This window comes from Oryzias latipes, chromosome 24 (assembly GCF_002234675.1).
Source record: "Oryzias latipes chromosome 24, ASM223467v1".
In the NCBI taxonomy this organism is placed as follows: domain Eukaryota; kingdom Metazoa; phylum Chordata; class Actinopteri; order Beloniformes; family Adrianichthyidae; genus Oryzias; species Oryzias latipes.
In genome coordinates, this window is record NC_019882.2 from 15,988,162 (window position 1) to 16,261,850 (window position 273,689).

At 38.1% G+C, this 273,689-nt stretch overlaps 12 protein-coding genes and 1 long non-coding RNA gene across 34 annotated transcripts; 6 read left to right on the top strand and 7 right to left on the bottom strand.

The window, feature by feature from the left end:
- Positions 1-790: 790 nt before the first annotated feature.
- stum (stum, mechanosensory transduction mediator homolog) lies at positions 791-16,872 on the top strand. Of its 4 annotated transcripts, none has more exons than XR_002293173.2 (5): positions 791-1,613; positions 12,092-12,274; positions 13,750-13,758; positions 14,861-14,939; positions 15,040-16,872. XR_002293173.2 is itself a non-coding variant. In XM_011491889.3 (5 exons), the coding sequence occupies exons 2-5, from the start codon at positions 1,403-1,405 to the stop codon at positions 15,072-15,074; spliced, it is 438 nt and encodes a 145-aa protein (XP_011490191.1). In that variant the 5' UTR covers positions 800-1,184; positions 1,370-1,402; the 3' UTR covers positions 15,075-16,872. The 4 variants fall into 4 exon arrangements, 3 of the variants coding, with proteins under 3 accessions (XP_011490193.1, XP_011490191.1, XP_011490190.1); XM_011491889.3 differs by lacking the exon at positions 14,861-14,939 and having other exon boundaries at positions 800-1,184; positions 1,370-1,613; XM_011491888.3 differs by lacking the exon at positions 14,861-14,939 and having other exon boundaries at positions 801-1,613.
- Positions 16,873-19,705: 2,833 nt separating this feature from the next.
- coq8a (coenzyme Q8A) lies at positions 19,706-40,343 on the bottom strand. 2 transcript variants are annotated; one of them, XM_004083740.4, is made up of 17 exons: positions 39,957-40,343; positions 36,326-36,442; positions 35,786-35,868; positions 34,504-34,739; positions 34,232-34,418; positions 34,091-34,157; positions 30,861-30,935; positions 30,034-30,162; positions 27,308-27,393; positions 27,053-27,193; positions 26,767-26,848; positions 26,399-26,492; positions 26,054-26,195; positions 23,877-23,984; positions 23,713-23,778; positions 21,845-21,931; positions 19,706-21,180 (listed from the first exon to the last, which is right to left on the bottom strand). In XM_004083740.4, the coding sequence occupies exons 2-17, from the start codon at positions 36,417-36,419 to the stop codon at positions 20,890-20,892; spliced, it is 1,968 nt and encodes a 655-aa protein (XP_004083788.1). In that variant the 5' UTR covers positions 36,420-36,442; positions 39,957-40,343; the 3' UTR covers positions 19,706-20,889. The 2 variants fall into 2 exon arrangements, with proteins under 2 accessions (XP_004083788.1, XP_020570109.1); XM_020714450.2 differs by lacking the exon at positions 39,957-40,343 and adding an exon at positions 36,635-37,025.
- A 1,304-nt stretch (positions 40,344-41,647) lies between these two features.
- itpkb (inositol-trisphosphate 3-kinase B) lies at positions 41,648-68,076 on the bottom strand. Of its 3 annotated transcripts, XM_020714464.2 has the most exons (13): positions 67,298-68,076; positions 66,614-66,732; positions 59,251-59,424; positions 58,717-58,867; positions 57,677-57,946; positions 56,599-57,516; positions 46,830-46,929; positions 46,587-46,624; positions 46,340-46,515; positions 45,668-45,872; positions 44,855-44,956; positions 44,012-44,083; positions 41,648-43,503 (listed from the first exon to the last, which is right to left on the bottom strand). In XM_020714464.2, exons 3-13 carry the CDS (start codon positions 59,295-59,297, stop codon positions 43,294-43,296), a joined length of 2,289 nt encoding a protein of 762 aa, XP_020570123.1. In that variant the 5' UTR covers positions 59,298-59,424; positions 66,614-66,732; positions 67,298-68,076; the 3' UTR covers positions 41,648-43,293. The 3 variants fall into 3 exon arrangements, with proteins under 3 accessions (XP_020570123.1, XP_011490195.1, XP_004083906.1); XM_011491893.3 differs by lacking the exons at positions 66,614-66,732; positions 67,298-68,076 and adding an exon at positions 62,889-63,251 and having other exon boundaries at positions 58,717-58,864; XM_004083858.4 differs by lacking the exons at positions 66,614-66,732; positions 67,298-68,076 and adding an exon at positions 62,889-63,250.
- Positions 68,077-72,060: 3,984 nt separating this feature from the next.
- On the top strand, positions 72,061-118,708 carry epb41l2 (erythrocyte membrane protein band 4.1 like 2). 14 transcript variants are annotated; one of them, XM_020714532.2, is made up of 24 exons: positions 72,069-72,272; positions 85,124-85,362; positions 85,473-85,658; positions 86,332-86,592; positions 90,511-90,615; positions 90,906-90,948; positions 93,414-93,489; positions 94,561-94,657; positions 94,795-94,919; positions 95,559-95,646; positions 100,723-100,875; positions 100,966-101,063; positions 101,920-102,092; positions 102,810-102,895; positions 108,004-108,063; positions 109,822-109,989; positions 110,748-110,927; positions 111,584-111,652; positions 111,954-112,586; positions 113,989-114,117; positions 114,324-114,422; positions 114,649-114,729; positions 115,748-115,862; positions 116,064-118,708. In XM_020714532.2, the coding sequence occupies exons 2-23, from the start codon at positions 85,138-85,140 to the stop codon at positions 115,850-115,852; spliced, it is 3,240 nt and encodes a 1,079-aa protein (XP_020570191.1). In that variant the 5' UTR covers positions 72,069-72,272; positions 85,124-85,137; the 3' UTR covers positions 115,853-115,862; positions 116,064-118,708. The 14 variants fall into 14 exon arrangements, with proteins under 14 accessions (XP_011490199.1, XP_023808981.1, XP_020570195.1 ...); XM_020714533.2 differs by having other exon boundaries at positions 72,069-72,268; positions 85,122-85,362; XM_020714534.2 differs by lacking the exon at positions 72,069-72,272 and adding an exon at positions 82,046-82,256.
- LOC101161693 lies at positions 117,974-122,816 on the bottom strand. The gene is made up of 4 exons (XR_002293170.2): positions 122,486-122,816; positions 121,031-121,212; positions 118,938-118,986; positions 117,974-118,675 (listed from the first exon to the last, which is right to left on the bottom strand). It is a non-coding gene; the product is annotated as an uncharacterized LOC101161693 (long non-coding RNA).
- Positions 122,817-145,108: 22,292 nt separating this feature from the next.
- tmem200a (transmembrane protein 200A) lies at positions 145,109-165,161 on the bottom strand. Of its 3 annotated transcripts, none has more exons than XR_002293181.2 (6): positions 164,417-165,160; positions 153,880-154,033; positions 153,555-153,772; positions 153,317-153,480; positions 151,223-152,811; positions 145,109-149,334 (listed from the first exon to the last, which is right to left on the bottom strand). XR_002293181.2 is itself a non-coding variant. In XM_020714576.2 (6 exons), the coding sequence occupies exons 2-6, from the start codon at positions 154,011-154,013 to the stop codon at positions 151,399-151,401; spliced, it is 1,539 nt and encodes a 512-aa protein (XP_020570235.1). In that variant the 5' UTR covers positions 154,014-154,033; positions 164,417-165,161; the 3' UTR covers positions 150,253-151,398. The 3 variants fall into 3 exon arrangements, 2 of the variants coding, with proteins under 2 accessions (XP_020570235.1, XP_011490204.1); XM_020714576.2 differs by lacking the exon at positions 145,109-149,334 and having other exon boundaries at positions 150,253-151,415; positions 151,806-152,811; positions 164,417-165,161; XM_011491902.3 differs by lacking the exon at positions 145,109-149,334 and having other exon boundaries at positions 150,253-152,811.
- A 1,005-nt stretch (positions 165,162-166,166) lies between these two features.
- On the top strand, positions 166,167-176,112 carry cebpz (CCAAT/enhancer binding protein zeta). Its single transcript, XM_004083742.4, has 16 exons — positions 166,167-166,415; positions 166,917-168,400; positions 169,219-169,450; positions 169,534-169,699; positions 169,917-170,005; positions 170,624-170,677; positions 170,778-170,880; positions 171,920-171,979; positions 172,063-172,129; positions 172,207-172,313; positions 172,646-172,706; positions 172,811-173,013; positions 173,228-173,323; positions 173,412-173,470; positions 173,804-173,885; positions 175,232-176,112. Exons 1-16 carry the CDS (start codon positions 166,215-166,217, stop codon positions 175,366-175,368), a joined length of 3,201 nt encoding a protein of 1,066 aa, XP_004083790.1. The 5' UTR covers positions 166,167-166,214; the 3' UTR covers positions 175,369-176,112.
- Positions 174,107-177,266, bottom strand: cebpzos (CEBPZ opposite strand). The gene is made up of 4 exons (XM_020714898.1): positions 177,137-177,266; positions 176,466-176,583; positions 176,332-176,376; positions 174,107-175,483 (listed from the first exon to the last, which is right to left on the bottom strand). The coding sequence occupies exons 2-4, from the start codon at positions 176,581-176,583 to the stop codon at positions 175,401-175,403; spliced, it is 246 nt and encodes an 81-aa protein (XP_020570557.1). The 5' UTR covers positions 177,137-177,266; the 3' UTR covers positions 174,107-175,400.
- Positions 177,267-180,322: 3,056 nt separating this feature from the next.
- LOC100301602 (forkhead box A) lies at positions 180,323-182,326 on the top strand. Its single transcript, NM_001160448.1, has 2 exons — positions 180,323-180,376; positions 181,379-182,326. Exons 1-2 carry the CDS (start codon positions 180,323-180,325, stop codon positions 182,324-182,326), a joined length of 1,002 nt encoding a protein of 333 aa, NP_001153920.1.
- A 14,984-nt stretch (positions 182,327-197,310) lies between these two features.
- LOC105357206 (homeobox protein Nkx-2.2a) lies at positions 197,311-199,073 on the top strand. The gene is made up of 2 exons (XM_023952850.1): positions 197,311-197,696; positions 198,077-199,073. Exons 1-2 carry the CDS (start codon positions 197,474-197,476, stop codon positions 198,610-198,612), a joined length of 759 nt encoding a protein of 252 aa, XP_023808618.1. The 5' UTR covers positions 197,311-197,473; the 3' UTR covers positions 198,613-199,073.
- A 7,878-nt stretch (positions 199,074-206,951) lies between these two features.
- On the top strand, positions 206,952-209,341 carry nkx2-4 (NK2 homeobox 4). The gene is made up of 2 exons (XM_004083743.4): positions 206,952-207,786; positions 208,172-209,341. Exons 1-2 carry the CDS (start codon positions 207,369-207,371, stop codon positions 208,813-208,815), a joined length of 1,062 nt encoding a protein of 353 aa, XP_004083791.1. The 5' UTR covers positions 206,952-207,368; the 3' UTR covers positions 208,816-209,341.
- Positions 209,342-209,495: 154 nt separating this feature from the next.
- Positions 209,496-236,427, bottom strand: xrn2 (5'-3' exoribonuclease 2). The gene is made up of 31 exons (XM_004083745.4): positions 236,216-236,427; positions 234,235-234,362; positions 233,486-233,597; positions 232,904-233,015; positions 232,520-232,578; positions 232,326-232,415; positions 232,133-232,205; positions 231,876-231,926; positions 231,564-231,721; positions 231,026-231,100; positions 230,667-230,800; positions 230,204-230,261; positions 229,938-230,045; positions 228,522-228,566; positions 228,286-228,429; positions 227,691-227,735; positions 226,245-226,339; positions 225,600-225,735; positions 222,598-222,705; positions 222,254-222,343; positions 222,045-222,117; positions 221,391-221,474; positions 220,647-220,744; positions 220,435-220,514; positions 220,251-220,307; positions 219,953-220,021; positions 219,530-219,658; positions 218,905-219,023; positions 212,700-212,760; positions 210,845-211,040; positions 209,496-209,828 (listed from the first exon to the last, which is right to left on the bottom strand). Exons 1-31 carry the CDS (start codon positions 236,288-236,290, stop codon positions 209,772-209,774), a joined length of 2,919 nt encoding a protein of 972 aa, XP_004083793.1. The 5' UTR covers positions 236,291-236,427; the 3' UTR covers positions 209,496-209,771.
- Positions 236,428-252,297: 15,870 nt separating this feature from the next.
- On the bottom strand, positions 252,298-255,981 carry LOC101163376 (bifunctional protein GlmU). The gene is made up of 3 exons (XM_004083746.3): positions 255,861-255,981; positions 252,989-253,180; positions 252,298-252,818 (listed from the first exon to the last, which is right to left on the bottom strand). The coding sequence occupies exons 1-3, from the start codon at positions 255,861-255,863 to the stop codon at positions 252,567-252,569; spliced, it is 447 nt and encodes a 148-aa protein (XP_004083794.1). The 5' UTR covers positions 255,864-255,981; the 3' UTR covers positions 252,298-252,566.
- Between the last annotated feature and the right edge of the window lie 17,708 nt (positions 255,982-273,689).

The following is a 273,689-nucleotide window of genomic DNA, read 5'->3' on the forward strand; positions in this document are numbered from 1 at the left end:
ACTTGGTGTATTCCTCTCCACAACATGTTGCCATGGTAGCGGGATGATGCTTAACGTTCTGTTCATGAGTCCAATGAAGATGGAATTGTCCACACTGTCAGCTGTATTTCAGAAATGACAGGAAATTAAAAGAAGGGACCAAAGTGGAAATAATGAGAAGATATGGCAGAGAGGATAGAAGGAAAAGAGAGAAAAAGCTTAAAACAAAGATCAATATCTTCCGTATAATTACCTACTGCTTCCGGGGTTGCTAAGAAACCAAACAAAGATGAGAAAGAGCCCAAGAAGATGAAACGGACACAGAGAAGATGAGATTAGTTTCAGGGTTTGGGCTGCCTGCCGCTTTGCTACTTTGTTTTTTGTTTTTTTTAAAAAGGACAGAGAGCGGGGAATTGAGGAATAAAAGGACAAGAGAGAGTGCATGAATAATTAGCGAGATATTGATACAGGAGGGATCTTTTCTATTCTCTCCACATCTTATATTGGCCTCGATCAGCCCACATTCTTTCACTTCCTTTGTCTCATTCATTTTTTCATCCATTAGAAAAATTATGTGTGCATTTCCATTATTAGCATTTAAAAAAAAGTTTGTGTTGGAGTGTATTAAAGAGACTTTAATGCACCGTTTTTTAGTTGCAGCAAACATATGGTTGGTGCATTAACTTAGTAAAATGTCTCTGTTTGTTTTAGTATGCTCCAAATAGCAGCGTGTTGAATGTCACCTCGCTGAAGTGTAACATTACACCGAGGTGCTGTTCCTTTAAATGGAAACTAGGAGAGGGAGAGGAGAGGAGAGGGAGGGATGAAGATGTAGTAGAGGAAGGGGGATTGTAGCTGCTCTTGCTCTCCTCTCTGTATGTCTGGAGTAAGCCAAGCTTTTATGGACACAGAAACAGTTTAAGTGAAATCCTTGAAGTAAGGAGAGAATTTTTAGGATTTTTCAGATTTTCTGTTTTTTAGGGGCAACTGATTTCAATATGTTGGATGTGGAATCAACAGGCAGAATCTCCTGACCTCTGATGAGGAAGCTTTGTGTTTACGTCCAAGGACTTAATGGGACTTGTGTGACTGGACTTCTCTCCCACTTATCTTAATGCTTTTCCTTTCTTTTTTTTGCTTTTTTCTTTTCCTCCTGAACTTCAGATTTTTCATCACCTCTGCTTAACACGTGAACAATTTCCAAGGTAACTTTTTTTTTTCTACATATAAACCATACCAGGACCTGTGAGCATGCTTACACAACTGCTCTAAAGTCTTAGTTAATTTTGTCTGAATGCAAGGAATCACTGTTGACACATTTTTTCCCCTCCACTGACTCTGTTTTCCAAATTAGTTCACCTGCTTCTCAGCAGCTGTCTTTATTTTTAAGGCACAGGTGACAGAAAAACAAGAGAAAGAGCAGATGGCGCAGACAGAAGGACTAACGATGCTGGGAAATGTGAAATCTAAAGACAATTTGGGGGCAAAAGCCATGGCTGGGTGCCCTACAGCTGGGGGAGGAGTGGTGGTGGAGGTCAGGGAGAAGAAAGGATCTTTAAGGGCTGCAATACCAACAATGCCTTTTCCTCTGGCTGTCATCTGTCTTTTCCTAAACACCTTCATACCTGGACTTGGTAAGATGAGATTTGAAATGTATTTCTTCTCAAATTTAGTGATTTTACCTGATTATCTTGTGTAATTTCAGTTTTGAGATCAGTGCAGTTTGTTTGTGATCAAATGAAATTGATCTAGTTTTGTTACAGTTTTGGAGGAATACGTAAACATTTTTTTATTTAAACTGTCCAAATGACCTTGAAGTAGGATGCTCACTGTAATATTCAACCTCCGTACTTGGCTAAGTTTTAATCATACAAGTGTTTTCCTCTATTTTATATGCAATTTCTCATTCTAATCCAGAATATAAACCTCATATTAAAGTGAATATATCATTACCGCCCTAGAAACAAATTTCAATTGAATATATGATATACAGAGATCCAATAATTCCCCAAAAATATATCACAGGATAAAATAACCTTGGAAATAAGTCTTTTTTTGCAGCACAAGGCAGAATGAACATGTATCATCAGAGTGAGGATAGAAGACAGCGCCTTCATTACTTCAAGTAGGCATCAGTTACTTTCATGATTTAAGGCAAACCCTTTTCACAGCATGCTGGTATCAGCTGAGTATCAGGTTGCTCCAAGAAAACTGAGAGAAACTGATCTTCAGATTAGAAATCATTATGGGAACACAGTCTTTCCAATACCATACCGGAAAGCACTCTTCTAACTTCTTAGCCCTAAGGTTTTTCATTGAATAATGTGCAGTTTCACATTCTTATTGTTTTACAGAGGAAATATCCGGTTAGATCATGCATGCCTCTTTAAGATAGAGGGGCAGTGCTTGTTATAGTTTTAATGAATATAAAAATTGTGACTTTTTTTTATTTTGCATATTGTTTGTAATAATTCATCATTTATTTCCCGTTCCCAGTTTTTTTTTCCATTACAAGGTATTAGGTAGTTTATATTATTCGCTAACTGCCCAGCTAGTTACCAGTGGGTTTTAATTTATTTCTCTTCATTTTATTGGTGTGATTTGGATTCTGATCTTTGTTTGGCATTGGTTTTGTCACAACTTATTGTCAGTCGATGGTTGTGTGTTGAGAGCAGCCCCATTTTCCACCATCCATCTATTCACAAGGTCTCCTGCTAAATTATAGCCCCTCACAACCCCAACCCAACATAACCAGTGATACACAAATGGAAAGCAATATCAGAGATGTCCAGCCGTACAGTTTTGAGCCAGATTCCAGCTCAGACGATGAAAACAGAGACGTACATTGATGTGTTGTTCTACAAGTGGATGCATCAGAATGGAGTGGTGCAGGGAGCTTGTGGCCCACCCAGCTTATCTTCTATGTCACAAATAATCTCTTTTTTTTTCAAATGACCTTTTTGCGTCTGCTCCTGATTTACAATGACTTGATTAAAGAAACACTAAGAAATGCAAATTAAAGCTTATTTTTCTTTATATATATGTCCTCCATCATTAGAAGAATGCCACAAGAACATGTTAAAAACACCAAAAACTGAATTTTCATTGAAATGGGTCAAGTAAAAACTAACAAGTACAATAGGCAGATATAAAATGTTTTAATAGTTTTCTAAATATCACCCCAGATTTGGCAGTTACAGTTGATTTTATTTCATTTTAACAGCAGTAGGTCCTTCACAAGGACTCTCTGCGTTACTGACTAATGATGTAGCCACAAGGGGGCCCAAGTCTGGGTCTCCCTGTGCCGGTCCCTAGCCTGGGTGAAATAAAGGGTTGTGTCAGGAAGGGCATCCACAGAAAAAAATCTCTGACAAACATTCTGTGGCGACGCCTGAAGGGGAATGCCGGATGGTGAACACCATTCTATTTTAACAGTAAAAAGGGTTAAACATTAAAATGCTATGTTCAAGAAAACAAAATTGATGAATGTGGTTAATTTATTATCATCAACCCAATCCTTATTAGTGGCAGACTTTCTAAAATGAATGTTTTTAGAGAAGACATCAACCAGATGAAGGCTGTTTACAGTTCTGGGACCTGAGAACACTCCCTTTGACATTTTCTGCATCATGGATCTAACTGAACAAAACACTTAAGGTGGCCATCTGAAGACCCGTACACCCACAACAGCTGTCAGTTATTCTAGAGTGGGGGATAGATGCCATTTCAAGTGTCGGTAAGGCTTCTGGGGAAATTGCATTTATTCATTTAGTTATTTATTACTGACACATTTACTTGTGTATTTTGCAATGCCTTCTGTTCCATTTTTCACTTCAGCTTCCTCGTATTTGATTCTGCATTCTCACAGATGTCTGAGTATGTGTGTCACACTGACATCTGGTGCAGACTCCTCATCAAACATCAGCCTGCAACAATTTCTGTCTTTACTTTTCCCTTATTCTTTGCATAAAAGCTGGAGGACCAAAATAATTAACACGTTTTACTTTTTTTTACATGCACAAAGAAATGGATTTTTGTTGATTCCCATAAAATGTGAAATCTTGCCTTTGCAACATTCACTTCTGACCGACTCTTCCACTAAACAAACATTTTTTTTTCCTCTGCAGGGCTATTTTTGTAAAAGTCCCACATGAGTGGTTCTCTTTTTCTCATTCTTCACATTGTTTCCATTCTTCTTTTTCTCTGTCACTCACTTTACTTTTTGTTTACCCGGGCATCTGTACATTAAACATTGGATCGCTGGGAGCATAAAGATGTCAAAGACCATAAAGAAGGATTAGCAAATACCTTTTTTCTCCAGTTTCTGACAGGAATACTGGTTTCAGGTGTTTCCACAGAATGTGTCCCCCAACGCGAAGACATCAAGGCAACACATCACCTCGGAGTGTCTGAGCGCGTTAAGCATTGCCTGGATGCCCTGACATTTTATTGAATAGCTGTGGCCGGTTGTCATGACTACGATGGCAGAAATGTGTGTGCCTGTGAGTGTCACAGCCATTTGGTTGTTATTGACTGAGACTGAAAACAGCTTGTTGTTTATTTTCAACCTGGAGCTAAAGATAAAAAAATTATAATTGAATTTGGACCCAAAAAATTAATGCACGGATGGAACAGATCAGCAAGAGAGCAGACAGGGTCTAACGCATGTTAGGAACCAGAAGACCAAGCTGCTGCCGTGAGCAAAACGTGTTTTTTGGAAATATATTTGTCAGACGTGACCATTTCAAAACAGGGTCATATGATTGCAGGGACATCCATGAAATGTGGCAAAAAATTGTCTCGAAAATTAATAAAGCACATAAGCTGTTTAACCCTTGTGCTATCCTATGGGGTCAAGATGACCATTGACGTATTATTCCTACCATGACACAGGTGGATAAAGGTGAGGGCATTTCATGTAATCCATGGAAACCAGCGAAGATCACAAGTCATTGAAGAAAAAAGGTTCAGCGCATTGTCTAGTGGGTCTAGATGACCCCACTCCAAATGTTAAAGTGCCTAGGATAGCACAAGGGTTAAAAGCAGAACCAGAGCAGATGCTCATAAATCAATTATGCAAGTCAGTTGAAAATATAAAGTTTTCATAATTTGCAAAAGAGCAAAGTGTCTGATTTAGCTTCAAGAGATGCTGTCATAGTCAGAAGTCCCACGTCATGAAAAGTACGGCTTGTGACACTGGATGTGTTGCCTTCATTTGGTTTATGGTGACCCCTCGTTGACATCTGCAAGCATTTTTGAAACTGTCCTAAATCTTTCATGACCTTTTATTAGCACAAAGTGATTTCTGGGTCTCTTGCTGCAACGCTTTAATTGGAGAGTGAATGTCACGCTGGAATGAGAGCGCCATCTTCTGTCAAAAGTTCTGCTGACTTTTGCACTTGTTGAAAATCTTTAGAATATTTCTACAAAAGTGAGACTTAAAGTCTTTTTAAGCTCAGACGAACAATCTAAAGATATTTCATGTGGAGAAGCAATAAATTTAATCCTAAAAACAGGGGAAAAAATAGAGGAAAATAAATATTGTTTTGTTTATATTCCAGCAGGTTGAAAGCTTTTTGTTGGCTAAGTTGGTGCTCTTTGCATATTTAACAGCTATTTTTCCTTAAAATGTTGCTTCATCAGCAAATTGATTTTGTACAAAAACATTTTGACATTGTTTTATTTGCTGGATATAACTAGCCTATCCTAAAACAGCTGGGGAAGTCTTAGTGGACAAATATTTACATATTTCTGTTTCACTGTAGGTGATAGATATAGCACCTCCATGTTATTGGGATTTAAACAACATTTCACATAAATAAACCCAAGCTCCAGATAATCAGAAGGGCATATTGTCAACTCCATGTTCTTCCTTTGCAAGCTTGGAAAACAGAGGATGCATGACAGGACTGGAGAACAGTTATACTGCTAAAAGGAGGGGGAGAGACAGGTCTGCATAAAGCACAAACATAGAGGCTGACAGGTCAGGTGGTAAAACTCAAGGCCCATCAGGAAAGACTGGATTAGAAATAAAATCTGTCTACTCTCAAAGTTTAAACTAAATCAAGACCAAAAATAAGGGAAAATGACAAAAACTCCGCAAAATATGACCAGGAAGAACACGATTTTCCCCTTCTTGCGTGGTCCTCTTGAGGTTAAAGATGCACAAAAATTGAAGGCCTGTCAGCTGCTTGCACAACTGATGCAAACCAGAAAGGTGGCTTTGACTGCACCGACTTAAATTCTGCAAGTGTAGCGCAGTTTGGTGGGTGTTTTAAGACACCGACTGAAGAAAGACTGTACCAAGACTGTACCAAGCACGAGAGATTGCTGGCTTTAGAACAGCTGTACCTTTGTGAGAAACTTACACAATGCCTCCTCAGAGTCCTTTCATCCTCTGCTCTTTTGTCTTCCAGTCCTCTTCCTCTTTCTTGTCTTTGACACTTTTACACTCCGTGGTTAACCTCCCACGCTGACAGTGGGTGCCTTGTTGGAGCCTTCTGTGTAATTATAGTAATAAGTCTGGCTAATATCTAGGTGCACACATATAAACACACGACACACACACACAAGTGCCGACATTCACCATGTCCCACACACGACAAGACACAAAAGCTTTTCTCTTGCATGAGCATGTTGGAGGATTTTTGTTTGGAAGACAGTTGGTTTTGTAAAAATGTACAGTTTTAATTAAAATATATTTAAACAGGACAACCTGATGTGTAAAAATGTCAAATATTTTGGTATTTATATATAGTATTTCTACATTCCAGAAGAAAAAATAATTATTAAACTCTACTTAGAGATGCAGTTTTATTGCTGTCGATTTTAATCAGAAAGTGGCAAAATACAGTATGTAAATATTTCATATTCGTATGGCAATCTCCTAAAAAATATCAAAAGTTAAAAATTTTTTTTTTCCAAAAGTGGGCTTTCTAGAACATGTAGTAGTAAGGGTTTTATTTGTTTTACATGTAAGCCATAAATAAAATAAAAATCTATCAAAGACAACAAAGTATTTTCCAAAAATCAGAAATTATAAAAATAAAATAAATAAAATTCACTTATAAAATACTCTCAAGAACACTAAAAGTTTAATTCCCAGACTAGAGAATGGAGAATATTTGTCGAACTGTTCAATTCCATGTGCTGCACGTTAACCAAACAGTAAAATTGGATGGCTGGCTGCCCCTTATGTGCAAGTGTATGCTGTGTGTGCTAATAGGCACCGACTGCTCCATCAAATGCTCAGTGAAGCCAAAAAATAATAATCATACACCGGAAGAAAAACGAAATAGACAGCAAAAATCCTGTGCTGGCTGCCAAAACTCTGATAGAGGTTATGTGTTACCATTTAGTTTGCTGTCATTCAAGGCTCATGTCTGGAGGTGGGTGGCTCCACCAGAAGCCAGAGCATCTGCTGGTGGGAGTGGCCTCCGTGACCTGAAAGCATCTCACTCTTATGGAATCATGTCAAAATTGACGTTTGGACCTTTGATGGTCTTTTTTGGTAAAACTTTTTAAGGTGAGCATCTGGGAAATATTTGCTCTGCGTATTTATTTGTCCTTAATAGTTCATTAAGTTAAAGTATTTGGGTAGAAAACTGCACATGAGTTGGTTTTGGCCTTTTCTTCCTCCTAAAACAGAAGCTGCAGCTTGCAGTCTGGTTGTTCCAGCTCCTCTTTCCGTCCACCTGCTCAGCCTGCTATGTTTTTTTTGTCTGAATTTCTCCAATGTGACAAGAAATGTAGCTAACAGAAAGGGAAAGGCCAAGGTTATGATGCACTCAACGCCCACCAGGCATTTCACATGTCGCAGTCAGTCCTCACTCACACTATTCAGCTTTGTATTTTCTACAGGGAACAAAAAGCCTGCAGAGAGAACATCAACCTGACAGGACTGACTGCAGGGATAATCACAGAATTTGTTGAAATGAGAACATTTCTCCAATAAGATCAGAAGGAAAAAATCAAATAAGGTAAATCAGGTTTGATCCTTCAGCTGTTTATATTGTAACTTAATCTAAGATAGAATGGAAACCCCTTTAGGCCTCTTTGTTCCCAAAATATTAAAACTTGTTGGTCACAGAAATGTGAAAGACCCACTCCAATGAAAATTTTATTTTTGGCATTTTGAACATGTTCTTGTGGTATTTTTCCGATGATGATGGACATATATCAAAAAGATCAAGCTCAAAATTGTATTTCTGAGTATTTCTTTAAATCAAATCAGTGTAAATTAGGAGCAGAAAAAGAAGTTCTTAGCAATGAAGAGAGGAAGGGGTCTGGACACACAACACGCACACAACAGTTCTGCTCACAACTTGTGAATGTCTGATTCCTTTGTCTTGATCATATTTTTTGGGGGGGGGATTCTAAATTGTGTTACTTAAGTGAAACTGCTTTTCTTTGTTTTTTAATTTTTGGAGAATTTCTAATGAACTACTGCTGCTCTGCAGAAACTATGTCCTACAAAACGAAACAGTTGTTGTTTTTTTTGTTTTTTTTTTGGATAAAAACAACCAAAATAATAATCATAATTATAATACCACTGGGAATGCTTTTACAATAGATCAAAAGATAATCAGAGTTGGACTTTAAGGATTAGAAGACATGTTTTGCTTCATAAGTTTCCATTTTTCTGCAACTTTGGTGGTTTGTCATTATGTTGTGTAAAACTTTTTAAACAAGAAAATATGAAGTCTTGGCTGAAACTATTGGTTGGTGCATATGATATGCATGACACTTGAGCTTAAATTTCTGCATATTTCTTAATAAAAAGGGTGGTTTTCCTGATGTTTTAACCACATAAATCTCAAGTGTATTAATTGTAGTTTTGTCCAAGTATAACTTTTTGACTCCAGATTTGAATCAGATTCAAAAACCAAAATGTTGTCTGTCAGGCCAGAACAACACATCACCATTAGGAGCTGAATATTAAATGTGTATTCAGCCTGGTCATGTAATGTCATGGTGACAAATATTAGGCCAAGAAAGCCAAAAATAAAAAAAAACCTTCTATACAGTCTTTGGGTCAAGTTTTACTCTGCAGTGAAAAAGAATGTGGGGAAAGTGAAACTCAATGGAAATTAAACCACTTACAAGTGTTGAAAGCACATTCTGTCAAGCTGTCAAAGCAACAAAGTGATGCAATAAAACCTCAATTGCTCCCTGGAGCTGTAATGGTGGTACATACAAGAATTGGGACAAAACATTTAGCAAATTATTTTTCTATTAAAAATGAACTAGTTATTAAAGTGACTTTTTATAGTCACATCCATATCCATCGTAGTACCTCCTGTATATGCTTCAAAAGGAGAAAACTAACAAGCAAAGAAGTACATGGATCTACTTGTCTGCAAGTGAATGCATCAGAATGGAGCGGAGCGGGGAGCTTGTGGCCTGCCCGCTGTTTTTTTTCCAACTCTATTTTTTTTGTCTGCTCCTGATTCACAGTGATTGAAATAAAAATAAAAAATACTCAAAAATGCAAATTTTAAGCTTAATTTTCTTTGTAGGAGCTAAAAGCCTAGGATCTGTTTAGCAAATTCTAACACTTTGAGGAAGTGAGATGTGTGACGCTTGACCTGGCTGACGTGCTAAGTTGGCTATCGTTTCCCTGTACGACAAAGAAAATAAGTCTTTCACTTTAATCAACTTTGCAATTAATTTGTACTTTTATTATTTACATTATTGAAAATGGATTTGACTTCTATTACTTACTTTCCTGCACCAGCATTCAAAAACCTTTTCTCCTTCTGACTGACGCACACCTTTCTGAGGTCAGCTAAACAATCTCAATTTATAATATGCACTCCCTCATGGGAAAATGTCACAATAATATGTAATAAACACCAAAAACATGATTTCATGGAGTAAGTAACTTCATATTAAGCCTGACGTACAACTCAGAAGAGATGGAGCTTTCTCAAGGACAGCAACAACCGTGAGTCCTCCTGGAGAAGCATTCAATGCCATTGAGACTCTAATGGGCTCTTTTCACTGTAACGCATGTCTAATACATTCACAGACAATGTATTGTTCAAGTGGCAAGGAAAGCCTCCAGGTAACCCAAGGAGCGCTGATGCACTTACTGATGGATGTTGAAGCCATGATCTCAAGTAGCTGTTCTGTCAACAGTCTTCTCTCGTTGGGTTGAGCTGACTTTGGACAGTTTTCCCTTCAGTTTTAAACTGCAGAGCTTCCTGAAATTATTCATGCCTCAGGGGTATAAATAAATTCAGGAGGCACTTTTTATCTAGAAGCTTTTCCCAATAGGTCGTGTCTGTTTTTGCTTCAAGTTATTTATGTTGAAAACAATCAGTGTTGTTTGGGATGTGATGGTTTTAATCTTTTTGTGTGCAGTGAAAAAGCGGATTTTGTTCAGATGATAATAAAAACTGTCATCGGTGGATGACAGAAATTTTTCCAGAAGCTGTTTTTACCCCGAGGATTTTCCATACAGTAATGAGCACTCCGTACTGCCTCTTTCTTAATGTGTTCATCAGCTTTTTCAGATCAGTGGTGATTTACGGATTAGAATGAGAAAAGCACTTTTCTGTACACTTAGTGATAAATATTTAGTAGTAATAAATTGTTGTTTTAGATTTTAAAACCTTTTTAAAATGATCCATGGACTATTGCTTATGACAATGTAATGCTACCTTGAGATCACTTAATATTTATGTACTCTCAGGGTTTGACCAAGATTTCATCCAAAGAGCTCAGAATTTGTGGGTGCTAATTACAGACACTGTTTGTTTAGGTTTTCAGGAGGATCAGCTGAGACTGACTAAATAAGCAGCCTTCAAATGTGGATGCCATGGAATACATGGATCTGCAAGTGAAGGCATCAGAATGGAGCAGGGAGCTTGTGGCCTGCCCAGTAGCTTTTAAAACAAATACAATATCTTTCCATTTGCTTTTTTTGTCTGTTCATGATTCAGAATGATTTGAATAAAAAAAAACTCAAAATGCAATTTTAAGCTTAATTCCCTTTGTAGCAGAGTAAAAGCCTAGAAACTGTTTAGCAGACACAGCCACACTCATGAACCATTTGGTGGTTTAACCCCCCCCACCCCAATCCAACTTCTTCTGCCTGGAGTTTTTGGTATGACTCAACTTTTTGGTCTGACTCAACTGTGAATTTAAACTTACAACCTTCCGGTCTCAGGGCAGACACTCTAACACAGGGCCAATAAGTTATTGAACAATGTTAGCATCAGTGAATTATTAACTTTAAACTGTTGGTTGTCAGGATTGGACATATGTTGACAAAGTAAAGAAGTTTTCCTTTTTTCTTCTTCTTTTTTTTTAAATAAATAATACAAAATGTTACTCCTGGAATGTTAAACAAAGTTTTTTTTATTTTATTGATGATGATTTTATGGTGATCTGTGATGCATAAGATTGTCTCCATCTGTGTGCAGTCCTGTGTGCATCAAACATGTACCCCTATAGAGTTGTTATAGACATTAAATCAATTCACATACATGAAAAATCAAGTTTTCTAAACCACAGTGGAAAATGTAACACGCCCCTAGTGGTTATGTGGTGAAGTGATCTTTTCACAGTTACTTTTGTTTTGGGATGTGCTTCAAACAAGAAGTTATAAGAACTTTGAGTAAGTTTGTAGGTAAGAATAAAAAGCTGATAATAAAAAAACAGAAAAACTGCATCTATTGGCATGTGTTTTTATTTATTATATAACAGAAGTGTCAATGGTAATGTTAGGCATTTCCATTACTTTCAAGATAATATTATATAACTAAAAGATTAACATAAAAGTGACTTAACCAAATTAAACATTTTGGTCAAAATGTTCAGAAAAACCAAATTCACGTAACTATTTTCTTGTGATGTTTTAATAATATTTTCTTTGAACACCATCCCCTGATGAGAATATTATTTTACAAATCGTTTTCAAACAAAAACATCTACTGTTTATTTCACTATTCTGGTTATTTTGGGTTGAAGCTACCTTCTTATCGCTGCTGAACTCTAAACATTATAAAACCAAGCTAAACAGCGAGATAAAGACTGGCAGTTTACATTCCATTTCGGGTAAACATGGCGTTTGCTGGCATGATAATTTGTTCTTTTTATCCGGCAGGTACTTTCCTCTCTGCGTTTACAGTGCTGTGTGGGGCTCGCAGTGAGCTGATCTCCGAGCGAGGGGTTTGCTGTGTGTTCTGGCTCAACGTGGCTGCAGCCCTCATCCAGATAGTGACGGCTGTTATCATGGTGGGCTGGATCATGAGCATCTTCTGGGGCATGGACATGGTCATCTTGGCAAGTCAGTAACACTTTCCTTCACTTCATTTCTAGCTTTTCCAAACATTTGTTTAATTTTTTCTCATGCAAAATGCAGTTTCTACAGGCTAATTACTGTTATTATTTGTGTTACGATTTTGTTAACTCAGTTAGTAGTTATTTCCTTCTGTAAATCAGTTTTCCACACCACACTGTGTGCCTTGCAGTGTCTTATCCACCAGATAAATATCATATCACAGAAACAAATTCTCCTAAATACAATTTTGCAAATAAAAAAAAAAAGAGTCAGTTGTATCCTCTGTGAGCCGGCCCTTTTGTGTGTTAATAACTTGTACATGATTTGGAATGAATTAATGAATGAATGATACTTGAATGAAACCTTAGATTTTCAAGCTCAGTTTGGCAAAAAAAAGATGAAATGCATTCTTTTTTAATATTTAAATATCTAAACACTTTTACTTGACCAAAAAATGATTTCTCCAAAGAAAGAAAACAACCAACGGCAAAACACAAAATGTAAATATGCCGGTAAGTTGAGCTAATTTTACCAGCAGAGTTTATTCTCTGGGGACGAGGAACAGAAACCACCGGCAAAGACACCATTCTCCCAATTTGCCAGGAATCTCTCTGAGTTACCCCCGCCCGTCTCCTTTGTGAATATGATTAATGTGCGTATGTGAGGAAAAGTAAAAAAAAAAAAAACATTCCTGCCAGTGTGCAACCAAAGTGTGTCAACTCATAACCGCCTGCAACGCAGTACCCATTTGTCGTGTATGTGTCCCCCCGCCGTTTCCCCCCAAGCTTCTAGACTCCTGTCTTATTCAGCTGCTGAAATCTAGTTGTATTTGCTGCAACAACATGATGAATATATTTTTAAACCTCCCTGTTGATTGATTTTCAAACTGCCTGTATGCAGCTATGATCATTATTCATCAGCATGGCTTTGGGACGTGACGCTACTTGGCAGCTGTTCCCTCTTTCTTCCTCTGTGCCTATTGTGAAACACTACAAAAATCTTCATTGGCCTTCCACTCCGATGGGTGTGTTTCCATCCACAACTTGATTAGCACAATCAGATCTGTCCCTCTTCTCTTTCTCCCATAATGATGGTGGTAAACATCTCCCTCCAGCAGTTCAACCTCCTTGTCTCTTTCTCCAGCTAATGATTGTCACCGTTTGATCTCGCCATTCTTATATCATTCCTCCTACTCCCCGCTCGCTTGGAAAGAAATCAAGGCAGTCACCTTCTGGGTTGCTCTTGCTTGTATCATCTTCCCTCCTTCCTGTCTCCTGCTCCTTTCTCATTGATCCAAAAGAGGAGCTGTAGTCTTACCATCGTTGTGTTGATTCGATCATGTAATGCATCTGTATCAAACTGCCTCAATAATCAAATCAAACCTCCGCCTTGTTTACCTCTATGCGATCAACTCCTAAAATTGTGTTTAAATTAACTTTTATCTCATCTCTTCCTCCCCTCTCTGCTCCTCTACACCGAAGTTTCAGATGGTAAGTACTTGGTTTAATTTATATAAACGTAGAAAACTATTTTATCTGACTCCGTCAGGCATCAAATGCACCCATTTTTGTTTTTCTGTTGTTGTTTCTGTTGTTGTTTCTGTTGTTGTTTCTGTTGTTGCATTTGACATTCAAATACAGGCTGCTTAAGACTCTAGACTTGTTGTTACTTATCATGACTCAAATGTGACTCCATTTGTTTTTCACCACACCTTCTTATTCATTTTACAGTTATTATGCATGGCCAAACAAAGTTTTGAGAGGAGTTTAGATGCAGCCAATAGTGCATCTCGCTCAGCTGCAAATTTGTTTTGGTCGAAGACCTGCATTTATTAAAGACCCACTCCGATTCCCAGTGGTCTCTTAATCATGATTATGCTACTTATAGCCAAAATCAAATTGGACCTAGCTTCTGGAGTTCATTAGAAAGTCACCTATGAGTTGTGGGTGGAGCAACCTCGCCCCCTTTCCCCTCCTTCCTGCTGAGAGCTCTCTATTTAAGCTGAGCAGTGAGCCCGCCTTCCTTATTCACAACACTCAGAAATGATATTTTATGTGCTAAGTACTTATTTTCTTAAGCTTCATTAGATATAATATAATCTACATTAAAAATGAGATATGTAATAACGCCTGTAAACCTTTCCTTATGGGTCCATGTTTATCTGAATTATGTAGTTTTACATCTGCATATGTGGAATGAAACGCCCCACAAGCAAGTCCTATAATCAAACAGGACGGCAGCTAAATATTGCATCAGTCTAGTCACCATCGGTCCTATGATTACCAAGAACTTTTGAAAGGTAAATACGTTTGAAACCCATGTCTTCAAGTTTGCTCTCTGTAATACATCACAATATAGATTTAGATGGAGACTGACATTTTCTTTTGTTTACATTTTTTATGTCAATTTGCTATTATATGATCACGCTTCCAACATCTAAATTTACTAAAGGAAGTTTGATTTGCTCTAAAATAAGCAACGAGTAGGCAAAAATGAACCAAACAAAGGCTTGAATTTTTCTAAAATTCTTGTAAATTCTATGTAATTAATTAAAAATATTAGAAATTCAATCATCTCTGCTGTCACCCTCAGGGTTCTAAATGGCAAAAATGAAACCTGCAGTCCCAAAACAACTGGAGTTTACTACAGCCAACTTTAGTTCTGGAAACTGGTGATTGGGCTGGGCAGAGTAAAGGAAGAGTTCTGCATGACCTTTCCCTCAACCAGCCATGAAGTGATGAACCTCTTTCCTTTCTTTGGTCCCTCCTTAGGGTGCAGAGATCAGGGCGCTCCTCAAGACGTCTGAGAGAAGTCCTTCTGCTGTTCACCGATGGATCCAATGAACTGTTTAATCTGTTTAGTCACACGAATACCCGATTGAAACTTTTACTTTATCATTACACAGCTATATGACAGAAGCAATTGAAAAACAAGAATCACATGGCTGCACTTTAAGAAAATGTTCAGGCTGCTACATTCTCCTTTGTATATTTAGAACCCAAAAAACATTGAGCGGAGAAGTAAAGTAACAACAAACATGGATTTTTTTGTTGTTGTTACTCCTTCTAAAACCTTCCAATATTTCTCTTGAGCTGTAAATATTTCATTTTTATTTTTTGCATGGATTTGTGGCAAACCTTCAATATTATTTATCAAAGTATTTGAACAAGTTCGCATTTTAATAAAAAAGTTTTTCTTTTGCAGGTGTTTTCCCCCCCAGTTTTGCGACTAAAACAGTATTTTTTACTATTATTAAACCTAAATGTGCTAGAAGCCATTATCATCACTGTAGATGCTTGCCTTCATCCAGTCTAACAGTGCAGTATTAAAATGACATGAGCGTCATCTGTCATATTGTGACATTTCCTTTTATATTTGTTTTACTGACTCCATGGTACTTCTCTTAAAGTATCTTGTGTTTTTACTGCTGAAAGTTCTTATATAAGTTGCTATAAAAGCTTAAATATCAAACAGTGTTTCATATGAAGATTTGCATTGAACAACAATGCAATAACAATAATAAATTCTTCCTAAAACAATGACTCACGCCAGCAGAAAGTTTTTCAATTATAAAAAAAAAAAGAAAATCTGTGTAAAAAGGAGCTAAAAAGATATCACACAGTTTTGGAGTTTCAAATCTAATTAACGGGTCTAAAAATATCATCTCGCTCGGCTTGGCAGAGCGGTCACAACCCTGTCTGTCAGACTGCAGATAAAAAGCGTAGACATGGATGAGTTACTCAAGTCTTCAACTGAAGTTTGAACTGCGGCTTGAATTAAAAAGAGCATTTTGGTATTTAAAAATCTAACTCTCATTATATGTGTGGATACAGATGAACTCATCAGGACGACTGAGGGCTAAACAGTATTTAAATACGTTAGTGTTGGGCTGAAATGGGGAGAAATGCAAACATCTACTTGAAGGGCTTTCCCATGATTCCCAATCCTGGTTTCTCGTTCACAATGCATTGACGTCTATCCTCTAGTAAAGATCATAAATCTTAAAAAAAAGAAGAAAGATTTTACAGACTTCAATCACAAAGGCTGGAAGCAAATATGAACAATTTACAATAAACGTGTTTGTTCTTCTGCCCGCTGGTATGCATCAAGGTACAACTTTACAGCTGAAGTAAATGTAGTAGAGCTTTCATAAACATACTTTATTTAGGCAGTGCGTGTAACTTAGCAGGTAAAAGCTCATTTTTTGATCTTCTTGGCTGCAAAACTGAGATCCAAGCGTGTGAATATAAAGGTTAATCATTCATGAGAAAAATGTCTGTGCCTTTAATGAAATCACTTGTAAATACGTCCGTCAGTGATGTCACCTTAACTTTTATTCTTCTTCATCTTCTGTGGTGCTGTTGGTGTTACTCAGCCGTGCTCTTATTTTTATTGGAGTTCATTTTCAGTAATACTTCTCTTGTAAACTTCAGTAAAAATCTTGTTTTTACTGTTTCTGTGTGGAGCCTGTATAATGTTTGAGAAGGAAAATTAATATGTCTGTAATGTTATGTGATTTTTATTGTAATAAAATAAACAGTGCAGTGGTTTTATGCTTTAAGACTCCTAAAAGTAATTAATAAAATCATCAAAAAGATGGAAAAGTGATTTGTTTTAAGCTAATCTCCTATTCATGGAAGTCAATCTTATGCATGCATCATCTATATGGGTGGTATTTCTCTACATTTAAATGGTATCTTTACATTTTTATGAGATTAAATGGAGTTTGAACTCTTTGATTATTAATAAAAATATATATTTTTTGCTAGGTTGACAGTCATGACCGTTTCCCTTAGATTTAAGGTTGAAACATTGTGTGTTTTGTGTCATTTTTGCAGATTTAGCAAAAATTGGGTTAATTTAATAAGCCTTCAGCAAAAAAGTATTACAAAGTACAGCTAAGAGAAGCTGGTAAACTCTAAACTTTCCTAAAATGATTGTGTTTAGTTTTCCTGGCTGTCCTACTTCACCATATAAGGACTTTATTTCTTGCTGGACTCTGACCAGACAACGCTCCATCCTCCCAGCCTCTCACCATCATGCCAGACATGCAAAAACATTCTGAGTGGAGCTGAGTGGAGCGGCTCTGGGAAGTTCTCAAGTGAAGAAGTTGCAATGTCAAAACACAAGCACATCATTAAGACATTCTGTCTCAACCCTCTGTGTGCTGAGCACTACTACTCTGCGTATGTTGTATGTTGCATTTCAATAATTTAAACATTAATTATTTACAACTAGTGGAAAATACTGATTGAAAAATGTAAGAAATGAGGAAATGCTCTGTTCATTAAACATTAGCTTAACAAATCAGGTTGTCAAATTCCCACGTTTACACTTTAGAAAAAAGCTGTTATTTATTCCACCAGACTGCAGTGGGTTACAAATATCATGATTATTTTTCACTTGATTAGATATCAAAGGTTGTGGTTTTCTGAGCCACAATTATAACTTTAAAAAGCTGATTAATACAGTTTTTCAGTTCTGAATAGGTTTTTCTTAAAAATTTGTTTTTTAAATTCATTCTTTTCAGACTTTTGACAATATTTTAGTATTTTATATATATTTAATAATAATACTGACCCATTAAAATAATTAAAATATTCACCTATGATTGTATTATTATTAAATAATTCTGTGTACAATCTTTAACTATCAGGAAATAGGTTTTACGTGTACCTTTTGTGTACCGTCAGGGGTCGCCAGAGTCAATCAGCTTTCACTATGTGTTGAACTAAACGTGCTCAATAAATTATACAAGAAAGCAAATGTTACAGTATGAACAGAGGTGAAAACATCAGTTATTATTTTTAAAATGCGCAATAATAGACTTCCTCTGCATTATCCCAAACACAAAAGAGACCTTCACCAAAAAATGAGAATATCATAAAACATGTGTCATGTTTCAAATCCATAATTCCATTCAAAAAGTTACAGTTTCATGGAATTTAGGGCCCACTGTGTAAGTGATTTCAAGTATTTATTTATTTATTTTTTGGCAAAAAAAACACACAAAAATTAGTAAAGTATGGTAATATCTTGCAGGATTTAAACTGAGTTTCACCAACTGATCATCTACTAAACTCTAAACAGCTGCACAGGTTTCCCACATGTCAGTAAATTTGTGCAGTTCGGTTCAATATGGTGAAGTTTTTACAAGTAGCCAGAAGATCATCATTGCTTCCCTCCATAGTCTGGGTAAGCCACAGAAGTTTATAGCTAAGGAGGCTGTCTGTTCACAGAGCGCTGTGTCCTATCGCATCAGCAGAAAGTCTAATGGAAGGACAAAACGTGGCAGGAGAAGATGCTCCAGCAAAAGAGATGAGTGCGGACTTCAGCAGATTATCAAAAGATTCAAGAACCTGCAGACATCCAGAAAGAGTGAAATGAGGTGGAGGAACAGTTTCAAAAACCACCACATTCAGACATATTCAGGAGACGGGCTACAACTGTCAGGTTCCTCAGGTCAAGACACTCCTGGGCCTGGACCAACGGAGGAAACATCTCAAAGGGGCCTAGAAGAAGAAGAAGGACTATGAGACTGTTGGCCAGTGGTCCAAGCTCCTGTTTTCTGATGAAAGGAAAGCAAGCCTTTCATTTGGGAGGTTAAGAGGATGGAAATGCAGATTTTATCTTCCAGCAGGACCGGACGCCTGGTTAGACTATTGGAGATGGAGATAACATTTTAAAAATTCTTATTTTTGCTTAAACTGAATGCTAAATAGTGATCTCTCTGCAGTAACTATTCTAATTTTTGGAAATCTTGTTTTTTTCAGTTTTATGAGCTAGAATTCCACTTTATGTAGAAATAAATACTTGACATCAAATAAACAGTGGGCCTTGAATCTATATGCTATGAAAGTTTAACTTTTAAATGGAATTATGGAAATGAATACTCCAAAGACATTTGATATTTCAACTTCTGTTTCAGAATTAAATCAATCTACACTTTGGTTTTAGATTAGAAAGTGTACTCTTTTTTTTTTGGATCAAAGGCACTAAGCAAATGCAGCAGGATGTTGCTTTATTAGCGTCCATATTAAAACTGAGAGCCTCAGATCTTCAAGAGGCAGCAACAAACACACAGAGATCATTATTACCCGAGTTCCACCGAGCAGCTAATTTGATCCTTGCTGCTTTGTGCAATCACCTTTCGGGCTGATGCGTCCCAGCTCTGCTGCTAATGAAGCACTAAGGCCTCATTAAGCATCACGAAGACAACCAACTTTCACATAGTTGTGTTGCTTCAGGGCTGATTGTTCCTTTATTAGGATGTTATCTAGTTTGCAAAACTGAAGCTTACCTGATTTGTGGTCAAATGCAGCAGCGCCACATGCTGGGCAAAAAGGTGAGCAGCAACATCACAATATGATCTCTGGAAAAGGGAAATATCCCTTTTTAAATATTTAAAACACAAAATTGTAACCACAAATCACGAGCTTAATTCAAAAGATATTTTATTCCAACTTTCAGTTTATAGAAAGTCAACATTTCTATCTAAAACTCTCAGCTGGAAACAACAGGCACATTTTTTCTTTAGCTTCTTCTCCCAAAAGATCAATGGCAGGCAGAGAACACCAACCAGGCGGCAGGTTGTGGCGGTGAACTTATACCCGAGGAGGCATGGACAGATAAACGACGTGTCAGTAAATCCACAAGCCCATCTTGTGCGTTCTGCTCTTTCATTCCCTGACGTTACTGTAAAATGATGTGCTGATGTGACATGGACCACTATGGATCCCAGTCCTATATTTACTCAGAACTACAAAACACAGAATTCCTGTGACTTCCTCTTCTTCTTTAACTGAACTCTTGATGTGGTCCATGATCATTTAAAGGGTTTTTTCCATAACCCTAAATTGGAAATCACTAGATGTTATCAGGTGACACAATCTGAGTGAATTGATGCTTTACCTAGAAATCTTTAAGAATTTACAGACACTTGTTAAACTAAAAGAACAGTTTAAAACAAAAATGGTAAAAATAAATCGAGATAAAATTCATTAACAGCTATTGATCAATCTGTACACTCAAATAATGCAGATGTCTATCTACTACATTTACACATTAGGAGTCAGACCTTGTTGGGCTTAAACTGACATCCATGACAAAAATAATAATTCCCATCAGCCCCTCTGTTCAGTAGGAAGCGATCCAATCGACTCCATGTGATTCAGACACGTTGGTCCTGGTTTGTACTGAGACTCGCACTCCCCTCAAATTGTTAAAGCAAAACGAACTCTTAATTTCTTACTTCTAAGAAATAAAAAGTACCTTGGACAAGTTAGCTTAAGAGTTAAACAAAGCAATCCAAACAGAAAAGGAACAGAAAAAAATGCACATCGTTTTGAAATGATCAGAAAAGAAATACAATTCCAACCTCTTTACATTCATGTTTTTCTCCTGGAGCCACGTCTTCATGTGCGTTTAGCTGAATACAATGCAGATGACAGGTTTCCTCTTGATTTTTGTTTTTGTAGAAAGAGATATAAAATCTGAATATTATATGCTCTAAACCCCACTCTTTTTTGTCCATAACAGTAAAGACCAGTGTTCAATCAGACAAACATGGCTTCCACTCTTCCCCCACTAATAGTCCGTCAAAGCTTCCGGTTAGCTCGATTTCAGAAGGGGGTGGGCCTGCGGCCTTCCCAGTAATTTCGATAAGCAGTTTCAAACATATCCTTGCAGCTCAGCTTTGCATTCAAGCGGGAGCAGATGAGGAAGGAGCCGCCCATCTTGCGATGCAGCGAGTACGTCTCCTCCGGAGGAGGCGTGAGCCGGTGTCTGAGCATGACTGGGATGAGGTTGTGGATCCGCTCAGTGGTGGACTGAGAGCCAAAGTCGAAGACCTCGTAGGAGGCAAAGGCCTCGCCGAGGATCATCACGGCGTCAACATGGGCGTTTGTCATGGCCTGGGAATAGAAATGGGGAATCAGCTGATTATCATTTTGACTGTAAACTGTAATCTATTCATTTTTCCTAATGGATAAACATAACACGAGAATGAAACGATAGATTCATCGGGCTCTGACGCTACGTGTTCAAGAATCCACTTCCACTGCAAACACAAGAAAACATGGGTTTCGTGCTCAAAACTCTCGTGGTCACATGTAGACTATGCATGTTTTTATGATCATCGTCGGGCTCTACATAGAAAACACGCGGCCGATAAATGCGCTGTGCAAGTTAAACCAGGTGGAACTTTGTCCAATCAGAAACTTGGATTTGGAAGTGATGTTTGAATTTACTGAGGTGCTAGCCGTTTGAATATTGATTGTGGAGGAGACATCAACTAATGCGGTTTGTGCACAGCTGAAATTAAACAACACCAAGTCTTTTATCTATCAGAATAGAGCTGAGAAAAAAAAAGAGCCTGGAGTAAAGATTTGCACCGCTTCGACATTTCACATCAAGTCTGACTATACTGATTATGACAAAAATAAAGTCCATTCTTTGACATCTACATAAAATGTAATGACTTTAACAAAAGTCAGTAAATCAGCATCAAAAAACGACTGAAACTCTGTTACTGTTGAACAGTGGTTTGTGACGGCGAGCAGAGAAACCTCTTCTTACCTTGGACTCGTATCCAGTGAGGAATTTCATCTCAATAGATTTCTTCAGAACTCCTTCTCTGTTGCCCTGAGCAGCACAACGGATAATCTGCAAACACAAACAAGCATCGCAGTGACTTTCATGCAGTGTTCCACTTTGCATCAATCTTTTTGTCAATACGTACAAGCTCCTTTACACTGAGGTTATCTTAAAATAAGGTTTTTTTTTCCAGCAAAAAAAAAAAAGTTAAAAACAATCTAGCAACCTTTTTCCCTGCTTTGAAGAAAAAAAATCCAATAAAAAACTGTGACCTTTATAGTAATTACCGTAATGGTTTGTTAAGGAGTTTCTTTTTTTAACCCAGAGGAGTCCAGGGTGACGCTTTTTCAGCACAACCTCTCTCATGAGACTTTAGCTTTTTTTATTTCAAATTGAACAAAAACTAACTTTATTTAACCTAAATGAGAATGTATAGAGTATCTTTGAAAAACTATATCTACATTTTGCGAACGACAACATTAAATGCAAGCTTTTACTTTGAAATACAGCCATAGTCTCAGGCTATGTTCAAAATCCTTCCCTACTCACTACATAGTGTCCTACATAGTGTACTATATACTGTAGTGCGTTTGCCATTTTGTAGCGCTGTCCGAATCTACAATTTCAAAATCGGGTGCCCCAGAAATTTCCCAGAAGTGCTCGATAGATTGGCGAATATAGACCACAATGCATTGCGTTTGAACAATTTTTGCAAAAACAATGTATTTAATTGTATTTTTTGATAAACCATAAACGTTTTCATCATCAAAACTTCATAGTCATCAAGAAGCGCTCATATCAATTAGATTTTCATATGCGTGAATTCTGTGCCATCATTTTTGACGTTTAAAAATACAGCAAAAAAAAAGTAGTGAGCGTGGTGTCCAAATTGCTTTTAAAATCCAGGGCACTACATAGTTCCTCACCATATAGTTTTTTAGTAGCTAGGGAGTAAGGTGGGAATTCTGACAGCCTCAAAGTGTTCTGTATCACTATTCCTAAAATGACTTTCAAAATAAGATGGAGACACAAAACACTTTTGACTCTCCCAACACACGACCCCATTACAGACATATCTTCGAATTGTGGCAAACAACAAAGCTATACACAGCTTGTAACATAAAACTGCAACTGCAAAAATATTTCATCAACTATTTATATTCACAATAGGATCCAACAAAGATGATTTGTTCCATTCCAAAAAGAAGTTTGTGTCCAGGAAGAACAAGTGTTATTCCTGATTTTGTCCACATGAGGGCAGCTTTTGCAGTTTAGTCCGTCTTTGTTCCAGTTCTTGTTAGCATATGTGACTGTGGGCTCAGGTATGCGAGTCCTGCTGGTCACAAAAGCTGACATACCATCTGCACCACTTGAGTGTCAAAGCTGCACCTGCTTGGCTCTGCTCATCTCAAACCATCTCATCGATCACTCCAAACATATCTTGAATGTCTCCACTGGGAAAACTTTTCACCGCTACTGTTGCTGCTCTGTTCGTCCCATAAAATCGGCCTAGAATTTACGCCAGCAACAGATGGCATCTATTTACTGTTTGATACATACTCAATAAAATAAAGGCTGATTGCACACTTTTGGTTTGCAGGTGCTGTTGGCATTCAGCCACATCCTGAAACACAAGTGTGTTGAGTCCCAGTAAACAATTAAAAAAAAAAAGTAATAATATAAAGGATTCTTCATAAGTCTTGAAGGTAAAACATAAGAAAAACCACATCTGGTATATAGTTTAAAGCCTCCACTTTAAAAACATGTTGAATGGGACAGCCGGCAGATCTTTTAATAGTCATGAATACACCTTTTAAAATCTCCTAAGGGCTAAAGATGACTGGATTTACCTCGATGTAGATGTCGGTGAAACTTTGATCAAAACCTCTTGTGGCTCCGAAGTCCAGCAGTGCCACCTAGAGAGTCAAAATGTCAGGATCTTTCATGTCAGAACCACATTTTTGCTTCGTAACTTGGATTTTTTTGGTTTGTGTTCATTCAGTCACTAACTCACCCGGTGAGTCTGAGGGTCATAGAGGAAGTTGGACCAGTTCGGGTCGGTCTGCATGTATCTGAACTCAAAGAGCTCTCTCAGGCACAACAGCAAGATGTTCTGGCAGATCTGATGCAGAAACAACCAGCAGAAAGGTTTATAGTGGCCTGCATTTGCTAAAAACAATACATTTGAGGTAAGACCGGCCAGCCATCCTCAATATGCGTTTGCATATTCATCCCACTTAAAATACTGGACAAAAAAACACACTGAAAACGCCCAAAAGGCTGTTTTTAAGTGTTTTTACATTAAAAAAAAAGATCCATTCATGACCCTTTGTGAAAAAAATATTGTTTTTGGCCTTAAGGGAATGGTGAGCAGTGACACCTGCAATCAAGTGTTTTCAGTGATTTTTTTACAGCTTTGTTGAGTCGAGCTTCTTCGCCACTCCCCAGCCCGGATAAAATACAGGGTTGTGTCAGGAAGGGCATCCGGCGTAAAAATCTCTGCCAAACCACCCGTGTGAATCAGTGAAAGCTGATTCGCTGGAGTGACCCCTGAAGGGATATGTTGAAATGTGAACTACAACTATAGAGGAACTTTGGTCCACGTTCTTTGCAGAATTGTTGCAATTTAGCTGCATATCATATTATTGTCCCACCACAACATTTCAATCAAATTCAATGCTTCAACTAAAGTTTAACTTTTGTTCTTCCGTAATAATTCAAAGGTGGATCAGCTGCTGCATTTTGGATCATTGTTCTGCTGAAGAACTTCACAGAGCTTCAGCTAAAAGGCAAGATAGACATGATCCTTTGATGGCAGAAAGGAGATCCTGGATTCATTCATGGCAGCAAGTCCTTTAGTTCACAATGCAACAAACTTGCACCAAACCATTATGCTACCGCCACCATCGGTGGGGGGATTCCTGTATTATAAAAGGCTGTGATCAACCAGACTTAATGGGGAAAAAGACTGTTTGACTTTTGTCTTATCAGTTCACAGACAAAGTCTTGTGGATTCATTCATTCATCTTCTTAACCGTTTATTCCCTTTCGGGGTCACGGGGTTGCCGGAGCCTATCCCGGCCACTTGGGCGTAGGCAAGGGATACCCTGGACTGGTCGCCAGTCTGTCGCAGGGTGAAATATCCTCAATCACACATCCATTCACTCACACCTATGGACAATTTAGAGTTGCCAATCAACCTATGTAGCATGTTTTTGGACGGTGGGAGGAAGCCGGAGATCCCGGAGAAAACCCACGCATGCACGGGGAGAACATGCAAACTCCACACAGAAAGGTCCCCCATTGATGTTGTGTTTTTCATGTCCCCCAGCCGGGACTTGAACTGGGGGCCTTCTTGCTGTGAGGCAAGAGCGCTAACCACTGCGCCACCGTGCAGCCCCTTGTGGATCATCTGGCAATTTTTGTCCTCCATCTTTCTTATGGTGAAGCCATGAACTTTGACCTTGGCTGAGGAGAAGCATGCCTGCAGTTCTTTGGACATTGGAGCAGCTCACTTCAGAGCTCGCAGTTGAGTCATCTGGGGTTATTTTTGGTTGGCCAGTCACTCCTGGGAGAGTTCACCACTGTTCCATCTTTTAATATTAGTAATCCTCTGTCACACTTGTTTTTCTCCCTTGTGCACAAGAAACCTTGCTTGTTGGTTTGGTCTCTTACTGTGTTTTGCTTTATATTCTAGATGAATTTATCTGACATAATATTAGCTCTCACTGTGGTTTACTGGAGATACTAAACTTTAGAAAAAAAATACTCTATTCTGTCAGCTAAAAAGTTTTTGTTGTTTGGGAACAATTGTGGTAGTGCTCAGTTAGGGGTGTGGCTAAAAAAAAATCAAACTCAGCTCCCGAAGATGGGATTTTTGCTAACCTTTTTCCCATTTTACTCTGATAATTTCTTATTGATGTTTTTATTCTGTTTTTCTTATTTTAACCTTGTACAGCGACCTTGGGTGACCTGAAAGGCGCTTGAAATAAAATTTATTATTATTATTATTATTATTCAGATTTCGAATAACATCCTTTTTTAGTTAACAGTATTTTGCATTTCCTGGTGTATTTATTGTGATATGAAGTGTTTTGCTGATGTGAGACATGTGAGTGTGACATATATGTAAACTAGAAATGTTTCTATTCTGGGTTAAATGTTGGCCTGGGTTTGGTTTGTCAGCTTTACCTCATTCTTCAGTTCCTGTGAGAGGCTCTCAGCCTTGTCCAAGGGAAACCCGGGAACAAGCTCTGTAGTCAGGACAAGTTTGCTGCTCAGCTCATCGATTACTTCCGGTACAAAGAAGAAGGGATCGTCCTTCAGCAGCTCTCTGTGGCAAATACACATCACTGTTATTAAAGCAACTTTTAATTAAAATAAATGAATAACAGTGTTAGATCTGTCATAAAAAAGGAGAATCCATGAAAGAACTGCGATAAAAATAAAGAATAAATTACATTTTTTATTTGTTTGACATATTTATTCAAATGGAGATAAAGAAATTCCTGACTGATACAAAATGTTTCAGAATACCTGAACTTCTTTGCACACTGGGCTTCTCGAATATAGTCGCACTCCAGCGCCAGCTCTTTTCTCATGACATCAATCAAATGTTCAGGAAACAGACCTAAAAACGAACACATAAGAAAATCCCTTTAATGACAAAATATGTTCAGAAGAGCCAAAAATGTAGCAGCAAACAAACTCTTTCCCCTTTTTACTAATGATTACAGCAGAAAAAAGAACCCAATTTATCTGACAAGCAGTACATGTAAAAAAGAAAAAATGAAGAGAAAGCAGAAGAAATTCAAGCACAATATGTTGTATTTGTGAATTCCTCTGGCGTGTGAGGCACTTTTGACATTAGTATTTGCAGAGTATCACTGTGGTTCTTTCTGCACCTTCAGGCAGAGCATTGCTCATATTCAGCACGGTCATCAAGTTGTTAACGTCACTGTTGATACTCTGAGCCACACCAGGATACTGTGGAGACACATCCAGACAATATTCTATTATTTTAATATCGTTTTTTAAATATTTTACAAATCTGTCCTGTTCAAATGTAGCTAGGAAATAATCAACACAACTACATGTTTAGTCTAATCTGACATAATTTCTTATAATTCTCCATTTTTTCCAATTCTTTTTTTACTGTGTGAGGGTTTTATTTAGTAATTTAATCCAAACCTGTATTTTCATGGCCACCTCTCTGCCGTCCTTCATCCTCGCCAGGTGAACCTGCCCAATGGAAGCTGCTGCAAACGGACGTTCCTCGAAAAACTCCAGCTTGTCTCTCCAATTTGGACCCAAGTCACTGTTTAGTGCTTTCTGTAGAGCAACAATAAACATGATGTTGTATCAATTTAAATCCATCAATCCTATTTTTCTTCACAGCATCTAAAATGGGCAAATTCTACATTTCTCAGGGGAGAAAAGTCTTACTGTCATTTGCTTGATTGGCATGAAGTCGGCGCTCTGTCGGACGCGCTCGAAAATCTTGGCCAAGTGTGGATTAATGAAGGCATCATCTGGAAAAAAATATTAATTATTAAGTCAAATCCCAAACAAACACTCTAAAAAAACACTAAATCTGCTCTAGAATTAATCAATAAATGTTATGGAAATAGTGTAGATTTAAATTTAAAAGCATTATTTAAACCAGTGTTTTTCAACCTTTTTTGAGCCACGGCACACTTTAACCTTGACAAAAATCCCGCGGCACACCAGCATCCAAAAAATAAAAAAAATAAGCAGAAATTCATGGTCTCTATTGATCGACAGCCCCCCCCCCCCCGCCGCAATCTCACGTGCTTTTTGTGATAATTGTGGCCAAAAAAGCAGGAAGTTGCGGCTGTTTTTTCTAAGAGATGAAATAAAAGTTAAATTAGAAAATTTAGAAACTGTTTGTCCATTGAGGTTTCTAGACATTTCACGCACACTCATTGTGCGCTTGGACACTGGCCCTTTAAGCCAATGCATCATGGGAGATGTAGTGTGAAAACTGCCGAAAAAGGGCAGAAAGACTCGCGTCTGTGAGCTTCATTGTTTTGTTCACGGTCTGACACCGGACTCTGTGGAAAGCTACACCGCTAAAGACGAGCTTTAGCTGGTATTTTTGTTGGAACTGAGAGACTTTATGAGCAGAATTAAGAACAAGGAAGTGAATACTTTAACCACTTCTGATTGGTCAGACTGCTGACATGTGATTAAGCCTTCAACAATGATTGGTGGAGACAGGTAAAGGGGCGGGACTTTTCCGCAAACCGCTGTAGCTGCAGGTAAATACCGTCATTCTTATCAAAATGTCTTTAATAGAATCAAATAAACACAAAGAAAAAGTAATTTTAAGATCTTTTATATTCCTCACTACTCAGTGTTTTATCAGTGCCTGTTTGGATGAACAAAGAGCTGATTTCCTGGAGATGGAAAATGTTTTTAGATCAGTGAATGATTAATGAGGGTAATTTCCCACGGCACACTTGACCATCTCCCGCAGCACACTAGTGTGCCGCGGCACACTGGTTGAAAAACACTGATTTAAACTATAAAGAAGTCGCTCTATGTAATCTGTTATCTAAAAAATCCTTACACAATCAGACAGAGTTAAAAAAAAGGCTCCAGGCTTTATTTTAATTACAACAAAAAGGAATGCAGCTTAGCAGCAGCTAAGGTTGGCTGAGCTCGTCACAGCTGCCGAGACCAACAATCGCTGCTAAAGACAGTTTAGACATCTCAAGGTTAGCTCTATTTTAGACCTGAGGATAAACAATCCTCTGCTAAAAACCTGCATCCATGCAATAGCAGATAAATTCCAACAGGGGGATTAAAGGCCACCGAGGACGTTTCCTTTTCTATCGTCCAGATGAACACGTGTCCAAACATTTCTGGAACTGCATAAAGAAGAGTGCGTCCACAGAAGCTGCTGTGACCTCTTTACTCATGATTTAGGAATTAACTTGTCATCGTGTAAAACGATAGCCGGGCCATTTTGCACCGAGAAGCCCCACATGTGCAGGGTCTGCATAGCAGTTCCCTGACTACTGCGCTTTCTGACTTCACTAAGCTCCAATGAAGAGTTTGCAATGTGTTTAGAACACGAATCCCGCTTTAAATATGCTCACCAGGCAAGGTCAGAGAGTGGGGCAACACAGCAAAAACAAAACTGTTATGATGTGTTTACTGCGGCTACCTGAGCCACATTCATGTCCTTCAGGCTCGGGTGTTTACTGCCATGAGCTCGCCTTATCTGTGATATCTGCAGTAAACCCATACACAGCTTGTTTTTATTCCCTTTGACTCTTACCTAATCTAATCTAACACACCAAAAACATATTGTCATTGCAAGTTCAATACACACTTCTTAACTTTTATTAATGACTAATATTCATGACCTACTAACAGTGGACTGAATGAAGATGAACAAATTTTACTTAAACATCCTTTAATTTTCTCAAAAATCTACTTTGTTTTATGCATGATTTCTCATTGTTCTTACTGACCATTAATTAATTTTCTGTAATACACTGTTAGCAAAAGTTTGACAACATGTTTTAGTACGACTTTGGTAAACTACAAAGACATTTTGCCATAGCATTATGGGTATTGTAGTCAGAAAACTGGCAGAGTGATACGTAATGTGCTTCAACATTATGAACTGACAAAGTGAATGCAGCAAGAAAAATGTGTGTGTTTTGTATTTTATGTAACAACTGAACAATGTTGAGAGTATTGTGAATAACATTTGACTTATCTGTTGTGTTGCACTTTTTGCAAAAGCTTCTTATTGCAGATAAGATGAGGAAAACCGGAATTACAAAGGTTTGCTGGAACACTTTCCATCAACCCCTCTGACCAATCACCTGCTTCTTGGCCCTTCTATGCATTCTGGGTAGTGTAGTCATGCCATATTATTTGAAAGTTTTGTCTACCTTAATGCATTATAGTTTCTGTTCTGTACATAGTTCCTGTTCTGCAGCAGAACAGGAACCTATATATGAAAATAGACCCATTCATCGGTACTGAGACTTATGGTCTGGAAAAACGGCACATTTAATCGCAACTAATAAAAGGTTTTAAAGAAACTGTTTATAAAGATTTCAATTAATGTGTACAAAATGACATACAAGACAGGTGAACTGATTCAGAGCAGAGGAAACCAGGTGGCTCACCTTGAATGCTGAGCATCTGTCCAAGCTTCAGGGCTGCTCCCCTGACTTTGCACAGCGTTCGGACGATGCGCTCTGCATTGGCCTCGGACAGGAAAGGGCTCGAGTCCAGAACTGATTTCTTATTTTCCCCTAAAAAAAAAGAAAAAGAAAAAAAATGAATGACTTGAGATTTAAGTTTTTTGACACCATACAATTCAATCTGGGATTATTTTAACGACAAGCATTCCTCTGCCTTTTATAGGTCAATTAAGGCGTAGGAGACCCTGACAAACAGGTAAAGCATTTACCCGTTATCAGCCGTTTTTTTTACCATTAGTACCCATCACACCCTCAAGGTTCACATTGGAAGGTAAGACCAAAGTTTACACAGGCTGACTGTATCAAAGTCTGCTATGGGGCGGGCCTGTATTCATGTCAGTAGGCCATCAGTTTGTTTTGATGTGGTCCCAGCTGGCTTGAGAGGCTTTCAATGAGAGACAGAGCGGGTCCAAACTGACCCAGTCTGTTCCAGAAAGTCTTGCTGGGATTAAAGCACACATAAAGCTTAAAAAAATTCAGATTCCCAACAGACGCACGAATGCTACACATTTACAGCTACGCTCTCTGTGTTTCAGGATTAGTAGGTCATTGTAGCAGGACAGGAATGCTTTGTTAAGAAGAAAACTGGTTAAGGAGGTATGTGTGCAACGTGAAGCAACATGCACAAGCAAGGGGGTAAACAGCAGGAGTGCGGACGCTCCGTTCAGATCTGGAACCAACATCTGTCCAGAATGGGGACATTTTTTCAACAGAAAACAAGAAGAAAAATAGAATTCCTTTAGTATTACCTGAAGCACCGTTGAATCCAATTGACTTTTTGGCAACTTCTGCAAGCGCGCCAATGCCCAAACCCACAGCTAGCCCTGCAGACAAACAGAAAACTGTTTAGTAATCAAACAAAACCCGATCAATACATTTATCAGACAGGCATATCTGTATATCTTAAAGTCAAACAACGACTTTGATAAATAAAAATCTTCTGAGCGAAAAATCGATCAAAATATAGGCAGGCTTACAGACATTTCCACCTAAAAACGTGTCAGGCAGCAGCATCGCTCTGCAGCGCTCCTGCAGGTGTAAACAGCATGAAGCCACCTTTAGCCGCTTGTATATCTTACATGAAAGTGTTATGACATGCAAGTGAGACAAATGAAGGGAAAACACAAACCCTGCAAAGCATGGCGTGTTTTGCCTTGCAGAAACAATTACATAATCCTCGATGAAGCAACAGATCTGAGATGATCCAATATTGGCAAACAGTTACTTAACTGTGCATATATGCACCACAAAACTTACTCAACAAAAGCAGTTTTTTCCCCCTGTTTTCTGGCTTACGGAAGGATGCAGAATTTAGAAACAGGTTTGTACTGAAGGACACACGTGTTTGCAAGCCGGACTGGCATTTCTTGCTGCAACTTTGAGGGACAAGTATTTTTCCACACCAAGCACAAGCGACTGTCAATCATTCGTCCCGCAGAGCAGCCACGTGCTCAGAAAAAAAACAACAATCCTTCGTGGCTTATTGCTTATTTTTGGGTGCGTACACTGGAACTAGTAAAACCTTGAAAAGTGGCGGCGTACACAGCAACAGCCAGAGATCACGTTCCTCATGATTGTTGCTTGAGACACAAAGGTTTGGAGTGTCAATCACGGCTTTATTTTGGTACTGCTACGTGTCAAATCTGCACTCGCTGCTATGAGGTGATTAAGAAACTTGTGTAACTTATTATCACACATTGCAAGAGGGTGAAGAGCAGGTTGAGGCCACATTTCTCCTAAAAAGAACCCCCCCCCCCTTCCCAACACTCTTTCAACACCTTCTAAATGTGACACCCATCCATGCTGAATCATCTGAGCTCCACTGTAACTCTGCAGCGCGCCAGGCGGCTCTAGTTCATGTTTGTCCACTTTGTATTTACAGTAACGGCTCTGGGTTCAGTGTAACTTTCTGTCATTTCATTCATTTATTCATTATTTTGGCTGCTTTGTTTAATTACAGCTAAAGGTGTGAAAGTATGAAAACGGAAAATATGTCAGGAAATGCCTTTATCCTTTGACAAATTTTCTTTGGTTGAATACTTAAGTTCAAGTTCAAAAATCACTTGTGAAAATGTGAAAACTGTCTTTTATTGTTTGTAACTTGATATTTAATTTTTTTTCAGAAAGGAGAAAAGAAAAGAAGCATCTTACCACAAGTGCAAAGGGGAGCATTTTGAAGGATTGAGGGGATTCATGTTGTCATCTTTCAGCACAAAATTGTAGGAATGTCCCACCTTCTTTAGACTTTAAATTAAACCAAATACCTAATAATATTTATATTAGCAAAAGTTCCTCACTTAAGTGACAAAACATAAGAAACCTGTCTCCATTCACCCCTAACTCACATAGTAAGTAAAGGTCCGGAAGGAAGTAGAGGAATTTAGTAGTATGGCCCTTTGCTGGACGGGTTGCAGGTTCAAATTTGATTATCTATACCTGTTCTGCTCTTGTTCTGTTGCGTTCACATCGCCAACGCACATTCAAAAGAACACCTTTAATGAAAATTCTATGTAAACGCACATTTAGAGCTTCGGCGCTCAAAACTCGTAGCTGCAGACATTTTAAAGACTGTTTTCCGACTTTACATAGAAAATACATGGCCACTGAACTCACGTTAAAAACTTATACCAGGTTGAACTTTGACCAATCAGGGACTCAGGTTTGGCGGTGGCGAATGGATGACGTCCCCTTTGATTGACAGAAGTGCCAACCGCTTGAAAGTTGATCATGAATTAGAAATGAATAATTCCGGTTTGTGCCCGGCCAGAATGATATAAGAACGAGGCCTTCATGTGTATCAGAATAGAGCTAGGAAAGAAAAAGCCTGGAGCAACATTTGCACCGCTTCAACATTTCGCACTGAGCCTCCTCCAAATTCCAGGTGAGGGACATGCGCTAGTAAACAGAGGGAAAAAAAACATGAAAGGGGCCGCTCCCTGTTTGTACAGCGTGAACACCATAAGCTAAAAGCACGTTCAAGAACCTGCATTCATTGCGTTCCTGAACGCGCATCACAAGCCCGGTGTGAACATTGCTTTAGGGTTACAGGTTTCCAGAGCCTTCCCTTTGTTGTAACAGGACAAATCATGGGCCGAGGGCCTCCTTAAAAGGTAGAATACTGCTCACTACAACTCCATGAAACATAAAACAGTTTATTTAGCCTCCATTGGGTAACCTTACAACAAGTAGATGCATTACTTATAAAACAGTGGTTTTCAGGCATGTAACCTTTAAAGTTAAAAAGTCCCACTATCTGTCACACACCTAGGTGTGCGAAATTTGTTCTCTGCATTCAACCCATCCCCTAGGGGAGCGGTTAGCTGTAGACGAGCCGCGCTCAGGAACCATTAGATGGTTCAACCCACCCCTTAATGCTGAGTGTCAAGCAGGGAGGCATAGGGTCCCATTTTTAAAGTCTTTGGTATGACTCGGCCTGGGTTTGAACGACCTTCCAGTTACACGGGGGACACTCTAACCACAAGGCCACTGAGCTGGAATTTTACAACGTTAACCTGCTTTGCTTTTTGCAGCTGGGTATCGGTTTGACTACTTTTAAAGCATTTCTATCACAGAGAGATGAACTATTCCACCTTAAGAAGTCGGTGAGCACTGAAAGCAAGCTAAAGGGTGAGGTCACATGACCAGCAGAGGCAATACCAAGATTAGGTGGTGGTATTTTGCTGGCTCAAGCGTGAGGAGCTGCAGATTTTTTATATCTCTCCTTAAATGCATCGGTTTTAAACCAGTTTTGGGTGATTCTCGAATAAAAATGAAAGACAAATATCTCGATCATCTTGTTTTATAACTGGTGTTTCAGAATGGAGCCGTCTGATGTCCGCTGTCTAATGGCAGTAGGGTTGTGGTCGCACTGTGTCTCTTTTCTATCACACCAACAAGCGGAATGACACGCGGCGGCGGGCAGGCGTATTGATAATGAATCGCCCCCACAGTCAGACAGCATCAGAGGGTCCTGACGTACCTCCGAAGTTAGCCAGTCTGCTGAGCCGGGTCACGGGCACCTTCCTCTCTCTGGCTCTCTCACTCAGCTGAGGAAAACAAAAGGCACCGTTCAGCTAAGACAGCACGAGAAATGCCAGGAACACCTGAAAACTACAATTACCATCTGTTTGTGAGGCTTTGAGTCCCCTCTTTTGCTCTGGCCGGTTTTTGCTATGTCTTCAGCCGTCAGCCCCTCCATTGAAGGGGGGTCCTGGTGATAGTTCCTGAACTGACCCGGCTGAAAATAGACCTTCTGCCAGATGCGCCGGTTCAGCTCGTGGTTGTAGAGAGGGTGCCCAAAGAAATGCCTGAACACCAAAGGCAAGGTGAGGATTTCTGTTTGGAGTAAAAGGGTGGGAAAACTACAAACCCATCATTGAGTGCTCGTCAGACCTGGCGTCTTGGTGGTACGATCTGCTGTGACCACCAAACTGCTTGCTGGGATCCTTGTACCCCTGGAACACCGACTGCGTCCCGCCAACACCCGGTGCTTCGTCGGCACTGCTTCTTGAGCAATCTGCCTCTGCGTCCATGCCTTCCTCCCGAAACTCGGAGGCTGTGAATTCAGCCTCCTCCTGAGGAAAGTCAAACTCCGACTCTGATGAGGTTTGCTGTTGACCTGACAACTCCTGTAACGACAAAGATGCTCTTGACATCACACTAAAGAGACGTTTAAATGATCTGCAGTTATTAGTAGGGACGTCCCGATCAAATGGGAAATAAGCCCAAACCCATAGTTTCAGACTGAACAGAAATCAGACGCTGCATCCTGATCAGGGATTGGATATTTATTTTATTGTCATCACTATGATCAGCATTATATATTTCAAATGTATTAGTCCAGATAAATACTCGAGTAGAAGTCTGTCTATCATGAACAGATCATGACATATTATTGCTGTGAAGCGCAGCAGAATGCGGCTCTAAGTTGAGCAGAAGATCACAAAATCTGTTTGTTAAAGTTGGCAAGATAATCACAGACTTCTGGCCTCAATAACTCTTAAAAAACCCTTAAAACTGACAGAGTCTGTCACTTTTGTTTTGTCTAAACTCGAACAGCACCCTACAGCAGGCATTTTAAAAAGAAAAGGGACCGTCTACAAAGTCCAAGCTCTGGGAAAAAGTGCCCCCCTCCAAAAAAAAAAAAAAAAAGAAAATCTAAAAATCCACAATATCTATAAAATTACAAAAAACATTGGTATGACTAAGGCATTAATATTCATCATATTCACATTACAACAGCAATTTTGGAAAAAAGTCTTTCTTTTTAGTTTTAGTTTTTTAATTCACGGAGATATGAACCACATATGATCAAATATGTACAGTAGTTCTGAAGATACTAAAGCTACAGTCACTAAACTTTCTAACATGACTAATTATCACCTATTTTTACTTGATTACTATTTTTTCTGGTTGATAGTTGCACTATGTTTACTTTATTGTTCAAGCCTCTTGACAGAAGTGCTCTGTTTATGTGTTGAATGGGAAAATACTGTTAAAACTGGCGGACATCCTGGATCTGTTTCTATTCCATTTGTTTATATCTTTGTGTTACAAAAGTATCGGATCGGAGCTCAGCATTGGCAGAGTCTCAAAAGCAAAATCAATCGGATGGTGGTCCAAAACAGCCCGATTGGGACATCCCTAGTTATTAAGACGATTTACTCAAACTAACCTGTATTTTCATCATAGCAGCAGACAGGCCTTGCTCCGCCGCTGCCTGCACACTCTCCACCGCAGTACCGACTCCTTGAACAGCTGGAATAGCAAATATGACCCACATTAGCACTGGCTTGTCCCAGCCTCCTCCATACTTTGTATTTGTTCTTTTGTTTCTGTAAAACACCTTGGAAACCAAACAAATACTGGAAACTCTGTTTAGACGTTCTAACCCACTCCTGCAATAAACATTTTGGCAGAGCATGGCTCCTGATCGGCGTGCAACATTTTTAAACTGATAGATGACAGACTTTGTGAGATTTTATCCTGTTTCTCTTCATTCAACAAAAGGATAATTTAAGTGTAAAGGGCAGCCAAACTGAAATTCTACCACTGGTTTTACTGGTTTACTTTAGTTAAGCTGGCAAAAGTCATTTCAATAAATACACAGTCACCCACACTGGCTTTATTTAAACTGGCTTGTAATGAATGGAGTGTTTATAGTAAAAGAATGACATCGTCATGATTACAAATAAGTTCAATCCGGAAAACGTACCTGTTCCATTTCGCAAGGCGTTGGTCTGAGTCTCCACCACTGCCTGGCTCAGTTTAGCCAAGCCTCGCATCAGTAAAACCATATCACTCGCCATGATGGGTGAATGGATAAGGACCACTTGATCCAAAAAACAAAGCACAAAAAAACAGACAATGTTGACTATAAAGAGATTTAAATCGAATGAAGAAACTTCTCAGGAGTCAAGAACAAAGTTCGAAGGAGTTTAAGGGAAATAAAACCATCAAGCGACCCTCTGCTGCCAGCAGAAACATCAACACACACACAGCTGCAATGACTTTAATACTTTACCTAAAAATACCCATGACCTCCAGTTCCCGTTTGGACGGGATCACGTGTTCGTCTCTTTTGGGGGATTTTCCACAGACAAAAACCACTCTAAGCTCCAAACAGAAATTTTAACATAAACTTAAGTTGTTGCTTTTTAATTTATCATAATTCAAAGAGACGCTCTTTCCTAATGCAGCATGTGAAACAAAAATATCCACACAAGCCAGCGCTGGACAGAAGAGCTTGAGTCCCTCCTGTGTGACCTGCCAAGGTTCGATCCAGGAAGTGGGCCAAGAAAATGTTGCCGCAAACGAAACAGGAGCTGCGCGAGATCCGTGTTTCGGCTATTTTAGTGTACGAGCCGACATGGATGCATGTGCCGGGTTCATGTTCAAGGTGCACCGCCGCCGCCGCCGCCGCCGCTGCTGCACTTTACCCCCCCTACTTCTTTTTCAGCTTTGAGACTGCTTTCTATTAAAGCCTATCTCAAAGCCCTGACACTAAATGTGACGCATGACAAATAAAGATTACATCTTATCTAAACCTCAGTCACTAACCGAACTCCTGACCTAAAGGCAGTGGAGGATGCTGGGAACAGGACAAACCCGTGAGAAAATGGTACGGTCCTCCTCCTAATGAGACAAACCTTCCCTAATTAGTGTCAAACTTCCTTCTTTAAACGATAGTTAAAACAAAAGATCTTGTAAAATAATCTTAAAAAAAAAAAAAAAAAACAGAGCTACCCAGAAGAGGATCAAAGGATTTTTTTGACAGACTCCAGGTTGTGGGATCAGCTTAATGCTCTCCACTTGTAAGGAAGCTGGTGAGGAACATTCTTGACCTAATCTGAGGCTTGTTTGCTTTGAAGACCTTTAAACAGGAAGTTAAGAGAAGACATTTGTGTAGCATTGATTGGTTTAACACAATCAAATGTGTTTGTTTAAACTGCTCTGGGAAGTCAACAAATCATTCACCCAAAAAGTTATAGTGGGGCATTTGAAAAAAGAAAGAAAAATTGTTCATTTTTGCAACAACTATGATGATCTGTGTTCATTTCAAATGATGTAAAGCACAGTATTACCATGGTTTAGACCAGAGTGACAGATGTTTGTGTTTAACTTATTTAGTTTTAAATAAAAAATGGGTAAGAACAAAAAAAGTAATTTTTTTTTCAAATATGATTTTTCAACCCCGTTAGTATTTATTTTTTTACTTTTTCAATAGTCTTCTGTTCTTTGTACTTCTCAAGTCCCTGTTTGTGGCTCGTATTTTTAAGTGTCATCTTTTTAAAATGAAGGGATTAGTTGTTGAAAGTAAAATACCATAAGACCCAGGATTTATAAGAGAAAATAAATGTACTCGCTTTAAACAGGTTTAAATAAAGACAACAGGTTGAAATTGGATTTTTGACTGCTATTCCACAAAAGTTAAGACACTTTTTGACTTTGATGGAAATTAAACATTTATTAAGTTAACAAATGTATAAACTTCTTCTTTTGTGTTTTTTTTTAAAGATACCACCTTTTACAATCAATTTATTGTTAATTAATTATACAAGTATGTGCCTCTAGCACATTTTAATAAAAAGAAATTCAACCTAATTTTTTTTTTTCTGATCACTTATCAACAGATCTATATGTAAAGCTAAACAACAATAAAGGAAGTAATTGCTATTCAATTGTGGTCTTGTTTTTGTTTTTTTAGCAATTTCCTATTGATGGGTGGCTAGAAACCCCCTGTCTAATATAGAGGAGAACCGCAGGCACTTTTTGTTTATGTATTTATATAACTGCATTGTAACATGGTATTATTGTGGAACCCAGACTTCACAAACATACAGAGATCTAAGCCTCAGCTGTCATCTGCTGCACAGGCTGCTGTCACACTGCTATTATGGGAACAGCCATGCGGCTTTAGCCAGCGGCTGAAAGAAGTACACCTCATGGCTTCCTGACAGCGTAACATCACCAACCTTTACAGACTCGGAGCCAAATGTGGGAAACGTTTGCGGTAACTGTGGAGTGGTGAGCCACAGCAGCAGCAGCAGCAGCAGCAGAAGGAGAAGCGTCACCATCATCCATGCAGGAAATGTGAAGGAAATCACGTTCCCCAATGCACATGTGGTAACATACAAGAGTAACTCCCATCCAGATCTACACGTATTAAAAAAAAACACCTCTTTCCTCATGATACCGTTGATGGATTTGTTTTGTGTGTGAGTGTGCGTATATCTAGATATAAACACACACACACGCACATTAGGTATGCACAATAAATAGCAAATTTATCGTTATTGCAATATCAAGCTGGGCAATGTCCATATTGAAAAGGTTGGTGAAAATTGCAATAAATGGTTACCTTAAATGAGCTAAAACAATCTTATGACAGCTTTAAGCATTTAATGAATCAAATAAATCCCTTTATGCATTTGACCAATAAGATGGAGTCCTTTTATGCCCGTCTCCTATGTAGACTAAGGTCCTTAATAATAATAATAATAATAATAATAATAATAATAATAATAACAGTAATAACAATAATAATAACAACAATAACAATAATAATAATGATAATATAGTGATAATCACAGACACATTGGGCCTGCAGTCGGGTCTGGCAGCCAATGCATTTATAATAATAATAATTAGTTTTTCTTTTCTCACAGAAACACTAAAAAAAAAAAAAAAAAAAAAAATATCCAAAAAAAAAAAATTAAAAATAATAACAACACATAATGTCACAAAAATGTATTTAAAAAACACCCATAAGAATCACAATAAAATTACATTTTTTTAAAAAAAGTCTCAAAGAACATGTTGCACAGAATAAAACAGATAAGTCTACAAGAGAAGCTTATGGTGAATTAAATTAATGAGATAAATATGTGGACTATATAATTTTTTGATGAAAAAAAGAAAGAAAAAAAAGTACAACAAAAGGCCTTAATCATAAAACTAATTATTAAAAAAATCTATATTATCTTGTCAAAGCTTCAGCGGCTAGCCCCAAAGCTACACTTCTGCTTCATGCTAACGTAACGGAAGTAGCCCTTTCTAAACCCAAAATTAAATACTTTTTTGTCTCTTACGTCAACTCTAACCATTTTGGTATTTTTTCCCACGATGGCCACTCCATAAGTTTTGCACAAGTACAGCAGCCAGAGAATAGCCGCCATTAATGAGGCACGTCAGCACGCTGACTGACCACCAAGGGTTACTTTCTGCGTGGAACCAGTTGGAAATTAAAACGCTAGTTTCCCTTTGCACAGCAACCAGGTGGAAATAAAGACATCTATTTTGCATGTACAATAATAATAATGCATGCTTCGGTGCAAAGAACTCACCAGCAGCTATCGAAGGGTTTCTGCTGCTGCTGCTCTCCACTCCGAGGCTGTCGAACTTAGGCAGGACGATCCTGGCGACTCGAATCAAACGTACCCCTCGAGTTATATAACACAGATGCGAAGAGGGTAGTTGTTTTGCCGTGAAATGGCTCTTTAATAGCAGGAGTTGCAGGTCTGTGAGCAGTCCTTAGCCTGCAGCAGACGCTGCGGCTGGTAGACCTTAATCCAGTTTGTCTGACACCACGAGGTCAACCCCTTATTTACTAACTTTACGTAGCTGCCAGAGCCCTTTATTGACGCAACCTACTCCACCACCGAGATCCGGCAAACGATAAAGAAAAGGGAATAAAAATGATTCATTCATCTGAAGTATTTACCACATTTTGTAAATAGGTCCTTTCTGTTATTTTTTTAAAAAACAATAGCACCCTCTTTAGGACTGCAGAGAGGGAAAATCGTGTTGCAGATTGGTTCAACCGTAGTTCTAAACAGCTCTGGTTTGCTTCTCTGGGACGTTCTTCGTCTGTTTACAGGAGGAGCTAAACCCTCGGAGAGGCGGGGTCACGTTGCTTCACGAGATAAACAAAGCTTTTTAACGGACTCTCAAAAGCTGAAAGGGCTTTTCAGGAACTGCTCTTAAAATAAAGGCAATAACATTGGTGAGAGCAGGAATTATTTTAGACAAATAAACATAAAAATATATATATTTCATGACCTTGGCAGAGCTACAGTAAAAGCAAACGACCTTCTGCTGCCATCTGCTGGTGGAAGAGTGACAGTGCATGACGTTTGCCTTGTTTTTGTCTCTAGCCCGCCAGATCTCAGCGACGAGTGTTGCCCAAATCTTTCTGATGTGTGTGTCCATCTGGACATTTGTCAGTAAGTGAAGATCAGTTACCTTTTGGTAACTTGAGAAGAAACTGACAGCTAAAATAAAGGTGAAAAATAATTATGTTTGTATTGGTAATCCAATTCAAATTAAGCCTCTTAGGCTGCAATTATAAGAAAATTATAATCTACAGTTTTTAAAAGCAAACAGTTTTTACAATGTACATGTGTACAGCTTTCTGAGCTGGACAATGGTTTTAAAGCGTTTCTCTGCAGTTGAAGCTTATTGACAGTAGAGGGCGCAAAAGACCTCTACTGCCGCGTGTTTAGTCATGAATCAGGATGGTAACATATTCTACACTGACTTTACTTCTTTACAAAAGTAATTATGTTCTGTGTAAATAAATTGAGTGGTATAAATATATGTTAACAATAATTGCTTGGTGCTTTATTAATTTAAAGTAAATTGTTTGGCACAAAAACTCCTAATTAATCAGGTCTTCATTTCTACTACAAAAAAAACCCCAATACTTTTCTAGTAAGTCTACATGTGTTAAATGCAAGTGTTTGCATAAAAGAGGGGGATAGAATATTAAATGGTTCACATAAAGATCTCATTTTGACTTCTTCTTCTTCTGGCCAGAACTTCTCATGAATCACGTCCTTTCTCTTCAACCAGGTCCGGACACTGCTGCTCTTGTGGATAGGTGTGATTTGAATAACAAATAACCCTCATGCAAACATGGCAATTGTTGTGGAAAAGGAACAGAATCAGCATCACCAAGGGTCACCAAAGCCAGGATGAAAATCAATTTGACACACAACACATAAAGGTGGACAAGAACACCAAACACGAGCACAAGTATTTCACAAAATTCTTCTTTTTTTATAGGATCAATCCAAATAAATATACAGGCTAGCAAACCTTTAAAGAACTGTACATGCACATAGTTGAGCAGAAGATCTCATTAAGGTGGGTGATCTTAAAGGGTTAGTTAGCACATTGTATTTTTACATGACAAAGCAATGCGTTTCCCCGACACATTTGACCCTTTCTTCCAAAAGGCACAGCACAAAGCCGTAGTTTATCCTCATTAAATGTCACAGCAAACCTCAACTAAAACATATAGCCATGAATTTGATTTTGAAATTAGCTTTTTATTGCTCAAAATCCTGTTATGTTATGAAACTTTTATTGAAAGTATTTGGTTTGTTAAACTGATCAGCTTGGACAATAAGGATATTGCATCTAATAAGTTTCATGTTATACTTCTGTCTATTCTCTTTTTTGATTGGTTTTTTGTTCGTACTCTAGGATATGTAATTCATATAAATGGAAAACTAAACGAATAAACCTGATTCTTGCCAAATATATAACCTTGATATGAACAATTATTCATTATAATTATTCTTTTTACATCAATTATCCTCAAATTCACATATGGTGTGTCCTTGGACTGTCACTCAATCTTGGGGGCAAAAAGGGACAAAAAACACAAAATTTAACATTTTTTAGGCTCCAATGAACTAAAAACACCAGACAAAGCGGTTTAAATAAAGGCCAAGCCATCTACAACTTATTAATAAGTATAACAAAAAAAACATGCGCCCATGTTAAGCCAAAAAAAAAAATACCCACCCACATTAGACACCGGAAGAAAAACACTTAGTAACATTAGGAAACTCATTTTTATAAGGTTTCTGACTTGGCTCTGTATTGTCAAGGCACTGAATAGCTTACATAAGATTGTTCTTGGCTGTAAGTGTTTCACTGAATTTAACTAAAATGTTGTAACAAAAACAAACAAAATACCCCGTAAGTTAAATGTAACAAAACATTGTGGGAAGTCTGAGAAAAGTGAGAAAAGATTTGAAGTGTTTGGCAACAGAAGCACTATGGACTTTATTTTCACACACTATAAACCTGTGGTTTATCTAAATTACTCAACTTCTTGAATTAGACAGTCTCTAAATTGGTTTCAAATATGCAATAAATCTACATTTAAATTGTTTTATAAAAAAGATGTAGCCAAAAGAGAAAATTTGACTGACTTTTTTTTAAATTAAAATGTAAATGTTTAAAAAAAAAAGCCAATATGACAAAAAGATATGACAAATTTGATTATTTAAGTTTTTGGGCGATCACTAAAATGTGTCTTTTAGGAATTAATAATAATTATAGTGATTTTTTGGGGAATAATTATCAGCTTTAGTTATTAATTAAAAATATTGCTTTGTAAGAAATGTTTATCTTAAGATTTGTCTTTTTAATCTCATTAAAAATTCAATTTTTTGTTCCAAGTTTTTTTTGTGTGATGACTCCTGACTGGATCTGAACAATCCAGGCATGCTTTGATGCTTCAGGGGAGAGGAGTTCAAGTGTTTGTGAAGGAGACCCTCAGGAAGTGCAACATATTCCCTAAAGGAATGAAGAATTACAGGAAGTGGTTGTGTCCAAGTGTTCACTCATATTTAAAAACAAACAAACAAAAAAAAAAGCTCTCAGACTTCAAGTCTCAGCGTTTTCCATGTTTTCCAGGATGTCCACCAAACTATCAAGTCCTAAAAGGTAGCCATCCTCTCTGTTCCCCTCAACCCAAGCTGCTCGGTGGGTTAGCTCCCTTCCTTCAAGGAGAGGTGTGGTTTTCCCAAAGTCGATCATCCAGACTTTGGCCCTTCCTTTGTTGTCGTGAACAAATAACAAGGAGCTGCCAATGACCTACACAAGAGGATGAGAAGTAAAACACAAAAAGATGACAAAACCGGCTGTTTTCAGCTCCTCGCTGCACACAGCCTGGTGTTTTTTTCATTTGAGTGTCTTCCACCACCGATTGTAGTTAGTGGTTTGGTGTCTCACTTCTCGTTTTGAAATGTTCCTCATCTGTGTTTGACTGTGAGAGCTCGAATGTGAAAGTAAAGGATGTGTGGTCAGGATTTTTAAGCACAGTTTCCATGAAGACAGCAAGCAATTGCACTTTACTACAATGTATAACTTGAACAATTTAAAGATTGTTCAGCACAATCATCTTGGATTGGAGCAAAGCAACAGAAACTGAGTGTTACAAGTTCAAAATGTAAAAGCTGTTTTCACTTCAAATGCATTTAGTGGACATTTCACAGGGCTTTTCAAAAAATCTCCAGAAACCAAAAGAACAATTTCCTTTTAGAACTTAATTTTTACGTACAATAAAAATGAAGTTATGGAATCTATAAAACGCTTTCCTTACCTCATGAGATTTAAAGAAGGGGGAGACTTCCAGAATCGCTCGGATTTCCTTTAGCCTACTCAGGTACAGTTTCTAAAAAAAATCAATTAAAAATAAAATTAATAAAATGAAAATGAAATGTAGTAAAATAAAAGCATTTAAATTAAATTTAAAATTAGCAAAAGATAAACATTTTCAAGAATTTCAAGAGGCCTTGTGGTAACTTTTAAAAATAGACCCACAGTAAAACGGTGTACAAAACTTTAAAGATAAATACATAAAATTCGGGGTTCCAAATAGGAAGACCCGCTCCGAAAAACAGAATCCCATAAAAATTCACAGAGAAATAAACAGCAGTTCCTCAGTCATTGCTCTGATACATTTTTTAACGTGTTGTTAATCCTAATTTTTTTCATTATATTTTAGGTTTCATTGATTCAGGTTATAGGCTGACCAATCAGAGGCCTCAATTAGAGCATGTGGTCTCACGTCCATTGACAGAGTCTCCCAAGGCTGCTTTCAAGTGGTAGAGGTGTGGCCTTCCAACAAGCTCACTCCTGATTGGCGAGGTTGGTTACCAGAAATGGTGACTCAGACCGACTCAATCCAGTCACTGCTTACTGACGTATCTGACTCCAACATAGCAATGTCCGTATTGCGGAAAAAAATGGCGACTGAAATGACTTCATTTTGTTGGAGCTGATAGTAAACCGTTTTCACTCAGTCCAGTTCCCGTATACAGTCAATGAGTAGGACACTTGTTTTTAAGTTACTGTTCCTTCTGTGTGCTTCCAATTCTCAAATCCAATTTTCATTGGAAACTCAGACACAAACCCTTGGTAAACTACGCTAAAAACAACTCACCACGATGTCCTTGTTTCCTTTCACAAATTCTCGGAAGGCTGCAGTCACCTGCTCTCTCGTCTTTGTCTTCTTAAAGTCTCTGTTGACTGTCCCGTCCTCTTTCTGTAGAACACAGGAGAGGCCACCGGGCAGTCAAAACAAAACCCAATGTAGATTCATCTGCACTATAAATTAGTTTACTCAAAGTCTTGTTTCTGTTTTCATGATGTTTCAGGCTCCAGGGTCCAAAAGAGGAGAAAGGGAAAAAACAAAACAAAAGGCAGGAGATGGAGGAACAGGAGAGCACTGTGGAAAGCATGGGGGAGGACGCATTTTTAGCCAATAAGCTAAAACAGGAACAGTGTGTTTATGGCCTGAAAGTCTGAAAAAACCCTCAAAAGTTTCCATTCATAAACGTTTTGACTGAACGGATCTATTCTGTTATATTTATGAACACATGAATAGAAGCAGGTTAGAGTTCAGGTTTGCCGGCCAATTTAGGTTGGAGTGTCCACTCATTCGAAAACGGACTCCCACGTCTGTTTCTGGGGGATAACCCCTTGGTGTCATGGCAACCGAGCACCGGGAGGTAGTGAATGCCCATATTTAGCCGAAAAGAACAAAGAGTTTAGTGAGTGTGTGTCAGAACCATTTGCTTAGGCCCATACAGCTGCTGCTGGCAGGCCTTGTGTATAGTAAAGTAACAGAGACACTTCAGTGGAAGTTTCCAGGCAAAACAGGAAGTTTAATAATGTCCCTGAAAAGAGTTCCGTGGATGAACGATGGGAGGAAAAGCGGGAAAGGGGAATGCACACACTTTTCTTTTTGCCTCACCTTGACTCCCTCTATCCTGAATCCCAGGGTAGCTGTCGAGCTCAGGGTCTCTCTCCACTGCATGTACCTCGGCTTGGTGACAGCTTTCCTCTCGTTTTCCTCTGGCGTGGGGGCTTCGGGGTCAACCTCCACCATTTTCTGATACATATCCGGCCTTGGGGAAGGCTTCTTACGCGCTTTGGTCAGCTCTTCTTCAAGGTAGGTCCTTAAAGGAAACGGAGATGGGAACAAATACATTTCTATTCATTCTAATTGAAATGCTTCATAGCTGCTCTATTAAAAAAGAAAACAGATTTAAACTTTACGTTGTAAGACCCACTCTGATAAAAATTGTGTTCTTGTGTCATTTTCTCATGATGGAGGACATATATAAAGAAAAATAAGCTCAAAATGGCATTTCTAAATATTCCTTAATTCAACTAGATCCATGTACATCATGGAACAGATGGATGAAGGGAAGTGGGGGCAGGCTTACTCCATGCCAACAGTCCCACCAACATCTTAGAGGTACATTTCTGATGAACTACTGCTGCTTTATTCTCTAAGGTTTTGGCTAAAAACAACATAATCAAAATTAAAAGGCCACTGGGAAGGCTCTTATAATAGTTCAAAAGAGGATTGGAGTGGAGCTTTGAGCTGAAAGATTACGCTGGAAGAACATCGTTTCCTCACCTTATTCCCATCTTACAGTCCATCACACATGGGAAATCAAACTCAGCCAGCAGGTCTTCCATCTGGTTGTACTTCTGTCCATCCTTCTCCACGTCTCCATGGTAACCAGGGACATATGGACGGAGCACGTCCTTCATCAGCAGGGACAAACAGCGCTGCTCACATTCACAGTGTTTCTGAAAAACAAGGCAAAAGTTGTACCCATTTTCACTCAAGCGAAAAGCAGAGACGTTTTGGGCCGTCTTACCTTCAAGATGCGTCCGTTTGCTCCCGCCTTGAAACTCCCTGCAGAAAAAGAAACAGATTTACTGCATGGCAGCTGCAGGACGCATTTGAAGCATTAAGGTTTACAGCAATGCTGGATGTTTACATGCTTTTATCATCAATTTTATGCATCGCTGCAAAAGTTTATATTGTTTTCAAATGAAAAAAAAAATGCTTCACAACAGATTGGGAAAGTATGAACCCACATGTTTGTGTGCAAACACACCTGCATGTCCCGCCAGTTGAATCCAGGGGTATTTCTTCTTGAAGGACATAACAAAGGGCGACCAGTGAACCATGTTCTTTATTTTTTTCCATGACTTGTGCTACAAAACACACAAAGACACAAAGCGGTTACCCATGAACTCCTGTATATTTTATCCTTTCACTTCATCATGGCAGCTCGGAAAAAATTAACTTATTCTGATTATAGCAGTTCGGAATTCAAAAACCCATTAGGTAAAACATGTTGGTTCTTTTTTTAATTTGTTTCTTTCCTTTTTATATCCATGGAGGAAACCCTAGAGGGACAAAGTTAAACCTCGATCACCTAATGAGATCAGATAACTTTAACCACATAACTTGAACAATAACCACAGAAGAGCAAAACTGCTGTCAAATGGTTCATTTATGTTCATCAAGGGGAAAGTCACTGTGAAGTTTGGCTGCCCCTCTACACAAAAAGAAAAACACACAGCTAAAAGAAAAACTACCTTTTGGACTCTTTTAAGTGTATTCAGTTCATCCTGGGAGGAATTTTACATGGGATCTGGTCTTACCCCTCTCAGAGGGCTTCCTTTAAAGGATAAAACTCTGTAGTGCATGGCAGGAGCTCAAACATGCAGATATATGTGCCTCCAGACAACAACATGGTGGTGGGGAGACTTTGCACCACAGCATAACTGTGTCATTACCCTTCGCTTGAGGTGTGAGTGATTGAATAAAACCCTTACAGAATAACAGCAGTTAAAGTCAGCTTTTATTTCATCCCTAAATTAATTTGTGTGAACTAAGGGAATTTTGCACACAAAAAAAAGAACATGAGACATTTTAAGCGTTTTAAAATGCAATACCAATGATGACCACTAGGTGCTCACAACAAGCCCAAACAGTGACAGTGATGAAAATGTTTTCCTGACAGTGAAAAAAAATAATTCCCATCATCCATCTGTTTACACTCTCTCCTCCTAGTTGACAGCCCCTTCACACCCATCCTCATATTAGCGGTGCAACGAAAATGGCGAGCAACATTAGATCCAGAAGCCAGCAAGATGGGAAATTTGCCAGAAAAGCAAATGAAGACGTAGTCATTGTCTACAAGTGGATGGCAAATGGTGTATTCTTGTATTGCACTTTTCTATACCTTCCTCGAAGGCACAACGCACTTTATATTCACAGTCCAGTTCACACATTCACAAACTGATGGCAGCAACCTACGGGGTTCAGTGTCTTGCCCAAGGACACTTCAACACACGGGCGGGCAAGGCAGTAATCAAACCTGCAATCTTCCGATCAGAGGTTGACCACACTAACGCTGCATCACGTCCGTCCGTGGTAGCATCAGAATTGTGGCCTGCCCTGCTTATTTTGTATGTAACAAACGCTCTTATTTTAGTCTTCATCGTATTTTTTTGTCTGCTCCTGATTCACAGCAATTCGAAGAAGAAGAAATACTGAAAAATGCCCTTTTGAGATTAATTTTCTTTATATTCTCCATCATCCAAAAAATTCCACACAAAAAACAAGAAAACAAAACACAGTTTTTATTGGGTCTTTAAATAATGTAATGAGTTAAACTTGACTTCTAAAACATTAGATGCATCATGAAAACTAAAAAAAAATCTGTTTAACTAGATAAATGCTTAGAATGTACTTTTTAGCTTTTACCCCAAAAGTTGAGGGGGAAAATATATATTTGTTTGCAGATTTTTTTTTAAATATGGAAAAAGACCATAAAGTTCATATAGCTATTTTTGTTTTTTTAACTTTTATAGAAATGCACTCAATTATACATGACAAAAACACATGCAGCCGTTGTTTGATTTCTATAAAGCCATGTACGTCTGGAAGAGCTAATGCACTGGAATGTACAAGCTCGCTTAAACCTATAGGGAACAAAGTTTTCAACATTATGGTTTTCTACACAAACACTGATGATTGATTAAAGCGATTCAGGTAATAGTTTATTTTTCTGTGATCCTTCACATCCTCATCCTTCTAAACATGTTAACAGCAAAAGAAATGCGAGCTTTCCTGGTTTAAACCCTGTTCTCGGGACCTTTTAGCAGCAGGAGATAAATGTCTTTAAAACAATGTGGACACACACGCGTGCGCACACACACACAGCTGGGAATCCCTGACTTTGTGGGACAGCCTTGTTTTTTTGCCTTTTTGTTAAGATTAACAAAGCCCTGAGTTGGGGTTGCCCCTGGTAACACACACAAGCACTCACCAACACACATGTGTAGACACAACGCTCACCAAAAGCTCTCCCTGTCCCTGGCAAGAACACTCTGCACTGTGGGAGTCCTGCCACACACAGACACTCATTCACAAAGGGAGGCACGCTCAGTGTTCTGCTTCAACATGTGAATGTTTCCATCTCAGTCAGATCCAGTCCCTCCACATTCCCAGCTCTTCTACTTCATAAGACTTTATTTGTACACATTTGTGAGTAATTAACTGTAAAGGAATTGTTGGAGAGCAATTGCAATTCTGTGGAAGGAGTAAAAATCCTCTTGATGAAGAATTTCACTTGCAAGAACAAAATGTTATGCAGTTTTTTAATTAAAAAATGTTTTTAAAACAAAAGAATCAAATTTCTTTTTTAAACGTCCTGCAAGACTCACAAAGCTCCAGCAGATACTATGGAAGAAGGGTTAACAGTTCCAGGCTGCGTTCTATGCCAGCAGCATTACATCACATGGAAAAATTCCTTACTTGGTTGAAACAATACTTGGCTGTGCAACTTATGGGCAGAAAAGCCTGCAAATCACTAATCGTCTGCTAAAAACCAAAACCCTTAGGATTTTGAGGAGTCTTCAAAAAGAGCAACTGAAGCTTTGTGTCTTGTGATCTCAGTGATTAAATATGATCTCACTTTCCGAAAACGTCCTATCGTCCATAAGCAGAAATAATATTATGCCTGCAAACAACTAGAGAGGAGAAGAAGAGTAGCAGCAGGAGGAGGCCATAGGAGAGGACCATAGAAGGAGACTTATTACCCAGGTCACATCATCTGGACCTGACAGAAGTTCATCAGCTGATAGCATGACTATCTTTGGTTAGATTAAGACCCACAAAGCTCAGTCTAAAGCAGTGATGGGTCACATGAGAGATTTTTCTCTCTCTCTTTTTCTCAGAGATCTGAAGGGAAAAAACGAGACCTTTCAAAAAGATTCACATGTGTGAAAACCACACAATGGAAACTAATTAAAAGTAAGATTAGCCCCACTGCATCATCGTTGTATAATTTAGATTATTTTTTGGAGATTATTTCTCCAAAAACTGCAGGTTAATCTACTTCTGGTTACATAAAAAACAATTATTTCTTTGTAAATAATAAAAAAAAATCATACAATAAATAGCAGTGGAAAAAATTACAGCTTTTAACAAACATTCCGGTTTTTTACAAGTTAGCAAGAAACTAAAACAAGGTTTAGCTTTGACGGGTCGCCAAGGTGAACCCTTTGTTTGCTCGAATTGCCATCTGTCACCAGTGCTGCTCTGACATCATGTGAGCTACAAAAAACATAAGTATGCACGCTCTTAAGTGGCAGCCGTTAAATAAAGTGTTGCTGCTTGTAGAGATTAGGATTCACAGGAAAACATAAAAGGCCTGTAATTATTACAGATATTTTCCATGTAATATAAACAATTTCAATAAAATCCGAAGTGAAGCCGTCAAACCAGAACTGCAGCTACACAGAAAAACAATCTGCTGTGGCGAGTGGCTGACATGAAAGTTCCTGCACAGGCGGACGGTACCTTGGGCCGATTGTTGCGGCGCTGGATGATAGTAAGGACGAAGATGGCTCCGACTGAAATGACAATGCTCCATATTGAACACAGCCAAGTGTACCACATCGTGCTGGACAAACAACAACCACCACGACCTGTCCAGAGTCTGTCTAAGCTGAAAAACCAGACACTTCAGGCTCCTCTTTCTATCCTCCCCGTGATTTACCCCTGTGTGCTTGTGGGCATTGGATGGTTAAAACAATTGTGGGATATTTGATTGGCAAAACAGTGGGTAAACAATCTGGACATGCAAATTTCCCCATCAGGTCCAGGCCTCAGGGGAAAGACACGTATGCGTGAGTTGGGGAGAAACTGATTAAATAACAACCTTGCAGACAAGTAGAGCAACATCTTTTTATGAGTTTGGAATACAGAAAAAATTGTACTCGATAAATAAACAAAAAGAACTAACCATCTTGTGAGCAGCAACCCTCCTGTACCAGAAAATTTGTCTGCATTTGAATCTGGTGAACTCTGAGCGCACAAACAAACCCAGATAATCCCATCAGTTTGGGAATGTTGTTGCTACAAAGTCAATAAAATTGGAGACATCCCACAAAAATAGAGAACTCCAAAAAAACAACATGATCATTTTTGCACACAACATCAGAATCTATTTCAAGAATAATCAGTAGATGAACCAAGGAATCAATCTCATCAGTAAACCTGCTGAGCGACAAAATAATCAAGCTTTGCAGCAATGTTATCAGTATTTCCATATGGATTATTATTCTTTTTTAATCTAAACCCCCTTAAACACAAGCTTATTCCATTTTTTTTGACATACTTCCCTATCTCTGTTCCCAGACCGGCTGGATGACATGAGGAAAGCAGGAGAAACAGTAAAGTTTCCATTGAGACAGAGAGAGAGGAAATAGTAAGTGAAGGAACTTCTTGTAGACAGGAAATTGGGGGGGGGGGGTTGCCGCTTGCCTCAGCGACAGTATTTTCCACATCCGCCATTGAGTACAAACAAAGAAAAAGGCCTTGCCCTCTGTAAACAACAGATACAGCACAGAGTTTACAAAAAAGGCCAAGGAACAGAATCGATGTGTCCCTCAAATAACCATCTGTGCAAATACATTTTGTTTTCCTCCTTTCTGAATGCAAAATATGCAATTATTTGCTTTTTTGGAAGAATCAGAAATACTTAAATTGTGCTAAAACTCATTTCACAGGCGCATAAATATCACCATTTTATGTGCAGCTTCTTGGGTAACATTTTCCAAAATAAAACTCAGGGCAAAGGGTAACTAAAACGGGGGAAACACTGATGCTGATGTTTTTTTAGAGGAGAAGCACCGAGGAAACAACAAGCCTGCTATCACTCACCACAAGGTCTCCTTGCAGATACAAATAGTGTGAAACTATCTTGTCTGCAAAGTTTAGACCAACACCAACACCACAAGCAGTCAACAGAAGCTAAATTAGACTGGGGAGAAGGTGATGCAAGCAAAACAACCTCCTTAGGTAAGCGGGTTAAATCACCTAGCAACCAAAAGGCCAATGGAAACTTTAAAAAAAAAGGGAGATCTGAAAGTAAAAGGGTTGCACAGTTGTGGCTTTTTGTTTGAGTGATTTGTATCTACTGTCAGATAAGGAAACTTTTTCCAAATTGAGGTCAGTATGGAACACTGGCCGTGTATCTGCCTTTCAATCTAGACTTGACTCTGCAACACTGCTTCGGGAGGTTTCGCTGCATGCTGATCAACTTATAAAAGTGTGTCCACTTCAGACATGCCATCAAAGCAAACACAACCCTCCATCCATTACATGCATCTGCAGACTGTGCAGGAGATGCAACCAAAGTCCGCTTCTCCTTTGGGTTTTTTTTTTGCCGCCACTATCAGGGTTTCCCCCAAAGCTGCGGATCCAAAACTGAGAACCGAAATGCCAGGGTGACCTGACCCCCCCAACACACCTTGATTCCAAAGGGAAACACAAACAAGCACATGCACGCACAAATCCTGCAAATAAAGAGCTGACCGGTGTTTCCCTTCTCACAGTAAACGAAGCAGCAGCTGCAGCAACTAGCATCCACACATGGGCAAGACCCACACTCAGAAACTTGCAGTCTTCAGCACACATGTACTGTACAGCTGTGAGAGGGAAACTCTGTTTGACGTCACCAGGTTGCTAGGCAACTTGCCGCCGCGGTGGTAAGATTTTCCACTGCAGTAAAAAAAAAAAGGTGTGCGTTTGTGTGTGCGAATATTTCAAGATGATATAGTTCTGTTACAAAGTTGGACACACAATAACTGCATTTTGTTTTTGTCTTTTCTTTGTTTTACATCCAAACCTGAAATCTTCGCCTCACTTTAGGAGATCAGATCAGGCGGACTGGCACATGGTGGACACAGAGAGCTAGATTATTGCTAGGTCAGTGCGTGGCCACATTTGCAAGAAACAGATAAAGAATGTAGGATTCAAACGAATGGGATGCATCCTTTCATGTTTGCACATTGTGCATGATTCAGCTAACTAAAGTTTATTTTAATGTGTGCAGAGGGAGTGGCCCTTAAGTCACAGTTTACATTGACAGCAGCGTGCGTTTAATCCTTTTTCCAAATGTGTGTATTTGCAGTGTTTGCTTGTAGAAGTGATTTGATGATGTCTTAAGTGCCTCACCCCAGTTAAAACGGGTCGGAAAACGCGGATGTTTCCCATTTTTGCACCCACTGCAGAAGGCATAGAGAACATTGCAATCCACATCACCAAAAGGGCGACTTTCAAAAGTCTTGCCTCACTTCCCTTTTACTGCTGCTTCTGTTCGAACTCGGTTTCCACAGTGGAAAATAAAAGCTGAAACATGACGCAGGCGTTTTCTCAAAGCCAATGACTTGCACAACTTTTAAAAAATGGCAAAAATATCAAAACCATTTAAGAAACTCATATAAAGCCCAAAGAATTTATGCGAAAGGAAATGAGGGATTCTGCCAAGATGAAAATGTGCTTGAGCTGTTAGCCGAGGCCTGCAGGTGTTATCACGACCGCGATGAAGAGAACATGTCACTGCAAAGAGAACTGCAGGCTTTCCAAAGTGAGGCAACACACAAGCTCATTCATTATGCGTCTGCACTGCAGAGCAAGACTTGCTCTAAACTTCTTTGACTCTTCGTTTTGCAGAGTGACATCCAGGCTCTGCAGCCTTTAAACACAAAAGTGTTTATGTGTTGTCTTCCTCGATGTGTTTCCCCAGAATTTCTTCTTTCTAGTTCGAACCATGCACACACCTTTAGGCTTGCTATTCCTGACATCCACGCTCTACAACACTTGTCTCCCATCGTTTTGCATTTGAGGGAATGTCTCAGGTTTCATTTGAGGCTATGTTGCCAAAAAGGAGCTCACAAAAAAGAAAAAAAGACTAAGAAACGGCAGCCTTTGAATCCCATCTTGCACAAAAAAAAGCACATGTTTGATAGCAGTACCTATTTTATATTCCACAGAACGCAACTGAAAACTTTGGAAAAAAAAACAGTACTGATGCCAATCTGCAGCAGGTGTCTATGCTGACAATTATTTGCAACAAGAAAACAGCATGAAAACATAGAAAATGAGTTTGTGTTTATGTTTTTCCTTTGTACAGCCAGAGAAATTCTTTTTAAATGTATTTAAAAATGAAAACATATTGTTTACTTGGGTAAGTATTAGAAATGTAGGTCTCAAAACATTTTTGGCTTCTAAACTGTCTTCTTACATATCATCACTTTATTTAACAAAATCTGGTTCATTCTAAGTATAAAAAAAACTTTCTTCTTTTGGAAGGCATATTTTGGTGCCAGAGTCACACTTTTTCCTCCTAAAAAACCTCCAGGGCTTTATTATTGAAGACCTACTCTGATGAAAGCGGTGTTTTTCACATGTTCTTATGGCATATTTCTGATGATGGAGGACATATATAAAGAAAATTAAGCTATTTCTGAGTATTTCTTTGTTCAAATCGTTTTAAATCAGGTGCAGAAAAAAAAATGCTGTTGGGATAAATATTGTATTTGTGATGTCAAAAATACATTCTGATGCATCGCTTGTAGACAAACAGATCCATGTACGTCTTTGTTTTCCTCGTCTTAGCTGGAATCTGGATCAAAACTGTACTGCTGGATAGCTCCAATATAACTCGCCTTTTATGTCGCATTGGTAATATTTGGTTGGTGGTGGGAGGGGTTGTAAGCTAGCGGAAGAGTGTGTAAACAGGGAGTTTTCAGCTTTGGGAGGCAGTGAGGGGGCGGGGTTTCTCTCCAGTAGCCCCGCCCACAAATCAGAGATGAATGGCCAATGAACTACTGCTGCAGAAACTATGTCCTAGAAAACAACATGTTTTTCGGATTCTGGTTAAAACGGCATCATCCTAATTAAGAGACCCCTGGGAACACTTTTGCAATAGATCAAAATATGATTGGAGTGAAACTTTAAAATAAAATCTCCAGTAACATTTTAGAAGAGGATTTATGCGTCTTTTATTGTCATGTGCGGCGCATTCACACAGCTTTGTCTTCTCGGCGTTTTCTGCCAGTTTACCTCCTTCTGTCTTCCTTTCACAGCATCACTCCTCCTCCTCGCTCTCCCTATCCTCCCTCCTACACGCCTCCCACACAAGCCAGCGTGCTTTATGTGTTTCTGCAAGTCTGCCTTCAGTACACATGCATCCAGTTTGCTTATGGGGCAGATCAGGACGAGTAATTTGCCATAGAGCAGAAAGTAAATACATGTTTGACAACTTCTTTACTGCAATGATGCAATTCCTGCTTCTAGTAACAACTAACAAGAACAGTCAAGTCACTTGACTCTCTTCCTTTGAACAGATGATAGAAAAACAAACAAATACAGAACAAATAATAAGTGGAAACATGCAAAGAGCAATTCAGGCACTATTCAAATCTATCGGACAGACTCATTTAAGCAAATATCTTGCAATCTGTGCCACCCGTAGGGCCGGGGATGTTGGTTTTGGGGGTAAGTAATTTGAGAACATATGCAGGGAATTAAAATTTATACTTTCCTAAGAGTCTGTTGGGCTAGTGTAGTTTGAAACAAGGGCTTATGCAATCTTCGTCAAACCGTGTTTCAAAGCAGAAGTTAGATGGCCTTCTGAACTTTCTCTGGCTACAAAAGCCTTCCACCCACTCATCTACACACACACACACACACACGTGCACAAGCGCACACACATGCACACACTCTTTGCACCCAAACAGGCCTCAGCCTTGTCTTTGAACAGTATCCAAACACAGTGTCGTAGAACGGCAAATCATCTACAATAATTACAGCCGTAAAGGCTCTCCGGACATTCAGGTGGGAGCTTACATTAAAGGTTTCCTCAAGTCAAATAGCTCTTTGCCTGGGGTCTGAACCCGTTTGATATAGGAACTTCTAGAAACATGCACAGGCACATTCAGACACAGAAACGAAGAAAATTATGAGATGTTTAAGAAGGACTGTTGTATTTTCCACAAGCGTATCCTCTCACACCTTAATAAAACACTTCTATCCTCACAAAACGACTAGCCAATAATAATTGAACGTAGGTGGTTCAGTGGGATTTGTTTTTTCCTGTTAAAGGCGGATTTCACTGAACAGATCAGTCACAAGAAAAGAAACACTTTATAAAGGAGATTCAAAATAGGCATTAAAACAAGCAAATATGAAAGAAAACGAAGATAAAATCTGAACGTTTTTCTAAAATATACTAAAATTATAAACAAAAATACTATAAAATTAACAAATTTTATTTTTAACAAAATTTTAAAACAAATAATTTATTTTTATATTACAAGATTTACTAACTTGTTGCCAATATAGATTGCAAGCAACATTGACTTGAAAGAAAGACGTGTTTAGGTTATGGTAAGCTTGGTTTTTTGGTTTTAACATCCCAGCATCTGAGTGCAGAGCCAACATGTAAGGCGGCAGCTCTAAGAGTTTATTTTATGAAACATTCAGGTGCACAAAAACCTCTGGAATTTGGGTTTACTTACTGCTTTCTGGGAACTTAGGAGTGCAGGGTTGAGAAGGCGCTCTCCTTTCTCTGGATCACTGGAAATATCGTCCTCTGACTCCTCCCATGAAGAAGAAAAACCAGCTGATGAAGCAGATGAGGAAGACAGCTTCCTGAGCGAGCGCGTTGAAGTGTTTGGAACGGGGCTGGTGGAGCGGGATGATGGTCGATCCGAGCCCGGGCTTTCTGTAGCTTGAGGCAGGCTCTCCAAACCGTGGTCAGTTATTATCACAGCGGGGATGGAGGAAGGCATGGACGAGGAGTGGTTGGAGGACATGTCCTGCAAGCCGGGGCAGCTCTCTGTGCTGTGGACCTGAGGCAAAGCGATGCCATTCGGGTCGGCCTCCGATGCCTTCTCCTCTGTCTGGAGCAGCACTTTGGGGCAAAATCTGTCCTGTTTTCCATCGTTTACTTCTCCATCTGTCCGTTGTCTTTCATCTTTCAACATGAACTTGTTTTCAACATCCCATTTGTCTTTTTCTATATTTACTTCTTGAAGTACTTCTCCCACTTTTATCTCTCCATCTATTTTATCTTTTTCCAATGCGTTCGGGGACGCTTGGACAAAGGGATATTCGGTAGAATGAGTATGTACTGCTGTTTCTGAACAGCAGCTGTTTTGGTCCATGGATGTTTTGTTTTCTGTTCTTGTTCTAGCTTCCTTCCCGCCTTCGTCCTTCGCTCCTTCCTCCATTTGTTGTCCATTCGGAACAACAGACTGAGCTTTAGCCTCTTGGAGGTGGGTCACTGGACATTCGGGACCTGTGTTACTTTGGTCGGGGTCCGAAAGGAGCAGGCTTCGTCTTGGAGACCGAGGGCTGCGTTGAAGCTCACCTTTGAGCACCTGGGCACGAATCCCAGAAATATGGGCTTCAAATATGCCCACTTTCCCTCTGACCTGAAGGAGACACAGATGATCTGCTTACAGCCAACATAGGGTTAAAAAGAAATACCCTAAGTGAACTGATAAAAAATAGGTAACAAGAAAGACATCACATTTTAAAATGTGGAGAAAATTTCATTTTTAGGTTATATTTATAGAAAAAAAAATTAATTACCTCGACGTTCTGGAGCTCTTTGTGGATCTGCTCCAACTGTGTCTGGCGTCTAATATCCTCTCGCTTCTCTTCTCTTCTCGCCTCCCCCCCACTCTCCTCCTCCCCGCCCTCTTCCCCTGGATTTTCGCCGCTCAGGCATCGGACTCGCTGGCCCACGTAGGCTCCGAGGCGGTCTGGACTGCGCGGTGAGGGGGAGCGGGCCCGAGGTGAGGGTGACAGAAAGGAGGGAGGAGGAAAGACGAAGGCGTGGCCCAAGGATCGGGGGCTAGTCTGAGAGCAACAAACGTTATAAAGATGGGGGGACATTGACAAGCTTGGGATTAATACTGTTATTTCTAGGTATTATTTTTTTTAAACTGGGGAACAAGACACACCAGCTGCTTTCTCGCATAAGTAGATAAACAACATTTATAAACAATGAGCTTATTATTTGTTTTAAAACTAGTCTAAAACTTTTTAAAAAAGTTTCAATTAGGGGGTCTACGAAGGGGGGGGGGGGGGGGGGGGGGGGCAGCCAGCCCCCATCAGCAAAAAGCTTTGCCCCACACTTGCCCACCCAGTTTTTGAGTCAATACTAGTGTCATCATTGAAAAAGATTAAGAAATACAATTTCTTTAAGCATGGCAAAAATAACAACAGCAATATTTTTTAAATGAAATTGGAAAAAAATAACAATGATAAAACTATTAGAATTACGTATTTATGATCCTTTCATTTCAGTTCCTTCCACACCGGTATTTTCCCACCCTTCCAAAGTCTTCTGCCCCCCCCATATAAAATGTTCTGGCTGCCCCCCTGGTTTGAATTGATTTACCAGTATACAAGTTTCAACTCTCTATGTTTTAAAATGACAACAAAATATGTTCACTTGTCATTTCTTAATATGAATCTTTTACTCTACTTTGTTTTAGTAACTAATCTGCACTTTAGCTGCGAGGTTGTAGAAAAACATTTGCTACAAAAGCTTGAGCAGTAAAGTTTTTTCATTAAAAAACTACACACTACACTGCTCTCTGAGCAGGCGTGCTAACGCGGCTCACCTTGGGGCTTGTCGGCGAATAGAGACCACCACCCAGAAACTGGCAGTAGGTGCCCCGATCTGGAACTGGGAGCACAGGGCGGGCGACAGGGCTAGTTCTGGTTCGAGAGGTGGCGCTAGAGGAGCCTGGCTGAGCCTGAAACTGATTACTGCTGCACAGAAGGAAACAATGTGAATGTTGACATGCGTTTGAAAAGACTGCAAGAGTTTTTAGAAAGGTTACTAACGGGTAATACAAGGTTCCTTATACACAAGTAAAGGAAGCAGAACTAATGATGAACAAAATAAATACAAGTGCAAGATGACTCCAAAACTGCATTACATCTAATTTACTATTTGTGGGGAGAAATACTCAAACTTTGGCTTAAACAATCAGGATAATCAAAACAATGTGACTTTGTGTGACTTGAATGCAGCTAAAAGGACAATTTATTCTTTCAAGCTGTGTTAAAAGCCTTTCTGGTCTAACAGCTTCTCAGCTAGAAAGCTGAATTTTCACCAAACATACCCAGAGAGAGACAAGCAACAAACTCACCTGTTCATAACTCCAATGGTGTTCAATTCCAGAGCAGAGGCTGCCATCCCCACGGCCGGGCCCGGGGCTCTGAGTGCTGGCTACACATCTGCTAATCTCCGCTGAAGCTCCAGGGAGGTCTGCAGAGTGCCTGTCAGAGGTTCCTCTGCATGCAGGCGGCAGCAGCAGCACAATCTGGAGGATAAAAAACACTTTTACTCTTTATAACAAGCTGACATTGACCAGCAGGGAAAGATGTTGAAGCTTGAATGCTCCTTATGTGCTGCACAAGAAATCCCTCCAGCAGTGCCACTGTTTTAACATGATCACAAATGAGACATGGACTTGAAATATAACAAACAAAACTTTTTCTTTTTTAAATTATAGGAGTGAGGTTAAGAAAAAACATGATTAAGAAAAAAATGTAGGCTTCCTATAGGTATATATGCGAAAAATTTCTTTAAACATGCTAGGTTTCACAGGGATCTGTTAGTAGTAAGTTGTTCATGTCCAAAGTTTATCCTCTTGAAACACGCAACTATTCTCATTTTTGCTGCAGCACCAAACACTTGTTTTACCATAACCTCTTGAGACCCGAGCTCTTGTTTGATACACCTTTTTTATTTCGTAGTCGTAAAAAATAACCACCGTGTGATGTCCTCCTATGTGGAAACCGGGTCTCAAGAGGTTAAGAGGATTAAGCAAAGTTCTTTTGTGAGGAAATAAAAGAAGAAAGGTAAAAATTGGGGATAAACAAAAGAAGAATTTTGTATTCTTTACAAGCAGATAATGATCTGCAATGACATTACCCGCGTGATCTTTTGTTAAAACTGCAACAAGCAAATTCAACATCAATGGATCCCTGTCACTTAAGGTTATTAAATGTTCCCTTAAATTAATCATTTGTATTTTGGGCATTTAAATTAGCATTTGATTAGCACTACTTGGCCCCAAATTTTCAATCTGTGCACACAAACTAGCATTTTCTACACACAAACTGGTATTTCTGTGCACCAACTAGTATTTTGTTGGAATAAATTAGAACTTTTTGCTAGGAAATTAGCAAAATGTGCACACACTAGTATTTTGTGAGCACAAATTAGCATTTTGTTGGCACAAATTAGCACTTTGTGGACACAAACTAGCATTTTGTGAACACAAATAAGCATTTTGTTGGCACGAATTAGCCCTTTTTGCAAACAGATTAGCATTTTGTAAACAAACTAGTATTTTGTGTGCACAAATTAGCATTTTGTTGGTGCAAATTAGTACTTTGTGCACACAAACTAGTTACACAATACTAATTTGTGGTCATACATTATTAATTTGATGGAGCAATTTATTATTATATTTTTTAAATTCATGTCCAGGGCTCTGTAATTGAGAGATGATTAGGAAATTAGCAGGGTGAATCAGACGTCTGAAACGCAGGTCTGTCTGTGGGGAAGTTCAGACACTTGAATAATGGGCTGTGCTATCATGTCATACTGTGGAATAAGCGATGCAAATAAGCCTGGCAGAGCAGCGGGAGTTACCAGCTGCTACACGAAGCATAGTGGTCACCTGCACAACATGAGCAGCAAGAAACATCTCATTTTCAACTAACTTTTTTTTGTTGTCACTCCCTTTTAGGAGCAACATTCATTAAAGTATGTGTTATATAAAGCTTGCAGTTCACGGATGAGTGATCATGAAAAGATTGTCAGTGTCTTGGTGTCTGGGAGAGCAAGGCAGTCATTCCTGCTGTGCAGAGCTGTGAATAATCGGAGAACAAATTTTCCTTTTGGCCCTATAGCATTTCCAACAGACAGTAATCATCTTTGAAATGAATTTCTGGCTCAAATTGAACTCAGCGTTCACATCAGGAAGTTCCAGGCAGGGTCGTGGCCCGTGTTCTGACTCCAGTGAGGAAATACATCAAGTTTTAAGCCACGGGGTAAACATGGGATTTCCTTAATGGGGAGTGACGCACTAAGCAAGAAGCAGAAAATGATCAGAAATACCTCCCTGACTCTGAAGTGGTTTTCTAGTAACACATTTAAACAGCACAATAACTTTGCTGTTTCTGAAGCCCTAACATGTGCAAAGTTTCAGATGAAATGACCCAAAGCGATTGCAGAAGATTAAGTAGGTTCAAAAAAGAAAAAAAGAGGGCAGAGACCGATTAAGCTGGATGGAAAGAAGTGTGTAAGGTTTTTTTTTTTTGGTTCAGTTGACTGATACAAGTCTGTCATGCAGAAGCGGGACATTTGTTTTGTGAAACTGTGGAGAGTGGAGTGAAACATCCTTCTTACAAAGAGTTTTTATTTTATTTTATTTTCCACTGGGTTTGCTGAAACATTTTGCTTATCTACAGGACCAAGGTTCCCAGCTTTAATGAAAACATTTCTTGAAAAATCAAGGTCTGATGTTTCCACAAGACTATGCGAGAGATGTTTAAATTTGCAAGAGACTTCAACCAGCAGAAGAGACTTAAATCAAGTTTCCTCCTTAAATACTATCCCAAAAAAATGCCGTAGAAGCTAATCAAAGTTGCATAAAATCCTAAAACTCTTCTGTTTTTGGACTTCAACACCTCAAAGGGTGCCTCTGTTTCAGCGAAGCCTACTTTGTCAGAGTGAGTGGGATTTTGTGAGCTTTTAAAAAGTCTGTTTGCCTACATAGGTGGGCACTGAGCCCACAGAGATGCTAGGAAAAGACAGCTGCTATGGACATGCAGAGAGATGCTGCTGCTGCTGCTGCTGCTGCTGCTGGTTTAGTTGTTATTAGACAGCTGACTGAAGAACTAATGGGTTAAATCAGATTAGAACGCCTCATCTGCACTGTAAGACTTTTTATTTTATTCATACTGATAAGATCCAAATTCTCTGTGTTCGGAAAGTACTAAGTCGTAAATTTTAATGACTAATAAATGAGATACATTGAATTTTTTTTTCAAGTAAATGGAATAAGCTGTAGTTTCTCTTGAACAGATTTTAGAAAAAAATAATTAAATGAATGAACATAAATTTCGAAAACAACTATATTTTGGTGTCAAGCACTCCAAACAAAAACATTTAACATTTTATTTCTTTCAAATGCCTTTTTTTTCTTAAATTAACTGATCGTTTTAATCCAAAATTAATGAATTGCACAGTTTTTTTTAACCACAGTGTGATTGTGTTGAAGTTATTTTAAAGTTAGTGAATCCTAGTGCTAAATGAGTTTGAGTAGTTTCAAAATAGTTTCCAGATTTCCTGCAAAACCAAACAATTTTCTAAACTAAGATAACCTTTGGGTATTTCAGTTCAAACAGGATCTGGCAAATCTACATTTATGTGTAATAATTTGCAGTTGATTGGCAAACACTTCTACCCACCAAAAAAAAAAAAAAAAAAAAAAAAACGGAGACTGCTAGACGTGAAAACATAACAGGAGTCTTTGATCACAACACATCAACATGCAGAAGGACGTCTTCTCACAGGAGGCTTGGAGAGGAAACGCGTCCCTTTAAAATTCCTCTCATAGCTTCTCTCTTAAGGATGTCTGGGTTTTTTTTTCTTCTTCTTCCTTGGCAGCTGTCAACGCTGCCTCCAGCCTGAGAGTTGAAGCGTAATACGCAACTAATAACGTGTTTCAACGAAGTTTGCTGTCATGAGAGCGAGCTGGGGTGATCTTACCTCAGCCTGGTCCTCTCTGGCGCGTTTTGAGCCCCAGTTCGACGCGCACAAATGTCAGAGGCGAACTTCACTTTCTTGTTTCTGTTTTTCTTTTTTATATACTGCTTCACTCCAAGTTGCTGAGGGGAAGATGGTCTGTGGTCGGCGCTTTAGTCCATCTGCTTCCTTGAACAAACCAGACAGTGAAGAACTTCCAGGCTCCTCGGTTCTCTTGAAGCTTTGCCCCCAGGACGGAGAGATTTTTGGGGGAGATGTTACTTATCACGCGTCGCTCGACACCTCTGTTGAATGTGTGGGTTGTAATGCGTTGTGGTTGTGTGTGTGTGTGTGTGTCTGTTTGCTATGCCGCAGGCTGCAGCACCGCCCTCTCCCTCCCTCCCTTTTTAAAGCCTCGGTTCATTGGCGAGAGAGAGAGAGAGAGAGCGAGAGAGAGAGAGAACCATAAACTGTAACTGAAAAAGTCAGCGCGCGCGCGCTTGATCTGAAACGCACGTGCAGTTAGGGAAACCCTCTCTACTCACACAGGCGCGCGCGTAAAAGGGTAACGGTGACTAGTAAAAAACCAAAAAGTAAAAACAAATTAGTGAGTGTAAGCAAACTCAATTATCGTTACTTTAAAGATATTTTACTCAAAAAAGTTATATCTACTGTATTTATTGGAGTATAAGTCGCACGTTTTTGCATAGTTTGTCCAGGGGTACCACATACTCAGGAACGAATTAAATGTAATTATTAAAAAAAAAAAAAACTAATTGGTTTTTTTCTTTTCCCACTAACAACCACTAGAGGACACTGTAGGTGTGCACCAGTATTTGCTATTGACACCAATGCAGAAGAAGAAGCAACGGGCTTGCAATTCAAAGTGATTCAAAGAGTTTAGTTGATGTGTTTGTATGTTCTTGGTGCCATGGTTATCTAAATACCGTATTTTCCGGACTATAAGTCGCACCGGAGTATAAGTCGCACCAGCCCAAAAATGCATTATAAAGTAGAAAAAAACACAGATAAGTCGCACTGCACTATAAGTCGCATTTTAACTTTCACAACCTTATATGACACAATCATAGCAGACTGTTCTAATAATTTCACAGTAATTTTTTCTCAAACTTATTTATTTATTCCTTTCATGAAGCATCATTGGCTAACTAATACTCTGTTTTCATCCTGTATTTGTAGAAACAGTTGTCATTTTTATTGCATTTCTGAATCTATGAAATCATTGGAAAATAGAATATTATGTTGTTAGCCTTCAAGATCTTACTGTAAAAAAAAGTTTGCTGATTCTCTGAGTCACTTAACATACTCTTAACACTTAACATACCTCATACATCAAATTGACCCAGAAGCATCATCTCTGTTCCTCACAAATGAACATAACAGGAGGGTTAACAATGTATTTATTTCAATTTATTTCTAATATAAGTCGCTGCGGAGTATAAGTCGCACCCCTTGCCAAACTATGAAAAAAAGTGCGACTTATAGTCCGGAAAATACGGTAATTGTATTTGTTGCACTAATATACTATATTTCTCCAACGTTTCATGAAGTACATTATGGTAACGGTAGTGAAGTGCAAAAATTCAGACTACTGTTGTTATCTATTCCAGTATTAGGATTTGCATTACAAGATGAAATGTCCATCCTTGGACCCGTATTTTGTTAAGTACATTACTCACAAAAGTGCAACTTATACTCCAGTGCAACTTATATATGATTATTTTCTTTATTGTGCATTTTTTGTGTGTCTGCGACTTATACTCAGGAGCTATTTAGTCCAAACAATATGGTAATAATGTGGTAATACCATTTCATAAAATTGTATAGGATCAACTATTTTTTTTAAAACTTTTACTTGTGCACAATTGTGATGAAAAACCAGTACACTTACAGAACATAATTTCAATAGGTTGTATCTGTCTGGAATTTATCATTTGTTCTTGGGATGCTTAAAAATGTAGTCACATTATCGGAGTCTGAAAATACCTGAATAAAAAGGGATGCATCATGACCAGCCAGTGTAAAAGGTTTCTGCACTATAGTTTGAGTATTTTTTTATGCCAATTTTTGACTATAGAATCAGAATGCAACGTTGATTTGCAACAATATTTTTGAAATCTTTGAAATGGATGACTTTGCATCTTCATTGCAGTGGTGACATAAAAGCCAATTTAACACTAATAACTATTAACTCCCCACTCTTTTCATGCAATAAAACGAGCTCTACTTGACCTTAGTTAATAATCACAATACTTAATGAATCAAAAGTAACTTAAGAGTGTCTTTGTTAATATAAATAAAATATTCATGAATAAGACACATTTGATTGTTTGAAAAATGTGTCATAATTTTTTTTTTTTTTTTTTTTACATGGCGTATCCTCTGGAGTGTCATCAATTACCGCCATGGGTACACAAACCACTTTTTTGAGAATCACTGATCAAAACATATAAAATCAATAACCAGATGCACGTAATTTCAAACTAAATCGTGTATGTTAAAACCAATAAGTTTAAAAATAAGTATCATCAGCGTCTTTATTATTTTTAAATGCATTAAACGTGTTTCATTCTTCTCATTAACATCAATTCAAAGTAAAGTTTAAAAATTCAAAAGATATGCCGCAAGGCCTGCACCTGACAGGGAAATTGTTTACCAAAACTGTCCTCAGTCCTAAGAAGATCTTTCAGTTTCTTTCTTTTTTTTTTTTTTAAAGTGACTTTTCAGGTTGAAAAATGCAAAGCGCAAAGAGAGGAACAAGATCCAGAAGCACAATCTAGATATACTTTCTTTGCATAACTCCAGTAATTTTTGACAGGTGTATCATCAGAAAGTGTATACATTTGTGTTCAGTGATGTATTTTAATTAAATTATGAAGTTACATTTAGTGTTCTTTGATGGTTCTACTAACTGTCTGACATTGAGATGTTTTTTTTTTTTTTTTATTGATGCTCTTTTCTTGTATTTATTTGTTTATGAGTTCGGCTTGTAAGCGTGAATGATTAAATTACTCAGTATTTGCATGTCTGGAAATATTTGAATGCACTAACAAAATAAAAAAGTCAAATTCATTCTTAAAACCCAGAAGAAATAAAATCCCTGGAACACAGCCCTGAAAATTGTGACAGAAAGGAGGATGCTGTAAAATATAGGCTTATTTAAATATGATTTATGTGACTTAAAACCTACTGTGAAGTAAATTGTGTTCTTTATTTGTTGTTTATGACTAAATTAAATAAACTTCTTTTGGTGATAAACTAAGAAATAAATGAAAAACAGCGACAATATTTAGGAGATCTACACAATATAAAACTTGTTTTATATTTTGAAAGCTCAGGTTGGTGGAGGAAAAAATGTTTCATCTTATACTTTTTAAAATATGTTACGTCCTCTTTGTCTGTATTAAAATAAAAGGAACAAAATACCATGAAACCTGCTTCTCCTGAAATTCCAATTGGATTTTAATGGGCAAATGAGCTGCTGCCCTCTAGCGGTAAATGTGTGCTTTTAAAATAATGAGAGCTGTCAGTTCAGCTCATCAATCAACTATCCGCATAGCAGGAATGACATAGTACAATACAATGTGAAACTAATACACAAGGTTTTATGGTTTCAAAAAGACACATACATACCTTAAAAAATATAAATATATACAGATCAAAAATGAGATTGTTTTTCACTTTTATCATCAGGGGATTCAAAAAGATAGAGAAAGCACATTAAATACCTTCCTTGTCAGTAACTATGGCTGCAGTCCAACAATTAAATTCAGGTTCCAGGAACTTTCTTCAGCCTGCAGGTGATTGAGCATCAACGCATAAATCACTGAAGGTATGCAGTTCAGACCTGGCAAAAAAGAAAAAAAAAACTGAACTGACATTGCACCGAAAAACAATTTACCATTTTTTAATCCCTAATTTATGTGGATTCCATATTGTAGCAGTTAACACTTAAGAACAGATTTTTGACAGGATTCCTGATCCACTTCAGGTGTTCAGAATTCAATTTGTGCTGTATTCTTTTATATAAAACTGTTGTCAACTCAGGATAAGGATAACAAAACTATAAGTGCAGGAGCATCTACTGTTTTTGGCAGTGATTGTTATCAAAATGTAAAAAAAAACAACACTGCTCTGTTATTAGTTATACATTTGAAACAGTGTAGATTATATTTTAAAGTCTACATTTTACAGTTTGAACCTAAAATAAATAAAAATGAACTTCCTTTGTTTATCAAATTGTCAAAGTGTCAGCTCCGCCACGTGGCACCCCAGAGTTTACCACGTTTCTTTTCTTTTACTACGCTCACACATTTGTGCACACAAAACAAACTATTTCTCTGTTTGAACTGCGAGGCACACCTCTCCATCACACACACACGGACAAACACAAACCTCTTAGAGGACACTACCTTTAGTTCCCGGAATCCTCTTCTCAAACAGAGCTGAAGGCTGGATGAAAAAAAAAAGTTCCTTCGAAACAGATATTAGAATCCACACAATTACATAAAAAAGACGATGAAATCTTTGACAGTGGAACACCAAACCCTCTATTCTGCCACCGACAGGGCAGTGAGGCCACCCTTCAGTGTCTCCTGTAGAAGGTGTTGCTCCTCACCTTGCTGTCTTCTAATTGGATGCATTCTTATCTTTGCACTCATCATGTTCTTTTCTTCCTGCTCGCACTTGACACCTGAATCTTGAGTGTATATTTTCTGCGTACACTCACACACACACACACAGGTATGGAGGAAGAGGACACCAGCGCTTGACGTTACATCTAAAAAACAAGTGAGACATATATTGGCTCGACTGAGGTATTTGCTCATCGTAAAGGAAGAGAAGTTGGTTGGAGCAAAACAAACAAGAAAATATCTTCTGCATGGCTGGTGAAATATGTTTCCAGCTGAACTTGTTGTGGGTTGAGAATGTTTGCAGGATGCAAGTGCGTGGAGTGTACGGGTACTTAGAATACATTGATTTCTATTGTTTTTACTGCATTCGTTCACAAAACCCTCTCAGTGTTATTCTTTCTTTCTTTTTATTTTCTTAAGCTTGACTTTTTGTTCAGTCAAAAAAACTGCAGTTTTTATTTCTTCCTTGAATATAATTTTCTCCACAATAGAGGTTTTAAAAGTGTGTGGGAAGCTCACACACAGGATCTGATTGCAGAGAGAAGTAAACAGACACACCTTTTTCTAACCCTTTCCATAGAACCAATGATCCGTTTTTCCTTGTAAATTAATCTAAAATGTTAAATCCACTTTAATCCACAAAATGTTTTTTTTGACATTTTGTATCAAGTGTTTTTCAAGTTAGCATGTTTTTTCTTTTGTACTTTTTACTCCTGTGAAACCATTAAAGATCCTTTCTGATAAGAAATTGTGTTTCTGGTGTCTTTAACATGTACTTGTGGCTTTTTTCTGAAGATAAAGGGGCTGCCGTGCTGCAGCGGTCGACCTCTGATCGGAATATTGCAGGTTCGATTCCCGCCTTGCCTGCCTATGTGTCGAAGTGTTCTTGGGCAAGACACTGAACCTTGCTTCTGGTGGAAGGTTGTTTGTAAGCGTAGTTGGCATCAGTATGGGACTGGGACTGTAAAGAGCTTTTAGTCTTCGAGGAAGGTAGAAAGCGTTATACAAGTTTACACCATTTACCATTTATAAAGGACATATAAAAAATATTTGAAGCTTAAATTTGCATTTCTGAGTGTTTCGTTCTGAATCAGGAGCAGACGAAAAAACGCAGCCTGAAAAATGTGTTACAAACAAAAACAATCGGCAAATTCCAATTCATTCTGATGCATCCACTGGCAGACGACTAGATCCATGAACGTCTTTGTTTTCCTCATCTGAGCTGACATTTGGCTCAAACGGTAGGAAAGCTCCAATTAGGCTCACAATTCTTCTTGCACTGCTAATGTTCGGTTGGGGGTGTGAGGGGTTGTAAGCTAGCTGGCGAGAGCGTAAACAGAGAGCTCTCAGTTTTAAGTGACCTGGAGGTGGGGCGTTGTTGCTCTGCGCCAACAGCACAATCATAATTAAAAACCCATTGGGAACGCTACTACAATAGATCAAAAGATGATGGGGGTGGGACTTTAAAGCTGATGGGTCCAAAACAGAAGAAACTAGAGAGAATGTTAGATTAAAGCTCCAGATATCGTTGTTTTTTTGTTGTAGGTTTTATGCAGATTTCTTTTCCGATCAGGTCAGTTTCAAAGGATTGCTGGGTGATAGCTGAGCAGACTTTAATCAGAGTCCTGGCTGGACAGTAGTTTGGCTAGTGGGCAGAGATTTGATGTCCAGATGGCTTTGTCAGAGTAATTCCCCCTCAGAAGGGCTCGCCTCTAATCCTCCAGAGAATCTGAACTTGGTTGATCTCATGCTTGGATGTGGGTTGAACGGATTGCTTCTTGTAGCTTTCACCGTGGGAAGACGAGCGCTCCACCAAGTCTGATCAACACTGATGACACAGTTGGGTTTGATGCAGGTGGAGCAGAGAAACAGGTAAGCAAGATGGGAAGACTTCAGAGATCAAAATGGTTCAGCGGCTGATGCTTCGCTTCCGTCTGAATCTCAGCGTGGGAACTTTTTCTGCAGTGTGGGACCTTTAATGATCAGGTAAACATTAGGACCTTTTAAAAGCAAGGACAGGCGATGACACTGTAGTTACTTTGGAGCTGTTTAACTTTTTAGCAGGTTTGTTTCAGGGCTGGGGACAAGGTGGAACACTGCAAACTACATTGAGGATGTGACTTTCATTTACAGCCTTTTTAAAAAGAGGCAATTTTATGTGTTTTTCTCTTTGAAATCATTTATTGACAGAACAGATTTCAGTTCCTAGTCATCGTTATCATAATTGGAGAAAATCTGAAGATAATTTAGGATTATTTACTAAATTATTTACTAATCCTTCATTGTTTGGTTTGGTTTGTGTGGCTTTAGCTGCAGGTGGAAAATTAAGCATTTTTTTTTTGCCTTTTCTTGTATGTTTGTGTGTGCACACCTCTGTGGCCTCCTCCGGACCCACGCATCATCGCTAACGGTGAGTCCAGTGAGACACAGTCCACGTTCACTTGACAACAAACCCTCTCTATTTCCCATCAAACTCTTTTTGTGGCTCAAAAGTCTTCAATTGATTTGTCTTGGTTTTGATCTTTACAGGGTTGTTTACTTCTCTTGGGTAGATGTCAAATCTGCATGCTGCCTTGCGCTCTAAGCCAATTACCTGAGCTTTTTTAATCTACCGGGAAAAGTGAGGACATGTGTGTGGAAGTGTGCAGCCATGTGTTACATAACTACAAGTCTGTCATTCGCGTGTGCTTGTGTGAGTCATGTAGAAAAAAGAAATCGTGCTGTTGCAGAAGAATCAAGCAGAAACAGTCCTATAATGTTTAGTGATTAAGGATCTAACAGTTGGCTATGACATACATGCACTTAAAAAAGTAGATGTCATTACTTTGTTTCCATAAATGAATATTTGGATTTGTCCTCCAGGAGAAAAATTCTGATCGTCAGTTTTCGACGGGCATTGCATTATGAGGATGCAGTAAAATAGACAGTTGAGGTGCTTTTTTTCCCCTAAAAGTACTGCAGGTTTTACAATAGTCTGAAGTTTCGCAGCATTTATCCCTATTTTAGTTTGCTTTGTTTTATATGTATATTGTGTAGACTAATTGTATTGTAATTACGTTATACCAGCCGTCTATAAGATTTATGTAAGTTTATATTAGACCAAATATAAGAATAGATAAAGAACATTAAAAAAAGAAAGAAAAGCCTCTTTGGAGTGAGAACAAACTTAAAGCATGCAAAGATTAAAGTAAATTTAAACTGATTTTGTTTTAATTCTACCAACAGATTTCTGATTTTGTGGGTCAGTTTAAAAAAAATCTGTTATTACATTTTTCTGCAAAGGCAAAGTTGCATTTTTTGTCTTTTGTCTGGTTCATTGGAAATCTCTTACATTGCTGGCAAGCATTCAAATAACTTTTTCTCCAAAGTGAAAATGCAAAAAGGACATTCTTCCTTTTGTTCGGTTGTACTTTGTTTCTGTGACCGCAACAGCTTGGTAAACTATTTAAACTTGAACTACTTGTTCAGATAGGCCCACATTTGCTCTCTTTAGTGTTAGTCCTTTTCCTTTGAGGACACTAAAAGTTATCTATACTATACTTTACCACCAGCTTATAATCAATCTGTCTGATAAAAGCTTTAAAAGGTGTTTAACTGCATCAGCTCTATAATGCAGGATTCCAACAATAAACAAACAGAGAACATGAAAAATGTGGTTTGAACCACAAACAATACACATTTTAATGTTTCCAACAATAACTGGCTTCATTTAAAAAATTATTTTCTACTAAAAATTATCTAATATTTAATGTTGAGCCATGTTATTTAAGGACACGTGGAATGCATCTGCCTTCCTGGCAGCAAATATGCTACACCTCCGCTGTCTCTACTTAATTGCACCTTTCCTAGTTATCTTTGCTTTTATTAACAGCAAACAAAGATTATGTTTGTCTTTGTGGGTGGATGAGATCTTCTTAGTTCAGTATCACCAAGCTAGACTGATGCATTTCTGTTCTGCTTCTATTTAAGGTACTGTCGGGACAGTTTTAATTTAAATTTTCATTTTGTTTTGACATTATGTTTTATTTTGTGTTTATTTTAAAAAGCAGCGGCACAACAAATTGCTTATGTATTAGCTTACATATAAATCAAAAGTTATAGAAAGTACACCAAACGTTGCAGTATTTAAGATTACATAGTAGTGCATAAAGATGAGTTCGATGCAATCTTTTTATTTTATTTTAGTCCTTCATGGGAAAATCTTGAAAAACTACACAAACTGTCGTAAAATTTACTTTAAATTGACCAAAATTTTTATATTCCATTTAGGTCTTAACTTTAAACTCAACTGGTTTGTGATTTAATTTTAAGTACAACACTACAACTTTAGTACAAGTTATTATTTTATTTTATTTTAACATTGCTATTACTCTCAGATTCAGAATATTGTAGTGACACAGTTTGTCCCGAAGAGGGCGGTGTCTCGCCTTACCGTCATCAGAGATCCCTCCGAATCAGAATTGAAAATTGTGACCAATCAAATTTCACGATGTAATACAGTATTTCCTCCATGTCCAATGAGAGACAGCCAAACAATGTTTTTTCACTGTAGGGGGCGGGTCTTGAAGGTGATAGACACGTCTTCTCAGAGGTCCGGCCAGACGTGCAGGGTTTGACTGTAGTTGAGATTTCAGTGGGCTGAGGTTGTGGGACAAACAAAATCTTTTGAAGAGGAACAGATTTCCAGTGTGCGTTGGAGTAAAAAAGCAAATCATCGCCGTGTGCATCAGCGGAGATTACAACTACAACACAGGTATATTTGTCTGAAGTCACGTGATACATTTGCGGCCGTTTCTAATTTTTTTGGGATGCTATTTCTGTTTAAAATACTCGGTTTTCGTTGCTGTAAAAGGGGGGGGGGGGGGGATAAGGGAAATACACGAGGTATCCTAACGGAGCCTACGATGTTGAAAACAGCCTTCGGCTTCCCGCTGAAGCCCGTTATGTAGGAAATGTGGTCATCATACCACCTTGTGTGTGACTGAGTCGCTTCATGGCGCCTATCTTCTTCTCCCGTGTTATCACGGTGATCATCACCTCAACCACCTTCCCCTGCCTGTCTCGTGCGTTTTGCTCACGTGCTAGCAAAACGCTAAACTAGGCTCAGCTTATGGGCGGACATTCGTCTTTGAGGGGAAAGATTGAATTAAAATGTTTATTATAGCGGTTTATGGTAACTTCTTTTAAATTCCTGCCTACGTAATATTGCGTCACGGATCAAGCAGACATCCCGAATCTCTTTCTTGATGCTAAAAGGGAAACCATCAGTGTATTTATGTATGTTAAATGACGATTTCAATGTCAGTTTATGAATGAAATGACAGTTTTTTGTGCTACGTGAGTGGTATATTTTGGGAAAATAGGGATGTGGGGACATGGATATCTGGGAAATATAGTAGTAGTCCCATGAGATTTCTTACTGAACTCAAAAGGCGGTTTCTACTTCCATGGACCAAGATGTCTGTGCGCACATCCAGTTTTTTTTTTAGGGTGGGGCTATTAAACATGATAGCCACCCTTTCAATGTAGTGGAGAATACAGAGTGCAAACTTGTTTTTCCTTGTTTGAGCAGATGGCAAATGCTCTATTAGTCTAATAACTGCTGCTCAGAGACTGTTCTGGCTTGCATCTGTTCTTATTGAACTTCACTGAATGCATATGAATAATAATCAGAACTACGATGCATTAGAATAAGCTGAGAATTATGCACATTTCCTTTCAGATATGCAACTGAGAGAACATTAAATTTGCATTACTTCTCCACATGATGCACCAGGATTCTGCTGAAATCTTTAGATTTGGTGTGTTTTCTGCACAAACCAGCTTTTGCATATTTAAATATTTTTGAATCAGGAGTAGACGAAAAAAAATGCTGTTTGAAAAAGCTTTGAGATGTGACGTAGGACCTACAACAGCTAGCAACCAGCTTTGTTATTCTGATGCATTTACGTACAGACACATAGATCCATGTACGTCTTCATTCTGAGATGGCATCTGACTCAAAACTGTACGGCTAATTCGCTCCAATATTGCTTGCAGTTTGTGTTGCACCGGTAATGTTAGAGTGAAGGTGTGAGGGGCTGCAAGCTAGCTGGAGAGAGTGTAAACAAAGGGATGATGGGAAATTGGGTGAGGCTTACTCCTCGCCAACAGTCCCCGCCCACAACTTAGAGGTGAATTTCTGATGAACAACACTATATCCTAGAAAATGATTTAGGCTAAAAACAGGACTTTAAGAGTGGGAAGAGGTAACAATAGCCATACCAAATTTAATTGACAGATTTCGTGATCTTTCTAAAATTCTGTTTTTCTTTTTTTCATTTTTAGTGAACCGGTAATGCAATTTGCATTAATGGAACATTCATTTGCAGTTATAAACATTGAGATATTAGGATTTCTTTTCTTTTACATATAGAACAAGTTAAAGCTCTCTTTTTTGTTATTTTATAGTTTTTTCCCCCTGTAAATTAAGTTTTACTTTAAAAAAGTTAATGAAATGAAGAAATATTAATGGTGTAATGCCCAGAGCTTGATGCATGTATGTCTCTAGAGTAGATTTTTCCTGTCAGGCCCCTCGCTGTGCCTATACTTTATCTATAATCATCAGTGCCATGTTCATTCAGTGAGTCTCAGGATGAGCAGAACAGTGGCAGCTCTGTTAATTTCACTAATGAGAAGCTTTAATTGGATGTTCTGGTGGAGAGAGTTTGCTCATTAAATGTTGCTGAAACTTACTTTGAGCTTGTCGAGCTGAGTTCATGATTGAATTATTGTTTCCTTCAATAATACATTTTGTTGAGTGTTTTTATTGCATAATATAATAACATATTCTATTCGGCTGTCACACTATAACAGTGAGTGGTATTTTTTGTGGGTAGAACTTGCAGAAGCAGGTTTTTATTAAGATGGACCGCTGTTAACACGATCTCATCTTTCCTCACTTTTCCTTTGTGTGATCAACTTCTGATCCTCTAGTGCTGAAATGCAAAAGTCACACAGTGAATTTAACAAAAATGGAAAAGAGAAGCACAGGATGGTTAAAAGGATGCAAGTCACAGGAGAAAGTAGACTGAGGGAGAGCCAGGGATGGAGGGGAATGATATTGCTTAACCATTCGGAAGGGCTATGGGAACATCCTTGTGTGTTTGATTGTGTTCATATGTGTTTTTATGGGGGCGCTGTTGCGGGTTCAACAGGAGCAAAGCGTGTCACATTAGCTCAGACACGCACAGATAGACCGACTGTCCCATTTAAGTTGGAATGCTTTTAGACCGCTTTCCAAAAAGAACTGTACTCGGTCCAAAATACAGACCTCCTGGACAGTGCCAGATTCCTATTACTCCATCATGACTTCAATGAGTTGTTTTGCTCAGAACACTTGTCACATATTGTACGGTGTAAAGGTCAGCGGCGATGGGGCAAAGATCAGCCTCCAGCTTTGTGGTTTGTGTGGTCAGCAGACCACCTAAGGTGTGTTTTTCACAAAGAGAAGATAGGAGAGACACGGATGAATGAAAGCTGCAATGTTGTGCTCCGCTTATTAGAGACAGAGAAAAGTCTGGGGTGGCCGAAATGTTGAGGCGGGTACAAAGAAAGGTGGGTTGAGAGGTTGGGGTGGGGTGGTGAGGACAAAATGCGAGGAGGAGGTGAGGTCATCTGATTCAATAGGGGTCAAAAATAATATCAAAGGCCTTCACAAGGAAAAGTACAGTTATCCCCAATTGTGTCAAGCAAGCAAGCTAAATAAAGTTAAGGACATTGAGTGTGAAAGTAAATTAGCATGACAGAAGTCCGGCTTTATTTGTGCTTTGATAAGAGGGTCCATTAAGGAAGAAAAGAACAGTCCTCGTGTTTGATGGCAACATTTCTCATCAGTAGGGAAGACGGAGAGGGCAAACAGCCTTCCCCAGCATGTTTCCAGCTCTGAAAGAAATGATAGAGTAAAAAACAGAGACAGAGCGTGGGCCTGTGGCTCTGGCACCGCGCCATCCATAGTTAAAAAGAGATTAATCAGAGCAGGGTCACATTCTCACAGAGAGAGGCTGAGCAGACCAGGGCAGGACCAGGCCAAGCCTTCATCTTTTTTTTTAAAGCCACAACAGAGGAAACAACACACTGAAATATGTCATTTGAAGTTTTACTTCTTATACAGTAACTATCTGTGGCATATTTCCTATGAATTTATCAAAATTCGGCTCTTCAAAGAACAACAACCAGAGTTAGCATTTTACCATACATGTTTACATGTTTAGGTTAAAGACCCACTTCAATAAAAATCATGTTTTTGATGTTTGTAACATGTTCTTGTCGCTTCTTTCTTATATTGGAAGATATATATTTGAGAAATTTAGGCTTAAAACTGCATTTCTGAGTATTTCTTTATTCAGATCACTGTGAATCAGGAGCAGACGAAAACATGCTCTTGGAAAACCCTTGTGACCTTGGTTGCTACAGTCTGTGGGCTGCAGGCTCTCTGCTCCGCTCCATTCTGATGCATCCACTCATAGACGATTAGATCCATGAATGTACGTCGTCTTTTTCCTCATCCGAGGCAAGCGGACATCTGAATCAAAACTGTACGGCTGGATTGCTCCGATATTGCTCGCCATTTTTGTTGCACCGCTAGTGTTTGGTTGGGGGCGTGTGAGGCTGTAAGCTAGTGGGAGAGAGTCCTAGAAAACGACACAGGTTTTTTGATTTAGTTGAAAAAAAGCATAATCATCATCAAAAGACTACTATGAACGCTTTGAAAATAAGATGACTGGAGTGGACTTTAAACTTTTTTTCAGTTTTAAAAGAATTTTAAATAAAACAATACTGTTTGATTGATATGTCAATGAATTAGTCATGTAGAACCATTTCAGCTCTCTTAATTAAAATGGTCATCTTGGGGTTTGGAATCAGATTTAAGAAAAAAATACTAGTGGGAGGACAAAAGGCGGTGAATGGGAGTGCAGATCTGCTTACATGTTCTCATTTGAAGCTTTAGAGAGCTTCTTAAGTTTCTACAACTTTTCATCAGGAGTGCAAGGAATACTAAAACGGCGTGGGATATCTATTTTATATCCTTGTTCAGACATGTTTTATTTATTATTCACAGAGCATTTTTCTTATTGCTTTTAAGCTTTTTTATCCCACAAAGTAATTCTAAGACCTATTTGTTCTGACTATAGGGATGGTACGTTTGTTTAAAATAAATGTCAAACAGAGGATATTTTTTTTACAGTGGCATGTTTTTTGTTCTCTATATATTTTGGACTAACAAGTTCTTAAATTCATTGCTTTCTCGCCCATACATGCACCATGTAGCAAGGCATCATTCCTTTGTGAGAAAGCTTCATTTGCATACATTTTTATGGTTTACCCGGACACATCAGTGACGTTTACGGATGTTTTCTCCTCAGTCATTTCCTGTTTCTGACATTGACAGGTCTCACATATACTGAGACCTGCAGCTTAAAAATGAAATTTGGACGGAGATGGAGTGATGGGAAATTGTCACAGAGAAACAAGAGGAGGGTTACTTCCTGTTTCCTGGTTAAAGGTCAGAGGTTGCTGCTCTGGAATTTGCAGAGACCAGATGCCTAAATATTCCATCAAATCTTGTCATTTGTTATTTTTGATAACAACTGACCGCTTGTTTGGATTTCACAGAATGTGAAATAAGTTAGTTGATAGACTTTGAATGCAGTGTGTCTTCTGAATGATGAAACGGAGGAAGATTGAGAATTTCCTGATGTTTCTAGAGAATGCTCAACTTTGAGAGTCCGATGTTAAAGAGTGAAGGACTTTCCAAAGTTTCTGATGCTAGTTTTTCTGTTTTTCTTTTTGATTGGACGGTCACGTCTGCAGCTTGCCCCAGGCAACTGTAATAATACACCACAATTCTTATGAAGTCATTTGTTTTGCAAAAGCATCTATCATTACCACCCTGGATGGGATGCTTTCTGTTGTAGTAACACCACACCCACTGCACTGGCTGAGCTCTGCAGTTTCAATGTCTGCCATTGTCCCCTCGTGTCCTCTCCCCACGCTGCCCCTACCTGCTATTTTTTCTTCTTCTCTTCTATTTCATCAGTTTTTCCTCTGTCTCCTAGTAAAATGCCACTCTTCTCTTGTGAACTTGTGCAACCCGCCTGTTCTTTGTCCCCGACATGCACACACTGTCACTCACTCTCACATTCACACAGGCGAGGAAGGGACTTGCGCCTGGCTGCTTTAATCGCTGAATAGGGGAGCAGTGAGGTTAACAATGGTAGTTTTTAGCTGACCCATTAGTCACAAAAAACACACAGAGGGACAGAGAGATGCACTTTATGCTGTAAGACAAAAGAAAATGCTGAATTTGAATGGGAACGAGACAAATATCAACCTTAAGAATTTTAGTTTTTTTTAAATAAAATGAATGGTCCCAATTTAATTTAATTTTATTTAGTTGAAGAAAAAAAATTTCTTTGACAAAGTGATTGATAATAATCAAGTTTTCTTTTATGACAAGTCTGAAACTGATAGAGAAGATTTTTAAATGAACTTTAACAGAAAATGGCAATATGTTTTCTGTTATTCCTCAGAGCAAAGCAGTGAGAGCTGATGCTGTTTAAGAAAGGAGCTCTGGGCCAGATAACAGTGATCGTGAACTGTCAGTAATGACACAGTTACAAAAGTAATGACATGCTGAAGGTCGCTAAAGTGTCACGTTGAGATGGGCTTTCATTTAGAAAGTCCTGCCTCAGAGCAAAGAGGACATGTGCAGTTTGATGGCAGTGGAACGTTTAGAGCAGCGACTGACAGCAAGAGGAAGGGATGAATGGATGGATGGTCAAGCAGACAGACTGACAGACAAAATACACAGGGATTATCCTTTGTGTAATCCTCAGTTTGAGGGTCACAGTGCTGTGTAAAGAGACGAGGCTGTTCCAAATTTTCACACTGCCAGTGTTTGACTGCATGTGTGGCCAAAGATAATTAAGTCCGTCATCTGTTCTGCTTATTTTGTTATAATTGTCGTAGGATGTGTTCCAGTATCTCAAAAGGGTTCTTGATGCTCTGTCTTGCATCTGCCTTGTCTTTTGTTTGTATTCATGCACGGCAGATGGGAAGATGGTGAAAAGAGCATCACAGATTAGGATTCAGCACTCTTTACATATGGGGTTATTTCAAAAATGAGCCTCTAAAACAATCAGAATTTAGTCCATAGAGCAGTATTTCTGGAAAGCTATTGACAGCATTTTGGCTGACCACGTGCAAGTCCCAGAATTTGATTACTTCTTTTATTTTATTTGAATGTTTGTTTTCCATTTGAGTTTGTATAAATGCAAACAAATGTGATAGAAATTAGATGCTGTTGGCTATCATTGGGCTGACATTGTGAGATGCTACATCTGTGAGATGCAGACTGAGTGAAATAGTTTTCTGTATTTAACCTTTATTGTCATTTTTGTGATGATGCAGAAGACAATGGTGACATTAATCTGATATCATGTGTTGAGTAGTTTTTTTTGCTTGATACAAAATGCCTTTCCAAGGGAAATTGTACTAGGTTAGACCAAGAAACACATTTGTACATTGGGTCCATTGCTGTCCTTGTATGAACTGCAGGTTGACACATTAGCAGATGGAGGTCGATGAGAACATTCACTGAACAATGGCCTATTGTCACCTTTAACTGAAAGTGGTATCTTATTCCACGGCATAGTATTTCTTTGTACTCCTTCTCAATTTTCGATGACTTTTTGCAACAACATTTTGCTATAATGAACTCAGCTCACTATGAGAAACTGAGACGTTGACCTTCAAAAAAAGAAGTTCAATTTTAGTTTTAAAATATACCGTTGCAGCAAACATCTGGAACTGAAGAAAAATAATGTAAACGTTAAAAGCTGAAAACGAAATGTTTTTAAATAAAACTGAGTACAATATTCCCTTTGTGTGGATACCACTGGTAAACATTGATACTAATTTAAGAAGGATCTGTGGTATGAAGGTTCCTAGATTGAGGCATCAAATAGGATGTGTGAGGAAAGATGGGAGGAATCGGTAGAAAACAGCTGTTGAAGTTCTGGTTGGTTCAGCAGGAAATATTTTCTGTAAATCTGATGCTTTTTTAAATGGGTTTAGACATGGTTATAATCTCTGTTGTTATCTACGCACTCGTCTACTAATCTGTATTTTTGCTGTGGTAATCTCTTGTCTCCATGGGGATTTATTGTTGTAGTCCATGAATGCCCTCACCATGGAAACCACTTCCGACCCCCATTATATCCCATAGAGAAGGGTGGCTAGAAAAGTATATATGGATTTGTATTAGACTGACAGTCACCATATCTCTTTTTTACTAGGAAAAGGTAGGTTTAGAAAAATATTGACTTTTTTCTTAATCAGTATGTTTTTTTTACTCTTTTGCCCATCTGTTTGAACGTTCTTGGGCTCTCTGACCATGCCAGGATCTGATGAGTCATGAAACCCAGTCAAGCAGTAATAAAAAGGAAATGAAAGAGCTTTTGAATGTCAGTTTTTTGTGCTGGTGTGTCAGAATCCTAAATTATAATAACCTGGTTGATACAGATCAAAATAAGTTTATTCTAACAAGCCAATAAAAGTTTGACCTGTATGTTGCTGTCACTTTTGGATAAAAGCAATTTTATTTCTGTTCATCAGATTGGTTGGTTAGCACTTCAGACAACTAAATTAAACAGGCTTATTTTGATTGGTTGATTCGTAAATTTTGGTTGCTCAGTTGGAATAATTGGGGAATGCATTCTTCACCCTTCTGTAATGTGATCAAAAGAAGAGCACATTTAATATCTGTGTTGGTTTTTTGAAGTGGTTGGGTAGTTAGTGGATTAGTAGAACCATAGCTGCTTAAAGAGGGTTTCACTGTAATCAGAACATTTCTATAAATGGTAAAACCTATCCTGCATAAGGTGGTATAAAACACACGGTAGAGCAAGAAACAGCCTGCTGTTGAGTTCCTCGTGTCTAATGTGGTCAGTGAAGCTCCATTACTCCAATTTATGACTGGCAGTTTTGTTTTTACATTTCTTTCAAACTTTGATTCTCTGTTGATATTTAGAAACTAAAAGAAAGCTGTACACCTTGTATAATTTTAAAACTGTTGAAATTTAGGACGGTAACAAATACCTAGCAGTTTCACTTTGTGCAGTCAGATCACTGGTTTACATCAGAAGTATTTAGGGATACTTGGTTAACTCTGTCAAGCTGCCTTAAACACACAAAAAATTTCTGTTTTTCATGACCTAGTTGGAACTAATGACGTGAAAGGATAACTAAAAATCTATCTAAAGGCAAACCCAAAAAAGGACAAGCTTGGATCAACATTTGATGTTAACCTCCATCTGCTGGGTTTTCTCTTCTTCAAAACTCATCTGTTTCTAGGAAGAGTTGATTCAGTCACTTTCATCTGTCACTTTCTATTCTGTTGAGATCCCTAATATTAAACATGCCACAGGAATATCTTTCGGCGAGAAGCATTCAACAATGGTCATCCATTTTTAACCAAGGGCCTAATGATGGGAACCACTAGCACTGGCCACCACAGATGCCTTTGTGGCTCATAGGCCACTCACTAGGGCAGATGATCAGTGAATAGTTCAAATAATCCTGCCACGTTTTTTATCCGTGTACTTAGTCTGGAACTATTCTGTGCACTTAGCTCTAAAACATTCTTCATAGTTGGAGGAGATTTGGGAACTTTGTTGATGTAGCCTCAATCAACTTTTACGTTTTCTTCTTGTTACAACTATAATGTTACAGCGGAACACAAAGACAGGATCTTTTCTTAAGATACAAAAAATAACTTTTTATCTATACAGATCTGTCAACTTAAGTGTAAAAAAAAATCCATAATCAAAGAATGAAAAAGTCATATTTAATGCATTAAGCGTGATCACATTGAATTTAATCGTATGTGTTATGCACACACAATATCTGAGGAACCTCATTGTTTCATCAGATACCCTTTGATTCCATTGAAGATAATGGTATTTAGTTAACGTCACACATTGCAAAAAAAAAAAAAGAGAAATTATAATTATTTGCATAAAATATCATTATTAATATTTAAATTATGCAATAGGTATCTTTTTACATTCTAATAGGGCTAGGTTTAAAATAAAAATATTGGTTTTCCAATGAAAATTTAGAAGATAAATAGCCTTAATGAAAATATATCAAACAATACATGAAATTAAATCACAAACTTCAAAAAATTCTGGATTTTCCTTTTTATTTTGAATTCCTTGAAATGCATTGCCTTCTGTTGGTGCTCAAAGTCTCCCACCTCTTTTCTGAGCAGAGAAAATAGTTAGGAAATGTAATCCACAATCATCTTTACTACTAAGTATGTGTTTTAAAGTTGTTTTGCCTTTTTGTTTTTCCCTTTTTACTGCTTTCCTTCTTTTTCTTCATGATCTCCACCATATCAGAGGCAACTAAGTCTCTCTCCCTCTGTCCCTCCCATTCTTTTCTGTCCCGTTTTCTCTTAGCTCTAGTCCCTGTGGAAACCAAGCTCTAAAGGAGAGTGTAGAGGAGAGAAAATGGCAATGACAGCTTGTAGGACAGCAAGAACTTTACGATAGATGTGTTGATAGAAAGTAGGATGGCTTATAGAGTCATACTGTCGGAAACGGTTATGCAGTAAGAGGACAAAAGGGAAGGAAAGGTTAGAGGAAGTGTAAAGAAAGTGCAATTAAAAGGAGAGCGATAGAAACAACAGCAGGTAAGAGTTAAAGTTCATCCTTTTATTTAACCACTTATTTTCCCTTTTTGTTGTTGCAAAGAGACAATCAGGCGTAATAGTCCTTGTTTCCAGTTCTCTTGCTTAGTAGAGTACAAGTAGTAAATGTTGCTGCCGTAAAATGTTAATCAGTGCCAAACAACTATATAAAAGGTTAATTTTTTATCATAAGTTACTTTGTGTATCAAATGTGTAACAATATCTTGAAACGCTGTCATATTAGCTGTGGCTCTAAGATTATTGATCAGCTTTCTGTTTCTTCTGTCGCTACAGCAAATCACTGATTTGCCCAGGTGGTTTTGCATCTTTTTTTCTTTACGCCGGATGTCCTTCCTGACACAACCCTGTATTTCCAAGGCACAGAAAGACCCAGATAGGCAGCAGTGCGAAGGGTTTGCCTAAGGACCCTCACTGGATTTTGGCTCATTGCATGTCGTGGGGAGTGAACACACGTTTCATCCGTGACAGTCCTACACCCAACCAACAGAGTTGGGGTTCAGTTGACTGACACGATTAAAAATGTAGTTTGTTTTCTCACTTTGTTGGTGGCTTTTCTGTAAATACATGTATTTGTATTTGTGAAATACTATAATTGTGATGGCTAGATAGATAGGTTGTAATATAGTTCTCATGTACTGTGGGAAGAAGTGAGAGAGGTGGGGGTTTGGTATAGATAATGCAAGTAGTCAATGGTGGTAATTGAAAAGGGGCCTGGGAAGAAGAGTGAGATGGGTGCCGAGATCTGCTAAAAGAAGAAAAAGAGGTTCTCTGGGTTAAAGAGAAGAAGAGAAATGAAGAGACAGGACAGGGAGAAGGGAAAAAGGAGAGGGTGAGTTGAAGTGGTTAGAGCTCCAGAACAAGGTTCCTGGTGTTTGACAGTTGTAGGGAATAAGGGTCGGTTTGATGCAAGCCTAAGCTGCCGTGACGGAGCTCCACTCTCACGCCAGCTTGCACAAACACTGCAGCCCAGGCCATTGAAGAAACACAGCATGTCTTACAAAAATAAGAACTGCTTCTCATAAGTCAATCTGTTTAACATTTCTACATAAGGATCGGTTGTAGAAAGGATCGCGGTGTGATTTCAGTGCAATTCCTAAGGCTGTTAAATCAGGAAACAATGTTATATATACAGTGTTATGTTAAACATCTGCATGTGCAAGATCACATGCAAGATCTCGCTTTCCGAGCCCCATGTGACACCAACCATACTTTTACCGGTAATTATAAATTAAATGTATATTATGCTATTTGTAACATTTGGGATGAATTTGTTTTTGATATAGGCAAAATACGACTTTGTCTTTAGTATTTAGAACCACTCTGTTGTGGTCTTTGATGTGATAATACCCTGCAAATTTAAACAGCTTACCTAATGACACTTCTTAGACCTACACACCTCTGAATGAAGTCATTAAGACCTCCTCTAGTTTAAAGTGTGTTTTTGGTGTTTTATAACATGTTCATATGGGATTTTTTTTTTTCATGATGGACATACATGAAGAAAATTAGGATTAAAACTGTGTTTTTGAGGAATTTATTCAAATCGTAGTTATTTAGGAGCAGGCAGAAAAATGTTGTTTGAAAAAGTTTGGGCTTTAAAGGGGCTGTAAGCTAGTGGGAACGAGTGTAAATATCTTTTTTTTCCCTCATCTTTACGTAGGAATTTTCTCCTCTACTGCTTCTGACATCCAATTGCTACCCACTCATGAATGAAGTACTTGAACACTTAAGTCAGGTACTGCGAGGGCTGCCTTTGCTGGTATCAGCTGTATCTTTTATGAGCGATCTGTGAAACTGCTGGTATTGTTGCCTCTTTAATAATACCTCCACGGACACCTCTTTCCATCCATCTCTCCTCCTCCCCGCCCTGCTTCATTAGTCGGTCATGCGTAACCTGTTCTATTTCTGTTACAGCCCCCACCCCGCCCTACCCACCACTGCAGCACTGTTGATGTTCAGCCGTGTCCTCTATTATTGAAGGTGGCGGGGCATAAAGAGGGAAAGTAGAAGAGCTGTTAGGATGGTCAGAAAGTGAAAGTGCAGACACAGTAATGAACACCAAGTACAAATGATGCAGGAAAAGAAAGGAAATGTCTTCTATCTAATTAAAGGAAAGTTTCTAATCCAGCTGTGTGATTCATTTTTATCCTGATGCCTGCAGCTATGTTGGGGGAGAAACAGACCTCAGGACACAGTGCCTGCAGGAAAACACCATTAGTAGGGAGATGTCCACATTTTTATCTCCGCTTCTTCTTGTGGTTGATGTCAGTCGTGTTGTGTTATCAGTAAATTGGTGTCACGTTGGATGAAAGAGACTTTAGCTGTGATGCGGTGTGAGGACAAGGCTGCCAGAGATATTTGGGTTGAAGAGTGTATGTGTGCTGACCACAGCTGCAGGGTGAAACCAGTGACTCAGAGAATAAAAAAGTAGTTTGTCAGTTGGTGTGGATAAATGCTTGTAGCCAGCTGTTGAGCTGGGCTCATAAAAACTTTAATTTTTTGGTCCAAAACCTTTCCAAAGTAATGGCCTTTTGACGAGACAGTCCTGAATTGTCTTGTCTGTCTCTTTTTCTCACCAATTGCTTTTGGATGGTCTTGAATTATTTAGTAAGAATCTGCCAAAGTGTTTAATTGCATATAAAAAGCATTTAATCTTCTGTAGGTGTAAATCATTATTAGAAATTCCAGCATGCTATTTTGATTTTACTCTTATTTTGCATCAGAATTTTTATGTTTTAACTTAAACACCAAGACAACAGAGCTCATAACATAAAATTGAAACATGATATATTATCTTGTAATTGTTTTTAACCTTAGCTGTCGCCTCCATTACTCTTTTTTTCTTAAAGGTTGATTGGTCACCATGACAACAGAGGCGAGCTCTGAGACAGAGGTGAAGGAGAACGCGGAGGAGTCTGCTGCCCAGCCAGACCAATCAGAGAAGGCAACGCAGGAAACCCAGGAAGTATTGAACACTGAGGAAGAAGATAAAGAAAAAGGGAAGGTGAAGGAAAAAGAGGGGAAAGACGGCAAAGGAATTTCTCGATACCTGCCAACATGGCTTAAGAAACAGAAGTCTCTAAGCCAGGTACGTTTCATTCATTCCTAGTTTTTTGTTGAAAAACAATCCCATGAAGAGTTAATGTACATAAATTGAGTTTTTCCATGTATTAAATACTATTTTCTAACCCTGTGAAGACCTCCCCAACTAAGGAGACTCCACCCACTGAAGAACCCACCAGCAAGGTGACAGAGGAAGAGGAGGTCTCTGCCCCAGAAGTAAACGGTCACGCCGAAGAAGCAGAAGAGAAGGAGGAAGTAAAGTCGGAACCAGTGAAGGAAAAAGAAGTGGAATCTAATTCCAACGGCAGTGCAGACACTGAGGTAAAGCTAGAACATAGCGTCGACACATCGGCACACATTCAGTCGCACAACTTATTTAGCTGTGCTAGTTTCAACTAGACCACAATGTATGTTTACGCATCTTCCTTCCCTAGTTTGTTTTTCTGTGCTTGGAGAAGGCCTTAAATTTCCCTTTAAATAGTATGCCAATAACAAAAACAGTTGAAAGGGGGAGTGGGGCATACCTTAAAACACTTTGGGGAGATGCAAGAGGGCAGAATACATTTTGTTTACAATATTGAAAGCTAAAAAAAATAAGGCATAAAAGATGCAACAAATCTCATAAATATGTAACGAGAAATAAAAGTTGGTGTTAAATAAATGTGGTTGAGCATTTGGGAAATAGAAAGTAATAAAAGATATGGATAGCAACTTAACTTCTACTCGTATGGATACTCTTGTGTGTACATGCACACCCATGAACTCATCAATTCATACATGAAGTCATTTAGACCCACCCTGTGACATCAGCTCTTAAATAATCAAAAAAATGCTTGTTTTCCAGCCTGGGATGGAAAATTACACCCAAAGAGAGAAAGCCTGATCATTTTTTTGTTTTGGTTTGGTCAAACAATTGGGATTTCCTCCTTTAAAAAATAAACCTAAAACTCTTGTGAACACCTGTTTAACACAGAATATGTCATTCTTCTTGCAGCCAGCCAAGGAAGAGAAGCTGGAAGAGAGTGTGCAGACAACTCCAGAGGAAAAGAAGGAGACAACAAAGGAAGCAGACGTAGCAGAGGAGGAGAAGAAAGGCCAAGAGCAAGAAACTCAGGCGGAGGCCGACGTGCAGGAAGGGGACGGCCAGACCTCCATTTTTCAGTCTCCTTTTCGTCTCGTGAGGAAGCCCAAGATGAAGGTGGTGGTGTGTCATGTCACCCTTCTGGATGGGACTGACTTCAGCTGTGAGGTGGAGGTAAGACTGCAGAAAGAGGTTTTTTGGTCATAGCTTAAAATAATTGAATATGGCATCATGTGACTCCCATTTGTCACATGATGTCATTGCCACTAGGATCTATTGTCTCATCTTCCTCAGAGGGACTTGTTCTCATTGTTAGGGTGCAGTTTAGGGGATAAAAGCAGGGCACGCTGCAGGGGCTTGTCTGCTGACTTCAACTTGTGTATCCACACAAACGCACACCCACCAGGCAGATTAGAGTGGTCCCACCAGATTAGATTTCTGCATCTGTTAGTCCCTAACTGTCACCTGCCACAGACCCCCTACCCTACCAGAAACCTTTACATTAAATATTTAATGTTATTGATATTTTAAACCATTCCCATTTTGCTTATATTCAGTGGAAGTTAGTCGAATTTGCTGCAGGAGATCTGCAGAAGATAATAACTGATTTATTTTTTTACAGAAAGGACCGCTCCACAGAGCACAGCAGTTTTGGGTTTGCAGCTTGACAGTGGCAAACCTGCAAGTCTGCAGGATGCCAACGCCCAACGGCGTGCTGTCTGCGAGTCATTTGAGTAGCTGCTTTGTGTCACAACAGATAACGCTGATCCTGCAACTCACTGCTATTGTCCTGTAATGCGCACACACACTCTGACAGACGTGTCCGTCCATCCCTGCCTCCACACGCTGGCATAGTTAACATCGCGAGAGGGAGAGCTGCACAATGCAGTCCAGAGATTATAATTTATGTTTTACCCCTGTGAGTCTGAAATACACAAACAATATTCCACATCCATACAAACCTACATTTATTCTGTCATCATCTGTTGTTTCTATTAGCACCTTCTTTATTGCAGTTTAATGATGGAACTGACATGTTTTGGTGGTTTGAATGAGACTGCAGATTAGGCCTGCACAATATACCGCGAATTTATCGTTATCGCGATATCCAGCTCTGCAATATGCATATCGCGAAAGACGGTGAATATCGCAATAAATCATAAACCCATAATGTGTTAAAACAATCTTATGGCAGCTTGAAGCATTTAACGCATCAAATAAATCCCTTTATGTTTTGACCAATCAGATGGACGCCTATTATGTTAGACGATTGTCACCTATGTCGATGAGGGTCATTTGGAGTATAATTTTTAAACTGTTGCAATGAAATGGGAATTATGTTTTTGGTTATTTTTCTATTGGTTTATATACCGCAAATTATATCGTTATCGCCATATTGATCACTTATATCGCATATCGCAAGTTTTCCTAATATCGTGCAGCCCTACTGCAGATGGACATTTGCTGACTGTCTTGTGGATTTATTTAGCTTTTGGCCGGATTCCAGTCTCATGCCACTTTGTGGTTTTTTCCGTTAGGTTTGATTTTTACTTTTACTTTTAGTTGCTTCTGATATCACTATGGCTTGGTACTTTTACTCTTTTGAAATGATCACAATATGTTTTCTTAAAGACCTACTCTGATAAAAACAATATTTAGCATGTTTTTGTGCCATTTTTCTGATGATAGAGGATGATATTAAGCTTGAAGTTGCATTTCTGAAAGGTATTTTTTTTTTTTCAGTATCTGTGAATCAGTTACAAACGAAAAATTGTGTTTGATAAAGTGCGAATTTTCGATATAGAAAATACGCCGGCCAGGTCACAAGCTTCCTACTCTAAGATCTCAGCAACTCGGAAGTAAATTTCTTTCAATCTACTGCCGCTCTGCAGAAACTATGTCCTAGAGGACCTTAGCTAAAACGGCATAATCATGATTAAAAGACCACTGGGAACACTTTGAATAGAAATCAAAAGCGGATCTTTAAGCTTGACAGAACATTTGCTTTGAATCTAACAATATTTGTGATCTTTCATTTATCAGTATTTCTGGCAACACCAAGCAGTTTGCTGAGAGATGAAACACATTTTTCTCATCTGAGAAATGACATCTGCTGACTCAAAAGCGTCCAGAAAACATCCTAAAACGCTGAAGGAGAAAATCGCAGGGATTATCATCTGGAGTAGGTGTTTATTATGAATGTAACCGACCTCTTCTGGAAAAAGAGGCTTTCTCGCACTTAACTGATGGAGGAAACACAGGCTCCTAGCCTTAAGGCACAGAGTGACACTCCTAATGTGCGTTATAAAGTACGTTATGGTACAGTTGATAGGTCTAAATAGAAATAAAACTCTTTATGCTGAGCATTATTCCAATGTTCTTTAATAAATGCTTTACAAAGCATCAGAAATGTTTCTGAAGGGTTTTTGATGAGTAAGGATCGGTGACAACCTTCAGCCGCGACGGTATGGGGGTGGTTCTCGGTATTCGCTATATAGCCCTTTTCTACCTTGCTTTAAGTTCTAAAGAATTCTACCGTCCCAGTCCCATTCACCCATGCACACACATTCACACCCTTATGACGGTTCTGCTGGCGAACACTGGCACCAGGAGGAATGTGGGGTTCAGTGTCCTGCCCAAGGACACCTCGACACATGAGTGGGCAGGGCAGAAACGGAACCTGGGATCCTCCGATCAGAGGTTGACCGCTCTACCACTGTAACATATTATTATTAGTAGTAGTTGTAGTAGTGATCTTGTGGATAATATGGAGGTTCACAGTCATTTTACCCAATTTTTAAATGTATTTAAATTTATTTAGCAACCATTTTTTCAATTTCCTCCTAATCATGATGATCACCATTTGAAACACAATCTGATAAAATAAAGCTATAAATGTTCATTATATTTATTTAACCCAAGTATTGTAATTGGGGGGAAAAAAATAAAATTCCAAGTCTAAAAACTATTGGAAATCTGCTCTAAAAAAAATCAAAGAATTTTATGATATGTTTACCAAATGAAATGAAGAAAAGCATTTGTTTTACGTCCAAATATTTATTAGGAATACAATTAGAAATAAATTGAGTCATGAGAGAATTTTTTACAGTTTGATTTGCAACAGTTTAGAAAAAAAAGAAGCAGGATGGATAGTTTTTCAAATGCAACACTTTACTTGAACTTTATTCTGACATTCTTGGTAACACAGCAAGATTTATTTTTTATAGTTGCAAGAATGCTTTGACTAAAAATGAGCTAAAAAGTACAAAAAACTGAAAGTTGCCAACTTGCGGGTGACTGAAGGGGCATTTACACAATTCCAGTTTCACAAGGAATGATTCAAGAGGAGAAAAAGTGCAAAGCTAAGTGGCAAAAATATGATTAGAATCTGTTTTATAAAGTTTTATTTTGTTTTCTTTGTTCATGTAACTGAATGTATGGACCAAGTTCATTCCCATTGTCACATTCTCTGGCTCTTCACCAACACATGGATGTTGCGTCTGTGATTGAAGGAAAGTAAAATGCCACAGATGTTCCGGCCCAAAAAGAAAAATGCAGTCTTTCACGGCTCAGTGTCCGCCACGCTCGCTGCCCTGACTGTAAGCCTATGGAGCTTCTTCCCAGAGGGTGTGCTGACTCACGTAACAAATATGAGAATTATATAATTACATTACTCTATTCAATTCTTTTCCTTCTTCCCACCCTCTCTCTCTCTCCTGACCTTCTCACTCTCTAAAGGGTGCTGTTGAGGGTTTGCATTCATCCAAGCACGCATGGATGGATGCTAAACACAATGGCCGCAGCTGAATCCAGAGGATTTTACGACTAAAACTAACATTTTAGAGGGAATTTGTTGCTCAGAGACGTAGGGGCTGAGTAATAGAGTACAACTCAGTAAGACCGACCCAAAGAAACGTCTTTTTAGCAGGAGGTCAATAGGCGCCAATTAAACCTTTTCGATCTATGGTAATTGAGTGATGACATGGAGACCTTCTGTTTTCTGCTTTTATTTATTGCTGATTTTATTTATCCCAGAAAAGTTTTGATATTTTAAAATAAAAAAATGTTCACCAGTGTTTATGTTTCTCACAGAAACGGGCCAACGGTCAGTACCTGTTCTTCAAAGTGTGTGAGCACCTCAATCTGCTGGAGAAGGACTACTTTGGTCTGACATACAAGGACACCCATGATGAAAAAGTATGTTTGCTCTGACATAAATACTCTAATTGACATTAAGTTATCAATTTATGCCTATAGAATTCAATAAGTGATGTTTCTCTTATATGGTTATTCTATCAATTATTTTGCACTTATAAACAAATACGTTATTGTAAAGTCTTGTGGTCAATTTGTTTTCAGTTTGCCAAAAGATATCAAGAATTTGCTCAATTGTTTTCACATATGACATTATTATTCATGAATTTCTTGATTATGTCTTTAGTATTTCATCACATAAGTTAACTGGCCTCTGTCTTTTGCACCTTCAGTGTTGGCTCGATCCAATGAAGGAGATTAAAAGACAAATCCGCAGTAAGTTTTTGTTTGTGTGTTGGTGTTCCTTAAAGATATAAGGGTTTGCTTTTGAATGATGGAAATCTAAAAGTCAAATAAAAAAAATAGAATTAAACCAATTGATCTAATTAAATTGGAAGTAAACTGGTTAATAAGGAAACGTAAGCATGATAAATAATTTTTAAAAACATTAACATTGAAAAACAATATTTTCAAAAAATTATAGTATTTTTGGAGTATGCTGAGGTTTTGTTAATTATATGAACCCGTGTAAATATATAAATAGGAAGCCAGGTATTTTACTTTTTGTTTGTCCCACCCAAGCGCTTATTGAAAACTTAACTAGAGAAAACTCTTTTATTTTCTCCCATTTTTACATTAAAACTGAGACCGAGTGTTGTTCACAGATGGTCTGTTTGGTTTATTCAGATGTAACTTTTTCATTGTCGTTATTTTTTTTTTTAAATACAAAATTTCCTCTAAGAGGTTTTCAAGACAATAACTCACAACTTGGTCATGACAGTTGCAGTGGGCTTTCTTCCCTTTGCTGTTTATATCCTGCTCCTCCTGTTTACGCTATAATTCAAACAAGCTTTAACACTGTATAAAACCTTCCAGAACCTATAATTCAGACTCCAAAAAAACTGTTTTATGGCTATATGTGAGGGAGTACTGTTTGGGTGTGTACAGAATGTGGATTTTACACTTATTTGTCAGTGTAATTTATGTTTCTTTATTAGTATTTGTTGGCCATATTACAGTATGCTCTAGCTGTTTAGACATAACCCTGTGCATCTTTCTATGAATGTTTACAGAGGGAGAGAAACAGAACTGCTTGTTTATTTGAGCGTCTGCACACTGAAGATGTTTGTGTACACAGAACCACACTAATAACAGGTTTGACAGGGTTCTGTATGCAGTCTGCAGTCAACCATTACGTTTTATCTTCACTCTGAACTCAGCCGGCAATTAAACATTTTTAATTGGAAAGCCATACCAGAGCGTTTCAGTTATTTTGAGGGCAAAGCTGTAGTTAGAAACACATTAAACACAAGTTTTTTTTACATTTTTAAGTTTACAAAGCAAAGTTTTGAAAATACATGTTTAGTCTTATAGTCTTGAAATTAATTTGTCTCATTATTTTGTGGCAAACATGTAAAAGTTGTTTTTGAGTTGACCAGAATTAGATTAGATTATATGAAAACTTGCAGAATAACAAGGTTAGAATAGTGAGATAATTGAGGACTGACCCCTCGAAAAAGCAGTTTTCGACATGGTGAGGAATGTAATGAGGCAAGAAGGAATGCTGTAAATATCATAAATGCTTAGAAACAGATGTTAACCTGCATGCATGAGCTGTCACATCAGGAAAATGAAGAAAATGTAAAGGAAGGCAAGGAAAGAGAAGAACCATCACTCTGAGTTGTTGTAACTGAGTGGCAAAAAAGAAATACAATGTTGTTTAAAACGCGTAAAAAGAAAAGTTTTCAAAGATTTTGACAAATGACAAAAGAAGCAGTACCATTGTTTGAATTGAGTCTCGGTAAAAATCACTAAAACAGTTATTCCAACAAAAAAACAACAACAACCTTCATTTGCCTCACTATGCATATCAGAGCTCATGTCCTTTTTGTTTGTGTGGTTTTGGGGGGGGGGGGGGGGGGGGGGTGTCTACGCTCGTGATATGTGATGAAGAAATGGTTGCCATGCAACTTCAGCCTTTTCAGGCTACCGGTAAATATCCCAGATGGTGTGTTCCGTTGTCATTTTTCTGCGAGTTCAGTTCTGACAGTGTGGCCTTCTGGATGAATAGAAACAGAACAAGACTGTGTGAAAAAAACAGACATGAAATTGTGTTGCAATTGTCCTTTTTTACGATCATTTCAACAATACTACATGGTTGAATTTTGCATTGCCAGAATATGTCCATACACTACCACATTATTTTTGTGTTCTAATCTTCTTATAGTCCCACTCCGATCATCTTTTGATCTATTTTAAAAGCGTCCCCAGTGCTCTTTTAATTACGATTATGCAGTTTTAGCCAAAATCCGAAAGCCTGTTTTGTTTTCTAGGACATAGTTTCTGCAAAGGGGTAGTAGTTCATTAGAAATTGGGCGGGACCTCATTATGGATGGAGCAACCACGCCCCACCTTCCTCTCCCTTCCCCAATGCTGAGAGCTCAGAGCAAAAAACGGATGATAGAAAAAAATTTGAAAACAATTTGAATAAAAAAATACTCAGAAATGGAATTTTGAGCCTAATTTCTTTATATATGTCCTCCATCAGCAGAAAATGCTGCAAGAATTGTTAGAAACAACTAAAACATGATTTTTATCAGTGTGGCTTTTAAAAAAAAAGTCTTCTGCAACTCTCAATGTATCCCCACTCTTTCCTACTTAATCATCATAACCATCAATTTTTCCTCTTGTATTAACTTTGTCAGTGTAAATCATTCTTAAAGAGAATCGTTTTCCTCCAGGTAACAATTGGCAGTTTTCTTTCAATGTCAAGTTCTACCCTCCAGACCCCTCGCTACTCACTGAAGACATTACAAGGTAAACGCACACGCATGCACTCAAACATGACATCTTTCAGAATGGTGCAATGTGCAGCTTTGACAGGCCATCCTTGCAGTTTTACTTTATTTTTACAGCTTTTTCCACATTATTCTTCCAGCACAGGTTGGCATATATTATTAAAGCCCCTAGCAACCATAATTTTGGGCAGGTTCATCATGATAGCACAGTTGACTTTTACCTTCATGCAAATAGTACCAAAGGTTGCCAAAATATTATTATTTCTGCCAACAAATAAACAATATTTGTGTTTTTTTTAACATTTATTTTATTTTGCTGAAAAGTGAGGTGCTAAATTATATTTTCTTGTCTTGCATGAAATCAACTTTCTTGTAATTTTACTTTTTTGTGGATTGTGATATCTTTAGGAGGAATGCAAAACATATTTAGTTAGAGGTTTTCTGTATATGTACCTATTAAAAAAAGTTTGGTTAATATACATCTTTCTAAGCTTACAAAGATTGTCTAAAAGAAAAGCTGCTTTTAGTGGGTAAACCTTGACTCAGCATGCAGTTTATGATGTTTAGAACATGTCGGTTAAGTCTTAAACCAAATCTGGCCTAGAGGTCTCTTCTTTTCTTTACAAATTCAACACAATTCGACGTTTTAGCTTCATCAGTGTAACTTTGGTGCTGCTTCAAAATATGGACCTTTTCTCCTGTCTTTGGGCGATATATCGACCTACTTCATGAGGCGCTTTGAACCGAACCGCCTCCACGAAGTCAACATTTTTTGCAGCAAGAATAAATCAGTGCATAGACTGTAAAATGTTTACAAATCCTTTTATCCGCAGGACAGTTCATGACTTCAAAACATGCAAATGTATACGTTATGTAACAGAGTTTGGATGTGTCGTGGTGCAGATTAGGCCCATGTTTATCCAAAACGCACAGAAATCCAAAACACAAAGAAAAATGCGAAGCAGACTTATTCCCTAATGCAAACATATCATCTGAACCAGCAGACTGTGTAAAAGCAGAAGTAGTGTGTTAGTGTTTGGGGCTTTTTAGTCACTATTGTTCCATTGAAATGGTCCCTGTTTCCCTCCAGGTACCTCTTGTGTCTGCAGCTTCGCGACGACGTAGCATTCGGACGTCTGCCTTGTTCATTTGTCACTCATGCTCTGCTGGGCTCATACACGCTGCAGGTACAGCTTTAAATCTACTGATCTGAACTGTATGCATTCAATCATTTATATATTTTGTATATTGATGCTTTTTGTTTTTCTCATGTTGGGTTCTGGGTTGGATTTTGTTCACTAAATATTGAGTAAATGCTTCACAGGCAGAGTTTGGGGACCAGGAACCTGACCAGCCACGCCCTCTGGATTTCATCAGTCAGCAGACTTTTGCACCCAATCAGAGCAAAGAGATGGAAGAGAAGATTCTGGAACTCCACAAGTCACACAAGTCAGAACAGACATGATTTTCTTTTAAGACTCCCTTCTTGTGTTGAGTCTGAATAGGCATGCACGATATTGGGTTTTGCCATTTTCAAATGTAGTTTTAATTCTAAGAGAGGTTTGGCTGCAATGACATTTCATTTCAACTTTTTTGTTATTTTTCTTTTTAACTCAAACTAAACCAAAAAAACAAGCTGTATGTTTAAACCGTTTGATCCTATTGAAAGCTGGAAAACATAAAAGCAATTTGACTTTGGAATATATCCAATCTGGGCTTTTGGTGCTTGGTAGCAGTTATGAATGGTTGGTGTAAAACCAGATGAAGTGAATGATCTGAAATGGGATTAGTGAGGTACAGTTTAGCTCCCTAAAATAGTAATAGAGGTGGGGATTTGGTGTGAAAGGACATAAACTCACATCCTTAGGCCATTATAAAGGACTAAATCGGGGAAACGCATCAACAGAAAATTACATTTCTGCCAATCTAATAGTTTCTTTTTTATGTAATCACCTTCTGATACTGATATGGTGCCGGCATTGTTGTGCATGTCTACCTGTAAGTTCCTTCCATGTAGCTCAGCTGGACTCTAAACTGATTGCTTGGTGCTGTTTGCTTGAATAACTTCTTGCCTTTCTTTCTTCAAAGGGGAATGACACCAGCACAGGCTGACATCCAGTTTTTGGAAAATGCCAAGAAGCTGTCCATGTATGGAGTGGACCTGCACCGCGCTAAGGTACAAGTGAATGAACTCCTGCTTCCTCTGCCGTCCTCTTATCTCCCCTCATCTCGATTGTTGTCGACATCTCAGGATTAGCGGGGCTTCTTTGATGTGGGGAAAGCATGCCGGTGTGTCTGCGTGTTTGTGTCCCTTCAACAGAGTGTGTCAGCTGTACAAACATTTAGGGGAGGCCGTTGCCATGGGAACGGCCACTCTCTCACTGGGATAGCAGGTCATCAGGAGACCGTGTGCATGTTTCCATTTCTGTTTGAGTACATTCTTGTGTCTCTGTGCAAAACAGATGACTAAAAAAGTAAGGTTTGGGGGGTGGACTAAAGTTAGCCGGGAAGGGGACAGGCCCTCGGAGGAGAGAGTAGAGATATCAGGAGGACATATTGATCGCAGCAATGAGAAGTTCTTTTTTTTTTTTTTTTTTTTTTTTTTTTAACTTGTCCTGTCCAACAGCTGGGCAGACAGATGAGAGCTGAGGGCCTCTTGTGTTGGACATATTTTACTTTAACAAGAGGGGTTATTAATCTTCTGACAAACCAAAGGTATGTCTGAATAAACCCCTTTTGTAATTGAGGCCAAACTTTATTAATTTCAAACATGTCTGAAAATCTTTGGTGTTGGACCGGACGGAAAAGGAAAGAGGGGAAGAAGAGAGAGGGACGTTAGAGAGAGGGGGGGTAGGGGGTGATAATAGGAGGGGAAGGGGGATAAGACCATGAAGCAGCATAAAGCAACAAGTTTACTGGTTGTTAATCATTATGGTAAGGTTCAAATGTAGAAAGAAAAAAAAAGAAAAAAAAGGGGCGGAGCCTGTCCACACACACACTCAAATGTTATAAACACACCTGCTAGCTGCAAAAATGTCCACCTGTCGACATGTACACAAAACAGATAGAGTTCACACGCATACTTATGCCTTAAAACCAACTAGTGTGAAATATTTCAGTCATTCAGTCATGCAAACTGTTAGTGCAAAGGTGAGCTAACACCAGTGCTCAGGTGAGTGTTTATGTTCTTCTAAAATGGATGGTGGAACGTGAAAAGAAGGAGGGAGAGTGCCCAGCCATCCCCACCCCAAGACCTCCACCGCAGCAGCAGCGGCAGCCGGAATCGGATTTTTTTTTTTAAATTCTATGTTGAAACAAATGTCAGGCTAAAAACATGCAGCATTATCTGAATCACACAAACAGTTTTGCTACATTTTGATGCATTACAAATGAAATGTTTACACAATGTGATTTAAGTAAGGGTTAATGGCCGACGAAGTGTGCATTATTACTTTTTAACGCACACCATGGAAGTCTGAACCGTTGCTTCCACGAAGTGCGTTAAAAAGTAATAATGCACACTTCGAAGGCCATTAACCCACTTATAACATGGTCACTTACAAAAGCAATACATATTAACCAGTTTTTAGTCCTTAATTCTTGTTTTTTCTGATTTGGATCGCTTTTCTCACAAAAAGTAAAATTTGTTACATCACATAACAAATAGTCTGCGTTGCGCCGCACCACCGCTGCAGTCAAGATTCGGCGATATATATATGCTGATATTTCCGATGGGTTAATAAAGCATCAGTTTAGATAGAAAGTTCACCTCTTACCGCTTGTTTTTGTCCAAATGATGAAGCAAAAGGTTGTTTTAAAGAAGCCGGCGCAGTGATACGAAACATTTAAGCTAGCTGACCGGAACTTCTTTTTTCACTGTGCGGTTATCAGTTTTTAATGCACACCCAGCAGCCAATCAGAATCGAGTATTCACCCGGACCATGGTATAATCAAAATGAACCTTGCTGATGTTTGTCTCAGTTGTATCATGATTGTGTTTGGACATTTGCAGTTAGTGCCCCCTAAAATGTCCATACAAGTAAAATTGTGATGCCACTAAAAAGCCCATGCAGCTAAATATCAGAGTACAAGGCACTTAAATGCATGAAACATGATGGCGATGTGAGCAAATGACATTTTTTCTTTGTAATGAATTTAAAAGCACACCAACTTTAATCATGTACAGAAGCAGAACTGCTAAATTGCATCACAGCAATTCAAAAGCGTAAACCTTTTAGTGGACACTGGCTATCTGCAGGGGAAAAATGGGCAAATCTGTATGGGGAACGCAGGTGGCCCACACAAAATCTCAAGATTGTTGACAGACTGCTTGGTGAGCCTGTAGAGCAAACTTGGTTATGCACATTTTTGTCTACGACATGCTGCAGTAACGAGTCTTAAAAGTTGAAGTCAAAGTCCCATTAGCTGTCACGCACCTAGGTGTGCAAAATTTGTTTTTCGCATTTGACCCATGCCCTGGGGGAGCGGGGAGCTGCAGACACAGCCACGCTCAGGAATTTCTTGGTGGTTTAACCCTCAAATCCAACTCCTTTTAATGTGGAGTATCAAGCAGGGAAGCACTGGATTTGAACTCACAACCTACTAGTCCCAGGGTGGACACCCTATCGCAAGGCCACTGAGCTGGCAGCAGACACTTATAACACACCCAAAGGCAAGTAAGATGAGACGCAGACGTGTTGTACAGAGTTTTCATCTTTTTATTCCCCTAAATCAGGGCTCCCCAAACTACGGCCCGCGGGCTGGCCACATGATCCAGACTCATGGAAGCATGGAAAACGGAATCCCTGGTATTGTTTCCCCACGTCAATAAAGCTTTCCCATAAAGATTTCCCCATTGTAGGATAAATGAAGTTATCTTATCTAATCTAATCTTATTTGAATTTAAATGTGAGTCGAGCTAAAAATGTTGCCACTGCAACCTCACTTTGCCCCAGTCATAGAATTTGAACTTGACTTCTGATTGGTATTGCAAATGACTGCTCATATGAGTCATTTAAGAGATTCTGCACTTACAACAGAAGTTGAATATTTAGCTAAGATTGTGCATGGACAACAGAAGCTTTATTTCTGTGAACAACCCACCGAGATTTATTTGGTCATTATTGATTTTCTAAAGGGCGGCCGTGGTGCAGCGAATGGGCGGTCAACCCATTATCATAAGACTGCAGGTTCGATTCCCGTCTTGCACGTCGAAGTGTCCTTGGGCAAGACACTGAACCCCACCTTGCCTCTGGTGGGAGGTTGGCGCCAGTGTTCGGCAGTGGAGCCGTCACCAGTGTGTGTGTGTGTGCGTGGGTGACTGGGACTGTGACTGTAAAGAGCTTTGGGCCTTCAAGAAGGTAGAAAAAGCGCTATATAAGTATACGCCATTTTACCATTTACAATATAAAATACTGTTTCTATATATTTATCAGATTATATATCAGATTGGGTTATTAATATTTGGTTATGGGTGGCTTTCAGTTTACATTTAGGCACCCCTGCTACTATCACACTTTTTATGTTTCAAACTGACCCCGGCCGCTGATCAGAAAATGGAAACGTCATGTTGCCCTCGCTTGAAAAAGTTTGGGGAGCCCTGCCCTAAATCCTGTGGACTGCGCAAGGCGCCCATGAGTGCTGCTCTTGTGAGAAGTGAGCTCTCCTTGCGTGCAGCCTGGCTGTTTGAAATGAGGAAATCGAACAATCAGAGTGTAGTTTGTGTGGGCAACTACAGGCATCTTACGGGCACTTTTGTATCACCAGCACACCCAGTGTGTGCATGCATTTGTGTGCAGTCAGTAAGGCGCCAGTACTTGCATCTTACAGTGTGACGTACAGGCATTGTATGACAGCATTACTCGTATTTCAAAAGTGCATCCAACTTACATTGGCCTTGCGATTATTTGACGACACGCTTACCACACACTCATGGCAATCATATGTTCCATTTTCATGAAGAATAAACAACAAAATAACATGAAGTGTGAAAGTGTGGTATTGCATGAGTGCCAAGGTGTGTATGTTTGCGGATGGAGTATAAAGCAAAGCAACAGAACCAAACTGAAGAGTGCATGCAGGGGGGTGGATGAGAAAGCTAATGACTGGGCGCAGAGCTGCAGCAAAAGACCTAGACATGGCAGGAAGATCAGAGTGAGAGAGCATCATGATGAGCCCTAAAAGTGGATCTTTTATTTCCATATTCTGATTACTATACACCTGCACCTGAGCAGGAGGAGGAGAAAAAGGGCAGGCGGCAGGAGCACACCCACACGGCCCAGGGACGTAACAACGTCCCCTTAAGGTGGCCGCGTGAGCCTCAAGAGAACTGCAAGACACCTGCGTTTCCTTTATAACCCTATCTATGATCCTCCATTGCCCTGTTCAACCCAAAAGCCCATATGTATCAACCCCACGTACGGGTGCATGTGACTGGGCTTGAGGCAGCTGCTTTGACTACCAGTAGTAACATTTAGAAGGAAGATCTCAGTAAACGAGACCTTTTTTGAGGGTTTGCCGAAAACTACATTTTCACCATCAGATCAGTCTTCAAAGTTCAGCACGGAAAATTCCCATAGTATTTAAACTGATCATTAGACTAGTGTTTACCATATTCCCTAAAAGAATTGTAGATACACTGCAGGATGTTAGGATTTTGAACCCTGCAGCAAACGTTGCAGCAGTTAATTAGTCAACTTTCAGCAAAAAGCAGAGACAACAGAAGACGAGCTGAAATCGGATCACATCATCTGTAACACCTCCAGCGGGCTGATGTTCCTGCTCATGACGGGTCCATATGGAAAGACTTCCTGATTACTCGAAATGTTAAGCTTTAGGCTGATAACAATCTGTCCATAGATAGACACTTAGCAGAAGCACTCGCAGAATGCGTTAGCTGGTGCAACACAAGGACAAAGCTATGATGAGTGCATGCTCCGATAAAACTGTCCATTATCTACATTTTGCTTTTTCCATTAGTCCAACAGATTTTTCCTCTGATCAATCACAGCCGTAATCAATGCAGCCTTGACAATTCCAGATGGCATTGGATTTGAAAGCGCTGTTAGTGAGTTTGTCTCCTGCTAACTGTGTTACAGTTAAACTACACAGCTTTTCTGTGGTAATCGACTCTCCGCTGATTACTTTTAAAAAATCAATTGATGTGCAATCTGATTAAGTAGGGACAAATTGGTGCAATATGCGAACATTTAACATATTTTAAAGATTTCTTCCTTTATAATTCTTTTTGCAGGATTCGGAGGGCGTGGACATCATGTTGGGTGTGTGCGCCAATGGACTCTTGGTCTACAAAGACCGACTGCGCATAAATCGTTTTGCCTGGCCCAAAATACTCAAGATTTCGTACAAAAGGAACAACTTCTACATCAAGATCCGACCAGGCGAGGTTTGTCGACGCTGATTTAACTCATTAAAAAGCAGTAACACGTGAGGGTCCAAGTCAAAAGCGGTGTCAACAAACGTCTCTGCCTTTCAGACGGAGCAGTTCGAAAGTACGGTGGGATTCAAACTCCAGAATCATCGCTCTGCCAAAAGATTGTGGAAAGTCTGCGTGGAGAATCACAGCTTCTTCAGGTAGAAAAAAAACCAAGCATTTTATTGTGAAGCACACTAAGATGGAAGTGGAACTAATACAGTATAAAGTTTAAGATGCAGAAATCGCTTAAAGATCCACAGTAAAATTGTTCCCAGTGGTCTTTTAATTATGATAATGGCGTTTTTAGCCAAAATGAAAAAATCTTTGTTGTTTTCTTGGACATAGTTTCTACAGCCCCTCACAACCCCAACCTTGCATTAGCTGTACAACAAAAATGCTGAACAATATTGGAGCTATCCAGCCGTACAGTTTAGATCCAGATTCCAGCTCAGACGAGGAAAACAAAGACATTCGTGGATCCATTTGTCTACAAGTTGGATGCATCAGGATGAAGCGGAGCGGGAAGCTTATGGCCTGCCCAGCGAAATGTGAACTTTGTTCAAACTGCTTTTTTTTTTTCTACTCCTGATTCACAACAATTTAAAAAAAATACCCTAAAATTCAATTTACATTTTCTAAATGTATGTCCTTCATAAGATATTCCTTTATTAGTCCCACGATGGAGAAATTTCCTTTTCATCATCAGTACCACAAGAACATGTTAAAAACTCAATTTTTATCGTAGTGGGTCTTTGAACAGGGTAACTTGCTCCATTGCTTTTAGCTAAATGTCTGTTGCTTGAGGCAAATGATAAAACTTACTGGTGTATTCACTTGCTTTGTTTTAGCACACCTGGACATATATGTATGACTGGAATGTAAATCTTTAATGTCTTGTTCAAGGAAGACTCCTATAGAAACACTTTTTTCATTTTTTACTTGCACAATAGAAGTTAGTTTTAAAATAGAATTTTACAGACAATGATAGTGAAGCTGTGGATTCTCTGTGTTTAGGTTAAATGCACCAGAACCTCCAACTAAGGCCCGCTTCCTGACTCTGGGTTCCAAGTTCCGCTACAGCGGGCGCACTCAGGCCCAGACCCGCATGGCCAGCTCTCTCATAGACCGACCTGCTCCCAATTTTGAACGTACATCATCGAAACGCATCAGCCGCAGTTTGGATGGAGGTAATCCAAGCGTGTAACATGGAACGAAACAGGAAGCTTTTACGCTTGTGTTACAGTAAACGAGCTGAACGAAAAAGATTGGGAGACAGTTTGTGTGTCCGAGATTTCACAGGGTTTTATGTCAGGATCAGTTTCTGGACAGATCTAAAACTCTGTGTTTGACCAGATACAGGAAATGGCTACAACATATGTTTTCTGTCATGCTGTTAACAGAGGGAAAAAGAAACAAGAGTTTGTGTATCCAAAACAAAGATTTGCTTGATGTCTGTAGTGTTTTCTCTGTAGAAATGTGAGTTTTAATTTACATTAGACACTGTTTGGCAAAAAAGCAACCCATAGAGGTAATATAGTTAAGGTTTGTTTTTTTTGCTTATTTGTTTGCATTTTGGTTTATTAATCACACTTTTTGTTGTTGCCTACCCCAGTTTCAGATGTGACACACTTTTCCACCATCTGGTAGTGACCCCTGCTGGACAGATTTGTCTACTGCAGGCACAAAACTCTAATTTTTTTAAACAAGTTTATAAAGCTGAGTATTTTAATCAAAGATCAAATATTAGACTGGAACGTTTTAGGTGAAACTCCCACATTCATGTTAAATCCTTTACAGTCTAGAGCTCACAGTAACTTTTTACAGAAGGTCTCACTGTGAGATCTGACTTGAAAGTTGACTGTTAAACAAACCTCTGACTGCACCGTAACCTTCTCATTCCTTAGCACCAGTAATCAGCATCACTGAGGCTGGCAGGGATACGACCGAGAACGGACATGACCCCAACCTGGAGCTTCAGTCTGACTCAAAGGTGTGTATAGCTTCTTATATTAATTAGACCATACTAGAAAATAATGTCTAAACCAAAGTAATAAAGAAAAGTCTCTGTTTTAGCAATGTGTTTCAACAAAACCGTGATATTACATAATAACAGCAGTTACTGTGTTAAATCAACAATCCTCATGTGTAAAGAGAAATGAGGTTCTGTATTATTTCTAGTTTTGTACACTGATAAATGTAAAGCTTGCTGTGAATAATGTCCAGTTTTTAACTTTATCCAGCTCTTCAAAATGTAGCACATAAGTAAACGTTTAAATATAAAAAGCGTATAAATGTGTAAACAGCAGCAAAATCCTCAACCAGATATTACACAGATTTAACAGCTGACTGGTTCTACACAGGTTTTCTGCCTAAAACATGGGTTTTTGGTCGCAACATAGTAGGATGTAAGTAATCACATGTTAAAAAACACAGTAGATACAAAGTTTGACCAAAGTCAATTCAGCTTTTTCTGTCACATTTGGCACATTGTGATTGTTATTTTTCATATTCAGTAGATCAAATGCAGTACGCTCTTAACACAAATCGAATAGAAGTTGCTAAAAAATATAAAATGCTGTAATATGTTAAGTGTTTTAACTGTTTTAAGTGCTTTAATCATTAAAAAAAGGTTTGTGCAGCAGTTGAGGAGTGGAGAAGTTGGATGGCTAACCCAGGACAGATGGCTCATCTGTTTGGAGACTGAACAAATTGCTTTAAAAGGAAAAATAGAGCTTTACTTGACTTGTTGGAAGTTTATAATCAAACATTTAAAAATTGAGTTGAAACCAATACTTATTTGGTTTCTATGTACTTTGATTTTTTTTTAATCCTCAGTAAAGAATTTTTTCTTCTTTTTTTCCAGAAAAGCTTGAAAAACCTACTAGTTTGGGGCATTATATTTCATTTATTGTATTTTATTTTACTGCATCTTGTGTATTGTATTCTTTCCAGGCTAATTTGAGCAGTTTTTCTTTTTTTTTAAACTAGAATTTGTAGGATTATTTAATTTGTTTCTGGCATTCCAAAGCACTTTGGTGATGGTTTAAAGTGCTACGGAAATACAGTTCATTTATTTATTCAAAATGTTGGCAACAACATTTTAAGATCAGTCACTGAGGTCACGGCGTGTTCCGCTAGAATAGAAGAATAAAAGGTGGGAGCGACGGTAGGGAGTATGGCAAGGCCAACTATTTTTGTTTTTTTTAATTCTTACCAATGAATTTAGCTTTATCCTCTGGGCTCGATAACCTAGATATTATGCTCCATTAACCACTACTTTGAGTTCATCCAGGGCATAGGAGTAAGCTCTGAGTATTCTTTATCGCATGATTCCTGCCCCACTGTCTTTTCCTGGCCTCCACCTTTCCCTCATCATTTTCCAGCACTTTTGGGTCGTCTGTCACTGGTGATCCCCTGTTGACACTTTTACTGCAAACAGCTGTTCCCACTGTACTCTGCACTAGGCTGAACCCTGCTATGCTCACTTTTCAGCTAAATTGTAGTGTTTGTGCACTGACTAATCTTTTTGTCTTTTTCCCTCTCTCTTTTTTCCTTCACACACACTCCTTTTGATTTGCTATCCGCACATTCCTCCTGCATGGTGTTGTCACCTTTTGTTTTGTCATCTCATGGCATGAATAATGGCACATGGCATTGGCTACACTTGATTTCTCATGGCTCAATTCTCTGTGTGCTCGGCTTGTATTTCTGCCCCTCTTTTTTTTTAATTCTTCCTTTTTTATTTTTATTTCTCCTATAATCTTCTGTCTTTCTTTTCACCTTCACTTCTCACCCACCAGTCTATTTTCATGTTCCCTCTCTCCTTCTCCTCCTCATCATCACTTTCATCTATCCCCCCCTCCCTCGACTCCATCTCCGAGTTTGACCGCGGGCTTTCAGACATCTCTGAAGATGACGATGGTATTGGCGGCGCGGAAACGCCTCACGTGCTGTGGGCCCTTCCCTCCAACACCCTCTCCTTTTTCTCAGATCAGCAGCCGGCTGATCTTGGACACCTCGCTCAGAGTCCTTCATCCCCCCACCCAGCCACCTCTTCTAACACATGCGCTTCAGAGCTCCTGAAATTTGAGGAGGCCTGCAAAGTTGAAACCAGAAAAGCAGCTGCAAATTGGCAGGGGTGGCCCTATCTGAAGGGAGTGGTTAAATGTGCCTCTTTTATCTTGTCTTTTCTCAGTGTTTTGGGAAGGAACGGAAGCAGGTGTTTGCCCACAAAGCTCCGTTCAGGATTAACCAAGAAACTGATCATTCTGTCTCCTGCTTTGTGGCAGCAGCTGTGGCCACCAGCTGCAACACTAGCTAAAATGTCAGGGACCAAATGTACGTTTCTAAACATGGGTACTTCTAAAATACGCCAACTTTTTAGGGGTTTTGCTTCTAAGTGGAGCAATTTTGTTGGTTTTCTGACCAAATATTTCACTCCGGCACTCACTAAATTCTTTGCTGCTCTTCCTTCACACTTGACACAACTGGGTTTGCCCCCAGTTTCATCAGCCCCCTCAGCCATCTCCTCCTTCGCTTCCATCTCTTCTCTCTCCGCTACATCTCGTGCCTCTCTTCATTCTCTGACCGCCTTTTCCTGTTCTAACCTCACCGCATCTCTGCAACGCTTTCTCCTCAACCCCTCCCCTCTCTTCCTCCCCTGCCTCCTAGTGCTCTTCCTCCTCGCCGTGATGCTGACAGCAAGCCAGTCTCTGGTCTTAGCCCTGATTTTAGCCACGCCCCTCGGTCTGACTCTGTGTTATTTCGAGAACGCCATGTCCAGTAAAAGAAAAGGAATGCTGCCGGTGACGGCTGATGGCCAGTCTGACAAGCATGGAGCCTCACCTTTGACCCCTCCTCACATCAGGCACCACGCAGATGCAACCTGGATGCAGGAGATGTGCGACCCCGCAGCATAAATCCACACTCGTTCAATTTAATCGTTCAATTTCTTTATCGTAATTAATTTTGTCACCTGTGACATATTTGTATATCCTTTCTTCTGTGTTAGCGTTAGAATAAAGAAGATTGATATTTAGAAGAAAATAAGTAATATGAAGTTAGAATAACGCTTTATTGTTAACATTTGTAAGATATATTTAAAATGGAACATTTCGTATTATTAGTTGAGCATCTCACGCTGCTTTTAGAAGGCATCTTTTATGTTTGCGCTGTATATTAGCGCACTACATTGGGTTTAATAAGTCATTTATAGACATGCTAATTCCTTTTTACCTGACTTTCACATCTTCTCTTCATGCAAAGTTGTGCCACACAGGTTAAGCTTCTCATAAAGAAATCCCGGTTAACACCAGAGATTGATGTACAGAAAAGTACATTCTTAAACACAGGTGGAAAGCCTAAAAAATAGCTGCAAATAGGTAAAGTTTATAGGTAAAGATTATATGTTTATAGATAAACATGCAAAATTTAATTAAATTAGCTGCCAAGTTGCTATTAAGATGTGGAAGTGAATCTTGACTGACTCAGTCCTTTTGGAAAATTGGAAAGCAGACGTTTGTGCAAACTTGCTGCACCAGTTCCAGCTCTGTCGGGAGCAATTAGCTAAAATAAGAGAATATTGTGAGTGGTTTAATTAGTTCTAGCAACAACAATCATGCTAAATGAAGCACTTCTGCCAAAATACATGTATTTTATTATTACTTACTACTCGCGGCGTTCTTCTAAACTGAGTGGAAACATCTGGTTTCAACTATTGCAACCCCATCAAATACATGGTAGTTTAATGATATTGCATTTGAACATATTTATTCATAAATATCAGGGATAAAATCATATATTAAGCTCCTACCAAGTTAAGTTCATACCTGAGAAAATCTAATCTTATAGAAATATTGTATCTATACCCCCAATCCTGACTGAGCTTTAGATTTCTTGTCATTTTTAATAGTGCGGTTTTTTTTATTTCATCTGAGCTGTTCATGAAAAGAAATTTTTTTTAAATCAGAAATATTTGTCCACGGCTGAAAAAACGTCATTATAGGAGCTGGTTCTCCACTATCTTAACTTAATTGGCCAAAGGCAACAAGATTAATGAGGCTTCCCAACACTGAAGTTACTGGAGAGGAACCTTCCCGTTATCCATGCCATTGTTCTTTTTCTTCATTCCTCCATCCTTTTATTCTGACTCCCATCACCCTGACTACCACTTTCAAGGTCAAAGAGGCGGACTTGAGCCCCGTTAAAGTGGAAGCCATGCCCTCCCAGGTTTGTGGGGCCTGTCCTTACCCAGCATGCTTTACAGATTGAAGTTAACTTCAATGTTGGAGAATTGTAGCTGAGTTGTTAAGGTTTGCAGTAAATAGTTTCATGGTTTCAGCATCTTCTTGTTTGTACTAAGTGGGAATTTTGCCAAGGATTCACGTGTTTCACCTCCTGTGTGGGTTTTAATCTGAGTAGAACAGTAGTTTAGTCTCTCCTCGAGGATCTTCTTGCATAGAAAAAGATGTGGAAATCCTTTTCCAACTTAAGCACTCTCTCAGGTTCATACACTTATTCCTCAGCTAAGCGTCTACTGGTCTGTCAATCCTTTTCATTGCTTGTGTTGGTTGGTTTGATGGTTGAAGCTGCCCTAATACGATCACATCAAGCTCATTTGGAATGATTATCCATAAAAAATCACATGTATTCAAATGAACAAACTGAGGAATACTTTCATTTGTATTGGCGTGCTGATAATAACAGTTGTTCTCTTAAGGGCAAGTTCATCCAGATTTTACATTAATTTATAGGTTTTTAACTTTTTAATTTCTACATTTTCAGCTCCTGTCAGTTAATTCATGCTCATGTTTCCTGAAAGTGTATTTGGGTTGATGTGCATGCCTGTTGTGGTGCATTGAATCCTTAAAAGTGTGTGCATGTGTTGACATGGGTACAAACACCATAAACATTTCATTTCGGAGTGATCATTACCCAAAGTGCAGTTTGTGCTCGTACCCATCTCCCTATCCTGATTGGTTGGGGACATGTTGATTCACAAATCTTTATAAGGATTTATTTTTCATTTCTTTAGGTTATTTTTTGCATTTGTTATGGTTTTAATTTCCTAATTTTTCTTTATTTATGTCTGCCTTCCAGAGCCAAATGAGAGTGCATGGGGACAATATTTATGTGAGGCACAGTAATTTAATGTTGGAGGTTTGTACTGGCGCCGTCTGATGGTTGAAATTAAACGTTTCTTACTCTGATGCCATCAGAACTACCAGCTCCTCTGTACTGTACTGTACAGATTGCTGCCCTCTCGCACTCTCAGGCTCTGCGTGCATGATTCTGTTTATTCTTCTGTTTTTATGCTTATTGATGACTTTTATTTTTTAATGTTGTGTTCATTTGCTTGATTTTCAAAAAGCAGCTGTTCTTGTTTGAATACATTCGACTAATGCAAATTCAAATGGATCCAATGGCCTTTAAATTAGATAGTTCTGTAAATGACTACGGTAGATCCATAAAGCTTTTAACCTCTCCGTCTGCCCCTTATCCCCTTTTTGCAGAACTGCAGACAGCAAGAGCACAAAAAAGGTGGAGAGTAGATGGGAGAATAAATGCGCCCTAATCATGAAGTGATTAAACTTGTGTTTATATGAACCAGTACAACACTAGAGCCCTTTTGCATAACCTCAATCTGTATTTTATGATTGGAATTAGCATTATTCAGTAAACAGAGTTGAACCGCTCAAATAAATAAAGAGTAGGGAGTCAAGAGTGGTAACTCCTTTGCAAGATGATACTAAGGCTGAAGTTGGTTTTTGAAAGCCAAATTTCAACCTCAACTGGACACATTTACCAGAGAAAAGCTTGAAAACTGTCAGGTTTAGGTATGTTCTCAATGGCTGCTTTGTGAAAATGAAAGTTAGTGTTGGTAAGTGCATGCTCTGTGCATTATGAATGCTGATATTTTTGTTTGGAAGGGGGGGGGTCACACTGATTATTGCCAGGAGGAGGTATCTAACGTGACTAACTCAGCCTGCCTAACCCACACAAGGAGCTGCGTTTGACTTTTTTTTTTTGGTGATTGTCTGTCACTTTTCCAAGAGGTGTGGTTTGATTGTATAACATACTAAAACACCTGGGTGTGCAATGTGGAGCCGATGGGGGGGGGGGCCTTGTTCGCATGAAGCTGGTTTACTTTACTACTGAAAAGTATTTAATGGATTAAATATACCTTTAAATCAACCTGTTTACCTTTTGGACCAATGCATATCTAATAAATAAAGAACAACAAGCATAATAAAAAAAAAACAATAAAAGCCCTGACAGGAATATGTCTACAGCTAAAAAGAAGAAGAACAATACTAGAGTTGATGGGATGTGAATACAGAACAAAACATGACAATCGGCTCCATGTTGTGCAGTCTGCCTGCAGTTTCTGACCTCATTCAAGTGGAAAATCCTGAACAAGATGGAGGGCGCTGTTTCACTGAAGCCTTTTGCTACACATTTATGGCTCCCAGCAGCACAGAATTGAAATCACAAGAAATGCCAAATGAATGCAGCTTTTCTTTCAGCTTGAAAAAAAGGGCTTTTGTGAAGCACAGTCTCCATCCTGTTTCCCTCCAGATTGACAGGCGAATGTTTATTTGAAGAATGCCCTTCCTCCTCATCCTTCTCTCCTTTTGTCGTGCCTCCTTCCTCTCCCTGTTCCATTTCATTTTTCTGTTGTTTTTTGTTTCATTTTCCATCATTTCTATTTGCCTCCGTTTTTTTATACGTTCTCCTTGGTTGTGTTTTCTTTATTAAACCTGTAACATTTTTGCCATTTCTTTGCGTCTGTCCTTTCCTTAATTCTTCCTTCTCTTCTGTCCCTCCCGTCTTCCTCACCACATCATACTTTTCCAACCCCTCTCATTCTGCTTGCTCCTTTACCCAATCCCCATTCTTCCCCACCTCCCCAATTAGGACCATGATAAGACCCAAGAAGAGGTTCTGAAACACCAAGCTAGCATTAGCCAGCTCAAACGCTCCTTTATGGAGGCGCCACCCCCCTCTCCTCCCCAGCCCAGCCAGTGGGAGAAACGTCTCACCTCCTCTCCTGCTTCAACGATACGCATTCAGCAGCAACAAGTGGTACGTCTGCCTGGATGTTTTTCAGTCCACAAGACACAATAGCTGGTGTTTTGTCCACGCCAATGGAATGAAGAGAATGTATGTTTCATGCTGAAACGATAATCAATTAAACGATTTTCTTTACAGGGAAAATCGGACTCCTCTGCATTTGATTATTTTAAAGCTTTTTTCTTTTAAGGTTTAATGCTTTCTTTTTTCTTTATTTGATGTAATGGAGGCTCTTTTCAAGCTTTAAGTACCAAACTATTGAAAGTAAAATATAAAAGTCTGTGTTCTGATCTGCATGTGTTAATGTTTTATCTGAACCATTTTAAGGTTAAATCAAGATATAATCTTTACAATCAACTTATTAAGTTATTTCTGCTTGAATCAAAATCAAGCAGCAATCCAGTTTATTGCAAAAAAAAGTCCAATTTAATTACCAAAACCACAAATAGAGACTTTTTCCCCTCAAAATTTAGATCATAAGTTTAGTATAAATGATTTGTGATCTTTGAAAGCTTCTGTTTAGTTTCTGGAGAGAAAACCTAAATTCTCAGTGTAAGAGAACTTTATCAGTGGAGGAAACTCTGTGGTTGAATGTGTCTGTTTTGCACTCGTCTCTCCTGATAACGCTCACACCGCGGGTCTGATTTCCACAGTGTTAGCCGTGTTGTTCCTGTGTTTACCTGCAAAGAGTAACCGCTCTTCTCCTTTGTTTTCCTTTCCTCGCTTTTGTTCCGTTTTTACCCCGTGCATCTGTGTGTGCGACGCTGTAGAGTCTGGAAGAGGAGATAGCTTCTGTGCTTCTCAGCAGACACGCTGGCCTTTCAGCTTCTGAAGCTTCCTGCAGTATCCCTGACCTGACACTAGATGCTGCTGTAACCACAAGCTCTGCTGCTACTCCTGAGCCACTAGAGCTTCTTCTTTCCATACCTCCCACACTCTCTTCCACTGAGGTGCTTCAGCTGCTGCTGAACATTTAGGAGTCCGTTTGCTTGTAATTCCAAACCCTTTCTTCATGGTAAAACGTTGTGGTTTTTTCTGCTCTTAGTCCATAAGCTTAAAAGTGAAGTGACTTGCCAGATGTTTCCCATAATGCCTGCTGCAAATGATGCATGAGAGGTGTTAAATTATTATTCAGTTTTTGCATCCTAAGTAACTTGTTATGCAGTTCATGTACTAACAGGTGGCATGAGGTTTGCCGGATCATTTTTAATCGCTGCATTCTGTGTGAAAGAACGGCAGCAGTGCTTCCCTCCAAAAGAAATGGGGAGCCATGTAATGCGCTCATTCTGTGCCATTACAATGGAGCTTTTAATGATGTCTCTAAAAGGCTCTGCTGACTTCAACGCCGTCTTTTCTTTTGCCTTTTGTGTGGGTGAAGATGAGCTTTTTCTTTTATTGATGGGATATTCTCATCAATCCGTCTGTTGTTTCCTGCAGCCTCCTCTCATCTTTTACCTCTTTGCCTGCTGCAGTGACCTCTAACTGTGTGGAAATTGACTTGACGGTGCATGAAAAACACTCCAGCAGGCAGGGGCCAATACTAATACTGATTGTGTTTCTGTTGGTGTGTGACTGTTAACGCCACGGTTACCTCTCCGCCATGCAGGTCAGCGTGCCGCAAATGGAAACTGCTTCAGCCGATAACGCCATCTCTGATACCAAAGAGCCTGCAAAGGTGGTGTTAACACCCTTTAATAGCTCATCCGCCCTCCATAACCCATCACTTCCTTCATGTCTTTGTTTCTGTCAGCTTGATGTTTTGTCTTCCTACTTTGCTCCATTTCTACACGTCATTTTGTTAAAACTATGTTCCAATGTTGCTTTTGTATTTTTAATCTGGTTACAGTTTTTGTTCAATGATCATGTTCTGCTTGTTTTCTTTTTGTTTTTTTATCCCATGTGTTTGTTGTGTATGTGTATGTGTGGTTTCCTACCATGTCTGCTCATTGTGTATGCATGCCTGTGTGTGTGTGTAGACAACAGAAGTTGAAATCGAGGAAACTGTTGTCATCCAGGAGGTTTCCAAAGCAACCAAAGCTGGCAATGTGACAGTTACGAGCAACTCTCCTGTTGGCCCGCCTGCGGAGCAGGAAAGCAGCGAGCAGAAAGTGAGATCTGATGAAGAAGTGGTTGTAGTGGAAGAAGAAAACCAGACAAGGCAGGAGAGCGTTTCATCCGAGAGCGAGAGTGAGGAAGAGGCAGAGTACCACCCAAATGTTACCACATCTATCTCTAACACACAAATACCTGAGGAGAAGGAAGAGGAGGACAAGCTGGAGGAAGAGGTGGAAAAGGTGGAGCCGGAAGTTCTGGCTGCACCTGCACCTTCCCTTCCAGCTGAGATCAGCCAGCCCGCAGAGGAAACCCCTCAAGAAGAGGAGGAGCCCAGGAAGGAAACGGAGGAGGGAATGAAGGACGAAGTGGAGGAAAAACAAGACGATCCAGAAACGGAGGAAAGCACAGATGATCCAATGTTGACACCTGATGAAACTCCAAAGAGTTTTGTCCCACCTGAAGTAGAGGAGGAGGAGCAGGAGGAACCTAAAGTGAACGGCGAGGCCTCGGCGGTTGACGCAGAACCCCGGCCGCATGGTATTTGTTGCTCTGAGGTAAAGTCTCCTCTGGGTGGACTGCAGAGCTTTCCTGGGGTCTGGTCCTTCCTCTGAGCTGTAGAATCTCCCGCCTTTTCCCTGCTGCTTTCCACGACGCCATTTCCCTTCCTGCTTGTGTACACATTTAAGCCCCATGTACATTCTCACACTCATGGTTATCCAGAGACAACCTGATAAAAAAACAAACACGGAGCTCCTCTAGAAGTACAGAAAAAGTATTTGATCACAGGTGTGTTGGTGTCTGTAAAATCCTTTAGTGTCAAATCTTCATCCAAACATCGCTTGTTTGTCAACCATCATCACACATCAAGGTTATTTCCTGTGAGGTGGTGTGTTGCTGCTTTCTCCTTCACATGGTGTCTGTGTGTTGTGAAGTTAATGGGGCCTAAGTTGGAAATGCATGATGCGTCTTCTGCTTTGCAAGATAGTTTTTTTCTTCGTTTTTTGTTTTTTTTATTTTTTTTTTACCTGTGTGTGTGTTTGCTTCTGTGCCCTTTTTGTGTTTGGCAGTGATGCTTTGCTTCATATTTATGGGAATCTGCATTGTTCCCCATTGGAAATGCCACCCACTCATCTAAATGTCATCTTGTTTACATTTCAATAGCTGTTTTGTTTGCTCAGTCATTTGAGTCCAGCTGGTTTTATCAGCTCATGTTTTATGCATGTTTATGCTCTGTTGCTGTTTTGAGTTTCACGTTGATGCCAAAGAATTTTCCGTAGTTTCAAAGCTGCAGTAGCTCTTTTTGCCGTTTCCCTGCAACTCGTAGACGGACCTTTGCTTCTCTTGCATGGTGTTGCTCGGGTTTTGGAACTCGTCTGCATGGATGTCGCCGCATGCCATTTTTATACGGCTCCAGCTGCAGCTGCCTGGCTCTAAATCACCTCATTTTGGTTCATGTGGATCAAAGGTCATTATGGCTGAGGTTCAAAATAACGAATCAAATTGAATTAATCTTTACAAAAAAAGCTATTTGTCAAATCCTTGGATTTATGTAAATTTAAAGTATTTAAAAATTTTCAGACTACAGACTGCTTCTCTTGTTAGTAATTCCTGTAAAAACTCATCACTTTTTAAAATAAAGGGCCTCTTTTATTTAGGTTAAATCAAAATTGGTTTTGGCTAGACCCTTGACCAAATTGTATATTTAAAAGATTTGTGTTGAATTGGAAAAAGAATCAATTTGTGTACTGTAATTAAATGGAATTGATAGTTTTGTCCTGTCGTTGTTTGTAACATGGATAAAACTTGAACTATAAGAGTCAAAATTCAGTTCCGTTAGAGGTGATTTACCGTCAAAGCAAGCTCAAAATAGAAGTTTTTGTCTCCAAAGTCATCTCAGATTTCATGTGTTAACGTATTTTTCCTTCCTCCTCGCTCTCGTCTCTCCTCCCTCCCCAGCTGCCCGTGGTAAAGACAGAAATGGTGACTATCTCTGACACGTTTGCAGCCCAGAAAACTGAGATAGCCACAAAAGAAGTGCCCATTGTACACACAGAAACCAAGACCATCACATACGAGGCTGCACAGGTGCGCAACTTAGATCCACAGGAAGTCTTCATCTCTGTCTGCATTTCATTTCTCTTTATTTTTGACCCAATTATGCAGAATTTACCTGATCGAAAACCGACATTTTGGATTCCAAAATGCTTTCTTTTTACCAGCAGTGCATGGTGCCAGCACTCCCTCCTGTTTCTCAATCATTATATTTATAAATGTGTTTTTTTGCTGTTCAGTTGGATGGAAACGGTGAGGGAGAACCTGGAGTGTTGATGACTGCTCAGACCATCACCTCTGAGTCTTTGTGTACGACCACAACTACACACATCACCAAGGTACAGTGACTTTTATAGTAAACCGCTGCCACAATTTAACATCTTAATATTTCATCTCTTCTGCCTTTGGATATTTTTACACAACAGATTCTTGTTTTTTGTTTAAAAACAGTTTTAAGCCCCTTTTCTTTAAGAACTTTGATTTGAATCACCAGCATGTTCATAAAGTTGCGAAATAACTAAATAGCATGTGATGCGAGTCGTCATGTTTCCCGCTTTGTTTCAGACATTAAAGGGCGGTCTTTCCGAGACGAGGATTGAGAAACGCATCGTCATCACCGGAGACTGTGACATCGATCACGACCAGGTTTGTGTTCAGACTAAATTATAGCAAAAAGACTCTTTTGATACTTATTCACTGTAGTTTTGCCCAGTTTGCTCTCTTAGATTAAACAAAAAAACAATAACGGAGAATTGGCTTTCTGTAGTTTCTGAAATCAGAAGAAAAAAGAAAAGTCTGGTGACATGTCCACCATGTTGCTCACAGTCTGAATGACCAGTATTTTCAAATTTGCATGTCGAAACGATCTCCTAACCCTTTTTTTTTATCATAAATCTGAAATTCTTTTTTTCTATTTACAAACACTCATCTAGTTAATTTATTTCACATTTCATGTTTTTTACCAAAACAAAACATAAAAATGTAGATTTCTTTTATTTAAACTTGGGCCAGTGTCGCGTTCTGTTTTTGTATTTAGTAGATCTTCTTTCCTATTAAGTACATCTATTATTAGCCACACTGGTCTGTTTCTCAGCCTGCATTGTTACAAAATTAGAAACGAAAAACTCCTGTGATTCCTAAACACACTCTGATCTGCAGCAGAACTGATGAAATAAATTCAAAAACATGCTCAATGTTTTAAATAGATGAGTGACTATATCTTGTTTATCATATTTCTTTTAACTTTTGCCACAGACAAACAAACGTTTGCAGATTAAAAATGCATGTTGCCACCCCAGACATAATGTTACCTGTTTTCTGTTTAGTTTTGCATGAACTTATTTTGTTTTTTTAATTTCTTGTCTGATTTGTTTTACACAAATTCCGATTTGTGTTGCACTGTTGAATATGTTTTCCCTGAGCTGAAGCCATTTTACTGACAGTCATGCTGTTTGATGTACTGTAAGCAAAAAAGCAACAAAAAAAAGTAAAATGGCTCACTAACAGTATATATATCCAGCATTTTTACCATTTTTCAGTTCTGCTTCTTATTTCAAATTTTTTCGGTTAACTCCATCTTCCCCTTCCCTCCGCTCCCCTCCCTTCCCTCGTCTGCCTGCCGTGCTCGGTGCTGCCACTCTGTGGTCACCCCTGGGTACTGCAGGCATTGGCACAGGCCATTAAGGAGGCCAAAGAGCAACATCCTGACATGTCTGTTACCAGAGTGGTGGTTCATAAAGAAACTGAACTGGCTGAGGAAGAGGATTGACTGATCTCAGGTAACAGTAGTGATGCTTGTTATCGTCAACACTTGAAGGAGTTTAATTCATTAAGGCAAAAAGTTTAAACCAGAGAAATGAAGTGAATAAGCTTATGTGGGTAGACGAGTTTTGAATGAAAGTGTGACTGGAGTACAAAGGAAACATCATTAAAGGGAATCCTCACAGCGCCTCTGGCTGTTTCCCTTTTTTCCTCCCCAGAGTTGAAAGGCCCATCGTGACGGTTTCATCTTTCCACACTACACAATCTTTGTCACTCTACAACAACCCAACATGACTGACAGCAGGGGAGAGGAGGAAGAGCGGCCCTGGAGGGGGCGGTTTAGTGGGACTGAGGTTGTCACTTTTTCATCCCAGATGGCCTTTCTCACAAGTCTGTGGTGCATTTTAGTCCCTTACTGCAAAATCAAAAAAAAGATACAAACTTTTGTTGGTGTCTGAGGGAAAATAACAACCACTCTACATTTGTTTACTTTTTGTTTTGTTTTTTTTGAAAGAAAAAGAGGGAAAATGACTGGGACATATAGAGTTAATGCCATTTTTTTTTGCAGTTATTTCAAGATAACCTAATACATTTCAGCTCCCTTGTCATTTTTTTAGTCAGTTCATTGTGATTTCTTCATTTTTCACAAAACCATCACTCACTTATCCGAAGAAATCCTCAATATTGTAATAAATAGTCAAAAAATAACTTTTTAATATCTATACAGACAAGATGTTTAATTTAAAAATTGCAGTAAAAAAGTATCTGTTTGATTTAATTTTTGTTTTTTATGTTTCTAATTTTTTTTCTATATTTGTCGTTCATCTACATTCCTTGTTTGTGACCCGCTGACCAGCTATTATCTGTGCTCACCTTTGACACAAATCTACACGAGGGGACTTTGTACATTCACAGTAGATGAGAATGAATAAGGATTTTATTAGGGCATTTTTAAGAGACTGACATGAATTTGAACTGAAAATGAGCAGACTTTAGCGCCGGTGTTTACTACTCTGAAAGCAGCATTTCCCTTGATAAACATCCTGCTTCTACGGCCCCTCCACTATGTTACTGTAAACATCCTCAGAGATTGGGAACAGCAAACATGCAACTGGGAGAAAAGCCCTTTAAACTGGAACATAATTGGGAGAGCAACCTTTGAAATTGAAAAAACAGAAAAAAGGAATATGAAGCCACGTCAACCTCAACGGAAATGAGGTTTAACCACTGCTTCTTTTAAAGGAAATATTAAAAACTACCAGAGTTACCAAAATAAAAGCAGTTCTTATGTAATTTGTCACTAACTGCAGCTTGTTTGTTGTGATAGTTCAGCACTGACCGCAGCCCGGTTTCTTTCTCATCCCTGATATCCCACCATCAACGCTTCTTAGAGGCAGTTATAATCAATTTAGAATAAATCACATGACAGAAAAACACGAGCACGCATAGATAGGAAGCTGCCACGCTGACTGGTTTAAGAGTGTATAGACGAGATAATTCCAACTTGTGTAGTAGTAAGTCATCTGAATTGACCTTGGCTGTGTTGTGACTGTTTTACTGCAACCAAATATTCTGCTGCATTGGTTCTGTATGTAACGTTCAGGTGCTCGTCTCATTACTGTATCTGTCACTACGTCACACATGACTCTGAAATGCAGCCTATAGGGAAACATCCTACAGGATTTCCCCTTAAAGCTTAAAATGGGTTGTTTTGGGGGGTTTCTTTTTTCATTTTTTGGTGTTCTTTAAAAAAAACTTAAAACAGTAGCGAAGCAAATGGTAACGGTTTTAATAGCAGAAGAATATTTCTTACTTCACTTTTCTGGATTAACTTACTGCCTCTTCTGCTCGATCCTTTTCAGATATTCTCAAAAAGTCAAAAACGTGTATTTTTATAGGTGAGAGGATACATCATTTTAAAATTGGGATGATTTATAACCTGATTGTTCTCATTTTTATTAAATGTAGTGAAAGTCAACGAGCTTCTCATTTTACACAAAACTTCTATGCAGCTAAATGACATTCAATGAGGAGGAAGCTTTAAATTTAAACAAAAAAGGATTCTCAACACTAGGCAGCTTCAAACAAAATTGTATTAAATAATACAGCAGCCACATTCATAGATTCCTTTTTTCTTTTCTTTTGTGAAGCCAAGTTAGTTGTTGGAAGGTAAATTCTGTTTTGCCTCATGCTTATTTGTAATGTTGTTACCGGTACTGTGATTTTGAAAATGAAGAAAAACTTCTGCAAATCAGCATTTCTGCCACGTTTTCCAGTGTCTGTGACACAGCGTTCAGGCTTCTCTGCACTGTTAGGCAGTCGTTGGAACTCTGCAGCAGCTTGGTGGAGTTTTTCTGAAACTTTTCATTAGATCATCCCAAGAAAAATCAGACAGACGTTTTTTTTAAGTAACCTTTATTTAAAAAAAAATCAAATCAGCATATTTAGATGGAAAACCATGACGGATGATTCAATGCCAGTTTATCTGAGGACTATCAGGGAGCTCAATATCGTCAGTGGTTTGACTCCAGCTTTAGCAGAGTTTTGTTCAAATTGGAACTGGAAAAAACAAACTTCTAAGACTTGCTGGCTTATTTCATACTTTAAAGAGAAAGCAACACAATTTTGTACTTTATATAACAATAAAAAGAACTCAAAAATGCAGTTTATAAAGACTGAAAGTTCATAACAAGTAACAGGTTTGGGGAAAACCCGCCAGCTGCCGCGTTGCTCTTAGTTTGCCAACTCTTGAATTCTGCTCGGATTTTTGTTTTAGCAGCTTCATTGTCTTGTTCCTCCACATGCAGCCACTCCTGCTCCCTGTGTAACACTGTTGAAATAAAGGATTGTTATCCAAAGATCATCTCCTCTGTTTTCTTTTTCACACATTCAAGTGTAGAAATTGTTTTACATCCTGACCCTTGCTTTCTCTGTATGTTCCAGTCCCTTTGGGCTGTTTAAGCAAGAAATGATTTTATGTTTGGACCATAGTGACATCTGTTGTAAATATTTCCTTTATCGTCTTTGAGCCATGTCAGCTGTTTGAATGACAACCAAAACTCCTCCTGCGATGTGCACTTCGGTTCACCTGCCTGTGGATGGCATCTTGTTGCCATGGAAACGCAGCGAGCTCAGCCTCAGCTGTGGATGAAGAAGAGCAAGATTAGTAAACGGCTAGAATGAACAGAGACACAGCACCTTGAGGCTGTCCAATATTTCAGTCTTGACATTAAAACCTAAGAAACATCTTGAAGCAGCAAGAGCAGAAGAGCTTTCTGCTGTTTTTCTGGTTTAACATTTTCATATTTATTTACAGCCTAATAACTTATTTAAGAGATGGGCATTCTAGTTATTCAAATTCATGTAACTTTCATCTTTTAAACCTCACAATCAACATTGAATTTTAGTAGCATGCTTTGTCATGCAATAATAATCAGATAATTAATTGATTTGCTCAATGCTCTGCAGATCTAACTTGTAGGAAGTCTTTAACTCCTTTTAAGAGCATTTTTTTCCTGTTTTGTTAAAGAACCACTCATGAAAATTGGGTTTTTGGTGTTTTTTTAACATGTTCTTGTGACATTTTTGTGACTATAGAGGACATCTGTTAAGGAAATTGATTACATCCTTGTGAATCAGGAGCAGAAGAAACAATGTCGCTTGAAAAAGAGCTTACCAGTATTGGTTACATAGAAAATTCGCTGGGCGGACCACAAGCTCTCTGCCCCACTCCATTCTGATGCATCCACTTGCAGAAGAATAGATCCAATAATGTCTTCATTTTCCTCATCTGAGCTGTCATTTGCTTCACATGCACGGCTGAATAGCTCTAATGTTGCTCTCTATTTTTCTTGCACTGGTAATGTTAGGTTGGGGGTGTGAGGGGTTGTAGCGGGAGAGAGTGTAAATGGAGAGCTATGCAAAAACGATTTCTTAAAAAAAATGTTACCTAAAAACGACTTGGTCATAACAAAAAGACCACTTGGAACACTTTTACAACAGATCAAAAGATGATCAGTGTGGGACTTGAGGCCTTTTGTTTGTTTCCTAATAAAAAACTACTTTTCCTCCCGCAACTTTAATTTAATTATTTCTCTTTATTCTTTGAAAACTACCTCAATAAATTTAGCTATTCACCTAATTTTACAGGTTTGAATGTTTTTCTGCAGAAGCTCACATACTAGCTTTCAAGGCTGCTTTTTTTTTTCAATTTTAAATCCAGTTGTCACTTTGTTCGTGTTGAAGAAGTAGATGTATTGAAAAACCAAAGTATTGCGGCTTTATTACTTTAGTTAAGGTCAGATGTTTTATATACTGGCATGAAAAGCCTGCGAGCATTAAATGCATTAAATTCAATGAAATGAGCCGCAGAGAACCTTTTATAAAAGTAAACTACTTCACATTTAGGGGTGACATATTCATTAAAAATAAAGAATTTCAAAATAAAAGACCATGACAGTGACAGAAAACAGTAAAGAGAGCTGTAGAAATACCCAACATTTGTACTTTGTTATTTTTTGACAGATTGGTTATGTTCCACAAAAAAGTGGAGAAAAATTGACCTCTGGATGTCACTGACGGTGTGTGTGTTTTCTGTCATGATAAAGGAAGGAGGTCAGGTTCACCCGCCACACCAACGTTGTGATGATACAGATAAAAGAAAGCCTTTGGTTTTTTTTTTGCTTAGTTTTTCATGCATCAGGTTGCTAACAAAACCTGCAGCTGCTCTCCATCGGCCACAATCGCTTTAACACAAAACAAAGTCGTGTTACTAATTTAAATCTTTTTTATATTCAAGTTTTGATTGGATACGTAAAGTCTGAATGCCAAACTTAAAGGGTTTTTCACAACAACCCAAACAGTCTTTGCAGCCTTTTATATTCAGGATGAAATGGCATCGCTTCTGTGTGAAACAGTAAGCATGAATTCAGGAGGTTGGTACAGAGCTGGGAAAGGTTTACTTAAGATGCAGAAATCATTTTTATAGTGGTGGTTGGGGGTCGTTGTACACTTACTCTGCAATCAAAAGCTATTATACACAAATTTGGATTGTGAAGTACAGATAAAATTGTGTAAAAAATTAGCTGTGTTCCTCCAGAAATGTGTTTTCCTTTTAATCAGATTATTTCTAACTGAATGAAGCTGGGGCTGGAACAGTCAGATGTGATTACAGGCTGAGGCTCACCTTGTCTGAGTTTCCAGCTGAGGTAGATGATCAGTTGCAGCAGCAGCAGAGAGACGGACAGGAACAGCAGGACACCGACCAGACAAACGAACGTGTCCTGCTGCTGGTCTGACAGCATAACTGTCTGTCGCAGGAGCAGAGCCAGATCAGCCCAGGGGCCACTCAGTGCCTCCATGCTGAATCTGCGGGACAACAGGAGCATGTTGGAGCCATAACAATCACAATCTGACAGTCAATCCAAATATACCAGCTGTCAAACCATAAACCTAAATTTGCAGCACTGCAGTCACTTTTTCCATCAAACTGAGCTGAGTGTTGTTGTTTTTTATTCTATTCTTCAGATTTATATGTTTGCTGAAACTCAATTTAAATAACTGATGGACTGAGTAAAATACAATCTCTTATTATCTACTTTATAATGGACTGTTTACTAAGTATGTATATGTTTGTTGCAAATAAAAAGCAGAATTTAACAAGAATATCGTAACCAATGACCCAATCTTGGGGTACAACCTACAACTTTTCTCATAATTTTGATTAGAAATAGTGAAGCTGTATTAAACTCCGTCTTTTACTTACATTTTTTTTAAGTTGCAGTCTTTAGACAACAAAAAATAATGTGTTTGGGATTAGGAAAGCATCAATCTGCATTTCAATCAACTCCTGCCAACATCTGTTGAGCGTTTTGTTCCCCCTCTGCCCTCTCTGCTGGTGCAAAAGATACAAAAATGGTGCAGAAATGACGACCAAATAAATCTAAAACACATTTATTATTAACTTCTTTAACTCTTAGATGTCTGTTTTAGACTGATCTCCAATTTTTCCAATTCGGTTTTTATATTTGTCTTTTTCTGCATTCATTTTTAATACGTCAAAAATATATAAAAGCAAAAGAAAACATCAATAAGCTGCTGTTTGAATTCTCTTTAACGATTAAAAACGATTGTGAAGGTGCATTGTGCAGATAAACCGCACACTGCGTGCTAAACAGAAAGTACAACACGAGCTCCTAATAGTGCAGCCAACTGAATAATCACCACTAACTGATAATTGAGCCTCAAGAGAAAAAAAATGAAAAGAGGAGGATAGGCACCCTCATAACTTCATGGACCTGAGGCATTTTCTTTTAAATACTAATTTTTAAAGTCCTCTGATAATTATATTTCTATAAAGATGTCAAAAATAACAGTAACTTTAAATGTCCCTTTTTAGTGTTGGTGGTTGTGTCTTGAAAGTGTTGGTTTCACATATGTGAAATTGCCGTTTGGACCTTACAAGTGCTCTTATGTCCTGATTTAAAATTACACCTTACACAGGAAAACAAGCAGCTACATACCAAGATCTGGCAGTGAAAACTGAACAGAAGTTCTGTGCATGTGCCAAAAATAGGTAAATAACAAAAAAAAGAAGCTTTAATGAGTAAATGTTAAACTTCATGTGTAAGGATCCACTTACATATTTCAGGTTTCCCCCTCTCGTAGCTCCTGATGTGGAAATCCTCAGCAGCCAAAGCAAAGGTCAATGTTTTCCTATCGGTGTTTGTGAGCTAAGAAAGGTTATCTATGGATTCAAAGGAAGTCAAGGGAAACGGATCATGCTTTCAGGTGTTTTCCTTTCCTCTTCTTTTGCCTCTTTGTCTCTTTGGTTTCTGTTTTCTGCCGTTGCTGAGAAATCACTCGAGCTGACGATGTGAACTTTGTTCTGTTTCAACGGTCAAACCTTGTGATTAGTAAGAAGATTAGCCCCACTGAAGAGATCAGAGTATGTTTTTGTTCAACATAGGAGTGGATGAGCGTCCCTGATACAGGAGGATGAAGAAAGTTTTGGTTTTATCTCCTTTGACTATGTATGCAAGTTGAATAAAAAGTGTTCAGTGGGTTTTAATGAATAAAACTGACACCTTTAAACTTACAAAGGCTTAAAAAATGCTTTTAACCTCACAATGACGGATATTTAGGATGCTGACTTCAGTCTAATTTTACAGATTAGTTTGTTGTATTTCACTTAAAAGACCAAATGAAGAAAAACACAAGTATAGTATATTATGAGTATGGTCAAACCAGGTGCTGCAGATGCAGATTGTTGAAATTATTAGTATTTATTAGTCTTCAAACAGATGTGCAGGCAACAGATGAAAAGTTCATTTTCCTTTTGAAGCTCTTAACTACATGTTTCAGGGGCTAAAATGTTTTTCTTGCTCTCAAATTCTTGTTTAACTGAAGAAAAAAGGCTACATGGAAATTTACAAAATTATATTACTGGAAGAAAATTGCAACTGAAAGAACAATTTTTCAAATTGTTCAAAATTGAGCTTATCAGCCAAAATAAGGCTAAAACCAGATTTAAAAGAAGAAGCTTTTATTTATTTATTTTCTCAGGACACTTTTTCTTTCCTAAATTTAAAGTAAAAAAAAGAGCACTGAATGCAGCAGTTCCTTTTATGACCACTGGAGGCTGGTTTCAGAAGGGAGCAACAAGCCCAGGTTCACGCCATAAACAAACTCAGTCAGTCCGGTTTTGAAAACTTTTTCAAAGTTTATTGATCATTGAAATAACATTTAAAAAAAATTATTTCCAGAGTTTTTGCACAATGAGGGGGTTTGTCTTTTGATTGGCAGGTGAGTGGACCCATGGGTGGGCTCTCACTTTTTTCACACATAGTGAGATACTGAGAATAAATAAAACAACATACAATTAAATATTCCTGTTTGTGTGTATTTTATTTCACCTTATAAATCCATAAAAAACAAGTTAAAGAAATCCTGTTTATTTATACTTTGATCTAATCACTTCTGAATGAGACTCATTGGTAAAGTCATTGCTTTTCAGTTTCACATAAACTGGAACTGTGGTGTTTTAAAAATAGAAACGATGCTATGAAAATAAATAGACATTGATGGAGGAAGACAATTGATCTGACTTGAAAGAAAAAAAAATCTGGAAAGACCTAATTCTACATTTTTTTTTTTTTTTTTTGCTGCAGTTCCTGATGTGAGTGTAAAGCGTTGTTTCTTTAACAATTGTTGTACTATGAAATAATATATTATTACCTGTAGCGATTAACAGGAAGCTGTTCTGACTCTTTAAGATTACTCAACAAAGCAGAACGTTTTCATTTCAGCTCCAGAGGTCTTTACTTATTGAACACAAGGCCAATTATTGAAGCTGTTTTAGTTTGATAGGATTTGCTGGTTAATTAAGTGAAGCCACCACAAAGATCAATAAGGTCCATTTGCTGTCTCTTTATCTACTTGATGAGAAGGTGGTGGGCTCATTTTCAAAGAAGTCTGTCTAGGTGCTCTTGCCCTCTTCAGGGTGATATAAAAACTCACATAAAGAAATGTGTCTTTTTTCCTTTTTTTTGTTTTAGTAAAATAGCGTCAATAACAGACTCTTTGACTCTGCTTATGGTGGTTTGTAGGTTTCCCTTATAACTGCTTCATGTTTCTTTTGACACAGGACAAATTAAAGAAGGCATGGGAGAGATTCAGTTGTTCAGTTTGATAAAGAGAGTTTATGAGAAGAGGATGTTCTGTGCAGCTGGAAGTCTGTGGAATTGGGTTCCTAAGACCCGAATGACCCAAAAGAAAACCATACTGATGGATATATTTACTCTAGTTCAGGACAAAATATTTGTTCTTTACTGAACTTGTATATATCTACTGAACAAGTGACTCTTTCAGCTTGTTTTGTCCCCCCCCCCCCCCCCCCCTTTAGATGTTATTCTGCTGCCTGTTATCGAGGGAAAATAGCCCTATACAGAAAGAAAAATGCAAAAAGAGAAAAGAAGCCATGACATTTATATTTTGGATGATAAATCCCAGATCAAAATAGAAACAGATGGAAAGCTGTTAAAGGAGAGTGTGTTGACAGTGATGTGGGGGGTTCACTTCAGCTTAAATATTCACACCAGCATACACTCCAGCTAAATGCAATTTTGCATGGGGGGGTGGGAGTGTTTATGTGTCATCAGTGTTTATGAAATGATATTTCAGCAATTTTGCAGGGAGATTAAAACCTGAGTGGAAGTTGAGTCTCACAGGCAGGTAGAGGATAACTGAAAAGCAAACTAAAAACACCTCCTGTCTGACAGAAACAAGAATTTTAAAATGATGAATATTTGTTGTATAGCTGATTAATATTTTTACTCTAACTTCTTTGTATTCTTGAAAAACGTATTCTTAGAGCTAAATTAAATCTGATGTGTACAGAACCACCATGTGTTTTTGGTGTCTTCCAGCATGCTCTATTGGCATCATTCTGATGGAGGACGATATAAAGAAATTTCAACCTAAAACTGCATTCCTGCGTTTTTTTATTCCAATCATTGTGAATTAGGAGCAGATGAAAAAATGCAGTTTGAAAAAGAGCCCATTTCTGATGTAGGACAAATGCCAGCTGGGCCACAAGTTCTCTGCTCCACTTCATTCTGATGCAACCATTTGCAGACAGATAAATCCATGTATCTCTCTGTTTTCCGAGCTGACATCTGCTCTGTTATTCTTCACCATTTTGTTGCATTGCTAATGTTTGGTGGGATTGTGAAGGGCTGTAAGATATGGGAAGGGCATGTAAACAGACAGCTCTCAGACATGGGTGACACAATGGTTCCACTCGCAACTCAGAGGCAAATTTCTAATAAACTCCTGCCGCTCTTCAGAAACTTTGTACTAGAAAACGGAACAAATTTAAAAAAAAATATTTTGGCTAGATTTGACATAGTTTTAGCTAAAACTATAGAGGCCTTCGAGTTTTCTCATATCTAAATCAAGTACTAAGTAATAATTTAAAAAGACTATGAGCTTTGAATCTGTGATTCTTCCAACACTGCATACAGGGGTTTTAATGGGAGCAGGGCCATGAATCTTTGTCTACCTGTTTGGACACGATTTATGTATTTCATTTCATAATCAAAAGCAATTTTAACAATTTTACATATTTTTTTGGTATTTTTTTTTATTATTTGATATGATCTGCTTGAAAGTTCTCTTTTTGCACATTGAAACAGAGTACATTTCTGTCAAACTCTGTTTTTGTTATTGTCTTTTCTTTTCTTTTTTATCCTGGGTATAGTCAGTCATTATAGATGCTTTTTTTTAAACTGAAATTCTGTCACCAATGAGCACACAGAAAGTTATATTTTGTTAAATGTTAACACCCCACACTAACTGTAAATTTTGATTTAGTAAATATATTTTAGTGTCATACATTTTGACGTGGAAATAGCTGTTGTAGACGGTTTTGGCAAAACACAGACTTGATGACAATCTTCTTAAAGTTGTCGTTTATGAAACCCGAATGTAGACACAGATCCTTAAAGGCTGTGTCACACACCCACTATGTATATTTTGCACAGTTTGATGGAAATTGGTCATACAAGAATATAAGTGGAAAAGTGAAAAGTCTTGGTCTTTAAGTGAGATTTTCACAAACCAACAAGGAAGTACAAATTAACAACGCAAAGACCACATAAATCAACGTAAAACATGAATGTTGCGTGATTATTGCCCTGTTTATATGCAATTTAATAGTGATTTGTGCGCCAATTATGTAATTTACACGTGATATTTGTGCTGTATACACAATATAAAAGTTGTACACGGGCAGTATGTGCGTGAAAAGTCCATTGGATATACATGGAATGGTTGTGTAAAGCTACAAATGTGTGTTTGCAAAAATCATGTACAATTGCGTAAGATTTGCATATAAACTACCTAAAATATGCATAAACTGCGTAATTCTCTACCAACGGAAAATTTTGAAGTGCTCAAGTCTGAATTCACGTAAAAACTTGTCAGCTGAAACTCCTGATGAACATCTGTGCACATCGATGAATGACAAACGCAGGAAACACTTCTGAATGACTTGCATCACGCAGGAACCACGAAAGGCCAAAACTGCATACATGGAAAATGAGCAAAGTGTACGTCGTGGCTGTGTGACACGGCCTTAAGTCCTACACTTGCAATGTGTTGTAAGAAATGATCATTGTAAACTAAGAGGCATTAATTCATTTACTGTATATGCATTTTAGAATACAAATGACTACACATGTTACAAAAAAGCAAAAGGCAATTGTTGCACAACCTTTTTTTGTTTTGAGGGAATTGTTTTAAGGGTTTTACAATGACAATTTTTAGCACCTGTCAGGGAACTGGCGATGAAAAATAGCCTTTGGGCTAATTCTGCCACATTGCAGCAATGCTTTTGATGTGCACTGTCCCTGTGAAATAAAGAAATAAACAAGTTTAAATTAAGATTTTTGCCCACTGACAGGTGCACCTCCTGTAGTGTCTGAAAACCAAAGAAATTAGGCTAATTAATCTTTATTTTTAGTCTTCCTACAGAACATAATACACTACAATACCAGTGAGGATTTTTAAATAACTTTGGCATTCATAGCTCTTACAATAAATAGTCATCTCCCAGCTATAGGGTTGGCAGTTTGATTTCTGACTACCTATGTCACAAATATTTATTAATCCATTTCAATTTGTTTTATGCATCTACTTCCCATTATTGACACTTCAAAGTCTGTGTTTCAAATTCAGCTCATTTTTAAGGTGAAACCTTACCTTTCTGCAACAAACATGCATAAAAAATCTCTCATTAGTCATGAATTTATTCTCAAATTATGACAAACACATTCAGGAACAGATGGGCTGCAGGGAATGAAACGGCTCCTGAAAAGACTCTGAAATAAAGCACAAGACATCACATTTTGGTAAAATCCTGCAAACGTCTCAGAGCTTTGTTTATTGGGTTGATTTATGCGAAAAGCGTTATTAATGTGCTTGTGCATGTACGTCTTAATGTAAGCGATCTTCAAAATAAAAAATCCTCTCCAACTTTATCCTTCTCTCTCTTTGCTCTTCCAGTTGTCATAGCAACCTCTTGGCCTTTTTAGCATAAGTTGCATTTTAGGATGGCTGATGACGCTCATTGCCATAGTTACGCAGGGATTTCTTAAGCAGATCAGCACTTCTGGTCAATGCGTTCATCACTTACTGACAATCAGAGATAAAGAGTTGCTGGAGAAGAGATTCCATACATACTTTGATTGGTATTGATTGACACTTTGGAGAGCCAGGAAAGGAACAAACCACGCTAAATACTACCACCAGGGATATTATCAGTTTATGGCAGAAGGGTTAATTGTGGAAAGCAGCTTTTTTGTGGGAAATTATAAAGAAAAATGCTTTTGGTTATAAATTATTAAACTGTTTGATTGAACTAAACAACGACATTTGTAACAATACACCAAAAATAATGACATTTATGTTTTTTTCTCCATGTTTATTATTGATTTAAAGAAATGCAGCAAGTTTGTAGAAGGAATTATTCTAAATGTCAGCAAGCTTTTGGATGAATTCCAGGTCTCTTCTGTCCAAATGCGAAGAAACAAAAAGATAGTGTTTATTAGTGAACAATCCTCCTGGTGTAATGTCTAAATGGACAGGATTGCAAAACAAGTGAGTTAAAAAAGGACTTCTAAGATCAGAGAATTTTCTTTCTAGGTTTTGTATTTTCTTAAGATAAAGAAGGCATTAAATACATGTTTAATTTTACTGACAACTGAGTATGATTCTCTAATTCTAGCACTGAAGAACTTTGTACTAAAATCTCACATTTATTATTACTTTATCATCAAAATTAGTAGTACTTTAGGAGAAAACTCATTGATCTTGTTTTTTTCTACCTTTTTTGCTCTACACTTCTACTCCTTTTTTAGTTACTTCATCTCAACTTTGCTCTTCTTCTAAAAATAGTTCAGTGGTGGATTTCTACCTCCCTACTTGCATTTTGTGTTATTTTCCTTTAGAGTAAGTAATTAAACCGTTTTTAAACTTCTGTTAATCATTTGATCTAATTCCTTAATAATTTTCTTCAATTACACCAAAACATCTGTTTTCACATCTGAAACTGTACTTTTTGCTTGAAAGGATTCCAGATCTATGAAATTACCCAGGAGTATTTATGTGACACTCTTCTTAAAGAGGAACAAAAGTCACATAATCTGAATGCTAATAGGAGGTTTTCTTTATTACAGATCAGAGCAACAACTGCCAAACTTTTATGAAAGGAGAGGAGGTAATTCCCTCAATTCTTTCTGTCATAAATAAAGTTTGTGTGCAGAGGAAGCCAAGACTTGTCTGTTTGATTCAATTAAAATAGTTTAATAATGTGCATTGAAATTTAATCTTTTCATTTTTACAGAGGCTTATAGCTGTCAGCCCACATACATTTCTCAACTTTCCTAATTTAACATTTGTGAGTCAGCAAAATCCAAATCAGCTCTCATCGTTCCCAGTGGTTGTTCTGAACGGCTGGTAATTCAAATCCTTACTTTTTATTTCTCCTTTGGAAAGTTCTTGCAAAGCAAAATTGACATCAAATGTATTATTTTTTAAAATATGATTATCTTATATCTTTCAAAAGGTATAAACATTCTGCACTTTCACTGTGTCACATTACCAAATTAAGATAAATGGGCACAGCAAACCTGAGACTGGAAGGAAAAGGGTTTAAAAAATAGATGGACCTAGTTGATCTTCACTTGGAAAATGCAATATTGATTCATAAAATTCATTAATCAGTTCTCTTTTAAATGTTACTTGTATTTCAGGCAGTTTATCTCTCTGTTTTTAATGTAGAAATTCATCATTTAGGAAGCAAATTCCATTTTTGTTCAGTTTAAATTGTGAAAACTGTTTTTAATAACCAAATAATTGATTTTATTGACAAATGGACATTTAATAAGACTGTATTACATTTGAAATTGAATTAAATTGTGAAATTTTTAATCTAATTAACTCAGTAATGAGTATGTGATGCCCAGCCCTTTCAATTTGACCACCAGTTAGTTTGGTCGCAAAAAGACATATCAAGTTAGTTGCATTTTGACACATGAAGTCCAGTATGAAGTTTTAATGTAAAGATGTGCTGCATTATTATTAAAATGGGGACTGTATATTTGCTGTCTGTGCCTGAAGCCTTTTTTTCTGCACACAGTTTGCTTTTGCTTCTGTCAGATTCTTGATTTCTGTTCCAGCTTACAGAAAAAGTGAAAATTGTAAAGGAAACATATTCCTGGATTAAAAAAATACAAAAGAAAACTCGATAGAGGAAAACATTTCATTCCTCCCAGCATTCTCACGCTCTAACACAACATGCTGCTCAGTACTCTCTTGATGTTTCTCCTTTTATGTTATTAAAAAAGCAAATCCAAAGTGTCTGAGGTTGGAGAAAGTTGGAATCAAATTCAAATTTCCCAATATCTTATGTAATGAGGAAGAAGTAGAGTAATCAGAGATGAGACCTGCTGCAGAGACTAATGGCAAGTCAAAAAAAAAAAAAAGAAATGCGAAGGGATGGTGGGTGGAAGTGTGAGACAGCGGGAGAAGGAAAAAAAAGTACCAAAGGCGGAGAACAAAAAACCTGCAGAATAATCTGTGGCAACAAATCTCCTGTTAGCTTAATGTGTCAGCTTGTCAGTCAGAGGGGTTGAGAGGGAAGCTGACAGAGTGGAAATATTTAATTTGTAAATTATTCTGTTGTTGGAGAAGGAAGGAGTTGACAGGGAGGAGGCAAGAAGGGGGATGTGGAAAGAGAGTGTGAAGAAGATGAGGGGTAAAGAGGCTTTGTGGGAGGATTTTGGTGACAAAGATGTGATGAAAAAGGCCTGAGGGAATGGGAAATGGTGGAGGAGGGGGTGATTAAGACAGAGGACAGTTAGAAGTCATGGGAGTGGAATGGAAAGGGGGTAAAAGTACTGTGCTTTAATACTTAATATCAGTGAAGATAATCCTGATTAATAAAAGAAAGGTTAAAAAAAGGAGAAAAATCAGTCTAAGAAGCAAAAAAAGGTTGGTAACTGTTGTTACCATAGCAACATTTCAGCATCACACTCACAATAACAGAAAAATGGCCCATCGCATTCTTCATTTGATTCGTATCTACAGCCTGCTTCAGTTTGTCTCTTCTCCATTTGCTGAGTTATGACTGAAAAGGAATTACAGGCTTTACGGGAGGGAGGGAAAGTTTCATTATGCAGGTTTCTTCTTTTAATCTCCAGAGCCAACGAGGTACTCCTTTGCTGCAACAGTGAAGAAAAACAGTGATAAAATGAAAGCCAGAAACATAAACATTTGAAAAATGACTCAGCGGAGATGAAGTGGACCAGCTGTGGATATTGCACAGCATAACATCGGATCCACTCTTCTGTGGAGTTTTCCTCTTCCATTTAAATAATTCAATCATCCTTCACAGAGAATTGAGAAACCTCTTGAATATGAGGGGAAATGTGTTCAGCTCTGAAAACAAAGTCCAAATAACCCTTTTAATGAAATGTCCTGCAATGGAACTATCCTTCACAGAAATGTCCTTCGCATTGCTTTTCATTTTGCAAGTGGAAAAACATTTTATTTTCTGGGAAGCTTCTGACTGAAGTGGATATGTTGTGTTAATAGCTCTGTGTGCAGGGTTGTCTAAAATGTTCTCCAACTTGTAAAGAATTATTTCAGTCATGTTCGTTTTAATAAAACAAACCATTTTTAAACCAACTAGATTTACAACGGAAACCCTATAATTCTCCACCTTTTCTTCCAAGATGGAAACACCCTTCGGTTTTCTTCTTTCCTTATTGCCGTCGTTGAGTTGTTTGCTGTTAAGAGTCCCAGACCTCACTACAAGCTTTCCATCAGTTCTCTGTGCGTGTCATCCTTTTTGCCGCTGACATGCACCTGAGATGCAGCCATCTGGGTATTTCTGGAAATGACAGGAATCACACTTGAACTGAAAGGTAAACAGTGATAGTGTGGTGCTTTTGTGCAGCCGCATTGCCACACACTCCCTCAATCTGATAGTTTGTAATCTGTGTTGGTGTCGGTGGTGCCATCTATTTATTATTCTGATTTGTAATGTGCAATGTGATAAATATATAGGAAACATTTGAAAAATGGGATTTCCACATATAAAATGTAATACATGCACTATGTTGTGGAAAAAGTCCTATGGGACTCACACATTTAGCACATTAACCATCCATTTTCTAAACCTGCTATATCCTTTTTGGGGTCACAGGGTACCAGAGCTTGCCACGCCTACTGTTGGGCGAAGGTAGGGTACACCCTGGAGAGATCGCCAGTCTGTTGCAACACAATCACTCCCACAAACACACTTATAGTAACTAATTAACCAATGAAGCATATTTTTGGAGTGTGGGAGGAAGCCGGAGTGCCTGGAGAAAACCCACACATGCACAGGGAGGACATGCAAACTCCACACTGAAAAGTCTCAGCTGGGTTTTGGACCAAGACCTTCTCACTTTGAGATGATGGTCCTACTGCGCTACCATGCAGCCTTTAGCACAATATCCCTTTTGCTCATTTGCAACATACAATTTAATACCGGGCTCCACTTTACCCCTGACACCCTTTGTTGCAAATGTACATCAAACCACTTCAGCTCCAAAATTACCTTAATTTTGCATCTACTTGAAAACAAAAACATTGGTGAATTTTATTTGTTTGTTTTTCATAGCTGGAAATAAATTCAGGCATCAATGAGTTAATTTAGCATCACCTTGAACGGAAAAACACAAAAAAACATATATATATTTTAAATAGGAGTTTCCAACCCTGATGTAATTTCACTTTTTGCTATCAATTTCTCTGTTTTAGATGTTGCTCATGACATTTTGTAGTCATTGCCAAACACAGCATTGCAGCTGTGGCAGGTATTAGTACAGTGACCGATGGAAGTGCTGACCATGCAAGTCAAAGAACAAAATTGAACTCCGCTTGACAATTCATGATACTAAGCCCTTCTAATTCTGAAGGGGTGCTATAAATAAGTGTTTGTTTGTTTTTTTATTCAAACAAAGTTGCATGTGGCTTTAGCTTGAAACCCATTTTTAAATAGCATATTCTCTTTGCCTGATTTACACAATGTGTATGAACAGTTTCTGGTTAAATCCACTTGTTTGACAGTGTTAAAGGATAAAATATTAGTACTGTCATTTCATATTGAGTGTGAAACAGTACTGAGCTCCAAAACAAAAAGAACAATCAGGTGGCAGATGATTAATTTTGATGGACGAGTCTCAAATCTGGCAACAGAAAGCTGAGACTGAGACGCTTATGCACCTAAAATAAGCAGTCCCTTGTTAAATTCCCCCTCAGGCCAAGCTTTTACACCTCTTCCCCGCTTGTGCTGAAAAGTGTAAATTTGTCGGTTCCTTTTAGCCAGTGGTAACACTAAAGGTTTATGGAAATTGAGGATTTTAGGGGCCAACAACCCATGATGTACTGGGAATACTTTTTCAGCGTGAAGTACAATTTCAGGAAGGGATTGTTCATCAGTGGTTCTGTATGATTGTTCATACAGAACCACTGATGAACAATCATTTCAACTTTACAACAACATACTCGTGTTTTTCCCCGGCAGCTGAAAAGCTGCTATTACCAGTGTGGTAACTGAAATATTTTCCAACACAAAAACCTTGCTGTGACATTTGCATGAAGAGGCTCCTCCTGTTACAGAACACAAGGACAAGAGGTGAAGGAAAAAAGCTTTCACAAACATAATTCATCTAATATTCCCAAACATTATTTTATATCAGCCCGCGAAAAGTGTGAAAAGATAGGTCATAACTGATTCATCTTTGTTACTGTGGCATTTGGCTGCACATTTATGCACGCCATGGCATGGACAAGGGACCAGCATGAAATGGAAATGACCAGAAACAAGCAGACATCCACAAAGAGATATGTGTGTGTGTATATGTGTGTGACACAGAGAGAGCGAAGGAGATTAAAAGAATGGTTTAAAAGGTTATCTCATCCCCTGATAATGCTCTTGTTCTGAGTGGGGTCATTTAACCTCAAACAAAAGCGGGAAGCGGTGGGTATTAGAGATGAGGAGGATGACACATGTGGTGGCAGAACAAAGAAACCAAAAAGAGGGGGGGAAAAACGTAAAGTCTCTTAGTCTTCCAACTATATTTTATTGCATTTTACTTTGCATTCTTATCAATACATCAGCACTGATATTTCAGCAAAAGCAAATTAAGAGTGCAGTTATATTACTTTAGCCAAATGTGCTACAACTCCCCAAGCGGCAATAAATTGAACACCAGCAATCTTTTGCTTTTGATTGTTATGGCAGCTGCTTCAGCTTTAACCCTTGTGCTATCTTAGATGACCCCACCCTTACTTTGACATGTTCTTCCTACCATGACAAAGGTGGATAAAGGTGGAAAGATTTCATGTAATCCATGGACACCAGTGAAGATCACAAATCATTGAAGAAATAAGGTTCAGCACACTGTCTGGTGGGTCTAGATGACCCAACTCCCAATGGTAAAGTGCCTAGGATAGCACAAAGGTTAACATGCTACAGTTTCTACAGCAGTAAAAGGAATCACAGCTGAACCTAGAAAGCTATATATATATATATATATATATATATATATATATATATATATATATATATATATATATATATATATATATATATATATATATATAGATAGATATATATATATATATATATATATATATATATATATATATATATATATATATATATATATATATATATATATAGATAGATAGATAGATATCCATGTCTAAGTAGACTTTAAATGCCAACCATAGATAATGCCTTAGTCACATGTACATGTATGGCAGTTGACCTGTGTAGGTGCTGCAGGTTTTTGGGCTGTCTGGGCTGTAGAAGGTCATAGACAGAAGCTATTGCATCTTTTTTCGCCAACAGAAAGCCTTTAATCACCCATCAGGGCAGTGACCAAGGCTTTAGGTTTTCACCTATTGATGAGCTGAACAGATTTGATGGAGACAATTTCTGTCAGTTGACAAAAGCAGATACATTTTCAAATTCAAAATTCTTAATTGGCATCATAAGAGGTTAGTAAATGTCGATGCATGTAGTTCTAACCAAGATAATTAACCTAAACTAGATAGCTGCTAATGGAAAAAAGTTGTCTGATCATCTATGTAGAGGGGTTTTGTTACTAGGCCTACAACTATACTGTATGTGGTGGTAACCCTTACTTATACCATGGTCCGGTTGAATACTCGATTCTGATTGGCTGCTGGGTATGCGTTAAAACCTGATAACCGCACGGTGAAAAAAGAAGTTCCGGTCGGCTAGCTTAAATGATTTGTATCACTGCGCCGGCTTCTGTAAAACAACCTTTTGCTTCATCATCTGGGCAAAAACAAGCGGTAAGCGATTAACTTTCCCTCTGAATGATGCTTTATTCAACCCATCGGGACGATCAGCATATATATTTCGCCGATTCTTGACTGCAGCGGTGGTGCTGCGCGACGCGGACTATATGTTACGTGATGCGGCGCATCGCGCCGCATCACGTAACATATAGTACGCTGTTTATGAGAAAAGTGATCCAAATCGGAAAAAAAACAAGAATTAAGGACTAAAACCTGGTTAATATGTATTGCTTTTGTAAGTGACCATGGTATAAGCGGGTTAATGGCCTTCGAAGTGTGCAGTTACTACTTTTTAACGCACTTCGCGCGTTAAAAAGTAGTAACCGCACACTTCGTCTGCCATTAACCCTTATTTATGCATTGGTCAGTAGAATCTTTGCCTTTGTTTAATATTTCTTCCATCTTGGATCCATTGCAACAAAGTTGGACATGACTCAGACACATTTAAATAAATGAAAGTCATAAACAGTTTTGTCAAATCCTAGTGCAGGTCAGTGAGTTGTTATCTTTTGAAGGGTGAGAGTGCAAAGGAACTTGTTAAAAGATATCGTTGGCAAACACTGCAGCTTGTAAAGCAATCAAAGTTTTATGGGAACAAATAAAGTGTTTGGTAGATTTATGCATAGATATCAACACAACATAATTCAAAGTTTCCTTATGGAAAGTTCTGTTTTTGTGTGCACGCTTTAAATGACAGGACAGCCTTTATCATTCCTTTCCATCAGACCAAACCTTAAGTTTATGTGTTGTTTTTCAGCAGATAGGCTTATTCTGTCGGCCAGTGATCAAGGTTTCCTATGGGGGGAGTGCATTCAATTTAATCAAATTTCTATGAGAAATTACAGAAATGTAATTTTATAAAAGTTTAATCTGAATTTCATTTAAAAAATCTGTATTTGTTGATCTCAAACAGAAAAATTCAGCCGATAAATCACATAAACCAACAAAAAATTTTTCACTTTTTCTTTCACAAAAGTGCAAAAAAGTACAAATGAAATCAATAAGTAAAAACTTGTTTAAAACAGTTTTCAAATACCTTTAATGATGAGTCAGAGACAAAACATTTCTGAAGTAGCTAAAGTACTAAAGTTTATGTTTTTAATCAATTTCCCAGACCTTATTGTAATAACCTTTGTAATTTCTTTATGATCTGTCTGGAGCCACTGTCAAAAAAGAAATCGTTTTGATTGCCTGAATCTTTTCCACTCTTACATTCGAGCAATTTCGAAATGAACCAGCTGCCACTCAGTCTGTCTTTGTTATTACCTTTCCAAAGCCCCTTCTGCTAACTTTCTGCTCTAAAATGTCTCCACCACGAGAAAAATACACCAAGGACTTTGATGCTGGCAGCAGACAGAGCAGCCATTGTCAAATGTGCCTGACGGACTGAAAACGCAGATGATCCGTTTTTATTTTTAGCAGAAATGTGCTCAGATGATGAAGTGTTTAGAAAATTGTTTATAGTAGTGCAATGTGTAGAAAATAATAGTCAATGCTTTTTTGATTGTCCCAAGTCTGTCTGCATCTCTGTCTTTGTGTCTGAGTGAGAACTGGGCACAAAGAAGCTGTTCTGTATCAGATTTTTCCTGATGATTTTTGCCTTTTCAAACCTTTTGTAAAGCACACTTGCCGTCATTTTGAGAAACAACTGAACATATTTTCCTTAAACAATAAAAAAGGATAGAGTGGCCAACATGGTAAAAATATCTTTTTGCCATACTTGTGTGAATTGGCCTATCAAACAAAATTTTTGAATAATGTTTTGAAAAAATAAACCAGGATAGGGGGGCTAACATGGTAAAAGAAATTGTTTTTGCCATATTTTTTGAGAAATAATCCAATAAAGCTTTTTTTGGAATAATGGTTTGAAACCAGGATAGAGAAGCTAACACAATAAGGGAAATCATTGTTTTGCCGTATTTTTGAGAAATAACCTAATAATGTTTTGGGGAATAGTCTTTTGAAACAAAAAATCAGGATAGTGGAGCGAACACAATACAAAAAAATATGTATTTTTTTCTTTTTACCTATGGATAAGCCCGAAGAATACCATTATAAAGGGCTTCACTCTGAAATGTAGACACATACTTGGATCTAAACCTGCACTTTTAGCCTGCATAAAGTTGACCTGTGCTTGCTCAGTTAACAGGACAATGAAAGATGAAAGTCGACTAGAAGAGGTTGTACTTCTGTTTAAATGGCAGTCCCTGGCTTTAGTTCACTTTTCCTAACACACATATGGTGCACACATAAACCAAGAGAGATGGTTGCTTCGCTAAAGCTTCCTAGTGTATAATTTATGGCTAGGAATGTAACTTTGTCTTTTGAGAGCATGACCGTAGACGCACTGTTTAATCAAGAAACACACAAAAATTGCAGCGTTGGACTGAGCACAACTATTTCAGGGGGCTGCATCTAAATGTATTTAAATTCCATTGTTCATTCAACCTTTTTAAGTTGGCAGTAACTGAAAAGTTGGGTGCAGTGGTACTAGACCCATGCAATAATTCAGACATTATCGAGGGAAAAGCTTCAGCTGCAGTTAAGTCACTTGGCTTTGAACAAGCCTCATTATTCATGTGATGCAACACAGATGTGCATCCAGAAAGTAGAGTAGAACAGAGAACCATCACAAGAACATTTCTCAATAGCTTAATACGGGTGCAGGGATTGCCCAAGTGTACTGCATGCACTCCTCCACACAGAGAGTTCAATCATTTATTAACAGAGGAGGTAAAAATGGGTTAGGTTAGTTAGTAAAGCTATAACGTCTAAAGTCATTCCTTGATTTTTTTTTATGTAAAAACACAAAACAAACATATTATCAAACGCATTCCACCACGATATAGTGAACGAGAATGGAAAATATTAACAGATATCAGGGAAAATGAAGCTAAGTTTTCTCCTTTTTCAATAGTAAATGAAAAGTAATAAGTTCTTTTAATGTTTCCTATTCATTTTTTAACTATTCTCTTTTACATTTTTTAAAATTACTCTCCCATACCAAAATGGAAAATGTTTCTTTTATTCTGCTTTTCTCTAAATAGTTAATATTTTAAAGCATTTGTTTGTTTAAAACTTAAAGGTTCTGGAACCATTTTAGAAAAAAAAAAAAAAAAAACTAACTGACTGTTTAAGATGTTTTTCTCAGATTTGCAGCTGTGCTTGATGTCAATTTCCTTTTGCACAAACACAGTTCTGACTGTGCTCAGCTCAGCTTATCATAGCTGCACTGTGCCCAGGCCTTGTGGCAGCAAAATAAGCATAATCTTCGCTCATTCAGGACCGTACTTGAGAGCTTAGAGAGTTGCTGCTGCAATGCTGCATTCAGATTTTACCATATACAGTGTGGTTTGACAAGACGAGGCTCATTTAGCTGTATATTACATTTCAGAGAGGTGATCTCAAAGTGCTCGACACAGAACTCACAGTACTACTTTGTTCCAGTGCTCTTGAAATGTTTCCACATCTCTGAATGGGCTGATGTCGCAATAAATCTGTGTTGACATTCACCTCAAGGAGAATAGGTTTTGAATGCCTCCCACACGTGAACAAGATCTCTGTAAAAACAATGACGCTCAGGATGTTTGGAAATAGTTTCAGCCATCAGCAATCGATCATCTAAATTAAAGCCAGCAGTTCTGGACAAATCAATCTGAGAACATTGAAAACATCATGTTTTAATCAACTTTTTAAAATCTCAGCTATTTGCTGATCTTATCAAAGGTTGAACTTTTCTAGTTTTCAAAACTTTGTGAGAAAAAATGTGTGAATGTTTTTCTTGTCCTTGTTTCCACATTTTCCCATGTGGAGACAAGAGGCTGTCGCCATTATTGTTTAAACTCAAGTTATTATTGTTATCAATTAAAATGGCTTTTGTGTGTAGTATGTCATTTTCTCTTTGTATGGCTCTGTAACTGGAACCTGAAGATTTTTAATGACTGCTGCCCAAATAAGAATACATGTTTGAAGTTGCAACATTTTTCTTTTATTTCAGCCCTGCAAAGAGAGGTTTTAGACACAGACATCACTGTAAACAGTTTAGTGCAGAGGTGGGCACTGAGGGCCGCATTCCTGCATGTTTTCCAGCATACCCTGCTCTGGCATGTTCTGATTGGCTGGACACACCTGAACCAGGTAATCAGCCACGAGTAGGGCAAGATTATTGGCTGGACACACCTGAACTAGGTAATCAGCCATGAGTAGGGCAAGACTATCTGGAAATCATGCAGACACACCGGCCCTCGAGGCCTGGAATTGCCCACCACTAAACTTTAGTGGATACTGTTCATATTAATGCGGTTTGATCATTGAACATACATTTAATCTTGAATCTTCATCAAATTCCTTTTTCTTCAGGAGAAAAAAAACAAAAGCTTTGCTTAGATCATAAGAAAATCCCATTTAAATCCCATTAAAGACCATACAAAGCAGATATTATTGTCACGCTCTTGTCAAGTTAGATGAAGAATTGATGCAATCTTTAAAGCTACTCTACATTTATAGATCTTTTCTCCTTCTGTAACACCAATTTTGTAATACTAATGGAAGGATTTTTCTCTGCTCCATTAGTGCACAACCAAGCAAGAAAAATAAGAAACAACTTTATTTAAATAAAAATGGTTTCCAAAAAAAGAAAAATGCATAAGAAGAACAGGAAAACACAGAGTAATGTATAGTGGAAGAAGCTACACTGATGGAAAATGGCCAGAAATGTATAATATAAAGCTGTTTTTACACATTTCTTTGCCCATTTAAATAAGAAAAAATGGCATAAGTTAAATGTTTCTATGAAGAGTGTGGAAGGAATTTTTGGCACAATATTGATGGACTTTTCCATTGTAGGTTTAACTTTTAATAAAGCAGCATGAACTCAAATATGAAAGGGAGACGGGAGGAAACAAATTCAGTTTTTGCTTGGTTTGGATTTTTAATTGTGAACAATCAAAAATTGGAGGACAGAACAGCAAAAAATAGAGACTCTTTGGAAATTAATCATGGTGAGGATTGTAAATCCTGGATATACTGTCAGTTGGTTGGAGGTGGCTATAATGATGGAGTCTTGCAGCTATATGCGAGTGCCTACAACGTTAAGGATACATGTGGTGTTTAAGTGGGACTAAAGATTTCAGCAAGCTAAAATAATGTTGTTTTCTCCAAATGTGAACCCAATCAAACATTTATGAGAACAACAAATACAAATCCTGCATGTTAAAGCCAAGATACACCAACAATCAGTTGTTGCAGGAGGACGTTTGTGCTCTCTTCTCATTAATAAGATAAGAAGCATGCATGAATAAGCTTGGCTGTGAGTATGCATGCATTTGTGAATGAGAGCGTTAAAAATGAAGAGTGGATTTGTGCCTTTTTGAGTGTATTTGATCACATTGCAGACACACACATCTCTATATGCTGATTCACTTGACAAGGATTGTGTGTGTTTGCTTACAGAGAGCTTATATTCACAGTTTTTGCATACATCCTCTGCTTAAACCAATCAAGAGGAAGTAAGTCACATCTCCTCTAAATGAGGCAATCAATTTGTTTTACTGAGAGGAACAGCTTCAGGGTACTTTTTGCGCTGTTTTTTTGTCCTGCTGCTTTTTATTCTCGTTTTATTCCTTATGCTTGCCTTTGTTGTGTTTGGAAAGTTGCTTTTTCTCATCAAAAGTCTCTTGAAAGCTTGCTTAAAAACTCTGTAATCTTACAGTCATTGTTTTATTTGTGTTTATGCAACACACGCATTTCCAGAGCCAAAGTGTCCGGCATGTAGTAGATCTCAAATCAGCAGGAGCTGTTCGTGCACAGAGGTGTGATCAGGATGTCATTTTTTTTCTTTTACAGGTGGTTTCAAAGCTGAATGAAAATGAAATATACTCATTGAAGTCAATATAAATTCAAACAGAAAGGGATGCATTCACAAACATCAGCTGTGCACATTTATTCAGTCAGATATTTTTTCACAGCCGGGAACAAAACACATTTAGGTGTTACACTTCAAAGAAAAGAAAAAACATGGAAGAGCATCTTGATCTTGGATTTGATCAAAAGCAATAGAAGTGACTGCATGAACTGATGGTTCCAAAACTGTTCTTTTTGTGAACAAATCCTTTGCAGCTTTGCTCTCAGCATAGGCTTTGAAAACGTAAAAAGGACTCAATTAATTGGAACAGAAATGAGGAACAGATCACATCAAGAAGAAATGAATCACAGATGAATGACGACAATCTATTCTCAGCTTTCAACATTCACGTTTGTAGAATTTATTGAAATACTTTCAATCGAATAGAATCAGAACACAATTTTTGTATTTTAGTTTCTATTTTGTGATCTCTTTATGTTTTTCATTATTTACTGATAATGCAAAGAAAAGATTATTATCTAACATGTATTATTTACCGTTATTGTGTGAGAAAACATGGACGAATGCTGAAATAACAGGTTGTTGATCGCATCATGTACCATCTGACTAGAATCTTCAACTCAAAAACAACTCTTCACATGTTCAATCAGATGGGCATTGATAGAGAACCAAAATGAGTTAGATCAAGAGCTGAGACAAGAAATGACAATCACAATCAGATGGCTAACAGTCTGCACACGTCAACAAATCCTGATTTCTGTTCTAACATGCTGGTGGTGGGTTGAGAAGCTGCTGAAGACATTTGTCCATGACTCTAGCCTGATTTTTAGAGTTGTCACTAATGGTATTGGGTTCTACTGACAATCAATACCCCAAAATAGAACAGCATTCTGAGCTTGGTCTGAAGAAAATAGGGAGATGTGGCTGAAAGATACAAACTGCAGTTATCCGTCAGAATGAAATAGTAGAAATTTCTCTTGAATTAGAGAAATCTGCTATTTTAAATAGAAAGATACTGCTTTTGCTGCTTACTGGTAACGCTGGCATTAGTCAAGGTAACAACCACATGCTTGAATATCCTGCCTTATATCTTTGTTGGTCAATTTTTATAGCAGAAGACAGCAAAAAGTTGTTGTCTTACAAACTTTTGTTTATTGGTTTCATTTTGATTTCTTTGTTTATGTTGTGCCTCATAAACATCACAGCAAAAAAGGCCAATAATTTAGAATAAACCACATTAATAAAAACAGCTTTGATGGAGATTATGAATTTCCATCCTACATCTAATCTTGGTTTAGATTTGATTTTTTTTGTTTTACTGTTAAACCAATTCATTGGATTACTTCTGCGCTATTCATTAAAGTAATAGTTCCCAGTTTGTCAAATCATTTCAATTTTTATGTGACTATTTACTGAAACATTAGCAGATTTTTTTAATCTACCTTTTAATTTCTGCTCAGAAAATGATGAATATAGTATGGGGAGTCTTCTAACATGAATTAACAGACAGAGTGACTCGTTTGTCCTATTTTTATCTTCATTGGGTTAAAGCTTTTCTCATCAGTAGTTTTTTCCGCTTGCATACCTAAACAACATTTACAGAAGTGCAATTTCACATCATTTTATAACCAGAGAAATTAAAAGAAAAGAGCCAATGATGGAGATGTAAAAAAAAAAGAGAAATCCGAGAGTGCTGAAGAGGCAGGCATGGTGGAGAAAGACGAGCTGAAAGGGACAAAGAGAAAAGGCGAGTGACTGACGGAGAATGAGAGTAAAGAAACAGATGGGTGGAGAAACAAAAAGGCAGAGGCTGAGTTTAGAAAATAATCTAAAACAGATGCAAAGCCCAGTGGTGACTCACCTGGAGCTGGCATTGAATGTGCCTGGGATTTCAGTTTAATCAGCACTGCTGAAACACAGTTTTATGCAACGCAAAAAAAACAACAAAAAACACATTTTCATATACAAAGTTAATTGAGAAATAACAACTGCAGGAATAGATTCAACTTATTTAGATCTGGAGCAGCCATTGAAGTTACATTTTTTGATGAAGTCTAAATAATATTTTGGAACCTATACACCACTCTTTCGAGAAGCAAGACCAAACTTTGTGCAGCAAATGCCAGTGCATCATTTTAATGCTTCAAAACCGTCGCCTCACATCATGAAAGTCCAGAACATTGCTTACCGACCCCACAAACATCCTTTGATCCCTGTTAGTCATACAGTCTCTGTTAAGACGCCTTCAAAGTGTGTCACAGAAATAAAGATGCAAGTTCACTGCAAGCCAGAGCACAGATAATAAAATAATAAGGAGTAAATAAATTATTTGCAGCTTGTCTCTTATTTCTGATTTCTGGGATGCAGAAAAAGAAGGTGTTGGTGGTGTTAATATTACCTTTATCTTTCATCACTGCCTAGAAAAGCAACAACAATGTGTTTAAAGAGACTGTCTTGCTAAATCAAACGTTAACACAGCAATGTGATTCCGTTTTCTGATTTAATGGTCCGTAAATTATTTTTCCTCCACCCAAAGGTTTCCCTTTTAGCTCGGTTTAGTCTCTAAGAATATTCACAAAAGTCAGTATCAAAATAGACTCTGTTACAAACATTTTAAAGCTAATTTTCCTGCCACATAATTCATAAATGTGTAAACTTCTTGGAGGCAGTACAACCAAAAAATATGAATTGCCAATTTGCCTGTCGCAGAAAAGACTTGAAGAAAGGAGACACAGGCTTTGACTATGAAAGTGTAAAAATATGGAATTGGCCATTCTCCATCTGAGTGCTTCTAAATTTGAGATTTAAAAAAAAGCATTTGATACATATTTAAAAAAGGGTATAGATAAGGAAAGAAAAAAGCACTTCAGGTAACTCTGACAGTGAGTCTGACTCCCCTTGGCTTTGACTTTGGACCAGAATAGCATTGGCAGTGGCAGGACTGTGGTGGAGATGGCAGGAGGAGTAGATATATCAACGGATGCTTTATAGACCCTTCACTTGCACAAAAAGCTCTGACAGTATAGGAGTGAGAAAAATCCAAAAACCATAAATAATTAAGCAGCAGATCATGTTGCGTGTTACAACTCCTGTCATTCTAAATGTAGCAATGTTTTGCACTGTTAGTGTAACTCAGCTTTTGCCTCTTCAAAGCTTATATAAGTCACTTTTTTCCCGTTTTTCTCTGTGCAATTATATTTATTATAGCTTTATTTTGTTGGTTATCTGTTCTGGTTTAAAATGCATAACACAGATTCAGTATATCCAACTCCGGTTGGAAAGTCATCGCCAAAGGTCAGCACGACTCCAGTGGAATGCACACAGATCTGCCTGAGGATTGCATCACTGCTCACATGACAAACACAGCATAAGGAGGCCTTAAAGGCTTTTAAGACAAAGCTGAGAGGTCCCAGCAGTTAGAAAAGGTTCATGTTCCAATGAAAGATTTATAGTTATAATGCTCTCTGAAAAACGTTGTTTCGCCTCTGCACACTGTTATGTCAGTGAACTGGCATTAAAGGTAGTCCCCGAGTGTTTTGTGCTGTTTCCCATATACATGATGTGCAAGTAGAAGGTCTTCTTTACCACCAACAAAACTCCTCTCTGTGATGTTATAGTTGCAGTGCATTGTCTTTCTCCCTATTAAAAGTGCTTGGGCACATTGAGGTCAAGTGCATCATTCCAACTGTGTTAATCTTCCTCTGTGATCCAGTTATCACGCCGGCAAGCCAAGGGCTTGATGAATTGACACCACAATTATAGGTCTATTAAACAGTTTTAAATTTCTTTGGTTCATTTAAGTGGAGGCTTTTTGGGGTTATTTATGTATATGCAATATATATATATATATATATATATATATATATATATATATATATATATATATATATATATATATATATATATATATATATATATATATATATATATATATATATATATATATATTTTTTTCTTTTCTTTTATTGAAAGCCCAGTCTGTGTTTTTATGTGTGCACAAGTGAGTTTGCTCCTCAGGCAGGGGTCCAGAGCACATCTCCGGCTGCTATGGCAACTGGGCTGGCACCCCCACTGCTGCTTCATTGCAAGTGCACAAACCCACTGACAGACACATGAACACACTCTATGACAACTGCCACAAGGCTCTTTCAATGATACTCCCAGTTTTTCTACTTAATTGCGCTGGATTTGCAACAGAGTGACAGGGAGGGACTGGAAGAGGGGATTAGAGTGACTTAACGGCGACATGGCAAGCGCTCAACCTGCACATTATAAGCAAAGTTAGAATCTGTTTATGCGCTGAACCCAAAACACATTTTGTAGATGCACAATTCTCTTCTCTGGAGATGAACAGATATTATGAAAACAGTATGAATAAATTAACCATTTTAATAGAAAATGCAAAAAAATTGAGCATTCACTCATTTAGAGCCAATATGTTCTTGAGTGGGTGACTCACTTCCATAACTAATTATGCATTGCTCATTCTCAACCATGCATTTCTGCAATGTGTGGCAGCTGCATTAATGCAGGTAACTCAGCTAATCTGCAATCCATTCAATTTAGCCTCCAGATGTGTTGCGGTAATTACTGCTGATTAGTTGATTGCCGGTATGTCCGTGAAATGCTCACATCAGCGCCGTTATTACAAAAACACAAGGACAACATGTTCCCTTCTGGAATCTTCTTTCACTTAAATCACATAAAAACAAATTCTTCTTAATTGAACATCTTCATCTGTCTTCTTGCTTTTCCTTGCTGGCCTAATGGTTCAACGTAGAGGCTTCTTTGTAAAATAGTTTATTTCTATTTTTCATTTCATGTCTTCATATTTTATCCTACAGGGTTTGTGTATTCTGTGTTTGATGTCATCTGTACAAAAAATGTTAATTTGTGAATCCCAAAAGCCAACCTCTGGTGGCTTTTGCTGACCATCTTCTACACAGCAATAATCCAGCCTGTCCTGACCACATCCGTCACGGTCTGGTTTGGATCAGCAACTAGACATGACAGGAACAGACTACAGAGAATCATCAGATCTGCTGAGAGGATTATTGGTTCCACTCTTCCCTCCATTCAGGTTTTGTACTGGTCCAGGGTCAGGAAGCGGGCTTGCAGAATTGCAAAGGACACCTCTCATCCATTGAACTATTGCCTTTTCAGCCTTATCCCGTCAGGGCGGGGCTTTAGGACCATGCGCACCAAAACCACTCGCCACAAGGACAGCTTCTTCCCCCGAGCTGTCACTCTAATGAACTCCTGGCTCCAGACCACTTAAGAACACCGAACAAAACCACAGAAACTGTCACACCAGAACTACTGTTGCACATTTTGTTTAGTTATGTTTAAATATTCCTATATCTACCTCATTGTACTTTCTTTTTATTATTTATCCTCTCCTGTTTTACTCCTTTAAACTTGTTTATATCTTTCTAGTTTGCACAAGAGCACAAGCCAAATTCCTTGTACATGCACTGTACTGTAATAAAGCCTATTCTGATTCTGATTCTGATTATAAGAAGCAGTTTGCATTGTTGTATCATAGCAGGGAAAACAGGTTTGATATTTAACAACTTAAAAACACGTCATCAGCTTAGCTGTTGACTGAAAATACTAGACCAGACCAATTCATTTGTTTTTTTGTGTTTACATGATACCTTTAGTAACTTTAAATAAACTGCTCCTTAGCATCAGCAGATGGAAATATTAAAAAAAACTTTTAATCCTCACTCCTGGTTACTAATTTTAAGTGGACAGAGTTGTCTGGCGGTCAATGGAAGGCGTCGAATGAATAAGTGCCAAGCAGGCTGTAAAACGTTTCAACTTTCTTTGAATGTATGTTTCATTACATCACTGGATGATAAGCAGCGTCTCCAGACACGGAGAAGCTCCCCAAAGGCTCAGAGTGTGTCGATTTGTTTCAGAGCGTCACACAAGCCAGGAGGTGCGAAGGCACAAGTTGTCTGTTCGTAACAAATTGGACTTGACAGAAACCCTAATGATGTCGAGAACATGGGAGCGCCTCAAGTATTTCTTGATGCTGAAACACAAAATAAAATTTGGCATCATTACTATCTGTCAAAGAATTAAGGCATAACCCCCCAAAAAGGCTATATTCTGCACTTGTTTTAGGCCATGTTCAGTTGTTTGGGTCAAAGCTGGCCTTGTAACTTAGCTAACTCTGTCTTTTAACCCTTTAACACCAAAGCTTTAGCTCCAGTGTTGACATTTTTTGACTAACTAACTCTTCAACTGTTCATGCAATTAACGTGATTCCAGTGGATTCTGAAGTAGAAAACAGCAGACTCACCATGACATGCTACACAGTTGTTACGTGTTTACGCAATTGATGTGAAATAGCTGATTCTGTTGTGGAAAAAAGCGGCTTTGCTATAGTAATTATGTTATTATTGTGTTGCATGTTGGTGCAAAACCGATATGAAAATCTGCCTTTTTCCATGCCAGAATGAACTGATTCTTGCTAACTGCATAAACGGTCAAAGAATAATGGTACGTCACAGAGGAAGTGCCGGCATTATGTATGATGCTGAAGTCCCACTCCAATTATCTTTTGATCTGTTGTTAAGGTTTTCACAGTGTTATTTTAATTATAATTATACTGCTTTTAGCCAAAAGCTTTTAGCAGCTGGGGTTCATTAGAAATTCACTCCTGATTTGTGGATGGGAATGTTGCAGCGGAGTAATACTGTCCTCATTTTCCATCAGCCTCTGTTTATACTCTCTAGCTTTCAGGCCCTTACACCCCCAACCTAACAATATCGGTGCAACGGAAATGGCGAGCAATATTGGAGCAATCCAGCCATACAGCTTTGAGAAAAACGGCAGCTCAGACAAGGAAAGCAAAGATGAATCTAGTCGTCTACAAGTGTATGCATCAGAGAAGTGACCTGTGGCCTGCCGATTGTAGCTTCTACGTCACAGCTATAAGCTTTTTTCAAACAACACTTTTTCATCTGCTCCTGATTCACAGTGGTTTTAATGTATAAAAACTCAGAAATGCCGTTATAAGCTAATTTTCCTTAAATATGTCCTCCATCATTGGAAAAATGTCCCAAGAACATGTTTTAAACCCCATTTTCATCTGGTCTTTAAAGGGCTAAACACAAACAAGACACATGACTTTGATACGGCAGGAAATGTTTGTTTTTTATTTAATGCCTACATCTGTTGGGTCGACTTCTCTGTGTATATTATAGTGATAGAAGCAGTTGACACACAGAAGCAAATCCCAAAGAGGAATCTAAATTATTTTCCATCGTTTTAATTGGTTGCTGAGGGCAAAATAAACAAATCTGCTTCTAAAATTTAAATTTAGTCATAAATCAGGGGTTAGCTCAACAGAGGGAGTTGAGAAAACCTCTCCAAAGGATAAAGTAATTTTAGTTTGCATGTTTAATGTTAACAGGATGAGACATCATCCGGCCGTGCTGCCTAAATATGTCTGCTGCCTTCAGCACAGTTTATTCCTCGCATCTGTTCCCTCTAACAAAGAGAGAGATGAGACAAAAATGTCACCATTCTGCTGTTATTGTCTGTATTTCTGTGTTTGGTTTTGAATCTTTGAATGCACATATGTACTGCTGGATTGATAGAAGGCATTTTTGAGCTTCAAACTTTAAAATAAAACTATTCTGTTTGTGGATTTGGTTCTGGCTTCAGTTTTGTGGTGGTGGTTACATGGTGTTGGGTTGCATTGGGTAATGAGACACACTTGTGTCTGTATCTCATAGACGTGGCCATACAAACCAAAGTATGTGTTTATGTAATCTCACATCCCTGCAGAGAACATTTTAATTGGTGATGACTCATGTGGATCTTTGTATATTGTTTAGTTTCTGGGCACAAATAAAGCAGAGAAAAAGTCAGCCCCACCATAAAATGCTATTGTTTAAAGAGAAAAAGACTCCATCACCTAATAAAGGCTCCAGCCTGTTTAGCAAGGTGTGTCTGTCAATCACTTTAATTGCCACATTGAACTGGATAATGATTACCTTCCTATCTCAAACCAAATCAACAACTTGGAAATTCTGGTAGTGAAGGATGAGATTTGCATTTCACACATCACACACATGGCAGCTTATTAAAAATAAAACAAGCATTTACCATCAGAATCTCTCCAGAGTCTGGTAATCCAATTACCTGAAGGGCAAACCATAAAAAGTGAGCTGAAAATGAAGAAAAAAAAAAAGCTAATCAGAGCAAGATCAAGCGCAGCTGAACTGTCAGTCAGTTCTGAGTTTGCATCTCAGTCCACAAATGGCAAACTTGAAGGTTTTTCTTTGAGAATAGAAAGAGCAAACTGACTAAAGGTTTACAATACTCTTAAACAAGACATGTAGTTTATGACATTTTTGTTCAAAAGTTCATTTCATGGTAAGTAAAGCTGGTATTTGTCAAATGTATCGGTAGAAACATCACAAAGAGTGCACAAATGAGATCTTTTCAACTATGTGAGTGTATCTCTGTGCTTTCAAAATTGATCTCAAAGTCTGACTTCTGTATAAATATCACTACATTATGACTGTAGTGTCCAGGTGAAGCTCTCTTAACATTTTTGCAATTATTCTTATTATTATCATCTTATTATTATACTTGGTAAGCAAAATATTTCCAACAAACAGACTTGGTTGATTCACACAAATGACTGTAGTAGATTTTTTTGTTTCAAATCAAATACTGAGGAAGTTAAACTTATACCCAGAATAATTGCCTTAGATACTGAATTTTACTTTGGTATATAGGTCGGGGTCTGCAACCAGCCACACTGTGGCTGTGTAGTAAATATAATTTTAAAAATGTCTCAAACGGGAAGTTTGTATGTTGGGTTTTTTGCTTAACAAAAACAGGTATAATAACAGAAAAGCTTGTTTTTTTTGCATAATTTTGACTTGGATAAGTTGAAATCATAATTTCTTTCAGAAAAACAGCAACAGAGGCCCTAAGAAAAGGCTTTGTGTACCATTCTCTGTACAGAATAATCTTCAAACCAAAGGAAAAATGCTCAAGGAGCTGTTAGTATTGATGAATTGATGAAAACTACATTTTTTCTTTCGTTGAGTGCATTCATCAAGACAAAACACATCTCAATGAAAATAGTTTATTTTAAGAGAAGTTTCTATTTGACAGTGACTGCTGGAAACTAAGTATAACTGCAGTGGAAATAGCTGCAGTCTTACAAAGGGGTTTTCCTGTAACAAACAAAAAGATTTGTTCAGATGTAGCCAGAAAGATTGCCACTGGGATACACAGAAAAAGTACAAATAAATGTATTCTGATAATTCAGATTGTTGAAGTGTTGTCATTTGAATGCATTTCTGTTTTTTACCATTTAAACTGCACATTCACAAACATTTTTTAGTGTATAGGGAAATACACTGGAGCCCATATCATAATATTGCCTTCCCCAACAGCATTCATCCTCAGAAATATTAAACAGAGATAAATTAGATGCAGGTACCTCATTTAGTGATTTTTTGTTACAACACAACAAAAGCAGTTCTGGTCCAGGTTTTTTTTTTTAATAATAAAGGGTCAATAAAACTATGGCTTCTTGAATTTTGAAATATATAGGCTTCACTTTTTGCCCTAATAGTGTTTGGATCAACTACACAGTTGTAGAGACATGTAAACAGCTGTCACAGTATTCAAAATTGTTCTTGGCAGGAACTTCTACAAGAACATCTCCCTGTAACAACACAGCCGGAGTTAAGATTCACATGTTGATTCTACAATTTGGTGTAGATCACACTGTCAGTGCACACGTGGTGATCTACTTTTTTTTTTCATTTTACCCAACATTCACGTGTATTTATAACTTGTTTTCTAAATCTAGCAAATCAGAAGCTGTAAAAAACAGTTTTTAAACACAGGATGTGTTTCTTGAATGGATAGTTTTATGATTATCTTTCAATGTTAAAACATGTTTTGTAATAATTAATGTATTTGTTAACCTTAGGAAAGGAAAATTAATAAACTGGGTCCAAAGGATGAACCAGTTTTTTCAGTATTTTGGAGGAGCATAAAAATTTACAATCCTGAGTGAATCATACTTACAGTTTAAAGAGTCTGTAGCAAAGACGCGGTCAGATTTTGTTTGCAGTAGGAGCCAGGGTGGAGGGTGGTAGCTTCTGCAACCATTTTCTTTTAATACAGTTACTGAAAAGTTCAGGTGGCTTCAGGCAGTCTGGAGTCTGTTTGTTGTATTCTGTCACCGCAGTCCAGATTTAACATCAAAGCTTTGCTGGATCTGTAAATGTTTTTTTTACAGAAAAGAAAAGATGGATGCAATATGGATTTCTTTCAACCATCCCTTTGGGAAGCTAATTCTTCATTCCTCCTTTGACTAAAGTGACAAACACAAGCAAAGTTAACTGCCTCTCTGCACGGATGCAGTAGCATGAGGCAGACGTCACGTATGAACATTTCATTGAATTGGTTTCACTATTTATTGATACCAAATCTACAGATTTTCTATAAAATGTTTCTAACACCACATGAGAGCTTCCTCTGCATTGTTCATGTCAGAGTCTTCAGAATTGAGTCTCAGAGCTTCCTCTTTTCATTGTGCTACTATTCGACTCGTCATGCTCAAAGCTCAGATTGTTGTGTGACCTGGATATCATTAGCAGCTTCTCACGTTTGCTGTAGTCGCGTCTTGCCGCCATGCACGCTGACACGTCTGTTCGCTGCTCTCCTTGCTCCTCCCTGTCCTCCAGGCGCATGTAGCCTTTACTGCTGCCTCGATTTCCAGCGTGACTGCGGCAGCTGTTGCTGCGGTCCAGTCTGGGCCAGCTGGGGTGTTTCCTCTGTTCCTGGTGAACACTGAGAACACTAGAGCCGCGCTCTAAATCCAGGGATTTGGAATGGCTATTGAGCATGTGCAAAGAGGTATTAGAACCAAAGTCGCTCCTTGCTGCTCCTGGAGAAAGCCAACAGCCTGAGGTAGAGGAGGGAGCAGGGGAGAGTGTGGAGGAGGAGAAGAAAGAACAGCGGGAGGAAGATGATGAGGCAGAGTTACTCCGCTGTAAGCCTGGGGGCTTGGAGGCCTTTGCAACAGATGCCACCGGCACAACAAGACACTCTGTGGAGCAGAGAGGTTTTGACCTCTCTCCATCGCCTGTCTCCCCTCCTCTGTCTTCCTCGGTTATCGCCTCCATTTCTGGTTCATCAATGACACAATTGTTGAGTTTTATTACAGGAAGTGTAAATGCAGAGATGGAGGAAGAGACAATGGAGCCAGCGTGGTGTCCTCCCCTCTCCGCATCCCCATCCACTGACCACTGGTGACGCACAGAATCAGAGTGGGCCAACGCTGGACCTCCAAACGGACGATCCCTGTAGAGTGGAGCCAGCAACCCTGCAAAGCTACAATCCAATTTAGCCTGCTCGTTACGTCTCTGAAATTCTTCATCCCCTAGCAACACCTCCTCCTCTTCCGCCGATCCTCCTCCACTTCCACCCCAAGGGGAGAACGCTAGGAGGGGGTTGCTGGGAAAACGTGCAGCAGCATCACCCCCAAAAGCGTGAAGATCAGCTGACTCTCTCACACAGGTGCTGTTGCGGTGATAGTGATGTTTTTGTTCCTTCTGCCTGAGGCGGTGGATATCGATGACTGTAGAGTACATATCTCTCATATGGATGATCTAGCACGGGGGAGAATTTGATTAGCAGCACCAGTGGAGGAATTCACCTTAGAATTACCTGCATATATTTGTCACATTAAAGCACATTATAGTTTATTTGTTTTAAATTTGTGAGTCTGTGTTGCTTGTGGCCTTGAAGGACATTTTTTAGCTTGCTGGAAAGGAGAGATGGGACGAGGAACTAGGTTTATTACAATCAAGAAAGGAAAGATTATGATATATGAACAGAAAAAATGTCACAAAGAAAATTGAAAGAGGAGGACTGCAAACGCTCAAGATTTGTCTTTTCTGCTTATTAGATTTACTAAGATCAAGAAAATGTATGCCTAGAATGTTTGTTCTCTGTAGAATAAAAAAATGATAACATCAAGAACAAAAGGTGATCACGTTTTTAATTTATGGCCTTCTTCTGATGACTTCACTGGTTTTTTGATGAATTACTTTCATTTCTGCAGAAATCTGATCTCGTAAGCAGCTTTGTATGTGTGCACATCATGTTGTTTACCTTTGTTTCTCTGTCTCTGTTTTCATGAAGGATTGCATTAGCACAGATGAAGATAAAAATCCCAATGCCCATGGTGAAAGGTCCAAGCATCTTCATCCTCTCAGAGTGAAGATGTCGTTGCAGGAAACGCATCACGGCGCTCCCAGTCTGCTTGGAAGGTGTGCCTAAAATCACAGAGCAAGGCAAAGATGAGTGAGGAAGCCTCTAACAGACTGCAGTCATCCCGTTCTGTTGTTACCTTGCACATTATGGCTTGTGTTGGCCAAATCTTTCCCTAGTTTGGCCCCATTTCCTCCTCCTGTGGGTGTGGTTTTTCTGTGCGGCCAGTAACCCAGTGTGGCCATGCCGATCCCTATTCCCAGGATGATGAGTCCCAGGAAGAGGAAGAAGCCGGAGGCCGAGTAGAGGCGGAGCCTGCCAGGCACCACCACCACATCAGTGCGCCGCTTCCTCTTTCTAAATGCAAAAAAAACCCATTCTGAATTAGATTTTTACAAAACCCAGAGAGAGCAGAGGCTGCAAAAGACACATTTTTCTTAAATATCTGACAATAAACACTGCACCTTGGCACAGGATCAGTATTGGGGTTTCCTAAGCCCGGGGATCCAGGTGGTAAGGATCGATGCTGAGAGCGGGCGGAGTCCTGGCGTTTTAGCTTGGCCAAGCCTGTGAGCACACCTGCTGCTGCTGCAGTCATACTTCACCTGCAACCACACACTGAGAGACAACAACATCAACATCAATCATTTGGTGCGTAAATGTTTTTTGAAACTGCTCAAATGTTTTCACAATTAATATTTATTTTTCCGAAAAACTAAAATCCTGCCATGTCCTCTGTGTGTGTAAATTAATTTTTCATCTTGTTTATAAGGAAAGTCTCCAGGAAGATGTATCGGTAATTTTCAGTAGTAGCTCAGAGTTTGGTCCAAGCACCTGTTGCCAAACGTGACATTTTGTCTCCAAAACAAAATCCACTTTACTCAAGAGTTTAATCAGACCAGAATGGATTTAAAAATAAACTTGATGTACATTTTTTCCCTTCTTTATTCTCTCCAAAACATATCTTTCTATTTACAATGGAAAACCTCTTTATGAGGCACACAGTAGAAAAGAAAATGGAATATCAAAGCTTTTATTCTCTTGTAGCACTGCTGAGATAGTTTTATCTTTTTTATTTCTTAAACTTGGGGCATGAAAAAGAAAACAATCTTATACCAAAAAAAAAAAAGAAAGAAATCTGCAAAGTTTTCACATTTCCTAAATATAAGCAAAAATACTTCCTGCTGAAAGAGTCTTTGTAACAAATTACACAAAAACTGATGAACAATCTGGCTAAACTACAGACTTACACATGTGAAACAACGTACCAACTGAACAGCAATTTTCTCTGTTTACTAGTGCTGCTTTGTTTCAGCCTCTGGACAATATACTGAAAATGTGAAGGGGTGTGTGAGTAGGTATAGATACACTGCAGTGTTTGTTTACTCAGTTCTGCTGACAGAAATACAGACACAAACATGGGTTGTGAATTTCAAGGGAGTCATTTCATTTCCATTCAAGACCTGCAAAGGGTTTTACAGTTTTATAGCCGCTGCTTTTCACCTCTATATAATACATAAACGCAGGGGTGCATTTTGCCACAAAATTAAAATTAATAGTAGCTGCTTTGTAAACTACCAGCTTTTAGTCACTAGAGGAAGGGGGCTTCTTTATCAGCTCTCAATTGGGTTTCAATTATTCCGGGCTCACATGCACACTAGCAATTTACTGTTTAGCACTAAGAGGATTAAACCGACCATGTTTTAATGCTGAGCAACCTAAATTTGAATGGTGACGTCATCCATTTTTCTACAGATGCAAGTTCTAAAAGTAAGAGCAGCCACTTCAGATGAAAAGCTTCTGCGGTCAAAACTAACTACGTACCAAACGCGTGGCCACTGAATGTGTGTTGCAAGTTAAACCATGTTTGACCAATCAGGGTCTCAGATTTGGCAGTGATAAGTGGATGCCACCCCTTTTCATTCAAATAAATGCCAACTCTTTGAAAATTCATCACAAAAAGAATAATTGTGGTTAGTATCCGTGTGGATTTATATAATAGCAAGTCTTTAATTAAACACAAAAGAGTTGTGAAAAAAAAAGCCTGGAGCAAGTTTCACAAGATTTCCACTACTTCCACATTTCCCACCAAGCCTCTTTCATTTGTAGGTGGAGGACATTCCCTATTAAACAGTAAAAAAAGTAAAAGAAGAAGAAGACCCTCCCTGCTTGTCCAATGTGAACACCGTGGGCCAAACACACGCTAAAGAACGCACGTTGAACATGCTCATTGTGAACGAAGCATAAAACATACTTTTGCCCTTGGACTTTTAAATCCTTATTGGCTCATCTTTGTAAGCAACCTGTATTTATTTAGAAATAGAAACTTTTAAATTATGTCAACCCAGTTAACCTCAACATTAGAAATCTATCAGTTGGTTTACTTTGTGCCAAATTGTAGCATTTATAAGCAACTTTACCTTCTTTTTACTAACAGAATAACTTTTATCTGAAAGTCTGTGATGACAAAAATGGATAAAATCTACTAAAAAAGGATTGCCTTCCTCAGCCAAACTATTCAAGTGTAAATAATAGGTTATTTCTTAAGTGGACTTTGGTGAGAATTTGTTTCATATCTGACACGTTATTATCGTTAATCTGTCTTGGTTTAAGCAAATGTTGAAATTGCACCCATGGTAACTTAAAGTCTTTTTCAGCATGTTTATACTTAATCCAATTTTCCACACAGCAAGCCAGTTTATGGGAATCCCTCCAGGATCTAGATTTAGCATGGGAAACAGTACACACCCATAACATTTGTTTTTCCTATCTTTTTTTTTTTTTTACCTTTACCCCTTCAAGTTTTTACCAGTTGCAGTCCATATTTATCTCCAGTCATTTAGTCTCACTCTGGTTCTGTTTTTTTTTTTATACTTTCAGGTTTTCACTGAAGAATTTCCTCTCCTTTTCTCCTCCCATTATCTTATTTATTTTCTTCCTCCTCCCTTCCTCTATTTTTAGCTTGACTCTGATTTCAATGTAATCATATTTGGACCTTTTCCTGTTTCTCTCCTCCCCATCTTCCCCTCTGCATATCTTAAAGCAATAACGCCAGCTTTGCTGTATGGAATCAAACATAGCACTCGCATTGGCTCTGAATCACTGAGGACCAGACGTTTTCTCCTCCTACCCTCCTTTGTCCGACTCAGCTTTTCATGCATTTTTACTGTCAATCATCTGATTTGAAATAGGAAAGGGCTTTATCACAGATGGTGAATCACACAAGGATAAACACAGCCACTACATTTCTCAGGTTTGCTGGGCTTCCTCACACTCTCAGTTCTTGTTTTTTGCTGCTTGGTGAGAAAAAGGATCCCACACAGTGTCTCCAGATGGGAGAGATTGCCCCCATTTACTGGAAAAAGAAAAAAGGATGGATTACACTGGAGGACAGAGGCTCCGGTAAGATAAAAATGACAGGATGGGCAACACAAAATCCAGCGAGAACTGAGGGAGAACAGACAGGTTAAAAGCATCATTTGCATCATTGTAGTGGTGCAACACTGAGTCACGATTAAAAACTGAAATCCTGCTCAAAAAGCTGCTCTGTAACAAAGCTGAGTGTTAGAGTGATAACAGAAGGCCTGATGAGAATAAAATGCATTTCCTGCCAGTGATAAAAGCGGACTGCAGCAGCCAGCCTAAGAACATCTGAACTGTAGTTTTAACAAGTCTGAAGTGAAAAACAAGTGGAGCGGAGAGAAAGAGCTCCTGTTGTAACAAACACACCAGCAGCCTAATGAGAAGCCACTCCAGCACTGACAGAAAGAGAATTTGTGCTGGGGCGAGCATACAGAGTCCAGATAAAATGAAGAAAACAAGCTTAATATCAAACAGGCAGTCAGCATCTTTGCCGGCTGTTTGTAACCTTCGATTTAACTATTAAAACGCATTAATTGTGTTCCGGGGTTGAGCTTTTATGTGTGAAATTCACTGGCAGATCATTTACCCCCAAATCGTGTCAGAACAAACTTATGAATAACAAGAAATCCACATCTCCATCTAGCGTGTTTAATGAATAATGAATTAGCCACTGTGCGATTACTCTGTAATGACTAAATTGTTAATCTGTGCAAACTCACTGTAGGGCAAGAGAGCTGTAAAAGAAAATGTGTGTAAATCACCATTTAATTAAAACATTTAAGACAATTAAAACACAAACAAGCCTTTTGTAGCAAGATGACAGTAGTTTACTCAATCTATAGTAGACGTCACATGAGGTGTTGTCCCTATAGCAACTAAATGTTCTGCTGCTAGGTGACACGTTTCTATAGAAACTACCAGCTACGTGCAAAGGAATGACAGGTATGCTGTAACGGCAGGTGGGATTCACTACGTAAAAAAAGCTTTAATTGGTCATATTGAACTTCTGATTTTACTTTGCATCAGCCTCAAAGATCTATAGGGGGGAGGGAAGGACAGCTTGGGATGCTAGAAAGTAGGGGGATGTTAGCTTTTTGAAAAGTGGCAGAACTAATACATGAAATACAACTTGATACATGCTTTTAATTAACAACTGTGTTATTGATCTATAATAAACTTTAGCACACGCTTGATGGAAAATATGTCAGCACGTCTATCTGCAGTTTGGGGGAAGAACCTGTGATTCTGACATAAACTGAATTGCTGAGGTAGAAGTGTCATTTTTCTTCCCTATCTGAGCAGGCAATCATCTAACTGCTTGACATCTGCTGCCCAAGTGAAGGTCACTTGCTAAACTACCACATCCCATAAGTATAGTCAAAACATTTCAGAGCTTTATCAAATTAGGTTTTGTAAATTTCTAATTAACTTTGCATCGAACATAAAAAAAAAACAACTTTTAACTATCTTAGATTTTGCTAGGATTCCCTAAATAAATAAAGATATCATTATTTTAAAACCTTGATATATGTTTTTTACTTGAATCTCTGAAGAACTGCGCTCTTGTTTGACATGCCTCTTGTGTTTTTCATTGACAGGGCCCCAGTGAAGTACTGAGGTGATATAATCCAATGTGGATGCCATGGTCTTAAGAGGTTAAATAGAAAGGTTGTCACTGATGAGATTTAAAAAAATTATTGGCTGATTAGAATAGACCATTCATTTTATTTTATTTTTTTGGCTTAAAAATGTTCTATCACATTTTCTATATTTATATTTGTTTGTCTTTCTGATGAAGAGATCTGATCAAGGCAAGCAGGATCTATGGGTGGTACTACAGCAGCAGACCTGCTTGTCCCAGCGGAGTTTGTTGGAAGTGTCTGCTGTGCAGCCTTAAACACCAACATTATAATCAGGTTATGATGGATACTGGTCATCTTTTTCCCTGGCAGGAATGTGATTGTGAAATTTTTGTTTTTTTTACAGAGGACAGTATCAAGAAAAGGTCTAAGTTTGCAGCAGGATTTGCCAAAAAGCTTTTTCTGAAACTGTAAGTGTTTCAACAGACCAGAAATCTGATGAAAAAATGATGAATGTTCCATCTGTTTTTATCAAACTGTGAGAGGAGACAAGCAAGTGGAATGGATTTACCATGGTAAGGGTTTTAAATTGGTTTCAATTTACACGCGTTTCACAAGGTGATGTGTAACAGGAACCAAACAGTTTTCCTGTCCGTTTACTCACCTCCTGCCTGTGTGCGTACGTCTCTTGACAGGTAAGCATTTTCTCAGTAAACAAGTGTTTATGGTTTTTTTTTTATCACCTATATCTTCTTCTGCATTGAACTAATAACAGGGGATGCTTTAAGCCGTTAACACATGTCACCAATGACATCTAAACAACACGGACTCTGACAATTTTCAAGGTCACTACAGTCAGTATGAGCACCAAACTTCCTGTGCATTTATTTTGTTTATTACTGCATATTACAGTATAAATAGGTCAGTATAGACCAGTGAAGCAGAATATTGCACAGCAGTGAGCCAAATGCTCTTTGGAGTCAAATAAAATTCCTAATGCTTCTACCAGCTGTGATCACTGACTAATTTAGTGAAGATCATTAAGTTGTGGATGCCAGCAGGTTGGGCTGAAGCATAGCTGCTGTTTCTTTGGTGTTCCCTTAGCGGAATGTTTAATTGCAACAGCATCCAGGGGTATTTCTGGCATGTGTTGCATGGATGAAGTCAGTGGACAGCAGATTTTTGGACCCCAGCTAATATTTGTGCTCTGACTCAACGCTTGTTTGCAGCAGATCTTCTTTAGCCTAGAGAGTGCGGTAGCATTTACCATCGTCTGAAAGACTGTTTGTAAGTTAATGAACATGGACGCCTTTAAATTCCAAAGACTTGTAATAGCATAATCTATCCTTTTGTTTGTGTTTCTTAAATAATGTCATAATTCTAAAGCCAAAAAGCAAACAGATTTTTGTTATCTAAAAAAGAACACGAAATCCAGTGAACTTTCTACTGTTGCACTATTATATAGTTAATATGACTTAGTATGATTAAAATAAATAAATAACTATTGATTTTTGAAGTGTTTTTTGATGTTATTTATTATCTAGCTGCTGTTTTCAAAAGAGCTATGGTAACAATTGATTTTAAAGTTCTCTTAGTGGTTTATGTTTTGTCTGAGGCCTACATATTTAAGTGCTTATAAGATATAAATCCTTTCAGACCCTGCGGTGCTCCAGCACTGGCCTCTTAGTTGTTCCTAAGGTGAGGCCCAAACACATGGCGAGGCCTTGTTCCACCATCATGGTCCTAGCCTGTGGAACAGCCTGCCGGAGAACCTCAGGGCCGCAGAGACCATAGAGGTTTTTTAGAAGAGGCTCAAGACCCACATTTTTAATTTGCTTTTACATTATTTTTCTTGGACTATACAACCAATTTTATTATTATTAATATTCAATTTACTTAAGTTTACATTTTAATCATTTTTACTTGCTATGGCGCTAGTTCTCACTGGAGCAGCTGGGGTCCTAATAGTCTAATAGCTGTAGGGTGAAACCGGCACTGCCCTGTGTTGGGTGAGAGGTGTGGCGATGACACTCGTGGTTGGGCTGAGCCTTGGAATAAATGGATCCCCATGATACCCTTTCCACACAGCAGAACCGAGCCAGAATCCTTATTTAGACCTGCAGTTCTTGAGAATTTATTTAGTTTTAATCTAATTGTTATATTGTGGGAACTGGGTTGCTGAAGGAAGGAATTGGGGGAGGATGTGTGTGCTAATTTTGTGTGAATGTCCTGTTTTTGTTTTTTGTTTTTTTGTATTTATTCAATTTTCATTGTATTTATTTTATGTAAAGTGCTTTGTGCTTCAGTCAGAATGAATGGGACTATGCAAATTAATCAAGTTTGAACAAAGTAATTTCCCCTTAGTGGGGTCAATCAATTTTTTATTCTATTCCATATTTATTAATTCACTGGATACTACAGTAAATTGCTTAAAAATAGCATGATCTTGTACATCTTTGTATTAGTTTAATGTTGCATGGTACAGCTTAGTACAGGGAAGCAAGAAGCCTGTTACTAGTGTGAGCTTTTAAAGCTGATTTTCCTGCTCCAGCAGGAAGTAGATGTGACGGCAACTTTAAACCACACATGAGATGACAAATGACATAGAGCAATGACATGGATTACTGAGGATGTGCCCTCCAGCTGAAACAAATCTGTTTAGAGCCAGACGTTTCAGTAAATCTCCTTTGTACATTCCTAAGGTGGATTTTTCTCCCCCAGATATAACGGAGGCCAGAATCTGCTGCATAAAAGCATCACAGCTGCACTTTCAGCTGTTTGCGTTATACCAGATGGTGTGTTTGTAGCTTTTGTTTCTCTCTGTTTTTGGGTCAGTTAACAACGTCACTAAACATTTCCTTTTAACTGACATTCAAAGGGACTCATTATAGGAAAAAAAAAAACATGTTTTCCAGTGCTTTACTGCAAATGTGTGTGCTTTACATGAGCAAATTAGTCAGAACCACCTTAAAAGCTGCCACAGAACACAACCCTGTCATATTGCTTTGTGGTTCTTGGGTGCTACGTTTGTTGTACCGTAATTCCAAAGAAAAGAATCTATCCTCCCATCTTCATATGCCTTTACTACATATAAGGAAGCAGTAAACATGCAGTACCTTAATAATTAAAAAATGTAAAAATTTATGAAATATTCTCCAAATATATTTAAAAAAATCTAAATAGTCAACAGAGAAGTACAAGTTCAGCCTATCTTTTTTTTCTTAATAGTCTTTTTGGCTGATGTGGCATGTCTTTTTCTGGAAAAAGGTACAGAAAACTCAGCCAGAATTTTTGATGTAAAGGGAGGTCACCTTTTAACCGGACCCTTGGAGGACCATTTAAAGGAACATCTAGCTACATCTTAAAGGTTTTGCAAGTGTGTGTTGTAGTTCCTTTGAGGCTTATGCACCATCATGAAAATAGAAGTGCGTGTGGTAAGTACGTTGTAAAGTATTTATAAGGATAATGAAAGATCACGCACTTATGGCATAAAGTGAGGCTATTGTACAGTGCCTTTATGCCACACTCTAGTCGTTATTGAGGTGTGCAATGGCTTCTTACTGTTTGCGCACAAATGCTGCACACATAGGGTGTGCAGGTGATGTGTAATATGCCTGTAGGATGTCCACAAAAACTACATTCTGTTTAATTTTCTTATTTCTAACTGTCAGGCTGCAAGCACAGAGAGTGCAAGAGACACACAAGGAGTGCACACTTATCACGTGATGAGCACTAATGGCCTTCTTGCACAATGCACAGGTTGTGTACGTAAAGGTCGTTGTACACTTGTTGCCCGCAACATGCCTGTAGAAAAAATGTCCATAAACATTGATACTCTACAGGCTCAGTGAGCGGTCAACGATGTTAAATGTCTGCGCAGGCCACCTGCATGCCCTGTACAGATTTGTCCACTTTCACCTGCAGACTAATACAAGCCCTGGTGGATATTTGGTGAACTTCTCCTGGGTTGAATTACTTATGTTATCAAAAAAAGAGGTCACAGCTTTGCTTCATTGCCAATTAGTTTTCCTTTAATTACCTATTCAGTCTGTTGGTTCTCATATTCACTAAAGACAAGAATAAAATGAATAACTGTAAAGATTTAGAACATAAAACGTTAAAAAAAATGTATCATGTTGAGTTTACATTGGCTGATCCTGAGCAGATGTGCATTGAATCTTTAAACGTTACAGATTTCAGAAAAATGGTAAATTCTTGAGCTGTCAAGGTTTGAAATTAAAGCATTTACTCAAAAAAGTCCACAGGGTCAAAAAAGGGAAGAATGTCAGAGGAAATATTGCAAGAACATGGACAAAAAAGAAGTGTGCTTTGCTTCTTGAGCTTGACGGTCTCAGGTGAGTCATCTATCTGGAGAGTGTTCCTCTGTGTTTTCACACTGACCTTTTGGCAGCATGTTTTCAGATGTATCCTCTGCACTGTGAACTCTTGCCCTCTCGCCTTCCCATCATGTTTCCTTTATTTTATTTCCTTGCAAATAAGACCTGTTTCCTACAGTGGTTTGAATCTTTCACGCTTAATTAGTATCGCTTCCTCCTGAGATAAATTCTGCTCCACTTAATTAAATTGAGTTTTGAATTGAATCATCAGACGCTCGTGCCAGGCGTGTGTGTGTGTGTCAGAGAGCACATGATGGAGATGGCACCTTGTTGATTCCAGTGAAATGATTCATTTTTTTGCCTTCCTCTCAGTTCTGACTGACAGCCAGTCACTCTCCTACAAACTAACTCACAGCAGCAGTGTCTAAACTACTGGGATTTTTGCAGGAAACAGATTCTGGAAATTCTTTCCTCAGAATTTTGACTCTTAATTAAATATTCCACTGTGATTTAATTAGCTGTTGGTTTGTAGACTTTGGTGAAACAGTGTCTTCTCCTTTAACGTCAAATATGTTGTACTCCTGGATGCCTTCAGAGCAGAAGGGTGTTGAAAGCGCTGACTTATCAGAGAGGTTTTTATGCAGGATTATCCAGTCAGTATGATGACAGACAGGATTAGCTGACACATTACTTTACTTCTAACTGATTTTTAAATTAAACAGATCCTGCTCCTCGTGAAAAATCAGGCTGCTAAAGACATCTTATTATGAGCCACATGACTCTGCAATTTGTTTTCTCTCAAGATGACAGTTACATTTGTCGCCACATTAGAGCCAAAAAATATTTTAAAATGTACCTCTACTCTCTTTTGTTCCTTTATTTTGCAGTTCAGATCTGAAGGTTTTCTTGCTCCGACAAAATCCTGCTTTGCTTTCTTTTATGTTTGTTTTTAATACGGTTTTGCAGGTGTTGTGTGCACAAAAACTGAGAATAGTCTTCAAATCACTCCAAAACTGCATCATCACAGGCAAAATCATCTTCAAATTTGCAAAAGAGGATTAGCTGCACAAATGCAAATGAAAAAAATCACAGTCATCCCCCTCTTCACCTCCTAAAATCAGGTGTTGATGGACTTGGTGCCTTTTCAAACCACCTCAAGAACAGAACCCCTAGCAGTCAGATTTTCCCACATTCCAGAGAGCAATCACAGAAGTAAATACATGTTGAGAACGCATGTGAACCTTACCCTGGTTGGCCCCTATATAGTGCCCATAATGTCTGATTGAGACCATGTGTGAAAGCTGCAGAAAATCATTTGAGGAATTTACATCAAGCAAACATGCACCATGATGTTACAGTGCAGCAGTGTAAAACCAGAGGAACGTTTGCTTTAACAACTTCTCAAATTCAAACACTGTAAAATAGATCTTGACCTTTTTGTAACAAAAATATGTTGTATGTTTTGTGTTTTTTAACTTAAAAAAACAAGAAACGTGACACATGAATGTGAGTGCTAACAAGGTGGCTTTCCTTCTGGTTGTAATAAATTCAAAGCTTTTCCAAAGTCATCATCTCCACCATCTCAGTGCTTGAACTTGTGACGGATGTTCTTCAAAATTCTAAATAAAGTCATAAACTATGTGAGAAAATGTCCTGAAATCCTTTCAGATGTCTGCAAAAATAGTTTTACTATGATTAAAAACAAAAAGCTGTGTTCTTACCTAAACAAAAATCAAGATTTCACTGCATCAGTGCTATTGCACACAGACGGAGAAAACAGTGAAATGAGGGGAAGTCGAAAGCCATCTTTCACTCTGAGCATACTTCCAGTAAGATGCCATGGCGAGGGGGAAAAGAGATGACACTCCAGGGTCTGAAAGAGCAGCAGTCCTTAGCAGCCTCCAAACTCCTTAAAATATAAACGCTGGATTCTCATTTTTTCCATAAACTGGAACTCCAGTGCACGAAGAAGAGGACTGTGATGACTCTATTCAGCGCGCAACATTGTGGACACCTACATTACGCGCGCGCAAGACTTTGAGGAAGCGAGACTCGCTGTTTTCCAAATGAACAAAGACATTCCTCTTTCTTAAGTCCATTTGATGTAAAATAATAATAATAAAAAGAAGAAGAAGAAAAAAAAATCTTGTTGTTTGTCATCGAAGGTATTCCTGCTTATTCGTTGACGAAAACAAAGTAAAAGAAGCGGATTATCTGAGATGATGCCTCCTGGAAATGCGTAAAAACTGGGTCTCCAATCGAAAAACTTGATTTCAGACTCAACCAAAATGGAAAAAACCCACAAACGTCTTTAACGAAGAGAAAAAGTGATTTAGCGTTTTGATATTTGTGCGCTTTAAGTCTGATTTTATACCAAAAAGTACGAAGAAAAACCGCTCCGGTCTTCCACACAACGCTTTTGTCAATCGTGACCAAATTGGTGTGCGCGCGCGTGCGCGTGTGAGAGATGGAGAGAAAAACAGAGAAGGTTGTTTGATTTAAAAGAGTAAATAATATGCAGCACCACATATATTACACATTGGGATTAAAAGTCAATTTTTATTTATTAATCATTTGGAAAATAACCAAAATGAGTTGGAATCAACTTGTATCAAAAATATCATTAGTGGTGGCAGTGTAAGGACCTAAAATACATTTTAAAGAATTTCTTATGATAACAAGTAAAATTATACGTTCTCTGGTACAACATTATTGTGTTTACTTACATCATCAAGTAACTGTTCCCCATTTCGAACAATAAAATAAAATCTTTTGTAAGAAGTGCAAGGGTGGAACCAAACATTAAAGCAAACAAACTAGCACACAAAGAAAATAAAGTCAGCCTATTGCTACTCACACTTTGAGTTCCAAAATTCTTGAAAACTGTGTGGTGTGTGGTGCTTTGCAGATGTAACCCACAAGTCTGTACTTCATTTTTGTTTCAGAATGTCTGAAAAATGCAAATCTACATGTGGTGCACACATTTTTCTTTTATTTTTGCATTACAGAATGTCATTTACCTGTCATAAGCTATGCACTTTAGCACACTGTTCCAGAAAAGGGAGAACAATTGACCCGTCAGTGCAATGGCAATACTTTTATGGACAACCCATTAGTGTCAATAAAACTGTTAGCTGATCTTCACAGGTTGTAATCAAAAAAGTAAAAAAAAAAAAAAAAAACTTTCATGCAAAGTATTACTAAAGGAGGTTGATCAACAACTAGATTGTAGGAACATCTGTGTCAAGCTGTGGACCCAATGCTCCACATTATAAATGGTTAAATTAATAAAGGTAAGGGTTAATACATATTTTTAGTAAAATAGATATTTAAGGATATTTTTAATACGATGTTTTTCCCAAAATCACCCTCTGTAAACAGTTAAGTGAGATACATTAAGAAAAAGCAGAGACCTGCGTGTGATTATAATCTTGACCTGTAGAGGGCAGTAGCGCATTTCACTTTTCCCTACACTCTCTTCTACATCCGGGTCACACTGCTCCCCACGCTGTGTTCAGCATGGCAGCGAAAAACAAGCACCGAAAAAGGCCCAAAACCGCGAAAAAGGGAGCAGTTTGGAGCAAAGACAGTGAAGAGGAGCCTGAAATGAACGGAAACGAGGAGGACGTCGACCCAGCAGCTGGTGACACGGAGGAAACCAAGGAGGCAGATGGAGAGGAGCTGAGCTTGGATGAGGTTTTACGGCTCGGAGGAACCAAGGTGAGTCCACCAGTCTGAACCACTGACAAAAACATTCAAATCAAAGTTAATTTTGAGTTAAATGTGAAATCCATCAGAATAATGGTAAATTATGGTGGTATAAATGTGTTGTTGCTGACATTTTAAACCAGATTTGGTTTATATTTCCTAAAACTTTCATCTTTTTAGCTTTTATTTAATGTTATTTGTCTTTTACGTCGATTATAAGCAATGAAAACATTGAAGACAATGGAAATTGTTTATTATTATTATAGCAACTATTTATTTTTCTCGTATATCAGTAGTTTAAACAAACCTAAGAATGGTACAAAAAGGTTACATTTGTTTGTAAGGTTTTTTTTCTTGGCTTAGATAAAATGTTTAATTCTAAATCAGCTGTAAATGTAACAATACAACAAAGCAATAGTAGTTGAAAAAATAGGACTAAAAATGTATATAATTATCAAAATTATTTAAAAGAAAACTAATTTACAGTCCTTTTTCCCTCCCTAATGCCTGCAGGCTGACTTTGTCCTCCTTGCTGGTCTGGACGATTCCAATGAGCTTGTTGATGGAGGGAAAAAAGGAGCAATTGACGACTTGGAGGAGGGCGAGCTGGAGAAATTCATAGCCGAACTCGGCATCCGGTCGTACGCCGGGCAGCAGAGCATCCCAGACAAACCGGAGGTCAACTCTCCAGCTGATGAGGTGAAGGAGAGTAAACAAGCCAAAGTCGCAAAGGGGAAAACAGAAGGTGAAACATCCAACACTCACAAAGCCACAAAAGAGGTGGCAAAGAAGAGTGAAGATGCGCCGGCGTCTTCTGGGAAAAAAGCAAAGGAGAAAGCAAATGTCTTTGAGTTTTTGCCGAGGCAGATCTTGTTGATTAAACCTGGAGGGAAGTGGTTTGAAATGGCATACACGGATGAGATCTCATCTACCCCTCAGGATCCCATAGTGGTAAACAAGTACCAGTCTCTTGCCCGACAGCTGTTTGACGCTGAAATAAGCCTTTACAGGACCAAGAAGAATCTACAGAAAGGAGCCAACTCTGCCTGGATGAAGACGGTCGTCTCTTCTGGTGTGCTGGCTGATCGGATGGCGGCCATGACTGTCCTGATCCAGGACTCCGCGGTGCACATGCTGGAGCACGTGGAGAGCCTGGTGTCCATGGTGAAGAAGAAGGGCAGCAGGCGGATGGGTCTGATGGCTGTCGACACGCTGAAAGAGCTGCTGCTGTCCAACTTGCTCCCGGAGAACAGGAAGCTTTTCCCTTTCGCCAAGCGTCCCTTCGACCAGATAGAAGAATTGGCCAGCGGGAACCGTGACGCCCGGGACCGCCGCCTCGTCGTTTGGTACTTCGAGCACCAGCTGAAGCACCACGTGGCGGAATTTGTGAGCGCTCTGGACTCTGTGAGTCACGACACTGTGGCAGCTACAAAGGCGAAGGCGCTGGCCACCGCTCACGAGCTGCTGTGTAACCGTCCAGAGCAGGAGAGGGCTCTGCTCACACACGTCGTCAACAAGCTGGGCGATCCAGACTACAAGACGGCGACTAAAGCGTCGTACCTGCTGGAGACGCTCCTGCACAAACACCCGAACATGAAGGTGGTGGTGTGCTGCGAGGTGGAGCGGCTCATGTTCCGGCCAAACATTGGTGCAAAGGTGCAGTACTATGCCGCCTGCTTCCTCAGCCAAGTCATCCTGAGCCACGACGAGGCGGAGCTCGCCACCAAGCTCATCAACATTTACTTCTCCTTCTTTCGCGCCTGCATCAAGAAAAAGGACATTGAGTCAAAGATGCTGAGTGCTCTGCTGGCGGGCGTGAACCGAGCGTATCCGTACGCCAGTGCAGGAGACGAGAAGGTGAAGGAGCAGCTGGACACGCTGTTCAAAGTGGTTCATCTGGTGAAGTTCAACACGGCTGTGCAGGCGCTGATGCTGCTGTTCCAGGTGATGGACTCGGAGCAGAGCATCTCTGATCGCTTCTACTCCACCGTGTACAGGTACCATCCTCCTCTGCTCATGACATTTGAAAATATTTAAAAAGCTAATTGATATCTTTGGGATTATTTCTGAACTTACAGAAATATTCCTCCACATTTTCCTCATGTAAAATCATTTTGCCATTGATTTGTCCAAAGAGCGCAGACTAACCCTGCCTTCCGTCAACCATCTGTTTAAACACTTTCTAGCCTACAGCCCCTCTCACCCTCAACCTGCAATTGCTGCTTCAACAAAAGTGGCGAGGAATATTGGAGCCATCCAGCCGTACAGTTTAGATCCAGATACCAGCTCAGACAAGGAAAACAAAGACGCACACAGATCTATTTGTGTACAAGTGCATCAGAATGGAGCAGGAAGCTTGTGTCCCGCTGATTGTAGCTTCTACGTCACAAATAGGCTCTTTCTCAAACAGCAGTTCTTTATCTGCTCCTGATTCACAGCAATTTGAATAAAGAAATACTCAGAAATGCTGTTTTACGCTGAATTTTCTTTATAAATCATCAGAAAAATGCCACGAGAACATATTAAACACACAGTCTTCATTGAAGTGGGTTTTAATGCAAACTAGAAAACTCAGTGAATATGTCTATATACCCCGACTGGGCTGTTAAATTATTGGCTTGAGAAGAGATTATTATCAACAAAACCATAGGAACATGGAGTGATTATCATAGTATGTGATCTGATGAAAATCCTGCAGCCTGGAGGGAGGTGTCTGTAGACGTAGCTGCTGTTTAGTTTGATCATTACTAGAAACTTAAGTGTACAATAAAGTCAACTGAGCATTTTAGAAAAGATTGTTCTTCTGTCTCTGCAGAAAGATGCTGGACCCCGGGCTGTCCTCTTCATCACGACAAAACATGTTCCTCAACCTGCTGTACAAAAGCCTAAAGGCGGACGTGGTGCTGCGGCGGGTCAAAGCTTTCGTTAAGCGACTCCTGCAGGTCAGCGCCGAGCAGAGCGCCAGTTTCGCCTGCGGAGCGCTCTTTCTGGTTTCAGAAGTCATGAAGGCCAAGCCAGGTCTGAAGCTGCTGCTGCAGGAGGAAGGGGTGAGGGAACAGCACCAGTGTTGAGTTCGGGAGTCAGAATTTCTGATGTTTGGTGTTTAAACGTCTACCTGATGGTTTCTTAGGACGGGGAGGAGGAGGAGTTCAAAGACCTCAAAGAGGAGAATGATTTCAGTGATGATGATGGAGAGGAACGCTTTCTGGATGCAGACAAACAGGAGGAAGGAGTGAGTGAGAAGGCAATGGAGGCCAAACCTGCAGCATCATGGGTACACCACCAGAACAGAGAAGGTCTGTGGGTGACTGATGACAACAATCTCTATTTTTCTGTCTTTTATTAAAAATATATACACATTTTTATCTCGTCAGAAACTACTTGAGGTGATCATTAGTCTTTTAGAAGACAATGCGTCCTCTAAATAGTTTCCATCGAGCTGTTTGACTATAAATGTATTTTAGAAAATACTCATGATCTCATTCTTCTGAAATCTTGTTGATTCTCTTGTAGGAAGGAAAAGCTCTGAGCGATACGATCCTCTTCATAGAAACCCGCTCTACTGTGGTGCTGATCACACCACACTATGGGAACTGCAGAGGGTGAGAACCCCCCAGACAAAAAAAAACAAATCCCAGGACTGAAGCACATCCTGAAATCTGCTCAGAAATCTGTTCAATCAGAGAAAAAATGATATGATTAAAAACACAAGACAAACATTTTTATCCAGCTTCACTTTTTTAAAGATTACTGTGGATTTGTGACATTATGCTCTGAATATTACATTCATTAAGGAAAATTACTACTACTATTAAAATAGTGGATGGGCCTACAATCATTTACCTCTAGAATCTAAAGAATGAGAGACATATATTTAAATTGAAGAAAAATTAGAAAAAACATTCTTTTGTTGTAAAAGGCAACTATTCAATGGGAGAAAAAGTTTTAAGGATGACTTTAATCTAAAAGGATTTTATAAAACAATTTTCTTGGTGTTAAGGGTCTATGATACTAAAATGTAAGTTCAGATGAGTTTAAAGACTTTAGGCATGAAAAGACTGTGGAAAAAATTAACTTGGAACTGCAGTGATGTTGATTTAATTAAAAAATGACCAACTTTTTAATTGAAATAAAAAAGGAGGTGAACAATTGATTGAAAAAAAAGAAAAGACTTATAGTTGGTCAGAAAAACCTCTTTAAAATGATTTGTCTCTCTGCAGCTTGCTCAGCATTTCCATCCCTCGGTTTCTTTGTTTGCAACCACCATCCTTCAGGTAAAACTTTCCGCACAAAAAGAATCTCTGTTGATATTTTTTTGTGTTGTTTTCTGTCAAACGTGTCTGTTTCCAAGATTTTGTGCGTTTGTTCCTGCAGGGAGAATCCATTCAGTACACAGGGGACCCCCTGCAGGACTTCACCCTCATCAGGTTCCTGGATCGCTTCGTCTTCAGAAATCCCAAACAGCTGAAAGGAAAACGTAAAAGCCACAACCTTCAACCCACACGATGGTTTCTCACAACTCACAAATATCTGTACTTTGTTTACACATCTGTTGCATTAACTGAGAGTAGACTGAACACAAAAGTAATGTCCAGGAAAAAAAAGAAATTACAGTTACACAAAATAAGAAACCGGAAAACGAAGAAGGTACTATGGGACATTACTGATTGGATTTGTTCACATTTTCGACCAGATATCTTTCAGCAAAAGATTTTTCTTAAAGCTTCTGACCAAAGCCGCTGCAAAAGTCCAGGGATTGCTCTGCCAACTCTTTACCGCAGTTCAGCTCAAACATCCTCCTGCTTTCCCTCTTCTTCATCAGCCAATCAGCGATGTTGTATAAAACCTACCCGTTTATTTCATTTTTTAACATTTTATTTTGAATTCTGGAAATTACTTTTGTTCTCCAAAACGTTTGATTTTTATTTTGATTCGCTTTCTTTGGAATTATGTTTTGGTTTCTGGTTGTTGTTTTTTTCTCAAATGTTGTGTAATTTTTTTCATCATTTGTTTTGATTTTTTTAATTGTGACCTTTAATATGTTATTGCGTTTAGTGATTTATTGATCTGCCTGAAAAAATGAAGGGCTGCTTAAAAGGGAGACAGGATTTTTTTTTTACTCCTTTAACATTTTTCGTTGTGTTACTATTAATGGTAAAGTGTAATCAAGTAAATTATAGGATTTGTCTGTGATACGCTGGAGTCGTATGTGTGACAGCCTGTCCAGATTACTGAACCCAACTATTATAAGACATGAAGATGCTTCAGGTTTAGCTGTGTAGAAGGGAAAAAGCAGGAAAAAACAGTTTTCAGAGCAAATCTGTCCTCACTGTGAGGAGTTACTGCTGCATGGAGGTCATTAGTATTTTTAAAGAAGAAGAGAATGACATGAAACATCAAAACTATAAAGCAAAACCATTTTTCTTTGCATTGTTGTATTTATAAGCAGAGTAAAGCTGTAGATCTTAGGAATCTTCTAATTTTGTCATAATATCAGTTTTTTCTTTGCTCCTCAGAAAATACAGACTCTGCATTGTTGAGGCCCAAACAAAGGCTGCCTGTCAACTCTTTACCAGGTGAGCTCCATGTTCGAAATGTTTTGTGTTCCTGTAACTTGTGTTGTGCAGCACCTTCATCGCTGCTTGTCGTTTCCCGTCAGTAAATTGTGCCGAGTTTCTATCCAAAGAAGAAAGTCAGATTCCCGTGGATGAAATTTTCTTCTATCGGTGAGTCTTTTATTTTTCATATCTTTAACTTTTGTTGTCTACTTTTAAAAACCTTGTTTGTCGTCCCCCCCCCGCAGCTTCTTTAAGAAAAAGCAGCAGGAAAAGCAAAGCCAAGACCGGCAAAGAGACGACGATAGTGAGAGCGTGGAGGAGGTGGAGGACGAGGAGTTTGAGAAAATTCTGGGTAAAAACAGACGGATTAATCTGCATAGAATGGGGGAAAAAAAACACGTTTAGGCAAATTATTATCTAGAATTTTGTTCTTTTTTTTAAACTTTATTTTTGAATTACAAGCAGGTGAATGACCTAGTGTTCATGTTGCAGTTGCCTGTCTTCACAGCAGGGGGCAGTATTGAGAAAACTAAAATTGAGGAATTTATATTACCGGTACTAATAGAAGTAAAATAATATTCTTCATGCTTTAATAAGATTATATAAGTACTGCAGGTACACTGACTATCCATTGATGATCATATTAGGCTTTGATTTTCTGTTTGTCTGGTTTCTTCTGAACAGACTCTGTGGAGGGAGACTCGTACTTTGTTGATGTGGCTGAAGACGATCTGGACTTTGCTGGGTTTGTAAACTTACCTCGGCCTCATGGCGGCTAATGCTTGTTTCCTGCTTTCACTTTTGACCCCTAAAAAACAACTTGCTGCTATGTTCTGTTTTGCTGGTTAGGAATGTGAAAAGCAAAAAGGGCAAGAAGTCTGCAGAGGAGTCTGAATCTGACGACTCTGACATGGATGACCTGGATGATGAAGAGGTGTCTCTGGGCAGTATGGATGAAAAAGACTTTGATTTAGAAGATGAGCTGGATGAGGATGGAGGGATCTTCATGGATCCTGATGGAGGTGAAGATGAGGAGCAAGACTCCCATGAAGGTTGGAGAAAGACACTTTTTTTATAACAAATTATTTAAAAGTCAGAATGTGTTTTTATGTTTTTTACAACTTCAATCCTTAAAAACCAGAACTGTATAAAAACCAATTCTCCCCTAGTCTTTTTATGCATGAATGGATAATTCCCACCCATACTGAAATTTGGGGTTTTAATAAAAAAAAACATTTTTTTCTTCCTAACTTTAAATTGTTATAGATTCCACTGTTGAGATGGAAGTTCCTGGTACTTTTCCTCAAACAAGGAAAAAGAAGAGGAAAAACACAGAGGAGCTGGACTTTTCTGGATCCTTAGGTCTGTTGAGACTTTTATTGTGAAAATAACAGACTTCTCCGGGTTTCAGATTGAAGTTTTCTTAAATCTGCATTTTTTTCCCCCACAGGATCAAAAAACAGGAAGAAGTCAAAGAAGGGTGCAGCCATGTTTGCCTCAGCTGAAGAAGTCAGTTGTACTTTTTTATTGAAGCTGTTACACAACAAAATAAAACAGATTTTTCTGTTTTTGTTTAGACAAAATCGAAGCAAAATACGTCTGGAAAGTCCTACATAATTCAAAAACTATTAAACGGATTAGTTGTTCATAGTTATAAAAAATGTCAGTTGTTTTAAAATTAGTATCTGCTTTATTAATTTACAGAGGCAAAAATTGAGAGAAAATTGGATTTTTGTGCTGCAAAAGTATCTTTGTAGCAATCTTGGTTGCATTTAATACCCATAATTCCCTTTACATGCCCCTTTTATCATGCTTTGCAGTTAAATAAGATTTGTCTTTCAGTTTGGCTCCCTGCTGGACGAAAATGTCGACTCCAAGTTTGACCACATCGGCCTGAACGCCATGGCTAACCCAGACAAAGCCGGTAAGAGGAAACTTCCACAGATGCTAAAGTGACCCGGCTGGGAGGTTTTAAAGCGGTGTACATTCTAATGCTACGTTCACATCAAACACCGTTTTGCACCCCAAATATGCTGCTCGATGCTCGTTTAATGTGTTATAAACTTGACGCTCCTGGTGTGTGTGGGAGGAGCTACTGTCAAGTTTGTTTGTGCATAATTTACAATGAATGGAAGATGCAGAGGATGTTAGGAGATCAGATTTATTTATTTTGAAAAGCCCCACAAAAGCATCGGTTATCACATGTTCATATCTGACGGACGCTTTCAGCGCTACTTCTGTCTCTCCGAGACCCAGTTTGATGACTTTGTCCTGCATTTAGTCCCAGAAGAGAAATAAGAATAAGATCAGAAGATCTTTTCATTATGATCTCCATAGAAATAAGAAAAATAGTTCAGATTCTCCTCCATGTTGGTTTTGGACACCACCTGCTGATCACGTCATCAAAAGGTCACGGCCAAAGCTGAGATCCTGATTGGTTGAAGCATTGCAAATTCTTCAAAGGTCAGATATTTGAACTCTGAAAACATTGGACCTCTGAACGCGTCTGTACATTGATTTAACATTGAATCTGGACGCCCCTGATGTCCCAATCGCGTTCAGTGAGAACGCAGCTTTGGTTTTGAACCAGTATTAATGCTGGAGAAAAATGTACCGTGGATAATCTGCCATAATAAATCAGAAAACGACTATATGGAAGCTTTAACAGGAAACAAATCCGCTGGATACCAGCAATCTTTTAAAGGTTATTGGCAAAATTACAAAGATCCTTTGCCTAAAAAGCAGCATTCTATGTCATACTGAAAAAGAGTCGTCCATTATAAAAGAAAGACTCTGTCGTTCACATCCCCACCCTCTTTTTCCAACTGTCTGGGCAACAGGGGTAGTCCAAAAATTAACAAACGTGTAGCAGTCTGGATTTTGTTGTGACTAAAAGCTTAAACCTGATGCACATTCCCACTTTACATTACTAACTGGACCCAGTTGAATTCAGTAAAACCATCAGAAAATGAGGCGAGTGATCCTCCAACTTTAGTTTCATCAAATGTGTTAAAACTACCAAGTCTGTCGTTTGGTGGCTGCCTGCTGTCATCAAAATTTGGATAAAAAAAAAGAACACTTCAGGTTGCTCATAATTCTATTAGAATTGTGTAAAATTTTGGTTTTAATAGCAAGTAGTAGTGACGGTATATCTGCTTTGATTGGTGATGATAAATCATATGTTCAGAGAGCAGATGCTGTCAAACCGTTCTCTGCATTGTCCCTTTAGGTTCAAACTAGACCTTGATGTTCCCTTTTTGTCTCCTGCAGGCCAGAAGCAGCTGAGGTGGGAGGCTGAGCGGGACGACTGGATCCACGGCCGCGATGCCAAGACGCTGCGCAGGAAGAAAATGATGGCCCGATCCAATAAAGGGAGCAGGACGTTCAGGAACAGGAAGAAGAAATAGCAGCTGTTGCTGTTTCTGCTGGACAAGAACTTTCATTCCTGTTTAGCCGACCAGGCTTGGTGGTCTCGCTCCCGGATCCCGTATATTCCCGCCCACTCATTGGACTGATAATAAACTGGGGGGGGGAACAAAGTGGTTTTTAGATTCTGTCAGATGTGACTGAAGTCGCATTCAGGAGGGCTGCTCTCCTGCTGATATTTTTGCTCTTGTAAAGTTAAAGATTTAATAACATTTCACGTGTTCAGTATCCTTTATTTTCTAATAATCTTTGAGTGGAATCCAAGTCGCACAGGTGCATGTAACCCTTGTGCTATCCTAGGCACTTTAACGTTGGGAGTTGGGTCATCTAGACCCACTAGACAGTGCCCTGAACCTTTTTTCTTCAATGATTTGTGATCTTCACTGGTGTCCATGGATGACATGAAATCTTTCCACCTTTATCCACCTTTGTCATGGTAGGGATGACACGTCAAAGTAAGGGTGGGGTCATCTAAGATAGCACAAGGGTTAAACATGATCCACGTGCACCAACAAACCTGCATTGCATATTTTTAATAATTTATCTGCATTTAAAGATCAAACAAAACTACTTTATTAATTTTACAGATAAAACTACAGATTGCTTAAAGTGATATATATTGATAAATGTATTTGATATCAAATCTAATCCCTGAAAGGCTCCCAAGTATAAAGCTTTGTTGGAAAAAGGTTTCATCTTTTCAATAAAGCTTGCTATTCATTTTTCTGAAGCATCCACTACAAGGTAAAATGCAAAAATAAAACTACACATTTAGGTGGAGTTAATAGTAGTAAATGTTAAATGAAAGGTAACTCCTTCACAGTATTATGCTTAAAGATTTTCTGTTAGTTTGAAGTCTTTTGATCAAATCCTGGGGGGGGGGATTGTCCAACCGCTCTGTCTGTTTTTTATTCAAATTAAGCAATGTGAAGAAAATATCTTACCTTCTAGAACTGATGGAAACCTCTTGTTCATGGTGTTTCTAAAATCTTCAGCAGAAATTAAGTGGTTTAAAGACCCCACAAACACACAACTCAGGCTAATCATCAGTTTTTGTGTCTCAGAATGGAACAGATACCTTGACTGTTGTTCATCTTGTGAAATAGTGCATACGCCCCAAAGACTCCAGCCAGCTCCAGGGCGATCACGCCCTTCAGCAGCCTTTTGGCCAGAGGCTCCAGAGGTCTGGGAGACATCTGGACAGAGGACCCACAAAACTTCAGTCGCATCGGAACAACTGCACTTCACATTTACACTGTGGTGTGTTTGCAGAACCAATGCAAAAACAGACATGAAGTCCATAAACACAGCAAGGGCTGTCATTTTCAAACAAGTATCAATTCATTTCTTTCAGTTCTTTTCCAAAGACAAAAACTGCAAATTACAAAAAGTGTAATCTTTATTGTATTCGTTATCACACCCCAATTGAAGTTTTCTATTTATATAATTGTAGAACAATGCAAGTTGACATAAAGTAGCCTTTTGATGAAAAACAAAACAAAAGCTACTGTTTACATATTTGCACCATCTAAGTTGTGTTACGAAAGAATATTTAAAAGGTAATTTCTTTTTCATAAGCTAAAGAATAACGAGTTGTAAAATAACTACACAAGAAAAGCACATCGTGGCTATTTGTTTGTAAATTAACACTGGCGACAATGACTGAGGTTGTCAGACTGAACTGAAGTAGATCAGTAGACTTAACTCATTTAATCGACAAAGCCTCGTTTACTTTTTTATTTTACTCACCTTTAAATTGCCGCACCACCGAATAATGAAATTCAAAGAATAAACACCAAAACAGTGTATGTCCTTGTGTCATGCGCACAGGGTTGAGCGTGCGTCTTCTTTTACTGCTTAATTTGGACAGCATGAGCACAACACCGCCACCTATTGTTGAAAAATAGTGTGTGTCATCTCTAATGTAAACATAAAGCATTTAGAAATAAAGATAAGTTCCAACAAATTAAGAAAAAACATCCAGTTTAGCCCAAATGTTAAACAAAAACACTATATGTAAGAAATTGTCCAAATCATGAAAGATTCAAGGTTAAATATTTCTGCCATTGCAGAAAGCTACCAGCAGATGGCAATGCGGTTACAGTTTCAAACCAAGTAAGAGTGCAATTGATAAGCAAAAAAAAAAAAACATTGGTATTATCCCTTGTGCTATCCCTGCTATCTTAGATGACCCCACCCTTACATTTACGTGGCATGACAAAGGTGGATAAAGGTGGAAAGATTTCATGTAATCCATGGACACCAGTGAAGATCACAAATCATTGAAGAAAAAAGGTTCAGAGCATTGTCTAGTGGGTCTAGATGACCCAACTCCCAATGTTAAAGTGCCTAGGATAGCAGAAGGGTTACACACGGAAATTAATGAGCATATTAGAAGTAATAATGTGCACATTTTTTGCAAAATACACAAACAATAGAGAGGTGTAGTATAGGGGCAGTAGGTTAAAGAGACCTATTAATTAAACAAAACCCAAACAAGAATTAAGGTGTAAAAATGGATTTATCAGGAAGAATGCTCAAATTTAAAAAAAATAAAGAAATATAACTGCATGAAATTTCACTATACAACTCAACAGACATTCCCTTAGTTTTATTAAATCATGTTAATAAGGAAACTGTAAAAAATAAATTCATCATTATGGAACATACAAAAAATCATAGCAATTCACTTTGATCTGATATCGTGGATCTCAGTCCCAAATTAATTTTTCTATAGGAATTCGGGTTCTTTAACCTTCAAATAAAAAAAAAAAAACGGGAATATTTTGTTGAACACGGGTGTCTTTATTTTTTTTACTCTGCTGAGCTATTTTGCTGCAAGTCATAATTTATTTACGTAAAAACAAAATACTGTGAGTGACATAAAACACCTACAAACATACAACATAAACATACAGGAGTTTCTTTTTTTTCTTTCTTTTTTTTAATTAAGTTTTAGAAAACTTGTGTGTTTCAAACTGCTTTTTCTAACTTGGAGAGTTTTTCACTAAGGATCAAGTTTTATTTATATTTCTGCACACAATCCTGTACTAAAAACTGTCAAACTCATTTTATTCAAATCTACAGTCACAAATTGTTTGAAATGCATGCAAAAAGGTTCTATGGCCATTTAGTTGTTAAAAGGTGGGATTTGGATTTATTACATTACAAGAAATAACACTACAACTGCAATTCTTGTAAAACTCACTTAATGTAGATACAATTACTGACACTGACTGAAGCCATACAAAAGAAAATGTAAATAACTTGCAGTTTTCTTTAAGACATATTTCGCTCTACTTTGCTTTTCAGATTGAAATCCTCAGCAGGTGAGTTAGGCCGTTCCAGGCTCCCAAACGGTTTTATTTTGTGAGCCACAAAAATGTCAAAAATCTCTTGACATCCACCCAAGGAAAAGCAAGCTGTGTGTGTGTGCACAGAGCATGGTGGTCTCCCTCTTGTTCTATCACCTCAGCTATGTGCGTCCTTTCAGATTTAGCACCAGGTAAACACACCCTGTCAGTATGCAAACAGTGAAACTCTGCAGCTGAAAAAGACGAAGTGCTGGGAAAAAGGAACTAGGTTTAGACTGGTTGGTGCTAAAATGATGCCTGCAAAGATATGACATTTCAATGATTAGTAAATCTTTGTTTTTAGCATCAATCAAGAAAGTAAAACCAGGTTTTGTTCTCAGTTTATATTAAATAAAGTAACTTTGGAAACTGTTAAATCATTTTCTATCATGAGATCTCAACAGACATATTACACATTGGTGACATGAGCAGTTTATAGTTCTGAGCTCCATCTCTAAATAAAATTTCATAATATATTTTCTACAGGCTCCATGGCAAATTAGGACCATGAAAAGACACACTGAACAAAACTGACTATTTCAGACAGAAAACATGTCTTTGCTTTTTACTTATTTGGAGATATTCGATACCAACTACCTCTCACCCTAATGTCAGCCTCCTTACTTACATAAGTCTTTATGACCAAAATTATTTCTATTCAATTCACCAATTAAACAGGTAGTGGTGAATTTTTTATTTATTTTTTATTTTTGTCTAAATGTGTGCAAGTTTCTGATTATTTTTTCCCAAACAAAGCAGAAAATGTGTTTCCAGGCTAAATTACTGCAATCGACTTTTGCAAAAGTAAAAAAACAACAGTTCCTGTTCATTTTGTTGCTTTAATAATCTGGTGAAATCAATATGGAGTTCATTGAATAAAGCAGCGTTTTCGCTTAGTTACAATCATTTCCGCCACAACGAGTAAGTTACTGACTTTGTTTAATTGTGGCCCAATTTAATGCACCCATTCATTCATACTCTAAATTCTACTTAATCCAGTTTGCTAGGACTTGTTTCAGTTATAATTCTCCTCAGTCCACCTGTTCAGTTGTGGCCGCATGTAAATTCTTATGTTTAAAGTGGTTTCCTCTTACAGCTTATTGCATGATGACACATAATTTCTTTTTTTAACTAAATGTTTGGACTGTGAAAACTGCGTGGAATTTCTCATGATATTGCACAAAGTTTATATGATGCATCTTAGAGCCATTTTAGTCTCATTTGGTTTATGTATTTAAGTTGAATTAGCTCAAATAGTTTTATACTATAGATTTTCTTTCATTGGAGAGTCATTTGGTCTCCATTTATTTCAGTGATGGCTCCCAGGGGCCCATCGGTACATTGTAGACGGGGGCCTCTGGGAGATAAGCCCGGCCCTGAGGCCGGCAGCTGATTGGATGGCCGCTGCGCATCAGAGCGCAGGAGCGCGTCCACGGGCTGCAGTGGTGGCTCAGGTGTGCTTGTCGGTGCCGCATTACGTAGGGTCCAACTTCATCGGGGCTGATGGTGACACAGGTGGGCTCCACGCGTGGCCGGAGCCGTTCGGATGGTTCTGGTCGGGACGGTTTTTAGCGCGGTTACAATGGAAGGACAGGAGCACGCGGACTGGACCGGCGGCTGCTACTATGAGACGGAGGTGCGTGAGTCCAATGCGGGCTGAGCTCCGCACCGCTTAGATTACACACGAATGCAAACCTTCTTTATATCTGATTGAAGCATTGTGAACATTTAACTTTAAAGATAAAAACTATTTGAAAACTTTTTATGTGCATTTCTTTTAAAAGAATAATTTAGAAACCGCAGAAATCCCGGATTATTCAACATTTCAGTTTGCAGCGCCTAAAATGTGTCTGCGAATTTATTTATTTCACAATTGAAGAAGATTCAATGTTGCAACAAGTCAAACTTTGTTTTCATTCAAAATAAAGTTCATGTATGACACATTTTAGGATGTGTGTGAATTTTTCTTAGAAAAAAAAACAAAAGAAAATGTGCGGCACCGTATATTGCAACGTTTAAACATTAATTTTAATCTAATAATAATCTATTCCAGCATCTGATGTTGATATTTTCTTTTCACAATACTTTCAATTTTTTTTACATTAAGAAAATACCATTGGTGTAATAAGTACCAGACTAATTAAAATATGGGAAATTCATTAGTTTTTCGCTGAAATGGTAATATAAGTTTTTTATATTTTTTTTTCCTAGAATGTTTTAACACAAATTAATTGATGACCTGGAGAATTTTGAAAACCTGCTAAGTAACTAATGAGTAAATATTAGTTTGGTAAATGCAACAAATTAGACTGCATAATTAATGTTTTGGAGATGGAAAAACTTGTCTCCCTATTGAAAAAACAACAACAGCACAAATACAAAGCTCCGATAGGCCAACTAAAACTTGAAGCAAAATGCAGTTTCGAAAATAATTTTAAATGAATTTTATTTTATATTATTAAGGAAGTTTAAAACACTTTTAGATTTGAGAGAATTTTTTATTCGGATGCACTGAAGTGATTTTATTTACTTTTTATTTTGTGTGTTGTTTGATTTTAATTCAGAAATGTGAAGAAAATGTAAAGATGAGCAGAAACGTCCAGAGCGGTTCTGAACCGGCTCTTTCTCTGGGTTTCAGTGTTACCCCGCAGCGGCCAGCATCGTGACGTCCGTGAGCGGCTACATGAGCGCGCCTGTGGCTGGCACCTGTCACGTGAACGCGCACTATGGAAACCCGGTCGGGTTCGGTCCCTCGCAGAGCTCCGGGGCAGCGGGGGCCAGCATAAGCCCCTTCTGCGCGCCGCCTCCGCAGGGGAACGGTTCGGCGTACGAACCGACCTGCAGCATCAGAACCAGGGAGTCCAAACCGTACCGGCGGAGCTACACGCACGCCAAGCCCCCGTACTCGTACATCTCTCTGATCACCATGGCGATCCAGCAGTCGGACAACAAGATGCTGACGCTGAATGAGATCTACCAGTGGATCATGGACCTGTTCCCGTTCTACCGGCAGAACCAGCAGCGCTGGCAGAACTCCATCCGGCACTCTCTCTCCTTCAACGACTGCTTCATCAAGGTCCCGCGCTCCTCGGACAAACCCGGGAAGGGCTCCTTCTGGGCCCTGCACCCGGACTCGGGGAACATGTTCGAGAACGGCTGCTACCTCCGGCGCCAGAAGCGCTTCAAGTGCAAAAACAGGTCCGGCGGCGGGGACGGGGAGCCGGCGGCGAATGCGGGCTCCGAGGGCGGTTCCGGTTCCGACCCTCCAACTCCGTCCTCCTCTCCTCCATCCACGGATCCCAAGGACCTGAAGGCCCCCTCCCCGCCCCCGCTGTCCCATCATCACCTCCCCATCCACCTGAAGTCAGACCTGTACCACCCCAGCTACCCTTTCAACCACCCATTCTCCATCAACAACATCATGTCCGAGCCGCAGCTCCACAAAACAGAACCCATGGTTCAGTATGGGGCTTTTGGGTGCCCGGTGTCCGGGACACTGATGGGGGCCAAAAGTGGCCTGGATGTCAGCCACCCCGATACCAACTACTACCACGGCCTGTACAGTAGATCCATCATGAACCCCTGAACTCCAAACAACCCTCATCCTTCAAGTTTAGCTGATTTTCTAACCTTTTCTATTCGACAAAAGCATTTTTTAACACTCATTTAAAATTAAACCCAAACATTTCTCATTAAAAAAGGAAAATAATCAGTCGAAATATGGTGTAGATCGGAAATTCTATGTTCTGGTAGGGAAGCAGTGCATTTAGTTTGAGCCCCATTGGTTTTCAATCTCGAGACTAAATACAAAATAAAACAAATGCCAAATACTCAATAGGTCCATGTAATGTCAAAAAACGCATTGGATAATTTATCCTTATAGGTCCTACCATTAAATTATAATTGTGGAGCTGTGAATATTATTCTATCATTTTTAATTACAAGTTTCTCCAACAAAAAAAGAGAAATATTTGAAAATTTGCTCAAATATACCAGAAAATGTTTACAAATAAAATCTAGCATCAAAAGTGATGCAACACTTCTATCTATTGGTCTTTTTAGTCCACCTTTGGGAGAACAGAGCCCAGCTATCATGCTTTAATATACACTTAAAAGTAACTAAATAAATGAGAAGTGCTCGGGAGAAGAACCTTTTTGATTTCATCCTGCTATGAATTTCGTTTCTCTTGAGCTGTTTCTTTAGCTTTGCATGACTTAGTTTATTTCAAATGTGAATAATACTAGCATGTAAAATATAGATCATTTCCACTGATGTCTAATGTACTGTGTGTATCAAACAACCTGCATTTTATAATAAAATCGGAGGTCTTTTTGTCTTGAGACGGGCTTTTTATCAGTGACACTCATTTTTTCAGGTCTGACTTGAGCTTTTCCACAAAAGCACACTTAAAATGCCTTAAAAACAACACGTCGCTCTGAAATCAGTTGGAAATCCTTTCATTACAGCTGGAATCCTATAATCTCAGGAAGATCTGCAAAACCCCGGACTTGTGGTTCTGTCCCTTGTGGAATTTGCTTCCAAAACTTTTAAACTTTTTTGAAAGTTATATAGAGAATGAGAGCATAATGATGATAAAGATCGTAAAGTGCTTCAAATTAGATTGGCATACGTAATTGAAACATTTGGAAAGTTTAGAATAAACTTAAATTCACAAAAATCTAGCAGCTCCACAGATTTTTCTTAGAGACCACATTACTTTTGTTGTGTTATAGATTATTGCTTGTGGTTTAAATGAAAAAACTTTGCCTGTGGCGAGAGGCAAACTTAATCACAAGTCTTAAGATCCAAATTTTTGCAACAAAACAGCTTTTTGTTGTATTTTTTAAATGAAATAACCCAACTGTCAGATTCATGTGTCTCCAGTTGCAGTAGAGTTGTATCGTTTAATCAATTCTTTTTCCTATATTCAACTAGATCGATCTGTCTGAGACAAGTTGTTAATCAAATCGAACTAAACCAATTTAAAATTAGTTTCAAAAATAAATTAAATTAATTACCGGTATATTGATCTTGGAAAATACCATTTGGATTGGGGCATGATAGGATTATTTTACCATAATGCAAACATGACCAAATGCATCACAGCGGACAACACAGATGACGGCAGCAAAAAACGATCAAGCCGTCGTTCCAATAATGTGTGGAAACACTGATCTAAAGGTGTCCTGGATTGATTTTAGGTCAGTAAATCAGATCCTTCAAAATGAACCAGGAATCGTAACAATGATGTGAATCAAATTGTTACAATGAGTCATTACTCCTCTAGTCTCCAGTCATGAAGGTTGATGCCAGTGCAATCAGCACATTTGGGTTGGGTTCCTCTTCCATCTGCAGCGTGTTTGTGAGATCTAAATTGGAGGCAAGTATCTGATCAGACTGAAATTGCATTGATAAACGTGATAAATGCTAGATTTTTTATACTTCCATGAAAGTGAACAAAGTTTGCTTTGAAGAAGGATTTTTATTTTTTGTGCCCCTCTCACAAAAAAAGGGTGATTGTGAGCAGGAGTGAAATATAAGCCCTTCAACTTCATTCCTGCAGGGGGTTTATAAGACGGATGAGTTGTAAATCAGATTATTAAAGTAGGTTAATGTCAGCTGCCATTCCAGCTGTTTGAGAATCATATCCACAAACACAAAGGAATATCTGATTAAACCAGTGTCAGCATTTCATTTAACCGGTCAGAATGTCAATAAACCTTTGATTTATTTAAAAAGAAAAGCTATATTCTAAATGTATACACTCACAAAAACTATTTTTGCTGAATGAATTGTGAACAACTGTGATTTTAAAGTGTGCAAAATAGTTTTTGAAAAGGTTTTCCTTGGCAATCAACCACTGAGGATTTTCCAGATCTAATGTTCTAAACATCTGCTTTTATATTTCTTACCTGATGTGCTTGTCGCAGCGGCATCACACAACAAAACTTTGGAAAAAGATTCCAGTAATAGGAAAAAATTCTAATATCGTGGCTGACAGAAGTTTGAGAATTTTACCTTGAAGTGAAGATTTTGATTACTTTGAGACAATTATTTGTTGTTCTTATTTGAAATATGGACTTCCTGCTCTCTAAAGTCATGTTGATTCATGAAATAAGAGTGCCTGATTTAATTTTATTTTATCTGAATTATATTCACTCATGTATTTCTAAATGAAATGAATTACTGTGGAGAAACTAGGATAACAATGAACTGAAAATAAGACACTAATTCAACGATTTTGAGCTGAAATGAATTTGTAAATAGGCCAAAGCAAAGGGCTGATGAGAAAATATCAAAATCCACAGGAAAAAAAGTCATTAAATCCATGTGTGGAATGGCTTTGGGTTTTATTGTTTGAGAATAGGTTTATGAAAGATTTCATCCAATGCAAGCAACATTACAACAATGCATTGACATGACTGAGTTCCCTATGTTACACCACATTTGTGAATAGCAAAACACAAGACTTTCTCTAAAGAAAAGATTAGATTCTAAAGTCAAAAGCACAGAATTATATCTTTTTTTTTCAAGAAACCAGAAAAGGGTGAAAAACAATTATCAGCTAAAATATGAAAAGAGGTTTCAATAACTCAGAAAAGCAACATTTTTGACTTATTTTACTATTAATTCTGGATTCCAAAGTTAATATCCAAATAAACAATACGCAATAACATAAACTTTCAAGTGGAGAGTCTCTAGTTCAAGTCCTGCTGCCAACAGAATTAAACCTACTGCCCAACTTCATTTGCCCCACCTTTATTACACTACTGGTGCCCTTGAGCAAAGCTCTTAACCTAAATCCCTCCAGCAGAGTTGCTCATTGGCCTCAGGTCGATCTGGGGTGGTCCTGAGTCTTATATGAATGTGAAACTGGGAGAGTGTGAACATGAAACTTAAGATCACACTCAGAGGATTTCCCTTCTAGGAAGTAAAAGTTAAAGTAAAAATATTTAACTCAAGTTTTAATAATGTGTGGGCAAATGTCTAACTTAGATATACCCATCATACTTCCTCTGAAAGATGTCAGCGTAATCAGTGTAGCAGCAAGCATAGATACTGTAGTCTTTATAGAAGTCAAAAGAGAGAGATCGTTTAAATAGGAGTGGCTCCAGGAGTGACCCCTGAGGGACCCCAGTAACTCTGATATTGTGTATCCTGTTCCAAATAATATGAAATAATCCCTTTTAGCACAGTGGATCAAACACATTTTACAAACAGAAACTGGATGCACATTAGTAACTTTATCTTTATGAATGGTTTCAAGGCGATTGTAGCAAGCTTGCCTGATTGACTGGGCGACAAAGAAGAAATCATCATTATTGCACTGAACGATACAAGAGGAAATATGGTTTTAAAGTTGGAGCACAACATTTTGAGAAGTCTGTTTTGGTTCAACAAAGGATGGGATGTATTGGAATAATTAAGGGGAAGATGATGGTCAGTTCTCCAACACATCCACAGAGGTGTTGAGGTGTGATGAGGGCTTTTGAAGGACTATCTGCCTTTGTGGGTGTCTCTGTTTGCCTAAGAAAAGTAATCAGCGCATTATGAATAATAATGACCCTTTTCTGGCTGAGTGTAATGGAAAGGCTGCATGCCAAGCAGCTTGAGGTCAGAGCTTAGCCGGCAATGTTGTGTTTGGATAAGCAGCGTTTACCACATTCACACACACGTGCATACATATAGGCGCTGTTCTCTGCATGGATTCTTCAGGCAGATCATTGTATTTCTGCACTACTGTCAAAATTCAACCAGACACAAAAACATTGGTTTGGGTAATCTTTTTTTTAGTAGTTAATTTTCTATGAAAGCCTCTGGATGCGCAGAAACCTGAGCTTTTTTTAAATGTCTCCAGGTCTAGTCCGTATATCTGTACTTTATCAAACTCCATTTACCTCTGTTAGTATTATTACTCTCAATATTTTCTGGCATGTCTTATTGTTTTAAGGTTTTCCACAAATTTGTTGCAAAACTCCTCGCATATCTGATCAAAGTGACATCAGAGCTGATACGTTCAATGCAGACTGATTAGTGCAAATTGCAGCAAAGCTAAATACGTTTGGTGTCCATAAATGGACTTTACAGTCCCTTAATTACACTGACAATACAGAAGCAGAATGTAAAAAATTCTTAATGTTATATGAAATTTCAAGGAAGAAGTATGAAGATCTTGTTAGGACCGCAATAAAATGAAAAAAAAAATGTAACTTTAATTTCCACTTTAAAATAATTTTCACATCAATTAATCAAATATTTTTTTTCTCATTTTCTTGAATCTTATGTCCTGTATTTCAGTGATGGAAACTTAACTTCTACCCAAGCTCCGCAATAAAATTTTGCTAAATGAATCATTATATGATAGAAACAGATAAAATGGTAAATTAAATCAGACGAGAACCCGGTCAGAAATGATTCAGGAAATCAGCACCAAAACCCTAACCAAAGTGATGCCTCATGCAGTTGCTGAATAATTAAATTGTCAAGCAGTCATTGTTTTCCCTTTTCTCTTTCTCTGTTTCTTTCTTTCTTATTATAGTATCTTCAGTCATTTTTTGCCACTTAACTCCTCCAAATTTTCAGCTATTTTAACCATTCAACTATTAAAATGTTCAGCTCTTTCAGCTTTTTCCAGCTATTGAAACACATGGGGAATCTTTGAAAACCATTGCTTCTTTCTGTGGTGCAGAAGCTCGCTGGTTCCATACCCAGCGCTCGCATTTTTCACAAACATATCTATTTTGTTATTGTGCTATTTTCACTTTATTTATGGTCAACTTTAACAATTTCTTTCTTTCTTCTTATTATTTTTTTGCCAATTATTACTCTTCAAGTTTCTTTTTCATTCAGCAATATAGCATTCAACCCTGCATTTTCTTCTGGTTTATTATAGTATCTTTCACCATTTTATTGGCGCTTAACTCCTTCTACAATTTTTCAGCTATTTTATTCATTCAATTTCCGGTGAAATGTTCAGCTCTTTCAGGTTTTTCCAGTTAGGACTTTTGGTCCTTCAAATCCTTGAACTTTTCAAAATATTCCAGGCTTATAGCAATTATATGTCCTGTCTACCATGACAGCTGGTTTGTGGTGTCATGGCATGACATGAGAACTGTAGTGTACAACTTCTCTAGTTTGAAACCTGGCTCTGGCATTTTTCACAAACATATCTTTCTTGTTATTGGGCTGTTTTCACATTGTTTATGGTCAACTTCGATTATTTCTTTATTTTATTTATTTATTGCCAATTATTACCCTTTAAGTTTTATTAATCAAGATAGCATTCAACCCTGCATTTTTTTCTGGAAATGCAGCTCCTTCTAGTTTTAACTAACCATATCTTATTTTATTTTGGCAACATTTGACTTTTAGCTATAGAGAAATCCATAGACCTGCTAAAAGTGACAAAGACAAATATGATCCAAAATGGTATTTAAAAAAAAAAGGTTAATAGTGATCTTAGTCATACTCTACATCTACATTTATGTCATTTCACTTTACAGTTTAAGTTTTGTCTTAGTGCTCTTCTAAAGGGACATTTCTCATTTTGATCAGAGAATGGAAAAGTTCTCCTGCCTTAAGGCTGATATACCAAACAAGTGGATTTGAGCAGTCATGGTGGGGCATTTTTGAACATGACCATCCCAGATAAACAGCCGTTTGCCATTCATGCAGATGTACAATGACGCTTTTTTTCAAGGTGAAAAGAGCTTAAGCATCAATCTGGGTGCCTTTCAGACCTCCAGGCCGGCCACCCAGAAAGCTCTGGAGTCTGGGATGGAAATTCATGCAGCAGCTGTAAACTGCTCTCGGGCACAAGTGCTATTAGCCTGAATGTCAGTTCACATTTGAAGTGTGAAAACACTTGAGTGCTGCTTATGAGTGAATATTAAGCTGTTTTAAGATCTAACTGAAGCGCCACGTGCAGCTATGAGATCAATCAACCTGTTCTCCGGCCAGCCAACAAAAGCATGACTGCAGGTCACTTGATCGAACAGTTTTACTGAGAAAAGACTTTAAATAGAATGAAACCATTTATAATAATCATTAAATGCTTGGCAGGACAGACTCACTAAAATACGCCTGAGAAGGTGACTCGCTTCATGGGAACACTGCAGCTCTGCCTTTGTGGCGGCTTCTCCACTAAGCAAATACTCCAAACTGTTCATTCCCCGCCAGCCTTTCTCTCCCGCAGCACATTGTTTGTGCCCTTGCATTTCATTCAGACTGGGGGGAAGATTGCTCTCAGAGCCACTGAGCAAACAGTGGGGAAAGGAGCATCCCATCTTTACTCTGTTCCCAGGAGAACCCTCCTTTTTATTTTTTTTATTTGAGCTCCAAGCTGTCAAGCTGAGCCGAGAGTTTGATGTCAGAAAGCTGAATTAATTGCTTTAAGCCAATGGGGCAAGCCACCCATCGCCAAACCCTGCCTGAAATGTTTTACTGGAGATTATTAAAGATTTCAGAATACACAAGGTGCACAAATACTGTGCAACAGAAGGAGTCCAGCTTGGTTTATTGCCTATTATTTTTCAAATTGATTAAATTTAGAGTAAAATAGTTTTTTTTGCTTCCAGCAAGCAGTTTTCAGGATTATGTTAGTTATTTTTTGTTGTTTTCTCCAGAGTCAAAGGGTCAAAGAAGAACCAGACTCATTTATAGCTTAAGCCTAGAAATTATTGTTTAACTTCAGACAACAGTAAACGCCTTTTCAATTCTGTTTTTTGAAGAAGATGGACACTCCAGAACATCTATATTGTTTTCTACAAGAAGGCAGTCAAGAAGAGCAGAAATGTACTGGTTTCTGAAGTTCAAAAGATCTCTTTAGAGCAGAAAATATAAGTGTTTATGTGCTTTTTGACTAATTTCTTAAAAGAACTTAAAGGACAAGTTTTTTTTTCCCTGTTGGTAAAATACTCTCATGTTAAATGACTGGCTGACGCGACCTCTTCTCAGAGCGCAGGCAGGTCAGTCGACACAGAGCACACAGAGGAGTGATAAACACATCCAACTCGCTGTGCTATCAGCAGATTAGTGGCTCTTTGTTAAGTATGATGCAAACACAGAGAGAGCTATCTAAAGTCCTGAACAAAGAGCGTGAGAACACAGACAATAAAGCTGCATCCTCCGGGGTTAAATATTTAAGACACCCATCACTGGGCAGTTCAAGAGCTGCAAACATAAAGTCTGGAACCATCAAAACACAAAATGTACGACAGAAAGTTGGCTTTTTCTTTCTTTCAGAGAAGGGATTTCATCTGTATTAAAAATGCAGAATTTTAACATCCCCAACAGAGACATGCCAAAAAGTAGTTTGATGTTTTACTGAATTAAATTAGAGTTATGTGGAGAGCAACAATAAATTTGGATAAAATCTTACCTCAAAATACTAAACATATCAGTGTGCTATACAGGTTTATTTATTTGCTGTTTTGTGGTCGGCATCTTCTCAGTTTTGAATTCATTTTTTTAATTATTAATGGTTGCATTTAACCCTTGTGCTATCTTAGATGACCCCACCCTTACATTGACGTGTTCTCCTACCATGACAAAGGTGGATAAAGGTGGAAAGATTTCATGTAATCATGGAAACCAGTGAAGATCACAAATCATTGAAGAAAAAAGAGGGTCTAAATGACCCAACTGCAGATGTTAAAGTGCCTAGGATAGCACCAGGGTTAATTAATATGATTCCAACTATTGACATATCTTTTTTTAACACATATAAAGCTGTGTTCCATAAATCTTTTTTTTTAATTGGTTGGAGTAAAACAATTATGCATAAGTGACGCATTTTAAATACGTCTTTAATAAAATAAAAGGCCTGTTTGATTTTTAAAGTTGTTAATCAAATTTCAGAACACGACTGATTATTGTTTTTGTTTTTTTTCCCTTTTTCCTTAAACATTACATAATCAACATTAAGGCTTAACAACAGATCAATAAAAATAAAACAACTAAAGTCAGCTTTAGAGTCAACGATTTGTTTTTAAGGAGTTTGCAGTTAAAAGGATGTGAATTATTTTCCATTTCCAAAATATATTTTAAAACATAACTTCACAATGAACTTTCATGTCTCAAACAGACAATTAGTTTCATCATTTCAGTGCACTGTGAAAGTATATTAAAACCCCTGAAGTGTTGAAATGCAGCTTTTCACAGTAAATCTACAAAGATCAGTACTGCCACCTATTGGCCAAAATGCAGAAACACTGTTCCATAAAAAATGAACCAGACCTTTTTATTCTACTTTCTACACTATCTTTGAAGACAATTTGTGTGTTTAATCAGAGATAACCCAGAATAGGAAAGAAATGTACTAAAATTAAATAAATGCATAAAAAATTTATTAGAATAATTGTATCAACTTGCTGCATACAAGCAGGAACATCACTTTTGTCTGTTCCAAGAAGGAATATTTTACAGCTAATCATAGTAAATACTTAATTGAATAAGCTCTTAGCACTTAGATTACAGTAAACAAACACATAAATGCTCCAGATCAAAATTTCATCTCAAAAAATGGTCAAACCTGTACGGACACGCAGGTGGCGCTCAGGAAATATCAGTCGTGGATTTCTCTGTGAACTCTGTGGGGCAAAGATATTCATGCATACTTTTTCCTTGGGCATCCTGCGGGTGACAGGTCATAGTGAACACAAACACAGAAGAGTAAGTAGGGGGGAAGTAGGTAAGATGCAGGCGTGTCTTTTTTATTTTTTAGAAACCCTGCACACTGGAGCCCGTTAGTGCTGTTCTGGTGAAATGTACAAGCTCTTTGTACTTCCTTGCATGAAGCCTGACCGTTAGAAATTAGGAAATTAGACAATCAAGAGTGCAGTTTGAGTGGGCATCCTGTGGGCATTCTATGGACACACTTGCAGACTCCATAAAAACTTCAAGAGGAAGTTTTATTTTCCTTCAGCCCTATTGCAGCATCAGAAAATTAGTTCTGTCGCAATTTCCAAGTTAATGAAAATGTGAAATAAACCGTATTACCAGGAACTACCCTTACTTTGTTTTGATCTCCATAAAAATAGTTTACAACTAAACTATTTCAAATGCATGGAAGACGGGCCCCTCTGATAAATACAAACGCAGACATAAAGGCTTGTTTTACAGTTTCAAAACAGTAAAACAGTTCAAAAACAGAAAAATAAACAACTTAACAAGATGTTGTAAATGTTTTAACTTGCTTCCTTTTTAAAGCTCACATTATTAACTGTAACCTAACTACTGAAAATTAAATCTGGAGATTGAAATACAGTGATATGAGCTGAATTAAGTTAGCCAGTATTTAAAAAATAAACTTGCAAAAGTTTAAAATCCACAACGACAGAAATGAAATAAAATAATGTAATCTGGTTAAACACAGGATTGTGAGTGTTTTAGAAAAAAAAATATTTAAGGGGCTGCTAATCAATTTCTTCTTCATTCCCAGCTGTTCATTCATGTCCAGACAGTAGGTGGCAGTCTTGACTCACATTTGAAGCAGTGAACCAAAGAGGACATCAAGTCTGCAGGGATGTCTTGATTTGCTGTCTTCAGATTGTTGCAAATTAAATACAATTCATTGTGGCGCTTTTTGTTTTCTTTTCAGCATTTTCTTGTGACTTACTAAACAAGGTCATATGTTTATTTATGATTAAGACTAATAATTGAATTATTTACTAGTGAATGTGAACTTATGCTTACATTCCAATTAATTTTGTGACTGATTATCCCGTATTTGATATATGCTTATATGTATGCAAATTTCAGATGTCTTGTTTTTGAATCATTTCTTATGTAAGTCCAAAATATCAGCTGAATAATTTCAGTTTTTGTTTCAGTTTCATTTTTATTTTCATTTTCAATTAAATTGATTGATAAAAAGTACAATCGTTCGTTAACTTTCCGTTAATTTGTACACCTTTTAGGGTGACTGAATGAAGTGTGGTTAGGGGTTAGCATCGCCGTCTCACAGCAAAAAAGGTCATGATTAAGTGCGGGTTCTGTCTGGTTACTTTGGCCTCTGCCCCAAGTTCAAAAACCGGTTTTGTGGCGTGCTTTGAGGCTGAAAATACATGAGTTTGGAGTGAAAGTCTTTGTCTGCCTCTGTGGCCCTGACAGGGAAGGATGAAGTTGAAGATTTCTATCACGCACTCAATGGATGTGTTATGACCATAATTGTATGCTGTGTCAGCATGTGTCTGAAGATGCAATACAAAGACTTTTAACAAAACATACACACACACAAAATTCCAATACAACAAATAAATATGTGAGAACTTAACACATTGTACACACTGGCAGCAACCTATGCCCACCAGGAGCAATGCGGGGTTCAGTGCCTTGCCCAGAGAGACGCAGGGAAGGCGGAAACCGAAACTGCGAACTTCCAGTCAGAGGTCTACCGCTCTACCTCTGCCCCCACAGCCCCCCACAAAAATTTAATCTATAAATAAGCTGCTCTGAAATGTGCAAAACCAAAGGAAAACATAAGAAGCTGCACAAACAAGACTCCTGAGATCCTTCAGTTCATCTAAACTATGATCATCAGTTTTACAGTTTTTTTTTTTGAAGCTACGTCACTGTTTAGGGAAAATTCTAAAGCTTTAAATTCGTCTGACAGTGGCAAACAATCTTTCACACACAAAAGTATTTATGCAAAGATTTACAGACGTACATTCATGTGTTTTTAGAAATGCCAAATGGTTCTCGGGTTAAAGTGATTCGGGTTAGATGATCTCTTAATAACACATCCTTGACGAAAAACGTTTTTTTGCAAATAATAAAAGTCTTATTGATGCTTAATACACAAATGTATTAGTTGCACAAATTGGCATTATGAGTGGTCAAAGACGGCCTTAAATTAGTGTTTTATCTTGTAATTGTTGTAGTTTCTCAGTAAATTATTTGAGCCAAAAAGAGGTTTTCTGAGAGCCACATCTGGTATTATTATGTCTTGTTTTTCAAAACAAGTAGTTTATGAACAAATTTAGAAATAATTTGACTTACTTCTGAGCCTTTATCCTTTTCTCCTTGACTAATAATTTGTGGAAAAAGTCTAAAAAAAAACACAACACATATGGAGAAAAGTTATGAAACTGCAGAAAGAATCGCAAAAAATGAATAGAAGAGAGATTCCCCTCCACGAATCAAATAAATATTAACTCCACAAATCATAAATATTTTAACTCTGATCTCATATTTTTAGTAACGTCAGCTTGAAACTGTTTTTTGATTTTAAGGAAGATTGGAATAGATTTAGATTTTATAAACAAGGATGACATTGTTTTCCATGAGTACAACTACATCAATGTGTTGAAGGTGAGACTTTGTGGGAAAAGGAGCTGGTGACAAAAATGAGTTTTAGTTTATAGCTTGTACATATTGTGATAGACTGCACCCTTATGGTGGTGCCGTCTGTTTGTCTACTGCTGTCTCCAGATGTTTTGTTTTAGGAAGTTTGCCACTCATTGCATCTCAAAAGGGAAAGTATTTTCATACTTACATAAAAAAGTGTGTCATGGTTTCAATAAGACACTCAATTGTCTCCATGTGAGTGTGTTCCTGCCCACTGTAAGACAAGTTCTGATCTATCTGTCTGAGCAAGCTTTGGGAAATGCATAACTTTACTTGACTGTTTAGCCTGGAGCCGGTTTAGCTCGTGCTGGTTTGCGGCGCCTTCCGTCCGTGAAACCAGGGTTCAACTCCGGGCTGCTCCCTGTTCCCTTCTCTGCCCCTGTGCCGGTTCCAAGCCCGGTTTGAGAAGGTTGCGTCAGGAAGGGCATCCGGCGTAAAACATTGCCAAGTTTACCATGCGACTTGTTAACTGTGGCAACCCCTGATAGGAGAAGCCGAAAGAGGAAGAAGAGGAATAGATTTAGATTTTGAGCACAAGTTGAACAGTTCCAGGGTTCTTGTATAAAGAAATAGAAAAATAAAGCACTATTTTGTAAATACATGACTTTGTGAGGTTAGGCATTTTATTTTTTGTTCTGTTCAGCAGGGAAGCAAACAGCGCATTTACAGGGTAAATTTACAGGGCGCACACACACAGCAGATTATGTATACATAAAAATGGTTGAATGTTATGTAAAAAAGTGAAAGAAAAAAAGAGGGAGACAGAAGAAACACAAAGAGGAGGAAGAAAAACTTACATCAGCAAAGCAAAAAAAAAGAAAAGACAATCATCATCTTTAACGGATGGTGTGTGATGAATAAAGAGGGACACACTATTAAGTAGATGTCTGAAAACCATGACAACTCCCAGAGGCCTCATATGTATTTTTAAGTGTGTTTATGTGTGTGTGTAGGTTTGTCTCCAAGTCTGTGTGTGTCCACTGTGTATGTGAGTCCATTATAGAGTATTTGAGGAGAATAAACGGGGGGCTGTGAGGTCTTTGTGTCTTTTCAGCTCGTTCTATAATTGTTTGTCGAGTTTGACCACCCAGCAGGGTGTCCTACACTGACACATGCACACACATGTGCACTCACACACACACATACACATGCTATGTATGGCTACCTTTAACTAAGGTTTGACCCAAACTTTTAAGGAAATAAAAAAGGAATGATGCAGTTTCCACCCTAGAAATTTTCAAATTTAAAAAACAAAAACTATATTTTTATTTTAAAAAAAGACTTGGATTATCAATGGGACTATTTTTGGATAAGACCCCTTTTGACAGAATTTGAGAAACACCATCATCTCATTCTTTATAGACTGTTTTTTTTCTTTGTCCCCTTTTTCCAACAAAAATCCCTTTTGCGTTAAACATTCCTCACTTTTATTTTTAATGTAAGTTGCTAGAGATTTTTCCATATGTGCCTTAAAATCTTATCTTACCATAAATCATTTCCCATAAATAATCATCGACTGAAGAAAGCAACAGAACCAGGGACTAATTTAAACTAAAATCTCATCTTGTATTTTTCTTTCAAGGTGATGGAATTCCGAAAGAGACGGTTTTCGAAGTGACTAAAGCAAATACTTTTAAGGTGAACTTTAAAGTCAAGGTGGGATGACCTTTGTACAAAAAAAATTAATAAATTAGCTTTTTTGGCATGAGAGAGCAGGAATAACAGACCACTGCAAGCAAGAAAACCATATGATGGACTGGGAAAAGGCCAAAGTCCTCCCCACTGAAGACAACAGACACCGCAGTTGGATTGGAGGCGGTGGAGATACCAAAGCAAGCCCACACTTCCATGAACTGGGATGAGGGGGCCTTCCTGCTCTCTCATACCTGGAGCAACATCCTCCAGAAGAAAAAGGACATCAAGGGGCGGAGTCGCCTGTCAACGTTTGACAGGTGACTCCGTCTCAGTCACAATCAACTGTTTTTATATACATCACACACTGCCATCTGATGAAGACTGTCCGTCAAAACATGTCAGGTATGTGAAAAAGCACAACCCGTGTCCGCTAACAGAAGAACCAAGAAGTCACGTACATTAGTTGCTGTGTTTTTCCCCCAAAAAATGTAATTGTGTTACAATTAAAAAAAAAAAGATTTTTCATGGTCTGTCTCATTATTTTCCATCCACTTGGTTCAGCTGCTGGCAGAGTTGCACTTTATGGGGGAGTTTTTATTCAATCACATTTAATTTTGTTTGTCTTCTCAGAGTCTATGAAACCGGCCATGCCTTTAGAAAAAGCAGAGCATGTTCGTGACACCAAAACCAGCTAAAAAAGTTTCATATCAGGTTTGATAGATGCATATTCTGTGAGAGAAATCTGGACTCTAGAAGAAAAGCACAAACTTGATCAGTTATCTTCATGGCAAAATTTGCTGAAAACCATCTATTCTGAAGCAGTTTGATCTGTTTCATCTATAGGATGAGTTGAAATGAGTCGTTTGGATAAAACAGACAAGCTTTATATTATAAGTAACATCAACAGTTAAAAACCACTGTCATATTAAATATTTAGCATTTTTCATTGTTTTTGTTTAACCCACTTCAAATGTGTTTTTTCTAGGTTTTTCAACAAGATTCAAGTTTTAAAGTCTTTACTGTTTAAAGAGCTAATATTTTTGTTTAACATTCTGATTTTCTACAATGTTGCTTCAAATTTAAAGACCAATAAAAAATAATAATAATAACAACACTGCTTTTCTGTGATGGCCTTTTTTAAATCCATCAAAATAGAAAGATTAGCATCATTACAACTATAAACTTATTTAACTTTCTTAAGTTTATTTTAGTTTTTTAGATCTTAAGTTAATATTTTTAGTAAAAGTTGACAAACAAGTTAAACTAAATCTGCCATTGATTTTCAGATACAAGAAGAACCTTCGGTCTTTGGTCAGCCGTCAGTCTTTTGTCCACATCTTGTTCAGAAACAGCATCTTTTACTTCTTCTGCAAGCGGATTAGTGCTTTCAAAGGATTTAAAAGCATCCCTCGTTCACTCTTATCATTAAACAGGCCTCAAAATCTCTCTTAATGCTCTGCTCCAAGTCTTTTTTTTCTCTCACCCTCACTTGACTCCCTGGACCCGCCTCCACCGTTTTCAGTGACGTGAAAGTCGTTAAATAAGCGAGGAGTCGTGGTCAGAATGTCATCATCCGAGCGCGTTCTTTGCCCTCTGGGTGGCCCTCTCACGCAGTTCCAGGCTCCCGCTCCCCTAAGCAGCACCTATGGAACCAAACCCGCTTCACACTGCTTTAACAGTGTGAGGTATTGACCCACATCTCTGGAACTGCTTGCCTGACTTCTCTCCAGATATCTGTACTTTTGCGCCATGCCATCCGGAACCAACGCGCGGACAGGGTTCTCTGTGCGGGATATCCTAGATCTTCCTGACCCAACCGGAAGAAACGGAACGAGAACCGTGGATGAAAATTCTAGGGATGCAGTGATGGAGGTTCTAGGCTCAGGAAACGGAGAGAAACGAGAATTCAGCGGCCGGAGTTGGCGTGAGCGCGGCGCTGGAAGTTTGAACAGATGGAACCGCCCAAATCACGGTACCTGGTTTTATTTACAAATGACATGTTTAGTATTTAGCCCAATAAACTTTTTATATCTAAATAAAAATCATTTAATAAACTTAGAATTAAATTGAGGAAACTCGTTAAACGAGAAGATGTTTTTGCGTAAATTGTGGTCGGAATCCAGGTTTTGGGTTATGGCCTATATTTCGGGTTTAGTAAAAGCCCTATCATATCATTGGACATATTATTCATACAATTTTTTTTAGATGAAGCCTTTGCGATCTAATTATCATATGAGTCAGTTGTGTTGTTTAAACTCTTAATTTCCTGCAGAGCTCGCAAAACGTTACAGTTTTTTGCCTTTCTTTTAAAGAAAGTTCTAGAGTAATTCGATTACTTTTTTCCCCTGACAGTACATAGTTTGTCCTCCGATTCCAGTACCGGATCTACATTTTCCCGCCTGTCCACGGATGTGTCCCGGTCCGCAGACGGTCTAGAGGCGCAGAAGAACCGCAGGAAGAGGCGCGTGCTCTTCTCCAAAGCGCAGACGTTCGAGTTAGAACGGCGCTTCCGTCAGCAGCGTTACCTGTCCGTCCCGGAAAGGGAACACCTGGCTGGGCTGATACGCCTCACTCCGAACCAAGTGAAGATCTGGTTCCAGAACCACCGTTACAAGATGAAGCGAGCCCGCGCCGAGCGCAGACGAGAGGCGCTGCAGCTGCTGCCCTCCACGCGCATAGCCATCCCGGTCCTGATGCAGGACGCCAAGCCCTGCGAGCAGATCACAGGTCAAGACCTGGAGGTGGCGCTGAGGTGTGGGATCAGTAGTATGCCGATCTGCGCATACTCCCCGCTGCTGCATGCCGCCTATGGACCGGAGCACCCCGGACTGCCGCAGCAGCCCTTCGGGGCGCAGCATCTGGCGCACATGTACCACTGGAGCTGGTGAGCTCTGAGACTGATGGAGACGTTTCTAAAAATGTTTCAAAATTAAAAGACTCGTCCTCAGATATTAAACGCTTCATGGGTTAGAAAAAAAATATCTTAATCTCAAAACTCAATCTCTGAATACTCTTCCTGTGGGCCAAAAAGCTGTAAAAATAATTTGATTAAAAATCTGAAATTCTTCCTTCCAAAGAAAGATGTTTGTGTTTAATGTGTTTTAATTTAAACTATTCAAGAAAAGCATATTTTGTCCTGACTTTGATGCATAATACTACTAAAACTGAAGTTTGATGAAGCCAAGAACTATTTAAAAAAAGCTTATATTGTTGTTGTTTGCTTGCTGCTAAATAAGAAAATGTATGACAACTTTTGTCTCTCCTGTGAATTTTATTAACTTATTTTTAGCTGTGAGTTGGTTTTTATGAAGTGGATATATTTAAGTGTAAATAAAAGTTGTGTGATGGCAAATTGTGCAAATCATGGAAACAAATCATTGCTTTTGGCAATTTTTGGGGTGAATATTGCGCAGTAAAATTGCAAGAATAACAGGGGGCAAATTTATTTAGAAGAAGAAAAAAAAGAAATCCCTCAACAATAGTAACTTTCAGACCATTTGACTGCTGAATGTATTGTTTTTTTTCTTGGAGGAAAATCTCTGATGGATTAAAAAAAGATAAATGAACTTGCTTTTTCTTACAGAAAACTGTCTCGCAGGGAATCCGAACAGTGATGGGGATTTTATAATGAGCCTTTTTTGTAACTCTTTAGAAACTGGGGATTAGCGTACACTGTTTCTTCTTTTTTTATTGCATAGAAAATCTCCTAAGTGAGTGAAATGACCCGGAAATATTTAAACTGGCAGCCACGATGAGAGCCTGTGGAATCCTTTCAGTTGTAAAGAAAAGATGCTTCCCTTTTTTTGGAAACACCGAACCATCCTTATGAAAAGGAGGAGATGAAACTCTCCCACAATGTTTTGTTGCTGCACGTTATCACCAACTGTGTAAGTGTGAGGCAGCTTCAACATCTATTACTTTTACTTTTTTTAAATAAAGGTAATGGTTATTTTCAGTTTCCTCAAAAGAAGTAAAAAATAAAAATTGTTTGTTTGATTTTACCGTTATTAAAGTTATTTTAGCTGCTAATGCTGTTCCAATCTTTCAAAGTAAAAGCTTTGTTCTAATGAATTTTTAGGGCATTGCTGTGGCTGAGTTTATACTGAGTTTTTTTCTTAATTGTCCCCTGTTAAATTAAATTTAAATCCTTCTTTCTCTGAGTGTTTAACTAAAAATGCAGAAATGTTTCTTTACTTCCAAACTGTGACATTATATGTTGTGTGAAAGAATGTTTTAAAGCATTCTGGCGTTAAGAAAAAGTACTAATTCAAACCCACTGTTGATTAAAATAGTAAAATGTCCTTAAGGTGCATTTACTTATGAGTCAGGATTTTGCACACAAAGGCCTTTTTTCTCTCTTTAGGTGTTATGGAAGGTTTACAATTTGCTTCACAAAATTGATTCCCTTTTTGTCTTACCATGACTTATGTGAGTATTCTAATAGTCCTTTCCTCTTGTTGTGTTCGTTTCTAGTCCATACAGTAAAATTACTCTTTAAAGTCAACAAGGCAATCAATGCTTGATTAAGTTTCCCTATTTTGTATCCTTATAGCCAATTATTTTGATGGAATGTAATGAAAATATATTCAGGTTCAGCAACATTTTCTTCCTTGTGAAAGCTTGTGAAGACTCCAAGTTGAGTTTGTCGTGACCCAAAAATTCTTAAAAAGAAACATTCACATGTTAGACATAAACTACAAAGTCTTGAGATTTCCTTTTTTTTTTTTTTTTTTTTTTTTTTACAGATTTGAAACTTTAAAAACTTATTGAGAATTACAAAAAAGGACTGTCTTGTTGGGACAATATCACCATAGAGCAGGACAACTGTCGAAACAGCATAGCAAAACATATGAAGACTCATTCATATTTTGCTTTTCTGTCTTATTTTTATGAGAGTAATCACCTGCTGTCATTCACCTATATACCTCTGTCATGAGAGCCTGATCTGCTGCTTAGAAGTCACTGAATGCATGTGACGTCCATACATTAGATATAACCAACCACTAATCATTTTTATCATCAAGGATCTTGCAGAAGTCCCATTGAGTGTGAAGATTGTCTTTTTTGCTGCTTTTAAAATGTATCGGATCTGAGTTTTCATGGGAGAAGGATGAAATCTCTGCATCTCTTGCGGTAACATATTACTCTGGACTGCTTTTAGAATTTTTTTATAGCTCGCCTGATATTTGCAACATTGTGCTGCGATGGATTGCAAATGTGAGTCAATGTTCTAGTTTGACATTTGGTTTATTTCTTTGAACCAAGAGGCGGTAGAGAGCAGAGATCTCTGTTCCTTCAGTCAAAGGCAACACACGAGTCCTCATTAAAAAAACAGAGCTCTGGAGGCTGGGGTTCAGGGGACACATTTGCTGGATTTTTTTCTTTCCCTGTGTGAGAGAGACTGAAGCACTCTTTGTTTTTCATCCTTTTGTGCATTTTATGCGTTTGATCTGAAAGCAGAGTTTGGTGTGTCATAGTATTATTCTAAAAGTGGACTTCAAGTCATGCAGCCTACATTTTTAACAGAGAGCAATCTTGAACCTACTTCAGTGAGATTTTATTGGCACTGGACATTATTTTAAGTGGAGTAGGCCTATATTTATTGAAAAAGTGACAATTGTTTTTCATTAGAATTTGATGCTAAAATATTGCCATAATAATTCTTAATACTATTGACTATTAGTTAAAGTTAAAATTCAAAGGACGTTTTGTTAAGATTTGGAAATAGTTATACTGTAGCACATTTGGAATAATTCCCTTTTCAAAAAGTTAAACATTTTAGAGTTTAGATTTACTTCTAAGCTTCAAATGCAGTGATTGTAAGTGTTATAACATTCATTTATGTGAATTTTGTCTTTCTCCACAATGAATGAATGTCGTTCTTGGTCTTTACTTTAAGTTAACAGCATTAACAAACAGGCAGCCAACATCTATATTGCTATTCCTAATCCATCCAGCAGATGTCAGCAGCAGCTTTATCAATTTTACTTTATGCTGGAATTGCAGAAGACGTGAAAACACTATGCTTGTTATTTTTTTACTTGTCCAGCATTGGCCTGATGAACGTAGAATTCTGCACATTTCTTATATAAGAAATTATTGTGCATGTCAGTATTTTAAATTATTATTGTTGCAATTAAAGTGGAAGGAGCCCTGAACATTTTAATGACTGTTATGGATATCAAAGTTCAAATGCATTTAATCAAAAGACAAAGTTTGGAGTTATTTTAAAAGGAGAATTGAAACTGAGATTTAACAAACTAAATAATATAAAGAGTAAATATGTTAATTTAGTCTTTCAAACAGTTTTTAAGTTGTTTAAATAAAATAGATTTTCCTAATCAGTCAGCCCTCACCTGTAGATATTTCTTTTGTTTGACTATTTTGCTTTATCATTTAGGCACAAAATTTACAATTTTTGGGGGGACTTGAAAAAAAGCAACCACTGACCTGATTCACAGAGATCATCAACACACTCAGGTTCACCTGCTTAAAGGTCCCTCAGCTCAGTATTTCACCATGACCAGGTGAATCAGATCACGTGACACACCCTGGCCCAACCTGCAACCTGTTTTAATGCATTCATATAGAAGAGCATAATTGCGTGTAAACAGAAATACTTTTTGGTTTTTCTGTGCTCTTCTTTACTTCACTCGTCCCTGCAGCTGTTCAGAAGTCAAAGAGTTTTCTTTCATTCAACATGTTTGTTCAAAACTGTCTTTCCACAGCTACAGGTTTCCAGCCTGTATGGTCACGCATAGTTCTTTTATTGTGGCTAAGACAGCATGGAAAAAACAAAAAAAAAGTTTACCGGCATTTCTTTACTTTTGAAATGAATTTACAAAAAGTTGCATTAATTTAGACATCTTATAAATGTTGTCTAAAAAACCTACAGTCAGTATTTTTTAAGAAGACTTGTATCTGGTTAACCTTTAAGCCTTTTTGGTATATCACATTAATTTTTACAAGACTTTTTTTTTTCTCATGTGTAGTTTATTGATGTTTTCTTTTTGTTGTTCAGTTTTGTGAACTCCTGCCAACCTAGTAAAGTCTCACTCCAACAGTCTTTTGATTTATTGTTAAAATATTAGTGGTCTTTTAATGACAAGACAAAAAAAACGTTAGTTTTTTAGGACATAGTTTCTGCAGAGTGACAGTAGTTCATTAGAAAATCGCCTCTAAATTGTGGGCTGAACTGTTGACGCAGAGTGAGCCCGCAATCATTTCCCATTATCCCTTTGTTTACATTCTCTCCCACTAGCTTACAGCTCCTCACACCCCCAACCTAACATTACCGGGGCAACAAAAGTGCCGACCAATACTGAAGCTACCCAGCCGTACAGTTTAGATCCAGATTGTCTGCAAGTGGATGCATCAGAATGGAGCAGTGTAGGGAGCTTGTGCCCCCCCCCCCCCCCCCCCCCCCCCTACTACTAATGCTGCACAAACAATTGCAATATTTTTCATACAGCATTTTTTAATAAGCTCGTGATTCACCACGATTCCAAAAAAGAAATACTTAGAAACAGTGTTTTAGTTTTCATTTTGTTATCTGTCCTCCATCAGGATAAAAATGCCACAAGAATATCAAAAAAACAAAAAAACAATTTTTTTTTGGAGTAGTGTTCTTTAAATTTCTTCCTAATATCTGAAGGAACCACAAAAGGGCAAAAATCACTACATTTGTGCACTGGTCCCAAGTTCAGGTAAATGCTGAGGGTTTTGTCAGGAAGGCTGTATTAAAGGGGGACATGAGTGTGGTTAGTTTGAGATGCAGCGGATAAGATCACAGGCAGATGACTCGCTGTGGCGAACCCCATAGGCTCAGCTAAAAGGCAAAGAAGATGATTGAGAAAACACTCTAACCTTTATTTTACCAGGGGACAAAATCTCTTTTTTGAGAGACATGAACAAATGTTATATTAAACTCACCATAGAAAAGAAAATCTTTTTAAAGCAGTTTTTTCTCTTTATCCAAGGAATTTAATGGCTAAAAACTCTTATGTGTAGATTTGTTGTTCTTTTTACATTAGGTTAGTGTCAGTCTTGCACAAAATGTAAAAAAAAATAAAAATGACTCCATTCAAATTCCCTTCACTTTTGTTATGACACCAGTCAAATTCCTTCTGTTAAAAGCAGGAACAGATTCAAAAAGTAGGTTTTTTTTTATAAACACTTTCTTTTCATGTTTCAACAGTAAAAGCCCCACTAAAGCCTTCTTACATGTCATCATGCTGCTCCAGAAAAAGTCTTGTAATTCACTGAGTGACTTTTTCCTCAGGAAATTTCCCTTTTCTATTTCAAACTCTGTAATTTTTGCCAAATATTTTTCATTTTATTTTTTATGTTGAAGTCATAAATTGCACTTCAGCTTTCATTTTGAAAAACAGACCAAGAAAAAATGTAATCTTCTTTGAACTGTTTTATGTGTCAAATTTCCCCCACAAAGGAATTCGACAAACATTTGTCCTGGCGGTGGCGTTTTGGAGCTTTGTGGAGACCTCTACTTTCTCCGCCCTTACTCACCCTCCTGAGAAAACAGCCATGCGCGTCGACCTGTATCAACCTGCTCACGGTCACGCCTCAGGACATCTGAAGACCACTTCTGGACGCGTGACCTTTGACCTTCGCGTGAGTGCATTGAAATCTTAGCCGAGAAAAAAAAATGCTGCTGGAGAAGCAAATATCAGAAGATATGCTAAGAAAAAACAAAACAAAAGGACAATCCACCCCGGAAATGTTATGCAAACCCAATATTTACCTGTTTTTTCTCAATCTGTTGGATTTATTAGGAGGAATATATCAGATTTTGATTCTGAAGCATAGAAGAGCAGGAAGGCTGGCTCTGGTTCTTTTAAGAAATACAGTCCATGCAGAGGCAGTGTTCTAGTCCATGTGGAGCTATTAGTGGCCTGATTTTTCTGTTTCAGGAGCCAGGTGGTTTATAACAATAAGCCCCCCCCCCACATGTTAGAATGAGCTGCCTTTTTCAAGAGGTGGTCAGGGGCCCCATCTGCTTGGCCTAATGTCCCTCCAAAGAGCCAAGGATTACACTGAGGGGAGATGTACAGAGCGGAGACCTGGAGTCTGCAGAGAGACAGAATGAAAGAAATCGAGAAGGCAGGAAATGTTATAAGTGGAGGATGTGATGGGGAGGGGGGTGTTTGGTATGAACAAAATCCACACAAATAAAGGTTGTAGTTAAGTGTCTTCCCCGCGTTTAGCCTCGGTGAGAGATCTGAGTGGACATCACGTGTGCTCATGGGAAGCCCTGGAGAAAAGCAAAACATCAGCAAAAGTAGGGTTTTGAAAGTTTCAGGTTTGATCACAGAGTTTGAAATGGTGTTTTGTCCTGAGGAAATAAAGTTTATGAACTCCTAAGTACTCCTCAAAACTCCCTAAATATGAGTTTTATTTTTAACATTTATTTTATTATTATTATTATTACTATTATTATCATTATTATTAACGTGTGTATTAACAGGGGAAACTAATAAAATATAACAAAATAATCAAAGAAAACATTGGACAATTAGCTTGTGTTTTTTTGTATTCAATGTAAATGGCATTTCTCTTGATTGACCACTCTAAAAGAATACATACAATATTACAAACATGTTGAGTAAAGATGGCAATTAATAGGACTTTTATTATCTTTACAGTTATTCAAAATTCCAAAGATTCAAAGAAACAGAGGACAGAAAAAGATAAATCAGTTATGTAATGTGATGTCATTGTGAATTATTGACTTCCTAAAAATAGCTTTATACCAATATAAATAAATAAATAAACAAATAAATAAATAGATAATACATTTTGCTATTATTTTTAGAGGCAGCACATTCCAGTAATACAAGGTCTATATGGTTGTTTTTTGAGAACATTAGTTTAGACACCAAAAGAAAAAAAAATGAACTCCAATTAAAAAAAAAAAATCAATAAGAGTTTTTTTCAAGTTAAAAATAAACAACAAAAAAGGTTCACATCATAACCCAGAACTAAAATGTGAAATCAACACAAAAGAAAAAATATCTAAAGAACTTTTAATTAAATGATGAGACCAAGTAGAATTTCTCATGCAGACACAGAAACAACTCATATAAATATATATTTCTCCAAAGAATACATTCTGAAATATAAAACACAAGGTAAATCTATACAGATGCAGTTCAATGTTTAAAATGCCTTTTCACATTTACCACTGTTCACAACTCCTCTTCTTTGTTCTTTAGCTTTTTGGTTGTCATTTGAAAAACAACCACGTCAAACTGACCATCAGCAATTAAACGAATACATTTTTTGTGATGCATTATCCTAAAAGTTTGAATTTTTTTGCAATTTATTTAAAGAATCAACTAAGACATTGAACAGATTTCAGATTAAATTGGGGTTTAATTGACTACAAACTAAAGGGCAGGTTATTCCTTTTGTAAATAATATTTTATTTGTAGAAAACCGGGTTGAAAAAAAGTACCCCTAGATTTAACTTTTTGTTTTAAAACATATCTTTGTGGATGAAATTTGAGCAAGTTTGTGTGAGGACAGCGAATTGTGATGGGGATGATTTGGGCTGCATTTGGGAACAATGAAGCCTTCGGTTTCTTTCAGGGCCTTCAGTTAAAGTGCTTCTGCTCCTCTGGGTCAGGGATGTGGCCACCTCACCTCCAGCCCACAGCAGCACCAGCTGGACGCAGTACCAGATGGTCTCTTCAGCAGTGATTCGTTGAAAACAACAGTTTGTCCCATCGGGACACTACAAAGAGAGCGTGTAGGAACGTGATCCTGCGGGTCAGCAGGTGATTGGCTGCTCGGCCTGTGCGCAGTTTTAATGGTCCAGAGGAAGTTTTGACCAATGCGTAAAAACAGAAGAAGAAATCAGAAACCAGACAAATATCACTTTTTCCAGTGTGTTAGAATAAATCCCTTTATCTGCAGATGCAATTAACTTATTTAATAATCCAAAGTCAGTTTTTCCACCATAAAAAAACTATTATGAAAAATAATGAATAAAATAATGTGGAAAAGTTGATCAAATTTCGTTTTTCATTTTTTTAAATCGAAGTTTAGGTTTTTCAGATTATTTACAAGTTATTTAAGAAATAAACATCTGCTTAAAATATGTGAAAAAAAAATCGACAAAAACAAATTTTTAGCACAACAATAAATTCTTTACAAAAAATGTGTTTCGTAGGCTTAACAGTCAGGGAAAAAACTAAATCTAAACCAAAAAACTATACAAAATTACACTTTATAAGTGATATTAATGTGTAGTTGGAGATGGAAGCTAAAAACAATAAAATAAACACAACCTCAGTCTGAGAAGGACCTGGATTACACATGCGCATTTTTATTGCATCAATTAGGAAGTTTTGGGGGCCAAACTTGATCAGCATACAGCAGGTCTGATGCCTCCTGGTTATTGTTGGCTGCTGTCCGCGTCGCTCCGCCCCTCCGCGTTGGTCCAGCGGGATGGGGGCAGCTGGTCTGTTCCTGCCGATCAGCAGGATTTCTTATCAGCGTGACGGAGGAAGCAACAAGCCGGCAGGAGGGAGGGGGGGCTTAGGCAGAACTCCACTTTAGAGACGCATCCATCCAGACGCAGCAAAGGACACGGACGCACCGGAGGGCACGGGGTGGCCGCACCATGTCCTTGAGCCCAAAGAACTCCACTCCCTTCTCTGTTACAGACATCTTGAGCCCGATGGAGGACAGTTACCGCAGGTTCGGAGGGATGGACCCCACGGCGGGGGCCCTGGGAGCGCCGCTGGGCGCCTACAGGCAGCCACAGGTCTCCCAGCAGCAGCAGCAGCATCAGCAGTCTCATCTGCATCACCACCATCACCTGTCCTCCTCCTCATCCTCCTGCTCCTCCTCAGCGGCTCTGGGTCCGGGCGCGCCCTATCACATGCCCCACGGGGTACCCCAGTTCTCCGGGGCGGTCAGCGGTTTCTGCAACGGGGGCATCAGCAATGTGGGGGACCTGCCGACATACCAGGAGACGGTGAGGAGTGGAGGGGCGACGACTGCGTGGTACAGCAACCCAGAGCCCAGATACCCGACAAGTAAGAGGAACTTCCCCCAAAGTTCAACTGCGAACGAACATTTTAACCTGAACCAGCATTCTGCAGCAAAACACGTCAAATCGGATTTATTGCTGTTGGTTGGTGTCAAGCAAATAGCCAATTCAGGCCTTCTAAGATCCCCCCTCCCTCCCCACCCTCAATTTATATTGATTTAAAAATTAACTAATGACTTAATTTATTTTTTAAATGTAAAAAAAAGTAAAAGAAAAATAATTGATTTCTTTATTCGTTAAAAAGAATTAAAGCGACGTTTAAAAAAAAATAAAAGTTGTAAAAACTGTATTTATTTTGCAGGAATTGATCATTTCAGCATCTTAATAAAATTGAAATCGAAATAAATGCTGCATATTTTTTTCTAATGAAGTTTCCAGGTATATGGGCGCCTCCGCCGGGATGAATATGTCCGGGATGGTGGGCGGCCTGGCCGGGATGGACTCCAGCGCCAAATCCGTGGTGACCCTCCACGCAGCGCCGCGCCGGAAGCGGCGCGTGCTCTTCTCGCAGGCGCAGGTGTACGAACTAGAGCGCCGCTTCAAGCAGCAGAAGTACCTTTCCGCCCCGGAGAGGGAACACCTGGCCGGGCTGATCCACCTCACCCCGAACCAGGTGAAGATCTGGTTTCAGAACCACCGGTATAAGCTGAAGCGGCAGGCCAAGGATAAGGCCGCGCAGCAGCCGCAGCACGACAGCGGCGGAGGAGCTGCGAGCGCGACTACCGGACGCTCTTCCTCCGTTTCTCCCGTGCTGTCTAAAAACGCCAAAGGATCCCGGACTGATTCATGCGGCTCCAACAACACCGGGAACCGACAGGGCGGGTCAGGCGACGCCATGACGGCGACCCCGCAGCAGGTGAACCATCTGTCCTCCACAGAGGAGCTGGAGGACTTGTCTCCGAGTCCGCCGATGGGACTACACGATCAGATCCAAATGTCGCAGACGGACGCGGCCCTCATGGATTACACCAACAGCGTCATCGGCTCCAATTTACTATACGGAAGAACTTGGTAGCGAGAAACACAATCCGTGACCCGCAGGGCATCAGTGGAAGGACCATGTTTTTATATAGACAAAAACGGCACATGCGCAAAAAGCCCTTTTATTGTTTTTACGCACACTGGATTTAAACTAAAGGCTGTTTTTAAGTGCAAAAAACTGAAGAACTCAGTCTGAATGATTTTGATGTATTTTATTCTGGTTTTAAATTTACTATTTTTTTTGTTTGTTTTTGTTTTAATGACTGTCGTTTGAAAATGAATGAAACAGAAGCCCTACGTCTAAAACAGGCACGTGCTTCCTTCAATTCTGATGAAATTATTGCAGATTTAAAAGGAATCCAGTTGCTGAAAAATGTGAAAATCATTGGTTTAAAAAAATGAATCTCAACTCCAGCTGTTTTGTTTTCATTTATAAATCAGATTTTTTTTTTAACATTTATTTTCCCACATTTAGGCTCAAGTTAAGTTCTGCTGATCTGTGCTTTTAAATGGACTGGAGCTTTATTGCAATAATAATTGTAAATAAAAGGAAGTTTTGTTGAAATGTCAAACTTTTATGAAGAAACTAACAAAAAAAGCATCAAGGTAAACTTACTGCAAAGCTAATATAGTACACCAGCTGAAAAACTATATATATTTTTTACCTTTATTACTAAATTGACTGACATGGATTTCAAGAAAGATGAACAAATATTCCAACAATTATTTTATTCCAAGTTTTTTTTTCTTAAACATGAACTGCTTGGAGGAATTTCTCTCAAAAGCGAAAACAGTGGGGCACTTTGTACATGACTCACTTGCATTTTACAAGCTAAACAAGTTGTTGATAATAAAAATGACAAATTAATTCTTTTCCTTAAAGTTGAGAAAAGAATGAGAAAAAAAACACTGTACATTAAGACAGTGAAAAAAGGACACATTTTTCTAACAAAAGAAGTTTCAATCCCCCTAAAATATATTTGTCCCATTTCAGTTCCAGCGTCTGGATGGTGGAGGAGGAGGATAGCTTCTGCTGGAGCCGTACCCCTGTGAAATAAAATAAAAAGCATTTAATATACAATTTTATTTCTAATCCTTTAGAATTTGGACACCTTAACTTAAAATTAAACATTTGTGTGAAAAAGAGAAGCAGAAAATGTGCGTTTTCGAATAAACCAAAAGAAGAAAAAATCTCCCTGAAGTATTTTAATCTGGAAAAAACAGAGTAATGCGTTTGAAAAGAACTATGAAACAAAAAGAATTTGTATGGCCCGCTATAACCTGAAGTAAAGGAGAGCTTTGTTGGAATTTGTGTGCAGTGACCCTTTAATGGATGTCGCCCACAGACTAAATTGAAGCTCCATTACAGTGTTTGGTTTGAGTAAAATAAACAGGACAAAACTTATTCATTGTGACTCTCTGGCATACTTTGCACATTGGACTTCCTCTTGCTCTGAATTTGCAGAGAACAGAATAGTTTTTTATTATGAGTTAATATTACAGGCTGCAGTTTCGTTTACTTCCCATTGAGGAAATGAGGGGGCAAACATGTTTACAAAATGATTCGGGAGCTTTCCGTTCCCGGTGAGGCTTTAATGGAAAACTGCCTGTTTTTAAAAGCTGTTAATGTTGTCTAATCCCTTTATTACAAATATGTTAAGTAACTACAGGTCACCATGTTATGAACACAGGTAAACTATTTTTTTCTAAAATTAATTTTTACATCTTTGCTAGAAAAAAAAATTAAATTAACAAATATGAAGCATTTGATCAGCTTTTATAAATCACACAAATCTCATAACAAATATCTGATTATTAATTTATTATTACCCACTATTTCCTTTGTTTTTCTTTTATCTGAAAATGAAAATTAAACAGTCAAGAAACTTTAATAAACAAATGATATAAGGGGCATTACCAAGCCTGCCACACAACTATTTGATTTCAACTAAATACAAACTTTAAAATTCTAACATTTCTGTGGAACTTCTGCTGATGGGAACAGTTTTAACTGCATCAAACAGTCAACATTTAAACTGAGTCAGGAGATTTTCAGGGCTTACCTGTTGCGGTTGCCCTCGGTTGCCCCTTCGATCGTCCTGGCGGTCTTGCCAGTGATCGTGGGGCTGCTGGTAGCCGGCATGCCTCGGCCCTCCCCGATCGCGGTTGGCGTTCTGCTGGTACGCCGACGGCTGGGACTGCACGACCCGATTCCATCCGTGTCCGCCGCCCGAGTACTGCGGCGGCTGTTGTTGATGCCTGGAAACACATCAAACTTATGAGGTTCTGTGAAGTGCCCCAAGCAAGGTCTGGATCTTTAGTTGGAAGTGGTGGTTTTTCTGGGCTCAAAAACGGCGGCGTTCCACGCCGGGTTTCATCTGAAGTGGGAGTAGAGAGTTTGGAATGAAAAGCACCTGAGCTCAAACGGAAAACTCCCTAAACTGGGTAATGAGGTGAATATCTGCCATCATGGGTTCATGCGCCATGATCACATACTTCACAGATATTACTCTCTATCAAAGAACACAGTTAATGCTTCTGCAAAAGCTAATTTTTCAAAAGTATCAAACAGAGTCCCTACATGTTTCAGCAGCTTAAATTGTAAAGCAGTAATTTTGCCCCTTGTCCAAATTTAAAGATGATTTACAAATTAAGATGTAAACGTATCACTAAAAACTGTTTTGAAAAATCTTTTTTTTCAATAAAAAATATCTCCAAATTCACAAGAATTATGACATTATTTTTGCTGAGGTGCAGGATTTAATTGTACATTTAGACGTTACTACATTATATTTTAAATAAAATACACAAAACACAACAAAAATTCTCTAACTGAACAAAAATGCAACCAACAGCCTTCAACGAAAAAGTAAAAAGGATTTCTTATTAATGGTCCGGGTTTCTTTTAACTTCCTTAACTTGAATCTGAAGGTTCAGACTGCTGGATCTAATCCTTTTGGCTAAATTGTAGGTTCAACATTTATAAAAAAAAAAATCTTTTTTGGTCCAAGTTCACCATTGGACTGAGCTGGAAAAAGATGCAACTGGCTCTCTAAACATATGAAGGGCATAGATGAATATAAAGTAAAAAGAAGCACATCCATCTGTAACTCAAGTGGCCTCATTTCTATAACTTTGAGAGACTGAAAGCAGGTCCACCATACTCCAAACAGCCTCGGGACAATATTTTAATCCAGCAGTGATGATACAAGTCTCATATGAAGAACAATTGGGAGAGAAGAAAGTAAGAGTAGCGGCCCCCATCCCTCATTAATGAACCATGTCACACTCTGGCCAGCGCTGGACTTAAGTGAGCGCTGGAATCCATAATCCCCTCTCTTCAAGTTCCTTCTGCGTTTCATTTCGTCTTCTCCTGAGTAGGTAAAGAAACTGTTTTCAGTTGCTGCTAATAACTACTGACCTGAAGTGACACAGAGCCACAATGAGACTGAAAAGTTGAACCGCGGACCCTGATTAGGACTTTGGAGAGGTCTACAGCCAGAATCAATAGGTGGTCTGTGCCAAGTTGCAGGCTGCAACGCAGGAAACAACGCAGCTTCCAACAGCATTAGTGCTGCTTCATTAACTTAGACAAACGTCCTCCAGAGAAATTAGTTTTACAGCGACCAGAGGGGGAAAAAAAAATGTACTTCAGGAACAGCAGCAACACCAATGTGAGGAAAACGAGGGAGGTTTTATCTGGATGCAGCGACAGCAAAGACAGGAAACGCGGAGCTGTGTTACCTTCACATGAAAAACCAAGAGATCCCCTCTAAATGCTAATTGTAGACTTACGAAATTTGAAAAAAGTGAAAAAATGAGCCTAAAATGGTTATAACTATGCAAATTTCAATCAAAATGTCAAGATATATAAATTTCAAATAGGATAGACAAAAGCAGACACATGGGAGAACTCACCTTGAAAACTGCGGCTGTTGGTAAGGTTGTGATGCTCCCAACTGAGGATTTGGTCTGGAATCTGCACAGAACAAAAGCCATGGTCCTGAGTGGTTCTGCTGACCTAAGTTTCAAGTTTTCTCTTGAAGTGGCAAAGGACTGCAATGAAGTTTTGCCTTCATCTGAAGGCTTTCAAATGCAGCTGAATGCTGAACCATAGTGTGTCAACATTTTAAAATATGAACAGTTCATTAAACAATAAAAACATGTTAAATCCACAAAAATGTCCAGTTCAAAAGCTCAATTCATTTCATTTTTCAGAATTTCCTCTACCGGACATTATTGTGTTTAGGGCAGAGGGCAGGTCTGCAGACCATCACAAGGCTACACAAGTGAGAAACAATGACAAGCTCAGGGTTTTCCCTCCGGTCGACCGATTCTAACCTACATGTTCTTTATTTTAAGAAGACAGGATCCGTGTGGAGATTCTAAACTTTCACAACTCTTGACAGATTTGACTTTGTTATTACGTGGAGAACGAAAACACAACAACTGCCTAATTTTTGTCATGGATACACAACAAGTCAGTTGTCATGAAGAAGATTAAAAAAAAAGGTTCATCGCACTGGCCTTTGGGGGTGGAGGGTGGGAGGAAACGCAGATGAGGAGAAAGCGGGAGCGCCACATTTGCATTTTTTGTTCAGAAAATAAAATAAGCATTCAGCAGGCAGCATTGTGGACGCCTCAAGTACCCTGGTTCCATTGCTGCAAGCCCTTCAAGAGACGCACTTAAAAAAAAAAAAAAAAAAAGAAGAAAAAAAAGGAGAACAGCTTCTTCTAGCTTCACTGTTGCCAAGGCAATGACCAGCTGCGAGACATGGACTTGTTTGTTTATAGGGGCCGGCCTGCCGAGTGTTTGAGCCCGAGGTGGGTGAAGGGCTCGGTGAAAGGGACCTGGAGGCTCACATTTACAAACATGGAGAGAGTGGATGCAGGAACGGCTCACCACTGAAGCCACAGGGCCGATGGTCCTGAATTAAAGGTGAGGAAAAAAAACACAAGCTGGACGTTTGAGCCCCAACAATGACACTTGATCATGGAGGGGACAAGCGCTGGACCAACACTAAAAGATCACAACAAGAAAATGCAGTTTAGGACAAAAATCTAACACTGAAAAAGTCCCAACCATGCTACTATTTATGTGAAAGATCACTAAATTGCAGATAAGCCATCCGTGCTGAAATATTTCCTCACAGTTTGATGATGAAGATGATGTAGCATGGATGAGACCCTTTATTTTGACGATTTTATTGTATATTTCTTTGTTATACCATGGTCCGGTTGAATACTCGATTCTGATTGGCTGCTGGGTATGCGTTAAAACCTGATAACCGCACGATGAAAAAAGAAGTTCCGGTCGGCTAGCTTAAATGATTTGTATCACTGCGCCGGCTTCTGTAAAACAACCTTTTGCTTCATCATCTGGGCAAAAACAAGCGGTAAGCGATTAACTTTCCCTCTGAATTGATGTTTATTCAACCCATCGGGACGATCAGCATATATATATCGCCGAATCTTGACTGCATCGGTGGTGCTGCGCGACGCGGACTATATGTTACGTGATGCGGCGCGATGCGCCGCATCACGTAACATATAGTACGCTGTTTATGAGAAAAGTGATCCAAATCGAAAAAAAAACAAGAATTAAGGACTAAAACCTGGTTAATATGTATTGCTTTTGTAAGTGACCATGGTATAAGCGGGTTAATGGCCTTCGAAGTGTGCGGTTACTACTTTTTAACGCACTTCGCGGAAGCAACCGTCCGACGCGAATTCAGGCTTCCACGGCGTGCGTTAAAAAGTAGTAAGCGCACACTTCGTCGGCCATTAACCCTTACTTATTTGTCCTAAAGGTTCACTCTAAAATCTATACACCAATGATACGACAAAATTCTCCTCATGGTGACAATCTTTACACGCTCCGAATCAGATTCCAACCCAATCGGTTGACTTGCACTTTTAAAGCTTTATTTAAGTGTCTGCCCTTTACTCCAAACAAAAGAAAATGACATTGTTGGCCAAACACCTTTCAAAAAGGGAGATTGCCTTTCTAGCTAATATGGCATAACGGCGGGAAATGAAAAATGCAACAAAGACAAAATTTTCTAATTTCCAAAAAGCAGATAAAAAAAAAGAAAGTATATTTTGGGGCTGAAAAAACTCAACATAAGCTGTTAAGGTTGAGAAAGTGATGTAATTTCCCCTCCTTTATGTTTTCCACCAATGCCTCAGGCTGCTAATGCGGCTCATTAATCCTTTATGTAACACGAGTATAAATGTCACATTTGTAACCTGAATGATGTTTTAATGAGGATTTTGACCTCAGACAAATATTTAAACGAAGGAAAATATGTTTAAGGCTCATAATAGTCTGATAGACATTTCCCAAATAAATAAAAATAAACCAAAACAAATTATAGCATCACCTGTTAAAAGTGGTGGACTATTGCACTACTGTCTGCTGCAACCCACAGTATAACACACAATTACCAACAAGCAGGCAGACTGCTGTTGGCACATTCTCTTTTTTTTTTGGTCGTCTGGTCTTCATGTTTATCTCCACTACCAACAAACCTTAAGTGGACCACCCAGTGGGGCTGCAATTATAACTCCAACACACTCTGGTCTTCTTTTTCTCATCACCAACTATGACTCAAAAGAGAGAATTATAAGTGGACACCTGTCAATCTCCTTAATTAACAATGATCTGAAATTGTATAGCCTCCCAGTCTGCCCCAGACAAAAGCCAACAAAGGATTACGCTTTAAATCCTTAAAACACGCAGTGTGCACTGTATTAATGCAGGGATTACAACCGCGCTAAACAACTTAATGTCTCTCTTGGACTCTTTTCAATTAGTTTAGCGACTATTTGACTCAGGCCCTGTGTGACGTGTTCAGGTTTGGAAAAAAGACGCAGGACAGTAACTATTCTGCATGGAGGACAAAGAAATTGGCACACTCTGCTGCTGCAGCACAAACCAAGAAACCATTTCAAAGCTCAGCAAACGAAAGCAGAAGCTAAGATCACCTACTCCTGAAAATAATATTTTTTTGGTTGAGGAGAAAAGAAAAAATAAATAAATCTCACTTTGCACTCTTCTGTCTACAGGAACTCAAGCAAAAAATGTGTATCATATAAAAAAGAATTAAAAACTTATGTGGCTCAGTTATTTTATTGAGATTCGGGTCAGTCTTTTTTCTTATATTAAGTGCATCATAAAAAAAATTGTCATTTAAAATAATAAGATACCAACATTCTCCACGTTAATGAAGAGCAAATTAAATTCAACATGCAATTGGTAAAGGAATTACAAAATGTGCTCTTAACTTGTCTTTTACATTCCTGCCATAAACAAAGCTTTAAAAGAACTAAAGTACGAAATCGGGCAAAGACGATCACTTAATTAATGTTGAAAAAGGAATTGACTACATTTAGAAAGGATCATAAAATAGAAGTTTGGAGGGCTTTAAGTTCCCAAAGTTTGCTTAATCAATGGTGTCACAGTGAGTCAACTCAATAATGACCACCAGCAGAGACTCCTCAGCTGGTCTTGGTGTTTTTGGACAAAGCTCTGCAGCATGTTTCAGAGGGAGCATGTTGACACATCGCTGCAGGAGGGAGCAGTTCTGTCAAAGGGGGAAGTTAACTTTGGTTTCAACCCTCTTCAGTGTACATCACACACCCAATCAAGCAGGATCCTCTCGGATGCTTTTATCAGAGGGTGCCACTGTGTCCAGCGGAGCCACTCGAGAGTCCCATTACTGGCCCTGGTCTCCCACAACGCTAATCAGCCACCCCAACCCCCAACCCAAAAACATTTTCACAAAAGCCGGGTCCACCAAAGCCTGCAGTGATTACCGGCCAAGCAGAGGATTGGTCCTGTGTGAAAGTGCTCCCTGGACAAAAGCACACAGCTTTTCTCCATAATCACATTCCAAGAGTTTCCAATATTAAAAATGGTCAACGGTGGCTGCAGCTTAAGGAAGAACCAGTCAGTTAGTCGGTCATGAAATCAGAAAGAAATCTAGCGGTTGATCAGAAATACAGTCAAAAGGATCAGTTGACAGTGAAATGTCATTTGGTGCAGGCAGAGCAACGCCATCGGTTTAAGGCAATTTTCTGTTGTTGAAACTATTTTCAGCAAATGGAATCTAGCAGAAAAATCTGAAATAAATGCAAACAGTCCCCATAAGACAGCTAATTGGCTACTTTAGCTTAGAGAATGCACGGTACAGGCCATGGGAGGTGCAGGCGCCGCCCAACAGGAGCCAAAAGCCCCCATTTGCATCAAGTGCCACCAGGATAGTGGTGACTCCCCCGCATAGTCATCAGCGGGCAGATGAAATTATTCATATTCTTGCAAATTGGCATGTCAAAGTCAAACTGGTGAAGAGCCGGCAGAGGACCGTGGGGCCGAGTCTGGGGGCCAACACAGAGCGTGATTAGGAGCTGAGGAAGAGATTTTACTTCCATATGGGTCTTCTCGTCTGAAAATCCATCATGTGAGAAAAGTAATCATGTAACACAATTAAGTGTTTCGTATTGGTACAGTTATTCAAAAACCCTCCTTGTGAAACATAAATGTCTCTCTCGTTTGGAGAGAAGCCGATTCATCTTCATTTTCATGATTGATTTCAAAAGCAAGTGTTATGAAGCGCCCCGCATACAATTACAGACTTTCAATCGCCAACAATACCAATTGCCAAAAAAAAAAACCCTATTATTATATAAAAATGTGTTTTTACATTTTCCCTTCGGCTCAGTAAAGACTGATGCCTTTTAGTTTAATTTCAAGTTGTGCTGCGTCCTCCCCTCTGCTGATGTCTTTGTGTTTGATCAGATGCAGCAGAAATAAGACGGCCACTTGAGTTGATGACAATTATGCTAATGTCAGTACAATTAAAAACTCTAGCAGTTTCTGAACAGTAATAAAGATAAATGTCATTCCCAAATGCCTGACAGACAGAATAATACATTTTACACCGCTGCCCGAGTAGAAAAAGCAAGATTGTGCTCATCTGCTGCTTTCAGGAAACCTTAATTCTAGTCACAGCTCTACCTTCTGTTCGGCAGCAACACTAAGAGTGCACTGTAACACACAAGATAAACAGCAATCATAGTCAGAAAGAGCACCTCCAACCTTTCCGGTACATCACATTTAGGGAATTTGGTGAGTGAAACCAGGCTAAAGCAGATCTAATAGAAGTCTGATAGGTTGTTTTTTTGAGTATTTAAAATAAGAAAAATCATTTCAGGGTAAATTAAACCATACAAAGTTGATAGTTTGAGCTCTGCTTTGAGCTTCTGTGCAGCGTTTTTTAAAAACATGCTTAGCAAGAGCAAAAGTGATTAAAGACTAAAACAGGCCAATGTTCCATTTGTTTCCAATCCTTTCAATACAGCTCTTCAGCATTTGAGGGGACGGTATTTAAAACTGCAAATAGACATAGAAAAACAGATAAAACAAGCTAACTTAAAAAAAAAAACTATTTTCTGAAATGTCAGTTTTTCCTCTTAACCCTGGAGAGCCTAGAAAATCCGCTTTTTTAGATGTTTTTGTATTTTTTAGGCCGCTGTAAAGTGCTGCAACAAAAAAAAAAGAAAGAATAACAAAAACGTGTTAAATTAACTCTAGGAGCTCAGAAGAAAATGATACTAGGCCTTTCAGGAGTTAAAGACGTTAATCAACTCTTGGAAACATTAACTCTTTAGGAAATTCTTTTAGAAAATTAAAGCTGTGTGGAACCTGCAGTGAAAATGAGAACATGCTGAAAATCAGCTTCAAGCGTTCACTCAGAACATTGTGTGGACGTTGTTTCAAGACGGCAAAAACGACTGACAAAATGAATCATTCAGTTATCACAAATGCTCATTCATAAACTAAAACCACCCCAATTTTATACTTAAGGAAGAATGTTTGATCATTTCAACAAAGAGTAGTAGTCATATCTCAACTGGGATTTAATAATTTAAATATGAAATCGTGTGTAAAAATGAAAACTCCAAGTTGGGTACATACCAATAAGTATATTAGCAAAAATCACATCGCATAATAGTAAGATTTGGTCTGAATATGAATGTTGTACATCTTATCGTTTGGGTTTAAGTTGTGTGTTTAATACAGGGACAATAGAAGGGATTGCAGACTCTAAAGTGCACTTACGTTGAAATCCACGGTGGCCACCGGCGTGCTGTGGACGGTAGCTTCCTTGGTGGTAGGTGCCTGGGGGTGGAGTGTTGCTGTACTGTCCTCCACCTTGTTGGTTCCTGTTCAGACTGTGACTAAAGAATAAAAAAACGTTTTTACTATATGATTAAAATGATCCAAACAAAGCTGTTATCCTGTTATTTCGCAGACACTGATTCATTCTATGTATCATCAATGAATATACAAACACGTTTTTTCAGAGTTCATTCATCCTTCTGATACTTTGGACCCCAATGCTGTACTGTCAACTTCCTATTAAAGACAGTTACTTTAATACAATCACTTTTGGATCTACCTTTTAAAGAGCTCTAAATAAACCACAAAATTCAGTTACTACTACTTAAGAATTAAAGTAAATTATAATTCTCTGCAAAGTTTAAGCACCTCGGGTAGCAGCGCACAAACATTTTAAAACAAAACAAGTCTGAAAAGTTATAAAACTGCCAAGCCATTTATATCATTAATTGTTAGATGTTCTGAATCACTATTTGCAAAAGAAAAAAATATTTTTTTTACCTGCTTCAGTTTTTTTAAAGAGTCAAAATATCTACAGTTAGTGAGGGTTAATATTGAAATGTACCCAAGAGCTCTGAAGCCAGACTGGTCCAGGTGAGCCTGTTGTCTGTTGGGGTTGAATCCCAGCTGGGGTCTCCATGGTCCCCTGTTCCCCCTTTCCCAGTCTCCTGGCTTCAAGACTTTAGTGGGAATCCTTAAAAAATATTCACAGCAAAAAAAAAGTAAATAAATTCTGCAGTCCCACAGAATGTGGTCCACAAAATAAACCAATGTTTCCTTTAAGTGGTACTGCAGTGCTTCTAAATGTAAAGCTGCAGCAAAAACTGTGGTATAATGGACTAAATAATCGTTTATAATTTGTATGATTTACTATGTCACAAAAAAGATTAAGAAGTATGAGGCAATGTATATTAATTTAAAGTAAACATAGAATTTCAGTTTCAGCAAAGCACCTAAAATATTAATAATAATAATAAAAAATTCTCACTTGGCTCCAGGGAGTAGAACTGCTTTGAACACATATCCAACTGCAAATTCAGGGTCCTTGAACTTCACACTAGAAAAATATGTTTTAACTCAATAAAACCATTTTTCGAGAGTTCAAAGTCCATAAATAATAAAGTCAACAGTTTGCATATCTTCTAAATTGTGTTGTTGCCTTATAAAACTAAAAGCTTTAGTAAAAAAAAATGTGCAAAGAAGGACATTTGTTCTTTTAATTCTGTTGTTTATCAAAACCATTCAAACTTTGTGCATTCTTTATACATTTTATATTGAGAACATACCTGACTGCAGTACTTTGTGAAATGTCCCGCAATGTAGGGATAGGGGACTTCACTGGCCTGAAAGAAAAAGATACGATTAAATGACCGCCATGGTCATCTGGCTTCAGCAGCTCTTGCGAGACATTAAAGTAAATTTTTTAAGACATGAACAAACAAAAATCAGGAGGAAACAGATTTTCCTTACTTGTCTGGTAGAACAGGGTTGTTATCAAGATTTAATAACCCTTGGATTCCAAAGCACAGCTCTGGTGGAACCACTGTGCCCTGGCAGAAACAAACATAGCAGATTAAAAACTAAAAAAGACATAATTGCTACAGCTTTTAATAACTGATTGTACAAATTAGGACCATGCTATAAGTATCTTAAACTGGATTTATCCTCCTGGAGCCTCGTACCTTGTTACATTCATCCCGGTAGAGTTCATGGATGAAGTCATACAGCGGGTGACTCTTTCCAACAAACAACACATCGCTGCCCAGACTGTTTCTCCTCGCTGCAACAAAGAACGTGGAAACTTTTCAGGGGGAAAATACTGTAAGCAGAATTTAAAAACACACTGCAGCTCTAACAGAATTCGTTTAGATAATGAAGGCAAAAAAGTACAGAGAGAGAGAAAAAAGCACACAATACGTAAAAATATATGTAAATTCAATTGATTTAGGAAAATTCTAAATGATTTGATAAATTTTGAGGAAAAACAGCAAATATATACAAATATATGCAAATGTCTGCAAATATATATTAAAAAAGAAAAACTAGTCATAAATGATCAAGGAAAAAAAATCTTCTTGATGAAATAATCCAAGTGGACATTCTTCCGTCTTTAACGGAAAAAGGCAAAAAAAAAAGTTATAAGGGAACAAAGAAACATTTGCGGATTAAAAACAAACGTTATAGTGAATAACTCACCATAAAACATGGATGAAATAAAAGCATAGCAAACACCATACACAAAATCAATTTTTAATCTTATTTAAATTACTAACCTAATAAGACAATATGGAAGAATTAATGTAAGAAAAGTTAAGAATGGTGGGAAAAAAAGCGGTTACAAATACAGCACACAGATATGTTTCTAACACTTGATCTCCAAACTACTTGTAGTTTAAAACCCTTTGTACTGAAAGACTTTTGCTCACCTTCCTCAGGCGTGAGGTCAGGGTAGACTTCTGCCAGAGCAGCTCTCAAACGCCGTTCATCCACAAAAGGCAGCAAAGCAACACCTTTGAGAACAAATCATACTTTAACATTCAACCAAAACAAATAAGTTCTGAAGCTACTTGAGCCTTTTTTGGTTTAAATTAAAACAGAAAAAGCACTTTGCAGCATTTTCAACTTTAAGCCTGCCATCAAAAAATGCTCAGGATTCCCAATGTCGACTCAACATTCAAGTAAAACATGTGCAATATATGTGATGTTTGGTCCCAGCGCAACTGATGACATAATATGTCTAAATTCCAATCGACATGCACAAAAAAAGTAAAGACCTGGAGGGAGTGTTTGTCTATTACTATGTGGTGCACTCATGCTTCGCATATTAAGTCCCAATTAGTGTTTATTTAAAAAAAACGCTAAAATTAAATGTCTTCAAAAAAAATAATATTCTTAATTCTGCTAGAAGTTTTAGCAGACCCAAACTATGTATTCATATATAACAATTTCAATCATTGACATGAATCAGTGGTATCACGTCTTCCTAGCAATACAAATTCACAGAAACATGTTAATAAATGTTTATTTTGTGCAGGATAATAGCTACAAAGGCTAGCTTCCCATTTCTAGGTAAGGCTTACCTTGCCAAGCGTATTTTTTACCATTGAGGTCAATGGCAAAATCGTCAGGGTAAAAATCAATGATGGAAGACTCCTGTGAAGGACAACAGTAGAAGACCATTTGAAAATGATGAAGGTAAAAAAAAAAGATGGAAAAGTCTTTTTTTGTGGTTTTAAATTAAAGACTTGTCAGAAGTTCCCTAAATTGTCTTCAGTTTTCCTAAACTCACCGGGCTGACCATGAGGTTTCTCCACGTTGGTGGCAGGAAGTTCCCACTGGCAGCAGGAAACACACTCATTAGCTGCTCCAGAGGTTTGAACTGAGCACAACAACAAATTTATGTGAGAATTTTAGTGTTCAGACATGTTTGAGTTAGTCATCCACATAACATAACGATCAGTCTAATAATTATCTAAAACGTGAACCTGTAAAATAATAAAATTGTTGATTATGATCTAATTTCATCATTTTCTCAACAAAATGCACTGAATGCAATGAACTCACAAAAAGAACTCAGGAGAAGCCCGTTAGGATCAGCCACATAAAAATCTGAATGATTGAGTGCTTTCTTACCGGCATGGTGTCCTTCTCAAATTCCGTGAACATTTCTTTGATGTCTTTGAAGTCAGAGGCAAACGGAGCGTAGTGGAATGGGAAGTACCACTTCCAGGATGCACAGCCCTGCAAATCCACAGGCAGCAAAGCTTTACTGACAGCAGTTGCATCCGAAACATACAAGTTCAACAAAACTGTGTGAAGCAGAAACTTAAAAGATGATTTTGTTTCATTATAAAGGATATTCCTCAAACCTAACTTTTTGTTCATATTAGAGTCAAACTTCTAAAAAAAAGCCTAATAGTGAAGCATTTATTTAAAGTTGCAACAATGCATAACATTTATTTTGAATTTATTTAAACAAATGTGAATTAAAATCTGAAAATGACAAACAATATTCATACACTTAGGAAGGTTTCCCAATGAAAATGGAATAAAATAACATCTTTTTAAAAACAAAGCTTCACAATAAACAATTGTCAGATGTATGGAAAACAATCAGAGATTATATCTGTTAAAATTCACAATATCTTTGCTATAAGATCAATGTAGTGGTAGCTGGAAAACATTATTGTTCAGATTGGAACACAAAAAGAGTTTAAAGCAAATGACAAAATTTAAAAATGAATCGTTTTCTTTGTCCTTTTTTCATAAATCATTTGCCACTTCAGAAGCCTAGTCAATCGAAGCCCACCAAGAAGACTCTGCTGACATTTAAAAAGCTCCAATCCTGATGTGTCTGCATTTAAATCCACGAAATACTCCTGACTGTCTGCTTAGAAACTGCTTAAAGTAATCATCAGTGCATTCCTGTTCAAATTTTATAACAGTCAATGTTGCATAAAATGTAGATGAGCAAAAGAAAATCCTTCCAGCCATTACCGGCAAAACAATGATCGGCCATGTTACATATGCATATTAATCTCTTCCCTTAACTCAGTATTTTAAAAATGTATCTAAGAACAAAGATGCTCCAACACAGAATAAACATCCAGTCTTAAAGATCTAGTTTTTGCATTTTCCCCTCACAGAAGAACATCGTATTCAACAAACTGAAGTACCACAGAACAAAGCTCAAAGATAAATCCACCAATGCTTTAGCCTTCAACCACTTTACTATCAAAAAACAATAATATGATCCTTTATTGTAATAATAGAAAAGACGTACTTTTAAAATCCAGCAATCAAATGAATTATTTATGGATATATTTCACTTTTATCAACAAAGAGTTGTGTGTCAAAGTTCATAAAGCACAGCGAAAATAAGGTCTTCATAAAATAAAGCAAGTTATTTACTATTTTATTGAATAAGGGGCTGATAAAATTGAATAATCTTTACTTTAAAATGTTGAAAAGTCACCTTCATTTGCATCCATTTTATTTGTGAAAATAATACTGGAAAAGTGTAAAAAATTGATTTTGGGTAGAACGTGCTGACGAAACCTGGCAAATAATACGAACAGCCATAAAACAAATCCAAGACGACATAAGACAATCACACACAATTAAAATGTTCTTCTGCTGGGCTTTGGCTACACCCATCTGTTTTCCCTGATCACTCGGCGAGGTGGGGAGGATGACAACCGTAGACAGAACTGTGAATGTGCGACACTGAAGAGGAGACACGTCCAGCACCGCCAGAGGACCGCTAATGAATTCATTCAGATTGCCCCCTGGGACGGGGTTTGGGGTAGGAAGGATGTGGAGTCAACACAGTGTGCGAACACACAATCAAGCCAGACAAATCCCCACGCTCGGCTTGAACGCCCCAGCTTCTTTAGAGCGGGCCCACAGCTAATTCATTCATTTTAAGATAAAGATCAATATTTTACAACACTAGAATGATAAAGTGAATGATTACACTTCAAACTAAATTTAAGGAGTCAGACAGTGTTATAGAAGTGCATGTGGTGGAGACACTCAAGATGTCTTTTTTTTTAATTTTATTTAGAACCACTTCAATAGTTATTAAACCTGCCATCTGCAAAAATAAAACGTTTTAGGTTCAACCAAAACAGAAAAACACTGGCAGAACCTTGAAACACGACATTCCCCTTCAGCTTCTGTAGAACCAACAAGAGTCTCCATAACGAATCACCAATATTTCCAAAAATCAAAGGTTGACACCACCCTACCCAATTTTCTTAATTATGCAATAATTTTTTTTTTACACTGGGGGAAATCAGAAAGTCGTGATTAAAAAGATGAACATTTACTCATACAAACCCTAGAATCAAACAACAGAGGAAAACACCACCACTGCTGCTGCTTGTGTGTATAAAACGGAAAGTCTCTTTGAAAATGTTTCACAATAATAGAGGAATAAAAAAAAATCAAATATTTAAAAAAGGAATAAACTGTCTCACATTCTCCAGCAATTGGAAGAAACTCCACTTATCCTCAGAGCTAACAGACCTGGTATTAGAATGGTTATTTGTCTTCACCTCAAAACAACCCTTTAGGGGTTGCCACAGCAAATCATCCACCTCCACCTAACCATCCACTCCAACCTCCTCGTTCACACCAACCACCTTCATGTACTCCGTAACTACATTCACAAACCTCCTCTCTGGTTTTCCTTTAGGCATCTTTGCTGGTAGCTCTAACCTCAGGATCCTATCACCAATATGAATTAATGCTGTATTTGGTCATTTCTTTTGTGGACAGAGAATTTTTCATCCAAAGTTTTTAGAAAACAAACTACACTAAGATAGGTGTGACTTCCCGCTAATTATTCACCGACAGTTTTTATTATTGCAAAAGTAAAGAGGAATGATTAAAAAGTATTTTAACTCATTGATGCAAATACGCATCAAACCACTTCAGCTCCAAAATCATCCAGTTTTACGCGGTTTTCCGGCTTAAATCTGTAAAAACCAGAAGTGAGTTTGGACTGAATTTAAAGTTATGAAATGTAACAGATATTTGAGAGCAAAAACATACTGCGTTAAAAGAAAACTTGCTGTTAGTGGAAATTTGACACCTTACAACACTTACAAACTAGAAGGAAATTCACTCACCTGATAGTAATATCGCAGCACCCAGCAGAGGCCCTCCACATACGACTGAACCACCTTCTTCCTGAAGTCACTGTCTGTCACATCCACATCAAACTTGTTCTTGTAGTATCTCTGCTTCCAGCCATCCTCCCACAACCTGCAATGCACACACACCATTAGTTTTCATTTTAGAATGTTATACTTTCATACTTCAGATGATGAATAGACAGCAGTTTCTTTTAACTTGATAAAAAGCATCTACTTAGATTCAAAGCTGTTGAAAATCTAAACAGCCTAAATATTGCTCCATTCCTCCTAGGCAATAAAAAAAGGAAAGAAAAAACTCCAGCAAGAAGATAATGGCTTTGACATGTTGGCAGATTTAGGGCAGCTATGCTGCCATGTGCAGACAATTTAAACTGCAAAGCATCTGTCAGAGGAATCCACCTGTTTGTTTGTACGAGGGAAGCCTCCATGAATAGACAATTAGATGGGTGGGTTTAGCTGCTGTGACTTGTGCACCACAAAAAAAGGTTCTTGATATGAGTTTTTTTCAAAAATGCATGAGCTGAGAAGCAACAATAATATCTTCATTTGTGTTTGCTTAGTAAGCCTCAGTTGAGAGATACGAGAAGGAGGAACTGGTTTATATGTATCTGTACTTACCTGACATTGTCTTCAGGCTCAGGGTCGCTGTCGCTGTCCTCAGCTTTCCTCTTGGGTGCTCTGCGATCTTGGCTTTCATTGGCACCAGAAGACGACTGAGGAACAACAAACCAAGAAGAAACATTAAGTTAATGTTCTAAAACTCACTCTAATATTATTCTGTCAATTTCAAATAACCTTTAAAGTTTCTTACTGATATACTTATCAGACTAAAGTTGCAGTATTTGTAGATTTAGCTGCACAAGGAGCAATAGCACAAGTACGATCTGAACGAACATGAAATGTTTGAAAACTTGAAACCAATTTCCCCGTGAAAAACAGCTTTAAATTCACTCTAAATGGGGTTTCTTCTTACACAAATGTGTGGTCTCATAAACTGTGCATTTGAGGCAGTCCACAAACAAAACCAAAGATTCTGAAGTATAACTAAGACTTGTTTACTGTTAGTTTAACTAAAGATTCATATTTAGAAATAACTACTTTGCATTCACACAAGGCTAAATGATTGTCAAAACCTTTATGAATTACGGAAACTAGTAAATGTTTTCGTTATGCAGACAAAAGCTGCTTCCACATAAAGCAATGTCAGGTAAAGCTGCTGAACATCCATATGCATGCTTGCTGTGTTTGAAGGACGTTGATGCAGAGAAAAAAAATCCCCACAGTAGCTACTTAGGATTCCTGTTTTTCTGAAGCTTTGTGCTATTTTTATTCGTATGCTAATGCTTGCCTGCCTGTTCTAGGTCAACATCTTAACAATGTTAAAGGGAATGAAAAACTATGACCTCAAAACAAAACAAAAAAACATAAACTACAGATATAATCTACTGTTTGACATGAAACTATAATTTTGTGCAAAAGTAGATGATAATTTCATGTCAAGATGTAAGAACATGAGAAAATATCTGTTTAATAATGAGATATGACTTTCTGAAAATATAAAATATATTCAGTATATAATATTGACATAATTAAAGTGATGTAATGAAGTACTGTATTAAAGGGGCACAAAAAAAAAACAATCACAAATAGTTTTAAATATTAATAGTAATTCCATGGAATATTTAATACAAAATGTATACATAAATTGAAATTCTATGCATAATCTCGTTAGATATTTCGATGTTTTATTTAGTATAATTTGTACTGCAGTATATTTAGTATTTGTAGTAGATAAAATATATATATATGCAGTTTTATGAAGGATGTATAAAAGCAAGTTTTGCTCAAATAATTTAATAAGTTTAAGTTAAATCTGAACTTTCTAGTACTTTGAGGAATCAGTTTCAAAAACATTACTTGTTGAAGTTAAACTGATCAACTGTGATCAAGAACTAGTAGTAGTTAAGTGTTGAAAACAGAAACCTGATCATTACACCATCGTCTACGGCAGGTTCATGTCTTTCCAGATGGAATGCAGTATAAAACAGATGTAAGTGAACTTACACTGCCCTCGTTCCTCAACATGGCTTTCAGAGACTGAGCTGCATTCTGCATGGAAATAAAAAATGAATAAATAAAATCAGACCAAATTGAATATTTCCATATAGAACTCTAAATAGTAACTTTCCTCAGTATTTCAAATGAGTAAGTTGTAGTCAATGAGTACATGTGCAAGTTTTGAGCAGACATTTGTTTGTGAAACATAAGCCAAATCCAATGGAAAATCTTCACAGCCTGCATCTCTTCTCTTATTTTTGATGTGACCTGATTGATTAAGTCAATATTTAGAATATTTTTAATGCAAGGATAGTCCAAACCAAAAACACATATTAGTCGGTTTCCAGCTAAATTAAGTCTTTAACTGTTTTGAAATATAATCTACATAACCCAAGTAGAAGCCAACTTCAGTAATTAGTAGCAAGTATAAATACAATATAATATCACACATTTAACCAAAATATAACAGTTGATACAGTGCATGTGATCCTATTCACCAAAGATATTAAAGATATTAAAATAACAAATTGTGCAAATGTATGTTTTCCTTCTATTGCTCTAGATAACTTCCTAAGTAATTCCTTATATTTGAAAAAAGTACCTTGTTGTTTTGCTCTCTGGGGTTCATCCTCATGTCGTACGCCTGGTGTCGAGCGTTCTGGATGGGTTCAGGAACATCTCTTCTTCCCAAGGCTTGAGGGGCAAACTGCCCAGTGGTCAGGTAAGCAGGACCCTGCTGCTCCACCTGCAGTCAGGTGAACGCACAATGATGATTAACTGCAAAACAGTCCACAGCAAAATAATTTCATTTCTTCACTAGGTTTTTGTGGTTCTTACTTTCATCCTTTTTCGTTTTTCTTTGTTTCTCCTTCTGAAGTTCTCCTACAAATGGAAAAGAAATTGTCAAGAAAAATAACACAAACCAAACACTTTTAGATTTCTTCTAAAATAGATTATCCAACACTAGCCGCGGTTACATGGGCAAAATATCTTGATGGGATCAATGGTCGGGTTAAAATTCCACCGTGCAGATGGGCACAGAAAACCTTTTTCCGATTAGAACAAACGTTCACATGGCCACACTCTTGGTCAGAATAAATCATTTGGGCATGCGCAGTAGTGTTAAAAAAATCCCGGAAGAGGACATGAGTCCCGTTGTAAACAAACAACTGCCACATACATTTATGCAGCAGCTCGGTAATATACGAGACGATCTTCCAAACATGCTTTTTATTAATGTAATGGATCTTATGAAGCGCCTGTTCGCTCATCGTTTTATTTTTAATCCGTGTGGTCAGTGCTTTTTTTGTGGAAGAAAAAAGGAGCTGGAAGAAGCCAGGACTAAGAGAGGCTAACACGCACTAACAACATTAGCCTTGTTTGATCATGGACACAAAATCCAGGACCATGAAACGCTGCAATCTGCATCTTGGCTGCACGTAAATGTGTGGGAATAACATCAGTCTTTATTTTTTCGGGACACGACTGGAAACACAAATCCCCGTGATTGTTTGAACGGTTTCTAAGGACTGAGCGACATTTCTGCTTTGAAGCTCACACCAAAAGCCGCTGTGTGTGTGCTGGTGGTCTGAGCTCTGCTCGGACACACGGTTCTCCTGAGTCCGGCAGCCGCTAACCCAGAGCGGCGGGACGGATTGCAGTCCAAAGTCTCCCACACATAACAAAACAACAAAACGCACACGTTACAAAGCATCCTCCTCCCTCCCCTCAAACACACATTAATAAATCCGGCTGCTCTGCTCAGAGAGTCGGTCCACTGGCACCCGAGCCCGAACACAGAACTCGGGTCCGGACGTCAGTGGGCACGAAGCGGTCCTCCCCCGCATCCCCCTCAATGAGTGTAAGATAGCGGAGAGGCGCTTCTCCCCGGGCGTTCGCAGAGCAGCCGGTCGGTCCTGTTTGCGCTCCAAAGCTTTCTCTCAGCGAAACACCGTCTATGCATGACGTAAACCAGAGCAGTAGTGACACACGATCGGAATGAACCGTTTACATGAACAACGATCGGATCAACAATCGGCATAACCCACCTATCTCGATCGGAAAGAAATTTTCATCTGAACGAGTCTGATCGAGGCAGAGTATTCCGAACGGCGTGTTTACATGACGCATTTTCCTTCCGATAAGGCATTCTTTCCGATTACTTTTGGCCAGGAAAACGCGGTTACTGTCTGAATATTCCTGCTGCAAACTTTAGGAAAAAAAGTTGAATAAAGAACAAAAAAAATGTTTCACCTCATCCTCTTTGCGTTTCTTAAAGATGTTGTCCTCAGCCACGCCCACAGCCTGCATGATCATCTCGACTCGCTCCAAGTTGACATAGCCATTTTGGGTTAAGTAGCCCTGTACAGAACGGAACAGCAGAAATTCAGATAACAAATGAAACACTGGATTATCAATAACATTGGTTTACATAGTTTGTTACGGCCAAATTTCGTTTGGCTTTAAATTCACACTGTGATATAACAGATTGGAGTGATTCTATATCTGATGAAACTTACTCCAGTTTTGTGAACAACATCTTTGTAAATGTTGACCAGACGATCTATTGCTCCCTCTCTGAAAGAAAACAGACACAGTAGCATAACAATTAGCCAAAGAGGAGACCTCATGTAATAAAATATAAAAACAATTAAATGAGTGCAATGATTGCAAAATGTTAAATTGTCCTGATTAAAATGCCACTGTTCATTCGGAGGATCAAAGCAGAGCTTAATAGGGATTACCTGATTAACTAGCTCGTCTTATAATAAAAATCTCATCTCCAGCTACATCTCTAATTGCTTCATTATTACAAAACATGAAAGGTTTAATATTTAGAGTTTTTTCCCCCTCAAAACTAAAAATCAATTAGAGCTAAGAAAGCAGATTACTTCCTTGTAAAATGAGGAATCTCTTTAAAGAAAAGTAGGATTTGAACAGGTAACACACCAAAACACACATGGAGAATAAACTAAGGCTCACCTGATTTCTAAGGATGGCAGATGTGGTAAGAAGTCGTTCCCAACAAAGAAACACATGAAGACCCAGTCGTCAACACTGCGCTCAAAGTCAAAGGGAAATGGCAGACTGGCCATGGTAAGCTCTCTTTCCAAATACTAGAAACAGAAAGACACTTAAATGAATATACAAGAATAAACAAAATGCATCTCCAGCAGCAGAGCAGTTCCATGCTTCAGCTCTTCCTCAAGCAGGAAAACTATAATGTGTTGAAGAACAAATTGGTGGTCTGTAAAGGGCAGTTTTTAATAAGAAAAGAAAAACATGAACATATATAATTATATATGATTGCATACAGCATAAAATGTGGCAAAAATGCTTACCTCCCTCAGAACACATAATCTGATAAATATGAACTCCTGCTCTGACACCGGCATTGTGTCGGCAAACTCATCATGCTGAAAATGACGAAAAACAGACAAAAACCAGCAGAAAAACTCTGTTAGATTCAGTGTTTAGTTCAAATAAATTATTAGACTACAACAGAAAAGAAACTGCTAACAAAATACACATATGTTCACCACATAATGCAATATCAAGCCCTGGAACCCATTTTATATGGCTGTTCAAAAATACAGATCTAGCAGAGAGCTTGTGGCCGGCCCAGCATATATTCTACGTCACAAATACATTCTTTTTCAAGCAGCATTTTTTGCCTGATCCATAATGATTTGAAAAAAGAAATACTCAAAATGCAAGTTTAAGCTTAATTTTCTATATGTCGTCCATCATCGGAAAAATGCCACAAGAACATGTTGAAACACACCATTTTCATCACAGTGGGTCTCTAAGCACAGTATGACAAATCTCAACCAAAAAATATAAATATTATCCGCTAGGATTACATTAGAAGCTGCTCACCTGTCCTTGCTTCTCTCTTGCCACACCTTGACAGTCCTTCATCTCATGACCCGTCTGTCCACAGAGAGAGCAGGGGCGTGGTTTGTTGGGTTTAAACTCCTCTCTGATTATAGTAAAGTTTGGTTCATGAGTGGCCAAGCCCAACATGATCAGGTCAGCTGCAAAAAAAAAAAAAAGAATGGGGAAAGCTTTTAAGGATTTTGATAAGACAAGACAAAATCAGCCCCAAAACACAGACAAGTGAGCAGGCTTAATGCTTCAGAGTGGTGCATTTAACAGACTGTTAATCTAAGATTCAGAAGGAACGCTTACCGTCAGCTCCACAAAGGCAGTGATGCGTGTTTGGGTCATGATTAGGTTGAGCTGTCAAAGAAAACGTTACCAGATCAAACAACAGCTCATTTCAGTGTGTGATGCACTTTTCCTTGCTTGCTTTCAACATAAGTAAATTCCAAATATGCACCAAGAAAAAGATTTAAAAAAGATTTTTTTTTTTAAACTTTACTAAAAGGCTCAAAGTAAACCCATTTGTTTGCCAGTTTATGATCAACTGTGTGTAGCTGTTGTACCTCTCTGTCTCCGGATAAAATCCATAATCTTGTGTTCTCCTTCTCCTGGAACGCTGGCATCAGACAAGAAGACCTTCAGAAAAAAATTCAGGACAGGTGTAAAAAAAAGACAAACCCAGTTGGAACTTGATCAAAGCGTGAAGAGAAGTTTAGGTAAAGTACTATATTTTGAAAGCTTGATGACTAAACTTACAACAACATTCTTCCATCCAGGATCATTGCTGAGCCTTTCAGCTACATAGTATCGAAGACAGTGGGCCAGGTTGTCCATGAACTCTGTTCCCTAAAGGTAGAAAAAAATAAAGACGGAATGATCCAAATGAATAATAAAAAAAGTTTTGTCCATGCCGATTTCAGCTTGTGACGTTTAAAGATCAGTTCACGTACTGGAGTGATGCAGTTGCTGTCAAACCTCTCTTTGATTTCTTCAGGTGGAAGATAACCTCCTGTAAAAAATGAAAGTCTGGGAGTAAATGTTCAGTTGGCTTAAAAAAAAAAACAACAACCTGTAGGACAATTTCGTTTTGAAACATTTTAGTTAAAACTGAAAAAGTAGCGTGATTCATATCTTCCAAGGACAAGCACTAATGAAGTTTAAAAATTCGGTTTAAACGTCAAGAGATGGTCTGTTTTTTTCTTCTTAATATTTCAATTACTGAAAATGTCTTTCAATCATGCATATGAATGCTATTCTCTGGTACCAGGAATGTTCCCATGTTTTGTAAAAAATGAACAGTAATTTAAAAGTGGGAAGAGTTGAGTGTCACAAACCTCTCTGAATGATCTCTTCTCTCATGCGCTGCTTCTCGTCTACAAGCTCAACTCCCTCTTTGGAGGCGCGAAACCGCCGAGAGCGTTGCTGGTTCATTTTGGCACGTGGAGCCTGAATCACAGTTAGACAGGAGTCAGTTCAAACATACCATGAAATGTGGTCAAACAAATCTCCCAGCCCTCAAAACTCTTTTTATAATTAGATTCACAGATGTGAGCTACCCCATTACATAGCAGAAATGTTAATGCAGATAAGAAAACATTCAATTCTGTTTCTCCCCACCAAATCAAGACTTTAAAAACACAAAAGATGATGTGGAAAAAAATCCTTTGTACCATTTTTGTTTCAAAATATTTCAGACACACACAGTAATGAATATATATCAGAATGAATAAGAAACGACATTGAAATGATCAGTTGCAATCCCGTCCAAGCAAAGCAAAGTATAATACCAAGTAATAAACTATAAAAAGAAATAGTTTGGGTGAGTTGATTTAAGCTTCTGTGAGTAAAAGCTGTCCATTTAAAATGCGATGTAAACAAGATATTAAGACAGAATTATTAAAAAATTAAGAACTTACTACTCCATCGATTGCCATGTATAGGACTCTTCTGGGGCGCACTATATTGAACAGGCGATCGATGTACTCAAAGATAGCGACCATCATTTCATCTTCATTTTTGGGAGCAGGTCTGTTGAGGATAGAAAACAGTAAATTTATAGATGATTTTTTAAAATTATATTTCAGACCACCCTTTGTTTTAAAAAAAAAAAAAAGACATTTTAACTAAACTTGTCAGAAGTTTGAACATTTAGGAAGCAACACTCCTGCCAAATAATTTCAAAAACTTCCTTAATCTTGTTTTTTAAAGATTTTGATTATTTTTCTCTAAGAAATAATAATAATATTAATAATAAAATAGATACAATCATTTAAAACAAATGCATGTTTTTCTTGATTCATGGGCATTTTTCTTACAACTTAGTTTAAAAATAAAGACTGTAGGCTAAAATTTTTAAGTATTTTCCACTCAAAATACACAAAACCTGAAGAATTTCAGAATTGGGGAATCAAAACATAAAACAATCTTCAATTTTAAGTATTAAAAATTTCTGTTCCCTATCAAAGGATACTATTTATTAAAAATTATAATCATTTATTTTCCTATAACACAAACTGTACTGCTGTAAAATAATCAAACTAAAGAAAACTTATCAAAATTCGTAATTTGAAGCCACAGTTAAAAGTATTGTAAACTTAGCAGTGTTTTCAACAAAAAAACATTTTGTGATCCAAAATAAATTAAAATAAAAAACAAATTTCCCTACTTGTCTTCAGGATGTGTGCAAGGATGAATGATCCCATTCATGTCCAAGTACAAGTTGTCAAATTCCACCTCGTTGGGGTTTGGTTTTGTGGTGTCGACAGGAATACGAACTCCATTACACTCTTTCCCCTGTAATGACAGAACAGTTAATGATGTTAAAACATTTCTCATTGACACAAATGTCATGAAATCAAAGCCAACATATTTGTCTGCAGTTAGAAACAGACTTTAAGGAAGATATAAATAAAAATGTATTTAATTCAAAATAATTCTAGACTAGTGGCTGGATGGCTCAGTTGGCTGTGTGTAGGACATCATATAGGAAATCAGGATTCATTTCCCACGGGGCATGATGAGCTTCATCCAGTGTGGTTTCTTGGGCAAGACCCTTCACGCTACTGCCTAACTGTGTAGCCTGTGCTGTAGATCTGTGCCGGTCCCCATCCTGGATGAAATACGGGGTTTTGTCAGGAAGGGCATCCGGCGTAAAAATCTCTGCCAAACCACATTTGCAAATTACTTTAAGCTGATTCACAATGGCATGCCTGAAGGGACATGCAAAGGTGAATGATTCAACATAATTAACAATATTAAAGTGCCAAAAGTGTGTTTAATGAGGCTATTTTAATTATTTATCTTACAACAGTGAAGAATTATGCAGAGCCATTACATGACAAAAATGAGTTATACTAAGTTGTGTAGTAGAAGAAAAAATCAGAGGGAAGAGTCAGAGATGGTGCAGGGGGAAGATGTTGAGTTTCACCATGGTGATGACAGGAAGGAATATAAACTAGGGGAGTAACAATTAACCCATTAATTGATTTTTGTTTTCTCTAATGGAACAGAATTGATATGTCTGTTGCAGAATCAAATCAAATCGACCAATACTATTAAACAATTGCTTCATAGTGAGATAAATCCATTATCGAATTGCAAAAAAAAAAAAAAACATTTGGGTTGAGACATGGTAGTTTTATTTAACTATAACGTAAAAACGACCGAGAACCATCACAGAGGACAACACACGTGATGTCAGCAAAAACTGATCAGTCCATCATTCCAGTCCAATGTGTGGAAACACTTTGAAATTAGCAAATACATGTGACCATACAGTGTGGTAGAATGTTCTAATAATGATCCCTTTGGTTTATTTGGATGTGGAAAAACAACAGTGGTTTTGCCATTCATTCTTGTTTACTTAGACACATATTTAATTTACACTTAATATCTAGCAAAAAATACAAGAAATCTGGAAAACCTCCCAGGAATTTAACTCTGAGTCATGTTGGTAGGGCTTTTTGGCTGAAGAGGTCCTGGATCGATTTGTAGGTCAGTAAATCGGATCAAATAAAATAAAATAAACCAAAATCAAAAACGAATTGAATCAGCAACCAAAATCGATCGTTGTTGAAATGAATCAAGACACTCCTAATATAAACTAGTAGATCAAAGGGAAAACTCAAAAACAGAAGCTTTGGAAATAAACTATCCTACGCTAGATGGAGGGTAGTTGGGTGTCACCTTTAACATGCGAGAGGTCTAAAATAGAAATACTTATTGATGTGTAATTTAATAAAACAGGTCAGGACAAGGGTGAACTGGCAAGATATTTAATCAATTAATTAAATATTTTTGTAACATAATTTTAGGTTTACATATTTAAAATAAGTGAGGTCGATGTTTACATCAATAAAACGATAATCTAACGTTTTTATTTGTTGTTTCGCTCAAAGCTTGGTTAATTTTACATCATGCTTTGTAAATCGATTATAAAATCGATGTGCGTGCCAAAATGCTTTCTTCATCATCCTCTGCAGTGATGTTTACAGCGCGTGTGCAATTTCAAAATTTAGAGAAAAACAAAAAAAAAAGTTTAGTTGGACTAATGGAGTGCTAAACCAGATGAAACTTGAGCAGATAACACGAGTATCTATTGACGCCACCCGTGTTAGCCAGCTGCTAATAATATGCTAGCTACTTACCTTCTCTTCAACACAATGCACAATTATAGACGGGTACTTTCGGCTTAGCCAACGAAAAAATGCTGGGACTCCCATTCTTGAAATTTTCCTTTATCCACAAACGGATAAAACACCTAATACGTTTAAAAACACTTCACGTGTAATGTGGTTTAACAGGAAAACACGAAAGCTACAGCATGTTAGCCATGACGCACTTCTTCCGGAATAAACAAACTGTTTCCGCGGAGATTGGGCATGCGCACTCAGCCTACAGCGTCACCAAACGTCAGAGGTGGTACAGCAATCTCTTGAAATAAACATAAATAAAAAATAATATATATATATATATAATATATTTGAACCGTTTAAACACAATCATTTAATCAAATACACCACAAGATTCATTCAACCCTCTTTAATTCCAAATCTACTATAAACTTTTTTTATGTATTTGTTTTTTTACCTTCACCTGAAACAGCTGTACAACTGTAGCATAAACTAAGATTTTTGTACAATCATTACTTCCCAGATCAAATCCAGAAATAGCAATAATTCAAAAACGATCCACTAATAACTAATAACGGCTTGTAATAAATAAACTTGGATTTAGAAGCAAAATAAAATCTAAATAATCTCCTTCACAGGAAATTGCTGTCTTAATGTGACAAAAGCAATGCATGTTGGTCAATGAATAGGACCAATTTTTAAAACAAATAACACAGAATAGATTAATTACACTTTTTTATTGTTGTAATGCATTTAAATTATCATATTAGTTTATTTATAAATAAAAGTGTTTATTTAAAAATGTTTCTTAAGCTCATTACCAAAACCAAGTTAAACAAAAAATTCGTAGAAAAAGTATGTAAGATTTGTACCCCACAGGTTTTCATTGGTACTAACATTAGCTGTAACTGATGTGGTTGACCATATATGATTTTCCTTTAATGAAGACTTTGAGCCCCTAATTTTCCCAACCCGCAGTGTCACATTTAAGATGAATTAGATTCCTGTTCTCTCTTCTCCTCGCCAGCTCATTCTGGGTGGAAGGAGAATGGGCCATTAGCCTCCCCTCTTCAGGCACGGCATCATCAACACAGCAGCATTATTACAGCAAAGAGCTGCTGATGGAAAACACTTGGCCTGCTCTGACAAGCCATTTCCATAAACATTTACACTGGAGTTGCAGGTAAGAGGATGAAGCCATTATTTTAGTGTTTGTGGAGAGAAACAGAGGAGATGAAGAAAAATCGGATGCAAATATATGTGAACGCAGATAAAGGTGTTACAGTCATGTGACAAAAAAAAAAAAAAAGAACTGAATTAAAGCAAGGGTCGCCGGTCTAATTTTTATGCATTTAAATATACTAAGTAAACATAACCGTTACATAAAAATTCATTTTTACCCTTGATATGAATCTGTTGAGAGGAAAAATGTTATTTTCCATATGAACAAAAGCCAAATATATAGTTATTAGTCTCGAATTCAAGCCCCAGCAGACAGAAAATAACAAATAGAAGCAGGGCGCCCTCACCTGGTGGATAAGCACTACTTGTGGTTGTAATCCCCACACCAAGGTAATCCAAGTAAAGAGCAATAACAAAAGATAATCACAAAAATAGATTTAAAGGGCACTCAAAAATAGAATGGCTTTGAGATTTAAACACACAATTCAGCACAAATAAATTCAGCAAAAACGTTTTTGCCTATCAAAATAAATTCATTGATTTAATGAAACCCTCGTTAAATTTTGCTGTGAGTTTTTTCAGATATCATTTGAAATTATTATGCAGTTTTATGTTTTCCTGGTGGTGCTTTGGAAAAGTTTGTTCACAACAACACAGCAACACAGTTTTTTAATACATTCTGTTAAAATAGATGGACTGCATAACTATACAAAGATATTATAATGTAAACTTTTTGCAACAGACTTTGTGTAAAAAAACAACTATAATACTGAAAGATTGCCTTCTTGGAATTCAGCAATTATTTATGATGAATTAAACTCTAACTTTCTTGTAAGCCTTATCATCTAATCTTTACTTTCCAAATCGTGTTTAGAAGCTTTTTTTCCTTTGGTTGTGATATAGTTCTAAACAGTGACAGATGTGAAGTAACCCAATAAAAAGGATGCATAAAGTAGTGAGTTAATGAAAAGCTTAGTCTTTCATTCGTTTTTAGCTCACACCAAAATATAAACAAAAAAACAGCAAAGATGTTTCAGTGCTCTTTTTCAACCCCTCTGCCTTTGATTAGCTTATTCCAACACATGAAAAGCACAGCAGGCGTTCATGTAATATTAGAGCAACATGAGCCATCAAGGTTGTATTATGTCCTCAGTGGTTTGCAGAATGTTGTTGCAACTGAGCCTCTTTGAGTTAGTTTCTGCTCATTGTACAGCAAAACAGTCATTAGCCTCCTTCCGAACTGGCAAAGAAGGGTAATGGGTGTCATTTGCTATTTTAAATTTCCAGGAATAAAAGATCCAGTACATTATTAATATTTAAAAGCCGACATATTCAAAGGGATTTAAGGAGCCAATTTAACAAAAAATGAAAATTTGATGCAATGAAATAAAAGAGCATGAAGATTTAGAGCTATACTTGTGGTATTTAGTGAAGAACAAAATATTTCTAATATGGGAGTTTATGGCATTTCATCGCTGTGTGAGGTTTTTTTTTTTTTTTTTTTTTTTGCTATATCTGCCTAAGTGGGAAACATTTAGAAAATATGAATGCAGTCCAAATTATTTATATTTTTTTAAGGTCTCAAGAGATGTGATGAATTGAATTTTTATGAAATGGCAACCCATTCGACAGGGCTTGAAGCAATCATCAATCTTACAGTTTGTATATTAGTGTCTTTAGCTTGGGCAACCTGCTTTGGCACCAATGGGAGCTTTTCACTTGTGTGATTGTTGACACACCAGAAACCCTTCAAAATAAAAGTTGTCCTTTCAGAAAATAGGTCAAACACAAGACAATGGTCAAAATGGGCTGCATTTCCTGCGCCATTAAGACCCTAATTTAACATTATGATGATGATATTTTTTTATTTCGGGCATACACTTTAAAAGTAAAAATAGGAAAAGGTTAAAAAAATACAACAAGTATCCAAAAGGTGGGTAAAAAAAAAGTAAAAGCCCTTAAATTCTCACTCCCATATCCTAAAGACTAAATTTATTACCACATCCAGTGCACCCATTATCTATTATGGTCCTGTTCTTCCTCTAATGAGTACACATTCAATTTTGGGTACCCATCTAGTCTATCAAGTCTATACCTATATGGGTGTCAAATTTCAGGCCTCAAGGTCCAGCCTTCTGCCAAAAACACATGCACCCCCCCCCCCCCCCCACACACACACACACACATACACCACATTACCAAAAGTCTTGACTCATCTGCATTGACTCACATACGATGTGCCTCCCCATTCCTAACCCAAAGAGTTCAATATGATGTTGGTCCGACCTTTTCCAGCTTTTAGAGCTTCAAATATTTCTAGGAAGGCTGTCCACAAGGTTGAGGGGTGTGTTTCTTGGAATTTTAATCCAAGTGCAATGGTGAGGTCACACACTGATGTTGGCAGAGAATGCCAGTCAAGTTCATCCACAGCAGACTCTGTCATCCATGTCTTTATGGTTCTTGCTTTGTGCACTGGTGCACAGTCATGTTGAAAGAGGAAGGGGCATCTCCGCACTGTTCACTCAAGGTTGGGAGGTTGGAATTGTCCAAAATGTTTTGGTATCCTGAAGCTTTTAGAGTTCCTTCCACTGGAACTAAAGGGCCAAGCCCAAGTCCTGAAAAACAACCCCACACCATAATTCCTCCTCCACCAAATTTCACACTTGGCACAATGCAGTCCAAAATGCGCCGTTGTCCTGGCAACCTCCAAATACAGACTCATTCATCAGATTTCCAGATGATAAAGTGTGATTCATCACTCCAGAAAACGTGTCTCCCCTGCTCTAGAGTCCAGTGGCGGTGTGTTTTACACCACTGCATCAGATGATTTCCATTGCACTTGGTGATGTGGGGCTTGGACGCAGCTGCTCGGCCATGGAAAAACATTCAGTGAAGCTCTCTGCGTTCTGTACTTGGGCCAATTGAAGGTGTCATAAAGCTTAGAACACTGTAGCAGTTTACAGTGCAGAAAGTCGGCGACCTCTTTGCACTAAGCATTTCAGCATCCGCTGACCCCCCTCTGTCAGTTTACATGGTCTACCACTTCATGGCTGAGTTGCTGTTGTTCCCAGACTCTTCCATTTTGTTCTGATAGAGCTGACAGTTGACTGTGGAATATTTAGGAGCAAGGAAATTTCACCACAGGGGAGCCAGTTTAGATCGTGCTGGTTTGCAGCACCTTCCATTCATGAAACCAGGGTTCAACTCCAGGCTGCTCCCTATTCACTTCTCTGCCTCTGTGCCAGTCCCAAGCCCGGATAAATTGAGAGGGTTGCGTCAGGAAGGGCATCCGCTGTAAAACATTGCCAAGTTAACCATGCAACTCTTCCTCAAAGGAGAGGTTGTTTCGCTGTATGCGACTCTTCCTCAAATGAGAGGTTGTTTTGCTTTGGCAACCCCTGATGGGAAAAGCCAAAAGAGAAAGAAAAATGAAATTTCACCACTGGATTTGTTGCACAGGTGGCGTACTATGGTCCACACTGGAATTCACTGAGCTCCTGAGAGCGGCCCATTCTTTCATGACTCTTCTTCTTCTTCTTCTTTCTCTTTCGGCTTTTCCCATCAGGGGTCGCCACAGCGAATCATCGTCCTCCACCTCACTCTATCATGGACATCTTCTACCCTAACACCAGCCAACTTCATGTCCTCTGTTAAGACATCCATATATCTCCTCTTTGGCCGTCCTCTTGCCCTCCTGCCAGGCAGCTCCATCTCCAACATCCTTCTACCAATATATCCACTATCCCTCCTCTGAACATGTCCAAACCATCTCAGTCTGGCTTCTCTGACTTTGTCCCTAACACAGGCAACATGAGCCGTCCCTCTGATGTTCTCGTTCCTTATCCTGTCCAACCTGGTCACTCCTAAGGAGAACCTCAACATCTTCATCTCCGCTACCTCCATCTCAGCCTCTTGTCTCTGTCTCACTGCTACCGTCTCTAACCCATAGAGCAGAGCTGGTCTCACTGTCTTGTACACCTTTCCTTTGAGTCTTGCTGGCACTCTTCTGTCACACAACACTCCTGACACTTTCCTCCACCCGCTCCAACCTGCCTGCACTCGCCTTTTCACCTCTTTTCCACACTCCCCATCACACTGAACTGTTGACCCCAAGTACTTAAACTCCTGCACCTTCTTCACCTCAGCCCCCTGTAACCTAACGCTTCTACCTTGATCCCTCTCGTTCAGACACATGTATTCTGTCTTACTATGACTGACCTTCATGCCTCTTCTTTCCAGAGCAAACCTCCACCTCTCTAGCTGTTCCTCCACCTGCTCTCTACTCTCACTGCAAATTACAATGTCATCTGCAAACATCATTGTCCAGGGAGATTCCTGTCTTACCTCGTCTGTCAGCCTGTCCATCAGCATAGCAAACAAAAAAGGACTCAAAGCTGATCCTTGGTGTAGTCCCACCTCCACCTTGAACTCCTCTGTCTGACCTACAGCACATCTCACCACCGTCATACTTCTCTCATACATGTCCTGAACTACTCTGACATACTTCTCTGCCACTCCAGACGACCTCATACAGTACCACAGCTCCTCCCTCGGCACCCTGTCATACGCCTTCTCTAAATCTACGAACACACAATGCAGCTCCTTCTGACCATCTCTGTACTTTTCCATCAACATTCTCAAAGCAAAAATGGCATCAGTGGTGCTCTTACGGGGCATGAAACCATACTGCTGCTCACAGATCTCCACCTTCTTCCTAAGCCTGGCTTCCACTACTCTTTCCCACAGCTTCATTGTGTGGCTCATCAACTTTATTCCTCTATAGTTGCTGCAGTTCTGCGTGTCACCCTTGTTCTTAAAGATCGGAACCAGAACGCTTCTCCTCCATTCCTCGGGCATCTTCTCACTCTCTAAAATCCTATTGAACAACCTCGTTAGAAATTCCACTGCTGTCTCTCCTAAGCACTTCCATACCTCCACAGGTACGTCATCAGGACCAACGGCCTTTCCGCTCTTCATCCTTTTCAGAGCCTTCCTAACCTCATCCTTTCCAATCTCTGCTACTTCCTGCTCCACAACAACCACATCTTCCTCCCTTCTTTCCCTGTCATTTTCCACGTTCATCAGCTCCTCAAAATACTCCTTCCATCTTTTCTGTACACTCTCCTGGGTTGTTAGCACCTTTCCATATCTGTCCTTAATCACCCTTATCTGTTGCACGTCCTTCCCATCTCTGTCTCTCTGTCTGGCTAGCCTGTACAAGTCCTTCTCTCCTTCCTTTGTGTCTAACCTGTCATATAGCTCATCGTAAGCTTTCTGTTTGGCCTTTGCCACCTCTCTCTTCACTCTACGCTGCGCTTCCTTGTACTCCTGTCTACCTTCCTCAGTCCTTTCTACATCCCACTTCCTTTTAGCCAACCTCTTCCTCTGGACGCATTCCTGTACTTCCTCATTCCACCACCAAGTCTCTTTACCGTCTTTCCTCTTTCCAGATGACACACCAAGCACCTTCCTACCTGTTTCCCTGATAATCTCTGCTGTAGTTTCCCAGTCATCTGGAAGCTCATCCTGACCACCCAGGACCTGTCTCAACTTCTGCCTAAATTCCTCACAAGTTTCTTCATTCTGTAGCTTCCACCACTTGGTCTTCTTTTCTGTTTTCCCTCTCTTCTTCTTCCTGACCTCCAGAGTCATCTTACACACCACCATGCGGTGCTGTCTGGCTACACTCTCTCCTACTACCACTTTGCAGTCATTAACCTCTCTCAAATGACCTCGTCTACATAGGATGTAGTCCACCTGAGTACTCCTACCTCCACTTCTGTATGTCACTCTATGTTCCTCTCTCTTCTGGAAGTAAGTGTTGACTACAGCCATTTCCATCCTCTTCGCAAAGTCCACCACCATCTGTCCCTCCAGATTCCTTTCCTTAACACCAAACCTGCCCATCACCTCCTCATCACCTCTATTGCCCTCCCCAACATGCCCATTAAAGTCTGCTCCAATAACAACTCTCTCTCCTCTGGGAAAACTCTCTATGACCTCATCCAACTCACTCCAGAATCTCTCCTTCACTTCTAACTCACAGCCAACCTGTGGCGCATACCCACTGACTACATTCACCATCACCCCTTCGATTTCTAACTTTAGGCTCATCATCCTGTCTGAGACTCTTTTCACCTCTAGAACACTGTTTACAAACTCCCCCTTCAGAATCACTCCTACCCCGTTTCTCTTCCTATCAACACCATGATAGAACAGTTTGTATCCTCCTCCAATACTACGTGCCTTGCTGCCCTTCCACCTTGTCTCCTGCACACACAGTACATCTACCTTCCTTCTCTCCATCATGTCTGCCAGCTCTCTGCCTTTCCCTGTCATTGTGCCAACGTTAAGAGTCCCTATTCTCAAACCTATGTTCCTGCCTTTTCCCTTCTCTCTCTGGCCACGGACCCTTCTGCCTCCCCTCTTTCATGACTGTTTGTAAAAATTGTCTGCATGACTGACTGCTTGATTTTATCACTTGGCCTGATTAGAACACTTGATTCTGATCATTTGGATGGGTGACCCAATACTTTCAGTAATATAGTGTATTTACACATGGAAACACGTGACATACAGTTGTCATGTATAAACACTCGTTTGTTTCCATCATCATCTTTGATATTCTCTAAATGTTCTACTGATGTTAGCTGTTAAACAATTGATATGTTTAAAAAAAAAGTATTTAGACACTAAAAAACAAAACATGACTTATATTTGACTCAAATTTCTTTCAAGTTAATTATTTCTCCTTTAGTCGCAGACTATGACAGGTGGAGCTTTGCATCTGACTAAAACTGTCCAGTGAACTTGAATTCTTGTGCACCAAACTCTCTTCTGGTCAGTGTTAGACATTCATTGAAGTAATCATTTTTCTAAAATGAGCATAACTGTGACAAACGGCTGGATAGTTTATGTTAATAAAACATTTAAGGTGATTCTCTGAGTACACCTGTGCAGTCTCAGACCCTCTAACTACATGGCATTTGTCTCAAAGCCAAGCTGGTCTCATTATGGAGGTGAGCAGATGGGCAAAATAATATACAAAATATGGCTTGTAAGTACTAATGCTGGCAGATGGGGTGCTTTTGGGGAATTAAAGACACATTGTATTAACCGTCATTAAATCCTCCACTTTTCTCTGTTTTTTGCCCTTGATCTCCATTAAAGCTTCCCGTTGTTACGTGTAAAATGCTGCGGCAGCAGTTATGTAGCTTTACAGCTTCCATCCCTCTTCTGATCACAAATCCAAACAGTTACAGGATCACCGCTGGACCTGCTCACAGCAGCTAATTGAAAACAGTCCCTGGCTGAAGCGCTCTCGGCAGAGGTAAAGCGGTTTAATTGAGCTAAATTTGTCTCAATTAAAGCGGTCACTTAAAAAAATGAGAAACATCAGTGCCGGCAGAGATGTGACAAAGAGGTGCTTACCTGCACATTAGGAGAAGGCAAGCTAATAACAACACACCCTCCCCTGCTCCCCTTGCTGCTGCAGTGTTGCTCAGTGGAGAGAAACTCAATTATTGTTAATGGAAGTTCACTTTCAAAAAGGAGCCCTTATGTGCAGTGGCAAACTTAGCAGTTTGGGGGCCCCAGGCAAAAAAAAAAAAAAAAAATATGGAAAACCTCTGTAATGGTTGTGTTAATCATTTTTTTAAAATCCTTACCTAGAGTAAAATATCCCATAAATAACTTCACCACTAGTCCACTTTTAGACAGAATCAATGTCAAGAATCCAAATGTTTTGATAAGCATCTATAAAGTGAAATCACATTTAATTGTTGAAGAAATGCAATTTATGTACATTATTTTATTCTTGGGAAAAATATATAGCTTATCCAAACTTTCAGGTAAACCTTAAGGACACACAGTATTTTGATAATGTGAAAAACTTCAACAATTGGTAAAAATAAGAGCATATTACTGCTTTTCATGAAAAGATATGTAATTCTAAGTATTACCATCCCTCAATAAAAAGAAATTTATAACAAGTTTAAAATATATTAGCAGCCTAATTATACAGTTATAAATTGCACTAACATCCACAACAAAAAGTTAAAACTGAATTGAAAAGAAACAAAAAGCTATAAACTTCCTTTATCAGTATCAATTGATAAAATCATATTCACATATATTTTTTCATCACATATTTTTATTTCAAGTTTTATTTTAAAAAAAACATGTCCGTCACACCTTTTCAAACTAAAATTAATTGCCTTAAAGCTGAGGTATTAAAAAACATGAACAGGGACCTCATTCTTTAGGGTCGGTTGTAACCTGATCTCCCAGTTTGAATGTAAAACATATTTAGAATAAAGCTGATCAAATTTTTGTTTTCAGGTCCATTTAGCTCAAGAGATACATGTGGGGAGTTGGGAGCGACAATGTGTTGACTGTGGAGCGAGCTCATGTCCAGCACATGTGGATGCTTTATGGATAAGAGTGCTGTGCTGTCACAATAAGCATGATGGAGAAAAGAACTCAGGCAGGCCAAACAAAATCAATAAAGTGCGTGAGTGATTACAAAGTATACACTCCTGCACCTCTTCAATCCATCTCCAAGTCTTCTTATCAATGTTCTTTCCTGATGAAAACCAAGTACATTCCTACCTGTCTCCCTGATCACATTAGCTGTAGTTATCCAGTCCTCTGGGAGAACCTCCTGACCAACCAGAGTCTGTTTCAACTGCTTTTTGAAGTCATGCAACATTCTTCCTTTTTCAGCTTCAACCAGTTTGTCATCTTCTCTGCCTTTGTCCTTTCTTTCTTCATCTTCATCACCAGAGATATCGTACCATCCTATGCTTCCTGGAAACACTCTCACCTCCCACTACTTTGCAGTCACTGATCTCCTTCAGATTTCTGTATTATGCTTTGGGCCTGTAGAAAGAGCTGTCAGTTTGTTTTTACACCAAAAACGCCACTTTATTAGGTTTTTTAATGTGAAAAAGACAAGAAAAAACAACTTGTTTTACAGAGATCTATACAAATCATGTTGTGGACCACTGTGTGTGTACGTTTTTTGTCTTAAGTCTGGTTTGTTGTTCCCGCTCATGCTGGTGTCTTGATTCATGCCGTCCTCTGCTGGAGAACAGCTGCAGCAACAGTCTTTCCTCTCATCAGGTCTGTTCTGAAGTCCATATCAAATGAGGGGGAAGTCATGCTTAATCACTTTGAGTCCCTTGGGTGTTACCGTGTTTGATCAAAAGCCAGAAGACAGATGGACAGGAGGAAAGATCACCCAGCAAACATTAAACAGCACTCAGTCATTCTGAGCTTCTAAATGGTAAATGGCGTATACTTGTATAGCACTTTTCTACCTACAAGGACAAAGCACTTTTACAGTCACAGTCCCATTCACTCACACACATGTGGCCGCTCCGCTGCCAAAGACAGGCCTACCACCAGAGGCAAGGTGGGGTTCAGTGTCTTGCCCAACGACACTTCGAGTCAGGGGCGTGCAAGGCAGGAATCGAACCTGCAACCTTACAATCATGGGTTGACCGCCCTACCGCTACACCACGGCCGCCCGAGGTGGTAAAGTCACTTTAAAACTCAATGCAATACTTAAAAAATTGGCCTCAACAGTATGACATTAAAAAGGAGAACCTTTTTTTTTTTTATGGTGAAATTGGTTTGTCTTTGCAAGAACAAAGTAAAAAAAATGTTATGCAAATCAGAGGCATATTTCTATTGAAGTACTGCAGCTCATGTCCAAGAAAACAACCCATTTTTTTAAAAACTTTGGCTAAAAACAGAAAAATCATAATTAAAAGACCACTGGAGAGTTTACCATAGATCAAAAGAGTATTAGACTGGGACTTTAAATAAAACCACCCTACGGAATGAAATTACCTAAATGTAAAAATCCATTAAAGATGAGAAAGAAAGTGTATTCAAATGTATACAATCACATTTTCCTTGTTAATTCATTAATTAGCTCAGAAAAAAAAAAACCTCTTAGAGAATTATGTCAAGTACTTATTTGTGTTTTTAGAAAAGGATCTGATGTTTTGAGTAATATTATATAACTGAAACCAATACATTTAAAAAAAACTCTTTTTTCTATTTTTTAGTTTTATATATTAATGGAAGAGAGAGGTAGTATTGTGTTTATAATCTTCATCAATCGAGAAATCTTTGACTTTTTTGTAAATATATTATAACTTTACCTGAATGTTTTTTTTAATACTTTTAATAATATTTGGTCAATTTTAAAACTGTCACCTCTTAGATAAATGGTATTTTTACATTCAATATTTGTGTTTTAGTCTGTTTCCATGTTTGCTGAACTGAACTGGAGGCAGAAGCTTTGCTGAATGCTCTACCCCCTCACTACTCTGTATTTTCGAGTGCGCAAGTTTCAGGCGTCACTTTTTTCTCCGCCGGTACTTTCACTCAACTCTCACTTTTCTTTTCTCTCTCCAAAGGGAATCTATTGATGATCTTCTTAGCTGGGTGCATCATTGTTGCAAAGAACAAACAAAGCTTAACTGTGTGAAAAATTCATTTGTATAATCTCTAACACAAAAAACGACAAAACATAGCTCTGCATTTGGAGAATTTACCCATAAAAAAACAGTAACAACTTCCCTGAGGAACAACAACATTGCTTGGAGGTTTTGATCTGTGTGTGCGATCTGTCTGGCCCTCTGCCTCATGCTGTGACATTCAAACCGAGCTGCTTGTTATTAGCCTGGTAAATCTCTGGTTGCAGCATGAAAGCCGACTGATCAGTTGCAGCCGCAGAAGCTGTCAAACGCCTTGGTTTGCTCTCTTTAGAAGTGGGGCGGAGAGTGGGCGGTTTAACAACAGTCCCTGCTTCATTTGACAAATAACACAATCAGAGGGATGGAAGGCATCAGGGAGGAGAAGCTGCTAATGAGCAAATGGACACATACAAAAATAAAGGAATTTTACTTGTCATTTTGGAGCAAAGGTACATGTCTACCTGTGACTATGTTACATCTCCTCTTGCGATGATGCAAAAAAGCCTGAGTTATTATTTTTAAATAAAAACATATACAGAAAATATCTTCCCAATTCTAATTACTTCTCACTTTTTCAATAAGATTTAACAGGTAAGCTGTGGAAAAACACCTGAAGCAGTCAGGTGTTCAATGACTAAAGCTAAAGATCACTGCAGTGAGAAAACACTGCTGCACATAGATTTGGAAAGGGTTACATATTAAATGGCAACGTTTAACATAACCATTTTAGAAAGACTGGGAAGTTTGGTTTACTTCTAAAAGTGTCAGAATTTTTTTTTTTTTTTCCCAGTTAAAATGAAAAGTCAAATGAGGTAAGCAAAACTGAACTCCAGTAACCAATCAGAAAACAGTGGGGCTGGGTAAATGTAGATTAATCTGCTTCTAAAAACATTAGTATCAAGCACAGTGGTGAAGGGCGATGGTTTAGGCCAAATCAGCCAGTTTACCACCTAGAATCTTTATAATTTTGGATTTGGGATTGCTTTTTTTCTTTTTCAAAAAAAAAAGAATTAAATACAAAATACAAAATATCAGTCTTTTGACAAACAAAAGAAGCATATACATCTAAACATAAATATATCATACTTTGAATGATTAGTTGTGAGTTGATTGAAGAAAGTAAAAAATAAAAGAAGATACATAATAAGTGTTTTAATGTTCTATAAAACATGTCTGACAACCAAAACCTAAGAATTAAAGGGATAAACAGTTCGTCATTGGAGGGTAATTTACCTAAGTCAGAAAAAACATGGGGACCTGCCAGTTCAATGCAAAAGCATAATAATTTCATAGAAATCTTTAAGATTTCCCGCAAAAAAAAGTAAGCATCAGTAAAGATTCATTATTACTTGCTTTGTTTCAGAAAAACTGTACATTAAAAGGAAGCAAAAAAAATTATTGACTCAACTGCTTGCGGAAAAATTCTTCCTACATCAAATCTTAATGTCTTTTTGTTCTTTTTTGTCTGCATACCCCCCCCCCTTTTTTTTCTATAATGCTAGATTTTTGTCCCTTTTTTTTTTTAACCCCATATTTCCCATATGGATAAATTGGCTGCTGCTTTTACTTTTTTCTTACAATTTCTTTTAAAATTTTATTGATTCTTTCCCAATAAAACAAATAAATTGGCCAGTGTTAAATGCAACTATACCTAAAGCCAACAAACAAACAAAAAATTAGTCAAAGTTACTAAAAGCCCAGAGGAAAAGATTATTTTCCTTCATAAAGATGCAAAATACGTTAGCTAAGTGTAAAGTTTAAGTCTAAAGTCTACCTTTAAAAATATGAATTATAAATTACCTTAAATCATACAAAAAGTATTACACTAATGTTAGGAATCCAATTGAAGTCAGTTTCTTAACTATGTTTGCTGCATTTTGCTGCATTTTTCAACAAAGTTCAACCATTTCTGATAGTCGGTTTTTGCTCTACTTTGTATTTTGACCTTTTGCCTACAAATGAAAACTGACAAAAATGCAATTACACTTCAAAATATCTTTTTAAAATTCTGTCAATTAGGCAATCATTTATAATCTACATTACTTTATCGCCAGCATTGGATTCATCCTTGTGGGAAAGCACAGGGACAGCTGAAGCTGCAGCGTAAACACTGCAGAGAGAATAAAGTCAACTCTTTGTCTAATAAGAGTCTCACAGTCACATCTAATTGGTGCCTCACAGTGTGACGCCAGCAGGAAAATACCGCTGTGAAAGATCAATACAAAACAAACATTACTTCTAAACTTGTTTCAAATTAGGACAACACGTATCTGAGGCCATTTAGAGAGTAGAAAGCATGGACTCTACATCAAATGCTCTATCTCAGATCAGGAACAACTGCCTCTGGCTGCTGCCTCATCTTTTAATTTGTCAGAAAAGAGAAATGAGCTACTTTGGCTGGATGTGTTAAACTGCCTCCCAGGGGACACTGGGGTAGACCACCAACGCGTTTGGGCCACCATGCTGTGTCAACACAACAAAACAAAAGCACAAAGCTGTGGCAGGACGCTTTGTAGCTCTTCTTTAATGTGGCAGGCGTCCGGCAGCCCCGCTGATGCGCAGCTCTGTCGTCCTGAAAGCTTCACAAGATACTGTAAAGACCCAAAAACCTTGCACATACATATATATTTTAAATCTGGTCTTGGCCAAACTTTTAGTTTTTGTATAAAAAATAAATAAATGACTGAAAACGACGACGATTGTGGAAGTCCAGCTGAGCTTTTTGCTGAAACTTTTCCCTCCAACATCTAAAACTCCTCACATAGTTTTCTTCCATAGCAATTACGTTGTGAGAAAACATATATTTTTCCCAAATATTGTTTTTATCTTTATAAATAGATATATAAAGGAAAGTATTATTTTTGGTAGACATTAAAAAACATGGTGCAAAAAGAAAGAAGGAAAGATTCAAACCAAATGTTATAAGCCCCCCCCCCCTTTATGAATATTCTAAAATCATTTTTCCAAATTTTTACATTTCCTGCTCAAATAATATCCTGGCTGTGACTTTTTAGCTCGAGAAAAATTAAGACTTATTTTTAGCAGTAAATACAAAATTGGCGCTAAACTGATAGGTAAAGTTCCTGTTATGTTTGAAAGAATCATAATCATTATTTTTTAAATGAATGAAAAAACTGAAATTCAGTGGTTTTCAGGAACAGCATATCTGCATCATTCTACAATTGGAATAACAAAGTAATTTTCACGATTGTTCAGTTAGGTTGCGTTCAGTTTGATCAGTTTGATTAAATGCGTCAGTAAGCATGTTCATATTTAGGAAACACTCCATAAGAATCTTCAAGTGTAAATGTTTTTTCTGCCAAATTTAAACAAAGAATTTACAGAAATAAGTGAAGCTGAAAAGGAGGGTCTAAGGGCAGGGATGCCCAGTTTAGTTAAGTCTGTTTTGTTTAGTTTAGCCATTACCTATTGAATTCTATGACCTCATGTTCTTTATGATTTCATGTTTATTATACCATTACCCGTATGAAGCCCATTGAGACGACTAATGCTATAATATTGGGCTATATAAATAAAACTGAATTGAATTGAAGTGAGATTTTTTGAAGCCTTAAGTCTGTACTAAGCAGAAATGATTGGTAGCACTTTGTAGCATTTGATTGGTTAATAAATAAATGAATGTTGTGGAAAATGTGGTTTCATTGGTCTTAATACATAACCGGAGATTAAAAGTGCATTTCACATCACTGTAAAGAAGCTATAAATTTGTATTTTATTGCTTGAGTGCATACTTTTCTTGCATCAATAAAAAAGATAATAAAATGTACCTGAAATTTAACTGATAATAAAATCCCTTTTAAGCAAAAGTTCTTCAGGTAAATAACAACCGCTCCACATACAGGAAAAAAATCTGTCACCCTGCTTCTAACCTATTTAGCTTTACAAATGCATCCGTCCCTCCAGCTTAGTCTGCCAGGCGGCTACATAGGCCCATCTTTTCTTTGCTCTGAATACATGATTGTGCTAATCCTTAAGGATAGGGTTGGGGCGTCGACACTGCGCAGATCTTTTTGTGTTATTCCCATTTGAGCGGGTCAGAGGCTCCGACGGGTCATGGCTCAGTTTAACATCTATCAGGCCCGATCCCTTCAGAGCAGTTCATTACTGATGCTGCAGCGCAGTGGGTGTTAGTAAATGTGTGTTCTAAGGATAAAAACTCTTGAAGCTCCGGGTCGGAGCGCTTGGACTATTAAGAAAGAAACAAAATATATTGTTAAAGCTGATATTACATTAAAATTTTCATATTTCTAAAAAATATTAGATTTATGAATAGAAAATATTAATATTATAATATGTACAATATACAAGAATATAAATCTTAATTGTTTATTTCTATCATGTGATTGCTGTGTTTTTGGAGGCAGTGTAATAATGGAATGTTTATTATTTAAAAGCAACAAATAATTTTTTATCTAAGCAATAGAAATTTTATTGGGAGTCAAAGTTCAAGAACTGTGCTTACAAGCTAGAAGGTTGCATATAAAGGAACCTGAGGTATTACAGTACCAAAATCATCATGACTAAAGCTTTTTACTCCACACAACTCTACAAGACGGAGCAAAATAAAAGGTATTTTCTTAGATATTTTAATTAAGTGATCATCTAAAACACTGTGTCTAGTGGTTGTTAATCACTTTTGTGGGTGATTTTGAAAATAAACTCTGTTGGATGGATTATTTTGTTGTTAAACGTGGTCGCACAACCAGTTCTGGGAAACCTGTCTGGTCGTCCATCTCCCTGATGAACAGCAAGTCAGCAGCCTCGCCAATGACCACTTCAGCTGTGGTGAACACCTCCAGATCTCCCAGGACATGGCCACCAATGGTCTTGCCTTCAGCGTCAGAAAGGCTGATATGGAGGTGAGCGTCTCTGTTAAGAGTTCCAACCAGGGAGACAATTTCATAATGTCCAGTGAGATGAATCACCTGAGGGGTCACCATAGAACAAAACTATAAACAAACACTTTTTCTTTCTGTTTAAAAAAATCAAAAACGTCATTGCTTATAAAAAATATAAACTGACAAAAGGTTTCTGAGCTCATCGTCTTCAGGGAGTTCAAATGTTTGCTTTATGCCTTAATGCTGCGGTGACTTACCTCGTTTGTATTTGTGGCGCTGGCATTTGCCAGTCGCAGTGTCGCCTTAGTGACACTGCCCACGCAGGTCATGATGAATGGTGCTTGAAGTCGGCGCTCCTCAACAAAAGCCTGGAGAGATCCAAGAATCTCCTGGCCGGGGCAGAAGCGAACTGCATAAACCTGAAGATTAGATCCTGCCCCTGCTGAATTCTGGGTAAAAAAGGAAAAAATAAAATTCATCGAATTCAGTTCTCTCTCTTGTTCTTTTTCATGCATTCCAATGTATTTTTCTGTAATTGTGACATTTTGACAAAAATTGAAACTTAAAAAAATTAATATATATTTTCTAAAGAATTAACAAATAAAACAGTCTTAAAGTTTGTTATGTTTATATTACATGAACCACAGAAACATGAATGTTTTTCCAAACAGTGGTTTCAGTTCATGATGTCCCACAGCATATTTTACTTTAATGTAAAGCAAAAACAGTGAAACAGAAAACAAATCTTTGAACTAGAACTTTTTATGATTTCATTATAAAACATTATAGAAAATAATTTAAATTGCAGGGAATTTTTGCAGTAAAACCCTCTTTATATTTTATTATATGATAAAACACAAGACTGGTTAAAAACATAAATAAATAGTAACTCCAGAAGATCAATTAGTTTTAAATTCTAAATAAATGTCGAATAAAATATTTTTTAATGTACCTCCTCAATATATGCAAAACCAAAAAATAAAATAAAATGGAACAAGATATTTAATTTTTTTTTAACAAGAATACCAAACTATAACCTTAAACGCATCTTAATTAATTATTAGGAATTTTTTCTTTTGGTATATTGTCTTTCATATGGTGAGAAGAACAGAGCATAATCTGGGATGTGTCTTTAAAAAGACAGCAGTATATTATGTTATGAAAAGACAATTATCACAAGCAGTTTTTGCCTGAGGAGAACATAAAATAAATGCACTGAATGCAAACACAAATGAAAGCAAAGCTCCAGACTGCACACACTCTGTCTGTGTTATTGAGTGAATGTGTGTGTGGTCTGCAAAGATTTTTAACAGGATCACACTGCTTAACCAAACATAAGCCCAACCTCTGACCCTGAAAGAACAAGGAGCAGTCGCAGGCGGCTAAAAAAACTGGAGCGAACATTGACCTGCAAATTTGAAATGAGATAACAAAACAACAGAAAACTGAGGGAGGTAAACTCAACACTACCACTAATTACACAACATGCTGATGAGGTGGACAGCAAAAACTGAAGTTCTCTTTATTTTCTAGCTCTTAGTTTAGAAAAAAGGGCACAATTTCCACGCACAATTTTTATGTTCTGCCAGTTGTTTTTGCTGATAAAATAAGTAAAAAAATTAAATCAACGTCCTCTTGCAGAGAAAGCATGCAGGACTCAAAAACGTCACAAATTCACTGAAAGAAAAGTGATTTAAAAGATCAACTGACTTTTAAAAAACTGAAATGAAAAATAATAAAAATATAAAACAAAAACAAAAAAATCAAAGAGGAGCAGATTACAAAATTCAAGTCATACATGTAACAGACTGCCACTCTCATGCTAAAACCTACTTATCTTAGCTTGAGAGAGCCTCTCTGAGGCAAATTAAAGCAGCTGTAAGCATAAATGTTCACTTTATTTAAGGCTGTTAAGGTCTACAAACGCAACATGACACTGACACTCTTACATCTGGCCTGTTCCTGAAGTTGCTGCTAACAAACCAACGAGAATGTATGGTTGATCCACACCCAGCTATAGTGGGAACAGCTATAGAAGAGGATCAAAAACAGTGTCTTGAAAGAGAATCTTAGTGAACATTTTAAAGAAAAATGTTGCTGAAACTTAGTTTTATTATTCTAATAATTTTAATATTTTTATCATTCCAATTATTTTAATGATTGTCCATGTTATTGCTGTAAAAACTCTTCCTTTTTGTCTTTCTTAAAAGGTCTCGCCTTTTGCCAGGCCGCAGTTGAAAATAATACATTTTTTCTTATCTGTCTTTCCTGGATAAATAACGGTTAAATAAAATAAATAGATAAAAGGAACAGAAATCAAATGAACAAAGGGCCTATTTTCTGTTGTAGTTTCCATGTTTTGGGGAATTTATTTTAGCATGTAACCACAAATCTGCAAGAGGAGAAATAAGAAATCATTTGAAATGTAATTGTTAAAGAAAAAAAATTCTCTAACAATAAGAAGACATCTTACTGTTTCTCATATGTTCATTTTATTATTTTTACTATGTATAGATGGATTCCTGTTAGATATATGTTGTATTCATATATTGTAGGCATAGACACATGCATATATACTGTATATAGTTCACGTTTTAAACTAAATGTAAACTTTAGATACAACTTATTTTGTGCTGATAAACATAAAAACATAAAACAAAATCACAGTTTTTCCACAAAGTTTTTTTTACTGATAGAGCTAGAAAGCGACAGCCCAGTTTCTATCGTGTAACTGTAAGTCCCCATCAACTATACATTTGGATGAATGTTCCTCTTTGTACCTGTTACTACATACCAACAAGTTAATAACTGTTAAATAGAATTCATATTTTCCTGTTTTTAGTTCTCACTCATTTGTTAAAACACATTACGCAGCAAGTTGCTTGTCTGAAGTTAAACAAGAAATGTACATACAGTATGTGCACACAGTGGATTTAGTTAAATTCAGGGAATAAAAGTAGCCCTTTATGGGAAAGGTCAGTTATAGGTAATAATAATATATTATAGTGATATAAATATTTAATGACCCAGACTTACACATCTGTCTAAAAAAATAACTATTAGGTATATAATATTTTATTAGTAGTCTATTCTACTTACCAAAAAAGAAAGTAAAAAGTTTAATCTTACCATATCTGCCAAGTCTGAAGACCCAGAAGGCTTGTGTTAAGAAAAACTTTTAGTTGCACACTCAGTCACAGTTTGAGCTCACCTGAAGTTTCAACCGAAACTCACCTCAACACTTCCTGTTGAGTTCACAGCCCACCAACTTTGTTTTTGGTCTGCTACCCCCATCTACTGGTCCATGCTGAACTCTGCAGAGTGAACTCATTCCTGACCTGATGGATATTTTAAACGTCAGAAAGCTGTATAAATGTTGGAAAGTGAAAGAAATAAAAAAAAAGTTGGGAACACTGGAGCAGAACTCCAAAGACAAACAAAAATAACACCCAGATTTGGAACAAAACTTTAAAAGGCATGCCTCTATACAGTCCATTCAATCCAATACAGCCTTTCTCCAGATATTTCCAATGATTTTTGATTAACGCAAAGGCTGGAGAGTTTTTGAATAAATCCATCTGCATTTGAGAAAATATTTAGAAATAAGAAACAAAACAAAAGTGTGCAAAAGTGGGGAAAATGTTTCTCAATAGATGATAAATAAATAAATAAATAAAATACATAAAAAGATCATTGTAAATTAAAAAACTGTTGAATTTAATTAATGTATTATTTCTTTGAAATGTAATAATAATACATTTTATTTCAAACGCCTTTCAGGTCACCCAAGGTCGCTATACAAGGTTAAAATAAGAAAGACAGAATAAAAACATCAATAAGAAATGATCAGAGTAAAACATGAGTAAAAATAAAGACATAAAGACATAAAACAGGATAGAAAAAACAGACAAATGAGGTTGTGTTAACTGAATGGATTAACTGTATGATTGTTTGAAGAGATGAGTCTTGAGTTTGGATTTGAACAGTGGTCTGTATTGTGTAAATCTGAAGGAAGAGAAATTCCATAGTTGATAATATATGATAACTCTCTAGACTGAGCAACTAAAAGCAACAACCGTGCAGTAGCTTTGGCGGGAACAGAAAAACGTTTTAAACATTGGAGAGATAGAACTGTCTGGTTTAAAGAATTGATATCTGGAGGAGACTAAATTCTAAAGTAGGCCACTTTGACCAATTTTTAAAAAGTAAGAATTTCAGATATGCATCAATTTGCACAATAAAAATGATTTTCTCCTGTCCCAATGTCAAACCTGAATGTCATAAATTATTTCTAATCCAGGTTATTTCAGTAAAATTTAGAATTAGTGCCCCATCATTCACAACTTCAGGCACAACAAGCAAATCCTGATCATGATTTCACCATTGACACACTGCTGGTATATGTTCTGTTTCTTAATCCCTTGGTTAGTTTTGGATGAAGTTTAAATCCCACCTGCAGAAGGTTTTTTTTTGTTATTTCACACATTTTTTCCTTGAGGTCTTTGGGGGTAATTTAAACTTTTATTGAGTGGAGGTAGCTCAACTTTTTTTGTTTTACTTTGACCTCAGTGAATCTTCCTGTTAATTAAGCTGTCAATACTTAGATGGAACAAGAGAAGCCTGCATGTGTTTCTTTAAATGTTAGACCTGCTGCACCAGATAATTGATGTGGAGTCATCTGAATCACGGTGCCTTTGTATGTTCCAGACTGTAACTAACTTACCTGCTTCTATATGTGCGCGCAGCACACCACAATATGCCAATATTAGTTTTTGGAGAACAAACTCTTTCAGATAGATGGCAATTGTATTTTCAACACTGTACAATTGATAAAAACAGAGGCTATACTCCTGGAGCCAAACTAATATAAGTACAAGTTCAGTTGTATGTACTTTAAAATGTACTTTTTTATTGTTTTTGTATGTAACTTTTCATAAACGCGCTGACTTTGTTTCAAGCTCATGCAAAAACACCACTCAGATATTTTCATTGTTTCCTCTAGATGGCGTCAGAGTCAGAAAAATGCATTTTCTTTGCTGTTGGGTCGCTCATTCAGAAAGTTTGAAAAATACTCAGAAAAGAAACTGTGTAACTTTCTTAATGTCAAACAATTGTTCGCAAATATTGTGTTTTTTTTTTATGGTTTTACTAAATAATCACACAGCACTTTGATGGCAATCACAAACATTTGAAACTAATAATGAGATCACCAAAATACATTTAAAATAAAAATATCCATCTTCTAAACCCGTTTTGCCCACTTGTGGGTGAAGGTAAGGGACAACCTGGACTGGTCACAGTCACTTGATCTGAGGCCTTCTCACTGTGAGGCAAGAGTGCTAACCACTGCTCCACCGAATCACAAAAAAAACATTGCATGTATCACAAATAAATAAATTATAGCTGCATAACTGCATTACTCTGTAAATTGGTGGAGCGATCGCCACGTTTCAGTCCATCTCCAATACAGACTTTTTTTTCCTGATTTATGGAGTAAACAATAATGTACGAGTGAGGCACTTAGAGCAAATCAAGGTCCTGTAGGAGGATCTCTTCATGCATAAAAACACTTTTTGATGTTCATCAGTCTCATTTTTATCTGTATTTTATAACCAATCCAAACATCCTTATAAAATCAATGATTAAGACTCAGGCAACACGATTATCTACTACAAAGATCTGAAATGTTCTTGGGGAAAAAAACATCTGATTTAAACCAAAGTAAGGAATTATTTTAAATATTACAGATGCCCAACAAGGCCCAGCTATTAGAAGAAACAGCAAAAGTTAACTACTGCATAACATAACAACCCAAACACCTTTATCCTCTTTTTCTGCAACTGATAAAGCTGCACACAAAACACTCAATCAAATTTCTTTTCTAAATAGACTGATGTATTTTTTTGCAATAATAAGCAGATTAATCTGGGTTGTAGCGAGGTCGAGACCCATTGGGACACAACACTCCAATAATTATTTCAAGTAATAGTGCGTGCAGCTCCTCCACAAAAGCCTGATTGCTATCAGGTTACAGCATCCATGACAACCGTATTTTTCATGGGTTCATATAAAGCCCATGAACAAGGCAAGTTTGTCAACCTTGTTTATTATACACAAGTATTTCCAATCTCTTTCAGCATTTCCTCAACGCACTACAAACTAAAATGAAGCATTGAAAACAAAATAAATTCATCACAGCACCTCTTAGTTTGACCTCATAAAAGATATATTTTGAGGACTACTCACAAGAGCATTTATCTGAATTATCAACATAACTACACCCAGTTTGCACTCTAGGTTTATGTTTGTAGGACAAGAGGATGCAACAGGAAGGTTTTATGTAAAGAAAAAACTTCAAATAAAGAGTATTAGCCCAAAAGAGGAAAGCACAGACTAAAGTTGACCTTTTAGTTGGAAAAATCAGCAAAAAATCCTCATATGGCAGAAAGTTTAACTCTTAAACTCTAAAACTAGCCTTTGTCTAACAAAAAAAGAAAATCACAATTCAGAAAAATGTCAGTAAATTTCAGATTGACTGCAAAATGTAGGGATGATATTAGCAAATAATCCTTATTATTTCTATGGACAATCCAAGATCAACTTCAAATGCGTGTCTATGAATGGTTGTGGCATGGTAAAAGCCAAAAAAACAAAACAAAAGAAGTGACCAGATTATCAGAAAATGATGGTAATTCTACACCAAGGTTCCAAGTTGGAGTTCAAAGTGTTCACCTTTCAGCACATCCTGTTAGGGGTCGCCACAGTGAATTAGTGTTGATTCGCACAAGTGGTTTGGCAGAGAGTTTTTATGCCGGATGCCCTTCTAGACAAAACCCTATAGTTTCAAGCCACTGGGAGCAGCACAATGGGTCTTACATAACAACGCACACTGGAATTAGCGCACCCTGGGAAGAAATCCCAGGTTTCCTGCATGACAGTCCTACTCCCAGCCAACTGAGCATGAAGCCTTTAATTTAGGAGGGAACAAAGCTCACCATTCAAACAGCTCTAGTTTTGACATCATTTCTAACTTACAAAATATTTAAAAAATAACTTTAAAAGAGATTTCAGGGAAACAATCACCAGGCTGTGGGAATGGGGCCATTCACACTTCAGAAACTTGAACTTTTTTTTGTTTTGATTCTTTGCTCTAACAGGATTTGGGCATTTGATCTGTACTTTTGGCATATGCGGTTTGTTTACAAGTTAATGTGTGTGTCCTTGTAATGTGTAAACTAATCACAACCCGCACTTGTCTTAAACTGTAGCTGCGTCTGCTGCTAACGGGGGTGAATAGCAACAATGGCAAGCTGTCGCTGCCAAAGCTGCCACACATGTCAGACGCATGAAAACACTCCAGACGAACATGGCAGGCCTAATGCGTGTGGGGTGGTGGTGGTGGGAATGGGTGGGGGTAACGGTGGGTGTGCTTGTTGGGAGTTGAAGGGGGTCAGTTTGAGTCCATTGCAGGAGAAGTGTAAGAGTGCTGCTTACGCTTCAGGCATCGTTCCTTGACATCAGCAGCTCCCAGTTTCCTCTGTTGCCTGAGGCCGCACCCCCAACCCCCCGATCATCCAACTCCACCCTCCACTGCAGATCTGACTGCTGATGGAGACAGTTTTTCACAGTGAACATCATCTGCATAACAAAAATGATTCATGAAAGTCCTTTAGTGCTGTCAAAAAGTGGTCACACTTGGGAATCGGATTATAAAGGGTCAATCCATTCACCAACAAATTATACAAGAAAGACATAGAAAGTACATTTATTAACAATTCCTTCAGTATTACATTTTAAAGATAGTCATAGAAGATTGCATGATTTGAAAAGGATGTGCTTCCAGACATCTCTCAGGGCTGTAATGTTGATTTCTAACAAACGCTACTCTTGCGTTTTCTGATTGGTTAGAGACAGCTGATTCAAGTGATCAGGAATATATGCAGGGCAAGGACGTGTGGAAAGAACGCAGGGACATATTCCCACAAGGCCTGGAATTGCTCACCTGATTTTTATGCTCGTCTGATTCTGACTGCAGTTAATTACCATCTTATCCTGTAACAGTTGTTGCAGGAGATTCCCTTTGTCCATTCCTTTTGAACTGTTGCAGTTAGCACATCTCTTTTTTCCTCCAACAGATTTTTGGTGATTTCATTGTCTGCTCTCTTGTTTCTTGTGCTGTGACCAACTTTTACCTTGTAACAGCTATTTCAGGGATTTGACATTTGTTCCTCTGCTTCATCTTTTCTTTGTGCTTCGGTTATAACTCTGTTTTATCTTAGTACAGATGTTCCAATGGTTTTGTCTGTCTATTTACTGTCCTCAGCAGATGGTTGTTTTGGTTGTCGCCCTCATCAAGTCTGGTTCTGCTGCTTTTTTTTCTCATCTCCACTATTGCCTGATGCTTGCTCAGTACACTGAAATCCCTTTGGTGTTATATGTTGGTCAACGAGGCTGTTAAAATGTAATTAAGACAATTTGATCATGGAATTATCTAGACTGAATTGGATTGCAATGTTCTGGAGTAAATTGAATAATAATGATGACAATCACTTAAGCTTTTTTCCTTTGTGTAGTTGGGAAGTGGTGCTCTATGTGTTCTGAATTAAATCTAAAAAGAAAAGAAAAGAAAATTGAGTATTTTATACCAACACAAAACTTGATCCATCTGTCAATTTTCAGAGCCCACTGAACCCCTGTTGGGGTCACAGAGAAATTGAAGCCAGTCCTCTCCTGTTGGACAAAGGTGGGGTACACCCTGAACAGGTTGCCAGTCTGCTGCAGGGCAGAGTACCCAGAAAAAGCAATGCATGCACGGGGAGAACATGCAAACTCAACACAGAAGTGTCTGGGGTTTCAGACAGGGTCTTCTCGCTGTGGGGCGGGGCGCTAACCACCATGAGGCCCTCAAAATTAATTAACACCCAAAACCCAAGTTAAAGTGTTTTGCCTACTATGGCAACAATTCTGGAGAGAGCTTGTAGGAAGTCCACATCTATTCCACTGAAAGCGGCTCCGAAGAATCTGTCAATCAATTTTAAACGTTTGAGGTGGAGGTCAGCGGGCACTATATGTTTTTATTGAGGCATCTGATTGGGCAGTTTATAACTTAAATAACTTAAAATAAGTAAATAACAACATGAAAAAAATTAGTATTAATTAAATTCAGTTTTATGTACACAGCCCAATATTACAATGATAGCCGTCTTAATGGGCTTCACACCGGTAATTGTGTAATAAACATGAAATCACAATGAACATGAAGTCATGGAATTCAATAGGTAATGGCTAAACTAACTAAACAGAATAAGCTAAACTAGGCATCCCGGCACTTAGACCCTCCTTCTCGGTAAAGAAAAACCCCTAAAAGAAAATGAAGAAGATAAACCTCAGGGATGTCCACATGAAGGAGGGATCCTCCCCCAGGATGGACAGGCGATGTACCAGACCTCTTAGAGAAGAATTAGCTTATCTAACTCCACAACTACAACAAGATGAGTTGGGGGACGGCTGGGGGCGCAAGACGAGCCAGAGACAGGGTCCTGCAACCAGGTGTAAGAGCAGAGACAAGCCAGAGGTGAGGCCCACAGCCTAGTACAGGAGGACGGACGTGCCAACCGGAATCTGGAATCACTCTCACCGCCTTTGAGGGAGTGAGGGACAATGCAAGAAGCGCACTGCACCAAACAGAGGCATGGAGGAATGAATGATAAATAAATTGTCAAGAATAGAGGAATAGGGTACTTCCTGTTTGGAACGTGAGTTGGAGGGATTACTCAGTCCAGTTCGCACACAGTCAATGGGTAAAATGAACTATGACACATTTCTCTTTAGTTGGTTCTTCACAATTAGAATGGGGGGACCTGCTTTGGATAGAAAAACTCATGGGGGATAAATATTTCTTCTCCTTTGGCTCATTTTTAAATTGAAACTCATTAAAAAAAACAGTCTTTCCTAAAATCAACTTTTATCTTTAAAAGTGGTGCGTTTGAGTACATGCTGTAAAGACTATTCTCAGTTTGCAGTGAGACTGGGTTGTGCTCAAACATAAAGACAGACACATCCACTCAGAAAATGAGCTTCCCTGGTGGCACCTGAGACATGCAGCTACTTGTTGCTCTGGCATGTTCACACAAGTCATTTCAGCATGCAGCTGAGCTGCAGCCGCATGTGAAAACATCTCAAATTTGTCACTTTCTCAATAACAATTTTATAATTAATGTTTTGTTTTATAAGTGCCTAACACATGTTTAAATCGTAGCATGTTATAATTTTTGAATGAATTACCCCTCAGTCATCAGGAAAATGTTAAGTTTGTCTCACATTTGATGCATTTGTATGTCAGTAATTTGACTCAGTAATAACAGAGCAGCTTTTAATAATGAAATCCTGACCCCGATAATGATAGCTTGATCCTTTTCTGGTTGTAATTAGATCTTTCAGATGTGATTCCTCATCAAAATACAAAGCTGACAAGTGAGGACAAACTGTGCCAACACCATCTGAATGAACAAGAAGCAGCAGGGGATCAAACTGAGGCCAAAAGAACTAATGAGCTTGTTAAATGAGCTCAACCATTATTAAGGATTTTGTGTGTGTGGCATGTTTATTGTTTACTCATTGATTTTGGAGTGGGACTGAGTTTTTTTGACCTTTATGCCACATGTTCATTACATTTAAATATTCTGCAAATGAAAAAAAACACTTGTCTTTGTAAATGATGAACTAAGACTAGAGGTAGAGTTTGGAGATTTAATCTATCAGCATAAACTTTTTGTTTATGAGATCAAAATATATATATATTTTTATTCATTCATTTCAATGTGCAGTAAGAGTAAAAGATACAAATTTGAGGGCGGGAATAAAAAACCCAGGGAAAAGAAAACATGGAGATATCTTTTAAAAAATGAATCACAAAAATAATAATAATCAAACTCTAGTTTTGAAACCAAGGAGACAAAAGTGGTAAAAACAAATATACATATCATATTCATACAGTTACAGTCACGGATGAGGAACCAGCAACTAAAAAACCTGAAAGGAGTAAACAGGTAACAAACATTTCCAAAATAAAATAGGAAATGAACTTGAAAAACAAAACTAATGAAAACAAATCAAAAATGACAAAGAATACAACATCAAACACCTAAACAATGCTGTAGCTTGAAGTACTCAAGTAAGCAAGTTTTATTGACATTGTTGACCTTAAATTATCCATTACTTCAATTTCATTTGTTTAAACATGCCATAAGAATTTATCTATGGATTACCTATCTATACATTGCACACATGCAATGTGCACAAACAATTTTAACCCTTGTACTAACCTAGTCACTTTAACATTGGGAGTTGGGTCATCTAGACCCACTAGACAGTGCTCTGAACCTTTTTTCTTCAATGATTTGTGATCTTCACTGGTGTCCATGGATTACATGAAATCTTTCCACCTTTATCCACCTTTGTCATGGTGGGGAGAACACGTCAAAGTAAGGGTGGGGTCATCTATGATAGCACAAGGGTTAATATCTACTTTTCCTGTAATGTGCTGCAAAAATTAAGTTGCCTTTTCTGTAGATCACACATGGGATAAACCTGGCAAAATATTTTTCGAGGACCAAAATCAACTTTAAAGGCATCACAAACAATGCAGAATCTCCAACAGGCTGCTTTCGTTTTCAGCTGTTCTGAAAATGAACGGCAACACAATACATGAAATACAATGTAAATGTGAAACATTTTGGAGGTTGTGAAATTTTTTGGTTGGAACTTTGTTCTTTGCTGTAAAAATGTACAAATAAAGCTCTACAGAAAGTTCAAAACCAAAAATGTATTTTACTTGCCCCACTCCATCCTGTTTTTCACTCTTTAACAGCTTGTTCTCACACCATGAAGTATTGTGAATGATCTTTTTTGATTTTTTGCTCGTACACCGATGCTTTATAACATTTACTGATTTTAGGTTGCTAGAAACTCTTGAATGGACTTTGGGTCTGATTAAAGACCAGCATTACAGGCAGGAACTTTTTTTATAATCATGAATTCTTCCTGCACTCCCTTTGAAATCGCTGGACCCCCTCTGAAGGCTTTCACACATCCATCTACTCTCACAGATCAATCTCAGTACAATCTCTCCAGCCTTCAGCAGGAGTGCTGGGGGCTTTTAGGGTGAAATTATGTGGTAGTGCATCTGCTACTGCTGCTGGTTTAGAGGAAGTAATATGTCGCCTTCAGGGCTTTCTCATCACACCAAAATTGCTGTCCGTATTGATGCAACTATTAGCACCACCCTCTAGAAAAGAATTGAGCCATTAAAGCTTGTGGCCAGCACTGTACTAGATTGGCTATGATAATGGTGCCGCTGTGAGCCTATTAGAGCCCAGTGTGGTTCAACTGCCTCCACTGCAGGTGAGCTGAAGAGCAAACACTACATAAAAAGTCCATCTGAGAAAATCCTAACCTGACAGGGGTGATCTGGCTTTGCCTCAACACTTGTGGGACGGTGAGTGTATTCATTCAAAAGAGGAAATAATTACTTGGTTTAAAGTGGTTGTATGTGTATGTGTCAAGAGATACAAATCTTCGCCTTTGATTCTTAATTCACCAACAATAAAACGGTGTATATTCTCAGTCATTCAGGTGTTGATGAAATAAAAGTTCTAAAAAATTCAGCTGGGCAAAAATTCTGGTTTGAAGACGTTTCGCCTCTCATACCAGCAGCTGCTTCAGTTCTGTCCGACTGGTGTTGCCTAGTAGGCATCATTATCCAGAGGGGAATCCCAGGACAGGTGATGAGACTCATCACCGACACGGGGGTCAACAACTCAGTTGTTATGGGACTTTGTTGGCCATGAAAGGACTGAAACTCCAGTGAGGAGGATATTTATCTTTAGCTCAACACCATTCGGACGGAACTGAAGAGGCCGCTCGGATGAGAGGCAAAACGTCTTTAAACCAGAAATTTTGTACAACAAAATCTTCCAGATGGTTGAGACTATTGTTTAAAATCGGACTCACTTCTGAGAAATTGGTGAATTTTTCCATGCATAGAAAAAGACAGAATTTGAAGCTTTAACTGAAATGAATTTACTGCTTCACATCCCTGTGGGACATTTTCCTTTCTCTTGACTCTAAAATTAAAGCCCATACCTTCCAGGTTTCTTTCTAATTTAGTGCAAACCCCTAAGTATTAAATGTTTCAGTTCCGTTATAGACCACTGGAGGCACCTCAAAAGGAAGCACACCTCAACTGTCTCTTAAAACTCAAAAAGTTAGAGAAAAGACAGAATTTTACTCCAAAACAAATGTATTTACAGCATGGTGTCAAAAAGCTTTGATTTTTATTGCTTTGTTAGATTGTTAGACATTGAAAATTTTTGGAAGAATTGAGTGGATGGCTGTCATCTTTAAAAAACAGCTGCCATTTTTGTCTCTTTTCCCCCCGATAAACTTTATTGCACATTTTTCAATTTACAGAAATTCACATTCAGTTGCACCATAAAGAAACAATTGCAAATATCAAACACACACATAAGACCAAACAACAATAATAGTAATAGGCCCTGTGTGTGTTGTTGTTGTTGTTTTTTTAGATGCTCATATACAAACCAGGCTAGGGTGAACAAAAGTTATAAATGCGCATACAGAAAAAAACAAAAACAAAATTTTCCATTTTTGATTTTTGTAGTAATTGTAGTAGCAAAGATGTTTTTCTGAAAGAGGTGCATCCATGCCAAACGTGGTGCTTATATCACAAAATACTTTGTGATGTTTATAAAACCCTCTCGGAAAATCAACAAAAAGTATTTAAAGAGCCTAGTTCAGTTTTTGAGTGTACATTGTCTAAATTATGTATGTGAAAATTATGAAATATGTCAGGATTTTGTGAAACTGTTGAAAATAAAACTAATTACACTAACGTTTTACTTAATAAACACCCCATTATCGATGGGTCAGGAGTCCTGTTATGGTACATCAACGGCTGCTTGAGAGAAAGAAACAACCTTACATTTTGTCCATCCTGGATTATTACATAACCACATCGAGCAGAAGTGGACAGGGCAAGTGTATCTCTTACATGCTTTGTTTTGAGTTTGAGCTTGGAACCTCAGAATTGGTTTTTGTTTGGATGATGGTGATTGTCCTTCCTCCTCTACCTTGCCCTCTTCCCCCTCCTCCCTCTACTTCTCTCTGCTTTCCCTTCTGCTCGCCTTAAACTAATCCCATTATCAGTGAAGCGGCCTGACGCTGATGTGGCCTGCTAACTGACCAGCTGCTCAGAGTCTGAGTCTGAACACTTCACACTATAAAAAGGCATTAGCTCCAAAGACGTCCAGAATAAAAGATCTAAATTTTACACCTCACTAAAGAAGTCAATGGCACAGTCTTGAGAAGGGGACAATTTCTTGTGGTGGTGTTAAATCTTCTCAGATCAAGAAGCATTTTAGATTACAGGTTAATTTCCACTCATTCCAAAAAAAAACCACATTGATAAACTTTGCTGTTAAGCATAAAAATGATGTACACTTCTTAAGAGATAAAAAACTTTTATGAGATGATCAAACATGAAAACGAATGCTCTGCTGAATGATTCCAACCCCATTTGTGTAAACTGGAGTTGTATTATTTTTGTCTTGCAGTGTCCTTTACCTTGGAGGCCCATTGGACTCACTAATGTTTCAGCCTGGACAGCATGCGGGGTCGGACCCCAACACGACTGAAAAGCTGGGTCGTAGGCAATCTCAGGGAAGTTACTACTAAATTCAGCTTCACCAAAATATGTGGACAAACACAGGGCCTGAAGGGTGGAACTTGAAGGCAGATCCTTTTGGACCACGTGATGTTTGGTGAAATCCTGATATTAAATTTATATTTGAACAAAGTATTTCTGACAAATCAACGTTTAGGGTTATTAGAAAAATTATGTAAAGAACTGGTTTCAAACCTGCCCGAGAACGACACAGAGTAAGACAAGAGCTAAGAAGTTACTGAAAGTGCAAAAACAAAGTCTGGGTTGTCAACACCCATGCACCCATATCACCTATTGTCAGTGATAGATGGTAACCACTGACCAGCTTCCTATCAAGACATGGAAGCATGAAGGGTTTCACTTAAAATTTAGCACCCAGATGCTGTATACTAAGTGTGCAGCATTGTTAAAGTCCATTGTGATGCAGTATTGGTTTGTTTCTGCAATCGTCTTGGACTCAACACTCAAACAAAGCCACTGTTTGACACAGATTCTAATTATTTCCCATCTCTTGGTTGTTCTCCTTTTTTCTAGATACCATGTCCATGCAGCACCTTTTACACTTCTTCTTTTTTCTCTTTTCTTTCTTTTTTTAGGAGTCATTTCCTCCCCCGAACTGCTTCTAGTGATCGCTTCCATCTTGGATATCACTGCCCCCCTATTGGACCAGCAGCTTACACATGACCCAAACTGCAGTGCGTATGTAGATAAAATAGCAATACGCAAGTAATGTAAATAGTACTAACTTCAAACGTTGATTAAAAAAATACTGCCGGATAACAAATGAAGAAACTTTAACACCCTAGCTTAGGAACAATATATATTTGTTACTGAGCAAAATGTTTTTAGTTCCTTGATGTCAGAACAGGATGAAATGATACAGCTTTCATAAGCAGATCGGACAAAAAAATTTCCTCATTAAATATCTTGTTTATCAAACAACTAAGCATTTAAACAACTTGGAACAATTTTCATAATAATTCTTTTATAAAAAAAGTATTACAGTGAATGTCACTTCAATGTCCGTATCAAGTGTATCTGATCGGGACTACAGCCACGAGCGTAGACTCTGAATAAATGAGAGCCTGCAAATGTCTACACTCGCCGTTGAGTCGACCAATCAAAGGCAGAGAACAGAGACAATTGACCTCCACGGCCGCTCACTCGTGCGAATGTACATTTAAGTGTTTGAAAGATCCAAACAAAAGTATTTGCCTTTTATTTTTGAATCTTTAACATTTTAACCTTTTTATCCAAGGCAACATGAAGATTGCTTTTACACTTGACAGTGTCAAGTTAAGTGTCTAACCCAAAGACACAATCACTATAGCCTAAATTTAAACTGTCTAACAAGGCTGAGGAAGCGTTTTGCACAACATCACTGCATTTGTGCCTATGAAAGCAACCTATAAAGTGCCTATAATGTCATGATCTCAAAACGAAACAGACCCAGATGCTGGAACCCGGAAGGAAACACAAGAGAGTGAAAGGTAAGTTAAATAATTGATTTTCCTGGTTGATGAGCCGATGATGAATATGGTGGCAAAGTTCAGACGATGAGAGGTATGAGGAGCGAGGATCTTGGTTGGGAGTTGTGGTGTGGCTGGAGGGATTTTGCTGTGGCGTGGCTGGAGGTCTTGGCGTGAGCAGGAGTCTTGGAGTAGTTGACGAGGATGGACTGCTCTGGAGGCGTAACACAGGTGAACACTCGTGATGAACTTTTCCTGTTGACGAGGCGTAAGGATAAAGTTAGTGAGAGGCAAAACTTCATGGACAAGAATTTACATGAGCGACCAGACTAAGCACCATAAGGGGCAACGAACTGGCGACGAATGCTGTAACTGGATCTCCTTAAGAAGGCTGTAGGTTTATGAGTTGAGTGTTCACAGCCATTGATGATAAGGAAGCAGAGCAGAGAGGGGAGGGGGAGGAGAGACTGCCAGAGGCACAATGACATATAAGCCTATAAACTAAGAACAAAAGTCACTAATGTTTGTTATTCCTTTGTTTTAAGTTAACTTTAGCATAACATTTGATTTAATATATTTTTTTCACTTTTAAAGAAAAATGTACCCATTTCTACATTGTATTGGGGCACTTTAAATTTAAAAGAGTCAGAATAAAAAAATGTTGTTTGTGAAACGGAAAACTCAATCTCTAAACTGACACTAACAATAACCCTCTATTTGATTTTGATGCTGGAGTGATGTCAGTAATCCTCTGGGCTCCACCCAAACCAACATTGATTAATAATTTATGGATCATCCCATTATGCCACTTTACACAGTTCAAGGGACTCACATTTGCATCCCAATTTGTTCAGTGTGGTATAAAGACACGCTCAGCCTTTTTGCATCAGTATTTTTCTCGTAAATGGAATTTGGGACGTCTGTCTTCACATCAGCGGATAAAGAAGATTAAAGTGTGGGCATCCTGCTTTCCCTCCCTCTGTTTCCCCTCACCACCATCCTCCCTCCATCCATCTTCAACTCAGCCTCTCGGCTTTGATGTGCATCATGATGCCTCTAAGGAAAAAAAGACATGAAATGTAGGGTGGAAGCATCCAGAGGACTTAGATTTTATTTAAGAGGGTTTTAAACAGGCAGTTCTAACAAAGAAAAAAACATGTTGGAAAAGAAAATTAAATGTTAAAAATTGTAAATATTTTGATATAACTTTTCGTCCCTAAACGTATTATATTTTTGATTCTTAATTACAATAGTTTTATTGTAAATGCATCTTTGTGTTTATTTTTTCTTTCCAACAACAATAATAATTCCTTTTTATTCTATGTTTTTATGATTATTATTCAATTGTTTAAAGGTTGCTATTTATTCATTTATGAAGAACTGAGGCATAAGAATTGCTTGAAGTGTCAAAATAACTACAAAACGTTTTTGGTTTTAATGCAAATGTTAACATTTTAAAGGAATAAAAATGAGACAGTTGTAAAAATCGTTTTCTTTTTAAAGGTGCAGCAAAAATTGCTGAATCGAGAAATGTTATTTGTTAATGATAACATATTTTGTTAATCGCACAAACAAAGTAAACATTCAACAACACAAAAACAACAACAGGGAGAACTGTGTAGTGTTACCCTGCCAAAAATATCCCAAATGTCTCTACATGTACTGCAAACTCATCCTTTACCAGCACAGAACATTCATTGTAAGACTAATACATTTCCAGACTTTGGCTCTCTGAATTCTAGACTGATGAAGTTCTGAATGAAGACAATCAACAAAAGCTTTTGCTCTCGGCAGCCAAACTGTTTGTTGAATCCCTGCACATCCCCAATATCCCTGCAGATATCTACAGTCTGTCTCATTTCCATTGGCCTTATCTGTTTAGTCTATCCATGAAAAGGTCTATTATGATCCTCTGCTCTATACAAATGGACCACTAAGAGCACACGCCACTCCCCCAGCCACCCCTCCATCAGCGTCTCTTTACTAAAATGTTGGGCCTGGATTCCAAGGAGCTTGTCCTGCCTGCTTCTGCTTTAATTATCTCGTCTTGGTGGAGGGATCCTAATTTTAACGAGTTTAGAAATGGTCTTTCTCCAGATTTGCAGCAGAAAAGAAGCGGAGGAAATGGAGGGAGGGGTGTGCACTCTTTGTTAACTCTACAGTGACTAGCTAATGTGATTGAAGTGGAACCACCTGGCAGGGGGAACTGTATAGTCAGCTGCCACTGAAGGCCAGCGAATTGGGAGGACCAGGTGCTGCAGCCTCTTAGCTGTTGCCATGTAATAGCTTGCTTCAGTGCACAGTGCAGCTTGGGGCAAGGATTAAAAAAAGCTCTTGTTGCTAGCAAGATGCACAGGAGTTCGTTTTTCTTCTCCCCTCTCAGTGCAAGACACATTGACAGATGTACAGTCTCTCAATTTAATGAAAGCCAAAGGATTCAGGCCTGAGGAGAAGAAAAAAGACCAAGAGTCCTGATTTTATTTAGTCATGAGGCTCAAAGCGGCTATCCAAGGTGAACATCCGTAGTGTCCAGGGGTTTGAATGTGTCACAATCTGCTCTTGGATGACTTAAAGGCTTAAAAGCTGATGGATGCAGCAGAATACCTACCATAAGCAAATCTGTCCTCTGAGCCCCAGAGGCTTCACTCAACGGAGTCACAGCAGTTGGTATGTGCAATCTTTCAGAATTAAAGCTATAGTCAATTTTGGTAAATTGGTCACGTTTGATGTCATCACGGTTAAAATTTCTTTGCATTGTTACAAAATTTCAAAAATCTTTAAAAATCAAAAAAGATTTGTAACATGTGAGCAACAGCCATCCATACTTTTATACACACTATGCAAAGAAAGGTAAAACATCTCCCCTCCAAAATTCTTAGCTATCTGAAGTCAAAACGTTCATGGCTTTGACTAAACAGAAGTTAAACCTATTTTCTGGAGGCCATTGTTCACTAAATTGAAGACAGATGGTGCAAGCCCTAATTAGTAGGGGTGGGCGATACTGGGGTATTTGGGTATCGATCCGATACCAAGTTATTACAAGGCTAGTTTTGCCGATATTGATACCGCTACCGATATATTTAGCTTAAAATGCTTTATTATAGAATACAATTGGAAATACGTAATCATAATTAAGTGTACGATAAAACACAGGACAGAGACTTTTGGCAAATAAAATGTTTGTTAACCAATTTCAACAATCTGAACTGAACATGCATCAAATATAGAGCAAGTATATTGATAATAGCATACTACAATAATATTAAAAAGAAAACAATAACTTGTGCAAAATAAAAAAAACTACAATGTAACAAAAATTTAAAAAACAGCACCACAAACATATCGTTTTAAAATAAAGGCAGTAATAAAATAACAGTTACTGGTATAAAAAAAGTGCTGTAAACAAAAGCAACACTGTGATAAAGTTAAGTTAGAGTCTGATTAGTTGTTGCTGGGGGATTGGTGAGCTGCAGACACAGCCACACTTGGGATTCATTCAGTTGTTTAAATAAATCTTAAAATATAAAAACACAACCAAAAATGTTGCCGTCTCTGCAAATATGTGGCTCTTTAATGACTCTGTCTGCTCTCAGAAGAAGCAGGGAGAGGAGGGGCAGTTTTCTGCAGACAGATAAACACTGCGCTTTGACAAACTCAGTAAGTAAATTCAAGCTCTTTACTTCACATGATAAAGAAAAAACTCATCACGCTATATCAGTACTTCACCTTGTTATCAATACTATCAATACTCAGATCGATACGCTCACCCCTACTAGTTAGAACTCCTGTAGCAGGTTGATGCAGAGAGTTTCCAAAAATCAATCAGCAAAACCTTAGCTTGCAGATCAATCAAATGATTTTAAAAGATTTCCAGATGCTTTTTGCCTGAAGTTTCCTTAATGAGCACTCTGAAGAAATGTGGGTATTATACAGAAATATGTATTTCTACAGCAGCATAAAAAACAAAGTAGAATTCACTATAGTTTACACAAATATGGGATTGTTTGCTTAATTAAAGCACTTTGATGTCTTGGTGTTTTAAAAAATGGGCTTGAAACTGAGAATATCTGAAATAAAACTGGAAGGATACTATTTATTTGCAGCTCACTGGACTAACAGAGGGAGGAGTTGTTCTTTGTGTTGATGCAAAGTTAAGTTGTATAAAAACTCCAAACATTTGAAAAACTGGTCCATTTATTAACTTAGAAAGTATTGAGAAAAAAACAAATGTGGTCATTATTTGTGGACATAGAACACCAGGGTCCTGATTGATGAGGTCAGAATAATGAAACTTCAGTTAAATGTGGAGATGGTATCATTTATAAAACAAATGGAAAATAAACAAAGAAATTACTAAACTAAGTGGTGCCACAAACTATTCTACAGCTTTTCAATATAACGTATTTACAATTGTTGTTGATCCCAAAATAGATAGTGGACTTTTAAGAAACAGTTGGGTTAACAAAGGAGATGTAAAAGAAGCTGCAAAAAGGAAAACAAACCTCCAAATAACACTCATGGTAGAGAATTAAACTAATAAAGACAGATAAGTAAAAAATTACGCAACTTTTAGTGCTGAAATATTTTTAAATTAATAAAATTTAATAAAACATTTTAACATTGTGTTTTTCCAATCATGAACTACTGAAACGTTAAATGCAGATGTTTTCTGACAGGAAATTGAAAGAAAATTCATATATTTTCCTAAAATGAAAATTTTTTTGTGATGCATTTATAGATATTTAG

Excerpts from the sequence above, each read along its gene's own strand:
- LOC100301602 (NM_001160448.1), top strand. The coding sequence starts at position 180,323 with ATGGAAGGACAGGAGCACGCGGACTGGACCGGCGGCTGCTACTATGAG. Across the intron at positions 180,377-181,378 it reads GCTGCTACTATGAGACGGAG|TGTTACCCCGCAGCGGCCAG; the intron begins GTGCGTGAGTCC and ends TCTGGGTTTCAG.
- itpkb (XM_020714464.2), bottom strand. The coding sequence starts at position 59,297 with ATGGCAGCCTCTGCTCTGGAATTGAACACCATTGGAGTTATGAACAG. Across the intron at positions 57,517-57,676 it reads AAGAGCTCCAGAACGTCGAG|GTCAGAGGGAAAGTGGGCAT; the intron begins GTAATTAATTTT and ends TGTCTCCTTCAG. Across the intron at positions 46,516-46,586 it reads CAAACGGACGCATCTTGAAG|AAACACTGTGAATGTGAGCA; the intron begins GTAAGACGGCCC and ends CTTGTTTTTCAG.
- LOC105357206 (XM_023952850.1), top strand. The coding sequence starts at position 197,474 with ATGCCATCCGGAACCAACGCGCGGACAGGGTTCTCTGTGCGGGATATC. Across the intron at positions 197,697-198,076 it reads ATGGAACCGCCCAAATCACG|TACATAGTTTGTCCTCCGAT; the intron begins GTACCTGGTTTT and ends TTCCCCTGACAG.
- epb41l2 (XM_020714532.2), top strand. The coding sequence starts at position 85,138 with ATGACAACAGAGGCGAGCTCTGAGACAGAGGTGAAGGAGAACGCGGAG. Across the intron at positions 85,363-85,472 it reads AACAGAAGTCTCTAAGCCAG|ACCTCCCCAACTAAGGAGAC; the intron begins GTACGTTTCATT and ends AACCCTGTGAAG. Across the intron at positions 94,658-94,794 it reads TGGGCTCATACACGCTGCAG|GCAGAGTTTGGGGACCAGGA; the intron begins GTACAGCTTTAA and ends AATGCTTCACAG.
- coq8a (XM_004083740.4), bottom strand. The coding sequence starts at position 36,419 with ATGGCGAGTGATATGGTTTTACTGATGCGAGGCTTGGCTAAACTGAGC. Across the intron at positions 34,419-34,503 it reads TCGTACCACCAAGACGCCAG|GCATTTCTTTGGGCACCCTC; the intron begins GTCTGACGAGCA and ends TTTGGTGTTCAG. Across the intron at positions 27,194-27,307 it reads TGCCAATCAAGCAAATGACA|AAAGCACTAAACAGTGACTT; the intron begins GTAAGACTTTTC and ends GTTGCTCTACAG.
- nkx2-4 (XM_004083743.4), top strand. The coding sequence starts at position 207,369 with ATGTCCTTGAGCCCAAAGAACTCCACTCCCTTCTCTGTTACAGACATC. Across the intron at positions 207,787-208,171 it reads AGAGCCCAGATACCCGACAA|TTTCCAGGTATATGGGCGCC; the intron begins GTAAGAGGAACT and ends TTTCTAATGAAG.
- tmem200a (XM_011491902.3), bottom strand. The coding sequence starts at position 154,013 with ATGACTGCAGCAGCAGCAGGTGTGCTCACAGGCTTGGCCAAGCTAAAA. Across the intron at positions 153,481-153,554 it reads CACAAGCCATAATGTGCAAG|GCACACCTTCCAAGCAGACT; the intron begins GTAACAACAGAA and ends CTGTGATTTTAG. Across the intron at positions 152,812-153,316 it reads ACAGAGACAGAGAAACAAAG|ATCATCCATATGAGAGATAT; the intron begins GTAAACAACATG and ends CCCCCGTGCTAG.
- cebpzos (XM_020714898.1), bottom strand. The coding sequence starts at position 176,583 with ATGTCTCCCAGACCTCTGGAGCCTCTGGCCAAAAGGCTGCTGAAGGGC. Across the intron at positions 176,377-176,465 it reads CAAGATGAACAACAGTCAAG|ATTTTAGAAACACCATGAAC; the intron begins GTATCTGTTCCA and ends TTTCTGCTGAAG. Across the intron at positions 175,484-176,331 it reads GTTTCCATCAGTTCTAGAAG|TTTATTATCAGTCCAATGAG; the intron begins GTAAGATATTTT and ends TCCCCCCCCCAG.
- xrn2 (XM_004083745.4), bottom strand. The coding sequence starts at position 236,290 with ATGGGAGTCCCAGCATTTTTTCGTTGGCTAAGCCGAAAGTACCCGTCT. Across the intron at positions 222,344-222,597 it reads TTGAGAAGGACACCATGCCG|TTCAAACCTCTGGAGCAGCT; the intron begins GTAAGAAAGCAC and ends TGTTGTGCTCAG. Across the intron at positions 220,022-220,250 it reads TCACAAAGTACTGCAGTCAG|TGTGAAGTTCAAGGACCCTG; the intron begins GTATGTTCTCAA and ends ATATTTTTCTAG.
- cebpz (XM_004083742.4), top strand. The coding sequence starts at position 166,215 with ATGGCAGCGAAAAACAAGCACCGAAAAAGGCCCAAAACCGCGAAAAAG. Across the intron at positions 168,401-169,218 it reads TTCTACTCCACCGTGTACAG|AAAGATGCTGGACCCCGGGC; the intron begins GTACCATCCTCC and ends CTGTCTCTGCAG. Across the intron at positions 170,678-170,777 it reads TTGCAACCACCATCCTTCAG|GGAGAATCCATTCAGTACAC; the intron begins GTAAAACTTTCC and ends TTGTTCCTGCAG.
- stum (XM_011491889.3), top strand. The coding sequence starts at position 1,403 with ATGGCGCAGACAGAAGGACTAACGATGCTGGGAAATGTGAAATCTAAA. Across the intron at positions 1,614-12,091 it reads CACCTTCATACCTGGACTTG|GTACTTTCCTCTCTGCGTTT; the intron begins GTAAGATGAGAT and ends TTTATCCGGCAG.
- LOC101163376 (XM_004083746.3), bottom strand. Across the intron at positions 252,819-252,988 it reads GCGCCACAAATACAAACGAG|GTGATTCATCTCACTGGACA; the intron begins GTAAGTCACCGC and ends GTGACCCCTCAG.